The sequence below is a fragment of the Lasiosphaeria miniovina genome, assembly GCF_030549165.1.
Source record: "Lasiosphaeria miniovina strain SMH2392-1A chromosome Unknown B0T26scaffold_8, whole genome shotgun sequence".
NCBI lineage: Eukaryota > Fungi > Ascomycota > Sordariomycetes > Sordariales > Lasiosphaeriaceae > Lasiosphaeria > Lasiosphaeria miniovina.
In genome coordinates, this window is record NW_026848227.1 from 960,189 (window position 1) to 1,232,614 (window position 272,426).

The following is a 272,426-nucleotide window of genomic DNA, read 5'->3' on the forward strand; positions in this document are numbered from 1 at the left end:
TTGAGACGGGATGCCCTTTCTTGCATGGCACGAGGAAATTGGCGGGTCTTGGCGTTGGGACAGGATACCCCGTTCTTGCATGGCATAAGGAAATTAGCTGGTCAACACGTTGGGATGAGATAGTCCTTTCTTGCATTGCATGAGGAAATTGGCTAGTCAAGGCGTTGGGATGGGAGAGCCCTTTCTTGCATGGCTTGGTAATGGAAAACGGAAAGTCTAGGCTAGTTCGGTACATTCATATCGGCGTTAATACGGGATACCCCTTTCAACATAGCACGGCAGTGGAAAAAATGGAAAGGCTAGGCTGGCTCAGTGCATTTATCTCGGCGTTAAGTCATTGTCTTGATCGTTGTCTTGTGTTTGCTAGCCTCTGAACCGAGTATTCAGGAGCTCCCGAGTCTTGATTTACTACAGACCTTTGAGCGCCCATATCTTGACATCAGCATCGCCACCGGTGCCCGCGAGCGAGCTTCTGATCATGGCCAACCCATCTCACACCATATACGCCAGCTCATCTCATACCATACACGCCATCTTTGTGGGCGTTGACGGTCTTGACCCGGCTGCCAGGTTTCGCCAAGCTCCACACACGCACACATTCGTATCGCCGCTGCCAAGTGCTTGCTATCAAGGAAAACGACAGAGCTGAAACCTGCAAACTGCGTCACCTAGTTAGTATGGGCCTGCCCGTCCACAGCGTAGCCGATTCCTGTAGAGGTCTCAGCTACATACATACCCGGCCGTCAAAACTGCCCGTAGTAACGCTATCCACCCTCCTCTCTAACTCTACGCTATCCCCCTTCCCCTGACTCTACACCATCCCCCTTCTCTTCTAACTCTATACCAAGTTACCGTGATGCTTCCATGCCGTAATGCTTCCAATGTGCCCCTGTACTACCTTGATTGGAAGTGCGCTGTCCTCGGCCAGGAACTGCTGTCTTTGGTCAGATGGTTCAAGTCTCCATTTAGGCTCAGACTGATAACAAGACTGTCACTCTGGCCATTGTCACGGTCGCCACAGGGCTCATGTGACAGGATTGATTCTATTGGCTGCATTGTGCTTAGGGTGTGGCCTGTGCGCACTGAGCACCACTACCTATTTCTCCGCGCCCTGCGCGGACCCGGCGATAGATTCCTTTCTCTTCCTTAGCTTTAAATCCACATTCGTTACTGCCTTCAACCATTGACATCCCTACTGCGTAAGGCGGGCCGTCGCAGCCATGGAGCTACACCACACCGACTTGCTGGTGCGGGACACTGATGCTCCCTTCCCCGCCAAAACGCCATGTTTGTATACATTTGCCCTGGGAGCTGGGGAGCTCACGGGCCCACAAGGCTTGCAGGTGCTAAGCCTCAGCCTGGTGCGGGGTTAGCTCCAAAGAGGGTCGCACTGCTAGCGGTGCTGGCCGTGACATCGGGGCTAGTGCGGGGTCAGCTAAAAAGGAGTCGCACTGCTGGCGGGGTCAGCTCTAAAAAAGGTTTGCACTGCTAGCTGTGACATCGGGACTAGTGCGGGGTCAGCCAAAAAGGGGCCGCACTGCTGGCCGTGACATCGGGACTAGTGCGGGGTAAGCCAAAAAGGAGTCGCACTGCTGGCGGGGTCAGCTCCAAAAAGGGGCCGCACTGCTGGCCGCACTGCTGGCGGTGCTGGCCGTGACAGGGGGCTTCCTGCTTCCTTTCTCAAGGACCCTGTTTCTCAAGGACCCTGTTGTCTTCCATGTTCTATGTGAGGCCTGCGAGGGAGAGCGAAGGTAGGGCTCACGAGGGGAGCAAGGTAGGGCTCACGAGGTTGACGGGGGTTTCCGAGCAGTAGTATGCCTGCTCAAGGTGTAGGTTGTGGAAGTCTGCCCGAGCTGCAGGTTGTGGAAGCCTGAGCCTTTGTTGCGTACGGTAAACTACTTCAGGTCGTTGACGGTAAACCACTTCAGGTTGAACGAGGTCTTGGAAGCGCCCGTATCAAAGATGACTGTCTTCGCCCATGTCAAAGATGAGTGTCTTCGCCTATATCAAAGATGAATGTCTTCGCCCGTATCAAGGATAACTATGTCTCTGTCAGTTTCTGTAGCCCCGAGGGCCTATTAGACTTGGCCGTAACTGTCACGGCCGGCTTGGAATGAGGGCGGAACTCCTCTATTGGGCGCTATAGACGAAGATTCTAAACTAAAGAGAAAAGGGAAAAGAAGCTCAAAAGCCTCCCCTCGCGAGATTCTTCCAGGGCGTCTCAAGGTGGGGCTCTGGCTGGTCGGGTGGATCCACCCAACTGGCGTCTGATTAGTCAGAGCGTCTGGGAGGCCTGGAGGACCAGGCCCTCACACTACCCCCCTCCAAGCCGCGACTGCCGTGACGGTGGTCGTGGCTTTGAAGAGCGGATTTAAGCGTGCCTTCTAGTATACTTCCTCTTTTGCCTTGCCTCGTACCCTTTGTGCTCTGCCTTGTTATCCTCTTCGTGGTCCTCCGGATATTCGTCTTCTGCTACTGCCTTTATCCAATCACGCAGCCTCACTGGAGGTCCTGCGGCTTCGGGGTATTCTCGATGAAAACTATCTAGCGCCATAGCTGCATTCTTGAGATTCTCTGCCTTATACCAAGTATCGTCGGGGTCGTGCCCCTTCCAGGCAACTTGGTATTGTAGGGTCTCTCGTTGGCCAAACAGTCGAGAGGCATTAATCTTCTCAACTTCCCACTCTGGCTCCCCGTTGATCTCCTCAGGTGGTTCCGGTAAGCTGGTCTGTTGGGGTAGGGGACTGTCATCAGCCTTACGTAGCCGATCTGCATGGGAGAGGTTCGTGCCTTTGACATAGGGCGGAGTATCCAGCACAAAGCTATGTCCTCGTTCCTCCACGATCTTCCATGGTCCTGCCCACTGTGAATCCAACTTGGTACTCGGGGCCTCTGTCCTCATACCCTTCTTGCTCACGTATACCAAGTCTCCAATGGTGAAGTCGACGGGACGTCGCTTCTTGTTCGCTTGGACGGCTTGGGCCGCTTGAGCTTCTAAGGCATTCTTCCTTGCCAGGTCTTGTACCTCTTTGGTCTGGGTGACGAGCTGTAATGCTTTCTTTTGCGGGTCGGTCGAGGTATTGAGGTCTAGGATATCAATAGAGAGGGGGTTCCGTGGGGTGGCTCCCAACGCGACTTTTAACGGGGCCATGCCGATGCTCGAATGCCAGGACACATTATGGGCGAAGTCGAGTGCCGGTAGGTACTCGCTCCAGGTGTCTTGGTACTTGGTGAGGTAAGGCCTCATTCGTTGGTCTAGATCCGCGTTGGTGATCTCCACGGCGCCTTGCGTCTGTGGGTGGCGAGAGCTGCCGTGACGGTGTTTGGTCCCGGTCAGCTTATTAATTGCTTCCAGAAATTCCGAGATAAACGGTCCTGCATTATCGCTAATCCAGACAGCCGGGATACCAAAGAAACGGTATACCTTGTGGAAGAAGCGCTCTGCCAGATCCGGTGCGGTATCGTTCTTGTGTCCAGGGAGCGTAGCCATTATCTTGCTGAACTTGCAAATAAAGGCCCAAACGTAGTCGTAGCCGTGACGATCCTTCGGCATATCTTTTCCGTCGACGACTACCTGGCTCCAGACTTCATTCGGCACCTCCAGAGGGTGTAAGAGGCCCGGGGTCTTGTCATGACGGGTCTTGTTTCTCTGGCAGCTTCGGCAGTTCTTGATGTACCTCTTGACATCCTGTCGGAGGGTACTCCACCAAAAGTCTTTCTTGAGGAACGCGATAGTCTTGTTTTGGCCTGGGTGTGCGAAGATAGGCGGCTCGTGGGCTTCTCGGATTAGGGCCGTCCGTAGATATACCGCTCCGTCGGACGTGACTTCCGGTACCACGAGACGACCGTTATCTACGCCCAGACTCTGCTTCTCGTTTTCCTCTTGGATCAGGTCTACCAGGTCAGCGCCGCGAGGCATATCCGGATTCACTACCGCTCGGGAGATAGGCGCTAGGACTGGTTGGATACGTTCCACTGGTATCAAAGGGAACGTTCGATCTTCCTCCTCTCGTGCCTTAACCGTAGGTGAGTCGACGGTCTTACGTGATAGAGCGTCGGCAACCACGTTTTCTTGTCCCGGGCGGTACTGGAAGGTGATATCAAACTGGCCTAGGAAATCGGACCATCGGACCTGACGGGTTGACAGCAACCGCTTAGTAGACCGGTAGATCAAGGCTTTATGATCCGTGACCACGAAGAACTCCTGGCCGAGAAGAGAAGGTTCGTTATCCTTGAGACAGTTGACCACGGCGAGCAACTCTTGATCCTGGATCGGATACGCACGTTCGGCCGGAGTCATGTTCTTCGACGAGTAGCCCACGGGTCTCCAGACTCCGTCGGGCTGTTGTTGCATGATCACGCCTCCAGTGGCGTTGCGTGAAGAATCCGTTTCCACTCGCGTCGGGCGGCCGGGGACGAAGAAGGCGAGGACTGGGGCCTCGGTGGCCAGCTTCTTCAGTTTCTCAAAGGCCGCTTGTTGCTCGGATCCCATTACAAATTCACTACCTTTCCTCAATAGCTTGGACAGGGGCTCGGCGGCATCGCTAGAGTGGTGGCAGAAGACTCGGACATAGTTGCACAAGCCCAAAAAGGACTTGACGGCGCGTATCGAACGTAGGTCCTCAAACTTCCAGCTCTGGATGGCCTTGATCTTCTCTGGGTCGATACGTACGCCTTTCCCAGCTTCGAGAACTAACCCTAGGTAGTCAATGACTTCCACGTCAAAGCTAGACTTCTTGATGTCTCCCTGTAGACCAGCCTTATACAAACGATAGATGGCCTCCTCCACGTGTGCGAAGTGTGGCTCGTTCTCCTGAGTATAGATGAGAACGTCGTCGGCGTAGGCGCTGGCAAAGTTGTCTAGGAGCTCGTTCAGCTGAGCGTTGATGAAGGCTTGCCACCAAGCAGGGCCGACCTTGAGTCCAAAGGGTAGGACTTTCCACTGGAAGGTTCCTTGACGGGTCTTGAAGGCCGTCAAGAATCTTGAGTCGGGGTGGACTAGTAGACGATTAAAAGCTCGGATAATATCGATCTTGGTCAGGCGGCGGGCGTTACGGCAGTTGGAAAGCGTTCCTTGGATATCGGGTGCGAGGAACTGGCGTCCTTTCAGGAACTGGTTGACCCATCGGTAATCCACACAGAAACGTTTCTCCTCGGTACCCTTCTTTGGTACAAATAGCGTCGAAGCGGCTGTCTCCTCCATACAGGGTTCCACGAATCCAATCCGTAGAAGCTCGTCTACCGTCTCTTTTTCCAGAGGGAGAAGGTGACCGGGTGTATAGAACCTCTTGGGCTTCCCTTCCAAAGGTCGCTCCAAGTCTAGGGTCACGTCGAACCCTTCACGGCTCGGCGGCAGCTCGGTCGAAGCTTTCTTGGAGAAGAAGCCTTCGAGATGGGCGAGCTCCTTTGGGAGTTTATCGCGAACTCTCTTGACGTGTTCGGGATCTTCGCCGGCAGGGAAAGGAATTGGCTGTCCGTCGTGGGTCTGCCAGTTTAGACGAGACGCAACGACGTTCAAAGAAATAGGTGTATCCGGCATGTTCTGTCGAGCCCATCTAGGTTGCCGGGGGTCATTTTCCACATGCCTACAGAGAGCTGCAATATTGACCACGAGGGGCTTGTCCTGGTCTCTGGGGCTAGAAAGGGCGATGGGCGCTAAAACTGGGTTTATCGTTCTCAAAGGGCGCTGGATAATCTTGGTGACCCTCGCTTGCCTTTCGTCCTCAGCTATCAGGCGGTCGCGACGCACCGCGTCTGCCTGAGCCTGTATGTCGAGCAAACCAGTCTGGCATGGAATAGTAATGGTGGGCGAATACTTGGCGAGCGCTGGTAGATCTTGAGGCCAGATCATGGTTCGCGTGGCGGGGAAAAGGCCAACGCGATACTTAATGAACCATTCTTGTCCGATAATAACATCGTCGGCAGTGGGGATAATGAGGAACTTCTGTCGTGGAAATCTCCGTCCGTCGAGTTCCAGGGAGAGGCGGATCTGGTGGGTGGCTTTGGCGGCGAGCACCCCATTAAAGTCATTAAGGCGGATGGGCTTAGATAGCTGTTCTCGAACGGCGCCTAGTAGCTCCACGGCCTTATTGGCCATCTTCGGGGTCATTGACAAATAGATATCTGCTCCGGTATCACAAAGAGCTTTGGTTTTGAGGCTAATTCCTTCCAATTGGAGTTGAATAGGGAATAGGAAGGTTTTTGATCCAGACGATCTGCTCACTTTAGCTAGTCGTGGTATACGGACTGTCGTGGAGACTTCCGACAGTCCTAGCAGTTTTCCGATTCGTTAGACGACGAGGATGACTGCTCCGGGGAGGTAGGAGGATCCTGGTCGAGGTCTAGCATCATCTTGGCCATAGTCTTCCGCTCGGGGCAGTCACGGGCGAAGTGACCTTCCTTACGGCAGATGAAACAAGTATCGTCTTTCCCTCTATCCTTCTTAGCCTCGGGAACTTTGGTTGCAGCTGGCTGGGAAGTTGGCTTCTCAAACCGAGACTCCCCAACATAGGCCCGTTCGCTGTGAGTGGTTGGCGAACGTGTCCGGCGATCCCTCTTCTCTTGTTTGCGCTCTCTGTTCTCCTCCCAAGCGCGCTGGTGGGCTAGAGCAGCATCCGCGACGCTGCCAGCAAAAGCTTCGTAGGAGATTGTCGGGTTCTTTGAGTCTCCCAAGAGTCGGGTGTCAAGCCGGGCGGGAATATGCCCATAGAGTAGGGTCTTGCGCTCAGACTTGGCAATATTAGCCTTATCACCCAAGCTATTAACTAATCCAATGTATGAATGGATAGTCACGTCCTTATTCGCCGGATCATACTTGAGCTTGGCTAGCTCGGCCCTGGCTTTCGTGGCTTGGTTGTCATCATGGTAGACAGTCGACAACGTAGCTACCATCTCGGCGACGTTGCGGAAGGGCATCTCCTGAGAGCTGTACCGACTCTCCAGCAGGTCGTTCGGGGATCCCTCCGTAAGAGAGTTCAGAACCGCCATGCGGCTACGTTCTGTCTTGAAAGTGGCATCGTCTTCTACAAACTTGTCGGCCACCTTGATGATCCACTTATCGAAGGTTCCGTCAACACCCTTGAAAACTCCAGGGTCGACACCGGCCTTGCGAGCCTTCCGGTCGAAGGTTTGGTTGGCGGCGTGCTGGTCCTGACCGTAGGGCTTGAAAGCGGGAAGGGCGGCGAAGCCAATGGGTGTGAAGCTGTCCCCACTGAAAGCGCTCTCAGCGGGGGTGACAGTTCGGGCCCGGCGATTGACGCCGTCGGCGGTGCGGGCGGCTGCCTCCGCCCTGAGTTCTGCCACTTGGGCAGCAGAACTCGGTAATCCTCGGCGCTCGGGGCGCCATCGTCACCCGGTACGCTACGGGTTTCGTTTCCCAGCATGTTGTCTATCGGGGCGTCGACTTCTATACTGTTGACTGGCTCGTTTGGCTCTGTGTCGCGTTGCTGTGGAGCGGGCTTAGCAAGCTCTGTGCTCGAGGGGGTTGCTATGACTTCTTCGTCGGACTCTTGGGTCTTCAAGTTCGCTTCCTCCTGGGTCCGTTCGCTTAGCTCTTTTGGCTGAGAGAGGCGTTCGGATTGGCGCATCGGTGGTCCGTAATCTTTCTTCTTGGGCATCGACGCTGTGGTGTTTGGGGGTTTCTGTGGCCTGGTTTATCGTCGTGCACAGCCGACGTAGTGGGTTGTTTGTGGGGTTTGACGTATTTATTGATCGCTAGCCAGCGATGAGAATTGAGAGTTTAGAATTGTGTCTCGGCCGGCTTGGAATGAGGGCGGAACTCCTCTATTGGGCGCTATAGACGAAGATTCTAAACTAAAGGGAAAAGGGAAAAGAAGCTCAAAAGCCTCCCCTCGCGAGATTCTTCTAGGGCGTCTCAAGGTGGGGCTCTGGCTGGTCGGGTGGATCCACCCAACTGGCGTCTGATTAGTCAGAGCCTCTGGGAGGCCTGGAAGACCAGGCCCTCACAACTACCACCGCACACATCGGCCGCCCAACACGGTACGGAACTATGGCCCGAAGCAAAAGGAGTGGAAGGCCTGGTGTGTTACACAGGGCTTTCCCCCTGGGGGCCAGTACCTTCCTGGCGACTGGGTCGATGAAGGTAAACTCTTGTTCTTCATCAAGGAGGAGGTGGTATCGCGCCCCCCGCGTAAAGGCATGAGGCTCGCCGAAGAGAAGAAGCGTAAGGCTGCAAGCCAGGCCCAGGGCCAGCCGCCCTCTAAGAAAGGCCCTGGCTCTGGCCCTCGCTCCTCTAATCACCTAGTTATTGAGGGCGAGGACGACGAAGAGCAGTCGGACCTTGTACTCATGTATAACACTGTTCGGGGCTACATTTCTGCGGTCAAGGAGCTTTGGTCTCTACAAACCTCGCAAGGACTTCACAATGCACCGCAGCCGAGCCGCGTTGCTTTGAAGGCTTTGGAGATGTCGATCATTCGAGGCGAGCATACTCGCCGGAGGGAGGAATTCACAGACCGGGGGATCTCCACGTTCCGTGATGGCTATGTTGCCTCGCAGATTCCCAACCTCCACCACCAAGTCTGGAGCGAAGGCTTAGGCCGGGGCACAGTTGAACAGGCGTTACGGACCCAGGTCGACTTTTTACTGGGGAATTCGATGCTTTTACCCTTGAGTAACCGTTTGCCGCTCGAGCTTGCAGACCTTTTCTTCATGCCATTACCTAAAGAGGGCACTAATGGCGATGGCTGGTGCTTAGTAGCAGTTATGGACCAAGGCAAAACAAACCAGCACGGGCGGCTTGAGTACGGCGCTGTTCTCCGCCACCGGAACTACCAATCGTGCCTTATAGGCGCTCTTGCGACATACTTCTTCTGGCGTTGGCACATGTCAGGCGAGTCTTTTCCCTGCTTTCACAAAAGCCAAGACTGGTATAATATCAAGCTCCTCAAGCGTGACAATGCCAACCTCGATAAGAAGCTCTCGGACTCAACGGCGAATTCGTGGACAAGGAGGCTATATACTCTCAGCGGTATCCAGGGCTCTAAAGTCTCGCATATGCCACGGTCGTCAGGGGCACGGATTGCTGAGGCGAATAACGTACCTGAGGCGCAGATTCGCCGTGGAGGACGTTGGAATAGCGATCGGATGACTGGCTGTTACCTGACCGAGTTGCCGCGCCAGTTTATGCGAGGTGTAGCGGACTTTGAGCCAGATTACGCCTCCAGCTACTTTGTTCCACGCGAAACGATTAAGCCGCCGCCTTCTCTACGCCGGCAGGTCTGGCCACAGCTCGACCGCTGGCGCCAAGCACATCTTGACCTCCCTGGTGCTAGCGAAGTAGTTGAGCCAAACCTAGCCGCAGGCGGATTCCTTGAGCTTCTTGATAGGCTCCGCGATATTTTCCTCTAAGATTCGGTATTTATCCGGCAAAGCCATCCAAGCCATCCCATCTTTCGTGATAGCCTCTTTGCCACGGCCGAATATGCCACCTTCGCCACCGCAGTTATAGCAGCAACCGATACGCTCTATCACGAAGATCTACACCTAGTTGCTATCCAAAAAGCAATCCCTTCGGTTAACGAGCGTTTACAGGTAATATCGAGCATTATCCAGACCGGGCAGGCCGCCCAAGCAACCTCCTTGGCTCAAGTAACGAGCTCGCTTGACCAGCTTGCCGCCAAACTCGACGACTTTCTTACAGGGTCCTTTAGTCTTCACTTTACACCGGGGAGGGGCCGGATGTTACCCCAAGGCCACGATCCTACAAGCGAATACCGCCATCAACATACACCACCGTCTCCGCTCAACCTAGATATAAGCCAGCCGCAAGCTACCATCCTCGGTAATCTGATAGAACAAGCACCAATGCCAATACCGTCATATAAACTCTCACGCGAAATAGCCACAGTCCTTGATCTGTGGAGAGAGTGGACAGTAGGGCTGGCGGGCCTTCCAGCAGTTGCAGCGCTGGATGCAGCACACGGGAGCCGTTGGCGGTCTCCATCAGAGCGGCAGTACTACTCGATGCGTAAGGTCATCATTGACGAGATCATAGCCATGGCAGGGAGCCCAAATAATACAGATAGAATAGCGGTTGCAATAGAGACCCTAGAGCGGCGGCGAGCCCAGGGCAAGGCATCGTTGGAGAAGCTCATCAAGCAAATAAAAGGGGGCCGGAAAGGCCAGAGTAAATAGATTGAGGGTTAGGGTTTTGAGGGTTTTGAGGGTTAGGGTTTTTAGTTAGTTCATGCAAAATGACTACATTCGCTCAATTATGGCCCGTTTGACCTCAAAAAAATCGGCATCTAGTACTCTTATAACTAATTCTCTATATGCCCCGATTTTAAAGCCATCACAGGCTCTATTGCGTACGTAGTCGCTGTGTAAAGTCGGCGAAGGCCAGTTTTGGTGATGTCACGGGCCGATTACGGATTTGGCGGGGTCAGCGGCGGATCCGCCACCCAAACCCCCCTCTGACATCCACTTGATGTCACGAATACCTGTGGATTCCCTGTGGTTATGCACAAAGGTGGGGCATGCACTTTTGGCGCGAGCCAATCAGGAGCGTTCCAGGATTCCGAGCTCTGGAGCTCGGGGACGCGGGACAGGTCCGGTCGGGCGGTGACCCGGACGCGGGACCACGGGACAACGGAACCACTGTTATTGGTTACGTAGATAGATATATACAACGATCGTGTCCACGGTCTTGGATAGTTCTTGCTTGGTTCTTCAAGCAAGCAATACACATTCACTGCACTCATACACTTTGAGTGGCATTCCGATTTGACTGTATTACCCGTGCGATAGGAGCTTGCCCTTTGTTCTATCTTCATAATTACCAACCCCAGCATTCTGTAAGGAAACCACCCTCGTAACCACCATGGCCACCGCCACCAGGGCCACCCTCGCCACCATCGCCACTATCGCCACCGCTAACAGGGCCAAGCACTATCGCCACTACCACCCTGGCTACGCAAGGATGACTCGTAACCCCTTTCACGTGTATATAGACCATGGCCTTTGCACACCTCTTTAGCTCAGGCCAGGTTGAAGTCTTACGCCAATACCAGTCATTGCTCGCCCTGCGTGTTGCTCCTATTGTGACCACCTTGATCAGGCGTACCTGCCTTCTCTTACAATTCTGTGGAGCCCGTGCTCCCTTACAGACAGACGACCCTGACAGTTGAGTGGTTTGTAATAGTTGACCACAAAAGTCGAGCCACCATTCCCCTCTATCAGTCTTGACATTCACAAAAACGTGCTACCCGGCTGGGATAGTAAGCAACAGTCACCGGCACCGCGGGTAAGAGCCAATGGCCGGACTGTTTTTCTTTCAACGTTTGTATCTTTCTTCAGTCTTGACCATTCCCAGAGCACCATACTGCACTCTATCAGTTGACCAATTCCAAAAGTCAAATCACCACTATACCACACTCTGCCAGCCTTGATATGAATGGAGCCACCATTCTACTTCACTTTACCAGTCTTAGCCAATTTTAAGAATCGAGCCATATCCTGCTGCTCTTTAACCATTACAAAGTTGTGCCACCGCGCTGGCACGGCAGGCAACAGCCACCGGCACGCAGGCAAGAGGCAACAGCGTCAGCCGGACTGTTTTCCCTTCAGGTCTCCTTTGTATCTTTCTTCATTAGTCTTGACTATCCACCAGAATCAACACCATAATACACTCTACCTGTCTTGGGCAATTCCAAGATGGAGTACCATTCTGCTATATTCTTTCTTCCACCATTTACAAAAATGTGCTACCGGTCTATCACAGCAGGCAACAGCTACCAGCACCGCAGGCAAGACCCAACGGCCGTCCGGACTGTTCGGAAGTTCAACGGAGTGGGCATTTATATCTTTCTTTAGTCTTGACCATTTCTTGGAATACTACACTCTATCAGTTGCCCAATTCCAAAAGTCAAATCACCATTCCCCTCTATCAGTCTTGACATTCACAAAAACGTGCTATCGGGCTGGCACAGCGCAGGCAACAGGCATCAGCACTGCAGGCAAGAGCCAACGGCTGTCTGGACTGGTAAGCCGAGTTCCGTCAACGAGTCGGAGCATTTTCCCACCGTCGAATTCTCTTTATTTTTTCTTCATCAATCTTAACCATCTCTTAGAATACTACACTCCGCCACTCCAAGAATTCCCAGAATAGGGCTGCTATTCTATTACTCTTTTTCCCAGTCTTCGACCATCTCTAAAAATGTGCCACTGGCTGGCACGTTGTAGGCAAAAGCCCCGGCACCGCAGACAAGAGCCAACGGCGTCCGGACTGTTCAGAAGTTGAACCATTTTCTCCCCTTTGTGTCCTCAGTCTTGACCATTTCTTAGAATACTGCACTCCCAGTCTTGAGCAATTCCAAGAGAACACCATTCTATTGTATTATTTCTTCCACTATTTACAAATGTGCCGCCGAGCTAGCATAGTAGGCAGCCACTAGTACAGCAGGCATATTAGCCGGACTGTTTCCCTTTAACGGAGTCGGGCGTTGTATTTTTCTTCATCAGTCTTCGCCATTCCAAAACTCGAGCCACCATTCTCAGTCTTTACCATTCACAAAATAGAGCCACATTCTACTAACTTCTAGTCTTTGACTATCCTCTGCTCGAGCCACCATTCTGCTGACTTTTTCACACCAGTCTTGACTATTCACGAGACTCGAGCTACCATTCTGCTGCTCAAGCTACCATTTTCATCACTCTGTGCCATTCACAAAATAGAGCCACCATTCCCCCTCTATCAATCTTGCCCAATTCCAAGAATAGAGCCACCGGCACAGCAGGCAAGAGCCAACGTGCGTCCGGAATGTTTCTCTTCGACCCGGGCTTTTTCTCTCCTTTGTATTTTTTTTCAGTCTTGACCATTACCACCACACTGCACTCTGCATCAGTCTTGACCGTTTGCCAGAATCAAGACTTCGTCTTGGCCATTCCAAAAGTCGAGCCACCATTCTACTACGGTCTTGCCCAGTTCCAAAGTGGAGCCACCATTCCCCCTCTATCAGTCTTGCCCAATTCGGAGAATGGAGCCACCATTCCCCCTCTAGAGCCAACGCGTCAGCCCGAATGTTTTCCCTTTAGGTCTCCTTTGTATTTTTCTTCATCAGTCTTGGCCATTCCCAGAATCAGCACCGAGCCACCATTCTACCTCTATCAGTCTTGCCCAATTCCAAGAATGGAGGCACCGCAGGCAAGAGCCAACGGGCGTCCGGACTGTTTTCCCTTCAGGTCTCCTTTATATTTTTCTTCATCAGTCTTGACCATTCCCAGAATCACCACCACACTATACTCTGTATCAGTTTTGACCGTTTGCCAGAATTAAGACTCTACTAGTCTCGTCTATTCCAGAAGTCGAGCCACCATTCTATTCCAATCTTGCCCAGTTCCAAGAATGGAGCCACCATTCCCCCTCTATCAGTCTTACCCAATTCTAAGAATGGAGTCGCGTCAGCCCGACTGTTTTCCCTTTAGGTCTCCTTTGTATTTTTCTTCATCAGTCTTGACCATTCCCAGAATTAGCACCATACTACACTCTCTACCATACATCAGTTGACCAATTCTAAAGGAGCACCATCTACTGCCCTTTCATCCCACCCCGGGGTGCATGCTTCTGCAATACATTGAGGGGACAGTGGAAAAGCTGACAAGGCCACCACAAGGAAAGAATACCAGGAGTGGTTTGTAGCCGTCGCAAGGCGGCCTCATTCTCCTTACATTGCTAGAAAATCGGCATTCGAATAGCCCTAGGGGTGCATGCTTCTACATTACATTCAGGGGATAGTAGAAAACCTGACAGGACAGTGGAACATCTGACAGGGCCACCACGGAAGAATACTAGGCGCCAGCATTCTCCCGCCCCCAAAACTACCTCCAGCTCCCTAAACGACAACCCCTCACAGCCTACCCAACAAGCATTCTCAAATATACAAGGAAACAAGAAGGGAGGTAGGGAGAAAGAACAGTACAACCAATACCAGAGCAAGATTTCGAAGAGTTGGAAACATCACAAAGGCAAGGGCAACAGGGAGAAAGAGCAGTACAGCCCATCTCCAACTCTTTAAACTGACAACCCCCTCCTCACAGCCAACCACCTACTCACAGCTAACTCCCTCACAACAGCCTCGAACATACAAGGAAACAAAAAGGGGTAGAGAGAAAGAGCAGTGCGCCAATGCCAGAGCAAGATACAAGAGTTGGAAACATCATAAGGACAAGAGCGGCAGGAGAAAACATGACAAAAACAGGAACGGCAGAGAGAAGATATTATGACTTTTGACGTACAAAATACTTTCTTGTTCCACTCCGCTAGTTCTGATTTATTCTCATCCGCCTTTCACCAAACATGTTGACGTCAGCAACACAACGCTATGGCATAGTCACATTACAGGAAAACTGTGTTTCTTTGTCCCCTCCCCCGTTGATATTCGGCTCATTGCCTCTGGTCTCCATGTCGCTTTCATGCGCCTCAATTGCCGAGACAGCCGGTACGCTGGGTTTGATTTTGCGTTTTTTGGAGGCAGCAGGAAGGGGCAACGAGACGTTTGTGAACGGAGGCGGCCTCTGCGATCGTGCGAGCCCAGCAAAGCCCAAAGGTTCTGAGCTGCCCAAAAGATCCGCCCGAGCCCGCATCCTAAGCCAGCTCAATCTGTCACTATTTGGTACTGCGATCTTGAACTTCTGCTTGCCTCTAAGGTAGTCCGACGCCTTGGGGCCAATCTGCGCATATATCATCAGTAACAGTGCTGCAAAAAGAACAGCCTCACTAGGTTCTACTCACGTTGTAATAGGTATTAGAGACGTTGACCCTCGAATTCACTCTGTTTTCTTCACTCAAAGCCTCTAGAGTGACGAGCGTCAGGATGATTCGCTGTACTTGGTGGGACTTCATCTTTTTGGCAATCCCAAAATGTTCGATTGAGTTATTCTTGTCAGAAGTATTGCACTTCTAATGATAAAGATGATTTTGTTGAAGATCTTTGAAGCGGTAAATCCAAAAGCGATGCAAAAGATGTAAAAGTGATGATTCCTTCTAAGCTTAGTGGGAGCGGGGCATTTCTCAAAAGCTGGAAACCCCAGACCCCGCTAGTGTCACGTGCCAACATGGCCCGTGCGCTAGCGTGGGTCTAACCCGATGCGTCCGGCTAGCGCCAAACGCCATCAGTGGGGCTCCCACCAGCGCTCCAAGAAATGAAGCTATTTATATTTTTTCGTACATCAATCTTGTTCAATTCTGTCTCCTCTCTGGCTGATCCAGAGAGCCTTTAATATAGTACAGTGGGTGGCGATAACAGATGGCGGTAGTTGGTATGCATGCTGACAAAATCAAGTCTAGTTCTTTCTACCCCTTTCCATCTGACAATTCTCTTTGACGCGCTTTCTCGTCATGATCTCGACCAGTTTACCCAGCGTAAGAGGCCCCTTGGACCGGACTATCTTCAATACCGCCACGGCGATTTTGGTGTAGTCCTGTAACTCGGCAGATATATTAATTCTGCCGCTCCGACAGTTGTCGCAGGCGCCGTTGCAATTAGCAGGGTTGAATGATTCGCCAAAGTACAGCAATATCTCGACTCGCCGGCATGCATGTTGATTCTCGCAAAACGCTACAACACGGTTGAGCATGTCGAGTTGCCTTTCCTTTTGCGCCTGATACCCTTCACCTTTGCTGATCATTCTCCGAAGGCTCTGAATGTCTCCGTAGGTAAAAAAGAGGTAGCAGTCCGCATTGTTCCCGTCTCGGCCTGCCCGTCCAGTTTCCTGGTAGTAGCCCTCGAGACTCTTAGGGATGTGTGAATGGATAACGAAGCGCACATCCGCCTTGTCGATGCCCATTCCAAAGGCAATAGTGGCAACCACTACTTTAATTTTGCCTGACTGCCAGTCATTCTAGACCTGAGATTTCTGGCCTGAGGGGACTGATGCGTGGTAGTGGTGTGCCTTGATGCCATGCTTCTCTCTGAGTTTGTCCGCGATAGACTCGGCCGACCGACGTGAGAGAGTATATACAATGTCCGTCTGCCCGTCATACTTATCGTTGATTATCTTACCAATGATATTCGTCTCCTTCAACCTGACTTTGTAGAATGCGCTGGGGAGTCTGCTAGAAACTAGTAGAAAGATATCACGCGTATCTCAGCTACGGTATTCTGTAGTGGCCAATGAGAAAGAAGAGCGTTTAGGGGCCTGTTGTGGAGCCTCTCTCTCTATTTTCTTCCACATTCAAATTCGAAAATTCTTCGCCCAAATACCCCTCTTAAACAGGCCGTTTGGCTTTCGACATCTCGGATTTTCTCGCGCCACCTATCTCAATGTTCGGGTACGCTACACACCCGACACTGATATCTTTCATTGCCTCATCGGCGACGAGGGAGTTGACCTCGCCCAACATGGGCCAGAGCATTGATGGCATCTGGACGGGCTAGAAAAAGGACAAGGTATGCCTCTAACCGCATTTACTCTCTTATTTCAATCCCTACAGTAGCATTTACAGTGGCCTACAGTGGCATTTGCAGTGGCTAATCTTCCGTACCAAGTTTGAAAATTCCAACTAGGCACGGCGGAGTCTGCTAGGCACAACAAATCCCTAATAAAGCTCTATCTAACGCCCCAACGACGTTCTCGCTAACATCCCAGAGATAATAGGCTCAATCCGGTCGCAGAAGAGGGACTCCTCGCTCAAGAGGACTATGACGCGGCCATCGACGCGGCAGATGTTGAAGTCGATTTCGACTTCAAACTTGACGGGGTTCTTGAATCGTTATTACCTGCTTCCCAACATGGGTGAGTTCAACGGTTTCGGCGGCTCCGACCGGTCTCGCCCAACCGCACCCGGGGCCTAGCCGTTGCCGATGCTTGTCGGCATGGAATTTCTGGCCCATCTATTTTGGGACAGGTATCTAGAGTACGAAGAGCGATAGGAGGTGCCTAGTCGACGCAAATGGAGAGCCTAGTGGGGCCGGTTGAAGCTTTGCGAGAAGACCTGGCAGTTATTCATGCCGAGATTATGCTTGACGTCGAGAATGACGCTCTTGATGGCTGTTGCTGTCAGGGCTATCACCGGGACACCTGGAAACTGACGGCGGACTTTGCCCAGGCCTTGTAATCCGGGCGGAAATCGTAACCCCATTGGCTCAGGCAGTGCTTCGTTGATGACGATACGAGCCAGCTTTTTCTTCTAATATAGCATCGGCATCGCAGGATTGTCTAGCTTCGAAAACATGTCGTTGTCATCGAAGAGAACTTTTCCTCCAGAATTCGCGAAGTAATTATTAGGCACATGTCGTGAGCTATCATAGCTGTGGGGCTTCCAAGCTGTAGACCAGTTGTCCCGCACGAAAGGTGCGGAAGGCGGTTGTGTTGTGTCTATCTGCTCGGATTTGCGTGATGAGTGGCAGTCCGCATGCGGCGCCTGCGTCTCCCGCTCCTTTGTCAGGTCCTTGAGACCGATCAGACATCTTTCAAGGCCTTTTGCTTCTGTAGAAGTAGATTACGCTCACTTCGCACCCGCTCTCGTCCTCGGAATCCACGACAATTTCACTTTGTCTAGGCTTTTTTTTCGTCTTGATTGGCTCATCCAAGTTATTCGATTGAGCTTGAAAAGCATTACAAAGCCGACTGGGTGATGACATCGACTTTTGCTTACGTGTAGACGCTGAAAAATCAGAACCTAGACTTTGGCGGGACGGCGACGAAGATCGCCGTCGTCAGAGATAGAGTATTTGCGATCCCCTCGCTTTTTTTCTTCTTGCCCCGCTTTGGCGGGAGGGGTTCCGGTCGCTCAGCATAATCATCGCGCCAAACAGTCACGTCGTCCCCGAAGACCAGAAAACAGGCACCCTCGAATATGCAACGACATGAAGGGCGGCAGAGGATTTGCAGCCTGCTTCGCGGCCTACGCAGCCTAGACCGCGACCTACTTCGCGGCCTACTTGGCCACCAATTTTGCTACCGCAAGCAGTATAGAGATTACAAGTTTTTTTCGAGTAGCACAAAGTCGTACTGTAGCACAAAGTCGTGCTATAGTACACAAGGTTGGCTGAACAAAGTCTTTTACCAAACAAAGTCTTTTGCTATGTAGTACTTGCCGAGTAGTACAAGTTGTTTACTGAATACAAGGTATTCTACCTTCCTAATCAAGCATGTTGTTTACTGAATACGAGGTATTCTACTTCCTGATTAAGGACGTTTCGAAGGACGTTCAGCAGGTTTGGATGTGGGTTTCCGGGGATACAGAGAGCTATGGGGGTTGCCCCAGTGATCCCGGGAATACAAAGAGCCATGGGGGTTGCCCCAGTGTTCACCATGGTACATGCGGCATACACCTGTTCCGTTGTCGAAAAACGCATTAGGGCGCGGATCGGTCGCGGGGTCTTCGAGCTTATGCTCTACCTCGACAACTTGAGCACGAGCCGGCATCAACAGATCCGAGTTCCGACCCTCACAACGTGGGAACGTAGTGGCCCGGCCTCCGCTAGAATGCTTGGCTGTCTATTTGTTAGCATCGCACTGCTCTACGGCTAGTTATTGGAGTGCTGACCTGTAAGGAAAAGGACACCCCAAACACCAACTGCGCGCACAGGGTGCGCTCCCACCACTTGTCACCAACTGGCTAGAACACTGCCAGCTGGCATACGCTACGCCGTGGCGCCACGACCGCAGACTGATGCCCGGGGTGGCGCCACGACCGCAGACTGATGCCCGGGCCGAACCCCTGAGCAGGTATATAAACAATGGCCCTTGCCCATCTTCCTTTGCGAGGGCCAGGTTGAAGTCTTACACCAATACAAGTCATTGCTCCCCTACCTTCTTGCCTGCATTGTGACCACCTTGATCAGGCGTACCTACCTTCTCTTACATGACCTTTATCTGCCTCGGCGCTCTTTGAGCTCTCATCTTTATTTGCCTCGGCGCTCTTTGGACTCTTATTGGGCTTTTTATCCTCTGACTTGCGAGAGGGCACTGGCTCGGGGTCAGCCTCCGACCGCGAGTCCGAATCAAGTTCCGAATCGGGCTCGGGCTCAGACGAGGAGACGGCAAGCGTCATGTCGCTGTAGGAGTCAAGCGGCTTCTCCTTGGCCTTCTTGGTCTTTTGCCACTCTACAGCCTTGTCTAAGATCTCGCGGCCTAGTTTACATTCGTCGCAAGAGCAGTCCGGGTGGGGATCCATGCTGAACGTCGCGTCTCCCGCAGTCGACTTTGACTTTGAGTCGGCTTTGCAGCGGGCGTTGCGAGGTTTCTGCCGCTTTACTGAGCCCTGTTCGCTGCTACTACCAGCGCTCGTCTCTGACGATGCCTCGCTTGCCGATTCGAATGACTGAGCGGAACGTGACTTCTTGAGAGCCGACTTTCTCACGTCTTTGGGTTCGAATCGCACCTTCTTGGGCCGTGGAGGGAGCCTGGAGAGATTGAAGCCGATGACCCACTCAGCGAACGAATTGGGGCCGGCCATGGCGGCAGTGCTCTCGGGCAGATGGCGGTGTCGTGCGAATAGGCGAAGTAAGGAAACAGAAGTCGGTTTTATCAAGGCTACCGTGACCGCGACTCTGGGAGAATGCTCGAAGATGGCGCAGAAAACCGAGGCACGAGTAAATCGCGGGGAGAAAGCGACTCGAGGTGGGTCGTGGGCTTGTACGGAACGAGAATTTAGGGGTGACGATTAAGGCGACGTCGAGAGAGGGACCAGAGTCGAGAATAAAACGCACCGCCTCGGCGAGGCGAGTGCAGATTTAGTCTTGTTCTCTAGCGCCCGATGGTGTGTGTGCGGTGAAGAAGGAAGTACGTGTGGATGGAAGGTGTAGAGGAGGAAAGGTGTAGAAGGTAAGGTACTGTAACGAAGAAGTAGGGTGGTGTAGAAGGGAAGGTACTGTAACGAAGAAGTAGGTGGTGCAGAAGGTAAGGTACTGCAACGAGGTAAAGTGAATATGGTAAGGTCAGTGCTGTAGATGCGTCCCAGGCAACCACCTTATCACCTCTGTCTTCACCTCCCCTTTCCCTCACCCCCCTCGATACCTTTCGTCCCAAATCATAATTACCTTACCTTACCTCCCAAAATCACAATGAAAACGCAGCTAACTAGCCAGCCCCATCGCCGTCGTCTAGGCAACGCCGTGCCGGATACGATTGGGGCAGACCACCAGGGCAGCACTACTAGGCAGCCGTACCATCTCTGTTTGTCCCGCCTCCGCAGAGCGCCGGAATTACAACCTAAGTCCCCCATGTCTCCCAAGTTCCATATGTCCCCCATGTTCTATATGTCCCCCCAGTCCGCCAACATATGTTGGTACGTAACACTAGCGGGGTCTGGGGTTTCTAACTTTTGGGAGCCCCACGCCCCAAGCTTGGAAGAATCATCACCTTTATACCTTTTATCTCTTTCGGTTTTACCGCCCACCAAGCTTGGAAGAATCCTCACTTTTTACCTTTTTTGCATCCCTTCGGTTCTACCGCCTACCAAGCTTAGAAGAATCATCACCTTTACCTTTTTTGCATCCCTTTCGGGAAATTGGCCGGTTCCTCAAATCCCACAGAAGAGTGTAGTAGGCCGCCTACAGCGCTGTGCGGTGACAATCTCTTGGTTGCGGGAGGGACCGGTTTCTGATGCCCGGCCGAGTATGGTTCTACGCTGTCCGGAATCTTTGTGCTCCGAGACGAAAGCGAAGCCGATCGCAAAAACTCGCCCCGATGTACAACCGATAGCCATCATCTGCCCTTGGACGGCTGGACCACCCATTGCCTCTTCGCCTTGGATTTTCAGCAGCTTCTCATTAGATGTTTCAATTACAGGAGGGCTGATAAACCTGTTTTCTCGGTACTCAGGGCGAGACCCCCTTGGCTGCCATTGTGCCCGAGCAGTTTGAGTCAGTGTAAAATCTTGGCATTTTGGGAAGAAATCTTTCAACCTGATAGCAATACACCTATCCCGCCATTTTTTTCGCCGAGACGAAAGGGAGCGTCCTATTCGGCGGAGAGCATCCACCCGTTCGGCCTTGCCCGTTCGGCCTGATTTTGCGCGCAACATTGTCGGCAAACCTCTTGCGCATCTCGAATTGGTAGCGACGGAGAACCCAAGCGCCGGGCTCGCATGTCGGCCCGGTGCGCGTCGAGGCGGGATTTAGGCGGCCACCTTATCGGCCTGTTTCGGCCAATCGCGACATGGCCTGCGAGGGTGAGTCTGGCGCCGAGTGTCTGGTGGCTGAGCGCGGTTGTTGCGGCTGATGTCGTGTCTGGGCAGACAGCGGGCGGCCAGACAGCGGTCAGACAGACAGACAGCGGGCGGCTAGACAGCGGGCAGACAGCTGGGTAGACAGTAGCTGGCGGTACGCGAGACGCCCCGTTGGCCGCCAGTGGCACCGCAAGCGCCGCGATGGTGGAAAGAGTGTCAGACTGGAGGGTAGTCTGGGGATGCGTACGGTCGTGCGGTCGGCGTGGTCGGCGGTCGGCGTGCAAGCGGGCAAACAGTTGGCAGCACGCGACGGTACGCCCTGTTGCCCGCGAATGGCACCGCGATGGTGGGGGGTGTGGGAGAGTGCTAAACTAGAGGGCGGTCTGGGGATGCGGTCTGGGGTGGCGGTCGGGCGGTGGGTAGCTGTGTGGCGGGCGGCGGTAGCGTAGCGGGCGGGCAGCGAGCAGACAGCGGCACGCTGTGCGACGCCCTCTTGCCCGCAAATGGCACCACGATGGTGGTGGGAGACTGGGAGACTGGAGGGCGGTCTGGGGATACGTACGGTCGGCGTGCAGTCGGCGTGCAGTCAGCGTGTGGTCGGCGTGGTCGGCGGTAGGTGTAGCGTGGGCGGTAGGCAGACAGCTGGCGGCACGCCGTGAGACGCCCCGTTGCCGGCCAGTGGCACCGCGATAGTGGGGGGTGTGGGAGAGTGCCAGACTGGAGGGCGGTCTGGGGATGCGGTTTAGGGTGGCGGGCGGCGGTAGCGTGGCGGGTGGGCAGCTAGTGGGCGGGCGGCACGCCGTGGGACGCCCTATTGCCCGTAAGTGGCACCCCAAGTAGCACCACGAGAGTATCTAAGAGGCGGTCTGGGGATGCGGTTGGCGTGCGAGCGGGCAGACAGCTGGCGGCACGCGACGGGACGCCCTGTTGCCCGCGAATGTCACCACGAAAGTGAGGGGTGTTGGAGAGGGCCCGGGCTGCGTGGTTTGGCTGCCATGGCCCGAGCAGCGTAGTAGTAAAGAATAAAAGAAAATAGATAGAGTAAAATAGAGAGAGACATAGCAAGGCGGGAGAACCGAGGATCAAAATCGAGCAAATAACTAGGTAGATAGTAGCGAATAGCCATGCTTGGCGCCCGGGCTACGTGGTTAGACTCACGATCCCATCCTATGGCTATTGTCTCCCATGTTTATTGTCTCTTATACTATTGGCTGGCATGGCCAGTCAAGCTCAATTAGACGATAGACCCGGACAATAGACTCGCCCAGACTAAAGGAAATCATGTGCGGGATAATCTCTTGTGCGGGACTGAACTCCCAAACCGGTTTCTAATGCTGATCTAGCTGAGAGTGTCTATAATCTGATCCTATAGCTGGGAGTATTTCTAATCTGATCCCAAACCCAATGCTAACCGCTGAACTCCTCAACCGGTTTCTAATGTTGATCCCAAACCCAACTAATCGCTGAGAGTGTGGTCCAAACCGGTTTCTAATGCTGATCCCAAACTCAACTAATCGCTGGGAGTATGGTCCTGTTTGTCGTGCAAGGCCTTCTCCAGTATGTACTTCCGTTTGTTGCGCAAAGCCTTCTCTCGTTCGTACTTGACGCCGCTTCCTATGTCGCTGATACCGTTGGTGTGGTTCTGTTTGTTGTGCAAGGCCTTCTCCTGTTCGTACTTGCGTTTGTTGCGCAAGGCCTTCTCTCGTTCGTACTTGACGCCGCTTTCTAGGTCGGTGATACCGTTGGTGCGCCACTCTTGGAGGTGCGAGATTGCTTCTCGCAACTCGAGTTCGTCGACCAAGCCTTGGCAGAACTGCTTATAGTCGTTCCGGTTCAGGATCTGCGCAAAAGGCTTCGCCTTGTTCAAGAGATCCCGTTCCTCCTTGGGGCGCTTCTCGTCACGCTTGATATTCTCGCTATAGTCGAGCAAGTTGTGTCGGAAGATGACCTTGTTCCTCTCGGCGCGCTGCGTCAGCCTGGAGTTGTATATGTCCATGACCGCGAGCTTGAGCTCCGTCTCGGGGTGCGGCTTGCCCGTACGAGGATTGATGCCATCGCTAGGGTCAAACTCCAAAACCTGTACCGCTTCCTCGGCCTCGTTCGCGTATTCCGTCTCGAATTCCAAGCGGCCGGGCATGAATCCCTCGATCTCGTGGCACGCCGGCAGACTCTCTGTCGGGTTTGTCTTGGGCTGGGCCGGCGCATTCTTTGCTGCCTCTCTGCGCTCCTCAATGCGTCGTGCTCTGCGAGACTGGAACTCCTCTTTCGAAATCTCGTTGGCTAGTTCCATATCGTGAGGGCTGTATGGTTTTGGCAGCGGGAACTTTGGCGAGGCGATAAAGACTTTGATGTAGTGGTCGCGGACTTCATCCTTGTACCGGTAGCCTCCGATATGAGCTGCGATGTCCGCCCACGAGCCTAGGCCGTAAATCTCGGCGCCCTCTAGGAGCAAGAGCTCTTCGTCGGCGCTCCACTCTGGGTCGAAGATTGGAAACGAGTTCTGCTCTACGACACAAAAGCAGTGGGTGGCAGGGTCATGCGCACCGCTCGACGACCCCTTGGCAAAGCAGGGCACGCAGAGATCGTACTCTTTACAGGTGCTGTGTGCGCACCGGATCCGGACCTATGTAAACGAAGCATTAGTATATGCGAAGCATTAGTATGTGCTTGCGACAGATTGCGGTTGACTGCTCTAAAGCCTCTCCTCATACGGTTGACTGCTCTATAGCCTCTCTTCTAATGCGTCGCCAGGGCTCCATAGAGGGCAAGGCTGCAGTGCGGGGCGGCGGGAGCATTAAAGGGGCAACGAATAAGACTGAAGAACTTACAGTCGAGGTAATATCGTTAGAGCAGATCTCACAAACGTATTTAACGCCGCCCTCACCACCGCTTGCGGCGGTTCTGTTGCGGATGACGGTCATGCTGGGTGTTGCGCGGGTTGAGGGGACCTCAGCGCGAGGCAAATTCGGCGGGGAGGATATACTTGAATGGGATCGATCAGCTGCGCGAGTGGGCAAAAACAACGCGACGCGTCGCTTGATGAAATTTGGCGATCCGAGCTGACGAATCTGATGGAATGCTGGTGCTGGTGATAGCGGCTGGTGCTGGTGATGGCGTTGATGTTAATCACCGCGTGGCTGTGTTCTGAGGCAAAAACAATGCGACGCGTCACTTGATGAAATTCAGCGATTCAACCTGAGGTGGTTCTTCCTCCGAAGTTGCACCGCGTCAGGCTGAAAGTAACAAAGCTGAAAGTGGCCCGTGCTGAGAGTTGTTTGTTGTGCGGGACTGAACAGTGGTTTTTTGTTGTGCGGGGCTGAGCTCCCAGCTTTCAATGCAGTGGTCCCAATGCAGTGGTTCTTTCTTGTGCGAGAACAGGACAACACCCCGCACACCTACACGCCCAGACAACACAACAGCCCGGAAGACAGCCAGGCCACGCAACAACCGCTCCCGCCTAGCAACCAGCCCACACAGCAACCCACGACACAGCAGCCCACGACACAGCAGCCCAGCCACCAGCTTACACACGCCAGCCGGCGTGACAAACTAAACTCGGGACCGGTATCCAATGTGATCCCATAGCTAAGAGTGTGGCTCTGCTGACAAACTAAACTCCGGACCGGTTTCTAATCTGATCCCATAGCTGAGAGTATACTACAGCCCGACTCTTTGTTGTGCGAGTACAGAAGTTCTTTGTTATGCGGAAACTAAACTCCTCGGTTTCCAATTCAAATCCCGCAGCTGATAAGCATACTGCAGCCCGACTCTTTGTTGTGCGGAAACTAAACTCCAGACCAGTGGTTCTTTATTATGCGGAAACTAAACTCTCCGGTTTTCAATGCAAATCCCGCAGCTGAAGAGACATTGCAGCTCAGCCTCCTCCTTGTGCGGAAACTGAACTCGGCACCCGTCACCAATGTAAATGTAAGAGAAGGTAGGTACGCCGGATCAAGGTGGCCACAATGCAGGTAAGAAGGTGGGCGAGCAATGAGTAGTATTGGTGTGAGACTTCAACCTGGCCCTCGCAAAGGAAGGTGGGCGAGGGCCACTGTTTATATACGTGCTCAGGGGTTCAGGCCCGGGGCGCCATGGCGTGGCGTAGTGGCTTGTGCCAACTGGCAGTGTTCCGGCCAGTTGGTAACAGGTGGTGAGCGCGCACCCTGTGCGCGCGGCTGGTGTTTGGGGTGTCCTTTCCTTACAGCAAATCCCATAGCTGAAGAGACATTGCAACCCAGCCTCCTGACTCTACGAATACAACAGCCAGATTCTAGCCCTACCTCCTGACTCTGTTCGGGAATTGAACTCGGGACCGATTTTCTACATCCGGCTGAGGAGTGTGGTCCTTGTCATGGAGCTGAACTCCTAGATAGTTCCCTAATGCTAATCCCACATGTGGTTCGTGTTGTGCAAGAATTGAACTCCCCAGTTTCCCTAGAGCCTGGAGAACACATGTTGGACCTAGGGGGCGTAGTCGAGACCTAGGGAGCGTGGGGGAGACTGGGGGGGCGTGGCGTAGATCGGAGGCGTGGTCGAGACCGGAGGGGTGAAGACCGGGGGGTTGAAGACCGGAGGCGTGGTCGAGACCGGGGCGTGGTCGAGACCGGAGCGAAGTCGAGACCTGAGAGTGACCATTGTTCGGCGTACATAGTAAGCTTGTTTTCGTGGCTGACGCTGTTGTCCCGTGCACTGAGGCATTGTTCTGGCATCTTTGCACTGTTCTGAATCTTCTAATCTTTGCACTATTCTGCGTCTTTCTAATCTTTACACTATCCTGCGTCTTTCTAATCTCTGCATATTCTCCCTCTGCATGTTCTCCCTCTGCATGTTCTGGCGTCTAATCTTTGCATGTTCTGGGTCTTCTAGACGTGGCGACCCAACAAAGAAATCGCCCCACAACGAAATCTCTGCCCCTGTCATCTAATTTCCCGCCCTCCAACTTCAAAACACCACAACTTCATTAATTCAAGCCCGAATTGCTTCAAAATGAGCCATATCGAACCGTCGTGAGCAGCTCATTCAAGCTGTAATACTTGCTGTTGAGCAGGGCGCCTCGCAGAAAGACGCCGCTAAGTTGCATGGCATCCCTGCCTCCACCCTCTGCAAACGCATCCATGGGGCAGAAAATCGTGCCAAAAGTAAACAAGCCGAAAGAAACCTCTCCGATGAGCAGGAAAGCTTCCTAGCCAACTGGTGCCTCAATGAGGAAGCTGCAGGGCTCGCTCCTAGCCGTTGTCAGGTGCAGAGATTCCCTCAAGCTATACTCAATGAGGCCGGCACGAAAAAGACCGTTGGCGAGCGATATGTGGATCGCTTCCTACGCCGCAACCCTGCGGTAAAGATGAAGAATTCGGCCTTGTTGGAATCGTCTCGCGTTAAGGGCTCTACTCGTGAGGCTTACGAAGATTTCTACAAGCGCCTGGCCTTCCAGATCAGGGATAAAAGGGCTATTGCTGCCAACATCGCCAACATAGATGAGCACGGCATGCAGGAGCTTGAGACCCTGGCCGGAGAGGTCATCGGAAGCTCCCTGACAAAGCGGACCCACGTAAAAAGCTCTGATGCAACTACCTAGGTCTCAATTATCGAATGCGGCACTGCAGAGGGCGTTCGTTTGAAGCCCGTGGTCATATTTACCGGGGCCAGTCTACAAGGACAACACTTTCTAGATAACTTCAAGCTAGAGGATAAATTCCCGGAATGGAAGTATGATTACTCAACTACAGGCTGGAGCAACGCCTAAATCGCCTCGCGGTGGCTCAGAGAGGTCTACCTGATCCAAACCGAGCCCAAAACGCCGGGCGAATGGCGTATATTGATCCTTGACGAACATTCCAGCCACATAAACGAAGAATTCATGTTGACGGCATGGAAAACAAGGTTCAGCTTGTCTTTTTACCCTCACATACATCGCACAAGACGCAGCCCCTCGATCGCTCTGTCTTTTCACCTTTGAAGAACTACTTCAGGCAAAACATCAAGTCTCTAGCGGGCTTCACATCGTCGGCACCTATCAACAAGCAACGGTTCCTTTTTTGCTACAGAGATGCCTCGACTCAGGGTATGAGTGCCCGCAATATACTCTCCGGCTTCCAGAATATGGGCATTTGGCCGTACAACCCGGCCCGCGTACTGGATGACCCGGAGGCAGTCATCCAGGAAGATGCCCTCTCTGCCCGGCTTTCCACACCACCATAGGAGGACCTGCATGACGAAAACAGGGCATTCAAAACACCAAAAGGAAGTCAGGATATTCGGAAATACCAGGATAGCATTCGGAATGCTCTCAGTCCGGCTCACAGGCGTGTGAGGGTATTGTTTACTAAGGTCGGGAGGTCCCTGGATCTGAAGAATACCGAGATCGCTTCTTTGAAGGCACAAATTACGCATCTAACGACCGAATTAGAGGCTTCAAAGCCTCATACACGTAAGAGGTTATACGAAGATAGAAATGACAAATTTGCATGCATTGAAGAAATTGACAAGGCCCAAAAAGCTAGTCAAATGCCCCACAAGCGAAGAAGAGCGGCTCGGGCACCTGTGCAGCCACATGCAGTCGAAGAGGCCCGGGAAATAATCGCCCGTGGCCTTGAGCAATATAGAGAGGCTGAAGAAGAGGATTGAGTATTTTTTTTGCTAGTTATTTTGTGTAGAAATGGATAATTTGCGCCCGTAGGGTAGGTGTGGGCATGGTGTGGGTCAATTCCGTTGATGGGCGATTTCGTTGTTGGGTTGGCTTTTCTAATCTTTGGCTCCTCACCCCACCACACCACTCTTTGGCTGCTCACCCACCACACCACTCTTTGGCTGCTCACCCACCACACCAGTCTTTGGCTGCTCGCCCCCCACACCACCCCGCCGCAGTGGCCTGCACCCGCTCAAGCCGATCTTCTCGGCCAACCTAGAAAAGTGACCTGGCCCTGTGGAACAGCAGCATGTACCAGAGGCTAGGCAGACTGCTCACCGCCGGCTTTGGTGCTCCCGCGGCTGGTAAGTGAATCTTGGTCATGTCCAGCCATGGGCGGACATAGACATTGCTTTTGAGTCCAATGTATCAACCCTGTCATTCCTGACAAAATTGGCTTTAGCCCCGAAGCCCTTTTCCAATTGCTGCTGACGATACTGATCTAGCTAACTTTGACGCCATCGATATTGCGTCAGCTTGCGAGAGGTCAAAGAATGGTGCCAACCCTGTCATTCCTGACGAAATTGACTTTAGCCCCGAAGCCCTTTTCTAATTGTCTGCTGACGATACTGATCTGGCCGACTTTAAGCCATCGACATTCCGTCAGCTTGTGTGTGGGAGACATTGATTGAAAAGGTGCATTAGCTAACTAACTCTAGGAGGGGAAAATTCCTATACTAAATATGTGGGCGAAACCTCCTGTGGGGGCACTTGGCCCATGCTCATACTAACCTTAATGCAAGGGCTGGGCTGGGCCCCGCAACGGCTTGCGAGAGGTCAGTGGAAGAATGGTGCTAACCCTGTTATTCCTGACGACTTCGCAGCCCCGAAGCCCTTTTCCTTCTTCTTCTTCTTTCTCTTCCTCTTCTTCTTCTTCTTCTTTGATTATTCCTCTTCTTCTAGCCTCTCCGCGGCTGCAGCGTTTTCAGCACCATGGGCATCACCTTTGCCAGCTTCGGTTTCCTTAGCAGCAGCAGCAGCAGCAGCAGCAGCAGCAGTGTGGCCAGCACACACGTGACTAGTGAGTTTGCATCCTCTTGTCTTTCTTTTTCTGGTCGTCGCTGGCAACCGTTGCTCCCACCTTACCGCACGTGCCACACACACAACTTGGAAAAATTTTCCCCATCTTGTGTCCGGCCTGTAGTGCCCCATCCTTCTTTCCTTATCTTTCCATTTCCTTCTACATGCGTGTGTGGACCCGCCCTTCCCTGGCCTTCCTGCACGCCTATATATTCCTTCCTCTTGCGCCGCCCTCGGCTGCTGCACTTCTTTCTTCTTGCATCAAACTCTTTTTCTCGAGCTCTCTTCTTGAAGTCTTTCGGCTGCTCGCTTCTTCTCTCCTCTTCTCTTTCTTACATCATCGCCTGCATACCTTCCTACCTCATCTAGCTTCTGCCTCTTGAGAGGTATGCTTCCTTCCTGCCTATCACCGCACAGTCAACTGCATGAGACAAGGCTGCAATATGGTCGCTGTATTCGTAGAATCTAAAGCTAAGGAAAGAAAGAAGAAAGGAAGTTTCTAAAGCTTGGGCAGGGCGCAGGGAAATAGGACGTGGGGTGCACGGGCCATCTAGTCTAGTGGGGTCCGGGTCGGGCCCACTATTCCAGAGTTGTCTGCACTTGCCGTGACAAGCAAGGTGGATTGTTGAGAGCGCTGATTGGAGCTTCTTCCGTAGAATATCTTTATGAAGATTGAACGAGCTGCTAATCCGTAGTTTAAGCGTCGAATGTGATGAGATAAGACTCTGAGCCTTAGGATTTAGCTCCTGACAAAAGGCACGAAAGAATGGGCTCTCGATAATCCGGAAGGGAAGATTTTGGGTGACAATCATAGCAACAAGGGCTTCATTGAGGGTTTTCTGGTTGAGAATCTTCCTCATAACTCGGGTATCCAATTCAGAAGTCTGATCGATTTCCGATGCCTTGTTGTATAAGGAATGAAGAGATTGAGATGCCGTACGAGATGGGGCTTCGAGGGTGATAGCATGCTTGCGAAGGTGAAGTCGTACATTCGTGGTGCTTTGCCCAAACCAAGGGCAGTATTGGCAATAGTAGAGACGATTTTTGCCTTTGTGTGAAGGCTCAGTCGATAGTGGCTGTCGAAGATGATCATGTAGACTTGACTAAATAGTTTCTTGAGATACCAGAGATTCCTCAGTATCTTGTGTTGAGGGAGTGGACATTTTGTAGTTGAGCCACTTTCGTAGCTATATTACAAGGCGTAGCCGATGAAGATGATGATATTGAGGGGAGAGGAGGGGTAAAAAATTATCTGCTTACTAAGCAACCGATATCGACGATATCGGTCGATATCGTCAATATCGGCGATAACAATTATTGATTCAATATATCGGCGATAAGCTTATCGTCGCCCACCCTGCCTACGAATGCCTCGTACAGGCTCCCCACGTCGGCAATGCCGCCAGTGAGCTATTACAAACCACTCGACTGTTAGGGTTGTCTGTCTGTAAGGGAGCACGGGCTCCACAGGATGCTGGGGTTGGTAATTATGAAGATAGAACAAAGGGCAAGCTCCTATCGCACGGGTAATACAGTCAAATCGGAATGCCACTCAAAGTGTATCAGTGCAGTAAATGTGTATTGCTTGCTTGAAGAACCAAGCAAGAACTATCTAGGACCGTGGCTACGGTCGTCGTATATATCTATCTAAGGCGGACCAATCAGGGTTCTCCCTTACAGTGCTCAGGGCCTCCGGGGCGCTTAGTCTTCAAGGACGACTGAGCTCTCAATGGTAACTGAGCACTTTCCTGATTGGCTGTTCTTTCTGCTCAGTGGGTCTTCCCAGTCTTGGCATCCGAACGCACTGAGCGCCGCCTGATTGGCCGCACCAAGCTCATGTGGGGCCCGTTCTGCCCGCCAGTGCTGCCCAATCAGCAGTTGGCTTCTAGCGCCTCCTGCAGACTTGAGCCAGGATCGTAACATGAGCCCGAGGCGTCCGCTAGAAACGAATGAGCCCTCGCTTCCTTGGACCGCCCGCCGAGAGACTTATAATAGATTACACAGGTGTGCAGCGTCGGCAGCTAGCAGAAACCGCCCCACGCGCATCTTACCGACGCATTGCTGGTGCACCTTGTAGGGGCTGAAATTGATGAGCCTGTACTGTTCGGGCGTTGGATTGCCAGGCAAGACGGCTTGGAACTTGGCTAGCTGGCGGGCGCGCAGCTCGTCGAGGGTCAGTCCGACGACCTCGCCATACGTGACGCGGTGCAGGCCGTCGGTCTGGATCTTGGCGACCATGTGCCAGTGCTTTGGGTGGACAAAGAACTGGCTGTTGTCGTAGCTATACGGCGAGAAGTCGTAGTACATGTTGGTAGCGACAATCTGGCGGTCCCACGTGAAGCCAGGGAAGACCCAGTCGCCGAACAGGCGGCGGCGTACCGTGCTGTTGGCACCGTCGTATCCCACCACGTAGGCGGCCTCGCGGGTCTCGGTGATGCCGTTGGGCGCCTCCACACCCACCCAAGCTCTGTCGTCATCCTGCCCCAGCTCCATCACCTTGTAATCGTAGCGGATCGATGCCGTGGGCTGCGCGAGCACGGCCGTCTCGAGGATCTTGCCCAGCCAGTGTAGTGGGAGGCACACCATGCGGTGCCGGAACGGCGGGTCGTTCTCCTCCCCTGGTGCCGGGTCCGGGTTGCTGAGCGCGACGAGCCGAGTCTTGTCGGCGTCGAGCTTGCTATTACAAACCACTCGACTGTCAGGGTCGTCTGTCTGTAAGGGAGCACGGGCTCCACAGAATGCTGGGTTGGTAATTATGAAGATAGAACAAAGGGCAAGCTCCTATCGCACGGGTAATACAGTCAAATCGGAATGCCACTCAAAGTGTATGAGTGCAGTGAATGTGTATTGCTTGCTTGAAGAACCAAGCAAGAACTATCTAAGACCGGTGCCACGGTCATCGTATATATCTATCTAAGCTGGGCCAATTGGAGCGTTGCTCTGTTGCTCTCTGACAGAGCTACAGAGCGTTGCTCTGTTGCTCTCCGACAGAGCTACAGAGCAGCCAACCAAACCGTTGCTCTGTACTCCACCGTGCAGAGCAAATGCGGGCCCTTCTGCTCTGTTCTCCACAGAACAGAGCAACTGTGGGTCCAAGCCCCTCCTTTAACGTGACTAGCCGAGGCGGGTCCAGCCACCCCTGCCCTGCTTCCCAACCAGTACGAACAGGGATTCGTGACACTTGCGCCACGATACGCCGTTGGGGCTGAAGCCCTCGGTGCGCACCTGTTCGAGAATCCCCGCCCTGTCGAAGATCACGCAGCTGTCCGACGTGTAGTGGCTCGCGCGGGGGTTCGTCTCGAGCTCGTGCGTCATCTCTAGCAGCTCGACGGCTACGCCGGCGCGCGCGAGAAGTAGTGCCAGAAGCAAACCGGATAGCCCCGCGCCCACGATGATAATCTTGGAGATGGCCATCCTCGTGTGTGTCTGACACGTCGTCTGCAGCGGATGAGTCTAATGCGTCTTTGTGTTGTTTGCAGTCGGCAGCTATGAGCAAGGACCGAAGAGAATGGCACTCTGGAAATTCGGTTGCCTACGAGACAAGAGCCTTTTTCGAGACACATGTCCTCAAAAGATTGAGATACGACGGGCCATTACAAAGAAACGTCGAGAAACTTGATATCAGACCAAGCGACCACTCGGTCACCATACTCTCACAAGAAAAGCTGAACTCCCCCGTGGTCAGGTAGCAACCCTTGGATGAAAAGGCATGACAAAGGACCGAGAATGTCGCCACGAGATTAGGGGCAATCACGATAAACACGAAGAAAGAGAAAGCTGAGATTAGATCAACGAACCCAGAGGCGAATTAAAATGCAAGAGAACCTAGGAAAAATGAAAGTGAGAAGACGGAAGCCTTGTCCTGTTGAGACCCGAAGCAGTCGCAACACCGTCGGGGGCTACTCTACCACAAGCAGGGGCGGTAATCAATCCCCATCGCCAGTTGCAACATGATGAAAGTCACCATTTCCCTCCAATTTGTTTTCTCGTGTTACTACCATGTTCTCGAGTGCTGTATTATCTCTGTGTAACAAGGCACTGCCGTACTAGTAAGCCACTTGCCAACTGACGCAATACGCAAACACCCGAAATTCGGCGGACGTAAGCGAATGAACACGGCTCGATATGTCAGAAAGGCCTTACTACTTTCGGTATGGTCTAGGATGCCCAGACCGGGCCCGCACAGGGCACCTAATTAACCGTCGTTTTACTGGGTCATTTCTGCTCTTAGGACCTGCAGGCGCAGGCCCCGTTTTTTGCTGCTACATAAAAAAATATACACAATTAGAAAAACCCTCATTTTTGGACTGATTTTGCATCCTTTTGGCACGATACAATCCAACTAAACTGGGAGCTGTGACATTTCTGGAGAGCGAAACTGACCGACTTGAGGAGTGCAAGTCAGATATGCGCCCAATTGGATAAGGAGAGTTACCTTGTCTGTGCCAGCTGATCAGGTCGGACCAAGGATAATAGGATCACGGGTCGTAGACGAAATATCTGTGCCAGTGGACCAAGGCGGCTACCGTGGAGGGTCACGCACGATTAAGTCGTAGGCTGCAAATGGCGAATCATGGCGATGTTGGAAGGCATTTACGAGTCAATGAGCTGGCCTTCATTGGGTGCACCTTAATAACGATGCCAGCACTTCGCGGCATTGGCGTATTCACGATTAATGCTGAGGTTCATGTGCTACGTATCATGCTTGCCGCCTACGTAAGGAATCCCCCGTCGAAAAAGGCCCGCGCAAAGTCGTCACGGTATTGCCGTTTGCCGTCAAATAGGCGAAACAAAATATAATCGTACAAGCGCGGCTTCCATCCACTCCGTATTCTGATCCAAGCCTGTGAGAAGGAGGGAGAGATGGGGGCCTAGAGAATTATGTCGACTAATGCCGTGACTGAACCCAGTCGCCCATGCCATAAAATGTCGAGTGTCGCAACCCCAAATGGCTAATATCTAGGTGACTTTGTGATGTAGGTAACGCGCCGGACCAGGGCCCTAATACCCTCCCAATATCTGCCGAAACTCCAGCCAAGCGCATTTTAGGATATCCGAATTTTGTTCCATACCAAAGCGAAGAAGAGACTCGAAAGAAAAACCGAGCTGCAAATTAGTCAGTTCTCTGGCGACCAGTGGCCACATCGACTCTGACGGCCTTTACGTGTGGTAAATTGCGCCCCCTCTCTCCAGCTCTAGCGGGCGCCTGCTGGAAATGTTAGCTTCATATATCGCCGTCGATGGGCAAGGTGGGTAGTACCATAGGGTTCGCGAGCCTCTCCACGCAGCGCCGAATCTCCGTAGCCGCCCGCGCTGGGAGCAGCGTCACGCGGCGGGCGAGTATCACGGTCGCCGCCACGGTAGTCACCACGCTCACGATCGTAGCCAGGGGCACGGCGATCATCAGCGCCACCGCGGCCTCTACCACCATAGCGCTCGCCACGATCCTCACGGCCACCAGTGCTTCCACCGGCGCCAATGTAGCGGTCAATGTATCCGCCACCACCATAGCTATTATTACGGTCACGGCGGTCATAGCCACGATCCTCACGCTGGTATCCGCGGTCATATCCTCTATCGTCGCGATAGTTGCGGTCGTAGCCGCGGTCACTGCCACCGCGGTCAAAGCCACGGTTGTAGCCGCGATCGTCACGGCCGCCACGGTAGCTGCCGCGGTACGAGTCATCCCTACCGCCGTAACCGCCGCCGCCGGATCCGCCACGGCGACGATCGTCGAAACGGCCTCCGCGGCCGGGCTCTTCCGACCAAGTTAGTAATTAGGCAGCTCAGCAGGGGAGTCAGGAGACACTTACCGCGCTTGGGGGGGCCGAAGGACTTGCCCGGAGTGGGAGTACGAGGGCGGGCCCGGCGCGCCTTCTCGATGCTGAGAGTGCGGCCCTCAATAACCTCACCCTGGAGGCCATCCTTTGCGGCATCGGCCATATCTGAGGTCACCATCTTTACGAAGCCAAAGCCACGAGACTCTCTAGTGTGGGAGCCCTTTATGATCTGGCACTTCTCCACCTCACCATACTTCTCAAAGAGACGGGTAACTTCAGCCTCTTCGAGGCGGGGATGGATGCCCGTGACGAAAAGGTTAGATCCAGGGTTGATGGCTCCGTCGTCATCCTTGGAGCCGCCGTCATTCTTGGAGGGTGCGCTGTATCTGTAATTAGCGTTTATTAGTCAATCGAGAAGTGAGGGCAGAGTGAGAAACGTACCGGTCATTGCCGTTGGGAGACATGGAGCGGCGACGCGACGACTCGTGTCTATCGTCGCGACGCGGCGACGTACTACGGTCGCGGTCGTAACGAGGGGCACCTTCTGCGGTAGTCGTTAGTACTCTGTGCGGGGCGATTGACGGCGACTCCAGTGCCGAAGGTGAGAGCGGAAGGTGGCCATCATCATTATCGTGACGTGTGCTACTGTTTGAAGGAAGCGCGGGCTGGGTCGAGGCGCACTGGGTCGAGGCGGGCTGGTCGCGACCGCGTTGGGGCGACTCACTATCGAAGCGATTACCGTTCGCGTTCTCGTAGTCCATCGCGGTAGTCGCCATCGTGATGATGCGGGTCACTTGGGAATCGGATTAACCTAGTGCGGCGTGGAGGATTGGTGTCTTTGAGGCTCGGCGGTGCGAAACCACGTGAAGGAGAAACCCGGGACGCGAATGGCAGGGAAAAGGAAAGAGTGAAATGCGATGCGCAAAGTGAAAAAATGTCTTCCTTTTTCACAGTGCAACATGGAAAATGGGTATTCGCCGATGGAAAGGACAATCAAAGAGTGGGGTTTAGGACAGGTCGATGTTGTTCACGGGCGAAATTTGGGGGAGGGATGGGGTTGTGTAGGAAGGGGCGCGATGTGTTCAGTGAGGTTTTGCGTTATGTGCTTGCCGCGTTTTTTTAGTCTCGCTTCAGCCTCTCTTTATTGCATATTTGGGGTAGGCTCTGGTCTGCAGCTTTCATGACCGGTCTGGGGAGAAATGCATCTCCCAGACCGTCTAAATCCGACTTGTCAAGCACGCGCTGGAGCATGGCCTCCGAGCCGTAGAGAGAAGTGATGCTGAGCGCGCCATACAGGCTGCTGTCGAATGCGAGCCTGGGCTTGGTCGCACAATCTGGGCGACAGTTCTGCGCGATCGAGCTGTGCAACCGCGTCGAGCCAGCCTGGCACGAAACCTCAATTTTGGCGACGCTTGGGAGGAGAGACGCAGCTGAGACGGCTCCAAAGTGCTCGGTCCAGTGGCACGAAGCATAGACAAACAGCTCACCGAAGCCGCACTCGGTTGGGTCGTAGTGAGCCGTGTCCTCTTCCCACGCCTCCCACGAGCAGTAGAGACTGACTTCGGTCGGCATATGGTCATTGTCGAACAGGTCGGGATCTTGTGGCAGCTCCTCGAGCGCCAAGCGCTCTTCGGCAAGCTGGTTATTCTCGCCAATTTCGTGGAGAAGATAACTGACGGAGATAGCTAAGATGCCTGCCTCTAGCTGCTCCACGCGCTGCTGCTGCATAGGCGCCGGAAGCGGTGGTGCTAGTGTCGCAATGGGCCCTGTGTCACCTGCAAATTGAGCCACATCCGAGCCATAACCGAGTTGAACCTTAAAAGGCCCTCTATGACGCTCACTTCCTAACATCACAAGATTTCCTTTGTTTTATCTTTTGGGTAAAAATAGTGGCTTCTTTTCTACATCTCTAGACCTTGGGGGAGGCAGACAATTCAAGACCTTTTAAGCCACTGTCAACTTTGATCACGAGCCAGAGCAAGCGTAGCCTCCCTGTAGATACAAGTTTTTTGCTGAGAAGTGTAAAATTGTTTGCTGGCACCCGATCTTGGCTTTGGACTTTTCAAATCTTTAGAGTAAAATTGCTTATTACAAGTTCGCTGAGGTACGCAAGTTTTTGCTGGGTAGCAATCAGTTTTTTGCTAAAAAGTACACAAGTTTTTGTTGAGTAGTGGAAAGCTGTTCGCTGCTAGCACCTGCGGGCCTTTGGCTTCTACGTTCCCCGGGGGCCAAGGTAAGCGCGAGCCCCCGATAGACACTTTTTTTTTTCTAAGCAGTACAAATTTACTCGCTGAGAAGTATACAAGTTGTTTGCGGAGGAGTACTTTTCAAATCTTCCTCTATTGGCCTCGATTGCTTATTATAAGTTTTTTTGCTGAAAGGTATAAGTCAGGTGACCAGCTTTTAGACCAACTCCCTTTTAGACCAAGGTTCTAGAAGGATGACGAACCTTTGCCACCTAACTCTTCTATTTCAATCGCTCACAACTTCACGAATTTGATTCCAAACTGCCTCCTTTTTTTTTTCAATCGCTTGAGAATTTTCAAATGAAGCTATATACTGCGTTCGATTTGCAGAACGCCCTTGCGGAGTATGCTGAAACTGGCAAACTCCGCGATGCGGCCAAAAACCACGTGTGATGAACCGCGCCCATTCTGGGCTAGTCATAGCTCTGAAAGTGTGACCGGCTAATAAGGATGACGAGATAGAGATGCGGGGTAGGGACCCGCATTTGCTCTGTGCGGTGGGGTACGGAGTAACGGTTTGGTTGGCTCTACGGGGTTGCTCCGTAGCTCTGCTAGGAGTAACAAAGCAACGCTCTGTAGCTCTGCTAGGGAGCAACAGAGCAACGACCTAATTGGCCCACCTTAGATAGATATATACGACGGCCGTAGCCACGGTCTTAGGTAGTTCTTGCTTGGTTCTTCAAGCAAGCAATACACATTCACTGCACTCATATACTTTGAGTGGCATTCTGATTTGACTGTATTACCTGTGCGATAGAAGCTCGCCCTTTGTTCTATCTTCATACTTGCCAACCCCAGCATCCTGTGAAGCCCGTGCTCCCTTACAGACAGACAACCCTAACAGTCGAGTGGTTTGTAATACCACGGCATCTCCCATAACATTTATATTGGTAAAACTTCAACGTGCCCTCGCAAAGAAAGGGGCGAGGGTGATGAACCGCGACCATTCTAGGCTAGTCATATATTACAAACCACTCAACTGTTAGGGTCGTCTGTCTGTAAGGGAGCACGGGCTCTACAGGATGCTGGGGTTGGTAATTATGAAAATAGAAGAAAGGGCAAACTCCTATCACACGGCTAATACAGTCAAATCCGAATGTCACTCAAAGTATATGAGTGCAGTGAATGTGTATTGCTTACTTGAGGAACTAAGCAAGATCTATCTAAGACTGGTGCCACGGTCGTCGTATATATCTATCTATCGCTAGCCAATTAGGGCAGTATTACAAACCACTCGACTGTTAGGGTCGTCTGTCTGTAAGAGAGCACGGGCTCCACAGAATGCTGGGGTTGGTAATTATGAAGATAGAACAAAGGGTAAGTTCCTATCGCACGGGTAATGTCACGGCCGGCTTGGAATGAGGGCGGAACTCCTCTATTGGGCGCTATAGACGAAGATTCTAAACTAAAGGGAAAAGGGAAAAGAAGCTCAAAAGCCTCCCCTCGCGAGATTCTTCCAGGGCGTCTCAAGGTGGGGCTCTGGCTGGTCGGGTGGATCCACCCAACTGGCGTCTGATTAGTCAGAGCGTCTGGGAGGCCTGGAGGACCAGGCCCTCACAGTGAGGGTAGTGGCCGTCGTTGTGGAAGTATAGCTTGCTGGTTATTATCGATAACTTCCATATTTTCAAACTGGTTAGCCAGTCGCTTAGGCACTCTCAGTTGCGTAGAGGGTGGGAGGTCGACGGCGAGGTCCTGGATCTCTTGTTGCTGGCGAAGCAAGTTACTCATTGTCGGGGTCTGGGAAGGTTCTTCGCCGTGGCGACGCTCGAGGCGATGGCGTCTCTGGATATCCGAAACCTCGCTACGAGCAGCAGCCATTTCGGGGGTATCCGTAGCGATACGGCCGCCTTCGTGGTATCGCTGGGCAAGGACGGTGTGGGTGAGATTCTGGCGAGGCGCAAAGGCGGGACCTTGTCCGCGGGTTACGGCAGCAGCTGCAGAAACCCTTGCGTTCGACGCGGCTCTCTAGGAATGAAGTTAGTAAGGAAACCAAGGAAGATAGGTCTAATAGACTTACCTGCTGCCTGCCGCGATTGCGGCAATCTGCGCAATCCAGGACGATCCGTCGAGGGCCTCGGAACGACCGGAATTGGTCGATTTCCTTCTCAACGCCGCAGGTGTGGCAAACTTTGCAGGTAGCCGCCTCCGCCGCCTCCGCCATAGATATCGAATAACCTAGCCATAATAGGCAAAACGGTACTACGGAGGAAGGGAGGTTAGCTACGAAGAGTGGGTAGATTGTAAGGTTCGTTAAAGGTACTACGGTACGACTAACTATTGTAAAAAGAAAAGCGATTGTGGGGTGGGCGAAGAATTTAAAGGCGGGGTTAAAGGGCAATTTGCGTACGGAGGTGCCTTTCAAAAGTTTTGCGCAGTGCCAAGAAAGCCACCCTCTTTAATTACATACGACCCTGGCCATCTTGGCCCCCTAGCTCCTTATTCTTTTCCGGCCCTCTCGATACTCGTTACCTCCTTCGCACTTTATTACCTGTTGTATATGCTCAACAATCCTTTCAATCCAGGCTTGAATACGCTGCTGAGTAAGTTTTTCGTTCCAGCAATGTTCCCATGCTCGAATAGCCTCAGCCCTGCTTTTTGGGGCTCCCTTTTTGGTTGTTTCTCTCTTCATCCAGAACCAACAAGGCTCTATCATATTAAGATCAGGTGAGTTACCTGGCCAGAGGAGGCGGAGTACCTGATGGATATCGTATATACGCTGTTGAGCGCGATGAGCGTGTGCGCCAGCCTTATCCTCCTGAACAAGCGTATTCGGCCCACAGCTTTTGGCGAAAGGGATAAGCTTTGGTATAAGGATCTTGGTTTGATAGCGATACCAGTCGATGCCTCCCTTGGATTCTCGTACGAGTTTGCCGTTCGCTTTGTTCCATCGCCATTGTGGTTTTCTGCCTCGTTTCGTAACCAAAGAGAGCCTTCCCATTTTGGTATCCAACTCCCACTCTTCACGCATTATTGGTTCCAACTCCTTATTCCATTCCTCAAGATCCTTCTCAGCTTGCTCCTTTTCAGCCTTTGTTTCCGGAAGCCAACAATGGCAAGGCCCCTTTTGATCGTACGAAAAGCAACCCCAAAACATAAACTCCGAATATCCTTTCCACCGTTCACGAATACAGCTTTTAAGAAAACGCTCATCAGCTTTCCTCCAATTACGATATCCTCCTCGGCGATGAAGTAATACAATAGAAGTTTCATCAGACCAAATAACACGTTTCCAATCTTCTAAAGTCCAATCTTTATGATCAAGACACCACTTCAGTCGTTCCTCCTTCATCTTCTTCGTCAATCCAGGCTTCCTCGTTGGCTTCGTTTTGTTGAATCCTGCTAATTTGAGGATCCTCCAGATTGTGATAGCTGAGATGTCGAGGCCCTCGGTACTGAGCTCACCGGCCAGATCAGCACAGGATTTCTCACGGCCATATCGATCTTTGCGAACCTTGGCGATAACCTTCTCGGTATTTTCGGGGGTGTGTTTTCGTGGACGGCCAGAGCGAGGGGCATCTTCAACCCATTCATCCTTAATAATTAAGGGCCGTATATTTGGATCAAATCCACGCTCAATAGCCCTGGCATATATTCGATTGACGGTACTAACGGAAACCCCGGTTTGTGCAAAGACATCGGCTGAAGAAAGGCCCACAATAGGAGATTTGAGGGTAACTATAAGCGCACGCATGGAAATATCTGTATTTGGCGACATCTTGATCGTTGTGTTGACTGTTGAGCTGTGGAAGCGGGGTTGAGGGGTAAGATTACGTGGCCAAACCAGATGTGGTGTGGTCGCTGATCATTCAGCTAAAGGGGTGTGGCTGGCTTGGCATTGCGCAAAACTTTTGAAAGGCACTTCCGTAGTCACGTACATAAGCCCACCCTGGCATTAGCACTCACGTGCGCAAGCCCACCCTGGCATTGACACTACTTGCGCACGCCCCACCAGGCCAGAAAGCATTTAAACGCTTATATCTCGGCTGATTTCCATTATAATACAAATCGGGCTTCAGATTCAAGATTGCCGTAGAGTTATGCACACAATGATACCGGTTGCATTAATTTTGGACAGTGTGCTGACCAAATGGCAGATAGGCACGTGATAGGGGCTGCCCATATTGAATGTGACTGAGAAATCGGGTCCACTTTTCCACATAGGTTAGCCAATCCGGAAAGGCAATAAAGCGTCTTATCAATTTTACATAGTAATTTTTTCAAAGTTTCACAATAATATTGTCCTCCGGACAGGATAAGGGCCTCTTCTTGCTGTTCAACCTGTGCTGCCTCAGCTACAGCCTGTGCTGCCTCAGTGTTACGATCCTCTTCCAAGTCTGCAGGAGGCGCTGGAAGCCAATTGCTAATTGGGCAGTACAGGCAGGCGGGCCGAGCCCCGCAGGGGTTCGGTGCAGCCAATCAGGTAGTGCTCTGCCCGATTAGCTGCCAAGACCAACAGAGCGGACGGAGCGGGCGCTCTGCGGGGCCTCCGTGCTCTGTGAGCAGAGCACCTGGGGCCCACGGAGCGCAAAGAGAGAACTCTGATTGGTTACATGAATTAGATAATTACGATGACCGTAGCCACGGTCTTGGATAGTTCTTGCTTGGTCCTTCAAGCAAGCAATACACATTCACTGCACTCATACACTTTGAGTGGCATTCCGATTTGACTGTATTACCCGTGCGATAGGAGCTTGCCCTTTGTTCTATCTTCATAATTACCAACCCCAGCATCCTGTGGAGCCCGTGCTCCCTTACAGACAGACGACCCTGACAGTCAAGTGGTTTGTAATACTCAGCTACAGCCTGTAATGTTTGACTGAGCTGACTTCCTTGACTGGCCTGGCTAGCAGCCTCATCGTCTTCAGGATCCCGGTCGACTAAGTCATCGTTTGAAGCCGGCTTGTAACGGCGGGCGTGTTCTGTTAACGAGCTCGGGGTGCGAGGCAGGCCAAATTAGACCACGCGAATAATGTCAGGAAGATCTATTCCCATTAAGAGAGACCGTCGCCTCACAATATGGCAGTCTGTATCGATCTAGGCGAAGCTATTGAAAATGACGTCTTTATCAGCATCGCAGACATCAGCGTCGTAACGCTGGATAACCTTTCTAGAAAACTCTTTCGAAAACCACACACTTCTTGAATACGGCATGAGGAATACCGAGCTTCTACACACTTCTTGTGCATAACAACAGGAATACCGAGCTTCCACACACTTCTTGTGCATAACGGCATGAGAAATATCGAGCTTCCACACACTTCTTGTGTATACCGGCATGAGAAATACCGAGCTTCCAAGAGCCTCGACTTGCTGTCGATATAAACGATGATCTTTAGAATCTCCTTGACCGTGGCGCTTGTTGCTCCCGCGAGAAGAAAATCCAGGCGCCTAAAGTCATTGATATACCCTCGCACGAGAGTTGTACAACGACGGAGATTTCCGGCCTATCAACAGAGGTCCTGATGATTTTGAGGCGATGTTGATCGAAGCCGGCATACTTGAGGGTATAAAGATATACCCTCGCACGAGAGGCTCTTCAACCAAACCAAGGAACCGCGAGCCAACAAGGCCCTCAAAGAATGCAGCTATGTAAATTCCTCCCCGATTTCTCTCCATTCCCCGACCATGTGTAGCTCGTCAATGCGAAAAGCCCGATCCGTTTATGGAAGCCCGGGTCTCTCTAAACGGCCTTGAATTCGGCGCTGATAGCTTGCTCAGGGCTTATTAGTACGTGTGCGTATTTTCCGTCGCAGACTTCATATCTCTCGATTCTAGATTATTAATAGAGGTAACTAACTTCGTAGAGGGAGTTGGTTACTGATTAAAGCTGAGAAGGCATCCGAAACTCGCCTTGAGATGCGTGTCGGCATCGGTCTATACAGGCTTTGCGCCCGCGACGTCTTTCACGATCGAATTCCGTTTATTCTCGCCTAGCTTCGTCAACGGCACAATCTGTACCTGATCTTCTTCAGCAACGACGAATAAGCGTACAAAACTGCGCTTTTGCCATACCCGATGACGCACGGTGTTGGCTTTTTCAAATATCAGGCGAGCCACGACTTGAACCTGACCTTCGAGCTTGTGAAGAAGGAGAGGATCTTCGGCATCAAACTTTACAGCTACAACTATTTTGGCTGCATTTTTGGCAGGGGGTCATCGAAAAGGTCTAGTTGTGCCAAATTCTTTAATTTGCATATAAATATATTCAAAATGTGAGGACCCGTCCACCAAACTGGCCCTCAAGCAGCCAGAGCCGCCCAGAACCCCCGGGCCTATCAGAAGCCTCCTCGAGGCCCCACCTACCCCACTGATAGGTGAAAACTTATTCGCGAGCACGCGACGCGTTGTCGGACTTTTCTTTCTTTCTCTCCTCAGTTTAGAATCTTCGTCGATAGCACCCAATGGACTGAGTTAACCTCAATGACTTGCCCTGGTCGTGACACAAAACAAGTCCAAAATGATCAATCTCCTCGCTTTCTGCATCTTCAGACATATTTCGGCTTTCTGTTACTGTTGGATTCACCAGGGTACCGGTACTGGAATCAACAGGGCGTAACTGTACGCCGAAAGCTGGTGGTTCAAGTAATGGATTATAGATGTGTAGTTCTTCTCTCTAGCTTTCTGGCAGTGCCAGAAGCCCCTTCTTATACTACTATTGTGGTGGCGAAGTGGGTGGCGAAGTCTCTATTTAGAACCTTCGAGGCCCTTCTGCTTGACAAATTCCAACAGTTACAATCTGGACAACAGCCACCTTTAAACCGTGATCGTAACACTTTCTGCTGTGGTTGTGTTGATTAGGCTATTTGTATTTCAATATTGTTCAAAATCGCCATTCGTATGGTCGCGTAAAGCGTTAAGCCGAAATCCAATTCCACGTCAGCTCCCCGCCAAAGTAAGCGCGAACCCCTGAGTACACAAGCTGTGGCACCCGCTCCGGCTGTGGACTTTGCCTTACCGTGCCACGTCAGCTCCCCTCTAAGGCAAGCGCGAGCCCCAAGTACACAAGCTGTTTGCTGCCGGCACCCGCTGTTGGCTGTGGACTTTTTGCCTTTCTGGCTTCTACGTCACTGATCTCTGGCAAGGCAAGCGCGAGCCCCCCCAGTATACATAGTTTACTGTCGGCATCCCCTTGGCTGTGGACTTTTTAAATCTTTATTGCCTGATTCACAAATTGTTTGCCAAGTAATACACAAGTGTTGCTGCGTAGCACACAAATTTGCTGTCGGCACGTTTCAGCTGAGCACACTTTGCCGAGTAAAGTTGTTTTGCTGCCAGTCTCTCTTGGGCAGCGCTAACACATGATCCCGCAAGGCAGAACTCTGACAGCACAGTTCAGTGACACTTGTCAGAAAAATGGGGCTAGCCAAGGGGCGACGGGTCAGTTCAGCTGGTGTGGACTACCATTTGCTACCATTTGCCACCACATTTGCCACCATTCACATCTATATAAAGGCTCTCTGGCAAAGCCAGAGGCCACAGAACAAAGAACAACCAAGCAGTTGCAACCCCATCAATTCCACCGAATCCAGTGTGCAGTGCATCTGACAACACTGTTCAGTAACACTGTTCAGTGACACTGTTGCCCTTTTCGCAATCTACTCAGTCTTGAATCAAGCATCAACTGGAGGTACCTTGAATCAAGTCAACTGCAAGTGCTCTCTTCAAGCCAGATCAAGTACCTCGGCAATGGTTTGAATCAAGCATCAACTGGATTTTAGGCAGGTCTAAAGCCAGAAGTCAGTTCAAGTCGGAAGACGATGAAGCACTTGGACGAGCCGGGATACGATGTCAAAAAGCGTGGAAGCACGAGGTCTCGGCACTTTTAGAGATTCGCACACCACAACAGAGGCAGAGCGTTGATGCTGTGGCATTACCGCAGCACGGATAAGAAGGCAGAGGTGTTACAAATTCGCTGAGTAGTACCCAAGTTTTGCTGAGAAGTAGCTGGCTCATTAAAAGTGCTTTGTGTCAGCTATCAAGTACGCTACTCTTTCTCGCCAAGCATGGCCTCTAGACTGCCGGCAATTTCCAGGCTTGGTTAGAACCTCGAAAATCAAACAGGACCACTGGACCTTGAGCTTTTGAAAGCAACCAGCCACGTTATCACGTGATATACAGATATCAGCTACGTGAGGGCTACCACCACTTTCTGCCCCGAAGCCACACTTCCCCAAAGCCACCCTTCCCCACGGGTATTTAAAGGAGCTCGCATTTGATTCGTCTCTGAATTTTTCCTCTACCTTACACCATCCTCGAGTTGCCGCACTATATTTCTACCCCTGAAGTTGCCGCACGATATTTCCACCCAAGTTACCGCACAATACTTCACAATGCCTCCAGGTGAGCTCTCTAGTCCCGGCGTAAACATGACGCGAGCTCCTGCCCCAATCTATCACGTCGCGAGCTTCTACCCTAATCTATCGTGTCGCGTTCGCGTCGCGTCGCCAATCGGCGCCATTTTTTGCAGACGTCGTCTTCTTTTGCGCGCATCCCCATGTGAACTTGGCTAACGCCGCAGGTTTAGCTATCAGCGATCACGAGGACAATTCGGACCACGAGCTCGCGGTCTCTGCAGAAGATAGCGATGGTGACGAAGAGTTGGCCAACGACGAGTACGACCCCACTGCACCACTCTTGTCCTTGCCCTATTCTTGTCCTTGGATTGCTAACTTGCCACCAGATATGTCGTTGAAAAGATCATATCGCATATGGTCAACGCCAAGGTATGGAGGACTGTTACCCCTAAGCTTAGAATATGCCGCTAACGCTCGATATTTAGGGCAAACTCCTCTTCCAGGTCAAGTGGGAGGGTTATGAGAAGAAGTCTGATCGGACTTGGGAGACGGAGGAAAACTTGACGTAAGATGAATTTTAGTCTCTCGTACCACTTTCTTTGGTAACCAAGTTGGACTCATAGAGAGAACGCGTCTCTAATCGTCGAGGAGTATATTCAAAGTGCCGGAGGCCGCGGCAAGGTCTCTAAAGGCACGGCGAATCCGAAGGGAAAAAAGCGTAGAAGACAATCTACAAGAACGCCTCCCGCAACTCGGAAGCGTTCAAAGAAGAAGGGCGAAGACCTTGCGGACGAAGACACCCCTCTGACTCCGGAGAAAGGACAATGGACCCCCCCAACAGGAAGTTGGGAGAACCACATTGCGCTGCTGGAAGCCTACGAAGACGAGGACACGCGCAAGCTGATAATTGAGGTAACCTGGAAGAATGGACACAAGACGGAGCACGACACAAGCGTGATCTATAGCCGGTGCCCCCAGAAGGTATATTTCCATATTAGCATTCTGCCCCGCCCCTGCACCTGGAAACTCGCTAACATACTCTCAGATGTTGCAATACTACGAACGCCAGATCCGAATCATCAAGTCAGTTCCTGCAGAGTAGAGTCGGCGGAGACACGGGTCTGAGTTTTGTGACGGCTTACAGAAATAATCTTGGCCTTGGGCTGCGTTGGGGTTTGTGTGAGGCGTGTGAATCAGGTGAATCGAGTGAGGCGAGTTAGGCTTGTAAACTCTGCCTCAGTGCTGTGTGCTACTAGGCCTGATTTTTGTCTTGTAGCATACCAGGCAGCTGGTTAGGGAGTTACATTCTCTAATTCACAAGTGTTTGCCGAGTACAAATCTTGCTGCGTAGCACCCAAGTTTGCTAAGTAAAGTTTTAGCTGCGTAGACACTGAGAAGAGTAAAGTTGTTCGCTGCCGGTGCCTTTCCGGCTTCCACGTCACTGATCCCGGCAAGGCACCCCCCCTACCCTGTAGACACTTACTGAGAAGAGTAAGGTTGTTCGCTGGCACCCTGACTGTAGACTTTTGACTCTGCCGTGCCTCGATTGTCACAAGTTCGCCGAATACACAAGTCTTGCTGCGTAGCACACAAGTTCGCCAAGTTGCCGAGTAAAGTTGTTCGCTGCCAGCCCCCGCTGTACTTTTTCCTTCTGGCTTCTAAGGCAGCACGAAGCCCAAGTAAACACGGTTTGCCGTCGGCACGCTGGCCGTCGGCACGCTGGCTGTGGACTTTTGCCACGTTACTTCCCGGCAAGCGAACCCCTCAAGTACACAGTTGTTAGCATACAAGCTGCAGACAAATGGACCGTCTACTGCCGTCTCTTGCCAGTTGTCTAGGCGTCTTCTGCGGGCTCACAAGCTGTCGGCCTCGACTTTGCGCCACGTCAGGCAGGCGAAGCCCCGAGTCTACAAGAATGTCAGGAAAATAAAAGCGTTGACTAGACATTCGAACCCTTTCTCCTAGCAAGAGGGTCTGTCTGGTACGGGCGCAAGTAGGCAGGGATTACTCATAGTATAACAATGCCGTCGGTATCGGTGAGAGCCATTGTGCCGCTCTTCCTGGCTCCTTTGATTCGCGCGCGTACGCTGGCCACACGAGCCGGAGCTCGCCGTCGTCTCATTTCCTCGCAGCAGCGCACACAATCACACATATACGCGACGCGACAACGCTCACAGCACCCTACTCCCCTGCGAAGAACAAACATATGGACCCTGCCACGGACTTGCGGGAGACACCGACCCTCTCAACTACACAGTAGCTGGATTTCTCTCTTCCCGCTTTCCACATCGCTAGCTAATTTGAAGCCTGGGACCTACAGCCGCTCTAGCCCACAAAGGATTCTGCAGCCCAAGGGCGCAGCGTAGTAGAGATGGTTGCCTAGTATCTGGTATTTCGGCATTTTATCTAATTCTTGGGACTGTCCTGCTCTGTTTTGGTCTCTTCTCACTTTCGCTGCTTCTTTCATTGTCATCTTTCCGTTCCTTTTTTTTTTTTTTTTGCTCTCCACACCCACTGAGATTCTCCCTCACCAATTTGCATCTTGAAATTCTTACATTCTCCATCGAACCCTGTTAAGCGCTTCATTAGCTAATTCTTATCGCTGTATTAAGGTAGGCCGACGCCTTTATTCTTGAATAATTGTCCGGGTGACTGAGGGGCATGTCATGACCAGGGCAAGGCATTGAGGTGAACTCAGTCCATTGGGTGCTATCGACGAAGATTCTAAACTGAGGAAGGAAAGAAGGAAAAGTCCAACAACGCGTCGCGTGCTCGCGAATAAGTTTTCATCTATCAGTGGGGTAGGTGGGGCCTCGAGGCGGCTTCTGATAGGCCCGGGGTTCTGGGCGGCTCTGGCTGCTTAAGGGCCAGTTTGGTGGACGGGTCCTCACAGTGGCGAGGGTGGCTGTGACGGCGCCAGCCTGCAGCACTCACTACCACTGCGCTAGAACCCCCAAAAGGATGCCAGAATTGCAAGTTGACAACTTGCAACCTGTAGTAAGCTATATAGTACTGCTACGGCCATTGCGCGCCGTGACAGTGGCGGTGGCCATGGTGGCTACGAGGGTGGTTTCCTTACATCCTGTTAATAGTGTTGTATTACAAACCACTCGACGGTTAGGGTCGTCTGTCTGTAAGGGAGCACGGGCTCTACAGGATGCTAGGGTTGGTAATTATGAAAATAGAACATAGGGTAAGTTCCTATCGCACAGGTAATACAGTCAAATCGGAATGCCACTCAAAGTATATGAGCGTAGTGAACGTGTATTGCTGCTTGGACAACCAAGCAAGAACTATCTAAGACCGTGGCTACGGCTGTTGTATATATCTATCTAAGGTGGGCTAATTAAAGTTCTTCCCTTACATGCTCAGCCGTGCTCACTCGCGCTTAGTGTGTCTTGGCGCTGTCTCCACTGAGCACTCAGCTCAGCCGTGCTTGGTCGCGCTCAGTGCGTCTTGGCACCACTGAGCACTCCCTAATTAGATGCACCTTCTCTTGGCGGGAGCCCCACCTAAGTGCCGTTCTAGCCAATCTGCAGCGGGTGGCGACGCCCTCTGCACCTTGAACCAGGATCGTAACACGGGCTCATAACTGTTGCACGCGATCGAAGTTGACAGCGCATTGAATTGTCTGCCCAACCCGTCTAAAAGTACAGAAAAGAAGGAAACAGCTGGCCCGGCCCAGGCGACCAGCTGGCCCCAAACACCCGGCCCAGGCACCCGCCAGATTGAGCCGCCCAACTATGTAAATAAACAGTGGCCCTCGCCCACCTTCCTTTGCGAGGGCCAGGTTGAAGTCTTTTACCAATGCCAGTCATTGCTTGCCCTCTTGTTCCCTCCATCGTGACCACCTTGATCAGGCGTACCTGCCTTCTCTTACATTTTCTACATACAAAGCATTTCTTGCCTTCGTTGTTAAATTCTCTGCGCTGTCCGCCGTCTCGGCCACGTGGTCCACTGTTTGCTCAAGAGCTCCCTCGGAAGCTTCCTTTGCTGCTTGATCAGCCTTCTTTATGCCGTCGGTCGACCCTGCTCGGCTAGATCCTTATCTGTTCTGTACATTCCTGCCAGCGTTCTGCCTGCGAGCCCTTTGAAGATCTTCTGCACCTTATTTACCAGGGTGTCAGAGCGTTGTGATAGGTCTTTGTCGGTGTTTTCTTTCATGGTGCGGGCAAGGGTCGTTGATCGCCACTCTTGGAGATATATCTGGCGATCTTCAACAAAGTAGAAGAATGCTCTAGTTCAGTTGACCATCTCGTCGAAGATGAGGTTCTCCTAGATCAAGCGGTCGAAGTGGAACTGCTTAGCTCTATCTTTCAGCATGACTGAGTACATCTTGTAGTACAGTTGTTGTGGGGCACCGATGATCTGGCAGTATGCTTCAAAGATCTTGATCTTCGAGTCCAGTATATCGTCGCGTTCGCTTCCAAACTTGTCCTCGTTGGTATACATCTTTGCGAGGTGTGTCATCATTCGCGGTAGCTGTAGCAGCGTTGTGTTGGTTAGGTATGGGTATATATCGAGGGCTTCGTCCTCGATCGTATTCGACGAGGTTATTGAGCTTGACGAGGTCATGCTTGCCGAGTCCTTCTTCACCGGTACTGAGGTTCCCGCAGGGGTGCTAGGGGGCTAGAAAAGTGCAGGTTGTATTTTGACTGAAATCTCTCTCCTCTATTCTCGGTGTATGTCTCTGCTTCCTTGTCGAGCCACTCGAGAGCGTCTTTCTACCGAGCTAGCTTAGCGAGCTGTTGTGAGATGTGTCACGACCAGGGCAAGGCATTGAGGTGAACTCAGTCCATTAGGTGCTATCGACGAAGATTCTAAACTGAGGAGGGAAAGAAGGAAAAGTCCGACAACGCGTCGCGTGCTCGCGAATAAGTTTTCGTCTATCAGTGGGGTAGGTGGGGCCTCGAGGAGGCTTCTGATAGGCCCGGGGGTTCTGGGCGGCTCTGGCTGCTTGAGGGCCAGTTTGGTGGACGGGTCCTCACAAGATGATCCTTTCGTTGCCGATATAGATGCCGTGATCCTTGAGAGTCTGCTTGAACGTAGTACGCAGGGTCTTGTCAAGGGTTTTGAAGTGGTTCTCTGTCTAATTGATGAAGTCATCTCGGAACATATTGAACAAGGCGCCATCTCGTAGCTTGAGGGTGTCGTATATCTCAATACATTTGACTAGGTAGGTATTGAGTCGCTTCGTGTGACGAACCTGGTTCGTACTGGACCAGCTGCAGGAGGCGGGCGCCTCAGGCATGACTGGGGACCCCGCTTGTCGTTGAGCCAATCAGACGGTGCCCGGTGCCAAGAGGGCTCTTGGCACCAGGCAAACGGAAGGACGGCCAATCAGAGGTGGCCTGGTGCCAAGAGGGGTCTTGGCACCAGGCAAATGGCCCGGCACGCTAGCAGTGCCCGGTGCCAGGCAGCTCCTTCCTGCCGGGCAAGTAAGAGCTGTGCTCTTACTGGCCCGCCATAATTAGATAAATACGATGACCGTGCCCACGGTCTTAGATAGTTCTTGCTTGGTTCTTCAAGCAAGCAATACACATTCACTGCACTCATACACTTTGAGTGGCATTCCGATTTGACTGTATTACCCGTGCGATAGGAGCTTGCCATTTGTTCTATCTTCATAATTACCAACCCAACATTCTGTGGAGCCCGTGCTCCCTTACAGACAGACGACCCTAACAGTCGAGTGGTTTGTAATACTTCGCCCTAAGTTAGTCTTCGTGTTCGGCGTCGAAGTCTGCTCTTTCCTAACGTGGGTCGGTGATGCTGATAATGTGGGCGTTTGTACGTAGGCTCGCCATCGTGGTGCTTGTCTTTGTCGAGAGATAGAGGTGGTTGAGTAGGGTCACAGCCTTTCTTTCTAACCACTAGGTCGCTCGCAAGGGGGGGGGGGGGGATTGCGTGGCGGACGCAGGTAGCCGAGTAAAGCACAGTGTCTTTCTTTTGACTACCCTTGAGGTCTTCGTCTCGGTTGGCCTAGTTAGTCAACCACTGATCAGTGTTGGAATAACAAAGTAACAGGGTGCTGGGGGTTTTAGGGAAGTGGGCTAGCCTCGGTCACGTGCCAGGGTAGATCGTCTGTGCGTACTTCGGTGACGTGCTAGTCTAACTAATTGGTAATTCCTACACGAACGTTTCTGTCTTCACAAATTAAGTAGGTGGCAACGTGTAATTGTGAAGAAGCATTAACAAAGATTCTAGTTGTCAAGTCTTTCTAACAATCCTGTTTAATTACAGGTTCAAAAGCGTCTCTCAACCCACCCATAAGCTAAAGTAATCAGCTACTATGGGGTGACGTAATAAAAATACCTGGGCAGAGTATCTCCCATCAACCCACCCAAGCTAGCTGCAATAAATACAGCTAATATAGCTAAAATAAGTCAATATTTTGTACACATACCATTAGCTGCAATTACTGCTTTGCAGCGGTCTGGCATCGACGCCAGTAGCTGCTTCAAGTAGTCATCTGGCAGTGCCTCCCAAGCCTCCTTAACATACTGGCGTAGCTTATCGTACGAGGGCTTCTCTTCCAGGCCGTACTCGTCTTCGATCCAGTTCTTCATTCAGTTCTAACAAGACTCAATCAGGTTCAAATCTGGTGAAAAGGGCGGCCAGTCAATTACCGTAATGCCTCGCTCTTAGAGATCTTGCTTTGTCTCTGAGGCTGCATGCCCTAGAGCGCCCTCTTGCATTAAATGACAAAGCTGTACCCAACCGTGAATCACAGGTACAGTATATGCTCGATACATTCGACGTTAATCTTGCCCCAATCCTTCTCCCAAAAGATTCTTGGGCCTTTGCCTAAGCTAGAAAAACAGCCCCAAAACATCCAGCCCCCCTTACGTTGATGCTTTTCTACGATACAAGTAGGATCCCACTCTTCGCCTTGACGCCGAGTTACATACTGCTTCCTATGCGGGCCACTAGTAACCCAGGTCTCGTAGGTCTAGAGCATCTTTGCCCACTGCTCAAGGGTCCAGTTCTCGTGCTCTTCAGCCCAGGCCTTCCAGAATTGTCGATTTTTCTCTGTAATAGGTGGCTTCTTACAGGCAACTCGCTGGCAGAATGTTCCAATCCTGGTTCAAAGGTGCAAAGGGCGTCTCCCGCCCGCTGCAGATTAGCTGGAACGGCACTTAGGGTAGGGCTCTCGCCAAGAGGAGGTGCATCCAATTAGGGAGTGCTCAGTGGGGCAAGTGCCAAGGTGCACTGAGCGTCGCTGAGCTCAGTAAGATCAGTGCCGAGACCCACTGAGCGCACTGAGCAGGGAGCTCAGTGGAGATCAGTGCGTCTAGGACTGAGCACAACTGAGCATGTAAGGCAGGAACTCTGATTGGTTGCTCATAGTTCTATATAGGAGCTGGCAGCACGCTCTCTCTGGGAGAACGGTTCTGCAGCTATCAATGCATCTGGTTAAGCATACATTGGTTGTGTGTTGAAAGCCTGTCTTTCGCAATCTGTGCACGATACTCCTTGTCTCCTGTCATCTCCTACCTGCCGTCCAGACCCCCACAATCCTAAGCCAGGCCTAGCTCTGTGGACCTGTTGTCCAGATTGTAACACAGAAGCCTAGTCTATAGAGTATGTGCTTGATTACCCACAAACCGAAAGTCGCGGCGAAGAAGATTGTCGAAAGCTTAAGAAAACCCATTCGGCGAGTCTTTTTACTACAAGAAATATATTGAACAAGCTCTTCTTACTCTGAGGTGATGGTTCTTGGCTGGCCAGTACTACGCCCAGCAGTGGCATTAGAAGCGCGTATCGAATTGCGGATCCGGGCCGCCGTGAAGCTAGTAATGCAATAAATCTCGACTTGGTTTAGGCGGGCATCAAAATATAACGTTCGGACTCGTTGGCGCTCTTCGGTGCTGAGCTGTTTCGTACCGCTAGAGCCCTGTGGCCGGGCCATTGCTGTGTATGTTGCTGTACCGTGTAGTAGGTTCTGTACCGTGTAGGCTGCTAAATTCTTTGATAGAAATGGCTGTTAAAGTGGAAATTCGAGTATATTCTGGTGATTTGTTAGAAACGCGTGTGCTGTTGTGACCCACAGGTACATGACAGGGGGGTTTTCTTTATGCACGCAACCACAGTAGATATGACCCATACCACCCTAAGAAACCAACAAACAAGCCAAGTCTAGGTAGTAATACAGAATTAATTATTGCCAGTAAGCAATATAGGTGTGTACCTAAGGTCCTGTCGGAAACAAGACCAGCTGCCCACTGAGCTGCGTTGCGAATAATTCCACCGCCGATCGCTGTCCTATACTGCAAAAGGGCTATCCGCCGCTCTAACGCCTGGCTATGACAGTCCCACCTTGTGAGACAAATACAGAGCGAGAGCACTTGATGTACAAATACATCATAATACTCCACAACATAACTCGGAAACCCCAACGACGTGAGCGCGCCGCGGCCAGACCAGACTAGTACCGGTCTCTAAAGACACCGTGTCTATAGACACTAGTTTATAGTTAGAACGCTTCATTGGGAGCGCTGGCGGCTCACCGATACATTATAATCCTCTACAAAAGAACTCGGAAACTCCAACGACGTGCGCGCGCCGCGGCCAGACCAGACTAGCACCGGTTCCCAAAGACACCGGGTGCAAAGACACTGTGTCCATAGTTGGGACGCTTCTCTGGGAGCGCTGGCGGCTCATCGTCATCAGATTGGGTTAAATCAATCATCCCGGGAGCTGGGCGCTTAGTTCTCGATTTGGACATTGACGGCGTACTGGAAACACCGGTTGTATGAGCCGAGGCGGGGGCTGCACCTCGGTTTGGCGTTGCTGTGCTCGTGCGATTTGACACCCCAGATATCTCTAACACGGTCAAATCGTCGCTGTCAAGGATGCTCGCCTCATTCGCTGCCGACGCTGTCTCATTCTTTGCACTCGGAACTGACCATTTCCCGTCTAGTTCGATGGTGACTTGCTCCACTGTCTTAGGAGTCTTGGCTAGGATCTCACGTATATATCTAAACCACGTCAGCTGAGAGGACCTGAAAAAGAAAAAGGCTGGACGTACTCGTCAACTGCCAGCTGGTCAAACGGGGCCGGATTGTTGCAGATGGGACAAATCCACTGCGGCCCCTGCTCTTGTAACTGCAGGTATGATGTCGCATCAAAGCACTGGATGTGACTGCAGCTAAGAGCGCGGCATGGAAGATTGAGTCTCATGTACGAGAGGGGACACTTGAGACTCAGGTTTTGCGCCGTAGCCACAACATCCGGATCGCTCGCCTTCTTGGCAACTTTTGACTGGTTAGCACAGAACTAGTTGTTTAGACGGAAAGGCTCTTTTACTCTCCGTGACGACTGATTCTTTTTGAATCTTTAGCGTGATGTTGCGAATGATGTGCTCAACAGGTTTCGCCATGCAGAGAAAGAGGCTAAGGAAAAATTTCTAGAAGACATATATTAGCCGTTTGCTCGTTCCCTACACCATGGCACCGAGCATCCAATGAGACTTTTATGGTCGAACAGGGTCACTCCTTTCTCAAACCGGCGCCTACCTCGTTCCTCATGGCGTACGTGAACTCGATGTTATTAATATACAAAGCGGGTTTTAGGCGCAGCGAGTCCGTGATATCAACCGGTCTCGTGGATCCGGGCTTGTTCTTTACGCCTCGTAGATTTGCCTTGATACGGCCTCCATTGACTTTGAGTTCCGCCTGGTCAGGGAAAGTGATGTCTTGAATGCCTCTGTTGCCGGCACTGCAGAATAACATAGCCCGCATCGTGGGGTTTGCGGTGAGCTGCTGAACCGCATAGAGGTGATCCTGCGGCTTCATCTTCATGGTCGCCTTATTCCGATACTGAGTGATCACTGCCGAGCTAGTCAGTAACAGGCAGCAAGAGATAGAATAATACCGCAAAGTTAAGCAGGCTAGAGAATAGGCGACTGCCTAATACGCACCCTCACACGTCTTGATGTCCCCGATTCTAGATAACACATCGTAGAATGGACTTGGCATGAATTGCAAAGCTTTGAAGGTCAGCATCAGTACGGGCGGGGCCGGGTTGCGGCGGGCTAGAGAGGGCTCGACTTACTTGAAAATTGGTTCGGCGAACCGGGGGCGGGAGCCTGAGAAGGCGGCTGCGGAGGGGAAGGCCGAAGGCCATTCCCCAGGGCCGTGTTGTACGCCGAGAGAGGGTAGTGAGGAGAACCTGGGAGGGCTGTCTTGTACGGCCAGAGAGGGTAGTGAGGAGAAGCTGGGAGGGTGGAGGGTGTCGGAAAGAACGGCGTCTCTTGGGGTGGCATCCGGGGCGACATCGGGGCCGGCATCGGGGGCGACATCGGGGCCGGCATCGGGGGCGGCATTGAGGGCGTCAATTGGGGTACTAAGAGGCGCGACTGGCTGGCGAGACTTTGGCTGACCTCACGGAACCGGTGAACGTCTCCGGCGCAGGTGTTTATCCCTGTTGATCGAGGGGCGTTAGCACGGAAACGTGGCATTAGCACGGGAACGTGGCGAGAAGAGCTGCGCAAGTTCGCAAACTACCGTCTAAAGAGAGAGAGAACGGAAGGGCGGAGGGGGGGGGGTTAGGAGAGAGAGAGAGAGAGAGAGAGAGTTGCCCACAGTTGATGATGCGATTCTGGAGGTCGATCTTGTTTCCGGTCTTGGGCAAACCATTCACGGAGCAGATAGACTGCAGGGTGGCTTTCTGGATGGAAGGGATCTGGACGGCGCATATTAGGCGTTGGATCTCTTGCTCCGAGGGACCGGCCATCTTCTTTAGCAGTCACAGAAATGCAAGCTAAGGTAGGTAAGGCAGGTAGGTCGTAGGTGAGTAGGTAGGTAGTAGGTGGGCAGGTCCTGGTCCGAGGCTGAGAGCGAAATGATACGAAAGGCTTCGTATCTCGTCCGAGTGCGGCAGATAGCTGTGCTTGCAGCTTGCTGAAGCTGCAGGAGAGAAAGACGGCAATTAATGCACAGACGTTCTCCCGTGCAAGCCTCGAAGAAAGCTGTTGTGTCCTCTCTGCGCCCACAGTCCCGTTATTGTTGTTGATGAGAAGCAGGAGCTGAAGCAGAAAGAGAATGCGCGCGGGGTCTTTTTAAATTAGCGCAAAGGACAGGGTGGTGGGGGGAAGGGTGGGGTTTGCCCGACAGCCAAGCACCCAATCAGCAGCTGTGCCGTTGGCTCTTGCCTGCGATGCTAGTAGCTTTTGCCTGCTGTGCCGATGGCTGTTGCTTAGGCCGTGCCAATTTCTGTCATGGTTGAACGGACAACAGTCCGGACGTGTTGGCTCTTGCTTGCTGTGCCCCGTGAACTGTCCTACCAAGGCATTGCCAGCGAAGGCAGGTACGATGGGCACGAGGAAGATGACTAAAGAGGGAGAATAATAGCCCGCTGACACGTTTTTGTGATAGAAGTTAAAGTGTCTGACTGATATCGAGTGTAGTATTCTAAGAATTGGGCAAAGACTGATGCCTGAAAAAAAGTCAATACTCGGGCTGACGGCCGTTGGCTCTTGCCTGCTGGCCAGCTCGTGAACTGTCCTACTAAGGCGTTGCCAGAAGGCATTGCCAGTGAAGGCACCTGGGATTTATAGCGAATATCTATATCGCGTTCGTGCTTTTTTATAGGGGTTGAACTATTATGAGGGCATTTGTATTTGAAATTTAGTCATCAAGTCACGGATAAACGTTTACACATGTTTTTGGACTCGAGTCACCGATGAACGTTTGCAGTGTTTGTTGACTCGAGGATGTTAACCTCGATTGTTGACTTGAGAGTGTTGACCCCGATTGTTGCTGGGCTCGTGGTTTGTCTATCGCCCCAGTTCGTTTGCATCTAATTGTATCGCGTATCTAGTTGAACGAGTTTCTTTTAGCTCGTATAACAAGAGATAGACAATTATCGCCACGCAGATAAGCCGCAGCAACCGCTCGCGCCTAGCCACCAGCCCACACAGCAGCCTACGACACGCAGACGAGGCAACAACGAGGCAACACGCCCGACGAAAGCTAGGCTACGCAGTCAAGCCGCAACAACAGCGTGCGCCCAGCCAAGTCCAATAACCCGCCAACACAGCAGCTGAGCGACAACAAGTCAATAGCCTGACGGGAATGGGCATGACTTGGTGGGCTGGCGGCACGCGACGGTGGGACGCCCAATTGCTCGCAAGTGGCACCACGATGGTGGAAAGAATGTCTACGAGACTACTCTATTACAAACCACTCGACTGTTAGAGTCGTCTGTCTGTAAGGGAGCACGGGCTCCACAGGATGCTGGGGTTGGTAATTATGAAGATAGAACAAAGGGCAAGCTCCTATCGCACGGGTAATACAGTCAAATTGGAATGCCACTCAAAGTGTATGAGTGCAGTGAATGTGTATTGCTTGCTTGAAGAACCAAGCAAGAGCTATCTAAGACCGTGGCTACGGTCGTCGTATATATCTATCTAAGGCGGACCAATCAGGGTTCTCCCTTACAGTGCTCAGGGCCTCCGGGGCGCTCAGTCTTCAAGGACGACTGAGCTCTCAATGGTAACTGAGCACTTTCCTGATTTGCTGTTCTTTCTGCTCAGTGGGTCTTCCCAGTCTTGGCACCCGAACGCACTGAGCGCCGCCTGATTGGCCGCACCAAGCTCATGTGGGGCCCGTCCTGCCCGCCAGTGCTGCCAATCAGCAGTCGGCTTCCAGCGCCTCCTGCAGACTTGAGCCAGGATCGTAACATACTCCTGTGCCGGGTGGATATTGTTATTTCGGTACCTGCTAAGACAATTTTTGCCACTATCAAGCGCTAAGGCCTCTACAATAAACAAAGGTCTTTGGGCGCATTATCATGTTAGAAGATCAGATTTCTGCCGTTACGGTGGTAGAAGTTGATGATAAGGGGTACAACATGCGAGATATAGTTGTATTACAAACCACTCGACTGTCAGGGTCGTCTTGTCTGTAAGGGAGCACGGGCTCCACAGAATGCTGGGGTTGGTAATTATGAAGATAGAACAAAGGGCAAGCTCCTATCGCACGGGTAATACAGTCAAATCGGAATGCCACTCAAAGTGTATGAGTGCAGTGAATGTGTATTGCTTGCTTGAAGAACCAAGCAAGAACTATCTAGGACCGTGGCTACGGTCGTCGTATATATCTATCTAAGGCGGACCAATCAGAGCGTTGGTCCTAGGTGATCAGTGCGGTCAGTGTGCTCAGTGCGATCAGTTCCCACTGATCGCCCTGATCATACTGATCGCGCTGACCGCCACGCTATTGGCTGCACTCCCGTGAAGCGGGGAACTACCCCGCTTCTTTGCGCCAGCCAATAGCAGGAGGCTCCGTGCAGCCTCCTGCGAGCCTGAACCAGGATCGTAACAAGTTGGTTGCGTCGATGCCGCCGTATTCCCTTTCCCAAATGAAAGATGGCCCTTTTCTCCGCTTAGCAAAGGATTCCCAAAACATCTAGCCTTCGGCTTCCTCTTTTTCAGTACCCAATCTCGTATATCATCGTATTACAAACCACTCGACTGTTAGAGTCGTCTGTCTGTAAGGGAGCACGGGCTCTACAGGATGCTGGGGTTGGTAATTATGAAGATAGAACAAGGGGCAAGCTGCTACCGCACGGGTAATACAGTCAAATCGGAATGCCACTCAAAGTATATGAGTGCAGTGAATGTGTATTGCTTACTTGAAGAACTAAGCAAGAACTATCTAAGACCGTGGCTACGGCCGTCGTATATATCTTTCTAAGGTGGGCTAATTAGGTCGTTGCTCTGTTGCTCTGTGGCAGAGTGTCACGAATCCCTGTTCGTACTGGTTGGGAAGCAGGGCAGGGGTGGCTGGACCCGCCTCGGCTAGTCACGTTAAAGGAGGGGCTTGGACCCACAGTTGCTCTGTTCGGTGGAGAACAGAGCAGAAGGACCCGCATTTGCTCTGCACGGTGGAGTACAGAGCAACAGTTTGGTTGGCTGCTCTGTAGCTCTGTCGGAGAGCAACAGAGCAATGCTCTGTAGCTCTGTCAGAGAGCAACAGAGCAACGCTCCAATTGGCCCAGCTTAGATAGATATATACGATGACCGTGGCACCGGTCTTAGGTAGTTCTTGCTTGGTTCTTCAAGCAAGCAATACACATTCACTGCACTCATACACTTTGAGTGGCATTCCGATTTGACTGTATTACCCGTGCGATAGGAGCTTGCCCTTTGTTCTATCTTCATAATTACCAACCCCAGCATTCTGTGGAGCCTGTGCTCCCTTACAGACAGACGACCCTGACAGTCGAGTGGTTTGTAATACAGAGCTACGGAGCAACCCCGTAGAGCCAACCAAACTGTTGCTCTGTACCCCACCGCACAGAGCAAATGCGGGTCTCTGCTCCGCATGCCTGTCTCGTCATTCCTATTGGCCAGCCTTACTTTCAGAGCTATGACTAGCCCAGAATGGGCGCGGTTCATCACACCGACTGTCACGGTTGGCACTAGCGCCAAGACCCCTCCACGTATTTAAGCTGAGTACTAGCCCCGATTGGGACTAGTTGCACGTGACTTCCCGCAAGCCCTAGCCCACTTAACTCCGCGGCTAAAACTGCACCTTTGTAGATTTTCTTCTTTTCTTCTTCACCTTAGAATCCTTAGACTATGGTATAGCTATATCAGCGATTCTTTTCCTTCTTGCTATTGACCGCTGTCACACCGACATCCCGACATCTAAGCCAAAGTAGGCAAGAGAATGGAAGCCGCTCGTTTTAACGAGTTCACTCCCAAAGCCGCCAACTGGTATTTTGATATCAGAGAGAAAGAATACAACTGGATCAGGCTGGAGCTCACCTTCAACCTCGATAAGGCCGGCATGATGGTGGGCTTTGGTAAGAATATAACATCTATTATATACCATTTATTACTCATACTATACAGAGCTTGATTCATCAGTCTTAAGAGACCTCATAGACGAAGAAAGCATATCTAAAAGCAACTAAGGCTGTGGCTAGTCCACCATATTCGAAGGCATTAGTGCCGGGGGTCTTGCCCCTGATCCAGGGATTATTTTAAAGAAAAAGACCTTCAAACATCCTGGTTTAAACAGGAGATGCAGCAAGCTCCTGAGCCTTGGCGAGCGCCAGCCGGTCCATCAAGCGTGCCGATAGCGTACGTCGCATCAGACTCTGGCACCGCCAACCTCCCAATTCCTCCTTTCAACCACCCATCTGGGGCGAGCGAGTTATCATGCATGGCCTCTGCATGAAGCGCGGGAAGCCACCTCATACTCTCCGAACCCAAACTTGAAGGACAAGAAAGCCAAAGACAGTAACAACTCACGCCTGGGGACTAGTAGCCTATACAAAAAGCTGCGCTCTTCCACGGCGCCCACGGTGCCCCTATCAGCGGCATCTCGGGAACGCCAGAGCTGGGCACGTATTTAATTGTCACTTCTAGCCGGTCACTACGTACGGCGACATGGACGAGGACCACGGCGACGTCCTCTACTACAGCGGCGACCAGAGCACTGACAATGTCAACCCCACCCGTATCATTATAACCAGCAGCCGCACACAGAGCCTAGAGAAATCCATGCAGACGCAGATTCCTCTTCCTCGGCTACGGCAGCGGCAGCATCAATATGCCTAGCAATCCAGAAGCGCAATTCCATCGATTACTCTTCTTCGGCTGCGGCAGCGGCAATATTAATATGCCTAGCAATCCAGAAGCGCAATTCCATCGATTCCTCTTCCTCGGCTGCGGCAGCTGCACGTACAGGTTGCCCAAGAATTGCTGTGTAATCTTGTCGAGCCTATAGTTCCGTACTGTGTAATCTTGTCGAGCCTACAGTTCCGTAGTTCCGTACTATGCAATCTTGTCGAGCTTACAATTTCGTGCTATGCAATCTTGTCGAGCCTACAGTTCCGTGCTGTGCAATCTTGTAAGGAAACCACCCGCGTGGCCACCACGTACTACCGCCACTAGGGCCACGCACCACCGCTACTAGGGCCACGCACCACCGCCACTAAGGCCACGTACTATCGCCACTAGGGCTACGCACCACCGCCACCAGGGCCACGCAAGGATGACTCATAACCCCTTTATGTATATTAGACCATAGCCCTTGCATATCTCTTTAGCTTAGGCCAGGTTGAAGTCTCACGCCAATACCAGTCATTGCTGAGCTTACTTGCTTCTATTGTGTCACGACCAGGGCAAGGCATTGACGTTAACTCAGTCCATTGGGTGCTATCGACGAAGATTCTAAACTGAGGAGGGAAAGAAGGAAAAGTCCGACAACGCGTCGCGTGCTCGCGAATAAGTTTTCATCTATCAGTGGGGTAGGTGGGGCCTCGAGGAGGCTTCTGATAGGCCCGGGGGTTCTGGGCGGCTCTGGCTGCTTGAGGGCCAGTTTGATGGACGGGTCCTCACAGAAATTCAGGATGGACCGGCGGTTCTGCGCTACGCAGGCACATTCGAAGGAAGCTGCGGGACCTCGTCGCCGTCGGAATCCTCCATTTTCTATCGATGAGATTAGTACCAATTGAAAGCGCGCTTTCCAGCGATCAAAATGATACATACAACGTGTATTTGTACCTTGATTTAGTGGTGTTATTCGTATGCGCGTAATTGACCGACTTGATCCATAACTCGAAGTGGGAAAAATCGAGAATTGATCTCAGACGTGTGGTGGCCCTGATCCCGTTGCTCGAGTATAAAAAATCCTATTGGTTGAAATTTATTCAAAAAGCGGGTCTATTGATCTATTCCTAATTGGGATCGACCCCCCCCCCCTTCCCGCCAACACACGTCTTGAGTTTACTGAGATAAGGTACGGGTTCCTTCCCATCATACGGCGTGTGCATCATGGCCTGGCGCCTCCATCTCTCTCACTTTCCACCATTTCCCACCATTTCTCAACGGGTGCGCCCTCTATCCAGCAACCTAGATTTTGTTGAGGAAACTTTGTCGTCCCGTGGTTGCCCGTACCGACCGACACCCAACTTCGAAGGAACGATGCTGCCCGACTCGTGTCAGACGGGTAGGTACGTATGTCTACATATAGCACTGGCAGCCACACGTTTATTAGGCAGGTACGTGCGTAGGACAACGCGGTTTAACCCTTCTCGGTGCGAGCCAAGTCGGCGCGGCTCTTCCTGGCATTCCTCCAGCCGACGCGCGGTCCGGGGCATGAAGATGACTACGAAATTGCTGCCGCGGTCAGCGGAGCCAAGCGCGATTCACGTCGAGTTCAGCCTCCTGCAATGGACCGACTGGTGCATAGTTGCTGACATGGGTTCTATCTTGGATTGTCTTACAAGGAGGCCGCTTACTATCCTTGAGCTCCAGCAAGCCCTGGGGTTGGAAGTCGGGGCTTCCGACCTGGACCAAGACAACTTAGACAACATCACCAGAGTCTGAACAACGTAGCTTGCTGATTGACGACGGCCCCAAAATTTGCACGCGTCTAGACTCAACCCACGGTCTCATAACAGGTACGCAGGCGCTCGCGCGGTCTGGACTTTTCGCGGTGGCCACAAGCCTGCACCACTCCACCGTTGCCGACTAAGCGTCGCCCGGCTCGTTGCCGACCATCGGCACCAAGTTCTCGCCCACCGACAGTCTTTCTTACAAGGTGTCCCCCATTCTTCCATCCCGGACAATATGTACTCTAGGATCAAGTACACCATGGACCAAGTGGCTCATCATGCTCAACAAGACAAAGGAAACAAAACAAAGGATCAAGTCAGCCACTTCCCGAGATGCAAGATGCCATTTACAGGCGCATCTACTAACGAACTTGACCATTAGTGGACAGTAACGTATACGGCGGGTTTGGCTCAGCCTGGGCTTTGGCACCCAGCAACTCAGACAACTCCTCACCGTTGAGGCAAGTTTCGCCTCCGAAATGCTCGACATGGCCAACGACGGAAGGAATCTCGGTAACCGGGTCATCGAGTGTTGTTGCCAGCGGTTCGTCCAAAGAGCCCTCCCCGAGAGCTCTCCCCGAGAACTTGCTCATTACTGATGGACTTTTCGAGGACAGCCTCGTGGACAGTGTCAATCTGGTCTACAGGAGCCGTGGACCTTGGCGGCGCAGGTACGGCGGGATGCCGGCGCGCTCGACGAGCTTCTCGCACTCGGCGAGCGAGCGAGCGAGCCTGAGTCGACCCACACGGCGAGCGAGCCCGAGTTTACCTACAAGGCGCCGAGGACGGCCTCAAACATGTCCGAGAAGAACTTCTGCGCCTGCAGCTATTTAGAGTGAATTTTTAAGAAAATGGAACCTAAGAGCAGCGTTGCACATATACAATTACACACTAGACGGGATGGGACAGACATGGGAAGGCCTCGGCGCCGAAGCAATCGGCATATTTGGGGTCCGTTCTGGCAAATTGCTGGAGCACCGCCTGCGAGGCTGGCAGGCCGTCATCGCTCCAACTTGACGGCCAGCCTGAAGTACCGGTTGCAAGACTTGGCGTCCACGGCAGGGCCAAGCCGAGACCAGATGCTCGGGCTGCTTTGAGGGTCAGTGAGGATGGCAAATTCAGGATTCTCCCATCAATAAGTGCCGTGTTCGCTATGGCGGGTAAGCGAGCAGCTCTCACCCACGGACACGACCCCGTTACTTTGGTCTGTCTGTTTAACCAACGCACCTCTCGGGGGAGAATGGTTGCTACGACGTCTGCGACAAGGCCGCCAGGCGCATTCACTTTGCTACACGCCGCCAGGCGCATTACTTTGCTACACGCCTGCTTCGGGCTGTCGGTTCTTCGGAACGGCATCCCGCGGGGTAGTGATAGAGGGCGCGGCACTGGCTTCCTACGATCATGCTCGTCATTTCTTACCGTAGTGTCTGGGGTACACTTTGTGCAGTTTGCCCCCGAGAGCGGCTGTAACCTACCATGTGATGAGGCTCGGCTGTGGCCACTCCTGCAATGGAAGGTGCCGTTCGGAAATTCTACACAACGCTGTCAAGTGCCTTGAGGATTGTCCACGCTCCAAGAAGGGCTGTAAACATACTGTCCGCTACGGTGCGGCGACGTGTGCCACAAAAATGCCAGAAGCTCTTGGGCAACCGGCCGGATGTACAGGCTACGAATGTGGAGGCTAAGGATGTGGAGGCTACGAATCTGGAGGCTACGGATGCTAGCGAGGTTCAGAAGTGCACTTCCCTTCGATGGCGCTCGCCCAGAAGGTAGTCACTGGCAGTTCTGTGCTTGGCGCTCTTGCGGGAACAGTGTCACTTGCTCTTTCCGCTGCTTCTTGTTCGAAAATGTAGTAGTAGCAGAGCCAAGGGAGAGAAGGGGACCATTTGTCTGCCATGCTCCTAGCCAAGTTGTGTTACGGAATGTTAGAACAAGTAGCTAATTAACAGATTGTGCTCTCGTTCTAAGCTCCGTCTCCCCGACTAAAGCTTAGATATAATCTCCCTATGGCCGAGAGCCGCTTCTTTCGCCGCCTCCAGCTGGCTTGCTGTGGTACCTGGGGTCGATGTAGCTGTCGCCTGCTGGTGTTGAGAGGGCGGGCCGAAAAAGCAAAGCGCAAGAACGATGACTGCCGGCAAGTTCGCGGATCTTTGTCGTGCGTGGGTTGTCGATGTAGCTGTCGTCTGCTGGTGTTGAGAGGGCCGAGCTGAAAAATCAAACCGCAAGAATGATGACTGGCAAGTTCGCGAATCCTTATCGTGCCTGGGGTTCTGTGTCGATCTAGTCTCGGTTAATAGCGATGGGAGAAGACGAGCTCCCGTCGATTAGCGCTCAGGAAACCGCCCCGTCCGGTATTTGATGCCCTGAAAATAGCGCAAAGGAAACACAGTTCAGGGGCAGGGCCAGTAGAACAGGGAGCCGAGTGCCGAGCCGCAACGCAAGCCGCACCATAAGACGAGCGCATTGGAGAAGGGGTTGATGAAGTTGTAGCACGGCTGCCATTCAAGCTCAACGAGAGACAGAGAGGTGTTGGTGTGACAGCACGGCCAAACTATGGTCGTGGTGCCGCAACTATGCCCTGGCTGCTGGTCCCACACTGCAGCGCTACTATTCCTAGCCCTGGCTGCAGGCTTTACCCTGGAGCCCTACGCTCCCAAATCGATCCCCCCTTTCCCCATTCGGACTAGCCCAATTGCCCCTCTCCCTACCACAACTACGGCCTGCAGGAACCGCAGGCTTCTTATTTTCCTTTTCCTTTCCTTGGCTTAGTTATTTACGAATTCAGTAATCACGAATTCAATCATTCCTTACTCCTCACGAACCCATTTTCAGGACGACGAGAGCCCACGCGCAATTCACAGAGAAGTCATTATACAACCAACCATACGCCTCCCCAGGCTACGAACAATTCCTTCCCAGGCTACGAACAATTCCTCCCTAGGCCACGAACAATTCCTCTCCCCCCCGTAGCGATGGCCTCGCCAACAGATTCGATACTGCCTGGTACTTGGTGGTCTGGCATCGTCATTCAGAACCCGACCGTTCTCAGCTTGCCTGCTCTCGGCCAGGCACCGCCCGGAAGCAGGTTCATCCTCAGCCGAATCGACGACCGAGAGAATCCCGCCTTTACCCGATATCCCGAAGCGACACACGAAGCGACAGCAAATCTTCGCTACATCCTGTCGTTGCTCTACTACCACTGGACAGACGATGACCAGCTATACCAAGAGCACAGCAACCTGAAAAACAAGCTTGGGGGCTTTTCTGACGCGGCGACGCTGGTTCAACGGTGGCCGCCACACGTCGATCTCGTGCGGCAGAGGTTTCTGTCCGCGACGGAGGCCCTACGCGCCGCCATCTCCAGCATGGCGGCTGGAACCCCCGCCGAGACTGCCGAGTCATGGGGCCGTTTCGCAGCAGCCGCTATATCTGTTTTGACGCTGTACGGCGAGATGTTGGAGGGAATGAACGAGAAAGAGGGGGGTTTGACTCGTCTGATCTCATTCAGAAACTGGAAAGCTCCGAAGGCTGGGAAACTGGCCTCCCCGACGGGCAAAATGACCATCGTGGTAGAAGAGTCGGAAGCAGAGTCGGCGGCAAGTGCCGACATAACGGCGGCTTTGGCGATCCCGACGCTTCAGTAAGACGACACCCAAGCAAAGGCAGACCCTTCAATAAGACAACACCCAAGCAAAAGCAGACCATACGACTGATGGAGCAGCACCGAAGCAGCAGGAAGAGGCTTACGGCAAGCCCAGATGCAGAGGCGGTCCTACGGCCCATCTCTTGAAATTCGACATGGGAAAGGGCAGCAGCACAGGCGCGAACAAAGGTAGAATAAAAAGAGGAACGACGGTGTACAAGATAGCTCGGGCGGGTCTCCAAGGGTACGTGGACGACAGGAAAGTTTATATCAAAAACCTGCACCGAATCCTGCACCGAATCCTGCTCTGTGAAAAACTTACTACGTTGGTGTGAGACAGGGGATGGGACAAGAGATGATGAACTACGACCTGCCGGAGCACGCTGGCAGTTGTGACATGTTTTCTCCGTGATAAGCTTGCAACGCTGCGCCTGTCTGCACTAGCTAACTATGCACCCCGACATTTTACGTCATAGTCGTACACCATCCTCTCCACCACAACTTTGGCTCGATAACGAGAAAGGTCGCGAGCTATATAGTAGCGTGCCCCGAATGCCTGGAAAACGCAACTAGCCGGCAAAAGCCTGTGGGCGAGCTTATGCCGATTGACGTCGTCCCACACCTAGGATATACAATTTCGATCGACTTCGTCACCGGACTACTAGAAGTCCACAAGTCCAAAAGTCCACAAGTCTAAACTATAGGCAGTACTAGCACGAGGATTTAACTGTTTTACAACTATTGGAGGGCACTTCGAAAAGCGAACTATCATTATGCTAGGCAACGAGACGTGGACGGCTAAACAGTGGGGAGAGCGTTTACTCACCTATCTACAGCTGTGCGATTGGGGCCTACCAGAGTCACCTGGCGAGGCGGCAAGTCAACAATCGAGTATTTCATCAAATGGAAAGGGTACCGAAACCAGTTCGATAGCTGGTACCCTAGAAACACATGGAGAGAAACAGCGTCGGACCTCGTCACGAAATTTGAGCATGACAACCCAATACAGCCAGAGGAGCTCAAGCCACCACGCGCCGGTAAGGCAAAAACCTCTTAACCAAGACTGACGACAACGAGTCAGACTTCCCTAACGACCTTACCAAAGACGAAGATGAGGACGAGGACAACGACCAGAAAATGAACATGATAGAGACGAACAAAACAAGACCAATCGATGAGATCGTTTTGGAGTTCCCATTAAGGGACAGCAAAGAAGCTATCGTAGGACCTGCCTGAGGGCAGGCAGGAATCTTGAAAGAAAGGCAGATGTTACAATGTTGCGTAATTAGTGCACGGCCCTACCACAATCATTTGGGCCCTCGTAGGGCACCCTGGCTTCTTAAACAAATCATCTTCTTTTCTACTCTCATTTCACGCTAGCATTAGCCACAACAGAAGAAGCCAATCGGATGTTGGCCGGACGTGGCCGGGTTCAAGTACGCAGGCTGCTTCAAGACGGATAGACGCGGACACAGCGGCGAGATCCGCCCCAGCTTGGGCAAGATCAGCAATACCAAGTGCGTCACGTATTGCACGTCTAAGGGCTTCAAGGTAGCGGGAACCAAGTACGGCGGCCAATGCTACTGCGGTAACCCTCACAAAAAAAAGCCAATATCCGGCAGAAACACAAAAAGTTAAGTCAAAGATTGAATGTAGTGACGAATGTGGATTTGTAGCCAAGGAAGGAAAAGAGGAAGCTATTGCAGGGACCGCGCCCTCGCGGGGAAATAGGGCCAAGAGATTGCCAGCCGTAGCGATGCATCTGGTTTGTGGCTGCTCAGCGGCAGTGTGGCTGGGACCGCAGGGATCAGATCGGAACCCGGCCTACTGCGCCTGAACCAAGGAATGAGTGGATCGGGCATCCACCATCAGGCCATCATTTCCACAATATATTCCAGCGTGGAAATTCTTCCTTCAGGCAATCCAGTCAATTTCTTCAAGTGAACAGGTTATGAGTCTTGTCGCTCTAACTTGAAGCTATTCCCGCTTTTGTTACACACACATTCTGCTTCCCTCTCGACCCTGCAGCACATGCTGCCTACACACACATTTTGCTTCCTTTCTCGACCCTGCAGCACATGCTGCCACCGGAATTACCGATGCCCGGAGCTGCACGACCAACAACGGCCCTTCTCTCGCCTGTCAGCTCCGGAAGGTCCACACGCATCCTCTACTCCCTCGCACCCTCCACGTCCCTCGCACCCTCTACGTCCCTCGCAACGGCTAAAGTCACGGTCCCCGTGTTGAGGGCGACGAGAACTTGGTCGCCTAAAAAGCAGCCATTCGCAACGCTCTCAGCCTACAACACCTTTAAAAACCTCTGCAGAATCCTCCACAGTAGGCTCTCTCGCACCGCGGCACCAACAGCAGGCATATCTCTTAGCCTTTAGAACTCGACAACCTCTCTAGAATCCTCCACAGCACGCTTTCTCGCACCCCGGCACCAACGGCAACATGCTCTCTCAGCTTACAGCAGGCTCTCTCGCACCCCGGCAGGCATGCTCCCTTAGCCTTCAACCTCTGCAGAGCCTCTACAGCTCCCGCCACCCCGACATTCGCCCTCGACTCGGCAGAATACCTGACCGGTATGCAGGCCGCTGCACAGCTGGAATCATCATGGCTACCCTCACCGACCCAGTTGGTCACAAGCTGAAGAAGACCCAAACACTACATACGAATTAGTCTGCCGCACAATACCAAGCAGGCAAAGTCTCACGCCGTGAACTTGTACGCAAATTTTCTGTAAGAGAAGGCAGGTACGCCTGATCAAGGTGGTCACAATAGGAGCAACAAGCAGGGCGAGCAATGACTGGTATTGGCGTAAGACTTCAACCTGGCCTGAGCTAAAGAGGTGTGCGAAGGCCATGGTCTATATACACGTGAAAGGGGTTACGAGTCATCCTTGCGTAGCCAGGGTGGTAGTGGCGATAGTGCGTGGCCCTGTTAGCGGTGGCGATAGTGGCGACGGTGGCGAGGGTGGCCCTGGTGGCGGTGGCCATGGTGGTTACGAGGGTGGTTTCCTTACATTTTCCTCCTACGTCGTGAGAACTTGAGAGCATGTTCAGCTGATCAACAAGCTACAGCTCAAAGACCAAATCTAAGCACAGCTCTTCAAAGACCAGATCTAAGTACAGCTCCTCAAAGACCAAATTCCGGCCACGAGCATCAACATCGGCGATGAGCATGCCCTCCAGAATGCCCTCAGCTCTGTTAAAGATGTATACCTCACCGAACCGTGTTGCGGGAGTACCTGAGAATGTTCTTACAGCCTCGCTCGCCTCTCTCCTTCGAGGAGAAGCCAACGATGACGGGAACTCCGGGTCTCCTCCAGCCTCTCAACCAACAACCCCTCCCAGCTTGCCATAGCTACCCTCGAACATATGGAGCAAGAAAGAGAGGGACAAAGAACAGTACAGCAATGCCAAAGCAAGATGCGAAGAGTTGGAAACATCACAAGGAAACAAGGGCGGCCGAAGAGTTGGAATATCACAAGGAAATAAGGGCGGCCGAAGAGTTGAAAGATCACAAAGAAATAAGGGCGGCCGAAGAGTTGGAAATATCACAAGGAAACAAGGGCGGCAGGGAGAACAATGCAGCCAATACCAGATCAAGATACGAAGAGTTGGAAACTGTGAGGGCCTGGTCCTCCAGGCCTCCCAGACGCTCTGACTAATCAGACGCCAGCCGGGTGGATCCACCCGACCAGCCAGAGGGATCCACCCAACTGACTAATGGAAGCTCGGCTAAAGCCCCACCTTGAGACGCCTTGGAAGAATCTCGCGAGGGGAGGCTTTTGAGCTTCTTTTCCCTTTTCCCTTTAGTTTAGAATCTTCGTCGATAGCGCCCAATAGAGGAGTTCCGCCCTCATTCCAAGCCGGCCGTGACACAATACACATTCACTGCACTCATACACTTTGAGTGGCATTCTGATTTGACTGTATTACCTGTGCGATAGGAGCTTGCCCTTTGTTCTATGTTCATAATTACCAACCCCAGTATTCTGTGGAGCCCGTGCTTCCTCACAGACAGACGACCCTAACAGTCGAGTGGTTTGTAATAGAAACCACCCTTGTAGCCACCATGGCCACCGCCACCAGGGCCACCCTGGCCACGCAACGATGACTCGTAACCCCTTTCACGTGTATATAGACCATGGCCTTCGCACACCTTTTCAGCTCAGGCCAGGTTGAGGTCTTACGCCAATACCAGTCATTGCTCGCCCTGCTTGTTGCTCCTATTGTGACCACCTTGATTAAGCGTACCTGCCTTCTCTTACAGACAGGCATTCCACCGCATACGGATACATCCAGACGACGAGCAACTGACGACTTTCCGGACCCGGTACGGCACATATAGCTATAAAGTTATGCCGTTCGGATTGACAAACGGACCAGCTACCTTTCAACGGTTCATTATTGACTGCTTACTCGGCTTCCTAGACGACTTTTGCAGCGCATACTGGGACGATATCCTAATCTACTCTGCGACCAAGGAAGAACATACCAAGCACGTTCAACTGGTATTACAACGGTTGGGAGAAGCTGGGCTCTAAGCAGATATTGAGAAGTGCGAATTCCACGTACGGGAAACCAAATATCTCGGGTTTATTATCAGAGTAGATGGGGTATCTGTGAGGACCCGTCCACCAAACTGGCCCTCAAGCAGCCAGAGCCGCCCAGAACCCCGGGCCTATCAGAAGCCGCCTCGAGGCCCCACCTACCCCACTGATAGATGAAAACTTATTCGCGAGCACGCGACGCGTTGTTGGACTTTTCCTTCTTTCCCTCCTCAGTTTAGAATCTTCGTCAATAGCACCCAATGGACTGAGTTCACCTCAATGCCTTGCCCTGGTCGTGACAGTATCCGTAGACCCAGCAAAGACGGACATCGTCAGAGATTGGCCGGAACCAGACACATTGAAAGGAGTGCAATCATTCCTCGGGTTCTGCAACTTCTACCGGCGATTTGTGAAGGGGTATAGCAGGATAGCCAAGCCGCTAACAGCCTTAGCCAAAAAAGGCGAGGGATTTAGATGGACGGACGAATGCCAGATTGCATTCGACGAGCTTAAGGCACGACTGTTGTCAGAACCCGTGCTAAAATACTTCGAGTACGGAAGAGAAACCCGGGTGAAAACTGACGCACCGGGAGGGGTGGCGGCAGGCGTACTGAGCCAGAAGTACGAGGATGGATGGCACCCGGTAGCCTTCTTTTCTGAGATGATGAAGGGAGCAGAGCTCAACTACTTTATCCATGATAAGGAACTGCTAGCTATTATGAGGGCCTTACAGCACTGGCGTAGCGAACTAATTGGACTCCAAACCGAGCAGCCGTTTATCGTCTTTTCCGATAACAATGCACTGAAATACTTTACTACGAAGAAGCTGTGTTACAATCTAGACAACAGGTCTACGGAGCTAGGCCCGGCCTAGGATTGTGGGGGTCTGGACGGCAGGTAGGAGATGACAGGAGACAAGGAGCATCGTGCACAGATTGCGAAAGACAGGCTTTCAACACACAACCAATGTATGCTTAACCAGATGCATTGATAGCTGCAGAACCGTTCTCCAGAGAGAGCGTGCTGCCAGCTCCTATATAGAACTATGAGCAACTAATCAGAGTTCCTGCCTTACATGCTCCGTCGTGCTCAGTCCTAGACGCACTGATCCCGACTGAGCTCCCTGCTCAGTGCGCTCAGTGGGTCTCGGCACTGATCCTACTGAGCTCAGCCATGCTCAGTGCACCTTGGCAATGGCCCCACTGAGCACTCCCTAATTGGATGCACCTTCCCTTAGCGAGAGCCCCACCCTAAGTGCCGTTCCAGCCAATCTGCAGCGGGCGGGCAACGCCCTCTGCACCTTTGAACCAGGATCGTAACAAAACTTGTCTGCCTCAGTGAACTTGTCCTGTGGATGAAGACTTGAAAAGTAAACTCTTCTCAGCAAGTACTTCTCAGCGAACACTTTACTTAGTAAGTGTCTATAGAGGGGCTCGTGCTTACCTTGGCGGGGAGCTGACGTGGCATGGCAAGGCAAAGTCCATAGCTGGAGCAGGTGCGGCAGCGAGCAACTTTACATCTCCAGGGCAGATGGGCTCGCGCTTGCCTTAGTGAGGAACTTGTGTGCTATTCAGCGTACTGCTCAGCACAACTTTGTGCTACTCGGCAAAAAACTCATATTCAGCAAAAAACTTATCTACTCAACAAAAGACTATACTCAGCAAAAGACCTTATTCAGTAAGTGCTACTCGTGTACTGCTCAGCACAGCTTTGTGCTACTCTTCTCGGCAAGTACTTTTAGCAGGAAACCTTATTCGGTAAACTTGTCCTATAGAGGAAGATTTGAAAGATCCACAGCTGAGATCAAGTGCTGGTAGCGAATACTTTATTTAATAAGAGGGCTCGCGCTTGCCTTAGACCCCAGAAACGTGGCAAAGTCCACAGCCAGAGCGGGTGCGGCGAACATCTTTACGTCTACAGGGTAGAGGGGCTCGCGCTTGCCTCGGCGGGAAACTTGTGTTCAGCAAACAACTTGTGTGTTACTCAGCATATTACTCAGCACAACTTTGTGCTACTCTTCTCGGCAAGTACTTCAGGGTTAGGGCCAGCAAACATATCCTGTAGAGGAAGATTTGAAAGTACTACTCTTCTCAGCAAGTTTAGTGCCACTAGGCGTTGTGGCAAAACTTCGGCAATTTTGCGCTGCCTGGGCAATGTGGGCGAAAGTGCCACACGCACTAGGCTTCAGGCTTCGTCGATCGGGAACCAATGTGGAAGCGGAGGAACTCGACCTTTTGGTGGGATGACTGCATTGGGAAGACTCGCGGAGGCGATGGTCTGGATAGTGGAAGCCATAACTTGTCAGCAAAAGACAAGTGTCTACAGGGGAGCGCGCTTGCCTTAGCCCCAGAAACGTGGCAAAGTCCGCAGCCGAAGCGGGTGCGGCAGCAAACAACTTTACAGGGCAGAGCCGCTCAAGCTAACCTTAGTGGAGCCAGAAAGAAAAAAGTATAGCCGAGAGGGGCGGCAACAAACAACTTTACTCTTCTCAGCAAGTACTTTTCAGGGAATGATTTTGTACTTGAGCAAAAACTTGTGTTCAGCAAACAACTTATGTGCCACTCAGCGTACTGCTCAGCACAACTTTGTGCTACGCGGCAAAAAACTCATATTCAGCAAAAAGCTTATCTACTACTCAGCAAAAGACTTATACTTGTCAGAAAGAAGGAGGTTCGGGCACGCAGTGCCAGAACACCAAGTGGTGAGGTTAACTAAGCTGAAAAAGTACTTATGGAAGCTGAAAAAGAGCTCATGCAAGCTGAACTTTACGTAGTCAGTTCAGCTAGCAACGACTACTGTTTGTCACCATTCATAACTATAATAGAGGTTCTCTGACTGAGCCAAAGAGCACGGGAAGAGGAGAGATCTCAATGAAAATCACTTTGAACTCTATCTTTTCCACCGAATCCAGTGTGCAGTGCAGTGTGCATTACTTCTGACAACACTCAGTAAAAAACTTGTATTTAGCAAAAACCTTGTACTACTGATGTACTGCTCAGCACAACTTTGTGCTTCTCTTCTCGGCAAGTACTTTCAGCAAAAAACTTTACTCGGCAAACTTATTCTGTCCGAAGGACAATATTACTGTCAAACTTTCCAAAATTCCCATACAAAATTAATGAGGAAACTGATAAGAAAGTGTGGGGCCTAATTCCGTACGCGGATTGGCTGACGGGAGGCCAGAGACTTAGCCAAGACCAGCCACAGCTGACAAAACCAGCTAACTGGCCCCAAAATCAATGCACCCAGTACCATTGCGTGCATAACGGTAAGGCAATTCCAGATCTGATGTCAGATTTTAAATAGAATTGGTTTTGGTTGAGATGCAAGCGTTTAAATACTAGGGCGGGTAGTGGTACATGGAGAAGGGGAGATGCACGTGACTACGTGCATGTGCGGCACGTGCGGCAATATCGTTTCTTGTGCCCCGGGTTGAATTTCCTTACCCCACCACAATACTTTTCCTCCTTCAACAATTAGTTGTGTTGCAGTGCCTTGATAAATCTTGCAGGCTTCTTATTCTTTACAACCAACCTTATTCCGACCGTGGTACAGCTTTGCCCGTTATGGCCGGGCTATTCAGTATCCATGGCGGACGCTTCTACGGCAGCTGCCCGTCAAGTCTGTCACTCCTGCAGCATCGAGAAACCTCTTGATCAATTCCGGTCCTTCTGAGGGCCTCGCTGGACCGTTGTCGATTGTGCAGATTGCCGGAACCGCAAAAAGGCGCAGGTAATGTCACTTGTTCTGTTATTATTGTTCTTCCATTTACTAATTTAATACCTAAAGAGAGGGATCAATTTCCAGAATCTAATTGGCTGCTGCAGCTGCCCGAGGGGATAGCCTTAACCCACCTCCTGCCCCTGTGCCTCGGCAAAATCGCACCCATCGCTTCTTTCTGTGCGGTACCACGAAGGCGTAGCCATGCTCATGGTCTGTACTGGTTCGATAAAAGCCCAGATCTAGATATGTCGACGCAAGAGTCACGAGATCGCTTTGCCAAGGTCTGGGGATACCACATTACGGCTATGAACCCACAGAGAGGCCAGGGTGCTGATGAGAGTAAACCCCTATCTGTTAACCCTCTCGAAACCAACGTCACGTGGGAGTGGCTTATTCGAATTGTCAACCGCTGTCAACGCCACCACTGCTCTACAGCATATTGTCTTCAGCTAACAAAGAAAGATGCTGAACAAGCTCGAAAGGCCGGCGAGAGAGGCGGCCAGCCAGCTAGCCAGCCAGTTGAAGAACGTTTCTCTCCACAGCTGACATGCCGCTTTCAGTGTCCCTGGGCAGAACAGGCGAAGGCAAGGGTTATTAGGAAGCTGGGGAAGAAGTGGTGGCTGTTTGAGGCTCAGCGGAACGATACGTATATGAACCAGTACAACCCACTTATCTCGCTTTGCTGGCTTGCCAACACCAACTGCCCGCCTTGCACTGGTGTACAAGCTGTTGTCAACTATGCTGCAGAGTAGTGTAGCAAGTCAGAGACCCAGACTAATACATATGCGCAGATTGCGCTTAGTATAATGCCTTACGTTTCTGACAGGAACTCAAAGCTGTCGTTCGTATCCAAGCTGATGAATAAGCTAATAGGGGAGAGGGATTACTCAGCCCAGGAGATCAGCTATATCTTACTCGGCCTCTCTCTCTAAGACGATAGCCGAGTGGTACAAAGCGTTGATTGCCGGCCTCGAGAGCAGCATGCTCGGCCTCTCGATGTCACCGCCGACGGTGATGTTGAATGTAAGGAAACTAACCTTGTAGCCACCATGGCCACCGCCACCAAGGCCACCCTCGCCACCATCGCCACTATCGCCACCGTTACCAGGGCCACGCACTATCGCCACTACCACCCTGGCTACGCAAGGATGACTCGTAACCCCTTTCACGTGTATATAGACCATGGCCATTGCACACCTCTTTAGCTCAGGCCAGGTTGAAGTCTTACGCCAATACCAGTCATTGCTCGCCCTGCTTGTTGCTCTTATTGTAACCACCTTGATCAGGCGTACCTGCCTTCTCTTACATTGAAGATACGTTGAATGTCTACGATAAATACCTTGAACGGCCAGTTGAGATGGAGCATGTGGCATACGTCGAGTTTCTTAAGAACTGGAACTTCAAGGCACGGAATTCCGAATCCCTTAAGGTGGAGTATGTGGCAGTCTCCTACTCGATCTAGGGTGTTGTACTACTATCCCAAGTACAAGTCTATTCGCTCACACCAGCAATGGCCCGATTTCTGTCGTGTAAAGCTGCTACTAAACCATCCACATCGTCAAGTTGCAGACCTTGAAGTAGTTGTTGACAATCTACAGTTTGAAACCTACGAATTGGCCTACGAGCACTGTGCTAATCAACACCACCACCCAGATGATCACTATGGTGTTGAAAACAAAGAGGACCCCAAACCAGACGAGGATGAGTTTGAGGCTGGGGGTGACGTGGGTGATATCACCCTTGAGGATTGGCACGAGATGGCACGTATGGTTCCTGACTTGCGACTACCTGAAGAGGAGGCAGATTTGCTTGGCCGCCGTGATATTGACCTTAACTACGACTGGACTCAACAAATCAGCCTTTATTTCCACAAAGATTTCAATACCGGAGGCTACTAGAAAGAGCTCCGAGGAGATGCTCCTAGCAACTACGACGTTTAGCAGATGCCACGAAAGGCTTGCGATGCCCTAAACGCCAAACAACGGCTTGTGCATGATGCTATTCTTAAGCATTATAAGGCAACTATCCAATGCCAAAATCCAACACCACTTCGAATCCAGGTTGATGGTGGCGGTGGGACTGGCAAGTCATACATGGTTAAAGTAATCTCCTCTCGCTTACAAGCCAAAGCGGCCAAACATAGCCGACCCTCGCCAATTGTTCAAGCGGCGCCTACTGGTGTGGCCAGCAATCAGATTGGGGGCCAGACTCTCCACTCCCTCTTCTGGCTTCTTATTGACGGTAATTATTGGCTACTTTCAGAGACGCCAGCAGTCCTTAGCTCCCTACAGCGACGATTTAACTCAATTCACTATCTTGTGGTTGATGAGAAGAGTATGCTGGGGTTGAAACCTATTGCCTAGATCGATTAGCGGCTTTGAAAAATCTTCCTGACTGCCGCGACCAGTACTTTGGCAGGCTTGGCGTCATCCTTATCGGCGACTTTTTCCAACTCCCCTCGGTTCTAAACAAGCCCCTTTATTCTATGGCTGATGGCTTACGGGATCTAGAGATTGTCGGCCGAAACGCATACCTTTCGTTCAACAATTCGGTATTCTTAACCACAGTACAACGGCAGCAAGGCGAAGGGCAAGCGCTCTTCCAGCAAGCCTTAGAGAAACTACAGCGGGCCAAAGTATCCATCCCTTCATGGGAGCTTCTTTCGTCAAGGTATGCGATCAAACTCTCACCTACAGAGGTTGAGTCCTTTGACAACGCCCTTTGCATCTTTCCCATCAAGGTGCAGGTAGATGAATACAACCATCAACACCTTTTAAACTTACAGAAGGCAGTTATACAGGTCAACGCAAAACACGAAGGTGTTGGTGCAGAGAGGGTTGAGTCTTCCAACGTAGGTAATCTCGTCAAACGATTACCTATTTGTGTTAGCTGTCGGGTTATGTTGACAAGGAACCTGTGGGCCAACGTTGAGCTTGTGAATGGTGCCCAAGGCACTGTTTACAACGTCTCGTGGGCTGAAGGTGCAAACGTCCTAGAAGACCCACTGCAGGTAATCATGGTAACGTTTGACAACTATACTGAGCCTCCATTCCTACTGCCTAACGAAGAAGAGCTTCGTTATGGGGCTGAGTTAGGGGTTCCCATTCTCAGGGTCCGTCAAGAATTTACCCTTGGAGCTGGCACTGGGTACTGGGAGCAGTTCCCACTGCTCGTTTGTTACGCAATTACGGTGCACAAGTCACAAAGCATCACTCTCAACAAGGCAGTTTGTGATACCTCTGTGCTAGAGTTTGCATCTAGCTTATCTTATGTGGCGGTTTCGAGGGTTAAGACCTTGGATGGTTTGATGTTTGAGTCGCCATTTGATCGAAGCAGATTATACCAAGAGAAGCCAGTGCATAGCATGAAGCTAAAGACGCTTGACTACGACACAAGGATGCTCCAGCCCCTAGACCAGGTGCCTAATGAAGAGAGCTCTGAGACAAGTGGGTATATGTTACGATCCTGGTTCAGGCTCGCAGGGGGCTGCACGGAGCCTCTCGTTATTGGCTGACGCCAGGAAGTGAGGTAGTTCCCCGCTTCCCTCGAGTGCAGCCAATAACGAGGCGGTCAGTACAATCAGTATGGTCAGGGCGATCAGTGAGAGAACTGACCGCACTGAGCACACTGACCGCACTGATCACCTAGGACCAACGCTCTGATTGGTCCGCCTTGGATAGATATATACGACGACCGTAGCCACGGTCTTAGATAGTTCTTGCTTGGTTCTTCAAGCAAGCAATACACATTCACTGCACTCATACCCTTTGAGTGGCATTCCGATTTGACTGTATTACCCGTGCGATAGGAGCTTGCCCTTTGTTCTATCTTCATAATTACCAACCCCAGCATTCTGTGGAGCCCGTGCTCCCTTACAGACAGACGACCCTGACAGTCGAGTGGTTTGTAATAGTATATAACTGATAGCTCTATTGTTGTGTAGTTGTGGAAGGTCTAGATAGTCGTAGGGTTAGGTAGCATTGTATTATGTAATGGGATGTTTTGGCCTTCGGACAGATATTGTCGCTTCGCTTGCTCTCGCTTTCCACACTTTTTCAACTGCAACCCTAGAATGAAAATAGCCGTCGCTCACGTTAAAAATTGCCAGGAGCGAGAGTGAGGAAAGAGCGCCCTGTAGCGTAGCGGAGGGCCGCACAACTGACGAACGAAGCGACGCCAGTAATTTTAGAAGAAAAATGACGTATAACCGGGGCAGGGGGGACGCAATAACTCGAGTAATGATGCTATAGAAGCTCTTTTATCTTTCCGAACCAAGCTAGGGACAAGCAGAAGGCCCAACCAGCCATGGAAATAGGGTGAATTATTCCTTAACAAGCCTAAACCGCTTTCCCCAACGGTAATTTCATGTGTACACAGTCAGGATTGGCTGTTTATAGCCTTAGAAGAGGGGCTCCGTAGGGTTGTGACTCTGAGACATGCCTTTGTGATATAGGACCAATACAAGTCCGCAGCCCAAATCTACAAACAAGGATGAAAGAAAGAAGCATGAACGTAAACTCGCGGCTCCCAGAAGCACCGATCGTGTGTTGTGATAGCTACGAAAGAGAGGCCGATATTCTGCTATCACCCCGGTCTGGGTAGTCGCTTATCAGCTCTGTACGCTGTGAGTCGCTGTACTCGGAGTAGTCATCGGGCTCCATATGACTGTCAGACGTAAAGTCGATTTCGGCCTCAGGGGAAGACGCGGGACCGATAGGCTTAATGGCGTTGAGGGGGCCGAGCGCTGGGCTCATGGACAGGGATTTTTTGACCTTGACTGAGACGACAGAGGCGTTCTTCTTTGGATGGCCGACTTTCTTGCCACTACGAGGCTTGGGAGTGTCGGTCTGCTTGGGGGCAACCTTGGGTTCTTGGCGCCATAGGGGTTGGAGATTGTCCTGGTTCTCACGCACGCAGATCTTGCAGTATACGGCGGGGCGGATGACGACCTGAAAGGGGTTGTACATGGCCTTAAGATAGAGGTTTTCGTCGAAGCACTCCTGACAGTTTGCACAGCGGTCCGGGTGCTGCGTCTTGTGGGTGTGGTCGATGGTGGTAAACGCGGCCTTGGTGGCCGCGTCGCCCGGAAGCCACTCTGACAGGTTGCGGCCCATGGTCAGTCGGAAAATGTCGTTGCCGAACATGGGGCACCGTTCCGACAAGGAGAGGAACGCGTTGGAGCCATCCTCCTTCGTCTTGAGCAGCCGCTCCCGGCCAGCCCAGACAAAAGTGGACAGCAGCGACTGGAGGCGCGTAGGGCTCCGGACCTCGGTATATGCCTCCTCAATGACCTGGATGAGCTCCTCAATGTACTGATCGTGGCCGTCCGACTTCTCATCGATGATGCCGTTGCGGCCCGACATCTTGATGTCGTAAGAGCAAAGCTGGCGGAGCTTGTCGTCGCAGAAAACACCCAGAAGATTGAGCGCGTCGTCACACAGCGGCTCAAGCTCGAAGGCGTCTCCCAGGGCGAAGAGCTTGGCAAATCGGGTAAAGGACATTCTGGTCTCCTGGTTCCAGCTCTTATCGAGGACTTTATGCAAGCGTGTGAGATTAGCTCGGCACGTCACGAGATGGAAAGTCAAGTCATGTACAACTAGGGTGAGGGGTGAGATTACGACTAAGGTGAGGGGTGAGGCGGCGAGAGGAGAGGGGGCAAGGACTGAGATGAGAATTAGGGGGCAGAGACGAAGATGAGAGTGAGGGGGCAAAGACGGAGGTGAGAGTTTAGATGAGAGCGTGTCCGGTTTTCTTACCGCCCGAATAGATAAAGTAGAGGAGCGTGTTGATGTCCTCCTCTTTGTGGTTGTGGAGGTTCACGACGTTGGTCTGTCCCTCCTGTTTTCAAGGTGGGTTAGCTCACAATGCCCATATAATGCCTGTAGCGGTCGAGGATATTCCATCAGACAGGCTCTACATACCTGATATTGGTCTGCGAAGGCCTTCGAAAACCACTTGCAGCGCGTGCACAGGATGATCTTGTGCACCATCCATTTGGATTCAATGCACAGGATTTCGGCGTCGGCGAAGTTGCCCGACTCGAGCAGGCTGTTGGACGTGGGAGAGCGCAAATATTAGCTCAGAACAAACCAAGGACCAGGCGGTTATGCCGTCAAGATGGGCGTGGTTAACCTACAGGAGGTTATCTCTGCTAAATCGGCCCTCTGGTGGTGAGGGCTCCATAGCCGCTACAAGTGCGCCTGTGGAAGGTGTTGCTAAGGAAAGGGTGAGCCTGAATTTTGGATGCGTGCTAAAATAGAAGCAGTAGAAATTAGTCGCAGGGTCCGTAGATATATCCCTAGCGCTCAGACAGCGTGATGGAGGGATAAGGTAGTAAAGGAAAGGTATCTAGTAACGAGAAAGGCAAAGCGGATAGGTTCAGAGGCGTGTGGTGTTTGGTTCAGGGCCTGAAATATTACTCGATTTGTGAGGCCATTTTAATCATGTACGGTATAAAAAAGCAGGCACGCAGGTGTGCGCGGAGGGCGTTGTTGGTTTTGAAGCCAAACAAGAGCTAGGGATGATTAAAGAGTGCATACCTTTGATGCGGCGTCGATGCGGCGTCGAATGCCTTTTCGGGCGCTACGTGAGGTTCACGTAGAAAAAGTTAGTAAAGGTGAAGGCGGATAGACGAGCTGTTAATTGTAGGGTGTTACGGCGTGGCCGAACTATGGTCCGTGGTGCCGTGACCATGCGCTAAGTTGATTGTAACTCCCTTCCCGATTGGGACTAGCGTACACGTGACTACATGACCCCACCCTACCGTCACCAAAAACCGTAGCCTGCAGGCCTGCAGGCTACTTCGTTTTCCTTTTCTTTTCTGAGCTTAGTTACTTTACAAATCCAGCCCTTATTTACTCGCAGCTTTGCTTCTTGTATTTGACTGCCTTCACATAGGGTGCTAGAATATTAGAAACGGACCTTTTGTAGAAGGGATGAGGAAGCTTTCTGAGAGCAGTTTTCACGCAGGTTTAAATGTGCTCTTTGGCGGCTGAAGTTGTCGGAAGGAGGCGCATCTGAGCCACAAGTGGGCGCAGGTGGCGCATATGCTACACCGTTTACAGCCTAGACTATGTTAGCCGAATGCCGCATAACTATAGTATTCAGGTTATGCCTACCTTTCTGAACCTTCTAAATATAAGCAACTTTTTGGCCCTCAATTGATGCAACGTTGTATGTGACAATTAACAGTCTGAATACGCGCAACGCAGCCGAATTGCGCCCTCAATCGCTACAACGCTCGAAGCCACAAGAGTGAGGCTATGCACATACACCAACCACTAAAAAACAATACCAACCACGGAAAAATAATACCAACCACTTAAAAACAACAGTTCAATCTGACCAAGGCATTCGCGGCCGTCAAAACACATCTTCAAAAGCCCTTCAACGTATTAAGCCTATCTGTCTAACTTCAAACGATACTGGCGTCATATTTGCGTAGCGATTTGATCGTGCAGGACCAACATGGCGTTATTCTCACAAGCCGGGAGTCAAGATTACCATCATTATCATCACCACCACAATCAGCAGCAGTCAGCAATATCAACCTCGACTAGTCCCTTCGCAACTTCCACCAATCCCTCGCAAGCCAGGAGTAAAGATTACCACCATTATCATTACCACCATAATTAGCAATAGTCAGCAATATCAACCTCGACTAGTCCCTTCCCGAATTCCACTAGCCCCTCGCAAGCCAAGAGTCAAGATTACCACCATCAGCAGCAGCACCACCACAATCAGCAGATCATCACCACAACCACAACCAGCAGCAGCATAATTATTAGCAGTGTCACGACCAGGGCAAGGCATTGAGGTCAACTCAGTCCATTGGGTGCTATCGACGAAGATTCTAAACTGAGGAGGGAAAGAAGGAAAAGTCCGACAACGCGTCGCGTGCTCGCGAATAAGTTTGCATCTATCAGTGGGGTAGGTGGGGCCTCGAGGAGGCTTCTGATAGGCCCGTGGGTTCTGGGCGGCTCTGGCTGCTTCAGGGCCAGTTTGGTGGACGGGTCCTCACAAGCAGGTTGGTTATCACCACCACCACCATCAGCCCAAGCAGTGTAATCGCGCTCATCATAATCACTATGATCCCCCCCCTTTGCCCATAAAAACTAACTCGAGCTCTAGACAACTTCTTCTGTCTGACTCAGAGCTTGACTCGAAGCTTGAGCATTATCATCACCACAACCACAAGCAGCAGATCATCACCACCACCACAATCAGCAGATCATCACCACTACCACAATCAGCAGCAGCCTGATTATCACCATCACTATCATTAGCCCGAGCAGCAGCATCCTCGTAATAATAACTATAACCCTCCCCTCCTCGCTCTAGACAACTTCCTCGTCCGGCTCAAGCTTCAGACAACTTTCCAGTTGCCAGCCTCACCATGATATTCTGGCCAGCCTCGCCACTATCACCCAGTCCCTTTCACGGTCACAATATTAACCTCCACCAGTCTCTTTGCAAGCTACGAGTCAATATCACCACTGGCGCCGACAGGTACGTTTCTTCTAACAATATTCCACTCTAACGTCTTGTTATAGACTCACCTTCCTAGCCAAAGCTTCGCTATAACGTCGATATTGTCACCTACCGTACGCCTGGTAGTCTATAACCGACACTGTTGAGAGGTATATTCCTTCTAATAACATTCCACTCTAACATCTTGTTACAAGCTTGCCTTCCAGCCAAAGGATCGCTACAACGTTCCGGTTGTCGCATCGCAAACGTTCAGGTTGCCGCCTCGCTAACTTTCTGGTTGCCACAACGTTCCGGTTGCCACAGCGTTCTGGTTGCTTGTCTCGCCACAACGTTCTGGCCAGCCTCGCTACCATTTACACAGTCCCTTTCACGATTATAATATCAACTCCTACCGTCTCTTCGCAAGCCTGGAGTCAAGATTACCACCATCAGCAGCAGCATATCATCACCACCAACACCACCACCACCATCACCACCACCACCACAATCATCACCACCACAATCACCACCACCACAATCAGCAGCAGCCTGATTGTTACCACTACCACCACCACCACCACAATTAGCAGATCATCACCATCACCATCACCACCACCACCACAATCATCACCACCACAATCAGCAGCAGCCTAATTATCACCACCACCACCTCTACCACCACTACAAGCAGCAGCAGCACCACCACAATCAGCATATTATTACCATCACAATCAACAATAGATACCGCTTATTATAATCACTGTTGCGGGGCCCAGCCCAGCCCATGCCCTAAGGCTAGTATGAGCATGGGCCAAGTGCCCCGCAGGAGGTTTCGCCCACATATTTAGTATGGGGATTTTCCCCTCCTAGAGTTAGTTAGCCAATGCACCTTTTCCATCATTGTCATCATTGTCTCCCACACAAGATAGCCGATGTTGTCGAGGGGGCGCAGACCATCGTCGCCAAGATGCTCAATTAAGTTAATGAGCATAGACCGGGAGGTTTGCCAAGCGTTCTACCACGGTTCTGTTGATCATCACAGTGTTCTGACACTAACAGTGGCAGCAAAAAAACACCAGCCCACCGTGTTAGCAAAGAACGCCAACCCACAGTGTTCTGACACTAACCGTGTCAGCAAAAAACACCAACCCAAACCCACCACCAGTACCAAAGAGGCCACCCACGCCCACAGTGTCAGGAAGATCAGGAACATGGCTAACTTATACCAGTGTCAAGAAGGCCAACCCAGGAAGAATGCCAGCAGTGTCAGCAAAAACGCCAACCCACCGTGTCAGCAAAAAACACCAACCCACACCCACAGTAAGGACCAGTGTCAAGAAGGCCAACCTAGGCTTAGGAAAGCCGGGGTTTACGAGGAGGGCATACTGCGGCATAGGCAAGGCATAGGCAACCAAGGGCGTGACAGCACAGGCCGGAAAACAACAGCACCAACCGACAGGGCGAAAAGACAAGGCCCTCGAGGGCCGCTGCAAGGCCTGTGGCTTCACCGAGTGGCTACATGCACGTCTTCCCAGAGGCCAGCAACTTCAGGGTAGCCCCCTCGCTCAAGGCCTTGTTGATGCGCTAAAGAACGGGGCCAACGGTAGAAGAAAATGTCCAACAACAATCGGGAGTCAAGCTGGCTAGCCGCCTCGAAAAGGTCACCAACGCGTCGTTCTTATCACGGCAGGCCTGCAGAGGCGCCTTTTCAACAGGAACATTCCCTCTCCACTCGGCAATTCTCGACTCGGCACTACAGTCCACATCTTCAACAACCTACCCGCTATGGCAAACCCCCTGTAGACATTGCGGAGCAGTTCGCTGAGAGCAGTTCGCTGAGAGCAGTTCGCTGAGAGCAGTTCGCTGAGAGTAGTTCGCTGAGAAGAGCAGTTCGCTACTCTTCTTAATTAGGACTAGCCTAATTGGCCCTCCCCACAAAGCCACATCCTGTAGGAACTGCAGGCTTCTTCTTTTCCTTTTCCTTTCTTCAGCTATTTACGAATTCAGCCATTTCTTACTTGCAGCCTCGGCTCTCGTTTATGCCTGCCTTCACAACAAGCCGTAACAATCGCTCCCGCCTAGCCAACAGCCCAATGCGAGCACGACGCCAGACAAGTCTAACAACGCGCGCGCCCAGCCACGAGTCTAACAGCTCGCCTGAGCAACACAACAGCCCAGCAACAACCGCGCGCGCCCAGCCACACGCCCAGACAAGTCCAACAACCACGCGCGCCCAGCCAACACCCCACACAGCAGCCCAGCACCCAGCAGCCGCCGCAGCACCACGCCAAAAGCCGCAACAACCGCTCCCGCCCCGCCAAGTCCAGCAGCCAGCAGCCGCTCGCTCGTCACCGAGGGGCCCAGCCAAACCGCTTCATCTTCCAGTCCGAGGTCGGCGGCAGCGACGAGCGACGGTCAGCGAAGAAAAGCGAGTGGGATTGGCAGAGGGCGAGAGTGGAAGGGCGGGTGGGATTGGGACAAAGGAGAGGTGCTTAGCTTGGGACAAAGGAGAGCTGCTGAGCTTCGGAAAAATGAGAGCTGCTGAGCTACGTCTTGCCTGTCGGGCTGAGCAACGAGCAAAACACGGCCTGCGTTTCTGAACAATTCGTTCCTGAACAATTGCCAAGGTGCAAAACACGGCCTTGTGCACGACACGGCTTGGTTTCTGACAACTGCCAACTGTTGGATTCAGCACTTCAACTTTCTTGATTGATCCGTCCTCCTTGTTCTTTTTGGTCCTGCCAGAGGGCCTCTATTATAGTTGTAAATGGTGGCAATGGTGGTGGCAAAAGCAGCCACACCAGCTGAACTGGCCACTTCATTTCAGCTCCCCTGAGCCTCTTTTCACCTCGGATGACCACACCAGAGCTCAGCTGGGATGAGCTCTATTCCACATGCAACCCTTGTCCATCTGACAATAGCCAATCCAACACCAACACGCCTGTTTCTGACAACTGCCAACACGCCTGTTTTTGAACAACGCCAAAACACGCCTGTTTCTGGCAACTGCCAAAAACGACTGTTTCTGAACAAGGCGAAAACACGCCTGTTTCTGAACAACTGCCAAAACGCCTGTTTCTCAACAACTACCAACAAAGTAGCCTGTTCATGCCTCGTACATTCCCCAGCCAATCCCGTCAATATAAACGCGCCTCGTTGTGGGCCTCGACGTGGATAAACAAAACTTGGGCGTCAACGTAGAAACAACACGACCTGCGGTTTTGCCTTTACAAAGATAAATACCACATAGCAGCCAACATGGAACGGCCACGAGGCTCCAGGCTTGCTCAACACCAGCTTGCTCAATACCAGCCTGCTCAACACCAGCTTGCTCAACACCGACCACGAGGTCCCGGGCTTGCTCAAGACCAGCGCGTCGACCGTGGTAATACGGTAAACTTCGACGACGACGACGACGACAAGGACGATATCATGGCCGGCCACCCAGACTACCGCCACCACTGCCTTGAGGAAGCCCGTATTAGATTCCGGCATTCGCATATCCAGCTTCCCGATACCGAAGACCATCATCTCAATCATATGAGCTCTAAGTTAGGTGGGGGAGTAAGCGAACGCCACTGATCCAGAACATTCTAGATAAGCGAGGAACACAACCAACCCTCTTATATAAAAAGCCCATAACTCAACCAATTCTTTTCCAATTCTCTTCATCTTCAATTCGTTTTATTCTTCTCTTGACAATGGTTTCATATACAGAAGAAGACCTCCGCAAGGCTTGCGAGGAAGCAGTCAGAACACATCGATTACGCAAAGTCGCGCGAAAATGGAACGTTCCACCTTCCACCCTTTATGGCCGTCTACATGGCTCCCTACCTCGAAATGTTGCTCATCAAGATGAGCAAAGGCTTACACAGACCCAAGAGGATCGTTTAGTCGAATGGATTCTTCTTCAACAAGATTTAGGATTGCCCCCTACACATGCACAGATCAGGGAGCTTGCACGCCGTATTCTAGCTGAAAGGGGGGACTCCTTACCACTTGGAAAGGGGTGGTGCCGTGCCTTTCTTAACCGCAATCGAATTTTGAAGACTCAGAGGGCCAAGAGAGTCGATTCGGTCCGCGTCAACTGCGCTACAGAGTCAACAATTCGACCTTGGTTCAACCATTTCCAAACACCAGCTATCAAGGCGATTAAGCCAGAGAATCGCTGGAACAAGGACGAATCTGGTATTATGGAAGGCAGAGGAACCAACGGCCTTGTCATTGGAAGCCGTGCCTTTAAGGCGCTTCAAAAAAAACAGCCTGGAACCCGCACTTAGACCACTTTTGTCGAATGCATCTCAGCAGCTGGCCGTTGCCTTCCTCCTTTGGTCATTTTTAAGGGGAAAAGCGTTCAACAACAATGGTTTCCTTTGGATATGAAGCCATTTCAGGATTGGTTCTTTACAGCAACTGAGAAAGGATGGACTACCGATGAGACAAGCCTCAAATGGTTAAAAAATGTGTTCATTCCTCTCACCAAGCCAGCAAACTCCTCTGAGAAACGACTCCTTATTATTGATGGCCATGGCAGCCACACAACTGCCGATTATATGTGGGAGGCATTCACAAACAATATTCACATTATTTATCTGCCTCCCCATACTTCCCATGTCCTCCAACCCCTAGATTTGGCCATATTTGGCCCCCTAAAACGACTTTATCGCAGACGGCTTGAGGACCTTCTTGCTAACGCCTTTGACGACTCTTCTGTAGCCGGAAAACGTGCGTTTCTGGAATGCTACCAGATTTCACGCACAGAGGCAATTACTAAGAGTAATGCTAAGTCAGGATGGAAGGCATCAGGCCTTTGGCCCTTGAATGTCAACAAACCGCCAAGAAGCCCACTCCTCCTCAAGAATTCTAATACTTCACGCCCCTTAAGAACTACTATAGTTACCCCAGAGGTTCGCACACTCCGTATGCCAATCCTGGAGGATTATGGAGACGATCGGGTGCAGTGGAGGACTCCTAGAAAGGCACGTGATTACGTTGAGCAGGCAAAGAAGTTCGCACGCATCATCAAAGCAATGCCAGCGGATAAGCTCTTCCTCAGAAAGATTGGTAAGGCTTTGGATGAACAGGCCTTTGAACTAGCTATTAGGAAGCGAAAGATTGAAGGTCTAGAACACACTCTCGAATCAATAAGAGCCAGAAAGAAGAAGAAGGTTGAAGAAGATCCAAATACCACCTTTGCGAATATTCAGACTATTCGTGAGGCCCAGAGAGCTGTAGGGCGTGCAGCAGAGGTTTTAGAAGATGCGGAAGAAGCGGATGATTCAGAGGATATCAAAGATTGTATTGAAGTTTTGTAAATAAAAAGATCACCCTTTCTTTTGTTGGAGGGTTAGTTGGGACTCCTGCTTATACAGAATGTTCTAAATCAGTAGTGTTCGCTTACCCCCCTACCTAACTTATTAAGCTGGCATCGTCAGGGATGTGGTGGTGGTATGATGGTACTTTGAGATACCTTGTAGCCTAACGACTTTCTTCTTGTGTAGGTACTGCTAGGTAAGCAGTCTCTTTTTGTCAACCGCTTGACAGAGTAGACAGGCACACTGCCAGCCACCGCTGTCATTCTCCCACTGCCCTTGTGCCACATACCTTGGACAGAGTAGACAGGCACTGCCACAGCCCCCGCTGTCATTTTTTCCCACTGCCCTTAGACCACGACCTTAGACGAGTAGACAGGCACAACTACACAGCCCGGCAGCAGGCAACATGTGACGAACCTGGTTCGTACTGGACCAGCTGCAGGAAGCGGGCGCCTCAGGCATGACTGGGGACCCCGCTCGTCGCTTGAGCCAGTCAGACGGTGCCCGGTGCCAAGAGGGCTCTTGGCACCAGGCAAACGGAAGGACGGCCAATCAGAGGTGGCCCGGTGCCAAGAGGGGTCTTGGCACCAGGCAAATGGCCCGGCACGCTAGCAGTGCCCGGTGCCAGGCAGCTCCTTCCTGCCGGGCAAGTAAGAGCTGTGCTCTTACTGGCCCGCCACAATTAGATAAATACGATGACCGTGCCCACGGTCTTAGATAGTTCTTGCTTGGTTCTTCAAGCAAGCAATACACATTCACTGCACTCATACACTTTGAGTGGCATTCCGATTTGACTGTATTACCCGTGCGATAGGAGCTTGCCCTTTGTTCTATCTTCATAATTACCAACCTCAGCATCCTGTGGAGCCTGTGCTCCCTTACAGACAGACGACCCTAACAGTCGAGTGGTTTGTAATACAACAGCTACCGGCACAGCGGGCAAGACCTAACGCCGTCGCCGGACTGAGCCGTATTAGCCGAGTCCGCTCAACCGACGACACCTCTGTCTTGACATTTACAAAACGATGCTCAACCGAGTCGGCACCTCTGTCTTGACATTCACAACGATGCTCAACCGAGTCGGTACCTCAGTCTTGATATTAAAAATGATGCTCAACCGAGTCGGGCATTTTCTACCTTGATTTCTCCCAGTCTGACTTTCACAGTCTGACTTTCACAGAACCACTACTAGCACCGCAGATAGCACCGCACCATAGGCAGAGCCGGCTGTCAGCCAGACGTCCGAGCCGTTCAACCGCGGATTTCTCGCCTCTATTTAGTATCGTCCGTCTTGACCGATTCCAAATAGAGTACCATTATGTTATTCTATTATATCAGTCTTGACTAGAGAATATTTCCGTCTTGACTAACTCTGTCAAGCTCGGCAGCTCCTTAACCAGAGAGTATTTCCGTCTTGACCGACCCCGTCAAGCTCGGCAGCTCGCCCGCACGTCTCGCCACTGCCCGCTGTAGAACTAGATCTGCCCGCCGTAGAACCACTGCCCGCTGCAGAACCACATCTGCCCGCCGTAGAACCACTGAACTAACCGCCGTTTCTATATTCTAAGCTAGTGGTAAAGACTTGCCCTTCTCCGACTGAGTTCCAGTCCAAGAGTCCAAGCCCAAGAACCCGCACACCAGCTCACGTCCACTATCGAGTCAAGCTGCCGCCTCTAGCTAGCACCACAATGCCAGCACGCCTACACCCACTGCACCGACAGCAACACCCACACCGACAGCAACACCCACTGCACCGATAGCAACACCAATCCCACCGTGCACAACATCGGGAAGGTGCGATGCGCAAGGACCCACCTGGCCCGTGCGCAACGCCCGCCGCACAACCGTACACCCTCACACAACCACAACCACACGCACACAACGACAACCACACACGCACACAACCACGACCACACACAACCACAACCACACGCACACAAACACACACGTACACAACCCAGCACACGCACACCAACGGGTGCCACCAACAACGGGTATACACCAGGTACACAGCAACAATAGCCGAGTATACAGCAACAGCGGGTGCACAACAACGGTCGGGTACCACCAACAGCGGGTGCGTAATAGCCGGGTGCACACCAGCCGGGACAGAACTCTGCGGCTGGCACATCGGGGGGCACATCGGGCGGCACATCAGGCGGCACATCGGGCCGTGGCACATGGGGCCCGCGAGCAACGCCAGCATCCGGGTGTGCGCAGAACTCGCAAACGGTGGAATCGAGCAACAACCGTGTCATCTCCGGCCGAGTCAACCTGGTAAGAGTCGACCTGGTAAGAGCCAACCTGGCAAGAGTCAACCTGACAGCATCGTCAGAGTCAACCTAACATCGTCACTCGACCTTAGACAAGTATATATTCGCCGTGCCTTTCTTCACACACATAGTCCGCAACAGTTCTTCACACCGCATCAGTCCACAAGAGGCCTTCCATCTCAGTCCACAACACTCGGCTGCAGCTCCCTGTCCCGTCGCTATTCGTGGCAGCTAAGAACCAAGCATGGACCAGCCCCAGGCAAGGTATGTTGCTCCAACTCGTCCCCGTGCTCCGTCTCATCGTGCGCAGCGTCTCGGCCAAGCAGCGGTGGCGAGCCCTGCTCAGCCGGCTCGCACCCATGAGCAACCGCCGTCGCGGCAAGCGGCCCGACACGCGCACGCCGAAAAGCACGCCCGCCCTCAAGCGCACGCCGTCCGAGATTGCCGACGACGCCACCGTCGACACGGGCACGTGGCTCAGCACCTCGAGCCCGCCCGTGGTCGCCGACTGCGGCCGCTGCATCGCGTCGTCGAGCCGCCACCCGCCGGGAGATAGCGATTGGAAGGGAGATGGCGAGGGGAAGGGGGATGGCAAGGGGAAGGGGGATGGCAAGGGGAAGGGGGGCAAGGGGAAGGGGGGCAAAGGGAATGGGGATGGCAAGGGGAAGGGGGATGTGGGCTGTATCGCGTCGTCGAGCCGCCACCCGCCGGGGGGGGAGGTGAATGGGGTTTATATCAAGCCGTCCGAGCCAACCGCTGTCGAGGCCGGGAAGGGAGATGTCCATGTCAAGCCGTCCGAGCCAACCGCACCTGAGGCCGAGAAGGAACTCGAAGAGGTGCCTGAAGTGCCTGAGGAGCCTGTCGTTATCGAAGAACCTGTTGCCGTCTTTGTGGAGGATGGCGAGAGCGAGGAGAATGTTGCCGTCTTTGTGGAAGATGGCGAGAGCGAGGGGAATAGCGAGGGCGAGGGGGATATGGAGGGAGATGGCGACCGCGAGGGGAATAGCGACGGCGACAGCGACGGCGACAGCGACTTGCTCGAGGGCTTCTACCAGTACTGCGGCGCGTCGTTCGAGCGGGCGTGCCGGCGCTAGCGTGTGGGTGTCAATCTGTGTCAGTCTGTGGGTGTTAGTCTTTGCGGTTCTGTTTTAGTCTGTCAGTCTTTGTCTGTCAGTCTTTGTCTGTCAGTCTTTGTCTGTCAGTCTTTGCTGTTCTGTCTTAGTTTGTCAGCCTTTGCTGTCTTGGTCTGCTAGTCTGTGCCAGTCTGTCTGTGGTCTGTCTTGGGCCTGCCAGTCCATCTGCCAGTCTGTCTGCTAGTCCATCTTGCTATCTAGCTGTTAGTTAGCTACTAGTCTGTTTCGCTGGAACTCGCTCGACAGATGCTGTGCTGGATTTGTCAATGTCAGTCTGTCTGTCAGGTCTGTTATCGGCCGTCGCACGCTGTGCTAGTGTTGTCAATGTCTGTGTCTGCCAGTGGTGGTCAATCTTGGCTGTCCTGTTTCGTTGGGATCATCTTGTTGGTTCGCCCTTCCAGGCCAATCGCCGACCCACACCCACCCACCACCCACACACCCACACACACCCACCCATGGGAACAAGCTTTCGGACTGCATGTGCTGGCTGTTGCTGCTGCGTCTCAGCGCTCGCAACAATGCAAACAAATATGCCCGGCACCCGTATTTGTATTTGATTTGCAAAGTGAGGCCATGTTTGAGGTTTTCCAAGATATATTTGAGTTATTTATATTATTTAGAAATATTCCGGCCCGGGTAAACCCCGGCATAGAAAAACCCTGGCAGCCGAGACGTAGGTGAGGGTGTCGTAGTAGTCATGGCCGCCAAGGTACGTATTTGGGAAGCCTTGGACCTCTGTAGGGACTTTGGGGACCTCGATATGGGGGTAATGCCAGTCGAAGAACGCAGTTACTAGGGCCATGATATCGAGGACCTGTTCATCAGGTAGGTACTTCACAATCCACTTGTCCTTATGCCTAGGGTGCAGAATCATCGAGACCCAGTAAACCGGTGTAATTTCCAACCTCTTGATGTATTTCTTGAGCTTCTCAATTGAGCGATTAAGGCTTTGAGCCAGGAAGACCTCACTTTCGCCGGCCAGAGGAGGCTCGGGCGCGGCGGCAGGCTTGGGGTGTGGTAGGCGAATATTACCGGCGATTGCGACTTCGGGGGGCATCATCGAGCCGGCCCTAGATCGGCGAGGAAGACTGGCTTCGTGACCCCGTAGGCGGGCAGTTGGCCGGGTCGCTCGTTGCGTTTGTCTTGGTGTTGCGGGCGGCTCTGCAACGACCATTTCTTCTCGTGCCGGGGCAGGTGGCGGCGCCAGGGCAGGACCCGGGCGAGCCGGTGCATAGGCGAGCCTTCGATTAGAAAGCTCTTCAAGTAATACATAGTAGAGATAACCTCACAGAAGAGTGGCTTCCTGCATTCGAAGCGCTTAGTGATGACTTTGAAGGGCTCCTTGAGCTTCGCAATTGAGCGATCAAGGCTTTGAGCCAGAAAATATGCCAGTCTGCCAGTCTTCGGGGCTCAACACATGGGCAACAAGAACTCTTTTTGGCGGGTCAGGGTTTTGCAACGACTGGAAGGTCCAGTAATCTAGCACATCGCGAATCCGAATTGCCCTCTCAATCATGGAATAGAGTTCCATCGAGTACTGTCATCAGCTCGAAGTTGAAACCCGATTAAATCATCGTCAAAGAAAACCTGATCACCAATAGCCTCAAGCTCCTCGGCGCTCAGCCGCCTATTGGCGACGTCGAGGAAGGAATCCCGGCGTTGAGGGTTATAGCGAACATGTGTACGAGGTCATCAAGTTTACTGACTGGCCCGTTTTTACGCCATTCCTTGAGGATTTTATCTTCTTCTAGTTTGTTTTGCAGGTTATCGTGAGGTTCGAGGGTCCTGAGCAGCTCTCTACTGTCACCCTCGAGGAAGGCTTTGGCGGCAAGGTTAAGTATGTAGCCGAAGCAACGCACACGACGGCGTGCCTCAGAACCAGCCCCGTCTTCGGCATCGAGGCCCGGCTCAAGCTCCCGAATTAAATGTCCAACACTCGTATCATCATTGTCGGCATTATTGGCCTGAAAGTAATCGACTTCCTCATTACCTATACCGTACTCGGCGAGGACCCTCGTGATGATCGGCGCGAGGTTATCGCTACCGTGCTTCCCCCAGATGCGTGGCACGCCCAGACCACAGTTTATGAGCCTTCCACCGGCATCAACCAAGTGTAGAAAAATCCCGAAGAGGGCGTAGCCATTCGGCTAAGTCTATGCATCGAAGGAAAGGTTCTTTTTGTGCTTACATGCCGTTATTCTTTCACCAAGTTGATCCGCCTGGCTAGCGAATCTTTCCTCTACCTAGGCTTTGATCGTGTTGGCTGACTGGGCAATAGGGTTTCCGTCAACCCGGGCGAAACCAGGGCAAGCATATAGCAAAGAGGATCATGTGGAAAGGAATAGAGTCTTCAATGACCCAGTCCCTCCAAAGCCTCTGCCAGATGCACCGGAATAGGCACAACACTGGGTGATATTGTTGATGCCCCGGAGCGTTGCATATTTAGTACGCTGACGAGCTTCCGCTTCTTGGCTGACGGCTCACATTGCTTTGCAGCGTCATACTTGTCATGTACGGAGCCAAGATGTGAAGCCGCCGACGACGTAGCTGTCGAACAGAAAAGGGTAACATGGTAACAAAGGGCACAAATCTAACTGCAGCTGTCGAGTCGCTCCCCGGCCGGGCTCAAGCCCACAGTAAAGACACCCCACTCGCGAATCCATCATGTTTTTTTTTCTTTTTGTATATCCACACCTCCAACACGTGCCGGACTCCCTCTGCCATTATAAAGGGCTATGTGTTTATGTTCATGTTGTTAGAGAGCCCGCAGCTCTCTACCGCGCGCAGCGCTTCGATGCGGCTCGTGATGGAGGCAGTGCCAGGGAGGAAGCATTCGATGGATTTGGTCGGAAAGAAGTCTTAGGCCGAATTCGAGCTGGGAGAGTTCCGAAGACTGTCGGAAATAGAAAAGGGACTTCCGGGAGGGCTCGTCATCGTGTCGACAGGTCGAAATGGCTTCAATGGCAGTAGAAATGTGGGTTTTCGTAAGTATGGTGGTGTTCAGAAACTTGTTCAGAGGCTGCCAGGCAAATGCGGGATTTTCGCCTAGAAAATCCATTTTTTCCTACGCTGGGAACCCCTGTTGGCACCCCAAACCTAGGAAAAGGGGCCACATAAAATGGCCCCACGTATTCCAGATATATTTACGCATCTACGGCTTCATATTTGTGTTTAAATTTGCTCCTTTTTGCTCTATTTGATTTGCCTATATTTGTATTTGCTTTATTTGCATTACCATATTTGCATTGTTGCGAGTGCTGCTGCGTCTTTCCTGTAGTGGCGGTGGATGGGAACAAGCTTTCGGACTGCATGTGCTGGCTGGTCTTTGTGATGAGTGATGGGAACAAGCTTCAACCCGGGTGGGCCCGCAAAGGACCTTAAAACCAGAAGTTAGACATTAATCCAGCCCCGCTTCATTGAATAAGTAAAAAAACAATACGAGTAGTAGTATTTCACCGGCGCCGAAGCTTCCAACTATTCTACACCACCTATGTCTTTTCACAATGTCAAACTAGAGCCAAGCTCAACAGGGTCTTCTTTCCCCGCTGATTCTGCCAAGCCCGTTCCCTTGGCTGTGGTTTCGCTAGATAATAGATAGGGACAGTGGGAATCTCGTCAATCTATATATGCGCGTCACTAATTAGATGGCGAGGCATTTGGCTACCTTGAAAGCACTTTGTACCCTGCTTTTCAGCGCGCGCGGTTGTTACAGCTTGACTACGTAGCCTGGCTGTTGTCCGGCGGGCTATTGACTTGGGTAGGCTGTGAGGGGGTTGTCGGTTTAGGGAGCTAGAGGAGGCTGTACTGCTCTTTCTCCCGCCGCCCTTCTTATTTCCTTATGATATTGCCAAATCTTCGGCATCTTGCTCTAGTATTGGCTGTACTCCTCTTTCTCCTGCCGCCCTTATTTCCTCATGATGTTTCCAACTCTTCGGTATCCTGCTCTAGTATTGGCTGTACTGCTTTTTCTCCCTGCCTCTCTTCTTATTTCCTTATATGTTTGAGGCTGCTGTGGGGGATTTAGCTGTGAGCAGGTGGTTGGCTGTAAGGAGGAGGTTGTTGGTTTAAGGACTTGGAGGTAGGCTGCACTGTTCTTTCTCCCTGCCGCTCTTCTTTCCTTGTGATGTTTCCTACTCTTGTTCTGGTATTGGCTGTACTGATCTTTCTCCCTCTGTCCTTCTTGTCCTTGTGATGTTTCTAACTCTTTGGCCGCTTTTATTTCCTTGTGATATTCCAACTCTTCGGCCGCCCTTGTTTCTTTATGATGTTTCCCCCTGCCGCTCTTTTTTCCTTGTGATGTTTCCAACTCTTCGTATCTTAATCTGGCATTAGCTGCACTGTTCTTTCCCCGCCGCTCTTATTTCCTTGTGATGTTTCCAACTCTTCTGCTGTACTGTCTTTGTCTCTGTCTTTCTTGCTCTATGTGTTCGAGGGTACCTATCAGGCAGGCTGGGAGGGGTTGTCGGTTGAGGAGCTAGAGGGGACCGGAGTTCCCGTCATCGTTGGCTTCTCCTCGAGCGGTGGGACCCGGAGTTCCCGTCTTCGTTGGCTTCTCCTCGAAGAGGGAGGCGAGCGAGGAGAGAGGCGAGCGAGGCTATAGGAACCTTCCCAATTTAGCTCGTTCTCAACCTAGCTCTCACAGCAGCTGGTACTCCCATAGTAGTTCAGTGGGGTATACATCTTCAACGGAGCTGAGGCATTCTAGAGGGCATAGTCATCGCCGATGTTGATGCCTGTGGCCTGGATTTGGTCTTGGAGCTGTACTTGGATTTGGTCTTAAAGGAGCTGTGCTTGGATTTGGTCTTGGCGTGTATGGGCGGGCTATATGAGCGTAGTGGCTGGGTAGTGGCTGGGCTACTGTGACAGCCCGGTGGTACATTTGTGAATAGAAGAAAAATGAAGAAAAATATAGAGCCCGACTCTGTTGAACTTTTGAACAGTCTGGACGCCGTTGGCTCTTGCCTAGGGGGCCGGTGGCTCCATCTTAGAATTGGACAAGACTGATAGAGAGGAATGGTAACGTGATAAAATTAGTCAAGACTGGCAGAGCGCAATATCCTAAGAAATGGTCAAGACTAATAAAGAAGAATACAAAGGAGACCTGAAGGGATGCTTGACTCACTAACGCGTTGGCTCTTGCCTGCGGTGCGGCGGCTGTTGCCTGCTGTGCTAGCCCGGTGGCACATGTGTTTCCTATCTCCGTTTCTATCTGCTGTTTCCTTATCTGCGTTCCGCTGTTTCCCCCGTCTGATCTGCTGTTCCTACCTGCTGTTCAGCTTCCTGTTACGGCTTCCTGTTACGGCTTCCTGTTACGGCTTCCTGTTACGGCTTTCTGTTACAACTTCCCTCTGATCTTTCCAGCAGGTACCTTCGGCCGCGTCACCCCCGGCAGCCACCCTCAGGCCGCAGTTTTCGTCACTAAAATCTTTTCCCTCCACACACTTTTCATTATTACCTTTAACCCACACTTTTCTTCAGGCTAGTTTTTGTGCACACATTCTTCAGGCCAGTCTTGGTCGATCACTACCTTCAACTCACCTTTTGTCCATCACTACCCTCAACCCACTCTTTTCTTCAGGCCAGTCTTCGTCAATCAGCTGCTTCGCGGTTCTGATCTGCCGTTTGCGCGCTTCACTCTGGTCTGCTGCTTCTGCGGTTCGTCTGCGGTTTGCGCAGTGCACCTTCAGGCCACAGTTTTAGTCCATCATCTCCTGTCTCTGCTGTTTCCACACCCATTCCACCTTCACAGTCTTGGTCCATCATCTGCATTTCTGCGGGTAGCACCTTCAGGCGTCCATTATCTGCTGGAAACAGAACTCTAGGTTTGTCCATCATCCGCGTTTCCGCGCCTTCATATTGATCTGCTGTTCTGCGCCTTCACCCCGATCTGCTGTTTTGCGCCTTCACCCCCGATCTGCTGTTCCCACGGTTTCACCCTCATTTGCCACCTTCCACGGCCTCACACTAATCTACTGCACCCATTCTAGCACCTTCACAGTCTTTGTTAGTCATCTGCGTTTCCGCGGGTAGCACCTTTAGGCCGTATATCATCTGCTGCTTCCAGCACTTCAGGTTCGTCCATCTGCGTTTCCGCGCCTTCACACTAATCTGCTTTTCCGCACTTTCACCCCCATCTACGTCTGCGCCTTCACACTGATCTGCTTTTCCGCGCTTTACCCCCATCTGCGTCCGCAGCTTCACCCCTTCATCACCTTCTGCGGCTTCACACTAATCTACTATTCCTGCAGTCACACCCAGCACCAGACATGGCCTTGTCACCCGCGTCGGCCTTCTTGGCCCCCCCGGAAGAGTTGGCCGTCTTGACGGCCACGCCGAGCAAGGCCCTGCTGCGCCTCATGTGGGGGCTCCAGGGCACCCGCATGCGCGCCATCCAGGTTGCCGATGATCCCGCAGACCCTCTCTCACCCTGCGTGCCCTACTACAACGACCCGTGGTCCGCCAGGTGCCACCCCATCTCTTACGAGCCCGCCACGGTGCCGGCCATAACTACTATAACAGTGCACGAGATGACGCTCAAGCGTTGGAAGCAGTCGTGGCTAGAGTTCCACGACAACCACGACGGCGTCATGGCTTCGGACGCCCAGATGTCCCAGCTCACTACCGAGTTCCCCTACAACCACCTGATCCAGTGCTGCGGCACCGACCGCCCGCCCGCCGTCCAGGGTATAACCGTCCACGCGTCGGGACGCTACCTGAGCGTAGGCGACTACGTCAATACCGTGTACCCCTGGCTTATGAGTATGCGCCCGCAGATCCTCGCCGCCATATACGAGACGCAGCGCTACCCGGTCTCGTCTGGCTCTATGTCGCTACAGATCGACCAGTTCTCGCCCGCGTTCCTCATGGTGTACCTGTCCCTGTCGGACGACCCGACCGAGTCGTACGAGGTCCGGTCGAGCATATCGCGGAGCGTCGGCATTCTGCTCACCAACATCGCCTAGGGGCGACACACCTTCTCGCTCACCGCGCCCTCTCACAACCTCCTGGAGCCCTATATGGAGCCCGCCGGGGACGGCCCCGAGACGGCGTGGCAGTCTGCCGTGCGCATGGCCATGCAGAGCGTGCCAAACGGCACCACCCATGTAGACCCCGACACAGAGACCGACACCAGCCGGACTGGCACGCACTTAGCGAGGGAGAACATGACGAGTAGAGTTTGGGAGATTCTAGGCAGGGGGAGGAGAACATGAGAAGAGAGTCTAGGAAGTCTAGGCAAGGGGAGGAAAACATGAGAAGGAGAGTCTAGGAAGTCTAGGCAGGGAGTCTGAGCAAGGATAGCTAGGTAAGGAGAGAATTGGAGAAGGCGACAAGTGGTTGGGTCGGTGGACCACAGTCGGTGGACGACACTGGTGGACGATACGGGACAACAGTCGTGTCTAGTTTATATATTTGTAATACTAGCCCCTGCCCTTAGGGCGGCTTGTCTTAAGCAGCGGCCATTGCCTCGTTGCTTAGGCTTGTTCACAAGCCTTGCCTCGTTACGTATTTTTCATACTAACCCCTTACCTAGGGCGGCTTCTCAAGCAGCCAGATTGCCTCGTTGCTAGGCTTGTCACTAGCAAGCCTTGCCTCGTTGCTTTTGACGGCTTGTCAGCCTGCCAAATTAATTTCGTCCTTGACCCACCATGCTCAGACACGCCGCCAGACGCGCTCGTTAGACTGTCCCCTTTGTAGACACGCCACCAGATACGCTCGTTGAACTGTCCCCTTTGTAGACACTCTGCCAGACACGCCTGCTGAACTATCAAGTCCTGGGGCCATATCCGGGTTCCATTTTATGGCTCTGGGTGGTTCCAACTCGAGGTTGGATGTAAGGGGCGTTGCTCAACGCTGCCTCGACTTCCATACATATCCCTGGTATGGCATGACCTTGCCTCGACTTCCTCACGTATCTCTAGCATGACTATTTATCGAGTTCCTCTAGTTTATTACCCGAGTCAATAGCCGGAACCAGTACGAGTGCAGGGAATAAGCACGAGGCAAGACTCACCGTGACAACTTACTGTCGAACCAAGACGCGGCAAGCGGGCATCCCGGAAGGTTAGGCCCGATAATATACATCAGCCGGATTCAGCATCAGGAATTCGGCACGGCTATATTTGACAGGTCAGTCGAATGTTTAAAGCTTTGTGGTGATAATTCCACGCGTTAGAATTTTGTCTTCTTCGTAATCGAACGCGTGGTGCAATTACAGAGCCAAGTGGATTACTGGTGCCATAAAAATCAGAGCGAGAAGGACCCTCGGAAGCGTATGCCCGCCGCCGACCTGCTATAACCGAGTGACTGGCACCCACTTTCCCTTGTTTTGTCTATTCTTGGACCTTTTAAGAAGATCACAAATCTTTCAAGAAGATCACAAAGTGGTTTGAAGGGCGCGTGGCTACCTTTCCTAAAGTCTTCGCTATGCAGGAGTGGCTAATCAATCTTCTTAAGGATCGCCTAATCGATCTGCTTAAGAATCGCCTAATCGATCTGCTTACGGATCGCCTTCGAACTCTGCACCTAAACGTTGAAGCTGTCACCGATTTTACCAGCGGCCCGGTATACACCTAGGGCATAAAGAGAAGTAGGCAACCTAGTTCCTGGGCGGTGGGCGGGCCGAAAAAGCGATGAGGCCTTCCGGGATCTCTACCAGGCCGAGTACGCCGTCATCCCTCTCTCGGTGCCGGTTTGTACGCCTTGTGAGGACCCGTCCACCAAACTGGCCCTCAAGCAGCCAGAGCCGCCCAGAACCCCGGGCCTATCAGAAGCCGCCTCGAGGCCCCACCTACCCCACTGATAGATGAAAACTTATTCGCGAGCACGCGACGCGTTGTTGGACTTTTCCTTCCTTCCCTCCTCAGTTTAGAATCTTCGTCGATAGCACCCAATGGACTGAGTTCACCTCAATGCCTTGCCCTGGTCGTGACACGCCTCACGAAGGTTGAGGGAGTCGTCTTATTACTCACGACTACCATAATGGCCCTGATGACCACAACCAGAAGGATGAACTAGCTGAATACCTTTAGGCTGCGTTTGGTTGTGTGTGTAAGGATCGGTAAAAAGCCCACTTTCTTAGGTTTAAGAAGACCGTTACCGGACCCCCTTCATATCCTCCGGTAGGCTAATTTACTAGGGAGGAAGATAACAAGGTTTTCTCTCCCCGTTACCCTACTGGACTTCTATTTGGTTGAAGAAGGCTCGGTAATGCCGGCGAACTAAGCTAAATCAAGCTAATCAATTAGCGCGCATATTTTGAAGCCTTTTCGTGATGCCTGCAATGCCCTGTAATCCTCAAATCGTAGTGTTGTATTTGTTCATCTATGCAGCTGCCGGCGTGGCGATTCGGGTCCGGAATTCAGGCAGTTATGTTGTGTCCGACTTTGTGTATTAAATACTAGTATAAAAGTAAATAATCTATGCCTCTGTTATCCCTTGCGCTTGATCAACAAATGAAGCCCTGCCTTGCACATTGAAACCATCACAATATGCCTCACCGCTGAGCTACCAGTAACTTGACCCCGGGCAATGTGCCTAGGATTGATTTGACAAGTTCATCGCATATATCTTTCCGCCCGGGACTCAAGATTGAAAGGAGGTTCGTGAAATCGAAGAGTGAGAGGCTCGCGAGGAAGCTATTGAGAAAAGAAGGGCGAAGGTCAAAGGAAAGCTTTCTTCTCCCGACGACTTAAGTGCGGACCTTGAAGATGACAATTCGGTGATGGCTTCAAGGTCCCGGGCGGAGAGAGAGTTCGAGGATAATTATTTCGAGGACATGGCTGTACCGTTGGGTCGGAAGAGGTAGTCAGGAGCTTTGTTGGTGTATTTTTTCGTTTGGAATGCGGTCTTTCATGCTGTTCTTTATCTCGAGGCTCTAAGACTATGAGGAGAGAGCCCCTACATTAGTTAGATAATTAGAAAATGCCTAACGTGGTTTATCACCAAGCGGGCCACCCCACCGAGCGGGTCACTCTTCCTCGACTCCATGACTTCTAGACTTAATTACAACCCCACCACAATAAAAATTCAATCGGAATCTATCTCGTTGTCTTCACCCGATAGTTCTTCATCCACGGGACAGGTTTGTACATTATGCCCAGGCTTTCCGCATCGTCCACAGCACCGAATAGTCGCCGGCCTTGCCTGCGACGGACCCCTATCCTCGTCCTCTTTGCTCTTTTTCTGGCGACTAGAATCTATTTTGGCTATCAAACCGCGCGCATCTTCTACAGAAAGTGCACCGCCTTCTTAGAGTCTCGTGCGCTTAGCTCGCCGGCGCTTTGCAAGGGCCTGATTGGCCTTCTGAGTCGTACGGAGCTCTGCCCGCAAGAGTGTCATCTTGTACGCGATTGCCTCCGTACCCTTTGCTAACTGCTTAATATCTAGCTTCGATAAGACGGCTTCTGGGTCGAATGGCACGAATCCAGCACCGCGGAATCTAGCTATAATGTTATTAGGCGTTATAGTGTCGTAGTGGGCGGCGATAAAGGCGATCAAGAACTCGGGCTTAGTAATATGGTTGATATGAGCTCTAATGGAGTCTCTAAGTTGCTTGCCGTACGACCGTTTCAAGGCGCTAAAACAACCAATATCGAGAGGCTAGGTAAGGTGCGAAGAATGTGCAGGGAGACAGAGAGTAATGATGTTCTTCTCCTTGCAGTATTGCTCAAACTCGTACGAAAGATGGCTTTCATGACTGTCTAAAATAATCATGCGATAACCACCCTTCTGTGAGGACCTGTCCACCAAACTGGCCCTCAAGCAGCCAGAGCCGCCCAGAACCCCGGGCCTATCAGAAGCCGCCTCGAGGCCCCACCTACCCCACTGATAGATGAAAACTTATTCGCGAGCACGCGACGCGTCGTTGGACTTTTCCTTCTTTCCTTCCTCAGTTTAGAATCTTCGTCGATAGCACCCAATGGACTGAGTTCACCTCAATGCCTTGCCCTGGTCGTGACACCTTCTGCCAGGAAGAGTATGCTTATCAAAGTGCCGAATCCAATCCATAGCCGTTTTATTATCAATCCAGCCGTTAGAGGAGGGCTTGATAACCCAGGAGGCTGGGAGATCGGTGTCTTCGTACCATGATTTGAGGTGGTTTTTGCCTTGTATGATGAGAAATGGCGGTACCACAAAGCCGTCGCTACTCACGCACTCAATTGCTGTCGCCCATTCTCAATTACCTGGCTGTAGTTGCTTGCCTCGTCCGCGACGGTCTACACGTGTAACGACCATTGCAGCGCAAATAACGCCCATCATAAAGCCAGTCTCGTCGAAGTTGTAGAAATCGCAGCCTTTGTTACGATCCTGGTTCAAAGGTGCAGAGGGCGTTGCCCGCCCGCTGCGGATTGGCTGGAACGGCACTTAGGGTGGGGCTCTCGCTAAGAGAAGGTGCATCTAATTAGGGAGCGCTCAGTGGGGCCACTGCCAAGGTGCACTGAGCATGGCTGAGCTCAGTAGGATCAGTGCCGAGACCCACTGAGCGCACTGAGCAGGGAGCTCAGTGGGGATCAGTGCGTCTAGGACTGAGCACGACTGAGCATGTAAGGCAGGAACTCTGATTGGTTGCTCATAGTTCTATATAGGAGCTGGCAGCACGCTCTCTCTAAAGAACGGTTCTGCAGCTATCAATGCATCTGGTTAAGCATACATTGGTTGTGTGTTGAAAGCCTGTCTTTCGCAATCTGTGCACGATACTCCTTGTCTCCTGTCATCTCCTACCTGCCGTCCAGACCCCCACAATCCTAGGCCGGGCCTAGCTCCGTGGACCTGTTGTCCAGATTGTAACACCTGGCCACACAGCAGCCGCCGCAACACGACGCCAAGACACCACGCTCACACGACAGCCCGCTCAACAACCGCCCGCGTATTACAAACCACTCGACTGTTAGGGTCGTCTGTCTGTAAGGGAGCACGGGCTCCACAGAATGCTGGGGTTGGTAATTATGAAGATAGAACAACGGGCAAGCTCCTTTCGCACGGGTAATACAGTCAAATCGGAATGCCACTCAAAGTGTATGAGTGCAGTGAATGTGTATTGCTTGCTTGAGAGATCAAGCAAGAGCTATCTAGAACCGTGGGCACGGTTGTTGTATATATCTATCTACTGGACCAATAACAATGGTCCCACTGTCTCGTGGTCCCGCGTCCGGGACGCCGGTCCTCCGGGGCTGTCCCGTGTCCCCGGGCTTAAGTGCTCGGGACCCTGGGACACCTCTGATTGGTCTACACCAAACAAGGAGTGCCCCACCTTCATGCATTTCCGCAGGGATTCGTAACACTGGGGTTAGTACGCCACAACCTTCTCAACTATGCTGAAGGGCCGCTGTTACAGATCCCTGAAGGGATGCACCTCGGTGGGTCCTGCTGAGTCAATCTCGGCCAATCAGGAGTGTCCCATGCCTCTAGCGCGGGACATGGGACCGGGCCTAGTTGACAGCCAATAAGAGGTGTCCCGTCTCTCGTTTGCGAGACACGGGACCTTTCTCTCAGGTCCCGCGTCCCGGGCACAGGGGCCGGGACCCTGCGGCCATTTTTATTAGTTCTATAGATAGATATATACGATGACCGTACCCACGGTCTTAGATAGTTCTTGCTTGGTTCTGTAAGCAAGCAATACACATTTACTGGACTCATATACTTTGAGTGGCATTCCGATTTCACTGTATTACCCGTGCAATAAGAGCTTGCCCTTTGTTCTATCTTCAGAATTACCAACCCAAGCATCCTGTGGAGCCCGTGCTCCCTTACAGACAGACGACCCTAACGGTCGAGTGGTTTGTAATACGACAGTCACCTACTGTGAGGACCCGTCCACCAAACTGGCCCTCAAGCAGCCAGAGCCGCCCAGAACCCCGGGCCTATCAGAAGCCGCCTCGAGGCCCCACCTACCCCACTGATAGATGAAAACTTATTCGCGAGCACGCGACGCGTTGTTGGACTTTTCCTTCTTTCCTTCCTCAGTTTAGAATCTTCGTCGATAGCACCCAATGGACTGAGTTCACCTCAATGCCTTGCCCTGGTCGTGACACCTACGAAAAAGCCGCTCTCATATACGCAGACTTGCCCTCAATAGATAGTCGCCATTCCAGGCCACGAAGAAGTTGCTTAACGATGAACACATTACGAAGTCCTTTGGTTAGATGATGAAAAAGAAAAGCCAAGAGGTCTTTTTTGGTCTCCTCCCTAGTATGAGTAGATGTGAAAGCGTTACCCCTAGGTTTAGTTATACAATAACACATGTAGTACTAACAACGAGGGCTGTGCTCTCTTCTAGATCGTCCACAAGAACTACTTAGGTAAATCAGTTAGTTGTGCGTTCGGCTTGATCGACAACAAACGTGAGGAAGGCTTCAACTGGCTAACGGACAAGGTCAACGAGCATCGCGAAGAAATCGGCGCTTGACGCTCTATTGTCACAATTACCGACTTTGAGAAGCTGATGAGGTTTGCAGTTGCACGTGTTTACCCTAATGCTTACTCACAACTCTGCATTTTCCACATCAACAAGAATGTGGTCCTGAACTCTAAGAGAAATGGAGCAAGGCCGCTGCGAAGCAGGTTGCCCGGGCTCGGCTCGGGCGCGCAACAAGAGGAGGAAAACAACAATGAACAAGACAACGAGGAAGAAGACAGCGAGGAAGAAGACAGCGGGAAGAAGACAGCGAGGAAGAAGACAGCGAAGAAGAAGAGCAGGTTGTCTACCTTACAAGAAGACTTCGTAATAGACAAGAAGTCAATATTGGTGCCTTACCGGCCGAGATACCGTATACCAAAGCAGGAATGTACTTACTTTGGGAGCATATGATATACTTGCCTACCCTCGATGGCTACACACAGAGATGGGAGATGATGAAAGCTACTTTTCCGCCCAAAAAGCCATACTTGGGTATCTCAAACAAACCTAGATGCCACTTATTGAAGAGTGCAGGGTGGGCGGCGATATATTCGACACCTCTATACGAATATTTCGGGAATATGAAACGCTGAAATCGACAGAAGCTCTAGTGAGGCAAACGTTAAAATTAGTGAGATGAATACTGTAACTTAGCGGGCTGGCGCTAAGCTACACCAGGTATTTTCCTTTCACGTTTTGCTGCCAGCTTTGCCCCCTATGGTGCCCGCAACAGCAGTTGTCATCTCGCTGAGTTTTTTTGTATCATATTCGCCGAATATTTGTATAGGTGTATCGAATATGTCGCCGCCCAGCCTGGAAGAGTGGGCGACTTGCTACACCAACAACGTACTCAACTTTGGTCGACGCACTACATCATCAGCTGAATTAGTCAAGTCTTTTGTTATCACCGGCAACAGCAACACCTCCCAAACCGTACAACAGTCACTCGATATAGTAGAGGAGTTATAATGCCCTCGATCGTGTTGTAAAGCAACACACTAAGATAGAATCTACTCCCGGGGACTGCGCCTCGCCTCTAGAGCTCTGCACCGGTCGGTTCCGGGCACAGTATGGAATTCCTTGCGCTTGTGAGCTCCTTCATCGTCACTAAGCCGGTAATTTGAAGCTTCAAAAGACCGATTTCCATCTATATTAGTACCTAGATAGGTCGTTACTTGACTAAGAGAATTACTTGCATTACCAAGAGCTTGACAGAGTCAAAACCCTTCGCGGTAGGCCACGTAACTCGAAAACGTTTGCCGCCGAACCGAACGCACCGAGGGTCCCGACTATACAGCCAAGAGCCACACAGCTGGCCGGCCAACCAGGCAGGCAATCCGGACTTATTCCATTCGCCGGCATGCCTCACAGTGGGAGGGAGTCTCCCTTGACGATGACATCGATGATGACTTTGATGAGCTTAGCTAGCCTGTTGTACCACCTCCTCGCCGTACTGTCAACAACCTCAATGCAGCTCGTGGTAGCCGGGGTAGCCGGGGCACGAGAAGCCGGGGAACAGGAAGCCGGGGCACACGACGCGGTAGCTGGGGAGGCACGGCCTCATGACCTTCACAACACCAAGGCACACGACGCGGTAGCCGGGGCCGCACAATATCACGAGCCTCACGTGGCTCTGCAGCCTCTGCAGCCTCTGCAGTAGCCGCAGGTTGTGTTGAAAAGCCTACACGCAGTGGAAGGGTTCCTCGACTGACCGCCCGGGCATTGAAAGGCATGGATCAGTAGGGCAGTCAGTTGTGAGCAGTTGAGAGCAGTTGTGAGTAGTTATGAGTAGTGTAAGCAGGCCTGCAGTTTTTTATTGCATTTTTGGCCCTGTTACGTAAGCGAATTCAACGAAGTCAGCTTCGCTTTTTATTGTAGATTTGAACGATGCGAAGAGGTAGACTAGTGCTGAAGTGGGAATCGCGACTCAGGCGATAATTTCTCACCACGCGCCGGATAAAGAACAAACTAAGCAACAGCCCTTCAATCAGCAGGCTTGCTTGACACCGAAGCTCACGGAACATCAAACATTACAGCCCCAGTAGAGGAAGTCGTGCCCCTCCCATACACGTCTCGCTGATAGAAAATAGACCTAGAGACCGCATCTTCTTACCCGACAAGAGTTTACGGTTCTCGTCTGAAGAGTACATGATGGAGAAGAGCGGTAGAAGGGGGAATATGGCCAACGGTAACGAAAGAAAGGCAACCAGGTTTCCGCAGATGGAAAGCAACCCTTTCTTACAAGAACGTCCTGTTTGGCAGGATGGGTTTGCAGCAAGGATCGATTTTCCAGAAGCAGGAAGTGGGATGTAAGAGAAGGTAGGTACGCCTGATCAAGGTGGTCACAATGCAGGCAAGAAGGTAGGGGAGCAATGACTTGTATTGGTGTAAGACTTCAACCTGGCCTTCGCAAAGGAAGATGGGCGAGGGCCATTGTTTATATACCTGCTCAGGGGTTCGGCCCGGGCATCAGTCTGCGGTCGTGGCGCCACGGCGTAGCGTATGCCAGCTGGCAGTGTTCTAGCCAGTTGGTGACAAGTGGTGGGCGCGCACCCTGTGCGCGCAGTTGGTGTTTGGGGTGTCCTTTTCCTTACATGGGAACCGTACTTGTAGTCGTACGATGTATACATCTAGCTGCCCTAGTCAGCTGAGACAGCTTATGAAGTAATTAATTAATCATGATAATAATAAAAGACTGACAAATCCTTTATGGATTAGAATCATCACGAAGACGCCAGAACATTAAAGATTATTCCACAGGGTATAAATTGCAACAGCCCCTAGGACCCGTAAAAGATTCTTCCACAAGTTATAAAATTACAACGGCCTCTAGGACCCAGTGGCAAAGAGGTGGAAAAATAAAAAACAGAGGATACGTTCAAGTCTCACTCTCTTCTAGGTTAACCCATTAGTAGGAAGAGTTTCCTGGATTGCCCTGCAAAGCCTGATGGTTATTGTCTGCAAAGCCTGATGGTTATTCTATTCCGGCTGTAAGAGCTCCACCCTTTTTTTCAACTCCCAAAGCGAGTTGAAAGCCCTGCGGTGCGCACTCGTATAGGGCCTCGGCCTCAGCCAGCAGGCCCTGGTCCCTGTCGAGGATGCCCAAGCTTTGTATTGCATCCACCACCGGAATATCAACAAAGCTTTGTCTACCTCTATTAGCCCTATCGATTTCTCCCATCCACCATGAACACTGCTCTGCGTGCGGGAGAAGTCGCCGCTGCAGCACGCAGCAGAGGAGCAGCAGTTGAACCGTATCCATAAACTTGACCTTATTGTCAGCCATCTCAGAAAGCCAGCCCGGCCACTGTTTGTCATCCGGAGCTGCTCAAAGCAAACCATGCCACAGGTCTTGGTTACTGAGAGTAAGGGTTACCAGGTTTGCAGCACTCTCGCTTCTCGCCTTGATAGCCTTGAACGACATTGTCCATGTCGTACCCACGCTTCGTTCGTAGTCCGCTAACGGCGAGCCTTCTTCTTCTGACTCTGTCAGGTTGTCCCACTGCTCTGTGTAAAACCAAACGCATGACACGAGTCCAGGCCGGTCTCGCGGAGATATGCTGCGGCCTGTGCTAGTGCTAGAGGCAGGCCATCCACGCGACTGTTACGGCTGGCGCAGCTCGATTATTCGAAGCAGTTGAAAAAGGTCAATAGAGAGCTGGGCAAGGCCATCTTTCAGCAGTGGTGTAGAGCTGAGCTAGGTAAGGCTTCCGGGTGTGAGCGGGAAACACAACCCTATAGTAATAGACGAAGCTGGTGAAGAGTTACTTGGTCTGCTGGTGATCAGCACTGCCCCGTGGTCTGCAGCCAAGTACTGTTGAATATTGTATGTGCTGGGGACCACATTTCTGCTCCTGTCTGGGATCTGGCCTTCAGGGATCCTCCTCAGACAGCAAGACTCTGTCGTAGCTGGTCTTCTGACCTGTCGTAGCTGGTCTTCCGACCTGCCGTCCTAGAAGACCGAGCTGAACGTGGCCTGATGACGCTGAGCAAAGTCGATAGCCAGCTGTGTTTTCCCGATGCCCCCGAGACCATAGAGAATGAAAACCCGGTGGCAAGGTCTTTGAGCGTCGCCCAGATGCTAAGAGCGTTGTCGCGCACCGGCTCAAGCCTCGGCACACCCGTTCCAATCGACACTAGGCATCGAAGCTTGCGCTGGAGCTGATCGCCCCAGATATCTCGGGCCTGATTCCATACCGAATTCACCGGGTTGTTCTCGCGCCGTCGACGAATTCTTCGCCGAACGGCCCGATGGCAATAGGGTCGAAGAAGGTCGTGGCAGCAGACGTGGCGCGGCAGGCCTGCCATGTCGTGGTCGAATCGAGAAGGTCGGAATTGTCGCTGTGCGGGGAGCCATAACTGGCTAGGCACATGGTGTGGCGGGTCTGCTTGCTCGTCGCGCAGACGAAACTGACAGGTCAGCGTGCATCAAACAAGAAACGAGGTCAGCGTGCATCAAACAAGAAACAAAGTCGGCTTACATGTTGCACGGCGTGCCAACTCCTTATTTTAGGGCCGAGACGGCGATCTCGAAGGATCTCCTTGACGGCGTGCTCCAGCCCGCCTGCATCGAACCGACCCTGGAATTGGCCCTTGGCAATAACCGTGAAAGCCAAAATAACCGCCCTCCTACTAGTACCTGCGTACGAGAACGACCAAGCCATACTGTCCTGCGACAGCCGTCGAAAAACGAACCCTAGCGGATTTTTTTTCCACGCCCGGAAAGCCCTGCAACTCTCTTCGCACATTTGCAACGACTCTGGAACAGCACGTCTCTGCATACGCCTAGCAGTAAACAGCCATTAGTGTTGCGTTGTGGATGGGAGCTGAACCACCGCTCTTTACTTGCTCGTTTCCCTTTTGAGACACCGCGAGTTGTTCCTGACAAACACAAAATTTTCAGCCCGTCGTTGCGGCGGAATTAACACCACGGCTAATCGCTTTCCCCTACAAACGAGGGTGCCGCGGGGCAAGCAAAAGAATATTGACCCTTGAAGGTGATTTGGCCAAGATCAAGGTTGTCAACTTAGACTGTTGCTTATCTCAGTAAACTCAGACGTCTTTTTCCAACCAGGGGGAGGGATGGCTTCCCCACCATTCTGGGTAGGGGTAAATTGAATAGCTCACGTTGTGGGCCCGATGGGGCGGCTGGACAAAAGCCTACCTAATTAATGTAATGTGTAAATATGTCCCGCTAGCCCAATTAGGTATTTTAGATCCCAGGACCCACATTTATACGCAGAACGCCTGGAAAAGACGTCTGAGATCAATTCTGGGTTTTTGGCGCTCTGCGTTACGCTCCGCCATGCAAATCGGGTTTTTCCAAAATCCTGAACTGCGAATAGTTTTAAAAGCATAACCACTATTATGAAGCCGAAATATATTTAAGAATGCTTAAAGCAAGAGCATTATTTTAAGCCTAGTTTGAGCGCGATAACTTATGAATTGCGTATTTTGGTACAACTAGACCTTCGAATTCTTCTGCGTTACGCTTTTCGTTTAACTTGGTAACCCCCATACAAAAGACCAGCCGAAATAGCTATATCTGTAAAAATTCATTACTGAGAATCCTCTTCTTCCTAACAACCTAAGTGTATAGTTTTCTTTCTCGTAACCAGCTTATTGTTCGCATACCAACCTCAAACGCTCTATAATGGCTTCTCCAAGCAATCTGGAGCTTATCAAAGCGACGATTTGCTCCATTACTAGCTACGAAAATGCCCGCGAAGGTCAGGTCAAGGTAGTGGCTCGATTAGTCTTCGAAAAAGCCAACACGGTGCTCGTCGCGGCAACGGGTTACGGCAAAAGCGCAGTTTTGTACACCTGCTCAGTGTCACGGCCGGCTTGGAATGAGGGCGGAACTCCTCTATTAGGCGCTATAGACGAAGATTCTAAACTAAAGGGAAAAGGGAAAAGAAGCTCAAAAGCCTCCCCTCGCGAGATTCTTCCAGGGCGTCTCAAGGTGGGGCTCTGGCTGGTCGGGTGGATCCACCCAACTGGCGTCTGATTAGTCAGAGCGTCTGGGAGGCCTGGAGGACCAGGCCCTCACACTCAGCGCTGTTGAACCAGATCACGGTGTAGATCGTGCCGTTGACGAAGCTGAGCGAGAATCAATGTGAAGCTATCACCAAAGACGTTGCGGGCGCAAGGCCTATATGGATTGATACAGACACACATCTCAAGGCGAGTCATAAATACGCTACCGCTCTACTTATAACCCTTGACCTCCGCGATTAATCAGTAACTAACTTCCCTTTCTTAATAATGTAGAATCGAGAGACATAGAATAAAATTCGAGACGGGAAATACACTTACGTCCTATTGAGCCCAGAGTATGCCGTAAACGCCAAATTCAGGTTGTTTTTTTACTGATCAAGAGGGTTGAACTCACTGAAGGAGGTGGCTGTATAGAGACTTAAGCTCTCTACGTATCTTGTCGATATCAAGTACTATATTATCCTCCTCTTCCTTGGCCTGTCGAATAATGAGGTCTCTTTGAGTAAGGTTGTCTCGTAACTCCGGTTGTAACAAGAGGCGGCGTAGCTGGCCTGACGTAACGAGACGCGTGGCCGCAACCGCGCTACCCCAAATACAACCAACACGCACAACTAAACAACAAAGTCTATAAAAGCAACTTTTCCGGTCGATACCACGCTAAGCTGTATACTAGCAAGCAGCAAGGGGTATGAAATATAGGCTGGTAGAGAGTTAAGGATAAAAGGATTGAAAAAAAGGGGACAAAAAAAAGAAAAGACACGAGATCGGGTGCAGTCCTCTGTTCACCTCATTTTTTGGACGGTGTACCTCCGCTCGTTCGCCCGAAACTCCCTAGCCCTAATCATCATCCCAACCCATTATCGCCATCAGCTGTCCGTTCATCCGTTAGTTTCTTAGGAGGGCTTGGTCGAGTCTTTGCGCCCGCGACTACCTGCGCACAGCTTGATCTTCTTCTGCTGATCTTCTTCTTCTTCCTAAGTGGCGGCGGCGCTGCTGCTGTGGCGGGGGCGCTTGCGGGCGCTGCTGGGCATAACTAGGTGCAATTTCTCGTCGCGCTCGCGCTTGAGCTTCTCGTTGAGGACCCGAGCTGTTTAGGCGAGCGTTTAGCTTTGCAACAGTCAAGACAAGAGTGACGTTGAGCGATCCACCTACTGAGGATGTCGTAGCCGAATTGCGGGAACTCCAAGCACAGGCCGCGGAACTGTTCCTCGGCCTCGGCGCAGAGGGTGTGGCTGCGCGTGGCCCAGAAGCTGGCAACGGGGGCGCGGATTGATGAGTCGTCTTTGGAGGTGAACTCGTAGACGTAGCGCGCGTATGCAATCTCGGCCATGGCGGTCGATTTGACGAGGTGGATCTTGCTCCAGGCCAGGTTCTTGAGCTGTGAGAGGCCAAACTTCTCGGCCAGAGTGTAGACCTTGGCATGCTTGAGAAGCTGGTCGCCAGTAGCATCGACGTCGGGAGTCGACGAATCCTTCTCAAGCGCGCGCTGACCGGGGATCTTGCGGGGGAAGTAGTCGCCCGTGTAGAGGAACTCGAGGAAGCAGCTAATGGCGTCAAAGTCCTCGCTGGGAAGCTCAATGTGGTGGGGCTAAATGCGTGCCGAGAGTCAAGTAAATATGCGCGCAACCATCAAGAGCAACCTATCCGAGCTGGAGCCAGTAGGAAAGGGACCTACGCTTCCGTCATCGAGAAACTCGGCGCAAGCTGCAGAGAAGAACGGGCTTTCGGTCAGCAGGCCTTGATGGGCCGTGAGAATTGTCTCGTTGTCGCCTGATCCAACCAGAAGGGTAATGATGGGACTCGTCAGGTACTGTAGGAAGGTTACGCGCGGCGCCGGAGGATCCTCGCCACTGCCTTCAGCGAAGGGGAGCTCGAAATTGTTGGGTTTGTCTTCATTGCCGCCAGCGCCCTCGGCCATCTCCAAATTAGCGCCCGTGCTGACCTGCGCGTCAAGTATCTCTTCGCGAAAGCTGTCGGCCATTTTGGCGATGAGGATGCTGAGGTAGTACGGATAGGTTGGTAGAGGTTAAGGATGAAGGGCTGGGGGCTTCGAGTTGTTGCATGGATATTAAATTTGTTGCTGGTGAAAGTTAAAGATAAGCGCCGTTGCTGGAGATCTAATGGAATGCTAATTGACATATTAACCGCGAATGACGAAAGGCATGCTTGTTGTGGGTTAGCAGCACAGAGGAGCTTTGACCACGCTGTGACTTTCGTACGGAATACAATCAGGGGTAGCAAATTTTACGTCCCTGTTAAGAGCCGCTTCAACACCACGAATCGAATGGAAGATACATGGATAGTCAAGACCAGAACACCACTAATTGAATCACTTTGACCAATATTACGAAGGAGACTTTGAGTTCGATGTGCAAGGTATTAGATTTCCGGTCACAGTTCGGATTTGAAATAATACAGACCCGTAAGAACGCCGCTGTTGACGCTGACGCAAGGGACAAGCAAGCTATTGTAATGTACAATGCAACTAACGACACATCCCTCGAGGGTGAAAACCATTGCGATAACTCTAAAAAGTGACATGCTCATGCTGGATGATGCGACGCAGCTATGCTGTGCTGAACGCCAAAAATAAAAAGAGAAAACAATGTACTACATGCCGTGATTGGCAGCCCAATGAAAAGAATAAGCCTCAACACCTCGCTGACATGCCATGTGAAGGAAACGCCGGCGAATGTCTCACCAAGCGAAGGTTTGGTTATGACCTAATAAGTGGCGCACTTGCGTATGGGTCATGCTATGGTCGTCATATTATTCGAGTTCCCCCACCCCATATTAATCGGCCGTGATTTTCGCGCTTGCTCTTCGAGCCCGACCACTGCGTTGGAGCCCGAGGGCAGCAGCGTCATCCACGCTCTGGTGCTGGTCGCTCGTACCCTCTCTCGCCATGCTCCTGCCCCGCACCTCGAATCTCTCCTCTGCGTATTGTGCTAGGGACTGAGAGGATGCCTTCTCTATAAGCAATCTATCCTTCCAGTATTGCCTTCCTCGGATCTTGGCCTCGTCTTCCGGACCCAAGAAGCGGTTAACGACTCGGTGGTCAATGATACGCTCCTCGTTACCCCGTCCTCAGGGTGGGCGACGATAAGCTTATCGCCGATATATTGAATCAATAATTGTTATCGCCGATATTGACGATATCGACCGATATCGTCGATATCGGTTGCTTAGTAAGCAGATAATTTTTTACCCCTCCTCTCCCCTCAATATCATCATCTTCATCGGCTACGCCTTGTAATATAGCTACGAAAGTGGCTCAACTACAAAATGTCCACTCCCTCGACACAAGATACCGAGGAATCTCTGGTATCTCAAGAAACTATTCAGTCAAGTCTACATGATCATCTTCGACAGCCACTATCGACTGAGCCTTCACACAAAGGCAAAAATCGTCTCTACTATTGCCAATACTGCCCTTGGTTTGGGCAAAGCACCACGAATGTACGACTTCACCTTCGCAAGCATGCTATCACCCTCGAAGCCCCATCTCGTACGGCATCTCAATCTCTTGATTCCTTATACAACAAGGCATCGGAAATCGATCAGACTTCTGAATTGGATACCCGAGTTATGAGGAAGATTCTCAACCAGAAAACCCTCAATGAAGCCCTTGTTGCTATGATTGTCACCCAAAATCTTCCCTTCCGGATTATCAAGAGCCCATTCTTTCGTGCCTTTTGTCAGGAGCTAAATCCTGAGGCTCAGAGTCTTATCTCATCACATTCGACGCTTAAACTACGGATTAGCAGCTCGTTCAATCTTCATAAAGATATTCTACGAAAGAAGCTCCAATCAGCGCTCTCAACAATCCACCTTGCTCTGGATATTTGGACTTCTTCAAATCACAAGCTATTCCTAGGGATTTGTGCTCAATTTGTGGATTTCGAAACCGAGGAATTAGTCAAGGCCCTAATCGCTCTACCTTCTATTCCTTCACACCACTCTGAGGTCCAGCACGATATTCTCTTCCAAACTCATCAGGATTTCGGAATCTATCACAAGATTGGGGCATTTATCGGCGATAATGCTACCTCTAATGACAAACTTTGTTTACTTCTCGATTCGAAGTTTGAAGAAGAAGGCCTCTACTGGAAGGCGTCAGAGAATCGAATCAGATGTACGGGGCATATTATCAACCTAGCAGTCCAAGCGTTTCTTTTCCAAAAGGATGAAGAAGAAGAAGATTTCGAATCGGGCTTCTTTCGCAATATCGGCCCCCTTGGAAAGCTTCATAATATCGTCATCCACATCCGTGGTTCAGTCTCTCGTACGAATCAGTTTAAAACTCTTGCCGGCCGGAATATTCCTCTCGATAATATCACAAGGTGGAATAGCTGGTACGAGATGTTAAGAGTTGCACTGGAAAAGGAATCAGCCCTTGATACCTATTCGAAAGCTTGGTACGAAGAGCTGAAGTCTGACTTTCTTTCTCCGCAAGATTGGGAGATTCTTCGATTTATCCAATCCTTCCTTAAGCCGTTTTATTCAGCAACAAAAACTACTGAGGGAGATCATGCAACAATCGACCGAGTTCTTCTTGTTATGGATGCGTTGGTTCAGCATTATAGGAGGAGCCAGGAAACCTTCAAATCTAATCCCTTTATCTCTCAACGAATCCAAAAGAGCTGGCAGACTTTCGACAAATACTATGCCAAAACGGAAGATACTCCGTATTATGCTGCTGCGATTATTTTCCATCCTTCGAGGAAGACTGAATATCTCAAGTATAATTGGGAGAAAAAATGGGTCAAGCCAGCAATCCAAGCGGTCAAAACGCTCTGGATCAACTTCAAAGGAGCAGAAAATAAACCACAGTCAGCTCTTCTGATTGAGAAGGAGAGGAGCCAAGATCAGAATCCGAATCCGAATGATGATTTGGATACCTTAATGCGAGGTCTTGAGAACTTTCCAAGGCCACCAAGCAAAGATGAACTTGAAGAGTACTTGTCAGAGCCACCTCGTCAAATCGAAGGATCATCTCTCTATTGGTGGCTCCGTATAGAGCAACGAAGACGCTGGCCGAAGCTATCTCAATTGGCAATCAACATCCTATCAATCCCGGCAATGAGTGCTGAGCCGGAAAGGGTCTTTTCTGGGGCTCGTCGTACGATAACGTGGGAAAGAATGCGACTAGGAGAAAGTACAGTGGAAATGCTTGAATGCTTGAAGCATTGGATTAGGTCAGGGCTTACGGGGGAGCCAGGATGTATTCGAGAACGAGTTGTGGAGGTTGAGGCGGAGATAGATTGATAGCTGACTAAGCATTATCAATGTTATCGATATTTATCGACGATATCGCACGATTATCGGCGATAAGCGATATTTATCGTTGCCCCAGCGATAATATTTCGCCCACCCTGGTCCTCCCGGCTGTGTCTTGGGCCAGATATAGCCGTATAGTTTAGAATGCCGCTCACAGCGAGGACAATTCGCTTTGGTGTAATAGGCGTCTTTTTGGACGAATGCCGTGTTGCAGTTTGTGCAGTGAATCCAAGCTGTCTCCCAATCCGCGAGGAGCAGCGCGGCGTGAGCGTGTAATCGCTGGGAACGCGGCTTAGCGACCGTTATTAGCCCAAGCAATAAAAAAAGACTCAAAGGTATACGTTCTCTCGCCAGCCTGACGTCGAATCCGAGTATTCATGTCTCTAAAGCTTGAGTATTTTGGAAGTGATAGCCAGGTTAGGGGCGGCATCTAAATCACCTCAGTTGCCAGTGGACCTTGGTAGTCTTGAACGACGCCTATTCCCGTGTCTCGGTATGGTGGTAGCAATCTGTTGAGCCTCTGATTTTAGGGAGCCAATGCGGTGGTTGGTGAAGAGTGTGGCGTGCAGGCCTTATCGAAAAATAGCTAAGCACAGGCGCAACCTCCTCTCACATGTAGACTCCAGAGCCGAAAGTCCAGGCACGGCAAGAGGAAAGTAAGAGATGTTATTAAGCTACTCCTAACAGCTCCCAAGCCCGCGTGCCTGTCATAAAGGCGGGGCAGTGATAATGACGTAGAGGCGACGCAGCTAAATACACCGCGTCGGGGCCCCTCAGGCCACACGAAACCTTTTAAAAAAATTCCCCGAATTATCATATCATACATGGTATATACACAAGATACGTCCAAGCCCCTGCAAGGTCATGCGGCGATAGCGCTGGCTCGGCAAAGTCATCATAGTTAAAAAGAATTGCCTATCCTCGCTGTTATCTTTCTGTTGATCGAGGTCTTCTTCTCGCTCAGAGTCCTCATACTCAGAGCTTAAGGGAAGAGCCTGTAATAGGCTAGAAGACGGCGCATGGCTTTGCCAGTTGCCCTAAAGATTCCTTTGGATTCGAGAGATAGGTGTTGGGCTTGTAGGAGGGCCTGAAAGGCCTGATGAAGAAGCTCGAATCGGTGGAGAGGAAATTCGTGATAGACTGGCAGTTCTGCCGCCACGCAGGCACATTCGAAAGAAGCTGCGGGAGGAAATTCGTGATGACCAGCGGTTCTGCGCTACGCAGGCATATTCGAAGGAAGCTGCAGGACCTCGTCGGAATCCTTCATTTTCTATCAATGAGGTTAGTACCAATCGAAAGCGCGCTTTCTAGTAATAAAAATGATACATACAACGTATACTTGCGCCTTGATTTAGTAGTGTTATTTGTATGCGCGCAATTGACCGACTTGATCCATAACTCAAAGCGGGAAAAATCGAGAATTGACCTTAGACGTGTGATGGCTCTGATCCCGTTGCTCGAATATAAAAAATCCTATTGGTTGAAATTTATTTCAAAAGCCGGTCTATGGATCTTTCCTAATCGGGATCGTACCTTCTTTCCCACTACCACACGTCTGAGTTTATTGAGATAAATAGTCGCGGTGGTGTGGTTAGGGCACGTGCATTTTGGCCCTTGAGCGCGACACCACACTTAAACCGTGTTTGACTCAACCACGTCCATACACGAATTTGTTGAGACTTTAATCAAAAGCCGATTTAGGTACTTTGGATCTTCCGGATTTTTCTACTGAGGTGAGAAATTTTATTTTCCGATGCGGCATCACCTTGTTGTCCCTTTTTTCTTTTAACCTCGCCTCACCTTGTTGCCTCTTTTTCCCTTCAACCTCGCCCCGTCACATTGCTCAGGCCCAAGCTCAGGCCCAACCTTCCGATCTGGACTACACTGCACTAGGTAGGCCTGTGGAGTAGAGCTGGACTGAACTGTGGCTTGCGCTCACCATCATTTGCCTGGTTCTTTGAGCGTAGTCTTGGGCCGTTTCGACTTGCTTCCTCACCGCTCAATCCGCTGCCGTCCGTGCTGCTGACACTTCCCGGTTAGCAGCAGTATATAGCAGCATATCAGGGACCTGCCACCTTGCCGGAAGCACCCAGGGATACACTGCAAGCGCGAGATAGCGTACCATTATGTCGCAGTCACCGTCGTCAGCTGCTGCTATGGGCATCAGCAGCATGCTTCCCGCTGGTGCTATGGGCACTGGCAGCATGGGCATTGGCAGCATGCTTGACAACGGCACGGGCATCGCACAGGACATGACACCCGACCAACAGCATCCTGGCCAAGACCATCCGCAGCTCGTGATGGATCGGCCAAATTCGCCCCACAGCTACGAATACTCGGGCCCCATAAACGCGTCCTACCCTTCACCTTCCACCATCTCGCCCCACGGCTACGGCTCCGAACAGACGGGCCCCATGAACGCTTCCTACCCTTCACCTTCCACCATCTTGCCGCCCGTTCCCAATGCCGACATGCCAACTTCAGGCACAGGAGGCCACAAACTCGCTGATGCCTCTCAGCCACCGCCGAGAGTTTACCCCTGTAGTACTTGCGGCAAAGGCTTTGTAAGGAAGAGTGATCTTCATCGTCATGGTACGCGGCCGTCTCGCCGTTCTGCGAGACTCAGCTAACAATGGTATAGAACGAATCCACAACGGCGTCCGGCCACATGCCTGTGATTATCCTGGGTGCGGCAAGACGTTCATTCAACGGACCGCCCTTACGGTACATCTGCGCGTTCACACGGGCGAGAAGCCCCACCTGTGTGAGCACTGCGCCAAGGTATGCCCAACGTTCAGCAAATAGCTAGAGCTACTGCTAACTCCAGTGTAGCCTTTCAGCGACAGCAGCTCTCTTGCACGGCACCGTCGGACCCACTCGGGCACGCGGCCGTACAGATGCCCTTATGCCGATTGCCAAAAAACCTTCACACGTAGCAATACCCTCAGAAGGCACCTGACGCACCACACTGGCACTATTGAGGAAGCCGAGCGCGCGAGAGAAGAGGCTTTGGCACGAGGCGCTGCTGCCGCCGCCGCCAGATTTAAGCTGCGGTCGGAGGGTGAACAGGCGTCCAATCACGGATCGCTAAGCACAGAATCGGCCGAGATGAATGTAATGCAGTACTTGGGCAACAACTCTTTGAGTAACAACTCTTTGAGCAACAACTTTTTGAGTAACAACTCTTTGAGCAACAACTCTTTGAGCAACAACGCTTTGAGTAACAACTCTTTGCTGCCTAATCTTTGCGGGGATGTCTACGCTGGTAGTCTCGCATCGACGACATCGTCGGGATACTACACCGAGTCGCAGCCAACATCTCATCCCAGCGGATACGGCCCCGCTCCTGCAACACTAGAGCCCAATAGTGAACACCAACAAGGTCCAGGCGGTGCAGCCAGAAGCCCTCACCTTGGAAGCATTGGATCGTCGAGATACTACACTGAGATGTTCCCGACATCTCATCCCAGCGGATACGGCCCCGTTCCCGCAACACTAGAGCCCAATATTGAACATGAACAAGGTCTAGGCATTGTAGCCAGAAACCCTCACCTTGGAAGCGTTGGACGGGCGCCACCTGGTCCCGGATCTCTAACCCACAGTCTTGGTGGCAACGGATATGTATTTCCGGGCCCCGATCTGGACCTCGATCTGGTTGCGACAAGCTGGCTGGGTTCAGGCGCACGGGATGGCCGTCAGGAGTGAACACACCAGATCTTGCTAGCCTACGCCCAAGATGGCGTAGTGCCTGTACGTGTATTTCAAGGGCCTACTAACAGCCCGGTTTTTGAGAACTTGATCGAGCAGCTGCTGCCTCTGCGGCAGATGGCCTACCCGAAATCAATTTTCATCATGGACAATGCGTCTTGAGAGTGAAGGAGCTGTGTGTACCGCTGGAGTGAAGGAGCTGTGTAGCACCGCGAGTAGAGTTGCTATACCTGCCGCCCTACTCCCCGACTGAACCCCATCGAAGAGTTCTTTGCCAGGCTAATAAAGCGGAACTGGCATGCTTTCGACGAGGTTCCCTAGTAGGGGTTGCTATACCTGCCGCCCTACTCCCCCGACTAAACCTCATCGAAGAGTTCTTTGCCAAGCTAGAGACATTTCTAAAGCGGAACTAGCATGCTTTCAACGAGGTTCCTTAATAGGGTTTGCTATACCTGCCGCCTTGCTCCCCTGACTGAACCCCATCGAAGAGTTCTTTGCCAAGCTAGAGACATTAATAAAGCGGAACTGGCATGCTTTCGACGAGGTTCCCTAGCAGGGTTTTAGGTCGTTTCTAGAGTGGTGTGTAGACAGGGTCACATTCGGCATGCTGGACTTTGTATTAAATAGCCGTAGCTATAGTGTTAGATTCTTAATTTCATATCACGAGTACTTGCGATTTAAATTTTCTACTCATATGTAATGTGTTGCCCAAACCTCAATTTCACAAACAAATCGCCGGGCAATCCCTCTCTTCACCTCCTTATCTACGTAAAACTAGGCGTCTTGGTCCTCATACTCCTGCTCGAGATGCAGCCCGTCCAGCGTCAGATTGCAAGCCTTCTGATACTCCGTCTCGAGACTGTCATCGCCGACTTGCGAACACTGCCAATCGTACGCGAACACTACTAATCGCTGTATCTCCTAACGGCCATGTCCCAAAGTCTCGGGATGTCGAGACGGGCGGGAACTCTAGATGCCGGGGAGGCTGTGGAATACGAGGTCTCGGCCAGGGACTGTCCGGGCATCACGTTGGTGATATCGATAGGCAGATAGCCGACTAGAGAAGATGTCGTGCGCTTCCGCTACTGTCAAATCTTAATGCTCCTCGGCGTACAGTTGTTCCCGGGTATCTCTCGGTAAGTCATCGTGGTTCTGTATTCCGTGGCCTTGCTCTACTCAATCATGCTCCTCAGATGATGGGTCTTCAGTTTGTAATACTCTGTTAGATAGAAAGGGATAGAAAGAACTATACTGGATTTTGTCAGCATGCTTAACAATTACCGCCACCTATTATCGCCACCCACTATACTATATTAAAGGCTCCGTAGATCAGCTAGAGAAGAGACAAGAATTGAATAAGATCTTCAACCAAATCATCTTTATTATTGGAATTGCAACACTTCTGACATGCTCTATGCTCACAGGGTCACGGTAGCAGTGGGGTCCCAGGTGACAAGGCGGTCCAGGGCATCGCATCAGGTTGTAGACGTCTCGCCAGGCCGATGGCTAGCCCGAGGCATCCTCTTCGGCGTCTAGCTGCATGGCTTTCCCGGATAACATGTGCCGAGAGGCCGACGGGCCACGTTTGGCGCCATGCCGTGCGGAAACGCCCGCTGCCGAGCCCGTTTCCAGGTAGTTGAGATATGTCCATCCTGAGCTTCTTTCCGGCGCAGAAAAGTTAGCCCCAGACCTCGAGTTATTTCTCTAGAACGTCCCAGTATATATTAGGGGCAAGCACGAGGTTCTGTTCGGTGTCTTTCGCGGCAACTCTACCGTTTACTATCAGCTTCCACTCGATTAAGTAGTAGATGCATGTAGGCGGACATTTGTCATAGGCCACGTCTTCGCTCCAGTCGGCTGGCTGAAGGAGCGGTAGCGTGCCTGAGCGATCCCGTGCTTGACTATGGTGAACTACGATCCCATCGTGAATAGCCTCGATCCCGCTTATAGGGGTTGGCCCAGAGAGCTGCTCGCTACGAGCGTCGATTGTGTCTTGCACCAACCAATCAGCCAATCTGAACGACGAGCAAGAGTCGTCTTGGCAGAGTGCGGGAATCTATGGTTGATGTCTCGAGTGGCGACATTCATCAAGGAAGTTGAGGGCATCGCCTGGGCGGGCCAAGAAGTGTCGATTCTGACCCATGAAGGATTTGTCAGTCTTGCTCCCTGCAATAATGAAAGTTAAGTGGCAGTACAGTACATTTCTTGAACGCAAGTGCACTGTGTCAGCCCACGGGTGGGGCGAATGTCTGCGCAGAATCTTCCAACGTGTCGACACCAGTTTCGCTAGCCACTGTACCAGTATCGCCAACCCACACCCACACCAGTGTCAAGAAGGCCAACCCATAACCACCCACACCACAACGCCAACCTATGCCACCAGTCAGCCACAACAGAACGAGAAGGCAAGGGGATCACGTATCACCAGCCAACACACAAGGCAAACGACTGCCCCCGACAGCCAGCAATACGAACAAGCAGCAATGAGGGACTGACGGCTCACCACAAGACAAACAAGATACGACATACCCCTCTCAGCAATACAAACAAGCAGGCAATGAGGGACTGACGGGTCACCACAAGACAAACAAGGTACGACATACTCCCAGCAATACGAACAAGCAGGCAACGAGGACTGACGTGATCACCAGCCAACACAAATAAGCAAACGACACCCCCTGATAGCAGCCATGACAAACAAGGTACGACATACCCCCTCCTCGATGGCAGCCATGACGAGAACTAATATGGTACCCGCTGCAGCCAGGTACATACGTCTACGACACGGGAGTCTACTAGCACAAGGCAAAGGAGAGGGAGGCACTACGCAGCAGCACGGACAAACGATCGCCTGGCTGTTACCAGCCGCAACAGAAGGCAAAAGAGGTACCTAGCTACAGCGCGAAGGCCAAGACACCGCCAGGAGGCACTGCCAGGAGACTAGCTTAGGAGACGCCGCCAGGAGACACACAGCTAGCAAGACAAGGAGAGATCACAGCTGCCAGTGACACGGGTCGCGACGATACGGCTCGGGCCGAGTCACATCACCAGCCGCAGCAGCACAACGCCCCGTCACCACGTTAACCAGTGTCAGAAACGCCAACCTCCACCCACCAGTGTCAGGAAGAACGCCAACTCATATAAAGAACGCCAACCCACATAAAGAACGCCAACCCACACAAAGAACGCCAACCCACGCCCACCACCCACACACACGGCCACCCAGCGCACCCCTGGCCTCTCCAATGGTTTGGCATGCATACGACGTGGTGGTGGCCGCATACAACGTGGTGTGGCCGCACGACGTGGTGGTGTCGCATCGTGGTAGTGCCGCGATGTGGTGGTGGTGCTGCGGTATGGTGCCGCATCGTCAAACTCTGGCTGACTCCATATTCTATTCTGGTCTAGTCCTAGTAACCCAGAGGGATCTGGCTCGCCGTGGTGGTGCCGCGGTGTGGTGGTGCTGCTGTAAGCCCTAATTGGCTCATAAATGTTACGATCCTGGCACAGGCGTGCAGGAGGCGCCTTCTTGCTCCCTGCAGATTGGCTGGGGCAGCCAGGCGGGGTAGACCCACCTAGGGGCTAGTGCAGCCAACCAGGAGGCGGTCAGTCGCGACGAGCCGCCAAGGCCCGACTGACCACCACTCGCAGGACGGCCAACTAGTCAGGAAGCGGTCAGTGTGATCAGTGCGATCAGTATGGACTGACCGCAGTGATCGCCCTGACCTTTGGAGAAGGACTCTGATTGGTCCGCCTTAGATAGATATATACGACGACCGTAGCCACGGTCTTAGATAGTTCTTGCTTGGTTCTTCAAGCAAGCAATACACATTCACTGCACTCATACACTTTGAGTGGCATTCCGATTTGACTGTATTACCCGTGCGATAGGAGCTTGCCCTTTGTTCTATCTTCATAATTACCAACCCCAGCACCCTGTGGAGCCCGCGCTCCCTTACAGACAGACGACCCTAACAGTCGAGTGGTTTGTAATAATAAATCCTTAAAGTGCGTCACTGAGAGCTTTCGTTAGGCGTCAGCAACCATGCTCTTTGAGGGCGTAAATTCGATCTTGTCTTTCCGTAACTAAACTCCTGGCGAAGCCAATGGTTGTAGATATCAACAAGCCCGAGTTTGGTTTCTAGAGTGGCTATTTTAGCCGTTACCAGCCGAATAGTTTGCTTATTGTTACACTAGATTGTAATGTGGTGGTTATCTAGTTGAACGGCTAAATCAGCCAGCAATCGGCTTACGAAAAGAACTTCTTTTGTGGCTTGGGACAAGGCTAAAATTTCGGCTTCTGTAGTGAAGGTAGTAACGGTGTCTTGCTTGTTTGCCCTCTAACCAACTAAGCCACTAGACAGTTTTGTAGTATAAGCCCGTGAGCTTTTTCGATCGATGGAATTATCAGCAAAGGAGGCATCGCTAGCTCAGCCTTGCTACTATATGGTAATAGCTCTGTTATAGCTATTGGAATCTTGGCCGTCGTGGTCGCCCGTGTGGTTGCCAGTGTCACGGCCGGCTTGGAATGAGGGCGGAACTCCTTTATTGGGCGCTATAGACGAAGATTCTAAACTAAAGGGAAAAGGGAAAAGAAGCTCAAAAGCCTCCCGTCGCGAGATTCTTCCAGGGCGTCTCAAGGTGGGGCTCTGGCTGGTCGGGTGGATCCACCCAACTGGCGTCTGATTAGTCAGAGCGTCTGGGAGGCCTGGAGGACCAGGCCCTCACAGCCAGTGTGACAATTATGTCAAGATAAGCTGTCTGGGAAAGCCAAATTAGGCCTTTGGTTCTATCTCTGAGAACCTCGATGCCCAGAAACTACTGTATGTTATTTCTACCTGTCAGTTGGTATTTCACTTGTCAGTTGGTATTTTTGCTAGAGTTGTGACGCCAGTGCCTAGGGTGTAGCCGTATCTTCCTTGCGGTAGGCGAAGACAATGTCGTCGACGTAGAAGAAAACGAAGATGCCGTTCCAAATAAGAATACAGAGCTCGTGTGGAATAGTTTGGAATCTCAAAGTTTGCAGGGTTTTTGTGATCTTCTTTTGCCAGAGTAGTAGAAACTGCCATAGTCTGTACAAAGCTTTATCTAGACAGGGTGACCCACCTTTGCAATTGCCCCACTTTGCAATTTTTCCCCCACACCGCCAACTTCCTACCCTCTACCTTCCACCACCAACAACTTCCTCAATACTAGTCGGAATAGCCTCAAAATACGATGGTTCGACGCGTACGAGAGCGGCTAATAGCCGAGGCTATTGAGGCTATTGATCAGGGCGCGCAGCAGAAGGAAGTAGCGCGCCTATATAGGATCCCTGAATCTACCCTCAGCAGACGACGCCGTAGACAATAGGATCCACGACAAGCCCAAAAAAACACCTAGAAGTTAACTGACGACCAGGAAGCCTTCGTCGCCGAGTGGGCTCTTGAGGAGGAAGCTACAAGGCATGCCCCAAGTCGTGCACGGCTAAGACGATTCGCATAAGCAATTCTGAACGAAGCCGGGCTCCCTGGGCAAGTTGGTGAGCGCTGGGTAGATCGGTTTTTTACCCGTAACCCCCGGGTAAAGACCAAGTTAGGTACCCTATTAGAACGGTCTCCAGTCAAAGGATCTACCCGTGAGCGATTCCATGATTTTTTTAATCGTTTAGAAGCTGTAATCAAGGACAAGAAGCTAGTACCTGCGAATATCGCCAATATGGACGAACATGGCATGCAGAGACGGAAACTACGGTTGGGAAGGTGATTGGCGATGCCCTCACATCTCGGGCAGTCCTGACTAGCCCTGATCCAACGACCTGGGTCAGTGTTATCGAGTGTGGTACCGCTGAGGGCAAGCGATTGACGCCCGTAGTGATCTTTACGGGTGAAAATCTACAAGGCCAACACTTCTTGGATAACTTCAAGGAACTACCAGTCCTCAAGACCTGGAAATACGACTGTACGCCCACAGGCTAGATCAATAGCAAAATAGCTCTTATGTGGCTCAAGGAAGTATATCTTCCTCAAACAAAGCCCCAAAGGAAGGATATTACAAACCACTCGACTGTCAGGGTCGTCTGTCTGTAAGGGAGCACGGGCTCCACAGGATGTTGGGTTGGTAATTATGAAGATAGAACAAAAGGCAAGCTCCTATCGCACGGGTAATACAGTCAAATCGGAATGCCACTCAAAGTGTATGAGTGCAGTGAATGTGTATTGCTTGCTTGAAGAACCAAGCAAGAACTATCTAAGACCGGTGCCACGGTCATCGTATATATCTATCTAAGGGCCTGATCGGCTCGCCGTTGCGGTGTCGTTGCGGTTGGGAAAAGATACGAGCCATGTGCATAATTAAAGTGGAGACACAGCCAATGTACCCCGAAACCCCCTGTAACTAGGCTTTTCCTAATTAATCATAGTCCCGTGTGACTTCCGCCCTGTCTTCCCGCAATTTTTTGACCAAAATACAGCCACGACAGCAACCCACCTATCGTCAAGATGCCCAGAAGACCCCGCATCAGGGCAACCGCAGTAGAGTCTCCTGCTCCTGAGGCCTCTATTGTTGTTCAAGCCGATGACCTACCCTCTGACGGCGGCCTGCAAGCCTCCGATGACGGCCCTACTTCCGAGCCGACACCTGACGCGCCTTCGTCGACCCCGCGTACGAGGCGGAGGAAAATCATCTACACAACCGAAATGCAGGCGAAGATTATCGAGTTATTCCGAGACGAGGCTATCGCTGGAGCGTTCCGTATCAACAAGTTGACCGAGACGCGGCCGGCATTCTAGAGGATCTCTGTTACAATGGAGGAATCCTTTCCAGACTTCCACTGGTCAGCAGAGAAGATCAGGGACAAGTACGATAATGAGAAGAAGCGATTCCGAACGATCAAGACCTTCTTAACAAGTCAGGTGCGAAATATAACGAAGAAGAGAGGATGGTGGAAGGCTCTGTGGAAGTCTGGAATAACTTCCTTTTGCAATATAAGGATGCTGGATGGCTTCGGACTGCTCGGTTTACTCTGTCAGACTATGAGACGATATACGCCAACCAGTCTGGTCATGGCCGTAACATTATCCGCGCGAGTAATGCCTTTCGCCCCTCTACTACGACGCCTGACGACGAGGGCGAGGGCGAGGGCGATACCGAGGATGCCATGGTCCTGAGTACGAGCTCAGCTACTGATGCTAACTCTCGCCAACCCTCTGTGGCGCCGTCGTACCAGAGGGTTCGGAAAGCCAATACAAATCCAGAGGTATTAGCACTGGCCCAGAGCCTCGATAAGCAAGCTGAGGCCTCTATGAAGCAAGCTGAAGCTATGGTTAAGCAGGCTGAGGCCATGCTTCGCCTGAAAGGGCAGGATGAGATCCAGCTTGCGATCAAGGACTTTATACACAACTTCTCTATCCAGTTAAGCCCCGCAGAGCGTGTAACGTGTATCATGCAGCTAAAAGAGCACTCAAATGCTGTTGTATGGAACACTGTAGACCGGGATATTAAAGAGGCTCTGACCAAGTCATGGAAGACTAGCTAGAAATCCCGCTCCCTCCATAGAACCTCTGCAATAGCATCCCGGATATCCTTACTATACCGACTCCTAATTATCTGCTCAGCATACCGACAAGCCTCTTGTGTAGCCTCAATTACTAGCTCTTCATCGCTGGTGTCAAGAAGGAAGTTATGGATACCAGTGACTGCGTACACAATCTGGACCTGGTTTCGTATCGAGTACTCTGGCGCAGTAGCTTGGATAATCTTCCACTTCCTCTTTAGAATACCGAATACCTTCTCAACGATAACCCGAAGGCGTGCGTGCCGGATGTTATATAGTTCTTTTGCTGTGGTCGGCGGGTTTTTGGCATTCCTCCAATCCTCGAGGTGATATCTGACACCATTATAAGGTGTAAGAATCCCTACATGCCTACCAAATGCAGCGTCTGCAAGGTAGAACCGGCCCGAGGGGACCGCAAAGTCATTCGCAGTAGCGATGCTAAGGAGCGTAGAATCGTGTGTTGAGCCCTCAGCACCAGCGAGTACGTACGAGAACGCACCATCAAATCGGACTGCGGCGAAGACGTTCTGTGCGATAAAGCCTTTCCGGGTTCGCCACTGGTGTTGCTGAGGCTCTGGACTGAAGGCGTGGATATATGTACCATCAATGGCCCCGATACAACCGTAGAATGCATCGTCGATAGACGGGTCGAGCCAGTCATCGTCTTTTGGCTTGACGAATGCGCAGTGTAGCTGTACGAGCTTGTCCAGTAGATCCGTCATAACAGAGCTCACAGTAGACTGGCTGACTCGGAACCGGTGGGCAGCATTACGCTGGCTCTCGTCGTGGGCGAATATCCATAGCACGATCATAAGCTTTAGCTCGGCTGTCAGGTATCTGGACCCCTTAAGCCCGGTATGCTCTTGTAGCCATGTAACCAATCGATGGAAAGCGGCCTTTGGCATACGAAAAAGATCAACGAATTGGGTATCCGAGCCACTGAGAATCGACTCAGCAAGATGGCAGGCCCCCGAGGGCCCCTCTGGGTGGATAATATCACAGTCGCGTGGCCCTAGTAGTCGACGGCGATCAACATCCTGTAAGGCTACATCCACTACAGCTTTCGTGATGACGGCGTTGAGCAGAGGGTTATTAATGGAAGCCATTGGCAGCAGTACGTAGGATCTCGACGGTACGGCAACCCTTCTCGAAGAAGGGTTGCCGTACTGTTGGGAAAAAGCCAACCATACTAGATTTGGCTGTGCACTATACCATATGAAGGGCGTTGACCAGGGTGTCACGAAGAGCCCCGCGAAGATACATTGCATAAATTGAGACGGATCGTTCCGGGCGCTCGGCCTCAAATTTGGTCGATAAATGTGGGAAATTACCACTCGATTGGGGTTAGTGGCCTTGCAAGGCCCCCCGCGATTTTTTTTGTGCAGGTTTTCCCAACCGCAACGACACCGCAACGGCGAGCCGATCAGGCCCTAAGCTGGGCCAATTGGAGCGTTGCTCTGTTGCTCTCTGACAGAGCTACAGAGCGTTGCTCTGTTGCTCTCTGACAGAGCTACAGAGCGTTGCTCTGTTGCTCTCCGACAGAGCTACAGAGCAGCCAACCAAACCGTTGCTCTGTTGCTCCCCGACAGAGCTACAGAGCAGCCAACCAGACTGTTGCTCTGTACTCCACCGTGCAGAGCAAATGCGGGCCCTTCTGCTCTGTTCTCCACCGAACAGAGCAACTGTGGGTCCAAGCCCCTCCTTTAACGTGACTAGCCGAGGCGGGTCCAGCCACCCCTGCCCTGCTTCCCAACCAGTACGAACAGGGATTCGTGACAAAGGACGATTGGCCCCTATTGGTCTATTACAAACCACTCGACTGTTAGGGTCGTCTGTCTGTAAGGGAGCACGGGCTCCACAGAATGCTGGGGTTGGTAATTATGAAGATAGAACAAAGGGCAAGCTCCTATCGCACGGGTAATACAGTCAAATCGGAATGCCACTCAAAGTGTATGAGTGCAGCGAATGTGTATTGCTTGCTTGAAGAACCAAGCAAGAACTATCTAAGACCGTGGACACGATCGTCGTATATATCTATCTACGTAACCAATAACAGTGGTTCCGTTGTCCCGTGGTCCCGCGTCCGGGTCACCGCCCGGTCGGACCTGTCCCGCGTCCCCGAGCTCCAGAGCTCGGAATCCTGGAACACTCCTGATTGGCTCGCGCCAAAAGTGCATGCCCCACCTTGGTGCATAACCACAGGGAATCCACAGGGATTCGTGACATGGTCTTCAACGAACACGCCACTCATATCGACGAAGACTTTATGCTTCCAGCTAAAAGAAACCGCGTACACCTACTATACTTGCCTTCACATACTTCTCACAAGACCCAGCCACTCGACCGGTCTGTCTTTTCGGCTTTGAAGTCCTATTTTCGCCAAAGAACCCTCGAATTGGCTTCTTTCACAGCCTCAGCACCTATCAACAAGCAGCGCTTCCTTTTTTGGTACCGGGACGCCTCAGCGCAGGGTATGTCAGCCCGGAATATTATATCCGGCTTCCGGAAGACCGGAATCTGGCCTTTCCAACCCGCTCGTATACTTGACGACCCCGAGGCGGTCCGGGACGAAGCTGCAAAACTAGTCCTCTCATCTACACCACCTCGGAAGACTCGGGCAACCCGGAACGACCTCTTCAATACACCTCAAGGTAGTCACGACGTCTGCAGGCAACAGGGCTTAGCCAAGACGGCCACTAGTCCCCGAGATAGGGTCGTCAGGACTATGTTGACGAAGGTAGAGAGGGCACTCAATCAGAAGAATACGGAAATCGCTGCTTTGAAGGCAAAAAACGACTTCTTAGCTAACGAGTTGGAATCTAAAAAGCCCTATTCACGTAAAAGGGTCAAAATAAACGCCAACGACAGATTTGCTACTATTGACGAAATTGACGAAGCTCAAAAAGCTAGTCAAAAGCCTCCCAAGAAGAGATCCAAGAAGACTAAGTCCAGGCCTGCACACCTGGTCCAGGCCGCTGAAGAAATTATCGCCCGTGGGCTTGAGCATTATAGGGCGATTGACGAGGACTAGAATGTACTTTTTTCCATAGAGTTTGGCCTATAATTGAGTATTTTGATGATTCTTGTGGTGGGCCGTGATGGTGGTAGGCGATTGCAAAGGGGGGCGATTGCATAAGTGGGTCGCCCTGTCTAGCCATAACAACAAGGTACAACATTCTCTGATAGTAGCCATAATGAATAAGGTACGAAATTCCCTAATGGTAGCTATAATAAATAAGCAGGCAACGAGGAACTGACGTGGTTACCAGCCAACACAAATAAGTAAACGACATACTCTACTGCTGTTGGGATCACCAGTGTTACGATCCTGGTTCAAAGGTGCAGTAGGCGTTGCCCGCTCGCGACAGATTGGCCGGAGTGGCATTTAGGGCGGGGCTCTCGGCGAAGTAGATGCAGACAATCAGGGAACGCTCAGTATGATCAGTACGCCCAGTCAGCTCAGTTGGCCTTGGAGCGCACTGAGCAAGACAGCTGCAGCCAATCAGGGAGCGCTCAGTATGCTCAGTACGCTCGATCAACTCAGTTGGCGTGGGAGCGCACTGAGCATACGGAGCGCACTGAGCACATAGGATAAGGATTCTAATTGGTTGTCATAGTTCTATATAGGAACTGGCAAAACGCTCCCCCTGGGAGAACGGTTCCGCAGCTATCAATGCATCTAGTTAAGCATACATTGGTTGTGTGTTGAAAGCCTGTCTTTCGCAATCTGTGCACGATACTCCTTGTCTCCTGTCATCTCCTACCTGCCGTCCAGACCCCCACAATTCTAGGCCGGGCCTATCTCCGTGGACCTGTTATCCAGATTGTAACAACCAGGTACCGGTACTAGAATCAACAAGGCGCTCTGCGCGCCGTATACTCGTGGTTCAAGTGTTGGATTTCGCATTTTGTCTATGTGTGTCTAAGAAGGAAGGTGAAAGTGGCCTACGGCCACTTATTTATGTATTTATATTTGGTGGCCCTGCGCCCCTGCGCGTCTACCGCCACCTGTGGCTGCTTGCACCTCTACCGCCACATCTGTGGCTGACTAGCGCGTTGTTCCAACAAATGCCGTTACTACTAGCTATGACAAAAGTAAACAACAAACCCCCCAATCCCGTTACTACTAGCCATAACAAATAGTTAAGAAATACCCTGATGGCCACCAGCAGCCATGACGAGAGAACTAATATAGTACTCGCCGTAGTCACGTACATACGTCTATGATACGGCTCCTCGCCCCATCACCAGCCGCAGCAGCATAACGCCCCGTCACCACGTTAACCCACCAGTATCAAGAACGCCAACCCACCAGTATCAGCAAAAACCACCAACCCACACCTACCACCAGCATCAATAAGATCAGGAAGATCGCCAACCTAGATACTAGTATCAACCCATACCCACCAGTGTCAAAACGCCAACCCATACCCACTAGTGTTAGCCAACCCACACCCACACCAGTATCAAGAAGATCAGAAATATCGCTAACCCTTACCTACACCAGTGTCAACGCTAACCCACCCCCCCAGTATCGCCAACCTATACCCACTAGTATTAAGAACGCCAACCTACCACCAGTTAGTCACAATAGAACGAGCAGGCAACGAGACTGACATGGTTACCAACTAACACAACAAGGAAACGACATTTCCTGACGGCCAGCAATACGAATAAGCAGGTAACGAGGGACTAACATAATCACCAGACAATACAAATGTGCTAGGCACAGGCCAAGCCTGGCTCAGCTGGGTCCACCAGTTGGCCCCTGCACATCCAGCCTATCCCCCACACATAGATTTCCCGCCTGGAGGCGGATAGCGTTAGTGACCACATGCCATCCTAATCACCTTCTTACCTATCGGTGCCCTCGCATAACAAATAAGTAAACGACACCCCCTGATGCCGTCACCACCAGCCATGACAAATAAGGCACGGTATACCCCTAATCCCGTTACTAGCTATGATAAATAAGAAGGTATAATATACCCCCTGATGGCCACCACCAGATATGACGAGAATTAATATGGCACCCGCTGCAGCCACGTACATACGTCTACGATACGGCCGAGTGACATCACCACTAGCACAACAACACCAGTGTCAGGAACACCAACCCACCAGATCAACGCCAACTCATATAAAGAAAGTCAACCTACACAAAGAACGCCACCCACCCCACACCAACGGCAACCCACACAAATAACGCCAGCCCACAGTGTCAGGGAGAACACCAACCCACGCCCACCCACGCCCACCCACACCCACACACCCAACCACCCACACGGCTACCCGCGGCACCCCGACCTCTCCAACGATGTGGCCTATATTCCGAATACGACGTGGTATGGCCGCGACGTATAGCCGCGGTGTGGTGCCGCCCCCCCACGCCGGCGGTATGGACGTGCATATGCAGTGCCACAGCACCGCGGCACCCCTGGCCTCTCCAGCGCGCCGGTGTGGCCTCATACGACGTGGTGGTGACGTAGTATAGTACCGCATCTCCTACCGTTAGCCCAGCACCACGCCGTTAGCCCAGCACCACGCCGTCAGCCTAGCACCACGCCGTTAGCCCAGCACCGCCGTTAGCCCAGCACCACACCGGCTTGCATATGCAGTACCACGGCCGGGACAATACGACGTCGGCCTGCAGGCACGTCGGTCAGCGGCTGTGGCGTCGGCAGAGATCTGCACGCTGCGGCACCCCTGCGCGGCACCGGCGCCAATCTCGTCCCACGTTTGCACGCCGCGGCACCCCTGCGCGGTACCTGCGCCGATCTCGTTCTACGTTTGCACACCGCGGAACCCTACGCGGCACCTACGCCAATCTCGTCCTACGTTTGCACCCGCGGCAGCTGCAGCCCGGTACCCGAGCCAATTTCAACGTCGCGCAGCAGCTGCAGCCCCGCCCCGAACCAATTTCAACGTCGCGGTTCAAAAAGCAATCTCGACATCGCGGTTCAAAAATCCGCGCCAACCCGTCCTCGCCCTCCACCGCGCACTCGCAGCGGCTCTGCATAGTAAGATGGGTGTAACATGGAGTGCATGCCTCGGGACGGTGTAACATGGAGTGCATGTCTCGGGGGGCAGGCGGCACACGCCGTGCGAACCAGTCTGCATGGCGTTACACAAAGTAATGTCTGAGAGGCGCATCCCAACCAGTCTGCACGGCGTCACACAAAGCGTTGCAGCGGCGTCACACAGCATGTTGCAGCGTCACACAAACTAATGTCTGAAACCACTGCGCATCCCAACACATGTCTGAGGCGATGTCTAACACACGGATCCTAACCATATCTGACACGGATTCCAATATCTCGGGCGGCAGGATACGCGGTAGCACGAAACCATGTCTGCAGTGGCGTCACACAAACTAATGTCTGAAACTATATGTCTGAGGCAATATCTAATACACGGATCCCCCACTACATCTGACACGGATTCCAATATCTCGGGCGGCAGTATACGCCGTAGCACGAAACCATGTCTGTAGCGGCGTTACATAAACTAATGTCTGAAACCACATATCTGAGGCGATGTCTAGTATACGGTTCCCCTACCACATCTGATACGGATCCCAACTATATGTCCGAGGCGATGTCTAATATACGGATCCCAAACACATGTCTGAGGCGATATCCAATACACGGATCCCAAACCTACCTCTCTGCAGCGGCGCAGACAAGCTACATCACTCGGCACACAGTCACATCACTCGGCACACAGTCACACCACTCAGCACACACGCATCCCACACTCACATCCTTCGGCACACAACACACGCACACAGTCACATACTCGCCAGCACACAACACAACACACAGCACACAACATATATAAAGCAATCGTTCTCCCTAGCTACCTAAACAAGCGTGGTTGTGACCGGCCACCATGGGCGGTGGAAACTGCTGGCCCATGCCTCGCCTCGGCCCAGATCTACCTGATGTATGGAAGAATGAAAACGCACGCAAGCAGTGATTCTGATGCATGGGGTGATGTGTATGGGTGTGATGTGTATGGTGTATGGGAGTCCTGATATATAGCATCCCTGTGTATGGGTCCTGATATAGGATCCTGTGTATGGGTGTATGGAAAGAATGAAAAGCAGTGATTCCCGGCCACCATGCGGTAGAACTGGCCAAACTTGATATGGAGCCTCACGGGAATGTGGAAAGAATGAAAAACAAAAAGCAATGCAAAGTGCATTCTCTGACCATGGCTGTCGTGCCTATGGCGGGCTGTCGTGCCCACCTCCCAGCAGACCGAATGCCAGACCGAATGCCCAGCTAGCCATCCCAGAGTGCGCCGAATCCCAGAGTGCGCCAAATCCCAGTCTAGCCCGAATGCCAGACCAAATCCCCAGTGCGCCTAATCCTAGAGTGCGCCTAATCCCAGAGTGCGCCGAATCCTAGAGTGCGCCTAATCCCAGAGTCCAGACCAAATCCCAGACCAAATCCCAGAGAGACCGAATGTCAGACCGAATGCCCAGACCGAATGCCACATCCCCAGCCGAGTGCCAGACCCCCAGCCATCCCAGTCCACTGCTCAAACTGCCGGAGCTCGCGGGCCCTTCTTGGCTCGCTTTGCGGGTGCATCTGGTGCGTCGCTCGCTCGCTTTAGAGCTCGCTTTGTGGGCGTCGCTCGCTCGCTTTGTGGGTGCAGCGTCGCTCGCTCGCTTTGTGGCTCTGGTGCGTCGCTCGCTCGCGGGCCCTTCTTGGGTCGCTTTGTGGGTCCGTCTACCGGCGCGTCGCTCGCGCGCTTTGTAGCTCGCTTTGTGGGTGCATCTAGCGCGTCGTTTCGCTTCTTGGTGAGTCGTCTATCGGGGCTCAAACTGGGAGCTTGCTTGCGTCCCTCGCTCAAAGTAGCTGGTCCCAAAGTCGGAGCTGGTCTCGAAGCCAGAGCTCGCTTGCGTCCCTCGCTCAAAGTCGGAGCTTGTCCCAAAGGCGGAAATCGTCCCATAGTCGGACCTCGCCTTGTAGGTCCATCTACCAGCGCGTTGAAAGTTGGAGCTCGTCTCGCTCCATCTACCGGCGCGTCGAAAGTCGGAGCTCGCTTGCGTCCGTCGCTCAAAGTAGCTCCCCTTCTAGGTCTAACGGGTCCCTCGCCTGCGTCGCTGTCCTCTTCGGCCACGATATCCGGGAACAGCCCCCGGCCTAGCCTCTCTGTCAGCGGCCCGCCGGCTAGTTTGTCCCAGCGCCGGCGGCTCAGGTCGTAGGGCGGACGCCGCGCCAGGCCCAGCGGCGGGTTGCGGGAGCTCCACGTGCCCCACCGCGGCCGCGCGGCCTGTGCGTGCTCGAGCGGCGGCCTGGCCAGCTCCTGGCTGGACGCGAGCGAGCTCCGGGGGCCGAGGCTGGCCTGCAAGCTGAGGGTGGCCTCGCTGAACTGCGCGATGAGGCTGGCGCGGCTGGCCTGCGGGCTGAGGCTGGCGTCGCTGGCCTGCGCGATGACGCTGCCGGCATCTGCGTTGCCTGCGTTGGGGTCTGCGTTGCCTACGTCGTCCTCGGGGGCGTTGGGGTCTACGTTGCCTGCGGCTGCGTCGTCCTCGGGTGCGGGTTCTGCGTTGCCTGCGTCGGGGTCTGCGTTGGGGTCTGCGTTGCTTGCGGCTGCGTTGCCTGCGGCTGTGTTGCCTGCGTCGTCCTCGGGGGCGTTGCCTGCGTCGGCGTTGCGGTCGACCCTGTACCACCTGTCCCAGGCCGCGGCCGCGAAGCCAGTCAGGGCGCGGCTAGCGCCAGACGCGAACCTCTTTAGCGCGCTGCGGGGGACGTTGTGTTGGTTGTGTTGCACGTGGCCTTGTTCGCCTTGGACGTGGACGCCTTGGACGTAGACGCCTTCTTGGACGCCTTCTTTGCCTTGGACGTAGACGCCTTCTTGCACGCCCTTGTTTCCGTGGACGCATTCCTTGTCTACGCCCTCCCGGTTGTGCCAGTCAAGCCAGCAGAGGCAGCGAGAGGTGTCGCGCTCGTCGCTGTCGTCGCTGTCGTCCCGGTCGTCGCTGGAGGCCGGCTCGAGCAACGGCGTACCGCGGACGAGCGCCCGCTTCGCGCTCTTGGCGATGCGGTACCGTGCCTTCTGGGCCTTCTGGGCCTTGTCCCGGAGCTTTTCGCGCGCATCGGCAACGACGGCGTGGAAGCGGCCCTCTTTCTGGACCAAGACTTTGATATTGTCCAAGACTTTGTTGTCGGAGACCAGCGGAAGCGGTGAGCGGCAGCGAAAGGCGGTGGGGGGGGGCATGTCGGCGGGCATGTCGACAATGTTGGGGGGCATGTCGGCGTGTGGCAGGGGGGGCATGTCGACGTGGGGCATGTCGACTAGAGGGGGCGGGCTGGCCACGGGCATGTTGAGCGGAAGGATGTCCTGGTGCGAAGACGTCTTGTCTGCTTGACCGAAGCTGTCTTGCGGGCTGCCCGGCGTAGGCATGTCGTCCATATCCTCGATTCGATGGTCCATAGTGGACGGACTTGCCACGGCCATGTCCTCTGCTTGACCAAGGCTGTGCGGGCTGTCTTGCTGGCGCAGAGCGACGGTACGCACGTAGATGACGTCGTCGTCTGAATCCTCTTCCTGCTTCGGACCCTCTGGCTCCTGCTTTCCCTGAGTGGTACCCACGTAAATGACGTCGTCGTCTTGCTCTCTCGCGGCCCCCTGCATGTCCTCTCCCACGGCCAAGCCCTGCATGTCCTCGTCCAGAATCTGCATCATCAGGTCGTCGGGGTCGTAGCTCGGCGTGCGGCTAGCCCGCCGGTTGGGGTTGGGCGGCGCGGGACTGCCCGCCCAAAAGTCCTCCTCTGACGAAGCGGACGGGCTAGAGTCGTGCACTCGCCAATCGTCGACCTCGTGACGGTTGTGGATCCCTCGCTGCCACTCCTCGATCTCTTGCCGCTGGTCCCAATGGACTGGGTCTGGCGTGGGCCAAATGTCTGGGGTGGACGTGTAGTAGTCGCGGATGTCGAAGCCCCGCGTGTCCTCGAACTCTTGAACGACGGCCTCGTCCTGGATGTCTCGAAGGGTGGCCTCGTCCTCGATCGATTGAAGCACGAGCGAGTCCATGTCCTGTTGGTCAGGAGTGCTGGCGAAGTCGTCGATCTCTCGGTCAGTGTCCATGTCGTGGTCAGTGTCTATGTGCCCATATTCTGGGCTAGCCGCGGAATATCCTGGAGTGTCCATGTCCTCAGTGTCCATGTCGTGCCTATCTGGGCTAGCCGCGGAATATTCTGGGCTAGCCGCGGAATATCCTGGGTTAGCCGCGGAATATCCTGGGCTAGCCGCAGAATATTCTGGAGTGCTGGCCAAGTCCATGTCTGGGCTAGCCACGTCCAGCCTGTCGATGGTTTCCTGCAGGTCTGGCCAGCCGGCGGCCAAGTCCTGCATGTCGTCAAGCTCTTGCAGCATATCCAACATGAGCGTGTCCTCAATGTCTTGGGTGTAGTCTGGCAGGTCGGGCACGACAATGTCTTGGGTGTAGTCTGGGCTAGCCGACGTGTCTTGATAGTCTTGCAGAGAGCACGAGTTGTCTGGCAAGTTCTCTGAAGGCTCGTCTGACGAAGGCGAGTTCTCGTTCTCCTGCTTCACCGGATTATGGGGTAGAGTGTTTGACGATACGTAAATGACGTCTGGCGAGTTCAAGTTCTCTGGCGAAGGCGAGTTCTTGATATCTTGCTCTGGCGAAGGCAAGTTCTCGTCGTCTAGCAAGTTCTTAACGTCCGAGTTCTCTTCGAATGCCAAGTTCTCGTCTAGCAAGTCCTCAACGTCCGAGTTCTCGTCAGGCAAGTTCTCGTCTGGCAAGTCCTCGTCCGAGTTCTCGTCATCTGACGATACGTAAATGACCTCTGGAAAAGAGTTGTCGTCTGGCGAAGGCAAGTTCCCGTCCGAGTTCTTGATATCTTGCTTCACGTCTGGCAAGTCCTCGTCCGAGTTGACATCTGGCAAAGGCAAGTCGATATCTGGCACAGACAAGTCAAGGTCTGGCAAAGGCAAGTCAAGGTCTGGCAAGTCCTCGAGCCCCGCCAGCATCTCCTGCGCCTGTATGGCCTCCTCGACATCCGCCAGCACCGCCGCCGCCAGCGCCTCCGTGTCGACGGCCGCCAGCAACGCCTCTGCCGCCAGCGCCTCGTCGAGGTCCTCGAGCCCCGCCAGCATTGCCTCCGCCGCCACGGCCTCTTTGTCCATGGCCTGGTCGTCCGTGTCTTGCGCGGCCTCGTTGTCCGTGTCTTGCGCGGCCTCGTTGTCCGTGTCTTGCGCGGCCTCGTCGTCCGTGTCTTGCGCGGCCTCGTCGAGACCCAGCTGCGTCTCGTCGTCGAGATGCGCCAGCAGCGCTTCCACCCTCTCGTCAGCCGCAGGAGCCGCCGCGGCGAGCGCCGCCAGCATGGCCGTCTCGAGTTCTAGCCGGGCGTCGAAGTCCAGGGCATGCGCCTGCGTGTCTTGCGCCGCCTCCGTGTCCGTGTCAGGTGTCTCGTCGTTGAGGCGCTGCTGGGTCTCGTTGTCGATATCTGCTAGCAGCGCCTCTGCCCACTCGTCAGCTGCAGCAGCCGCCTCGGCGTCTGCCGCCAGCATGGCATCCTCAAGTTCCATCAGGGGGTCGAAGTCCAGGGCCTGCGCCTCCGTGTCTTGCGCCGCCTCCGTGTCCGTGTCTTGCGCTATGGCCTTTGCTTCTGCAAGCATGGCCTCCGCCACGGCCTCGTCTGTGGCGAGGTATTCGAGACCCGCCAGCATCACCTCCGTCTGCATGGCCTCTAGCCTCGCCTCCTCCTCGTCGAGGTATTCGAGCTCTGCCATCATCGCGTCCGTCTCCGCCGTGGCCTCGTCCGCCAGCCTCTCCTCCGTCTCGATGTCCGCCAGCATGGCCTCGTTGTGCGCCCGCAGGACCTCGTCGTCCGCCCGCATCGCATCCGCTAGTGCGGCCTCCCGCACGAGGTCCGCCAGCGCCGCATCGAGTCGCGCGTTGAGTTCCATGGCCCTGTTGTTGTCCGCCCGCACAAGCTCGTCGAGTTCCGCCTGCACGGCCTCGGCGACTTCCGCCCGCACGGCCTCGTCGAGTTCCGCCCGCAAGGCCCTTGCGTCGAGGGGATTGTAGTTGTTGGTGTTGCGGGCATTTTCGGGGGCATTGTCAGAGTCGTCGGCAGTGTCGGTGTGGCCATTCACGGCATTGGTGTGGCCATTCACGCCATTCACGCCGTGGCCATTCACGCCGCCATTCACGCCATTCATGTCGCCCTCCATGCTTGCGGATGACAAGAGGTGCGATGGAAGAGTCTCGTGGAAGTCGAGGTGGATGACGAGAGTCGAGGTGGAAGAATGACAAGAAATCAAGCTGCGAGAAATGACGAGTTAGAAATGAGCTGCGAGACAAGCTGTGGAGAGGGTAGAGGAATGACGAGAGTCAAGGTAGAAGAATGAGCTGCGAGAAGCTGCCCAAATGACGAGAAATCAAGCGGAGAGAAATGACGAGAAATCAAGCGCGAGAAATGACGCTGTGGAGAGTCAAGTGGAAGAAATGAGCTGTGGAGAGGGTAGAAGAAATGAAGAGCTGCGGCCAGAAAGCTGCCGGAAATGACGAACCAGAAATCAAGCTACGAGAAAGCTGCCCAAAATGACGAACCAGAAATCAAGCTGCGAGAGATCAAGCTGCGAGAAATCAAGCTGTGGGGAGTAGGTGGAAGAAATGAGCTGTGGAGAGGGTGGTCCGAAATGACAAGCGCCAGAAATCAAGCTACGAGAAATCGAGAACCAGAAATCAAGCTGCGAGAAATCGAGAACCCGAAATCAAGCTGCGAGAAATCGAGAAGCAGAAATCAAGCTGCAGAAATCAAGCTGTAGAGAGGGTAGAAGAAATGAGCTGTAGAGAGGGTGGAAGAATGAGCTGTGGAGGGTGGAAGAATGACGAGAGTCAAGGTAGAAGAAATGAGCTGCGAGAACTGCCCAAATGACGAGAGATCAAGCTGCGAGAAATGACGAGAAATCAAGCCGCCAGAAATGACGAAAACGAACCAGAGAGCGCTAAATGAAGGCGCCGCGAGAAAAGTGCGGCTGGAGAATGAGGGTGAAATAGTGTAGTGGAGAAATTATGTGGTGCAGTGTAAGATAGAAGGGGCGCGACGGGAAAAGTGGGGCGAACGCGAGCCGTTGGCACGACCACCACAACTACCACAGGGCACCACCACAACCACCAGCACCACGGCGCCCAGAAACGCCGGGAGTGCTCCAGCGCCCAGAAATGACGGGACGGTGCCGCCGCGATCGTGCTGCAGGATATCTGACACCCAGATTTCTAAACTAGTCTGACAGATTTCTGTCTGACAGATTTCTAAACCTGTCTGACAGATTCCTAAACTACGTGTCTGCCGGATCCCCCACTGTCTGCTGCGGTGCATCTGTCTGCTACGGTGCCCGCCGAAATGACGACGAGAAATAGTGCTGCCAGCGTGGAACCTGCAGGATATCTGACACCCGGATTTCCTACCTGTCTGACAGATTTCTAAACTACCTATCTGATAGATTCCCAAACTACCTGTCTGCCGGATGTCTGTAGATGCGTATCCCACCACATGTGCACACGCATCCCCAACCACTGTCGGACACCCGCATTCCTAAACTACGTGTGTCGCACCGGATCCCTAAACCACATGTCTGCATCCCCCACTGTCTGCGGATCCCCCACTGTCTGCAGATCCCCCACTGTCTGCCGGATCCCCCACTATCTGCTACATGCGCCCGCCACAATCACGACGAGAAATCGCTGCAGCCAGCGTGGAGCCTGATATCTGATACTTGGATAAACTACCTATCTGACAGATCCCTAAAACACATGTCTGCTGGATATCTGTAGATACTATCCCACTACATATCTACACACGTATCCCCCAACTACTGTCTGACACCCAGATAAACTACCTGTCTGACAGATTTCTAAACTACCTATCTGATAGATTCCTAAACTACGTGTCTGCTAGATCCCCCACTGTCTGCTACGTACGCCCGCCACAATCACGACAAGAAATCGCTACAGCCAGCGTGGAACCTCATATCTAATACCCGGATAAACTACCTGTCTGACAGATCTCTAAACCACATGTCTGCCGGATCCCCCACTGTCTGCTACGTGCGCCGCCAAAATGATGACGAGAAATCGTGCTCCCAGCGTGGAACCTGATATCTGACACCTGGATAAACTACCTGTCTGACAGATCTTTAAACCAAATGTCTGCCGGATCCCCCATGTCTGCTACAGTGCACCCGCCGCAATCACGACGAGAAATCGTGCTGCCCAGCGTGGAACCTGATATCTGAAACTCGATTTCTAAACTACCTGTCTGACAGACATCTAAACTACCTGTCTGACAGATTTCTGTCTGACAGATCCCTAAACTACATGTCTGCTGCGGTGCACATGTCTGCCGGATCTCCCACTGTCAGTGGATGCACTGTCTGTAGATGCGCATCCCACCACTGTCTGCCGGATCCCACTGTCTGTAGATGCACTGTCTGTAGAGGCAAATCCCACCACTGTCTGCCGGATTCCACTGTCTGTAGTGTTACGATCCTGGTTCAGGCGCGCAGGAGGCTGCACGGAGCCTCCCACTATTGGCTGACGCAAGGAAGTGGGGTAGTTCCCCACTTCGCTCAAGTGCAGCCAATAACGGGGCGGTCAGTACGATCAGCATCGTCAGGGCGATCAGTGAGGGAACTGATCGCGCTGAGCACACTGACCGCACTGAGCTCACTGATCACCTAGGACCAACTCTCTGATTGGTCCGCCTTAGATAGATATATACGACGACCGTAGCCACGGTCTCAGATAGTTCTTGCTTGGTTCTTCAAGCAAGCAATACACATTCACTGCACTCATACACTTTGAGTGGCATTCCGATTTGACTGTGTTACCCGCGCGATAAGAGCTTGCCCTTTGTTCTATCTTCATAATTACCAACCCCAGCATTCTGTGGAGCCCATGCTCCCTTACAGACAGACGACCCTAACAGTCGAGTGGTTTGTAATATGTAGATGCACTGTCTGTAGATGCGTATCCCACCACATTGCCTTGGCGGGGAGCTGACGTGGTACGGTAAGGCAAAGTCCACAGCCAAGAGCGGTGTGTGACGAACCTGGTTCGTACTGGACCAGCTGCAGGAGGCAGGCGCCTCAGGCAAGACTGGGGGCCCCGGTCGTCGAGAGCCAATCAGACGGTGCCCGGTGCCAAGAGGGCTCTTGGCACCAGGCAAACGGAAGGACAGCCAATCAGGGGTGGCCCGGTGCCAAGAAGGGTCTTGGCACCAGGCAAATGGACCGGCACGCTAGCAGTACCCGGCGCTAGGCAGCTCCTTCCTGTCGGGCAAGTAAGAGCGCAGCTCTTACTGGCTCGCCATAATTAAATAAATACGATGACCGTATCCACGGTCTTAGATAGTTCTTGCTTGGTTCCTCAAGCAAGCAATACACATTCACTGCACTCATACACTTTGAGTGACATTCCGATTTGACTATATTACCCGTGCGATAGGAGCTTGCCCTTTATTCTATCTTCATAATTACCAACCCCAGCATTCTGTGGAGCCCGTGCTCCCTTACAGACAGACGACCCTAACAGTCGAGTGGTTTGTAATACCAATACCAGAGTAAGATTTCGAAGAGTTGGAAACATCACAAGGACAAGGGCGGCAGAGAGAAAGAGCAGTACGCTAATACTAGAGCAAGATACAAAAGAGTTAGAAATATCACAAGGGAAAAGGGCGGCCGAAGAGTTGGAGCATCACAAGGAAACAAGAAGGGGGGCAGGGAGAAAGAAAAGTTCAGCCTACCTCCGGCTCCCTAAACCGATAACCCGCTCACAGCCTACTCAACAGGCATCTTCGAATATACAAGGAACCAATGACCCCTCTTCGCAGCATACCCAACAGTTACCCTCGAGCATGTAAGGAAAAAAAGAAAAGAGGCAAGGAGAAGACGAGTATAGCCAATACCAGATCAAGATGCCGAAGAGTTAGAAATATCATAAGAAAACAAGGACGGCAGGGAGAAAGACCAGTATAGCCTACCCGACAGGCACCCTCAAACATATAAGGAAACAAAAAGGGCGGCAGGGAGAAAGAGCAGTATAGCTAATGCCAGATCGAGATACCGAAGAGTTAGAAATATCACAAGGAAATAAGGGCGGCCAAAGAGTTGGAAACATCACAAGGATAAGGGCGTCCAAAAAGTTGGAACATCATAAGGAAACAAGGGCAGCCGAAAAGTTAGAAACATCACAAGGAAACAAGGGCGGCCAAAGAGTTAGAAACATACCGTAGCTGTAGCCTAGTCAAACATAACCAGCACTTTATACGGGCTTCAGGTGCAAGGCGTCCTGGATTGACGGTCAATTACGATACTGCAGCTATCGCTTCTGACTGCAGCTAGCTCGTTCTGGTAATACAGCCTTTCGATCTCGCCAGCGAATTTGATTGGCCTTCCTCACGTGGGTTTATATGCGTGCCATCAATTGCCCCGATACAGCCGCTAAATGCAGAGTGCCGACCGGAAACCGCAAAGGAGCTCTTCAACTTGCGGCACGCACGCATTCGTGGTGTGGGCACGCATTCGTATTGTGGGCACGCATTCGTGGTGTGGGCACGCATTCGTATTGTGGGCACGCATTCGTGTTGTGGTTGAGCAAGCATTCGGCAGCTTAAGCGGCGATGGAAGATGGTACAAATAGCGCCGTTTGAGTACAGTATGAGGAAGCAAGTGCAAATCGTGTATGTGGGGACGCTTTCTTGGGAGCAGTATAGGGTAGTTGAGGCGGAAAGGAAGAACTAGGAGGAGGTCATTTGCGATAGCTTTGGTGGCGTTGAGAGGGTCGTATGCGTATAGGTCAAGAGGTGACGAGTTGTAGAGTTTTGGCAGCAAGTTAGCTAGATAGGTAAGGTGACGAATTTTGCGTTTTGGCAGCAAGTTAGCTAAATAGGTAAAAGAGTGCTCTTTATAGCCAAATGCGCTTTTATAGCCAATTGCTACAAGTCAGTGTTACGAATCCTTGTCGAAATCCGCAATAGTGGGGCACGCTCAGTTTGGTGTAGACCAATCAAGAGCGTCCCATAGAAGGAACCAATTAGGAGTGTCCCTAGGTCCCGAGGTTCGGAACCACTTAAGGTTGGGGACGCGAGACAGTGTCTCGCGCGCCCGGCGTCCCGAGACCGCAAGTCTCGGGACCACGGGCTAGTGAGACCATTGTTATTAGTTACACAGCTAGATATATACGATGACCGTGTCCACGGTTCTAGATAGCTCTTGCTTAATCTCTCAAGCAAGCAATACACATTCACTGCACTCATACACTTTGAGTGGCATTCTAATTTGACTGTATTACCCGTGCGATAGGAGCTTGCCCTTTGTTCTATCTTCATAATTACCAACCCCAGCATCTTGTGGAGCCCGTGCTCCCTTACAGACAGACGACCCTAACAGTCGAGTGGTTTGTAATAGATAGGCAAGACTCGAATGGGCAACACGGGAATGAGTAACACGGAGCGGCAAGACTCGCGGCAACACGAGATGGGCAAGACTCGTGGCAATACGGTGATACGGGAATGGGCAACACGGGATGGGAAAGACGAGAATGGGCAAGACGGGAATGGCTAACGTGGCCATGGCGGCAACACGGCAAGACGCGATGAGTAAGACGGGATGGGTAGGACGGGATAGGCAAGACGGGAATGGCCAACTTGGCTACGGCGGCAATACGGCAAAACGAGATGGGTAAGACTCGCGGCAAGACTCGCGGCAACACGGTAATACGGAATGGGCAAGACTCGCGGCAAGATCGCGGCAACACGGTAACACGGGAATAGGTAAGACGGGAATAGGCAAGACGGTCGCGGCAAGACTCGCGGCAACACGGCGTGGCAACATCAACACGGCGTGGCAAGACTCGTCTAACACGGCGCGGCAAGACTCGCGGCAAGACTTGCGGCAAGACTTGCGGCAACACTTGCGGCAACACGGCAACACGAGAATGGGCAAGACGGGAATGGGCAAGACGGGAATGGCCGACTTGGCCACGGCGGCAACAGGGCAACACGGCAACACGGTTCTTGGGCAAGACGGAAATGGGCAAGACGGGATGAGCAATACGAGATAGGCCAACTATATAATACCTTCCAATGAAAACACGCCCCTGATACTCGGCGGCCAACTATATTGTACTTTCTACTGAAAATACGCCCCTGATCCCTGATACTCGGTAGCCAACTGTATTATACCTTCCAATCAGTGTGGCCAACAACAATCAACATTGATAAGCTATCAATCGATAACGATAACAACGGTTATCAACACTATCAACAGAGGCTCACAGACCCACTTTTTTACCCCTCCCCCCTCCATCCCTCATTACTCCTGTCATTTTTCCTATATCTACAGCATCAAACCCTTAGTCTTTTCGTTCAAGATGTCAGACTCTATTCTATCGAATGGTTCGACGAATTTTCCCTCTAGTACCGGGACTGGGACCGGGATCAGGACCAAAGGCCGTCAGAAGAGGGCTGTCGCCACATGGGACCATTCTCGACCACCAAAGCCGGACGAACCCAAACACATCGGCAAGCATCTTGTGTGGTATTGCAAATACTGCCCTGAATACCGCTGTATAAGCACAACTGCAGCACGAGGCCATCTTGTGTCACATCATGGTATTCTAGTCGACAAGGTTGAACGAGATCAGCAGCTACCCAGTCCGGCTTCGATACCCTCGGCCTCCTCCGTTCATCAGCTACATCAGCTACAAGAGCGAACCAACAAAGCTCTTCTCCAACTCATTGTACGGCACAACCTCCCTTTTCGAGCTGTCGAATGGCCAGCGATGCGCGCAGTTTTGTCTCTGGGACATCCTGAGGTTGAGAAAGGGGTTATCTCCAGTCATTCATCGGTCTCGAACAAGATTGACTCTCTCTGGCTGTCTGCGAAAGACGACCTACGAATGCGCCTCCAATCGTCTATCTCGATGATCCATTTCGCGGCTGATATCTGGACCTCACCAAATCGCCATCTTTTCCTCGGCATCTGTGTCCATTTTGTTGACCGAGAGACATCTCAACTGGCACGAGTCCTTCTTGGCCTCCGGCCAATTCTCACCCATCGTGGAGACGAACAAGCGGCGGAAATCTTCCAGGTCTTCGAAAGCTTTGGGATCGTCAACAAGATTGGGTATTTCATTGGAGATAATCACCCATCGAATGACGTTCTCTGCCGATCGCTTGAATCGAAATTCGCCTTGCCATGGAATGCTTCACAACACCGGCTTCGATGTACCGGCCATGTCATCAACCTTGCTGTACAGGCCTTTCTCTTTGAGACTTTCGATGACGACAGCGACAGCGATCGGCAAACACAATGGAGGCAGCGAGGCCCTCTCGGCAAGCTGCACAACATCGCTGTGCATATCCGTGGCTCTCCTGCTCGAAGTCGAGAATTCGGTCTACTTGCTGGTCGAGGTCTCCCTCTCGATAACGAGACCCGATGGAATAGCTGGTATACCATGCTCAAGGTTGCAATCGAGATCTCTGGCTCAATTCATACGTATCTGGAGAAGTGGCTTGACGACCTTCGCGACGATTATCTCGACTTGGACGACTGGGGCTATCTCAAGGACATTGCAGCATTCCTCGCTCCTTTTCATCGCGCAACACTCGCGACTCAAGGCCACAGCGGAACACTTGATGGTGTGCTTCTCTCGATGGATATTCTGGTTCAGCATTACGACAAATCCCTCAAGCGTTTTGCGAAGTCACCACTTCAGTCAAATATCGTACGAAGTTGGCAACTATTTGACAAGTATTACGCGAAGACGGAAGCAGTTGTGGTGTATGCTGCTGCACTTATCCTTCATCCATCTCGTCGACTTACATACATCAAGAAGAACTGGAAGAAGGAGTGGCAGAAGCCAGCGTTCACAGGGGTCAAGAAGCTTTGGGAGTTGTACGAAGACCGGGATGTCATCGAAAATCCTCAGATTGACGAACCTGATCTCGATGAGTACGACCAGATCGCAAGAAAGCTCGAGGCTATTGATATGCAAGACAGCAACGAGTACGAATCGTACACACGAGAGAAAGCGATCCCAATTCAGATGTCTGCACTCAACTGGTGGCTAGCGGAGGAGCGACGTACAACTTGGCCAAGGTTATCGCAAATGGCGATTGATATCTTATCGATCCCTGCGATGAGCGACGAACCTGAAAGGGTCTTTTCAGGTGCACGGAGGACGATTTCATGGGATCGAATGCAGCTAGGAGTGTCTACTATTGAGAAGACGCAATGCTTGAAGAGCTGGTTTGCTTCAGGGATTATTTCTGAGGGGGAGGAGGGAGAGGGGGGGGAGGAGGTAGGGGGGGACGGCGGCGTACAGGGGTCCGAATAGTGGCAGGGGTTCTGTTGATAATTTTTGACAACGTTATCAACCTGTTGTTATTGGTTGATAGTGTTGTTGGCCACACTGCTTCCAATGAAATACGCTCCTAATACTCGGCTAACCTGTAGGTGCTCCCTTCGTGCTTTGTTATAGGGGTTCAGAATTATTATGAAGGCATTTGGATTTGAAATTTAGCCATCAAGTCACGGATAAACGTCTATAGATGTTTTGGACTCGAGTCACCCATGAATGTTTGCAGAGTTTATTGACTCAATTGCAGAGTTTATTGACTGTCACAGCGAGTGCCGTAGTGGTGTCAGTGACGTAGTGCTGGAGTGTGGTCTGTGCGTACCTATCACGTGGTCTGCACCATACCTAGAACCCCGCGCCTTGCCCGCTCCTCACAACACCTTCTTTTTCTTTCCTTAGCTTTAGATTCCACAATACAGGTTACGGTTATACTGCGTGTTATGCCAGTCAATTCCTCTCTTTCGTGACATTGACTCGATTGCAAAGTTTATTAACTTGAGGTTGTTAACCCCGATTGTTATTGGGCTGTGGTTTGTCTATATCGCCTATTCAAGTTCGTATTTAGGAGGTTAGGTTCGCTGAAGAAAAAAAGGTAAGGCGAGGTACAGGTACATACTAGGCTTCTGGAGACTTGGTAATATTTCAGTTACAGGTCTTACAATCAGACCATGGGCATTTCCCAGTCTTTTTCTTATCTTTAACCGTACACCACCCCTGACCTTTGACTGCGGCAATCGAGAATGTGTCACCCGAGGGCTCCGACTCGCGGCTTCTTCCACAAGGCCAGGTTTCGATGGTTTTCTCGAAATGATAACAGGCGGAGGTGTAACTAGATATCTCTTATAGTGCTGGTGAGAACTTGGTAGATGCTGATGATGAGTGCGAAGTCCACTTGAAGGGCAGCGGTTTGCATTGCGTCAAGTCTGACGTTGTAGCAGACCTGGTCTTGGCAGACTGGTCTTGGTAGACCTGGTCTTAGCAACGTGTAATGTGTTGTAAGTCTGACATTATAGCAGACCTGGTCTTAGCAATGTGTGTCTCTCTGACACCATTTCTAAACTACCTGTCTGACACCATTCCTAAACTACCTGTCTGACACCATTTCTAAACTACCTGTCTGACATCTGGATTCAAACTACATGTCTGCCACCGGATCCAAACCACGTCTGCCGGATCCCCCACTGTCTGCTACAGCTGGTGTAGCCAGAATGACGGGAGTGGTGCTACAGCTGTGGTGTTGCCAGAATGACGAGAAGTGCGGCCAGAAATGAGAAGCTGCGGCCAGAAAGGAGGAAGCTGCGGCCAGAAATGACGAGAGCTGTGGTGTGAAATCAAAGCTGCTGCCAGAAATGAGAAGCTGGAGCTAGAAATGAGAAGCTGCGCCAGAAATGAGAAGCTGCGGCCAGGAATGATGAGAATGGTGCGGCTGCGAACCTACTGTCTAGCGCACACGGATCTCCCAAACCTACTGTCTGACTCACACATCCCACAACCACTGTCGGACACCCGGATTCCTAAACTACGTGTGTAGCGCACCCGGATCCCTAAACCACATGTCTACCGGATCCCCCCCCACTGTCTACTACAGCTACTGTGTGTCACATATAACGCTATATCAATTGAGGGCAAAAAGTACTTCTATTCGGAAGGTGCAGAAAGGTGGGCATAACCTAAATACCATAGTTATGCAGCATTTGGCTGACGCAGTCTAGGCTATAAACGGTCTAGCATGTGCTACCTGCGCCCATATGTGGCTTAGATGCGGCTCCTTCTGACACAACCCGTCAAGGCTGTCCCCAGGCAGGCCTGAAGCTCAATACAAGCGGCATCTTGCCTGTGGTGATGTTTTCCTTGATGTTGAGAGGCATGTGCGGGTTCCTGCCCTGTTTGTCACCTGCTCTGAGCGCCCAAATCCAGCCTTTCTACCAAAGCCTGTAATTCCTGAAGGTCTAATTCGCTGATGACCTTCTCTTGCCTTCCTTCCAACTGGGTTGTAATGTTAACAAGGCCAACTTGGTCCCTGAAAGCTCTGAACTGCTCAGTACCTAGGGCCTGCTCAGTCCCTAAGGCCTTTGTGAGGCCGTCAGCGAGCATGCTCAAAGTGGAAATGTGCTCCACGCGTATATCCTTCCGGGTAACTGCCTGCCGTAGCCAGTGGTTGTGAATGACAAAATGCCTAAGCTTAGTCTGCAGGGTAATGATGTGCTTTGTGACAAGGCCAACCGTTTGCTCGTTGTCACACCACACCTGTAGGGGATCCTCAAATTTGACCCCCAGTTCGGCGATTAGCCTGCTAAGGAAGAGGCCTTCTTTGGCGACTTGTGATAAGACCAACAGCTCTGCTTTGGTAGTTGACGTCGTCACGGTTGCTTGTTTATTTGCTCTCCACGCCACTACCCCGCCGAACAGCTGGATCACGTAGCTCTGTGAGCTCTTTCGATCGAGGGTGTTGTCACCAAACGAAGCATCAGTCCAAAGAGCGAGGTCCTCGCCACCCCCGAGCTGCAGGGCATAGTTCTGGGAGCTAAGGAGGAACTGAATAACCTCATGTAAGAGAAGGCAGGTACGCCGGATCAAGGTGGCCACAATGCAGGTAAGAAGGTGGGCGAGCAACGAGTAGTATTGGTGTGAGACTTCAACCTAGCCCTCGCAAAGGAAGGTGGGCGAGGGCCACGTTTATATACATGCTCAGGGGCTCAGGCCCGGGGCGCCATGGCGTGGCGTAATGGCTTGTGCCAACTGGCAGTGTTCTGGCCAGTTGGTAAGTCAGGTGGGGGACTTTTGGAACACCCCTGCCTATGGAACAGCCCCTGAATCGGACCCCGCACAACACCACAAACTTCAATTGCCAACAACTTTGTCAATTAATTAGCTACAATGATGAAGTCTTCAGTATCGGATTCTTCTGATTCTTCTCTTTCAGAATAACCAAGGTCCTCTCTGCCAGCCTCTCTCTGTGAGGCACGAACCTCCTCAATTCCAGCGAACTGCGTATTAGGGTCGACTTGGACCTTCCTTCTCTTTCGGCCTCTTGTGCGTTCTAGGCTTTTTTCTGCAGCCTCCAATTGATGCGCCGTATTGGCTAGTTGGAAAACCACGTAATCGAAGGCTTTTGCGGCCTTGCGTATGAAAAGTCGGTCGTTGGCAGTCCGTTTCTGGCCGGCTAGAAAAACCTGTTCCTGAATACGGAAATCCTTCGGCTTTTTAGGGGTAAACCATATAGGCCGGCCCTCTGAATTCTTATTTAGAATGGGGTTATGGACCTCTTGAAGGTCTATAGAAACCGTAGAGGTCAGTTGACCAACGTCGCCGTTAGAATTCTTAATAACAAGGCCGTTGCTTAGGGGCTTCCTGAGGCTGACCAGCCAGAGGCCTGTAGCTTTCCAGCTGGCTTTGATATTAGATTCAGTCATTCCATAGACCCTGGCTTGCCGGTAGCATTCTAGGAAGGCCCTCTTTTCAGCAACAGTGCCTTCGTCGAAGCCGGAAACAACCTCGTTATGCTTGGCTCTGTACCGGGCTTTTAGAGGGCCGAAAACCGATAAATCCAGGGGCTGGAGAACGTGGGAGGTGTGGGCTGGTAGAAATAACAATTGTACGTTATTAGAAAAGGCTAGCCACATGAATTCTTCGGTGGTATGACTACCGTGGCCATCTAAAATAAGGAGGCGCTTCTCCGAGTAGGTAGCTGGTGTGAGGGCCTGGTCCTCCAGGCCTCCCAGACGCTCTGACTAATCAGACGCCAGTTGGGTGGATCCACCCGACCAGCCAGAGCCCCCCCACCTTGAGACGCCCTGGAAGAATCTCGCGAGGGGAGGCTTTTGAGCTTCTTTTCCCTTTTCCCTTTAGTTTAGAATCTTCGTCTATAGCGCCCAATAGAGGAGTTCCGCCCTCATTCCAAGCCGGCCGTGACAGCTGGCCGAGTTTCTGGAAGAAAGATATTGCGGAGCCATGCGACGGCAGTATCATCGTCAGACCAGCCGTTTTCAGTGGGTTTCCACTTCCAGCCCTTAAATGGCTGTAAATCGCGTGGATACCATTGTTGTTGAAGGCTTCCACCTTTGAAAATGACGACTGGGTTCAAATACCGGCCGTCAGCGGAAATACATTCGATAATCGAGGTCCAAATTCGGTCTCCTTTCTTCTTTTTCTGGAATTTCTTTCTTTCCTTAGATCCAACAACCAGGCCGTTATCTCTAATGCTAGAAGCAATGCCAGTTTCATCCATATTATACCTATGCTTGGCTGGAATAGCCTCCACGCCTGGAGGCTTCAAATAGTCAAACCAAGGCCGGATAACGGCCTCACAGGCTCGATCAGCACGGTTTGCATGGATTCTCCGAGGCCTAATTGTAGAAATAGATGGATTTCTAGCCAAAAACCGGCTAGTCCAGCGTTTTCCGAGGGTCTCGTTATCTTCGAGCATTCTTCTAGCTAGTTTCCGAATTTGGGCGTGGGTTGGAGGGTGACCGAGCGACCCTTGGAATAGAATCCATTCGGTTAAGCGTTCTTCCATAGCCGGGGAAAGCTTTTGATTAAGAATTTGGGCCTTGGAGGCTGGCTCGGAACCACGAACCCGATTAAAGAGAGTAGTAGGGGGGATGCCGTGATTTTCAGCAGAGCTACGGAGTAAGCCGGTTTCTGCATACTCTGCCAGCGCATTCTGCAAATCCAACTGAGTATATCGCTTTATCTTTCATTTCTCAATTGAATGGAGAAAAGAAGATAAGTATTAAAGCAGAATTAGTCGAGTTGCAAGCGATTGAAATAGGTGAGTTGGGTGGCGAGCGGCAAGTCCTTGATGACAAACCTTGTTCCAAATCCAGGGGTGTTCCATAAGCAGACCACCTGACTTAAGGCAAAGTCCTCAGCCGGAGCGGGTGCTACAGCTTGTATACTCAGTTTGTGCCCTGACACGAACCATGCCGGTGAAACTTGTACAGGCCGCTCGGGATTAGCCGCCATCTTCATGCCGGGTCTTGAGGCGGCAGCTCGGCACTGGGCTGCGTGCAATGACTCGACGCAAGCTTGGCAGCGAGACCCGAGTCCTGAGCCAGCGGCGGACCTGATTCTCCAGACTTGCCCGATTTGCTGGCTCGTCTCTGCGTTGTTTTTGTGCCTGCCATCTTCCACATCACGAGGCACCGGGCCACCTGGTCCCTCTCGTTTATATTAGCCTGCTATCTTCTACATCACGGGCACCGGGCCGCCTGGTCCCTGCCCTTGTTTTGGGTCCCTGCCCTTGTTTTGGCCTGCTATCCTCCACATCACGAGGCACCGTACTGTCTGGTCCCCTTTGTTTTTATTGGCCTGCCATCTTTCACATCCTCTACACCGTCCGCCTAGATATGAACTATAGCCGTGAAGACTTGTGGGCCGCTCGGCGCTGCGGGTTTGCTGCCGTGGCAGGCTTGGTAGCGTGGGTTAGCTGCAAACGAGCGTGGAAACTTGTGCTGCGAAGCGGTGATGGTGTCGTCATATATGAGTCTAGAAACCGGAATAGAGGTTAGCGTATCCATCAACCCGAGAGCAAACCAGAACTAGCCCAAGAAAACAGACAGGTAGTAGAGCACAGGACTCGAGGGCCCCGGGACGCAGTCTTGGTAGCGTGGGTTCGCGAACCAGCGTGAAAACTTGTGGGTTGCGAAGCGGTGATGGTGGTCGTCATCCGAGTCTTCTAGACCGGAATCGAGGTTAGCGTATCCATCAACCCGAGAGAACCAGAACTCGCCTAAGGAAGACAGGTAATAGCACAGGACTTACCTGGGTCGAGCAATTCGGCGAGTTTCGGGCCGTAGTGGTGACGGTGTGGTATGTGACGAGCGATGCTGTAGTGAAAGCGAGTGCAGCGTTGCCAGAGCAGACTGAGCGACGACGGAAAAGGGACGACTGGGCGACGGCGGAAAAGTAGCAACTTGGCACGGTGCCATGGCTGGGGGGCCCTGTGAGTCGGGGTGCGGGGTCGAGGAACCGAGTCCGCTAACCAGCCCCCCTGAGCCCGCAGAATTCCATATTTCCCCGTAGAATTCCAAACAGTTTCCCGCATAGCATTTTAAACATTCCTCGCACAGCATTTTAAACATTCCTTGCACAGCATTCTAAACATTTCCTTTTCTTTCCTAGCTAGGTCTACGAATACAGACAATGCAGCCTTAGACAAAATAGACTAATAGCAAACGCACTATGGATGTTTCTTGTGGCTGTGCCAACGGGTGCCTGGCTGGTGCTCTCCCTGGAGTGCCAGTTGGTGCTCTCCCTGGCCTGGCCAGTGGTGCTCTTCCTGCAATGGCCTGGTGCTCTCCTGGCAATGGCAGACGGACAACAGCGGTGGTTAGAGCAGCATTTGGGTTGCTCCAGCTGCGGTCGAAGCACCGGTTTGGCGGATTACATGCTCGTCGGACTTGACATGTACTGTTTTCTGAGACAGACTTGCCCGATGTTGAAAAGGCCCGGTCTTGCACGGCCGGGTGGCGGGAGAACAGCCCGGTCTTGCACAGCGTGGCGAGACCCCTGAAGGCAGGTACGCCGGATCAAGGGGATGAAGTGCGAGTTCTAGCTGTCCGCCTTGGATCACCCTCGCCTCGGCGGTTGCCTCGGTATTGCTCTGGCGGTTGCCTTGGTATTGCTCCAGGCGCCGGTAACGCAGTTCCGTCTGGTGGCCCGGTTTATGCAGTCCGCCCCGCAAGCGGTTCTGGTCATGCCTGTACGGGTGGTGTTAGGAGCAGCCATCTCAGCGATGCACCCGATGCCAGCGCCGGCACCAACTCAAATATAGCACCTTCGTGACCAATTCTAATATTGGGCTACCATATACGCCTAGGCAGTCTATGACCACCTTCGAAAGGTACGTTTCTCCTAACAACATTCTATTCTAATGTCTTGTTACAGGCTCGCCTTCCCAGCCTCAGCTTCGCCACAACGTTCCGGTTGCCGCCTCGCCAACGATCCGGTTGCCGCATTGCGAACGTTTAGGTTGCCGCCTCGCCAACTTTCCGGTTGCCACAACGTTCCGGTTACCACAGCGTTCCGGTTGCTTGTCTCGCCACAACGTTCTGGCCAGCCTCGCCACCATTAACCTTGCCTCTTTCACGGTTATAATATCAACCCTTACCGTCTCTTCGCAAGCCCGGAGTTAAGATTACCACTATCAGCAGCAGCACCACTACCATTGGAAGATCATTACTACCACCGCCATCAGCCTGAGTAGTATCTCGCTCATTACGATGACTATAACCCTCTCCCCCCTCCTTGCCCATGAAAACTGACTTGAGCTCTAGACAACTTCCTCTGTTCGACTCAAGCTTCAGACAACTTTCCGGTTCTCAGCCTCGCCACCATCACCCAGTCCCTTTCACGGTCACGATATCAACCTCTACTAGTTCCTTCGCAGCCGGGAGTCAAGATTACCACTGCCGTCGACAGGTACGTTTCTTCTAACAACATTCTACTCTAACGTCTTATTACAGGCAACGCTCCTTTCACGGTCATAATATCACCAAGTCTTTGTTTACTTGCAGCATACTTAGGCTTTTTTACACTTTGACAGAGCCGCTTTATTGATAGAGACCCCTTTTGCGATTTACGGTATTTTGACCTTCAACAACGATTTTTTTCCAAGTTCAACACACGTGCCGGCACACATGCGACTTATGCACCGATCCTGTACTTCGACGGCTGTTGACTACTGCCCAGTCAGGAATAGGTTGCATTGGCCGGCTATACCTATTTCAGTATGTAGATTGTGAACGCAGTCAAATACAAGAGGCAAAGCTACAAGTAAAAAAGGGCTGAATTCGTAAAGTAACTAAGTTAAGGAAAGAAAAGGAAAAGGAAGAACTTTGCAAGTTCTACAGGCTACGGTTTTAGTCAGTGGTAGGGTGGGGTCGAGTGGGCACGTGTACGCTAGTCCCAATCTGGAAGAGAGTTGCAAGTGGGGCTTGCAACTTAGCGCATAGTCACGGCACCACGGACCATAGTTCGGCCGTGCCGTAACAGATTAGATTGGAAACCGGGAGTTCAGTCCCGCACCGCACAACAAACAGAACTATACTCTCAGGGATTAGCATTGGGTTTGGGAGTTCAGTCCCGCACGACAAGCAGAACCACGGGATTAGATTGGAAACCGGTTTGGGAGACAACAAAGAGATATCACCGCACATCCTAGTCTGGGCCCGAGTCCAGCGTCCGGGCCCGAGTCTGCACAGGTAAGCCCCTTCCCTCTAACCAACCGTGTTGGTGCTAATCCTCAACAACGCAGCAGTTGCAAGTTGCCCTGGGCAAGACGGCTCGACAAGTCTTGACCACGCTCCCACGTCCATGTACTTAAAGACGAGGAACAAGCGGGCTACCCGCCATGTGTTCAAAGACAAGGGAACAACGGGTTACACGCCTGTGTCCAGGACCTGTCGGGACAGACTTGACGGGCCCTTGAGCCAACCGGTGCACGGCGCTGGGGCAGGCCTACGTGGCCATACTGATTGTAGCTTGGTGATGGTGGGAAGGAAAAGCACTCAGCCGTGGGAAACCGGTCCCGAGTTCAGTCCTGCACACAGTCCCGCACAATAAAGAACCACACTCAGCCAGATTAGCATTGGCCGGTCCCGAGTTCAGTCCCGCACAACAAAGAACCACACTTAGCTAGAGCATTGGAGACGGTCCCGAGTTTAGTCCCGCACAACAAAGAACCACACTCAGCCAGATTAGGGAAACCGGTCCCGAGTTCGATTCCCGCAACAAAGAGTCAGAACCACTCAGCCGGTCTGGAGTTCCCCCACAACAAAGAGATTACCACCGCACACCACTTCCTGTCTGGGCCCGAGCTGCCCGAGTCTTTGCACCGGAGACTCCACAGGTAAGCCCTTCTACCCTCACAGCCTCTAACTAGTGCTAATCCTCAACAAGGCAACAATTGCAGCAGGCAGCCCAACTACGAGAAGTCGTGTGTAGTAACCCCGCCACTGTCACGGCGGGTGCCGTGGTGGTATCAATGACGTAGTGCTGGAGTGTGGTCTGTGCGTACCTATCACGTGGTCCGCACCATACCTAGAACCCCGCGCCTTGCCCGCTCCCCGCAACACCTTCCTTTTCCTTCCTTAGCTTTAGATTCCATAGTATAGGTTACGGTTATACTGCGTGTTATGCCAGTCGAATCCTCTCCTTCGTGACAGCTACAGAACCGCAAAAATGAAGAAGATTCCGAGCACGACTTGCTGTTTTGCTCTGGGACTAGTGAGGATCGAACTCACGACCTTGGGTTGACTCTGATGTCTAATCAGATCATGTGCCGAAACATGAGGCCCACGCGCTTACCAGCTGCGTCATGGTCCCTGCTGTTGTTGAATCGTCCCTCTACAGGGGCTCATACGGGAAATCGTCTGCATTACCCGCCAAGTCCCGCACAGAGATTGCCCGCACAACAGAGATTGCCACCGCACCAAATCATTGAGGCAGGGCGCAGATTGCAGCTGCACATGATGGTGGGAAGCAGACCACACTCCAGCGGGATTGCATTGGAAGCCGGTTTGGGAGTTCAGTCCGCACAACAAAGGAATTGCCGGCACCTCAAATCACAGGCAAGAAAACCGGTCCGGAGTTCAATCCCGCACAACAAAGAACCACACACGGGATTGGCATTAGGGAACCGTCCAGGAGTTTTCCCGCACGACAAAGAGATTATCACCGCACATCATTTCTCTAGTCCAGGCGCAGCTTAACGTGGACTGCACTCAGGTAAGCCTCTACGCCCACAAAGCCTCCAACCAAACGAGTGCTAATCCCCAACAAGGCAGCAGTTGCAGCAGTGCAGCCAGGCAAGTGTCGAACAAGGACGGCTCTCTTAACAAGTCTCGGGTCTCGCCACGCTCCCCCGAGTTGCATCGCAGTAGTTGCCACTCTGGGCAAGTTCTCGACCACGCCCCAGGTCCAAGAGTGTTCAAAGACAAGGTCGACAGGGGCTACCCGATATGGACGCGCCCGTGTCTTAGCACGTTGGGACTCGAGCCGACCAACCTGACGCCCTCTTTGAGCATATCAACTGGCACGGCACGGTACCAGCCGCTGTGGGCAGGCCACGGTGCGTGACCATACAGATTGCAGCTTGGCATATGATTGTGGACATGACGCAGCCACACTCCAGCGGGATTAGCATTGGAAACCGGTCCGAATTCTTTCCGCACAACAAAGAGGCAGATTATCAGCACAGTAAACTAGGCAGTATGGCCAACCACATGGAGAAACCGGTCTAGGAGTTCTTCCCGGTCCAAGATATGTTCAAAGACGGGCAACAAGCGGGCTGCCCCGTGCCGTTGCCACTCTTGGGCAAACAAGGACGGCTCCTGACGATGTCTCGACCAGTTAGATGTGTTCAAAGACACTGCAACAAGCGGGCTGCCCCGAGGTGCCGCCGTTGCCACCCTTAGCGTCAGGGACGGCTCCTGACGAGTCCCTGCTCGACCAGTCAGATGTGTTCAAAAGGTCAACAAGCGGCCTCCGAGTTGCAGTCACAGCAGTTGCCCCTGCAAGACGGCTCTCCTGATAAAGTTTCGACCACGCCCCCAGGTCCAAGACAAGTTCAACAACCGCGTTGCAGCAGTTATAGCAGACCCCGGCAAGTTCGACAAAGACGGCTCCGACAAAGTCTCGACCACGCCCCCAGGTCTACGACAAGGTCAACAAGCACCCCGAGTTGTAGTAGTTATAGCAGACCCCCAAGTTCGACAGAGACGGCTCCTGACATGTCCCAGGTCTCAACCACGCCCCAGGTCCAATATGTGTTCAGAGACAAGGCCAACGAGCAGCGGCGACCCCGAGGTGCAACAGACGGCTCCTGACCAAGTCTCGGGTCTCAACCGCGCTTTCCAGGTGAATCCAGATGTCGACCGCGCTCCCCAGGCGAATCCAGATGTCGACCTCGCTCCCCCAGGTCTCCACCACGCTCTCCTAGATATCGACTACTCTTCCCTAGGTCTCCACCACGCTCCCCAGGTGAATCCAGTGAATCCAGATCTCGACCACACTCCCCCAGATCACTACGCTCACCAGGTGAATCCAGATCTCGACCATCCCCAGGTGAATCCAGATCTCGACCACGCTCCCCCACGTCTCGACCACGCTTCCCCACGTCTCGACCACGCTCTAGAAACCGGCTCAGAGCTGATTCCCGCACAACAGAGAGCCAGAGACAGCGCCGCAATATGGGGGTCATGGTTATAGAATCCAAGGAAAGAAGAAAGAAGCTACGGGGGCGAGGAATAGGGGTGTAGATGGACCCGACCAAGTTGCTACACGGCACAAGCTATGAGATTTGGGGAAACCGCTCTCGTCGATCGAAAGAGTCGGGAGGCAGGCTGCAATCTATATTTGTAGAATCTGAGGAGAGAAAAAGCAAAGTTGCAATACTTGTGGGCGCGAGGAAACAGGGTTGTGTTTTGTGGAAGTGGCTGCCAGTTGGCATAAAGCAGAACTATACTCTTCAGCTATGGGATTTAGAGACCTGGGGAGTAACATGGGTTCAAAGACGAGGTCAACAAGCAGCCGAGTTGCACAGTTGCTACCTGGACGGTCAACAAGCAGCGGAGGCAGCCGCAATATGGTCAACCATACTCTAGCCATGGCATTGGAATCCGTACGAGTCCAGTCCCGTACAAGATGGTTACTGCACATCAACCGCCGCTGTCTTGGCCTCGAGATGTGGACCGCGGCCGTAGGACCGTCGTACGGCCCGCGCCCTCGCCGCCAACCTGTCCTTCCCGCCCGTGGCAGAGACCGGCACCGCGACCCCTCAACCCGGCTGCCTATGGCACTGCAACCCGCCCATGGCACCGCAACCCCTCAACCCACCCACGGCACCGCAACCTCTTAACCCACCCACGGCACCGCAACCTCTCAACCTACCCACAGCACCGCAACCCCTCAACCCAACTCCCAACCCATAGCAGCCACGGGCGCCTCAGCCACGTCACCCCGCCCAACTGTTCGTCTCCCACATCCTCAGCCACGCCAAGCTTGGTCGCCGTCCGTTACCGCGTCCTCAGCCACGCCAAAATTGGTCGCTGTCCGTCACCGCGTCCTCAGCCACGCCAAACTCGGTCGTCTTAGCACCGCGCCCTCAGCTACGCCAAACTCGGTCGCCGTCTTAGCACCGCGCCACTAATTGCCATCGGCTACAAGCGGCAGCTGCACGATGAAGACGTCTGGTTCCTTGCTTACGAGTTCCAGCACAGCTGGCTCCACCGACTCTTCCATGATATCCCAGGCACGGTGCTAGCGCGGCTGTTCTAGGCCGCTGGCCTTGATCTTCTTCTTACTACCGGCTTCTTTCCCTCAGCTACACCAAACTCGGTCGCCTCTCACCACCGCTCCCTCAGCTACGCCAAACTCGGTCGCCTCTCACCACCGCGCCCTCAGCTACTGCCAAACTCAGCTACCGCCAAACTCGGTCTCACCACCGCATCCGCACCACCTCCACATCGTCGCCGTCTTCTTGGCCTCAGCCAGACTTGGTTGCGTCTCGCCACCGCGTCCGCACCGGCACCTTTGCGCGTCGAGCACCACCTCCACCCCACGTCGCCATGTAGCCTACGCCCGTCGCCGCGGTCCCGGCACTCCCAATCCTCCCTCTCTGCCCGGCACGCGCAGCACTGCCACGCCACGTCGCCGTTGACGAGCGCTCCGTGTCGCCTACGCGCGAGTCGCGCCCCCAGCCGCGCCCCCAGCCGCCTGCCGTCTCCCACGCACACATGCCCCTCTTCTCGCACGTGCTGCCCTCGGCGCTCCCCGCCGGCGAGCTCCCGTCGGCGGACCCTCGGTCTGCCCGCGTCGCCGAGTGGCTAGACGCGATCCCTCTGGACCAAGACGCCTTCGTGTCGGTCGCCACGCCGCTCGACGGCGCCAGACCGCGCGCCCTCGCGCCGCCGCGGCCCGAGACCCTACCGCCCGTCCCGCTGACTCCGCCCAACTCGCCCACCGGCTCGCGCGAGCCTCCAACGCGGCCCGCTGTGCAGCTGCTCGGCCCCGGCATCAACGAGTGGGGCACCAGCCACCCGACAACCTGGGACGGCGGCTTCTTGGGCGTTGGCGGCACGACCAGCATCCACCTGTGGGGCGCCTTCTCCGCCGGCTCGTAGACGCCCTGGGCGCCGTACCACTTGGGCGCCGCCATCCAGGCGCTCGAGTTTGCCTACGTGCGCTTCTTCTCGCGCGCGCCGCCCGTCGGCGCCCCCGCGGAGCACGTCCGCCTGATGGTGTGCCGCTCGGCCATCGGCGACGTCCGCAAGCTCTATCTCCCCGTGTTCCACGAATTCCGCAAGCACGCGCTCGACACGCCCGCCGCCCGCGGCCCCGACCTAGCCAGCGCCCCGGGTTGCAACTCGGAGGACCAAGACTTCGACCCCTACCGAGACTAGTGGAAGCGCGGCTCGGGCGCCCTGCCGCACATGCTCAACCCCGCCGAGAGGAGCGCGGGCCCGCCGCCGCCGATGAACGCCGAGCTGGACGCGGCGCGCGCGTCGGCGGCCGCGACCATGGCCAATGGAAAGAAGAACAGGATCAAACGCCAGAGAAAGCACAAGAGGAAGCTGGAGTGGTAGAGAAGTCAGCAGCGGCCTAATATCAACGCCAGCAGAGTCGCCGTGCGCATTCTCGCCGAGAAGTAAAGGCTCCGCAACCGCCACTTAACGGAGCGGCGATGGCTGGACACGCTCATTAGCCATATAGCCAGCGATACCGATGTGGCCAGCGATGCCGACTTGGCCAAGAGCGACCAAGAATACAAAGAATGGCTGGAAAGCGTCTTCAACCAGACGCTCAGCGCCTCGCGGGCCGACGTCGACAAGGCGCGCGCCATCGGCAGCATAGCACCAGCATCAGAAGAGCGGGAACCCATGAGTGAGCGGCGCCGCGGCAAGCAGCCTGACACGCGGGTGGCGAGGGGATAGCAAGGGATGGTGAGAGATGGTGAGGGATGGCGAGGGATGGCGAGAGATAGCAGAAGATAGCGAGTAATGGCAGGGGATGGCGAGAGATGGCAGAGGATGGTGAGGAGATAGCGAGGTAGATAAGGCGCCGACGGCGACGGCGACAGCGTCTCAGGCTTCTATCAGGACTGCAGCGCGTCGTTCGAGCGCGCGTGTAGACGCTAATGTGCTGGCCTGTGTCCTCTGGTCTGGTCTAGGCCTTTCGTACCTGTCCGTGGTGATACTCGTGTGTCCAGTGTCAGCCAACCCAGCCAACACGCTAACCCACCCACCACAAACCCACACCCACACCCAACCCAACCACCGGCCTCGCCCTGTCCCGTGCCAGGGCGGGCTAGAGTCTGGCATACCACACGCCCCCGCACAATATAAGAAGTTATTCACACTCAAAGGTAGGGGGAAAAAATGTAAGGAAGCTAATTTGGAGTCAATTTCAACTTCATTCGCAGCAATGCAGCGAAAAAATTAGGGCCTTTGGGCTGACAAATCCACATTGAAATTAAACTACATCCAATTACCTAACTAGTTTAATTCTCTGCAGCTTCACAATCGACTACGTTGTGGTTGTTTAAATATTTGGTGTTTTGGTGTAAAAAGATGATCCGCTGCTAAGGTGATCCGTTGCTAGGGTGATCCGTTGGGGGTGGGGTATGGTATGTAGGAATTTAGAACTATTGTGAGGGCATTTGTATTTGAAATTTAGCCATTGAGTCACTGATGAACGTTTGTAGATGTTTGTTGGACTCGAGGTTTGTTGACCCCGATGTTTATTAACTCGAAGTTCGCTGACTCCGATGTTTGTTCATTAGCTATCAAGTAACCGATAAACGTTTGTAGATGTTTGTTAGACTCGAGGTTCGCTGACCCTGATTTTCGTTAAGCTCGTGGTTCGTTTGTATCGCGTATCCAGGTAGTGGAACAACGCGCATTCCAGCTACATAGAGTGGCTGTATGTGACGAACCTGGTTCGTACTGGACCAGCTGCAGGAGGCAGGCGCCTCAGGCAAGACTGGGGGCCCCGCTCGTCGAGAGCCAATTAGACGGTGCCCGGTGCCAAGAGGGATCTTGGCACCAGGCAAACGGAAGGACGGCCAATCAGAGGTGGCCCGGTGCCAAGAAGGGTCTTGGCACCAGGCAAATGGCCCGGCACGCTAGCAGTGCCCGGCGCCAGGCAGCTCCTTCCTGCCGGGCAAGTAAGAGCTGTGCTCTTACTGGCTCGCCATAATTAAATAAATACGATGACCGTATCCACGGTCTTAGATAGTTCTTGCTTGGTTCTTCAAGCAAGCAATACACATTCACTGCACTCATACACTTTGAGTGGCATTCCGATTTGACTGTATTACCCGTGCGATAAGAGCTTGCCCTTTGTTCTATCTTCATAATTACCAACCCCAGCATTCTGTGGAGCCCGTGCTCCCTTACAGACAGACGACCCTAACAGTCGAGTGGTTTGTAATACTGTAGTAACGTATTCATTAGCCACATAGGCGGCGGTGGAGGCGTAGGGGCTCCAGATTCTATATAAGTGGCATACGGCCACCTCTTTCTTCTAGATAAACATACTATGGTTACGAGTCAAAGGTTTCCCCCTTGCTCAGTGTGAAGGCAGTCAACTACAAGAGGCAACGCTGCAAGTAAATAAGGGCTGAATTCGTAAAGTAACTAAGTTAAGAAAAGAAAAGGAAAAGGAGGAAGCCTGCAGGCCTGCAGGCTACGATTTTTGGTGGTGGTAGGGTGGGGTCGCGTGGTCACGTGTACGCTAGTCTTAATCGGGAAGAGAGTTGCAAGTGGAGCTTGCAGCTTAGCGTATAGTCACGGCACCACGGACCATAGTTCGGCCGTGCCGTAACACAGGCTACCCAACACAACAACACAAGCCTTCTACGCATGCCACTTAGCCGACAGTATGCCACGAACAAGGCACCTAACTACCGAACAACGTCAACGCGTACGTACGTTGTACTACGATGCCGACAAGTCCTACGCCGAGACAAAAGCGATTACAGGCTATACGAAGGACCAGATCTGCACAGCTGTACGTGCCGAGTCGGCTGCAGTTGGTGTCCGGTCGGGGCGACTTCGGGCCTTGTCCCGGGAGCAAGAGAAAGAGTGTAAGGAAAGAGCACCCCAAACGCCCGGTCCGGCCCAGGCGCCACCAGCTGGCCCCAAACAGCTGGCCTGGCCTAGGCGACCAGCTGGCCCCAAACACCCGGCCCAGCCACCCGCCAGATTGAGCCACCCAACTATGTATATAAATAGTGGCCCTCGCCCACCTTCCTTTGCGAGGGCCAGGTTGAATTCTTTTACCAATGCCAGTCATTGCTCGCCCTCTTGTTCCCTCTCTCGTGACCACCTTGATCAGGCGTACCTGCCTTCTCTTACACATAGATTTCAACAATGAAGCCAAAAAATCGTGAGGTAACTCATTCCATGCCTCCAAAACGTATCCCCTCAGTATATCGTAGCTCGGGTTTTCATCAAGACCGTATTTATCCTCGATAAAATCCTTCATCTAATTCCGACAGGTTTCTATTAGATTCAGGTGTGGGGAATACGGAGGCCAGTAAATAACCTCAACACCACGCTCGCGAATGTCTTGTTTGATAAGAGCAGCGGTATGCCCGAGAGCTCCGTCTTGCATGAGGACTTGATCTTCGCTTTCTAGCCTCATAAGACAAATCCAACCATCGATAATAGGAACCGTATGCTCTCTATATGACTCGCCCGTTATTGTTCCCCAATCCTTTTCCCAGAAAAGACCAGGGCCCTTTCCACGCCCTGAAAAACGAGCCCAAAATATGCAGCCTTTCTTACGTTGATAACGCTCAATAATGCATGTTAGATCTCACTCTTCACCAAGGCACCTTGTTACGTATTGTTTTTTATGAGAGCCGCCGGTAACCCAGGTTTCGTCAGTCCAAAGGACCTTCTTCCACTGCTCGGGAGTCCAGTTCATATGCTCGAGAGCCCAGGCCAGTCGCTTTTGTCGGTTGGCTTCCGTAATATGTGGTTTTTTCCAGGCGGCTCGACGACAAAAGCTAAGGCGGTAGAGGGCCTTTTTAATCGCCGAGACCCCGAAGATGGCTCCAAAGAAAAGGGAAGCCAGCATTAGAAAGGGCATTCTTCTGTTTTGTTCCGAAGCGCAGACGAATTCAACGAGCTCTTTGTAAGAGAGGGCAGGTACGCCTGATCAAGGTGGTCACGATGGAGGGAATAAGAGGGCGAGCAATGACTGGCATTGGTAAAAGACTTCAACCTGGCCCTCGCAAAGGAAGGTGGGCGAGGGCCACTATTTATATACATAGTTGGGTGGCTCAATCTGGCGGGTGGCTGGGCCGGGTGTTTGGGGCCAGCTGGTGGCGCCTGGGCCGGGCCAGGCGTTTGGGGTGCTCTTTCCTTACATTATGCAGGCCCGATGCCAAGCAGTCATTGACGTAGTCGCCGTCCGAAATATAGACCTCGCCGTTGATCTTAGCAGGCGTAGTGCAACCATCCTTGGCCGTGGCAGAGCTCGATCTGATGGGCGGGACATCTACATGCTGTATACCTTTGCGAGCCTAGAGCTGCGAGTTGATTTTCGCCGCGGCAGCAGCTGGCAACAGAGTTAGCAGGCAGTCAAAAGTCACGTCGAACAAATTCAGAGATAGGCATTCGTATGCAACATGCCAGCGGCTGCAGCCGGACGTCGGGGTCGTCTGTTCTGGGGGAGGACAAGGGCTTCGGTTGACGGCACAGTTAATTTTTGAGAGCCAGTCGTTTTTACTCCGCGCAGGGAAGGGCGCGTTAGGTAGGTAAGTATTGATTAATTATCAAGTCGAGGGTGGATTAATTACTTAGCGGAGCCTTTGAGAAGACCTAGTCGGTCAACACAGCACAAGGCAGTCGGGTCGGCAAATGAGCAGTTCTAGGCTCAGTAAACCTCCGAGTTCCAAAGTTCTCTTCTTCTAGCGAGCATTCTTGGAGAGCATTTAGGTCAAGTAAGGAAGGAAATTGCCTACCTTGAAGATGCTACGCAGTCTGGACGACGCCGCACACCTCGCGAGGAATACTTCAAGGCCTCCCTTCTCCAGAGACGGCCGCGCCCGTCTGAGGTCGCTCCAGTCACATGACGAGAAACTCTGCGCGGGCCAGGGGTTTCTTCCCATCCATCCAGTTCGCCACGCTCTTGACATGGTCGCCTTCCGGTTCGGGGCGTTTGAGGTTTTTGAGGAACGACGTGAGGAGGCTGTTAATCAGCTACCCAAGCTATCTAATACCCATTTGCCTGTCCAGAAGAGCTCCCGAATCAAGTACGTGTGGTAATGGGGGCGAGTGTAGCTAGGCCCTAGGTCTAATTACTATATTCGCCAAGTTTTTCCTGTACCTCGCTAAGCAGCGCCGCTTGCTCGGCCGCCTTCGCGTCCTGGCGTCTGTTAGTCGTCAGGGAGTACGGGCTCGGTTTGTTCTCGGCATCGTCGAGGCCGTCCAAGCGCTGCTGCAGCTGGGCGAGCTCATCTTGCTTGCGTAGCAGCACGCGTGCGTGCAGCCGCCTGAAGCTCCGGAACATAGCAAAGTCCCTGTCGTTGCCGAGGAAGGCCGCCAGAGACGGGTACCCCGGGGGGAACGCCTCGACCTGAGAGAGGGTTCTGCGTCAGCATGGGAGTAATTACAGGGCCTACGTGTTCAGACGGACTATGAATTCTTTCTTGGGTGAGAGAATGCGACGCATGCCTCTAGTGTGAGGGGGTGGGAGATTGGAACGCGTACTCTTTGGGGGGCAGTCGGTGAAGCATTCTGCGGGGCTGGTATGCTGTGTGACCACTGCTGCGCGGGATTTAATTACACACTGCCCGGACGAAAAGAGAATCGGGGTGACAAGGGTCATCTCCTTACGCCTTTGGCGGCTCACAAACTGGGGCAACGCCATTGATGCTTCTGCTGTTGTTGCTGTCGTCGTTGTCGTCGACACGGCTCTAAGGGGCCGACACACGGCATAACGTTTCCAGGGGCTTCATTTAATCTTGAGAGCACCGTGAAAAATGCAGCAAATAAATGCCTTTACTAAAAGTAATGGCTGCCAAGTCGGGGCGAAACTGGCACTTTCTCACAGCCCCTGGAGGCCTTCTCATCGGCCGCCCGGCGCATCGAGGTCGCCAATTCAGGGGATACTAGCACTTGCATGACAGATGCCAATTCAGCAAACTGTTGTCCCTCCCCAGCTCAAGCTAGCACTCGCAGGCTGCTCTCCGGCACGGTGTCACGGCACGGCGGTAGGAGCTGAAGCCCTACGGGTGCGTGACCATATTATAACCCACTATAGAATTGCAGCCTGACGGCTTGTAATTCTGGCATCCTTTTGGGGGTTCTGGTGCAGCGGTAGTGGGTGCTGTAGCTAGCGCCGTCACACACGGCACGTGGATGCTGATAACCATTTTCCAGCCTTTTGATGACATATGTCGAGTTTTCGTTGTTGCTAGACACGACCTCGCCTACGGCGTACAGCGGCTCGTTGGGCCACTGTCGGTATCGTCGATAGCTGTTATTCCCCATCTCCTCTTCGCGCACGTTACTTGGGCTAAAGGAGCGCACATGCGTCGGATTTGTTGACATATTCGTCGACTCGCGAGCGGTACCGTCACTCTGGGTTTTGCGAGAAGGATGTGTCCGGGGCCGTCTTCTGGGCCTGTGGGTGGCTAACTGTCAGTGGCTATGATCCATCGCGCGGGCAAGGGATTTTCGCTCACGTCTGCCGCTTCATCTTCCGACGACGAATCGTCCTCCTCAGGCCTCGTCCGGCCGCGGATACTGTGGCGGAGTTACGCTGCACATGACTGGGCACGTGGGCATTAGCCTCGCCCTGGGGATTTCGCTCACAAATTTAGTAAGGAGATTTTCTCCACGAATTAGCTAGCCAATGTACACATTTTTGTCTACCCACAACAGGTTATGAAGCCCTCTCTTTCTGCTTTTGCTGAGGCCATTCGCAGCTCGCTTTCTTGTGCATTCGAGAACGCCTAGAAGGTTTAGTCAATTTCAGCGACCTGATCTTATTTTCCGCAAAACGCGCGCGCAAGACACAGTTGCCCTGCACCGCATTTCGAGGCCGTAGTTGAGCAACTGCGGGCCATTTTGACGGCATTTTCCAATCGTCTCTCTTTCTACCCTGACGGCAATTCCGATCGCCAGGTTCATCTACCCTGACGGCATTTCCGATCGCCAGGATTCATCAATTGACCGCATTCCGATCGTCAATTTGACTTCTAACGGCATTTTCCGATCGTCAGAATCAAGACTTCAGCGAGTGTTGAAGTCCATCGACAACGCGAAGGCTTTCTTTCTCCCTATAACCAGTCAATTCAGTCAATCTATTCAACCACAATGAAGTCTTCCGACGTACGCGGTAGTCTCAAAATTGAGGCTGTCGTCCTTCAAGGCGAGAAGAGCCTCTCTCAATGGAACAACTCCCTCCTTAGTATTCTTGAAGTAGAAGGGCTCGAGCAATACATTGAGGAAGAGGTCAAGGAACCAGTTCCCTCCCGAGGGAGCTAGCCAAACGGCTCTCGATACCTGTGAAGAAAAGGTGGATCAGTGGCGCACCGAGCGAGCTTTCGTCAGGGCAGTCATTCTTCAGATCTTTACGGCGGCAGCTCAAGAGAACTAGAACCCTAGAGAAAAGAACCCGAAGGTCCTATATGACCTAATTCACCGTGTTATACCCCGACTTACCCAGGAAGCAACAACCGACTTTGTGATGGAATATATGAAGATCGATCGGACGTCGTTTACTTCCATGCAGGCCTTCCTGACTAGACTTCGATTTATCTACAAGAAGCTGGCTGAGCTTAATGTCTCTATTAGCGAGAACTTCTACGTCAACGCTGTTGTTGGAAAGCTCAAGAAGACTTACCCGAGCGATACTTGTTTTGGCTCGCCGGCTTGAAGCCAGGACGCATGACTTGGACTAGCCTGAACTCAGAGCTAGAAGAGATCTCCGCTAGCGAGGAAGCTACTACGAAGTTCACCAAGCTTGCACTCTCTAGCAACAATAACGATGACAACAAGAAGGGTGGAACTTAAAAGAGGATTGTATGCCCGAAGGAAGGTTGCACATTCAAGATGCTTAGTACCTACCATCATAGACCCTGCGGGCATCACGGCCCGAAAACTGCCGAGCACTGTTGGCACTGCAAACCTGAGAGAGCTCTAGAGAACTGGCCAAGCAAGAAGAGACTTATTGAAGAGAAGAAGAAGAAGAATGAGGATTCAGGCACATCGACTACTACAGTGGTCCTGCACAACAACGGAGGACTTGCAAATCCCTTAACTTCCTCGGACTCGCATTTACTATTCTCCGGCAATTTCTTCACGCCTCAGATCGACCTACCAAGCGAGGACCCGCGGCTGGCTAGCCGCGCCCCTGGGCAGACTTTCTACATTCCAGAATCCCCTCATGCCGGTATGCCTATGCCCAAGCCACGAGCGAACCCTGAGAGGGAGCGCGGTGGTCTGGAGCAAGCCTCGTACTCGGCTGGCAACCCGGATTTTCACATCAACCCCCGGTACTGAACGCGTTGTTTATGAGTGCCAAAGCCCAACAGGCTGTTAAGGCAAATGAGGTCACGAGAAACTCTGTTGTGTTTGACACAGGAGCCTCGAATTCCAGCTTCAACCACTTGAATTGGTTTACAGAGCTGCATCCTCTCCCTGACCCTCTACACTATGTGTGTGCGTCAAAATCGATCAGTTCCTCCTACTACATGGGCAATATAGAGCTCAACACAGTAACAATAAAGGGAGAGAAATGGTGTATGAGAATCCCTCACGCATACTATTACCCCGAGACCCCGGCAAATCCAGTCGGAATACACTCCCTGAAGCTCAACAGCTATATCTGGCAAATGGAAGAGAATGACATAATCCATAAGCCAACAAAGAAGCATGTTCAGTGCCAGTACCTGAGGAACATTCCCGTTATTCCACAACAACCTCCCGAAAACTTCGATCAATCAGTAATTACTCCAACGCATGCAGTACTCTCTTCAATCAACTACCCAACGATGCACAAGCGGCTGATGCATTCGTCGAGGGACATCGTGCTGAAGGCATGCAAGGAGGCAGGAATCAAGCTGAGAGGTCAACAACAGGATTACTTCTGTGATGCCTATACGAGAGCAAAGAAGACTGATGAGATTGAAAAGAAGGCACCGCCTAGAGGATGCGGCCCGCTTGACATGATCAGAGTTGACGTTATGTCACACGTTAACCGAGGCCACCTGGGCTATCAGTATATTGTTTTATTTATTGATGTTTACTCAGGCTTTCTTTGGGTTCGCTTTACCAAAGATAACACGATGCATATGAGCAGGTCAAGGAGTTTGTCACATTCGTGGAGCGTTAGACAGGAAAGAAAGTCAAGATCATAGGTCTTGACGGCGGCCCGGAATTTGGCTTGAACACGAAGGTGTCACGAGCTCCCGTGGCACTGGGCGCAGCGCGCCCTAATGGGGCACCGGGATTGGGAGCGGGGTAATGGGGCCTCAGGCCACCACACGCTAGCGGGCCTGAGAGCATGCAGGAAGCAGTTCGGGCCTGGCCCGAGCAGAGGAGGTGTTGCCTCCGGGCCTGCTCTCATTGGCCAGCCATAGATAGATATATACGACGACCGTGGCACCGGTCTTAGATAGTTCTTGATTGGTTCTTCAAGCAAGCAATACACATTCACTGCACTCATATACTTTGAGTAGCATTCTGATTTGACTGTATTACCCGTGCGATAGGAGCTTGCCCTTTGCTCTATCTTCATAATCACTAACCCCAGCATCCTGTGCAGCTCGTGCTCCCTTACAGACAGACGACCCTAACAGTCGAGTGGTTTGTAATACCTCGATAAAAATACCAGAAAGATAACCCCAAGAGCCCGCTAGGTAGTATGTTGTAACTTCGAGAGCACAAGCTAGAAAGGTCAAGACGTCGATACGGTAGGACTGAGTATATGCTCGGAAACGACTAAGTAATGGAGGGGAGATTTAGAAGCCTTGCTTCCGCGCTCAAAGCGCCTTTATTAAAATTACGAAGAAAAAAAAAGATAGTAACAAGCCTGTAGGAGCGCGCCGGCCCGGTGAGCGTGGTAACGAACTCGCAATGGGGCGCGCTGGCCGCTTGCGTAAGACCGGCCTTAGGCCCACAGGTCGTTGAGCTTGCAGACGAACTCGCTAACGAGCTTCTCCGTACGGGCTTTGCGCTCCGCACGCGTTAGTACGAAGCGGGCCCCGTCATCCTCCTTGTCTTTGTCCTGCTCATCCTCGTCCTCGTCTTCCTTGTCTTCTTCTTCGTCGCTGCTCTCGGCAGCTCACTCCTCGTCGTCGTTATCGTCGTCGTCGTCTTGATCGTTGTCGGGGACAGCGGCACCGATACAGCAGACGGCCTGTTCGACACCTAGTTAGCGAGAATGAACAAGGCAGACGCGATAGAGCAAGGCAGACGCGACAGAGCAGACGCGACAGAGCAGACGCGACAGAGCAGACGCAACAGAGCAGACGCGACAGAGCAGACGCGATAGAGCAGACGTAACAGAGCAGACGCGACAGAGCAGACGCGATAGAGCAAGGCAGACACGACAGAGTAGACGCGATAAAGCAAGGCAGACGTAACAGGGCAAGGAAAACTTACGGCGGGGGCAAGGCTCTCCCCACGCTTCAGACCAGGCTCAGCGCGAGACTTGTCAAAAGGAAGCGGGACTCTATTTTAAGGCTATTAGCAGATACGAGACAAAGCTGTGAGGCTCAACATACGCCTTCTTCTTGCTCTTTCGAGCGAGCAATTTGCGCCGGGCGGCGACTTTCTCCGCCGAGGCGGGACTTAGACTAAAGCCCTCTCGGGCGGCGGCTTCATAGTAACGATCGAGGGCGGCGCACGCCTTCTCGAAGGCGGCTACTATCGGGGCGGACGTGGTCTTTCGAGCGAGTGATTTGCGCTAGGCGGCGACTTTCTCCACCGAGGCGGGACTTAGACTATAGCCCTGTGGGGAGGCGGCTTCATAGTAACGATCGAGGGCGGCGCACGCCTTCTCGAAGGCGGCTAAAATCGGGGCGGACGTGGTCTTTTTGGGTGGCATTTTTAGTGATGCTACAGACAAAATCATTGAACGCGAGCGAGCACGCGCGGCAGAATTTATATTGTTACGGCAACTACCAAGCTCAGGGGCTCTGTAAACCGTGCGCCGCCGCCGTACTTGGCCAGGTCGGGCTCCCGCCATATTGCCGTGCTCATAATTGCACTGCCGTACTCATAATTGCACTGCCGTACTCATAATTACACTGCCGTACTCACTGCTATGTGTCACGACCAGGGCAAGGCATTGAGGTGAACTCAGTCCATTGGGTGCTATCGACGAAGATTCTAAACTGAGGAAGGAAAGAAGGAAAAGTCCAACGACGCGTCGCGTGCTCGCGAATAAGTTTTCATCTATCAGTGGGGTAGGTGGGGCCTCGAGGCGGCCTCTGATAGGCCCGGGGTTCTGGGCGGCTCTGGCTGCTTGAGGGCCAGTTTGGTGGACGGGTCCTCACACTATATGCTCATAAGTACACTACCGTACTTGCTACTACACTACCGTGCTCGCTACTACACTACCGTGCTCGCTACTACACTGCCGTGCTCGCCACTACACTACGCAGGGCATTTCTCTACAGCCCTGGAATAAAAGTATTACATAAAAAAGACTGGTTCTCTCAAAAGCACTATCAAAGAAGACTGCTTCTCTCAAAAGCATCGAAGAAGACTACTTCTTTCAAAAGTACTATCAAAGAAGACTACTTCTCTCAACTACTTTCTACTGGCATACACCTGACATTACCTATACAGTCTCCTGGCTCTATGAAGAAATAAAAGACCCTTAAAAAACATCTTAAGCTTTTCAAGCATTTGTTTCGCTACCTAAAAGGCTCAAAAGCTTTACGGAAATACTGTTACGGAACGGCTGAACTATGGCCCGTGGTGCCGCAACCATGCACTAGCTGGAGGCTTCACCTCGCAGCTCCTCTTTTCGATTAGGACTAGCCCGATTGCCCCACCACTCAATCCCAAAACCACAGCCGCAGGAACCGCAGGCTTCTTCTTTTTCTTTTTCTTTCCTTAGCTTAGTTATTTACAAATACAGCCATTCTTTACTTGCAGCATCAACTCTCGTATATGCCTGCCTTCACAAATACCACTACTCAGAACCTAGGACTACGCACATTGCAGATGCTTCCTTGGCGGATGAACTTCATACTATTACAAACCACTCGACTGTCAGGGTCGTCTGTCTGTAAGGGAGCACGGGCTCCACAGAATGCTGGGTTGGTAATTATGAAGATAGAACAAAGGGCAAGCTCCTATCGCACGGGTAATACAGTCAAATCGGAATGCCACTCAAAGTGTATGAGTGCAGTGAATGTGTATTGCTTGCTTGAAGAACCAAGCAAGAACTATCTGAGACCGTGGCTACGGTCGTCGTATATATCTATCTAAGGCGGACCAATCAGAGCGTTGGTCCTAGGTGATCAGTGCGGTCAGTGTGCTCAGTGCGATCAGTTCCCACTGACCGCCCTGATCATACTGATGGCGCTGATCGCCACGCTATTGGCTGCACTCCCGTGAAGCGGGGAACTACCCCGCTTCCTTGCGCCAGCCAATAGAAGGAGGCTCCGTGCAGCCTCCTGCGAGCCTGAACCAGGATCGTAACACATACCCGCTTTTCAACAGCTGGGTATGTGGTCTTCCTTATAGGAGGCCCTGTGTTTTGTAAGTCAAAGGAGCAGTCTTTTGTCACTAGATTTACACGTTGAATTTGTCAAGTTGTTGGGAATGAAGTCTAAGAGAGTCCTGTAGTATAATACATAGAGATTGGAAGAAAATGGCGGGCTTAGAGGACTTGTTTATTCAGCACATCCCACTATTTACTTCCTTCGGAATAGCCTCATATTTGTGAGGACCCGTCCACCAAACTGGCCCTGAAGCAGCCAGAGCCGCCCAGAACCCACGGGCCTATCAGAAGCCTCCTCGAGGCCCCACCTACCCCACTGATAGATGCAAACTTATTCGCGAGCACGCGACGCGTTGTCGGACTTTTCCTTCTTTCCCTCCTCAGTTTAGAATCTTCGTCGATAGCACCCAATGGACTGAGTTCACCTCAATGCCTTGCCCTGGTCGTGACACAATTCTAAACTCTTCTCTTCCTTGCTGGCGAAGCAAGTAAAATATATCTCCCTCATTCCCGCATTCATTTGCAACCCCTACGTCGGCTGTACACGACGCAAAACTAAGGCACAGAACCCCCGCGCAGTCAATGCCGCCGAAGAAAGATTACGGCCCACCGACACGCAAATCCGATCGACTCTCTAAAAAAGATAGCAGAGACCGGACCCCAACAGGAGAATCGAGTATCACAGCCAAAGTGCCAGACGACACCGTCCTCGATACACCCTCGAGCCCAGAGCTAAACAAGCCCGCCGAAGACCCCAGTGACCCCGAGTCAGAAGTACCTGTCACTACCAACAGCAACACCGAAAGCAGATCGCCCGCTGTTACCGCGCGAGACCCTGATCAAGATACACCTCTCGCCTCTGTCGAAGTCGAGATAACGAACTCCAGTATCCTCACCGAACAATCGGAAGTCAACCGACAATTGACCCATTACAACCTCCGCCCCGCACCAACAGACGACGAGATGATCGCCACAGGTACACCCACCCCACAATCAACAACCGCAGACATGGCCCCCTCCACGCCTACCACTACAGAGCTTCAAGCCATCATTGCCCGGCTCCAAGCCGAGCTCAATGCCCGCTCCTCTACACCCATTCGCCAACCCAGCGCCGCTCGCGATATAACCCCAGCTCAAAGCTTGTTTGGCGGAACTGCTTTTAAGCCAGTCGGACCAGCTGCCAAACCCGAGTTCGCCCCGTTCCCTGGGAACGAAGGACAAGACAATCCCAACCCGGACTATGACGCAAGGGCCCGAGAATCACGGAAGGATCCTGGCATCTTCGAAGGAGAGAAAGACCAATTCGATGATTGGATTCTCAAGTTGGCGGCCAAATGTCGTCGAGACAAGAAGACCTTTGTCGACGAGAGAGATCGTATGGACCTGGTCTACGCCTCCACAAAAGGAGTACCCGCCGATCTTCTTCGCTCGAGATATGACGCTCTCACCCATCCATACCACTCGACAGCCGAGATGATCGCCACTCTGGCCAATGCTTACTTCGACGCAAATCAGTCCCTGAAAGCGGCTGACGAACTACGCGAGCTTCGCTACAACCCGTCCGACGACATTCATGCATTTATCGCGAAAGTTAACGGTCTGGCAGCCCGCGCCAAGATCCCCCTTGAAGAAAGCAAGAATACCTTATTCGCCCATATCCCCAGAGACCTCGACACCCGACTCCTCGCCGATGCCCGCGATCCGACCGTCACGTACGAGAGATTTTGCGATCTCGTCACCAGCGCCGCTCTCTCCAAGCAGGGAGCTTACGAAGAGCGTCGAAAACGCCGAGAAAAGTCCCCCACCGAACGCAAAGCTCGACGCCGCCGGTCTGGAGAATACAAGAACGAGGTCAAGACGACCACGACCCCTGTCGCCCCAGCACCTCGACCGATAGAGAAGGAGGTGGAAATCCTGAAGGCAGCCGACCTCTGCTTCGTGTGCAAGAAGCCAGGACACCAAGCTCGCAAATGTCCTGATCGCAAGGTTATGGCCAGTCTCCTCGCCAGCTTCGATCATGAAGGAAGCTCTGACCGTGACGGGACCGCTGTTGCCGATACTTCGTCGGAATCTTCAGGATCGTTAGAGTCGGAAAACTAGTTCGGCTGTCGGAAGTCTCCTCGATAGCCCATATACCACAATTAGCTAAAGTCGGCAGATCACCAAAATCAAATACATTCACCAAACGGGTCAACCTGTTAGTCGATGGCATTGGTCTTGAGACTCACGCTCTTTGTGATACTGGAGCCGATATTTCCCTTTCTATGACCCCGAAGATGGCCAAGAAGCTCGTTGATAAGGTCGGGGCAAAGACGGAACTCTTGACTAAACCGCTAGTACTTAGTGATTTCAACGGGGCCGCCACCGCTCGCGCCACCCATCAAGTTCGGGTCACTCTCGAGATCGACGGCAGACGTTTCCCCCGTCAGAAGTTCATTATCATCCCGACCGCCAATGATGTCTTTATAGGACAGGATTGGTTTACCAAGCAGAACGTATGGCTGCACCCCGCCTCGCGTACTCTTCGCTGGCCCGACGATACTCCTGCCCTAGCACAATACTCGCCCAGCATCCTTGTCGATCCGAGCACCAGCACTATTGACATGAATGCCCAGTCAGAGGTAGTCCGCCGAGATCGACTAATGGAGGCCGAGGAACGCAAGCTGAAAGTGCAAAAGATTCTGCAAAATCCCTGGCGCAGAACAGACACACAGACAGTGGTAACCGCTGCGACTCCAGCGGTCGCAACGGAACAGAAGCACAGCCTCGAGATGATTGCTTGCCTCCGCGCAATTGAGACTGACCCTCGCCAAGAGAGATGGAAAAAGCAGAAGATGCCCCAAACTGCCATACCATTAGATGGAGTCTCTAATCAGCCAACCATAAGCCTCAACGCTCTCACCGTCGACCCCAAGGCTTGGAACAAGACCTTCGACGGAAAGCATATCCCGTTCCCGGCAGGAGAGGATTCCGAGCATATTAACAAAGTGCGCGCCAAGCTACCACGCGAGTTGGCTCACCTGGAAGGATTCTTCTCGAAGAAAGCCTCAACGCAACTGCCTCCCAGTCGCCCTGGCTTTGATGTGGTTCTTGAGCTCAGTAAGCCGCTAGAGGGAAGACCGTCCCGCTACCCTACGCCCTTCGCTTTCTTAGGACTCGAAAAAGAGACCACCGACGAACTACTAAAGATCGGGTTTATTGAACGGTGCATGACCGATAAACCTGCTCCCACCTTGTTCGTGCCTAAACCCCATTCAGAAGAGCACCGTTTCTGTGTGGATTACCGCTGGGTCAACGACTTCATTAAGGGTCGACAAGTGTTAGCCCCCGACGTGCAAGGTACCATCAGCCGCTGTGGGCGAGCCAAGCACCTGACCAAAATCGACATCATCCGTGCCTTCAATCGATTGCTGATGGACCCCGGTTCAAGGTACCTTACCGCCTTTACCACTCGCCAAGGCACCTTCCAATGGAAAGTCCTGCCCTTCGGGCTGAAAGTCGGGCCAGCTTGGTTCCAAGCCTTTATCAATGCACAACTCAACGAGTTACTGGACCTCTTTGCTAGTGCCTATGCTGATGACGTTCTGGCCTATTCAGAGGGCGATGACGAGGAACACTTCGAACACGTTGAGGAGATCATCTATCGACTTCACAAGGCTGGACTCCAAGGCGATATCAAGAAGTCCTCTTTCAACGTGACCGAAGTCGACTACCTGGGTATGATTCTGGAGACCGGAAAAGGAGTACGAGTGGACCCTGCCAAAGTAGCCGCCATCCTGGATTGGGATTGGGACGACTTGACGTCGAAGTCCTCTGTTCGATCATTCCTAGGCCTCTGCAACTTCATTCGGATCTTCTGTTACCACGCCAGCCAAGTTGCCGAACCACTCACCAGGCTGTTGAAGAAGGACGTTGCCTTCGAGAAGGGACCCGAGCAAAAAGCCGCCTTCGACGCACTCAAGAGGCTTGCTACCGAGGCCCCAGTTTTGGCATTCTACAAGCCAGGTTTCCCAGTGAAAGTCGACACCGATGCTTCCAATAACGCCACGGGCGGTGTGATCTGGCAGCAGCAAGAAGACGGAGAATGGAAGCCGATCGGGTACTCGTCCAAGACAATGTCCGTCCCAGAGCAAAACTATCCCATCCAAGATAAGGAGCTCTTGGCTGTGGTCAACACCTTGAAGGACTTTGAACCGGCTCTGTGGGGAACCAAGTTCTTTGTACAGACTGATCATCAAGCTCTCATCTATTGGTCTACTAAGAAACTGCTGTCCGCCCGCCAGATTCGCTGGTCGTACTATTTGGCCAATTTCGACATTACCTTCCGTTACCGCCCAGGCAAGGATAATGTGGCCGCCGACGCTCTCTCTCGCAAAACCGTAGACAACCCGACGGTCAAAGCACGAGAAATCCAAGACAGAACGTTCGCCTTGATCCCACCCGAAAAGATTGAAGAGCTGCCGAACGACGGTGCGAGATCAATCAACGCCCTGACCTCTACGGAACTTTGTGGAGCGGATTTGGTCGATACTATCATTGCCGAGAACGCCAAGCAGAACTTGGGTCGTAAAGAAGGATTGTTAGTTGTTCCGGAGACCACCGCCGACGGAAGCGTCTTTCTACGGACTGCCCTGATTCGAGAAGCCCATGAACCTAAGGCATTCGCTCACGCAGGACAGAACAAGACGGTCGCCCTATTAAAGAAGGAATATTGGTGGCAGGGCCGTAATAGCGACATCAAACGGTATATCCGAAACTGCCAGAGCTGCCAAAGGAATAAGGTCAGACACGACAAGACTCCCGGACTTCTCCATCCGCTGCCGATCCCAAAGCACGTTTGGGAGCATGTAGTAGTAGACGGAAAGAACATGCCAACGGACGACGAAGGCTATGACTACGTTTGGGCTTTCATCTGTCGTTTCAGCAAGCTAATCGCTACCCTGGCCGGACGCAAGACGGATACCGCGGAGATATTAGCCGCCCGGTATTACCATTATCTTTACCGCTTCCTGGGAGTCCCTAGCCAGTGGATTAGCGATAACGCCGGACCTTTCATCTCCGAATTCCTCGATACCCTCAACAAGCTTACGGGCACCAAACATCGCCACGGAAGCTCGAGACACCCTCAAACGCAAGGAAGTATCGAGATCACCAATGCGGAGTTGGATCAAAAGCTGAGGTTTTATGTGGACAAGTACCAGACCAAATGGCGAGAACACTTGCCTGCCTTGGACCTGGCCCACAATATAGCCTACCATTCGGCTATTGGAATGTCTCCGTTGGAAGTAGCGTTGGGAACCAGCCCTCGGAATCCCTTGTCTCTGCCATTACCCGAGCTAGACCTGTCTACCGATCAGCAGAAAAAGGCCTTGGATATCGTCAAGCAAACCCAGCGAGCCCAAGACCTGGCAAGACAAAATGCCATTGCCACACAGGCCTTGATGGAGGCTCAAGCTAACAAGAAGCGTCGCCCCGTTGACTTCGGTGTGGGAGATTCAGTGTATGTCAGCAAGAAAGGATTCTCTACCGAAGCACCAACAACTAAGCTGGATTCCCAGAACGCCGGACCTTGGACTATAGTCGACATGAAAGGCCACAGCTTCGTCCTAGACACCCCGTCATGGTACAAGGGAAGTAAGGTCTTTCACGCTGACAGGCTGAGAAAAGCTTCTGAGGACCCTTTACCTCAACAACGGGCAGAACCGGAACCCCCTGTGGAGATCAATGGAGAACCCGAGTGGGAAGTCGAGAAGGTTCTGGCATCGCGACTGTTCGGTCAACGAAAGAAGCTCCAATACCAAGTGTCTTGGGTCGGCCTGGATCCCGACGAAACCTGGTATCCAGCTGGCGACCTCAAGAACTCTCCATTGCTGCTGGAGTCCTTCCACAAAGAACACCCGGAAGCTGCTGGTCCGCCAGTGAGATTACAGCAATGGATACGAGACGCGGCAGACGATGCTTTCAGTAGCGATCATAAGGATGATGAAGTGGCGGAACACGATGCGACGGGGGGGAGGACAAAGAAGAAGCATGCCACCAGGCATACTTGAATTGCCCCCGCGGTACTCTTTCAAGCTTCCTGAACGCCAGGCGCTCAGAGCTTGGAAGGGGGTAATGTGAGGACCCGTCCACCAAACTGGCCCTGAAGCAGCCAGAGCCGCCCAGAACCCACGGGCCTATCAGAAGCCTCCTCGAGGCCCCACCTACCCCACTGATAGATGCAAACTTATTCGCGAGCACGCGACGCGTTGTCGGACTTTTCCTTCTTTCCCTCCTCAGTTTAGAATCTTCGTCGATAGCACCCAATGGACTGAGTTGACCTCAATGCCTTGCCCTGGTCGTGACAATTACCAACCGTAGCAACCTGTGGAGCCCGTGCTCTCTTACAGACAAACGACCCTAACGGTCGAGTGGTTTGTAATAGCTAACCCTCAAAGATACGTATTACAAACCACTCGACTGTTAGGGTCGTCTGTCTGTAAGGGAGCACGGGCTCCACAGAATGCTGGGGTTGGTAATTATGAAGATAGAACAAAGGGCGAGCTCCTATCGCACGGGTAATATAGTCAAATCGGAATGCCACTCAAAATGTATGAGTGCAGCGAATGTGTATTGCTTGCTTGCAGAACCAAGCAAGAACTATCTAAGACCGTGGCTACGGTCATCGTATATATCTATCTAAAGTGGGCCAATCAGGGTCCTCAATGTCTACGCCCTGCGGGTCCAGGGCGCAGGAGCCCCACGGGGCACCTGCCCTGTCCGCCCTGTTGGCCTTGGCAGCTAGGCGGACGGGGCGCTTCCTGATTGGCCGCATCCCACGCGGAGCGGGGACTGCCCGTCCCCACCTCGTTACCCAATCATGGAGCGAGAGAGAGCGCCTCCTGCACTTTTGAACCGGGATCGTAACAATACGGCCGTTATTGCAGGCTTCTGTGAGGGCCTGGCCCTCCAAACCTCCAAGACGCTCTGACTAATCAGACGCCAGCTGGGTGGATCCACCCGACCAGCCAGAGGGATCCACTGGACTGACCAATGGAAGCTTGACCAGAGCCCCACCTTGAGACGCCCTGGAAGAATCTCGCGAGAGGAGGATTTTGAGCTTCTTTTCCCTTTTCCCTTTAGTTTAGAATCTTCGTCAATAGCGCCCAATAGAGGAGTTCCGCCCTCATTCCAAGCCAGCCGTGACAGCTTCTACGTCAACATCGTCTCAGACACTGTTCTCTATAACAAGGCCAAATTCTGGCTTGCAGGCTTCGATAATACGATTAGTATCACCGCACAGTCAATCGAATGAGACAAGGCTGAATTTCCCAGACTGTATTCGTAGAATCTAAAGCTAAGGAAAGAAAGAAAGAAGGAATCGAGAGCGGCTGAGCGGCCGTGGGGAAATAGTTGTGGGCGCTAGAGAGTAGAGCTCCTGCAACAGTGCACGAGCCACAAAGCCTAAACCCGATGCGCCCAACCAGCGGGTTTTGGCCCTGCTGTGACAATTAGGTTCGGGACTCTGAAGAAGAATGAGGTTATTATTACACTCATGACTGTCACGGTCGCCACAGGGCTCATGTGACAGGATTGATTCTATTGGCTGCATTGTGCTTAGGGTGTGGCCTGTGCGCACTGAGCACCACTACCTATTTCTCCGCGCCCTGCGCGGACCCGGCAATAGATTCCTTTCTCTTCCTTAGCTTTAAATCCACATTCGTTGCTGCCTTCAGCCATTGACATCCTGTAAGAGAAGGTAGGTACGCCTGATCAAGGTGGTCACAATGCAGGCAAGAAGGTAGGGGAGCAATGACTTGTATTGGTGTAAGACTTCAACCTGGCCCTCGCAAAGGAAGATGGGCGAGGGCCATTGTTTATATACCTGCTCAGGGGTTCGGCCCGGTCATCAGTCTGCGGTCTTGGCGCCACGGCGTAGCGTATGCCAGCTGGCAGTGTTCTAGCCAGTTGGTGACAAGTGGTGGGCGCGCACCCTGTGCGCGCAGTTGGTGTTTGGGGTGTCCTTTTCCTTACACATCCCCACTGCGTAAGGCGGGCCGTCACAATGACTATATATAATCTCTCTGTTATCTAATATAACGCCATTTCCTCGTGCTTTTCAGTGCTTAATAAAGTGCCTAGAAGTGATATAGATATATTCGTGCTTCTATTAAAACGGAGCTCTTAATTACACCGGCCCTCTAGGGACCTTCCGCTCTGAAGGGAAGACCTGGGTGTTACGATCCTGGCTCAAGTCTGCAGGAGGCGCTGGAAGCCGACTGCTGATTGGGCAGCACTGGCGGGCAGGACGGGCCCCACATGAGCTCGGTGCGGCCAATCAGGCGGCGCTCAGTGCGTTCGGGTGCCAAGACTGGGAAGACCCACTGAGCAGAAAGAACAGCCAATCAGGAAAGTGCTCAGTTACCATTGAGAGCTCAGTCGTCCTTGAAGACTGAGCGGCCCGGAGGCCCTGAGCACTGTAAGGGAGAACCCTGATTGGTCCGCCTTAGATAGATATATACGACGACCGTAGCCACGGTCCTAGATAGTTCTTGCTTGGTTCTTCAAGCAAGCAATACACATTCACTACACTCATACACTTTGAGTGGCATTCCGATTTGACTGTATTACCCGTGCGATAGGAGCTTGCCCTTTGTTCTATCTTCATAATTACCAACCCCAGCATTCTGTGGAGCCCGTGCTCCCTTACAGACAGACGACCCTAACAGTCGAGTGGTTTGTAATACTGGGGCATCTCTGGCACCTACGATCGGGGCATCTATAGAAGGAAGCCATTAATAGGCTGGTTGATAACGTAGGAGGACAAAATAGCGGCAAGGTACTTCAAGGACTGTGAGGCCTGCAGGCTAGGCAAAGCGTACAAAATTGTCTCTCAACGAGTATCGGAAAATCGCTCAAAATAACCGTTTTGGAGGGTCTCGATAGGTCTCTTTGAGTATGAGGAAGGCTTTAACGGCCGCTAACACCTCATAGCTATTAAAGACGAATATAGCGGCGGCATCTGTGTCTTCTCGATAGCCAATTCCCAGTCCCTAGTCCCCAATCCCTAGTCCCCAGTCCCCAATCCCCAATCCCCAGTCCCCAATCACGATATGATCAGGACCTTGGACTTGCTCAGGCACTTGGGCATAACCGCCAGCCCGCGGTCGTCGCGCATGGTGATGATGGGCGTCACGGCGAGCTTGATGCGTGCCTGCTTGATTTGCAAGATCACGGGATCCTCCCTATTCTCGATGGCGACGTGGCTCTCGTTAGAATACTTAGCGCCCGTGTCGTTCCACATATAGCTGAAGGTTAGGCGTGATAGCACGAGCTTGGCTGACAGGTCCCAGGCGGACGTGGTGACGTTGTGCAGATCATAGAAGGCCTCCTGGTGCATGTTGTGGCTGGGGCGCGCGCAGACGAGCGGGCCCATCATCTTCTTGAGCTTCTGGAAGTGGTCGTTGACCTTGTACTGGCGGAACGACGCCCACTTGTCGTGCACCGTCATGCTCTGCACGAGCTCGGCCTGGCGGTCGACAATGGCTTGCCGCTCATGCGGCTTGATAACGGCCTTGCTGCTCAGCTGTGAGGTGAGCTGCTTCATGACGGCGTCGTGCTCCGTGTCGAACTCGAGCCAGCCTTCAGCCGAGAACATGAACAGCACCATGTGCTGCGCGATCAGCCGCTGCACGAGGTGCGGCCGCGTCTTGGCGTCCTTGAGGAGGGCCGTCGCCTGCGCTTCGCCGGCGGCTTCGTCGGCCGGGCTGATGACGCGGCACATATACTTCCACAGCGGAGGCGAGCTCGTCTTGATGTGCTGCACTATGTCGCGCGCCGCGGGGGTCTGCATGTACGAGTTGCAGAAGCCGAGGACCAGGTTGAACATCCTAGAGAACTCCTTCGCCCACTGCACTGCCTCGGCGTCAGGGGCTTCGGACACGGGATCGTCCGGGATGGTCGTCAAGGCTGGCTGCTTCATCCGCGGCACGGGGCTGCCAAGCTCGTCCGCGCCAGAGTGTCCAGATCGGCGGTCTGCGCTGGTCCGCGTGTTGTCGAATCTGGCTAGGCTTGGCTGGCGGCGAATGTGCATGGCTGAGACGGCGCGGTGCAGGCTAGCCTTGGACGCTCGCTGTCCGGAGTCTTGTGTCTCAGCAGCCGCGATCGAGGGAGGCACCCGGCTCTCGTATCCCTGAAGGATGCTGTTTGGGATTTGCTGGTAGACAATTCTAGTTGCAGGGTTGTAGATGCTGGCCGGAGCTGCTTGGTAGACACTGGCGGGTACTGCCTGGCTCGTGACACGCGAAGGTTTCCGCCACGACTCTTGAAGGTAGCGGGGAACCTCCGGTGCCCCCATGGCTGGTCCGTACGTCAAGTTGAGGGTCGGTTTAGCGGGCGGCGGTGAGCTCCGCTTGATGGCCCCCAGTGCGTGTGACTTCTCGGCAGGGTCGGCGTAGTGCTCTAGCCATAGGTTTCTCTTGCCGGCGAGCTGCTCTCGGAGGTGCTGTTAGAAGCTTTAGCCGGATTGTTTGTAAGATTCAGGTGAGATGTGTGGTGATTTGAATGTTAATGTAAGCTTACCTGGATGGTCTTCTCGTCTTTAAGCCGGAGCGTCCGCATGCTCTCTAATATGGCGTCTAGGTTCTCCAGGCGCTCTTTATCGTTCTGCAGCTGGGCCTGCAGCTCGTGGATGGCCGACCCGTGCTCGGCCCGCATCTTCTCGTCCCTCATCACCATGTTGGCGATGGTGATCATGGTTCGATCGACGACATTGCCGCGTCGATTCGCATCCTCGTCGAGAGCGCCCACGAGGTTTATGATCCGGTAGAGATCCTGCTGCAGCAGATCCTTCAGCTCGGCTGGCCACTGCTGAGCCGCCACCACGTTGTGGACTCTCAGTGTCCGAGCCTTGAGATCCGCTGTCAGTTTGCGGGCGTCCTGTAATACGGGGTGGGACTAGTTAGCATTTGATTTTTGCTCCTCGGTGTCGGTGTTAGTGTTGGGGGCGGTGATGAGAAGGGGACAGCGTAGGTACATACCGCCGGCTCCAGGAGGCCCTGCTCCATCTGCTCGTTCTCCTTCTCCTCCCTCTCCTGGTGGAGCTCCTTGACAACTTTCTTTACGACATCCATGCTTAGCGTCTGGTACTTGATGAGGATTCTGATAGCTGGCACGCTGTAGAAGCTTACATCGGCACCAATTATGTCGATCCTCTCGGCAAACCGCCGGACCTGTTCTGCGAGGCTCTGCTTGGCACTCGCTGTGTCTGCCGCCGTCAGGGAGAAAGGCGGAAGAGGGGCCGGTGGCTGGCCTCTGGGCCCGCGCAGCTTCGAGTTTGGCGGCAGTAGGTCACTGCTTGTGCTCGGCCTGGCCGAGCGGCGATGATGCTGCCCCAGGCCCTCTGGCGTCTTGGGGTCGACAAAGGGGTCTGCAACTGGCACGTCACGAACCTCCGACTTTGCTGGCTTGGCGGCCTCTCTCGCGAGAGGCCCGCCAGCCTTCTCCGACTTCTTCGCCGTGGAAGGCACCGGCGAGTGCACGTAGAGGAGCACTCCGCCTGCTCCTGGCGGCGACATGAACAGGCGGACGCCGCCTTCTTGCGAGCCGTCGCTGCTCGCCAACAACGGACTCTTCTCCATTTTCTTTTCCCTAAGTATTGCGAGAAACACGATGTCAAGGTTAGCGGGGCACGAGGCGAGAATGAAAAATCAAATGAGATGGATGATGCTGCTCGCAGCAGATTAATGAAGGAAGATGAAGAGAGTTGCGCCGGGAGAGCTTGATGAGGAGGATTTATTAAAGAAGCGTATTTGTGCTCGAGGTGGTGACGCTCGAGGTTTGATGGCGGGAGAGGGTTGTGTGCTCGGGCGAGGGCGCGCTGAGGGAGAAGAGGAGGCAACAAGGTCGGGATTTGAGGAGGGGAAGAGCTTCACAATGAGGAGAAGGTAAGTGTAGGAACGAACCTTTTGGAAAAATCTAAGCCGGATTGAGGTTATCGTTAGTTTTGTGTATATGAGAGCAAAACTGAGAATAAGGCGGGAGATGATAAAGGTCGGTTGTTGAAAGAAGGAAGAAGAGAGGTAAGCCGGCAGAAGGTAGGCGAGTTTATGGAGGTCAGGTGTGGCAACTACAAGCTGGGTCAAGAGGGCGGGGGTTGGCAGGTAGGGTGCTTTCCGCCCAGGCTGTAGTGTAGGGAACTAAGGAAGTGAGAGGAATATGAAAGGGACGGGGATGTTGCCTGGCCAACCCCCGCCCGGGCTGGACCTCTCGTGAGGCGGAGTTTGAGTAGCGATGTATCGTTTACGGCCGGGCAGGAGGCATCCATTCTTGGCGACGATATATGCGATATCCCTTTATAGCCAGGCGTTGGTAATACCAGCGATTTGGGTCAGTTCTTCGATCGCTCGACTGGACGTTTTCGTCGCTAACAGCCTCCTTAGGAAGCCCAAGCCTAGCATCTAAGGCTGTTGAATATAACGTTAGCGATCCGTCAAGACACAGATCGGCAGAACCGAGGCAACGGACTACGTCAACCACACGGTCGCCTTCGCCTACCCAGCAATCCACAGGAGCCTCGGCCCCTTTATCTCTTCAAGCTTCCCAGTCTCCGACGACGCCATCGTTATCTCTTCTTTCAGCGGCCTTTCTAATACCTCGGTCTTCAACATACCGTACAAATAGCGTTGACCTCTGCTCCGCTGTGCCACAGAACGACTCCGGCCATTCGCTCCAGTACGTGGGGATCTCTTATCGACAGGGTCTCGGGTACCCCAGGCACCCCGAACTATCGAGCCGCGCCAACGGCGGAAATGCTGAGTCGCCCAAGGCTAATAACCCACTCTACCATTCCCAGAGTCCGCGTGGTAGCTCTTCCAACGAGGCAGAGAAGTTATTGAACAGCCGGAACCCGCCTCGGAAAGATGAAGATCGTACTAAGACGGGTGATAATAAGGGCTATCTTCCTTTAGCCAAAAGAAGCAGGGGTCGAGAGGGCACCCTTTACCGTGACTCGGCCCACGAAAGCGACAGCGACGACGACGAAGGTGAGCTGGCTGGCGCCGAGCCACCCGTGCAGCCGTCTGACAGCCAAGACCGGAACTCTCAGCGCAACATTGGTTGTCATCGATACTACGATACCAATAATGAGGAGGACTATCGTCTTATTAAGGATAGCGACGCAGAGCATAGCTGGGATAATGATGTGGTCCAGCCGCGACGACGCAAGCGCCGCAGGATAAGCACTTCGATCCTTGCAAGCGGCGGAACGGCTGTTCAGCAGCAGACACATTACGCTGACTCCCGATCACGGCAAATTCAGAGATCATTCTAACCCCCGAAGCGCCAGATATAACGCAGCATCCCCAGCACGCCATTTTCATGGGGGTCCATCTTGGAAGAGGAGATAGTTAAAGCCCCCGTCGCAAATTTCGAAGAATGGTCTATTAGCGACGCAGTCTTCAAGCGCGTTACACTAGACGGGGTATAGACCATCTAGCTGCAATTCACTTGGGCCCCATGTGCAAAGCAAGGAAAAGGGTATTATGAGACAGAGAATCGAGGCTCCGCCTCCCCAGCCAAGAGGCACCGCTCGGCAAGACAAGGGAGCAAAAGATCCACGAAAGACGAGGACACCACAGCAAATTCGAAGTCCGCTCCGAGAAGGCAGAGATATACGCCACAGGATGACGCAAAGATCCGCGAGCTGAAGGACCAAGGACTATCTTGGCTCGCAATCGCCGAGAAATTTCCAGGACGTTCTCCTGGGGGCCATTAAGCAAAGGTATTACACCAAGCTTCAGACCAAACCCGCTCATGGGGCTCCGCAACTGTGCGGCGATCCTTAAACGCTCCTAGTGGTTGACAATGCTGGCGAGGAAGAGTGGGAGGTAGAGGAGATTTGTGATTGTGAGGACCCGTCCACCAAGCTGGCCCTCAAGCAGCCAGAGCCGCCCAGAACCCCCGGACCTATCAGAAGCCTCTTCGAGGCCCCACCTACCCCACTGATAGATGAAAACTTATTCGCGAGCACGCGACGCGTTGTCGGACTTTTCCTTCTTTCCCTCCTCAGTTTAGAATCTTCGTCGATAGCACCCAATGGACTGAGTTCACCTCAATGCCCTGCCCTGGTCGTGACAGTGATTACAGAAAGCCAGACGATGGAGGCCTAGAATTCTTCGTGAAGTGGAAAGGTGGGGACGAGACATGGGAACCTTTCGAGAACGTGGCAGAGACGGAGGCACCTGACAAGTATAAGCGCTTTCATAGCCTGGTTGGTCTAGATATTGTTTGAGTGTTAAATCGGCTTATATTAACTTGGTTTTCGTATCTGACTGCTGCTTTTCCCTCTTGTCGTTTTCTCCTTATCGTGCTGCCTCTCCTTGCGATTCCTCATGGACACAACTTGATGATTCGCAGCGGCTCTTCTTCACCTCGCCTTCTAGGCGCTATTCAACTACGTGCAGCTAACATCGTTAACGCTGTACTGGCACCGCCCCCGAGAGTGGCTCTTATCGTTTGGCGCGACGGATGGATCTCAGCTCAGCAACCAATGTTGGAGATGACCCCGCGCCTACCCCGAAATCTTCCCCATGCGGCTCAAAAGTGAATCCCCACCCTTTTCGCAGTTGCCCTACTCGACCGTATCGGGCACAAACGCCAGGTGACGGCCTGCCGCACCTTCACTTATCCCGCGAACTGTTCATCCCCACCCTAGGAGCCTACTTCTTTGCGGCTCGAAGACCTATTGCCCGCCCGAGATACGAAACGATAATGTGCCACAAGCATATACAAAAAGCCGTCGATATTTGGTCTCTTGGCGTCGTCATCTTACGGTTTACATATAGTCTCCCACATCCTGGTTCTGAGTTTAGAAAGAGGTAGTGTAAAAGAGAGTCGAAGAAACGAGCTGTTGGGATTCAGAAGGCCTAATTGACATGTTGCAACGCATATTGGTTATCGAGGCAGAGGCGCGATATTCAGCTACGGCCTGCTTACCAGAAACCCGGCTTCTTACGTCATCCGGAGACCGTTCCGCAACTCTAACGCCAGCTTCTTACGCTGCAGGATATGGGCCAACAATTGCTCATGTCTATCCTGAAGGGCAGGGAGAAGAAGAGAAAGAGACATTGCGCATCTTACCACATGAGGTATACTCTGTTATCCGGTTGCGCGAACTGTCGCTAATTAACTTGTTCTTTAGCAATGCCTTTCTCAGTATAGCAACCGTGCTGGTTACCGCCTTGCTGCTGATTCTGGATGGCTCAACCCCTCACTCGACGAGGATTCGGAGGTCTTGTACGAGACTGGGAGAAACATTAGGTCCAATACCCCACCGCCCGATTCTACGAAACGAAAATCCGCTACTACCTCGTTATCCAGTAGAAAACACAGCAGTGACACCGGCAGGCACTTCAGTTCAGACGGGCCGCCATCGAAGCCAAGCCGGAAGAAGCTTGCAAATGCTTTTGCACCGCCTTCATCTGAGAGACAGCAGTTGAACCAACTCGAAGATGATTGGATCTGTTTCGCCTGTCAACTAGCAGGTTAATTATCTCTTCGCCGAGAGCACACGAGGCTCGCCACATCCTCAGGCATTGGAGGAGCCCAAACAGAACTGGGAGAACCCTTCAGGGGCCCCAGTCTCATAGAATCTGCTCAAATACGATGCCTTCGCCCAAGATCCTTAGCAGAGCCAAATCGGACGTGATGGAGTGGAGCAAGATGTATATGATGCCGCAGTTCTTCTGCAAACGATGGGCTAGGAGCCTCCCGTGGGCATTGACCTTTAGTTAGTCAATGCCGCCGCCTTTAGGCATTCGAGGTGTTCGGAGAGAATATGTTCCACATTGCGGCCAGCTCTTCGCCTCACACCTGGAGGCTCGTCCGTTGGCTCAAGGCTTCCGAACCTCGTAATCATCGTTCCACGCCGCACAGGTTAATGGCTAGATAGAGTGGCTAGTCGCAGGCATACAGCTAGTTTGCTGGTATTTATTATAAACCACTCCACTGTTAGGGTCGTCTGTCTGTAAGGGAGCACGGGCTCCACAAAATGCTGGGGTTGGTAATTATGAAGATAGAACAAAGGGCAAGCTCCTATCGCACGGGTAATACAGCCAAATCGGAATGCCACTCAAAGTGTATGAGTGCAGTGAATGTGTATTGCTTGCTTGAAAAACCAAGCAAGAACTACTAAGACCGTGGATACGTTCATCTTATTTATTTAATTATGGCGGGCCAGTGAGAGCGCAGCTCTTACTTGCCCGACAAGAAGGAGCTGCCTGGCGCCGGGCACTGCTAGCGTGCCGGGCCATTTGCCTGGTGCCAAGATTCTTCTTGGCACCGGGCCACCCCTGATTGGCCGTCCTTCCGTTTGCCTGGTGCCAAGAGCCCTCTTGGCACCGGGCACCGTCTGATTGGCTCTCGACAAGCGGGGCCCCCAGTCTTGCCTGAGGCGCCCGCCTTCTGCAGCTAGTACAGTACAAACCAAGTTCGTCACATATTCCCAGGCATCAGATAACAAGCAACAGATGTCAATAGACAGCGTGTCAGCGCCTGCTTCTACTCACCAACGAAAACATTAACACAAGGGGCACGCTTCCCGAACGCAGACATACACCGGGCTTAGTGTGAGGGCCTGGTCCTCTAGGCCTCCCAGACGCTCTGACTAATCAGACGCCAGTTAGGTGGATCCACCCGACCAGCCAGAGCCCCACCTTGAGACGCCCTGGAAGAATCTCGCGAGGGGAGGCTTTTGAGCTTCTTTTCCCTTTTCCCGTTAGTTTAGAATCTTCGTCTATAGCGCCCAATAGAGGAGTTCCGCCCTCATTCCAAGCCGGCCGTGACACTTAGCCCGGATGACTCAATAAGGTCGGGTTCCTGAAGCGGGTTAGGCCTAGTCACGTAAACAGAGCCTGATACCATACAAACAGACGGCGTTCGTGAGTCGGCGCGTGAATGAACAGAAGCCCTCACAAGGCTCGGGTGAGCCCCTCCGACAAAGTAGCAGCCAGCGTTACACCCTAGTCAGGGAGCTAGCGCTTGTTTAAAGCGGCCGCATAGCCTGCGAGGCGGCCTTCAATATCCACAGCCTTGTCTAACTCATCATCATCACTAACAGCATAATGCATCACCATCACCAACATTTGCCCGAGTTAGGAGGGATCCGTTCCAGGAAGTCAAGTCTGATGTTTGCGCGAGAATGCTGTACATGCAATCATTTCTGCTGTTGGTGACAGATCTGTACACGGAAACGTATTTGCTGCCAATGATTAGACCTTAGGTTTTGGCTCGTGTATGTGCGGACGGCTGGTCGGGGAGCCCCTCATCTAGAAGGCAGCGACTCTAGCAAAATGAGACCTTCTATCGGTGGGGCGCATAACACGAGAGCGCCACATCGAATGTATCTATACATTGCTGTTAAATCTACTCCTATCTTGACGAACTCATTGGTTCCGGGAACACTTCGGCACTCCTCACTGTGTGATATCCTTACCTCATACTGAGAACTTGGCGGTTCTAGAAGCGCAGCCACGCACCCAGTCTCCTGGAAATCGCCAGGCTCTATTCAATATGCAATGGTCTGAGAAGTAACAGCCAAATTGGGACCAGCTGGCACCTGCAGGTTGGCACACTGAGGTCTACGCAATAGGGTAGCATAGACCACCGCCTGCAAAGCGTACCAGGTATAGGGCCAAGATAACCGTAGCAATTGTTAGAGACCTGTGAGGCGGGTTCTCAATTAGCTAGCTACTGGCGCCCCGTACCGGCTGTGGCTCTTGCCTTGGGTCTTAGGGCTGGTTGGTGTCGACGGCTGCGAGGGATTTGTGCCAGACCAACTTCGCGCTGCGTCTCTGGGCTACCAAGGTTCTCCGTCTCACTTTTAATCGCCTTCGAGTGGAAGTCCTGGTGTTTCATAGGCTTTATGCACGGGCTTGATGGGTAGGGACGATTTGTTCGAGCTTGGCATGCATTTTTGGTTGCGTTGTGCTAGCAAATACAGGGCGAAGTGTCACGTTGAATCCCTGCCCCAGCCGAGAGAAGCTAGCTTTGTGATTGCCGGAAGTCCTCGTATTTGAGGATAGCCAATGGACTCATTAAATATTGTGAGGACCCGTCTACCAAACTGGCCCTCAAGCAGCCAGAGCCGCCCAGAACCCCGGGCCTATCAGAAGCCGCCTCGAGGCCCCACCTACCCCACTGATAGATGAAAACTTATTCGCGAGCACGCGACGCGTTGTTGGACTTTTCCTTCTTTCCTTCCTCAGTTTAGAATCTTCGTCGATAGCACCCAATGGACTGAGTTCACCTCAATGCCTTGCCCTGGTCGTGACAAATATTAACCCCTATAGGTATTTTAAGATGCAGAGGATTACCTAGGCCCTGATCTTCTCGCAAACACGCTATTCTGTTCGCGAGTATTCGCTGCACAAATATACCAAGACTGATTTTCTGCGGGACGCTTTCCCGTTTTTGGCAGCAATCTCGCTGCGAAAACCGGGCGAACAGCCTCTTCGAATTGTGCAAGCTCACAGGGGTCTGAGCCAATGTACCAAGCTACTGCAAGCCGCGGCTAATTCGAAGAGGTCGAAAAACAGGAGACAGAGGGCCGAATACTGCCAGTTTTGCCAGTGTTCGCGAATGCTAGGATCCAAGCATTCGCGCGGCGTTTTTCGCGAATACGGTAGTGCGAGGACCCTGGTAGAAGCAATGAGGTTGCGCGTAAGGTCGCGAAACGTTACTGGGATGGCTTGCGATCGCGTCAGTATGGAGTTCTCTACTAGAAGAAGAATTCTGGCAGACCTACTTGCTAGTCATGGCGACTCTGTTCATTCTGGCCGCTGGTCTGGCCGCCCACACGTTTCTGGAGATGTTACAATCTGGACAACAGGTCCACGGAGCTAGGCCCGGCCTAGGATTGTGGGGGTCTGGACGGCAGGTAGGAGATGACAGGAGACAAGGAGTATCGTGCACAAATTGCGAAAGACAGGCTTTCAACACACAACCAATGTATGCTTAACCAGATGCATTGATAGCTGCAGAACCGTTCTCCAGAGAGAGCGTGCTGCCAGCTCCTATATAGAACTATGAGCAACCAATCAGAGTTCCTGCCTTACATGCTCAGTCGTGCTCAGTCCTAGACGCACTGATCCTCACTGAGCTCCCTGCTCAGTGCGCTCAGTGGGTCTCGGCACTGATCCTACTGAGCTCAGCCATGCTCAGTGCACCTTGGCAATGGCCCCAGTGAGCACTCCCTAATTGGATGCACCTTCTCTTAGCGAGAGCCCCACCCTAAGTGCCGTTCCAGCCAATCCGCAGCAGGCGGGCAACGCCCTCTGCACCTTCGAACCAGGATCGTAACAGTTTGACCAAGGATGGCGTCATTGTACGACTGTCCGACCCTGGGTGACGGTGGGGGTCTTGGCCGAAGCGGCCTCATTAGGTCGCTAAGTAGTCCCAATTATTTCCGGGCCCTTTGAGATTGGTTTCTATCGAGGTTATTAAACCCTGCCGTGGCTTTGGCTGGTTTGTTGTATTCGGCGTTCGCGTTCCCTCTCGTCAGGTTTGGCTTAGCCGACGCTGCATCGTCGTAGTCATATAATATTCGCCTCGCGGCTTTCTTCTATTTCGAGGCGTTGGCTTCTTGTCAGGTTGACGGCAGATTCCTTGCCGTCGTTTCGTGCTCTTCTTGACGCGTACCGCGAGTTGTTTCGCGCTCTTCTTGGCGCGTGCCGCGAGTTGTTTCGCGCTCTTCTTAACGCGTGCCGCGAGCTGTTTCGCGCTGGTACGTTATCGTCGGCTCTTCGCAACGCGCTTCACGAGTTGCGTCGCGCCGGTACGTCACCGGCTCTTGCGCTTCCCTCTGGCTACCCAAGCCTCTCAACGTGCCTGCGGCCCTCTTTTCACCTTTGAGCCATAAGTATCTCGCCAGCCGAAGTCCCTTCTGGACACTGGTGCCGCCAGGCTTGCGGCGGTGGAATATCCGTCCTAAACCGCCTTTCTTCTCTGCCTTGAGTGCTTCCCTCTGTGCCTTCAGTCTCTTCTTTTCTTCGAGAGGTTAGAGCGCCACCAACGTGCCCGTTTCTCTTTCATCTTCGCTTCTGCCTTGGGGGTGCAGCTCCACCAGTGCCGCCGCTTCTCCTTCTTGATTCTCCCCATCTCGATGTCGTCCCTGTCCATGCCCGTTCGCGGGTCGCGTTTGAGCTTCTTGCGCCAGAAGGCCCAGAAAGGCCCAGAAAGGCCGCCTCTCCGTCTTGTCTTGCCGGCCGTTGCCTGACCCTCTGGTGTCTGCCCTGTCAATCTGCCTGTCTCTCCGCCGACGCCACCATCCCTTCTTGGGCTCTTTGCCGAGCGTGCTGCCCGAGCTCGTCGAGTCCGTGGTGTTTTGGCGCCCCCCGCCTCTGCTGTTGCGCTTGCTGAACAGTCAGGGGAACCATGATTTCTTGCGCTCGACAAGGGTTTCATCCGAGTCCATCGAGCCTTGGCGGCGGGATCTCCTGGAGCCGCTCTCCAAGTCTTGCGATTTCCTGCTGTTGCGGAACCACCCAAATAGCCTCCATCCTTCCTTCTTTGGGCGGGGCGAGTCCGTCGACGAGGTGTCAGAGCCTCGGGAGCCTTGGGATTTCTTGTCCCTGTGAAACCATCTAGAAAACAACCCTCTCTTCCCAGAAGTAGACGACGTCTCCGAGGCGGAGTCTCGGGAGTGTCTATCTCTACCCCACTAGCTAAACCAACTCTTCCGCTTCTTGCTACCATGTCTCGGCTCTATTTCTTCATCTTCGACGCCGTTCGCCGAGGCGTTGGCTTTTCAGCGCTAATTGCACCTGAAAACACAAAGGCCCGCGGTATTATAATTGACGTTTCTTTGACAAGGCAACACAGCTGTCCTTCCGGATGAGTGTTAGCTTGTCAAGAAGGATACGAAGCTGTCTAGTAACTTGTGTAGAATTGTAAGGAAACTGTCACGACCAGGGCAAGGCATTGAGGTGAACTCAGTCCATTGGGTGCTATCGACGAAGATTCTAAACTGAGGAGGGAAAGAAGGAAAAGTCCGACAACGCGTCGCGTGCTCGCGAATAAGTTTGCATCTATCAGTGGGGTAGGTGGGGCCTCGAGGAGGCTTCTGATAGGCCCGTGGGTTCTGGGCGGCTCTGGCTGCTTCAGGGCCAGTTTGGTGGACGGGTCCTCACATTACCCGTGCGATAGGAGCTTGCCCTTTGTTCTATCTTCAAAATTACCAACCCCAGCATCCTGTAGAGCCCGTGCTCCCTTACAGACAGACGAACCTAACAGTCGAGTAGTTTGTAATAGGCGGGTGCCGTGGTGGTGTCAAGGACGTAGTGCTGGAGTGTGGTCTGTGATCTTCTACCACTGCTGCCAACGCCTCTATATTATTACAAACCACTCGACTGTTAGGGTCGTCTGTCTGTAAGGGAGCACAGGCTCCACAGAATGCTGGGGTTGGTAATTATGAAGATAGAACAAAGGGCAAGCTCCTATCGCGCGGGTAATACAGTCAAATCGGAATGCCACTCAAAGTGTATGAGTGCAGTGAATGTGTATTGCTTGCTTGAAGAACCAAGCAAGAACTATCTGAGACCGTGGCTACGGTCGTCGTATATATCTATCTAAGGCGGACCAATCAGAGAGTTGGTCCTAGGTGATCAGTGAGCTCAGTGCGGTCAGTGTGCTCAGCGCGATCAGTTCCCCCACTGATCGCCCTGACCATGCTGATCGTACTGACCGCCCCGTTATTGGCTGCACTTGAGCGGAGTGGGGAACTACCCCACTTCCTTGCGTCAGCCAATAGTGGGAGGCTCCGTGCAGCCTCCTGCGCGCCTGAACCAGGATCGTAACATATATCTCTCAAAGCCAGTACGGTGCGACCTTCCCAACCATGCTCAAGAGCCGTGCCTTAAGCTACTATTATGAGCAACTCTGCGAGCGAGACTACGACTTCGCTACGATGATCAGGAACCCACTGGTGGGCTACCTACCATAGGCATCACTTAGAGAGGCTCTATATGAGGATATCTACGTATGACCCCTGCTTGTTGATTTCTAGCACAAAAAACCGGAATTTGCCTGCATCGGAATGCAGACCAACAATACAATCAGCCTATCAACCGAGTCCTTTTGCAGCCTTGAAGAAGAGGAGCTAAACAGGGCCGCATTCAACGCACAGGCCAAGCAGGTCCTGACTTCCGAAACACCACTGACATTCAACGGAGGGATCGCTACGCTTGCTGCCGGTACAATCACACTATGGCAGAAAGGTCAGGCCATACGGCTACAGATAATTAACCGCACCGCCGTGAACGCCACACAACAGTACGTCGAGCAGCGAGCCTGCGGCGCATATTTCGCTTCCATCTGTCAACCTGAAGCCTGCTTCGACCTATCAGCCGCAGCGCAGCACCAAGACCCTACGCCACATAACTTCAAGGCTCTCAACAAACGAATTGAGTGGCAGATCAACAACCAGGACCGAGGGCTGGTATTCATCCCTCTAGACCTGACTAAAGCAAAGGTCTTTATCTTTGTCAACGGCTCCTTCGCTAACAACCGTGGCCTCACCTCACAACTCGGCTTCTTCATTATTCTAGCCAACGAGACCACGATAGATGCTCAATTTACCATTTGTGGTAACCTCATCTATTTCTCTGGCACCAAGAGTAAGCGGGTCACACGTAGTATACTCGCTTCCGAAATTTACGGCATGGTAGCCAGAGTAGCTATGGCTTACGCACTAGCCTCCACGATCCAGGTTATGACAATACACCACAATCCAGGTCATAGCAACAAACCTCAACCTACCTTCAATTCCTACCGTTGTCTATATAGACTCGTCCTCGCTGTACAAATGCCTCCTCAAGCTAGGGACAACGAAAGAGAAAAGGCTGATGATCGACATCATTGCCCTGCGGCAGTCCTACGAACGTAGGGAACTGCACGAAGTCAGATGGATCCACGGCGACGACAACCTCGCCGATGTCCTGACAAAGGCCTCGCCGAACTGGGCCTTGGAGCGATTCATCGAGCATAACAGCGTCACGGTCCGTATGGAAAGATGGGTCTCTCGGTAAGGGAGGCCCGAGTAGAAGCAGTGTACCAAAAGGTATAGTTAGTAGCCTTTTACGCGTTTTCCAGCCTTACGCGTTCCCGGCCTCAAAATAAAAGATAGCTAGTGTTGAAACAACGCGCATTCTAGCCACACAGGCGGTGTTGGAGGCGCAGGGGTCCCAGATTCCATATAAGTAGCCTACCGCTACCTCTTTCTTCTAGATATACATAGACAAAATAAGCATGACTTGAACCACCAGCTTTCGGCGTGCAGCGCGCCCTGTTGTTTCTAGTACCGGTACCTGGTGATTAAAACAATAAAGGTCTCGCCTTCTTCTACTTCGTCAGCCTCAACCACTTTAGCAAAGTCTTTAGTTGCGCCTTCGGATTGATTAATAATGAACGCAAAGCGGGCTTTAACTGGCTTATAAGGTTAATGCTCATCGTGAGGAAATTAGAGCCGGAAAGCCTGTGAGGACCCGTCCACCAAACTGGCCCTCAAGCAGCCAGAACCGCCCAGAACCCCCGGGCCTATCAGAAGCCTCCTTGAGGCCCCACCTACCCCACTGATAGATGAAAACTTATTCGCGAGCACGCGACGCGTTGTTGGACTTTTCCTTCTTTCCCTCCTCAGTTTAGAATCTTCGTCGATAGCACCCAATGGACTGAGTTCACCTCAATGCCTTGCCCTGGTCGTGACAAAGCCTACCATTACCTTGACAGACTTCGACAAAGCGATAAAAAACACCGTGGCACGTATTTACCCTGAAGCCAATGCCTAGATTTGTATTCTCCACATCAGTGAGAATGTGATCTTATATATTAAACGGAAGTGGGATAGAAAGGCCGCTGCGCAGGTAACTGTAGTATATTTGGCTCAACTTGGCCAACCAGTCCCTAAGGCTAGAAACGGCAGTACCGAGGGCGAGGAAGATGCCGATCTTGACGAGGATGATGAAGGCATCGTCAACCGCCTAAACCGCCAAGGGAGTGACGATGAGCCTCGATCTTGAGGGTGCCCGAGCAGGGCAGGTTTTTATTGCATTTTTGGGCCTATTACGTAAGCAATAACATGGGTTAAGCCAGCGGCTTTTATGGGGGAGTCCTAGCGCGTATGTAACGTTTTGTACACTACGGTCTGAACGGACGAATGTAGACTTTCTCAAAATAAAATCACAACATTGTGGGACCTGACACGACTGCATCTTTTCTCTTCTTTCTCGCCCTCTCCCTCACCCCGTCCCCCTCGCAGCCCGGCCCGTCACCACACGCAACGCCCTGCCAATCTTTCTTTCAGGGTGCTTCTCTTCTTTTTATCGTTTCCGTTTCTGTTGGTCGGTTTTATTCGTCGCATCCCAGCCACGGCCTCTTTATCATCCGACGCACGTCAAAGCCCGCGTCTCCAAAGTCAGACAGCACGCAAGCACGCTCCGGCTTACCACGTGCTATCGGCCAAGAACCAACTATCCTCAGCCTAAGCAGATCGCGACGAGCTCACGCTTCTGCAACAATCTTTAGCATCTAAAAGGAGACAAGCGACGAGCTCGACCCCGCGGCGAAAACATTTAGGAAACAAGAAAAAAAAAAGAAACTTCGATACACTCTGTCATCGCGACCATTTGTGACTTTGATTCGTCATGGCCAGTCCGTTGCAGTTTGCCTACCGAACCCAGAAGGCCATCGGCGTCTTCGATGCCGCGCCTGTCTACGAAGACCTCCCTGGGTTCGACAAGCCTGGAGGAAACCTCCGGTGCTGTGTCTACTCGCCATGCGGCCGATACTTTGCCTACGCCTCTGATGAGGGCGTGTCGATTGTCGACGCCTCGGTCGGTCATGTGCTGACCTCGCTGCCGATCCCGACCGTTTACGATCTCAGCTTCTCGCCCCGCGGCTCGTACTTGAGCACCTGGGAGCGCTCTGCCATGGACGAGAACGGGGACGCCACCAAGAACCTCTTGATCTGGCGTGTCATTGAACATGTCGAGGAGGGTGCCGAAAAGCAACCCATTGGCAAATTCGTCCAAAAGTCCATGACCAACTGGAATCTGCAGTACACGGCCGACGAGCAGTTCTGCGCCCGTCTCGTGACCAATCAAGTCCAGTTCTACCAAGGCGACGACCTGACTACCGTCTGGAACAAGCTGCGCGCCGAAGGCGTGACCGACTTTGCTATCGCCCCCGGAATGAACCAGAATGTTGCTGTTTTCGTGCCCGAGCGCAAAGTAAGACTCGCACAATTTCTTGTTCCATTACCGTAAACTAACGCTCTTGTTCTGCAGGATCAACCCGCCGGAGTTAAGGGCCAACTCGCCGGAGTGAAGGTCTTCAATATGCCGCAATTCGCTACCCCGATTTCCCAGAAGACATTCTCTAGGGGCGACAAGGTCCAGCTTAAATGGAACGCGCTCGGCACAAACCTCATTGTGCTTGCCCAGATAGAGGTAGACAAGTCTAACAAAAGCTACTATGGCGAGACAAATATGTACCTGCTGAGCGTCAATGGTTCCTTCGATGCCCGCGTAATCCTGGATAAGGAGGGCCCCATCCACGATGTCGCTTGGTCTCCGAACTCGAAAGAATTCGCCGTGACTTACGGGTTTACACCTGCCAAGACGACGCTCTTCAACCACCGCGCCGTGGTTACGCATTCTTTCTCCCTCGCGCCCCGCAATACTCTGATCTTCTCGCCTACTGGCCAGTTCGTCCTTGTCGCCGGCTTTGGCAACTTGGCTGGTCAGATCGATGTCTATGATCTCGAAAAGGACCACCGCAAGGTGACGACAATCGAGAGCGGGAACCCCAGCGTGTGCACCTGGAGTCCGGACAGCCGTTACATCCTGACAGCCACCACTTCTCCACGCCTCCGTGTCGACAATGGCGTGAAGCTCTGGCATGTAACTGGCGGCATCATGTACAACCAAGAGATGGTCGAGTTGTACAACGTCATGTGGCGGCCCGCGCCGCTCGAGAGTCTGCCGAGCGGAGATGCTCTGCATCCCGTGCCAGCTCCCCATGCCTCGGCCCTAGCGTACTTGGACACGGTCAAGACACCGTCTAAGCCGGCGGGTGTCTACCGGCCCCCTGGCGCACGGGGTACCGTGACACCGCTGCACTTTAAGCGTGAGGACGAGGGTGGTGCGGCCTACATTGTCGGCAACGGCACCTTATCGGTCGGACCTAGCGGATTTGGACGTCTGCGCCGTCGAATTCTAGGAGCTGAGGGAGCCGCGATGGAGGAAGACGAGGGCTTATCCAAGACTGCGCTTAAGAATAAGAAGAAGCGCAACAAGAAGGCAAAGAAAGGGGCTGCGCCGCCGCGGTCGAGCCCACTAAACGAATAGGGTAGTGCTCCTGTTACTCGTATTGCACCGGACTCACCTGTTTTCGTTACTCCTATCGCACTGGTTTCGCCTGTTGTCCAAGTGGTTGACCCTGCTACGGCGGCCAACCAGAGTGCTAATGCCAAGAAGATTAGGGGCCTTCAGAAGAAGATGCGCGCAATCAAAGATTTGGAAATGCGTTATGCGTCCGGCGAGAAGCTCGAGGACACGCAAGTGAAGAAGATTAAGACCAAGGTGGACGTGATGAAGGAGCTTGATGTGCTGGCAAAGCAGTCGGCCTAAGCATCCAGCCGCATTGTGAGAGAGACAAGGAGAGGACTTTGTTCCCACGCAAGAATACCACCTCCGCTCTCTTTGTCTCTTGGAGTTTTTGGGACCTGAACAGCCTACCTACTCTTGTCAAAGCGGGACGCGGAGAAACTGACATTTTGGTCGACGACGAGAAGTAGGCGATCAGATATTGAGCTCGAGGAGCAACTACGAGTGAAGTCTAGTCGTTCTATAGTTGAGTTGTCATTATGACAATAGCTTGGAATCGTACTTCATTAGCAACCCTCGCGTTGGACTGGACTGAACAGTAAGGCAGTTGGTAAGGTAAAGAGAAGGGCAGTCGCAGAAAGCAGATAGACAAGAAATCTCAGGTCCAGCGGGCCAATACTTTGCTGTTATTGCATCATGTTGCTTTTCTTCTCGTAGAAAAAAAAACAAGACTACCACTGTGGAATTTCGCCCTGAAAGTTGGACTCTACAAGTTTGGTGTTGCCTCAGTATGGCTACAGAACTTGGCACTGGCAGTTGGACTTTTGTTCTAGGTGAAGGGCAGGAAGACGTCGACTCTAAGCCCCAACGCAACACGCTGCTAACATGCATGCTCACGGCAGGTTTTGTGTAGCGGGGTTACCCTGCGCATGGCTGGGCACGTGTACATTAGCCCCGCCCTAGGGATTTCGCCTACACATTTAGTGCAGCTCCTCCGTACGCCGCCCTGAGCTACGTATAGGTATCTAGAGGGTCTCAAGTTGTCTCGCCGGTGCAGTGGAGCCTCCAGCTGAGAGAGAAGGTCGAGCCCGTTGTGGAGGACGCTATCTGCCTAACGCTCGGCTTCGGATACGAGACCTGTAGATAGACGGGCATTGCATCGATCAAGACGGGATAACTCGACTAAGGAGGGGCAGCTACGAAGCATGTGTTGCGCACAAAGCAGAATAAATTGAAGTGTGCATATTCGTTCTGATCTAAGTTCTGCAGAGAAACAAAAAGAGGAAAAGAATGCCTTATTTATCCCTTGAACAGAAGACGAATATTTCGGCCACAATGTAAGCCTCAAGGCCTTTATTTGGGCCCATCATCGTTTCGGCCTTGTTGGAAGCGTTGTTGGTTTCAAAGCTGGTGGCCATGGCCAAATTCGGTCAGGAAGACATTATTACGTAACATCCCCCCAGGTCTGCCTATTAGGCTAGACCTGAAGTCCTAAAAATGCCCGAATGAGGAGTGGTGATGATTTCTTGGTGTTGATGTCCTCTAGATATCAGTTCGCCTCCCTTTTCTTCTATCTCCAACTATTCAACTTGTGCCTGAATTTCCTGCAAGTCGGTCATGGTGATCACTCTTGCCTCACAACCGTGTAACCTATGGGCCATGTCAACAATCCCGACCTGTCCCCTGAATGCCTTAAACTTGTCACCCCCGAGGGCTTTTGTCAGGTCGTCGGCGATTATATCTGCGGTAGGGACATGCTCAACCCTGATCTTTTGGCTTCCAACTGCCTTACGAAGCCAGTGGTTGTGAATGTCAACGTGCCGTAGCTTCGTCTGTAACTTCGCGACGTCTTTGTGTCACGAATCTCTATCTGTACTGGTTTGAAGGCGGGGCAGGGGCGGCGGGACCCGCCCCGGCCAATCTCGTCGACGAAGAGCAGATAGACCCACAGTTGCTCTGTCGTGTATAGAACAGAGCAGGTGGACCCACAGTTACTCTGTCGTGTAGAGAACAGAGCAGATGGACCCACAGTTGCTCTGTCGTGTGGAGAACAGAGCAATGTGCTGTGTCCCCACAATGAGAGCAACAGAGCAACGCCCTAATTGGCCCACCTTAGATAGATTTATACGACGGCCGTAGCCACGGTCTTAGATAGTTCTTGCTTGGTTCTTTAAGCAAGCAATACACATTCACTGCACTCATACACTTTGAGTAGCATTCCAATTTGACTGTATTACCGTGCGATAGGAGCTTGCCCTTTGTTCTTATCTTCATAATTACCAGCCCCAGCATCCTGTGGAGCCCGTGCTTCCTTACAGACAGACGACCTAAACAGTCGAGTGGTTTGTAATATCTGCATGTTGTCACACCACACTTGTAGGACCGGGTCGTCAAACGTGATGCCTAGCTCGGTGAGTAATCGGCTCAGTAAAAGACCTTCCTTGGTGACCTGAGCAAGCGCGAGCAGCTCTGCCTCAGTTGTTGATGTGGTGACAGTGTCCTGCTTATTTGCTCGCTAGGCTACGATGCCGCCAAACAGCTTGATGGCGTAACCTTATGAGCTCTTCTGGTCTAAGGTGTTGTCTCCGAAGGGAGCGTCTGACCATAGTTCGAGGGCATCACCACCCCTGAGCTGTAAGGCGTAGTGTGAGGTGCCGAGTAAGTACTCAATGACTTCGTCTGCTGCTTCTTGGTGCTCTGGTCCGGGATTTTGGTTGAAGCGTGTTAATCGTAATACTAGGAAGGCAATGTCTAGTCGTGTGATGACGGCGACATACAACAGGGACCCGGTACATCGCTGGAATAACTGCCTCTCGCTTGGTGATGCATCTCCTTCAAAAGGATGCCATTCTTTCAGCTTCATAGGCACCTGTAGTGCCTTCTTGGACCGATCAGTCAGCCGGACCTTCCGATTAGTGAGCAGCTTGGTTAGCTTAGCAATAAAGTCTGCCCGCGAGAGCCATATTAAGCGATTCTTCTGGTCCCGAATAACTTCAATCCCTAGGAACCACTTCAATGCCTCCTTGCCTTGCAGAGAGTATACGCTCGTCAGCTCACGAATGAGGAGATCAACGGCTGGCTTAGAGCTCTTCCGGTACGCCACAACAATATCGTCAACATAGAAAAAGATAATCACCCCTTTCTTGGTGTAATAGCAGGCTATGCCCTTGAAGGTGCAGGTCCTGACCTTCACGAAGCATTTTAGCCATTAGATGGTTTTTCAAGTCAGCCGGGGTCTTTGGAGGGGCGGAAGGTCTTTCCTATGGTAGAGCCCATTTGGGCTCTTTCTCAGGCCCGGCATTACCGGTCCCTGAGCTTCGGGGCGCTCGGCACGGTCCCGGCTTATGAGCTTCCGCACTTGTGCCTTTGTGATGGGCTTCCCGTTCACCGTGCCGATGCTCCCGGCGAGGCGCCCTGCTATGAAAGTTGCCTCCCAGCTTTGTTGGGGGTGGTAAATGTCCCACTGTTGGTCCTGAGAAGAGAGGCGAGGGCCTACTAACCCCCTTATTCCTTCGTCAGGGAGGTCACCGAATGACCCGGCGGCTAGTGCTGCGGCGGGAGGTGGTGTGCTTACGGGCGTAAGGTACGAGTGCGGCTTTTCCGTGTCAGGGTGATCAGTCCTGGCGGGCACGCACTCGCCCGGCAGGCTCTCTTCTTGAGCGGCCGGGTCCGGCGGGTAGTCTTGACCGGCCTGCAGCTGGTCCTGAGAGTCATCTACCCCGGACCCGCTAACGTAAATAACATCCTCAGCCTCATCATCATCGTGCAACTGTGCGCCGGGCTCAGTGAGCTCTTTGTCTTCGCCTTGAGGGCTCTCTGCTTCCCTGTCTTGTGAGTGCAGCACGCTCTCTATATGCGCGGTGCGAAGCCATACTTCAAATTCCTCCATTGTTATGCAAAGGAGTCATCCTTCAGGGTCTCCTTATTTCCATCGAAGAAAAGCTCCTCGTTGAACAACACATCACGGGTATATATTACCTCGTTGATATGTGGTACCCATACCTCATATATGTGGCTAGATCGGTACCTAACTAGGTAACCGATTCATGCTCTCGGGTCCAGCTTCTGCCTCTTTTTTTCTTTTTCTTGGCATCCCTTGTCATCGCGAACACCTTGCAGCCGTATGCTCTGAGGTGAGCCTGGTGCGGAAGGCGTGCCGAGCCCGGAATGCCGTCTTGTACAGCGATGTAGGTGTATAAGGCTTCGTACGGGGACTTCTAGTTTGTGCCCTGCCTTGGAGTCCGGTTGTAGAGGTAAACGGCTGCGTGAACAATTCAGAGCCAAAGGAATGCCGGGAGCCCGGCGTGTGTCCGCATGGCTTTAACCTTGATGATGGGATCAAGTTCGTAGCGGCGGTAATCGTCATTGAACACGGCACGGTTCGCTACCGTGAGCTGTCGTGCGTGTTGAACCGGCGGTACTGTATCGGAGTAGTCGGTGATGACCGGGGCCGTAGGCCTGACCGGCGGCAGCAGCGGCGGCTGTTGAGCATGGTCCACGAATTCCCAGATGATTAGGTCCCTAGCCTTGGACCTGAATGACGCGGCCAGTCTGGCCAGTCTCTGGGGCCGGCGAAGAATGTGTCTGTTGACATGGTGAGGTTTTTTTTTTTTTTGCGCGTGTTTCATTGAGCGGGGTAAAGCGCCGGATTTGACGGTCGCGCAGGACGGTAGGTTCGATGCGGGTATGTTGGAATGTGTCTAGAATGTGTCTAGCTTCACTCTTGTAGTGCTGTGAGCGTTGTAGCGATTGAGGGCGCAATTCGGCTGCGTTGCGCGTATTCAGACTATTAATTGTCACAAACAACGCTGCATCAATTGAGGGCAAAAAGTGCTTGTATTCGGAAGGTTCAGAAAGGTGGGCATAACCTGAATACCATAGTTATGCGGCATTCGGCTGACACAGTTCAGGCTGTAAACGGTCTAGCATGTGCGCCACCTGCGCCTATATGTGGCTTAGATGCAGCTCCTTCTGACATGGGGCGGGTAGGCACAACCGGTGCGGGGCTGCTTTGGGCGTGGCATCGTGGTGGCTGCACGCGTGCGGTTGTTGCGGCTTGTCTGGCTGTCGTGCTCCCTTTGTATGCCATCTTCAGTCTTGCAATTCACAAGAGCCACCAATCTGCCATCTAATCACAAGATCGGGCCATCATTCACATCAGTCTCGACTAATTAAAAAAATCGGGCCACCAGTACCTACTTTTTCTTTTTGTTGTCTAATCACAAAAATCGGACCACCAGTATCCGCATTTTCTTCCTCCAATCACAAAAATCGCCCCACATTTTCTTCTTCCAATCACAAAAATCACACCACCAGTACTCCACTTTTTCTACTTTTTCTAATTAGCCATTTTACCTCTTTCGAAAAGTTCAACCTCGACGCTTTCTATAACTACCAAAAGGATCACAACACGAGGCCACATACGGCGCCATTACTCCATAAGGCAGATTTCGCGTATAACAATAGCATACACGTGACCATCGGGGTAAGCCCGTTCGAGGCCTTATACGGCTATAACTGTGAGGACCCGTCCAACAAACTGGCCCTCAAGCAGCCAGAGCCGCCCAGAACCCACGGGCCTATCAGAAGCCTCCTCGAGGCCCCACCTACCCCACTGATAGATGCAAGCTGGTTCGCGCGCACACGACGCGTTGTTGGACTTTTCCTTCTTTCCCTCCTTAGTTTAGAATTGTTACGATCCTGGTTCAAAGGTGCAGAGGGCGTTGCCCGCCTTCTGTGGATTGGCTGGAACAGCATTTAAGGTGGGGGGCTCTCGCTTAAAGATGCACCCAATGAGGGAGTGCTCAGTGGGGCCATTGCCGAGAGCCACTGAGCGCACTAAGCGGGGAGCTCAGTAGGCTCAGTGCCGGAGACCCACTGAGCGCACTGAGCGGGGAGCTCAGTAGGGATCAGTGCGTCTAGGAACTGAGCACGACTGAGCATGTGAGTCAGGAACTCTGATTGGTCCGCCTTAGATAGATATATACGACGACCGTAGCCACGGTCTCAGATAGTTCTTGCTTGGTTCTTCAAGCAAGCAATACACATTCACTGCACTCATACACTTTGAGTGGCATTCCGATTTGACTGTATTACCCGTGCGGAAGGAGCTTGCCCTTTGTTCTATCTTTATAATTACCAACCCCAGCATTCTGTGGAGCCCGTGCTCCCTTACAGACAGACGACCCTGACAGTCGAGTGGTTTGTAATAAGAATCTTCGTCGATAGCACCCAATGGACTGAGTTAACCTCAATGCCTTGCCCTGGTTGTGACACCAACTATGTATATAAATAGTGGCCCTCGCCCACCTTCCTTTGCGAGGGCCAAATTGAAGTCTTTTACTAATGCCAGTCATTGCTCGCCCTCTTGTTCCCTCCATCGTGACCACCTTGATCAGGCGTACCTGCCTTCTCTTACACCGCGCTTGCCTTGGCGGGGAACTTGTGTTCAGCAAACAACTTATATACTGCTTAGCACAACTTTGTGCTACTCGGTAAAAACTCATATTTAGTAAAAAACTTATCTCCTACTTAGCAAAAGACTTGTGCTACTCATATACCACTTAGCACTACTCAGTAAAAACTTGTAAACTTTTAGCAGAAAACTTTACTCGGCAAACTTGTCTGCCTTAGCGAAGTTGTCTTGTGGAGGAAGATTTGAAAAGTCCACAACCGAGATCAAGTGCTAGCAGCGAATACTTCTACAGGACAAGGTAGGGGAGCTCGCGCTTGCCTTGGCCCCTAGAAACGTGGCAAAGTCCACAGCTGGAGCAGGTACAGCAGCGAACAACTTTGCACTTCTTAGCAAAAAAGTCCACAGTTAAGAGGGTACCAACAGTAGACTGTGACTACTGGGGGAGTTCGCGCTTGCCTGCAGGGATTATCGCTGAGAAAAAGGCAAAAAGTCCACAGCGGGTGCTAGCAGTAATCAACTTTACTTGGCAAACTTGTATCTACGTAGCTGAAACTTATATGCTACTTAGCGAACTTGTGAGGCGCGGAGGATGATTTGAAAAGTCCACAACCAAGATCGGGTGCCAGCGAACAACTTTGCACTTCTCAGCAAAATACAAGTATCTACAGGGCAGAAGGGCTACCTTGCCGGTGACATGGAAGCCAAAGGTCCACAACTAAGAGCTATGCCGGCAGCGAACAACTTTACTCAGCAAAACACTGCTGCTTAGCAAAACTTGTTCTTAGCGAACTTATGATGTGTAATTGAGGGTTAGAGGAAGATTTGGAAAGTACTGCTCCGCAAACAACTTGTATACTTCTCAGCAAACTGCTCAGTAAAAAAAGCCGTGTCTGTGAGGGCCTGGTCCTCTAGGCCTCCCAGACGCTCTGGCTAATCAGACGCCAGTTGGGTGGATCCACCCGACCAGCCAGAGCCCCACCTTGAGACGCCCTGGAAGAATCTCGCGACGGGAGGCTTTTGAGCTTCTTTTCCCTTTTCCCTTTAGTTTAGAATCTTCGTCTATAGCGCCCAATAGAGGAGTTCCGCCCTCATTCCAAGCCGGCCGTGACAAGTGCTTCGTGGTGTTGTGGGCAAGAGTGCGTGGGCTTTTGTGTGTGTCGCCAGGGCGTTGTAGGCGAAAATTCGGCAATTTCACGCCGCTTAGGCAATGTGGTGTTACGAATCCCTGCGTAAATGCGTGAAGGTGGGGCACTCCCTGTTTGGTGTGGACCAATCAGAGTATTACAAACCACTTGACTGTTAGGGTCGTCTGTCTGTAAGGTGTCACGACCAGGGCAAGGCATTGAGGTTAACTCAGTCCATTGGGTGCTATCGACGAAGATTCTAAACTGAGGAGGGAAAGAAGGAAAAGTCCGACAACGCGTCGCGTGCTCGCGAATAAGTTTTCATCTATCAGTGGGGTAGGTGGGGCCTCGAGGAGACTTCTGATAGGCCCGGGGGTTCTGGGCGGCTCTGGCTGCTTGAGGGCCAGTTTGGTGGACGGGTCCTCACATAAGGGAGCACGGGCTCCACAGAATGCTGGGGTTGGTAATTATGAAGATAGAACAAAGGGCAAGCTCCTATCGCACGGGGAATATAGTCAAATCGGAATGCCACTCAAAGTGTATGAGTGCAGTGAATGTGTATTGCTTGCTTGAACAACCAAGCAAGAACTATCTAAGACCGTGGCTACGGTCGTCGTATATATCTATCTAAGGCGGACCAATCAGAGTCCTTCTCCAAAAGTCAGAGCGATCACTGCGATCAGTCTACACTGATCGCACTGATCACACTGACCGCTTCCTGACTGGTTGACCATCCTGCCAGTGGTGGTCAGTCGGGCCTAAGCGGCCCGTCGTGACTGACCACCTCCTGGTTGGCTGCACCAGCCCCTAGGTGGGTCTACCACACCTGGCTGCCCCAGCCAATCTGCAGGGGGGCTCAAGGCGCCTCCTGCACACCTGTGCCAGGATCGTAACACAGAGGTGTCTCAGGGTCCTGAGCACTTAGGCCCAGGGACACGGAACAGCTCCAGAGGACCGGCGTCCCGGACGCGGGACCACGAGACAGTGGGACCATTGTTATTGGTCCAGTAAATAGATATATACAACAACCGTGCCTACGGTTCTAGATAGCTCTTGTTTAATCTCGCAAGCAAGCAAGCAATACACATTCACTGCACTCATACACTTTGAGTGGCATTCTAATTTGACTGTATTACCCGTGCGATAAGAGCTTGCCCTTTGTTCTATCTTTATAATTACTAACCCCAGAATCCTGTGGAGCCCGTGCTCCCTTACAGACAAACGACCCTAACAGTCGAGTGGTTTGTAATACCTGCTCAAGATGTTGTAGAAGCTTGCCCGAGATGTTGTAGATGTTACGGCACGGCTGAACTATGGTCTGTGGTGCCGTGACCATGCGCTAAGTTGCAAGCCCCACTTGCAGCTCTCTTCCCGATTAGGACTAGCGTACACGTGACCACGCGACCTCACCCTACCACCAAGAACCGTAGCCTGCAGGCTTGCAGGCTTCTTCCTTTTCCTTTTCTTTCCTTAACTTAGTTACTTTATAAATTTAGCCCTTATTTACTTGTAGCTTTGCCTCGTGTATTTGACTGCTTTCACAGTAGAAGCCTGCCTGAGATGTAGGTTCCGGAAGCCTGAGCCGTTGTTACGTACCGAAAGTTGTATATTACCGCTAGAGAAGGATTTGGCTATGTGGCTAGCCAACCCGGCGTACCGCCACGCTCTCGCGAGCCGGGAGACCTTTGTGAACCACTTCAAGTTGTTGAATTAAGGGCCTGATCGGCTCGCCGTTGCGGTGTCGTTGCGGTTGGGAAAACCTGCACAAAAAAAAATCGCAGGGGGCCTTGCAAGGCCACTAACCCCAATCGAGTGGTAATTTCCCACATTTATCGACTAAATTTGAGGCCGAGCGCCCGGAACGATCCGTCTCGATTTATGCAATGTATCTTCGCGGGGCTCTTCGTGACACCCTGGTCAACGCCCTTCATATGGTATAGTGCACAGCCAAATCTAGTATGGTTGGCTTTTTCCCAACAGTACGGCAACCCTTCTTCGAGAAGGGTTGCCGTACCGTCGAGATCCTACGTACTGCTGCCAATGGCTTCCATCAATAACCCTCTGCTCAACGCCGTCATCACGAAAGCTGTAGTGGATGTAGCCCTACAGTATGTTGATCGCCGTCGACTACTAGGGCCACGCGACTGCGATATTATCCACCCAGAGGAGCCCTCGGGGGCCTGCCATCTTGCTGAGTCGATTCTCAGTAGCTCGGATACCCAATTCGTTGATCTTTTTCGTATGCCAAAGGCCGCTTTCCATCGATTGGTTACATGGCTACAAGAGCATACCGGGCTTAAGGGGTCCAGATATCTGACAGCCGAGCTAAAGCTTATGATCGTGCTATGGATATTCGCCCACGACGAGAGCCAGCGTAATGCTGCCCACCGGTTCCGAGTCAGCCAGTCTACTGTGAGCTCTGTTATGACGGATCTACTGGACAAGCTCGTACAGCTACACTGCGCATTCGTCAAGCCAAAAGACGATGACTGGCTCGACCCGTCTATCGACGATGCATTCTACGGTTGTATCGGGGCCATTGATGGTACATATATCCACGCCTTCAGTCCAGAGCCTCAGCAACACCAGTGGCGAACCCGGAAAGGCTTTATCGCACAGAACGTCTTCGCCGCAGTCCGATTTGATGGTGCGTTCTCGTACGTACTCGCTGGTGCTGAGGGCTCAACACACGATTCTACGCTCCTTAGCATCGCTACTGCGAATGACTTTGCGGTCCCCTCGGGCCGGTTCTACCTTGCAGACGCTGCATTTGGTAGGCATGTAGGGATTCTTACACCTTATAATGGTGTCAGATATCACCTCGAGGATTGGAGGAATGCCAAAAACCCGCCGACCACAGCAAAAGAACTATATAACATCCGGCACGCACGCCTTCGGGTTATCGTTGAGAAGGTATTCGGTATTCTAAAGAGGAAGTGGAAGATTATCCAAGCTACTGCGCCAGAGTACTCGATACGAAACCAGGTCCAGATTGTGTACGCAGTCACTGGTATCCATAACTTCCTTCTTGACACCAGCGATGAAGAGCTAGTAATTGAGGCTACACAAGAGGCTTGTCGGTATGCTGAGCAGATAATTAGGAGTCGGTATAGTAAGGATATCCGGGATGCTATTGCAGAGGTTCTATGGAGGGAGCGGGATTTCTAGCTAGTCTTCCATGACTCGGTCAGAGCCTCTTTAATATCCCGGTCTACAGTGTTCCATACAACAGCATTTGAGTGCTCTTTTAGCTGCATGATACACGTTACACGCTCTGCGGGGCTTAACTGGATAGAGAAGTTGTGTATAAAGTCCTTGATCGCAAGCTGGATCTCATCCTGCCCTTTCAGGCGAAGCATGGCCTCAGCCTGCTTAACCATAGCTTCAGCTTGCTTCATAGAGGCCTCAGCTTGCTTATCGAGGCTCTGGGCCAGTGCTAATACCTCTGGATTTGTATTGGCTTTCCGAACCCTCTGGTACGACGGCGCCACAGAGGGTTGGCGAGAGTTAGCATCAGTAGCTGAGCTCGTACTCAGGACCATGGCATCCTCGGTATCGCCCTCGCCCTCGCCCTCGTCGTCAGGCGTCGTAGAAGAGGGGCGAAAGGCATTACTCGCGCGGATAATGTTACGGCCATGACCAGACTGGTTGGCGTATATCGTCTCATAGTCTGACAGAGTAAACCGAGCAGTCCGAAGCCATCCAGCATTCTTATATTGCAAAAGGAAGTTATTCCAGACTTCCACAGAGCCTTCCACCATCCTCTCTTCTTCGTTATATTTCGCACCTGACTTGTTAAGAAAGGTCTTGATCGTTCGGAATCGCTTCTTCTCGTTATCGTACTTGTCCCTGATCTTCTCTGCTGACCAGTGGAAGTCCGGAAAGGATTCCTCCATTGTAACAGAGATCCTCTGGAATGCCGGCCGCGTCTCGGTGAACTTGTTGATACGGAACGCTCCAGCGATAGCCTCGTCTCGGAATAACTCGATAATCTTCGCCTGCATTTCGGTTGTGTAGATGATTTTCCTCCGCCTCGTACGCGGGGTCGACGAAGACGCGTTAGGTGTCGGCTCGGAAGTAGGGCCGTCATCGGAGGCTTGCAGGCCGTCGTCAGAGGGTAGGTCATCGGCTTGAACAACAATAGAGGCCTCAGGAGCAGGAGACTCTACTGCGGTTGCCCTGATGCGGGGTCTTCTGGGCATCTTGACGATAGGTGGGTTGCTGTCGTGGCTGTATTTTGGTCAAAAAATTGCGGGAAGACAGGGCGGAAGTCACACGGGACTATGATTAATTAGGAAAAGCCTAGTTACAGGGGGTTTCGGGGTACATTGGCTGTGTCTCCACTTTAATTATGCACATGGCTCGTATCTTTTCCCAACCGCAACGACACCGCAACGGCGAGCCGATCAGGCCCTTAGAAGTCTAGAAATTGGTCAAACGGGACACTTTGGAGGGACAGGGCCACGAGAACTTAGAAGCCTAAAAATCGGCATTCGAACGGGACACTTCGGAGGAACAGGGCTACGAGGAAAGAATACCGAGTGGTTGTAGCCGTCGCAAGGCGGCCTCATTCACATGGCTGGAAAATCGGCATTCGAATGGGGGTGCATGCTTCTGGTATATATTGAGGGGATAGTGGAAAACCTGACAGGGCTACCACGAGGAAAGAATACCAGAGGTGGTTTGTAGCCCTCGCAAGGCGGCTTCATTCCTCACATTGCTAATCCTACAGTCGTTCAAATCCGTGCCGACCGGTCAGACCCAAAGGTTACCTTTGATATTCTGCAGGGCCATCCCCGACCAGGGATTGGCCGGCGTAACACGATACCACACACAATACAGCTGCCGCAATACTACGCCAGATACTACGCACTACGCCTATAACAGCCAACGGCAACACGACACCACGCCCGCAGCCAGCGACAAGACGACGCCAGCACTACACAGCACCACGCCCACAGCGACAAGACGACACCACACAGCACAGCAGCCCACGACACGCAAGCAAGCCGCAACAGCCGCGTTCAGCCACCAGCCCAAACAGCAGCCCTCGACACGCAGACAAGCCGCTCGCACCCAGCCAGCGACAACCGCTCGCCCCCAGCCCAGACAGCAGCCCTCGAAACGCAGACAAGCCGCAGCAGCCCTCAACACCAGACAAGCCGCAGAAGCCCTCGACACCAGACAAGCCGCAGCAGCCCTTGACACCAGACAAGCCGCACCAGCCCTCGACACCAGACAAGCCGCACCAGCCCTCGACATGCAGACAAGCCGCAACAACCGCTCGCCCCAGCCAGCGACAACCGCTCGCGCCCAGACACTAGTCCACAGCACAGCAGCCAGCATAATAGCCAGTAACAGCGCGTCCAGCCACCACATAGTGCCTAGATACTACACAGCAGACACCACATAGTAGCCTAGACACGATATCTGAGCGATAACAAGTCTAATAGCCCGGGTAACACAACAGCCCGAGCAACACAACAGCCCAAGCAACACAACAGCCCGAGCAACTCAACAGCCCGAGCAACACACAGCCCAGACACGACAGCCGAGCGACAACAAGTCCGAAAAACGCCCGAGCACATAACAGCCCGCCAGACGCGAGCACGATAGCCAGCAGCCAGCACAGCAGCCAGCACAGCAGACATCACACAGCAGCCCAGACACGACAGCCCAGCGATAACAAGTCTAACTAGACGCCCGAGCACGACAACAGCCCGCTAGACGCGAGCACGATAGCCAGCAGCCCTCGCAACAGCGTGTGCCCAGCAGCCGCCGCAACACCACGCCAGACACCACCCACACAGCAGCCCACACAGCAGCCCACCACACGACGCCAGACACCACGCCCACAGCACAATAGCCGCCAGACACCACGCCCACAGCACAACAGCCGCCAGACGCGAGTACGATAGCCAGCAGCCTCGCAATACGTGTGCCCAGCAGCCGCCGCAATACCAGACAAGCCGCAGCAACGCTCCCGCCTAGCTCACACAGCAGCCCACATAACAGCCCACCACACGACGCCAGACACCACGCCCACAGCACAGCAGCCACCGCAGCAACCGCTCGCGCCCAGCCAACAGCCTACAGCAGAGCGATAACAAGTCAATAGCTCGTTACGTACCGCCCGACCGCCACCCGCCGACCACGCTACACCTACCGCCCGCACGCTGACCGCACGCCAACCGCACGCATCCCAAGACCGCCTTCCACCTCCCAGGCACCACCATCGCGGTGCTACTGACGGGTAACGGGGCGTCCTACCGTATTTACGTCCACCATGAATTCGTTCCTCGCATACGTTAACGAGCTGCTTGCCAGACCCCAAGAAAGCGCTGCCGGCCTGCTGAGCCCCAGTGCCATGCCCACGTCTCGGCGAACGTCGATGTACTCGTCCACGGATGACGCCGGCCAGCAGGACGCCAACCGCTTCGAGATTGCGCAACGGGCGCCGGCCAGCAGAGCGCCAACCGCTTCGAGATTGCGCGCAACGGGCGCCGCGTCGGCGTCGTCATGCTGGCGCGCCCGGCCTGCCTCGGCGAGGTCAACAACATGGCCATTGACTTCTCGGGCGCCGACATCCCCTGCTACGCCGTGCTCTCAGCACTCGAGTCAGCCAAACGCGTCGACCCCAGCCTCAGCCTACGATCCGACGCCGGCATCCACCGCCTTTCGCGCAAGGTCTGGGTCACGGCCAGCGAGGCCACCCTGTACGCGTGCCGTATCGTCTTTAACCCCACCATCCCCGTGTCGGCCACGCCCGAGTTCGTTACGAGCGGCGTTAGTCTCGAGTGGAAGATCCGGCTCGAGTTCGTCGTGCCTACTTACGATGCCGAGCGCGGCGAGGTTGAGAATATTGAAGAAGACGACGAGGATGTCGAGGAAGACAACAAAGAAGAAAACGACGACGTCGACGAGGACGGTGACGAGGATGAAGACGGCAGCGGCGAAGGTGGCGCCGACGACAACGGCAGTGAGAAGACAGTCTAGAGGACCCGCCATCATCGACGCCACCAAAGAAGCAATAAGCGCCGCTCGTCGCGGTTGCCAGCACCAGCGGCCCTGTCCACCCGCTGCTCGAAGAAATTTCCCGCGACGACCGCGGCGGCTCTGTCCTCGTTGCGGCCGAGAACCTGTCACGGATAATAGGTTTTGAAGGACTATGGCTAACAGTTTACCTTATTGATTTAGTGTAAAACTATAATCGCGTCGCGTGATAAGAGAGCTACAATAGGCTACTATATGCTTAATTATGGTGATAATAAATGGCAATATTGAAAGGAGTGTGCAAAATCAACGGCCCTAGCCGTAATTGAAGCTTGCTGTGAGGAAGAAAGAGGTTGCTGTAAGGAAGAAAGAGGTTGCCGTGAGGAAGAAAAAGAGGTTGCCGAGAGCGTCGCTGCGGAAATCGACGGTGGAAGAACGAGAAAGAGGAGTGCCGTAAATAAATAAGTATGTGTAATTCAAACAGAGACAGCTATTACAAACTACTCGACTGTTTGGGTCGTCTGTCCGTAAGGGATCACGGGCTCCACAGGATGCCGAGGTTGGTAATTATGAAGATAGAACAAAGGGCAAGCTCCTATCGTAGGGGTAATATAGTTAAATCGGAATACTACTCAAAGTATGTAAGTGCAGTGAATGTGTATTGCTTGCTTGAGAAACTAAGCAAGAACTATCCAAGACCGTAGTTACGGCCGTCGTATATATCTAAGGTAGGCTAATTAGGGAGTTGCTCTGTTGCTCCCAAGCTACAGAGCACCCCGCAGAGCCAACCAGACCGTTGCTCTATACCCCACCACACAGAGCAAATGCGAGTCCCTGCCCCACATGCCTGTGTTGTCATTCCTATTGGCCGGCCCTCTTTTCCGGGCAATAACTAGCTCAGAACGAGCGCGCTGCTGCTGCCTCTTTGCTTGTTAGGTTACAGCGGTTCCCAAAGGTTGCAGTGGTGCAAGAAAAGAAAATTCGGCCGCTCCGCCTTGCCCGCCGCTTCTTTTTCTTCATTGCCCCTACCCAACGCTCCGCCAGCCGTCCTGCTACTCTTCCACCCCCTTCTTCTGTCAACTACGTTACGTCGAGCCAGTTGATTACGAGCTGCCTAGGCAGCTCACCATCACAACGTCTTCCTTAACTATGAAACGGAGGATTACCCGCCAGTCGACTAAGGAGCTCGAGCCGGAGAGGGCCCCCAGCATCAGCATCTACCCAGACTCGGTACGACCCTCGACAGAGGACGACGCCGACCACGAATACGGCAGCAACCCCAACCCGAACCTTGACCCCGACTTCAGCCTCGCTCGCCATCGCAGCCACGATCTCGACCACGATCACAACCCCGAGCCCGACCCCGACCCGTCGTCTTTCTCCTTTTCGGCTGCCTCCACGTCGGGCCTGACATCGGGACTGAGCACGCCAGCCTACCTCCATAGCAACTCCCTGCCAATCTCCGGCGTGCCCCCTTGCCTACAGACGCATTCGAGCTCCTTTTCTGCCTCTGACTACGCCTCGTCGACCACGAGCTCCCCCGCTGCTGCCTCGACTGACCCGTTGCTCGACAACGACCGCGCTCCCGACTTGGTTGACTCGGCCTCAACCGTGCAGCCCCCCGACTGCGGTGGCCCCAGGAGCCTGCCCCCCCTGGTCAACTCATTCCACCGCGCCGTTATGGGAGGTGCGGCGGACATACCCCACCGGTCCTCGTCGCCGCTCAAGCGCCGAGCATTCAGCATAGAGCCCGACGGGGACCTCACCGACGCCAAGGAAGATATGAACATGATCAATACTCCAGTTCCCGTGCCCGGCGCGTCAGAGCAACCGCCACCTAACCCACAAGAACAGCAAGCTATCGAGGAAGCCAAGGGCGAGCCCGTGCCCCCACCTACCCCAGAGGCTGACGATGCTCTCCCAGCTCTAGTCGAGGCCGAATTGCCCCTCCGGACTGGTAATTACACTGCCCCCGCTGCTAGCCCCGTACCGGCGCCTGGTATGCTAACGGTAGCCATAGACATACCGCCACTTAACCAGCAGGTGAAGGCCATTGAAGCCTTGGTTAAGGCCTTCGCGGAAACGCCTGGACAGGAAGGTGACGTTGCCTACCTAGTGTCTCGGAAATGGCTCAGTTGCGCCCAATCCTTTGGTGCTCAAGGAAAGCTCGCAGGCAAGGCATCGTTAGAGGTGACATTGGGACCCGTCGACAACTTGGACATCATCCAAACCATCTTCGTCGACGCTAGCAATCAGCAGTAGGTAAAGCTAAAGCTAGCCATGGGCATAGACCACTTTGAGATGTTTCCTAAAGGCGCCTGGGACCTCTTCCTCACGTGGTATGGATGTTACGATCCTGGTTCAGGGTGCATGAGGCGCCCTGCTTCCGCCCCGGGATTGGGTGACGTGGTGGAGACGGACAGACCCCACCCCGTGTGGGTGCGGCCAACCAGGAAGCGCTCTGCCTGATTAGCTGCCAAGACCAGCAGAGCGGACGGAGCGGGCGCTCTGTGGGGCCCCTGCGCTCTGCGAGCAGAGCGCCCTGGACCCACGGAGCGCAGACACCAAGGACTCTGATTGGTCCGCCTTAGATAGATATATACGACGACCGTAGCCACGGTCTTAGATAGTTCTTGCTTGGTTCTTCAAGCAAGCAATACACATTCACTGCACTCATACACTTTGAGTGGCATTCCGATTTGACTGTATTACCCGCGCGATAGGAGCTTGCCCTTTGTTCTATCTTCATAATTACCAACCCCAGCATTCTGTGGAGCCCGTGCTCCCTTACAGACAGACGACCCTAACAGTCGAGTGGTTTGTAATAATGGACTGAGTGAGGGACAGGTCCCTATTGTGCGTACGGCGCACAATACAGCAGTCGATTCGGCCAGTCTTCCCAACATTCAATTCGAGTTCCATCCCCCGGTATTCACCATCCACCGGTTATGGGCCGCAAACAGCCCCATCCCCATAGACCAGGAAATCAAGCTCAAGAAGCCCGCCCCTCCTGGCCTTGTCCATAGCGCCACTTATGGGTTCCACAATTTCCTTAAGCAGGCAAAGCAGCTCACTGGTGTGGCTAAGGACTGCAAAGTGCGTCTCTGGAGAGTCTTGCAGATCTCGGCCACCGAGCCGTCGGCTCAACCCCTGGGCATGAAGACTCTGCCTGATTCCCCATCCTTGGGCGATACCATTCTCACTGGCCCGCCCGTACCAGCAGAGTCATGGCCCGAGATGCTTGTTGATGTCGAGACCTTCCTGAAGCTCGAGAGAGATGTGGTGCGTGGGGTTGTCGAAGCTGAGGACACGACAACCAATGCTAACTACAATGCCCGGAGCAACTTGGCCTTAGCATGTCTGACGGTTGACCATGTTCTCGTCATCGACGAGCAGATTGACCGGGACAGCTGTGTCCAATTCTGTCTTTAAGAACGGTAGCGCTAAGGATAAGCACCTGGCCACCAATAGAAGTTCGGGCACTCTGACAGCACAAGCGTCACAAGGGCGTGGCAGTGGACGCAACAGCCCAGCGTCGCAAGGTCCCCTGACGCGAGGCCGCGCACAGCAAAAGTCTGGACGTTCCATCGGCTGTGTTGGGCTTCAAAACCTTGGAAATACCTGCTACATAAACTCGGCGCTTCAGTGCGTGAAGAGCGTCGAGGAGCTCACAAGGTACTTCTTAACAGGCGAGGCTGCAAAGGAGATCAACCCAGACAACCCGCTCTTGCACAACGGTGAAGTTGCGCAGGCGTACTCGAAACTACTTTTCGAAATCTACAAGGACCCTCCACCCAACTCGATCGCGCCGCGGACTTTTAAGGGCGTGATCGGGAGATATGCCCCTTCATTCTCAGGCTACGGCCAGCAGGACTCGCAGGAGTTCCTTGGCTTCCGTCTAGACGGCCTCTAAGAGGATCTTAGCAGGGTCAAAAAGAAGCCCTATATTGAGAAGCCCGACTCAACCGATGACATGATTGGTAACCAAGAAGCCATCTGGGAGATGGCTGCCAAGGTCTGAGATATCACTAAGAAGCGAGACGACTCCGTCATTGCCGATCTCTTCACTGGCATGTACAAGTCGACTCTGGTGTGCCCCGATTGCGAAAAGGTCAGTATCACATTTGGCCCATTCAACAATCTCACCCTCCCGCTTCCGATTGCCAGCGTATGGTCGAAAAACGTCCGATACTTTCCTCTCAACGACGCTCCCGTCGACATAGTGATTGAGCTCGATAAAAATGCCAGCTCGAAGTCCTTGAAGCAATTCATCTCGGCCCGAGTGGGCGTGCCCGTCGAGCGTCTTTTTGGAGCGGAAGAATTACGAGATAAGTTCTTCAAGTTCTATGACGACTATATGTCTATATCAGAGGAGATTCAGCAAAACGACAACCCAACGATGCATGAGCTCGAGGTAGCTCCTACAAACTTCTCTGGGGTTAAACCCAAGAAGCAGAAGTACAAGTCGCTTTTATCATACACCGAGCCTGACGACCGCTCTCTGTGAGATGACCCAATGGCAGAACGCATGGTTGTCCCTCCACTCCACCGCCTCGGCTCAAAGGAGCCCGGCTTTCGTAAGAATCGCCATTCGAGATTAAAAAGTAGTAGAAAGGTGCCGCCATCACATTTCATCGTGGTGACTCCTAAAGAAGCTCGCAGCGACAACATCATTCGTCGCAAGATCCTGGAGAAGGTGGCTACTTTCACGACGTGGTCAAAATTCTCCTCTGTAGACCCCCTTGTAGAGGAGATAGAAGTAGCAGAGGCGATGGACCCAGAGATGGCCAACACAGCATCGGATGTCGACGTCATTATGAGCGATAGCGGCGATGCTAGGAAAGCGCCGGCCCCCCGGGAACCCGCGGAAAAGTAAGTAAAACATGGAGCCCCCGTCTCGTTTTCTTTTCTTCGTCTTCCTTTTTGCCCCTCGCTAACTCTCAAACAGGTATCCCCTTCCCCTAAAAAAGTTCAATAAACAGCGGCCGAAGTGGATCGACCCTGCCAAGTTTCTTAACTCACAGTTCCAGAACCTATTCGAGTTGTGTTACTATAAAGAAGAAACCAACCAACATATCATCCCGACTGGGTGGACCGCCGTCCAGGAGGACAACACATTGCCCAAGCTTAGCTCTAGAGCCCCTCGAATGGTCGCTTCGGATGTTGAGATGCGGAGTCCAGGGACTTGTAAGAGTTCAGAAGAGAGTGGTAGCGACGACAACGCCGTTACTAGAATGATTGACGAGTTTAGCGAGAAGGATTCAGACTTTCCTAAAGTGCGGGTAAGTCCCGGCGTCTTCCAGTGCCCCATTAACACCCGCCTGCATTTCGTCGAGCCCGTCAATATAGAACTCGCTCTTAGCGTCGCTTACGAAACATATAGAACATGACGTCGCGAGTCAAGGTGCAGAATCAGGTAAGCGCCCGAGGAAAGAATAAGAAGTTGAATAAGACTTACGGTAAAAAGGGAAAGAAGAGTTTCGAGAAGGAACGAGCTAGCCGCGAGCGGCAACCTATCGAAGTTGTCGAACCTGAGAATGGTTTGGAGCCCAACGGCAGGCCTCTGATCCGTCTCGGAGAAGGTATCGTAGTTGACTAGTCTGAGTCAGCTTTTAATGCTGTCTTTAGCAGCAATTCTCCAAACAATATAGCAAGCATGAAGACCTATTGCGACGTCGCCACCCTGGAAGACCCCGGTCTCGACGCCAAGCGGAAGCAACGGCAAATGCGACGCAAGCACGGCATCACCCTGGACGACTGCCTCGCCGAGTTCGAGAAAGAGGAAATACTCTCGGAGCAGGATACGTGGTATTGTCCTCGTTGCAAAGAACATAGTAGAGCTAATAAGAAATTCGACCTCTGGAAGACACCGGACATTTAAGTCGTCCATCTCAAGCGCTTCAGCTCCAGCGGATATCGCCGGGACAAGCTAGATATCCTCGTTGACTTTCCTGTGGAGAGGCTCGACCTGACGGAGCGAGTGATTGAGCAGGAAGACGGCAAGCAAGAGATATACGACTTGATCGCTGTCCATGATCACTGGGGTAGCTTGGGAGGAGGCCACTACACGGCGTTTGCCAAGAACTTCATAGATAGCGAATGGTACGAATTCAACGGTAAGTCAAATCACAGCTCTCGTCCTATGCGGGTTTCCGGCCACTAGTCAACTTACTAACTTTTTATGGACACGTCAGCGTCGAAACAAAAAGACACAGCCCGGATCGTGACCAATTCCGCATATCTGTTGTTTTATCGACGTCGGTCAGACATAGCGCTGGGCGGGGCCCGATTCCAGGGCATTGTTGAGAAGTTCAATACCCTGAATGCTGCAGATGAAGATATGCAGGATTCGGGAGAAGGTCTAAGTGGTTCAAAGAAAGGCAACAAGCAGCCCCGAATTGCAGCAGTTGCAGCAGTTGCTACCCCTCGACATGTAGAGACGGCTCCTCTGACAAAGTCGAGACAAAATCATGCTCTGATATTGTCTGTACTGCTCTTTGTCCCTACCTCCCTTCTTGTTTCCTCATATGTTTAAGGGTTATCAGGTGGGCTGTGAGGAGGGGGTTATTATTCCTTGTGTGTTTGAGAGTGCCTGTTAGGAAGGCTGGAGGGGGTTGTCGGTTTAGGGAGCTGGAGGTAGGCTGTACTTGCAGTGCACAATGTAGCTTAATTCAAGTGTCTGTCTATTCTTCGTAAAAATGAAAGAAAAGAACGCCTTATTTATCCTTTGACCAAAAGACCGTTATTAGGCAACAATGTAGGCATCAAGGCCTCTATAGGGGCCGATTATCGTTGGTGGCCTGGTTGGAGGCGAAGATCATCGTTGGTGGCCTAGTTGATGGCAAAGTTCCGTCAGGAGGGCATTATTACGTAACAGTATTGATCTTTCCCCTGCCGTCCTTGTTTTCTTGTCATGTTTCCAACTCTTTTTCTGAAATTGGCTATACTGCTCTTTCTCTCCATTGCCCTTTATGTTCCCTTGTGATGTTTCCCACTCTTCGAGAATTTAAAGATAGCTATCCGTCCCCGTAAACGGTATTGCAATTTTTTATCGCATGCGATAACTACAGCAACAAATAAGTTAGGCATCTAATGACTGGAGTCGTCGCCTTGTCTGTCCCCCCGTTAGCCCTTCCTCGCGCTTGCCTCAGCTTGCGCTTGGGCCTTGCCCGCAGTGCGGTGACGCGACACGTGCCGCCTCGCGCTAGCCCATTTGGGTTAGGCAAATCTGCGAGCCTTTTGCTGGAAGGCTCTGCGTTGCCGCCTCTGCGTCGCCGCCTCTACTACACACCTCCTGTCCTTTTTTTCACTCACCACTGCATCTCCTCCCGCTTATTAACACGACAAAGAAGCATCCTCAGAGGACACGCCTCTGGTTTTGTGCCTTCGCTAATCGCGGGCTTTATCCGAAGGGGCCATTTGTTTTTTCTAATTAGACGGCCCACCCTGCCGCTTTTTGCGGCAGCCTAATACCTACCTAGACTCGGCACCCAGAGCACCGTACTGCATTCGCGCCCAGCATTCTTTTTTTTGCCCAACCATCAGCTCCGTTTCTCCGTCCTGTTTCGCGCAACCACATTACCCCCGAATCGCTTTACACCCTCGGCTTTGCAACCCGAGGACACCGCAAGCATGGCGCCACAGGATTCATTCATCGATGAGGAGGACGAGGTCTGGTATGGAACGCCCTGCCACGTCCTATCCATCCCCCGACCAGTGCTCCCTTCGTCAAGCTTTTGTCTGCTCAGCTGCCCCTCCCGCTGACCACGAACTCTGTATAGTCCCCTCTGTACCGAGGAATTCGACTTGTCCGACAGGAACTTCCGACCATGTCCCTGCGGTTACCAGGTAAGCCGCCCAGAACTCCTCGCTTGCATGCTCGGGACCATGTGGCTGATAGCGCCCTCAGATTTGCCAGTTCTGCTTCAACAACATTAGGAACAACATGAATAGTTTGTGTCCTGCATGTCGAAGGCCGTACGACGAAAAGACAATTCAGTGGAAGGTTGTGACACAAGAAGAGTAAACTTAAACTGCCATCCCCCCGAACTCTATTGGACCCATACCCGGCTAACACATGCCAGGATTGCCGAGTTCAGAGCCAACATCCAGAAGAACCGAAAGAAGCGCGCAGCAGAACAGCGCCAGCGAGAAGTCCAAAAGCGCGAGGCCGAAAAAGAAAACCGCAAGAACCTCATTGGAGTGCGAGTCGTCCGGAAGAACCTGGTTTTTGTAACCGGGCTGACGCCGACGGTTCGCGGAGACGAGCTTCTCAGGACCCTTCGAAAGGCCGAGTTCTTCGGCCAGTACGGCAACATCCAGAAAATTTCGATTAGGAATCGGAAGGGCTCGGATGGCCTGAACCAGTCCCTCGACATATACGTCACGTTTGAGAAGAAGGAAGATGCATCCCGATGTATCCAAGCCGTCAACGGTTCACAGAACGGCGACAGAGTACTGAGAGCCCAGCTGGGGACTACTAAATATTGCTCGGTCTGGCTTCGCCATGAGCAGTGTACCAACCGACAATGCATGTTTTTGCACGAGCTGGGAGACGAGGAGGATAGTTACACGCGACTAGATTTGTCCTCGATGAATGGCATCAGCACTCAGCGCCCTCTCCCGGCGCGGTCTGCTTCGAGACAACAGACCCATCTATCTTCGGCGTGGTCTGCTTCGAGACAACAGACCCATCCATCCCCCGCACCGCATGCAGCACAGCCCATGGCTCGCACCTCGAGCAAAGATGGTTCGGACAATGGCGATAGATCGGCTCTACCGTCTTCTGCCAACTGGGCTCGCAACCCTCAGGTCCGTAGCCGGAGAAGCAGCCACGCAACTAGCGGTGCAGCCCCGAGTCCCGCGATATCGAACTCATTGCCTGTGATTGCGGAGTCGGCCCAGGAAGCTATTGAAGAAGCGCCATACGAAGAACATCAGACCCCTGCTAGACCTTCCACCGAAGTTGTTGCGGTTGCATCTGCCTCTGGGTCCCCCAAAACCAAAATCCAGAAAGCGAAACGTATCCCACAAGACGCGCTGGCTTCATTGCTTAAGTCACTTAACAGCTGTACACTCAATTGGCCCACTGCAGACTCCGACGTCTCATTTCCGCCTCTTTTCGATGTGAGGGGTGGGGCAAAACGCAGAGCCATGCGCAACAACGAGAAGCTCAGCGTCACGGATGACCCGGAGCAATCCGTTGAAGCGAGAGACCCTTCCAAGGGAGAACCCGAAAGCAGCGGTAGTCTCGCTCTTGGCGGCGAACCCGAGGACTGCGAGCACGTCCGCGAGACGCATGGCTTTGTTTTGCGTAAGACCGCTCAACCTCCTATCCAGCGCTCACCCGCCGATGGACTATTCGGGCCGCCCCTTGGTTCTGCCATTGGGTCTACTTTTAGCCAGTCAACGACCAATTTGGGCTCGATTTGGAGTCGGGCCATGACGCCTCAGCAAACCGCGCAGCCAGCATTCATTCGTCCCCAAGGCAACTTTGTCGGTTACCTTTCCCCAAGCGCCTCTTTGCAGGCGAGTCTCTTCCAGGGCCAGGGCCACAACCGACAAGGTTCCCGTTTCAGCTTTGTAAACGACGGCAGGGACGCGACGTCGTCGATCTCGGTTAGGCTTGTAGCAAATCCCTGGATTATGGCACAGCAGTTCTCAATGATGCCATCGTCCTTCCACAACCAACCCGGCAACCAGTATTACGCATCATCCATATGGGGACCGCCCCCCGGGCTCAAGTCGACAGGCACCCCCCCTAGCATGTTCGGACAACATGGTTTTAACTCGACCTTTGGGGGCGTGTCCAAGGATTCCAACGAGATTCTTCATCTCCTAAACCGGGGGCGAAGTACAGGCAACCAGGTCCACGATGCGGGCAAGCGTGAGTATATGTTTCCTTCGTTTTCTCAACAGTACCCACCCTCTACCTCCTCCACCCCTGCTCCTGCCTCAAGCCACTCGGCATCGCTCTACGGGCCACAGCTTAGAGCCTTGCAACACTTTGGTTCAAAGCAGAAGAAGGGAAAGAAGTACAGACACGCTAACACATCCTCCGCCGGGGGGAGTATCCTAGTTGATCTTACAGACCCGAGCATCTTGCAGGTGAGACTGCAGTCTCAGCAGCAACAACATCTGCAGGCACAGGCTCAGGCTCAGAGCGGTGCCGGACTCGGACAAGTTCTGTTCAGTGGCCAGTTGCAAGGTGGGTACAACAATCCTGGCATGATGTACAACAGCAATGTCGGACCCTACCAACGAGGATGGGGAATGCCTTGAACACACACCCAACACACAATACTCTTCATCACATAGATTTCTAATTCCCCCCTTATTGTCTGTTTTATTGGTTTTTCTCTTTCCTTTTCTTAGGGCGCGTTTGTCGCTTCCAATGGGGGAGCCGCCTTGCCTTAGCGTCGTTTGCTTTTTGAAAAGAACGCGAGAGAGGCGTGGGCCAGAAACGCTCTCGGGGCCAGCCGTTCTTGCGACCTCGCTTCTATTTACCTGGCACATCTTGGGGACCTTGCATCATTGGGGTATCGGTCACGTCAGGCAAGCTCTCATTGTCTCCCTTTCAGATTTCCCTTCATGTACGTTCACGTCGGCCCCAGGGTCTTTACCGTCTGGGTTAGGGGCTTCCGTATCCCAAATATAGCATTTTACGCTGTCTAAGACGGTTTATTTCCCATCTTGCGGAAAACGATAATAGTAGACTCTGACGTGACTCGAATCTTCTTATATATAACGGCGTTGATTGTTTCTCGACTGGCTTCTCCCCTACCAAGTGGTCTCTATCCTGACCTGGCGTTTGAAGGCACACCCCCTAACCTCGTTTCCCATCACCTCATGACACGCCGTTTTACCTTCGATGTGTAAGAGAAGGCAGGTACGCCTGATCAAGGTGGTCACAATAGGAGCAACAAGCAGGGCGAGCAATGACTGGTATTGGCGTAAGACTTCAACCTGGCCTGAGCTAAAGAGGTGTGCGAAGGCCATGGTCTATATACACGTGAAAGGGGTTACGAGTCATCCTTGCGTAGCCAGGGTGGTAGTGGCGATAGTGCGTGGCCCTGTTAGCGGTGGCGAGGGTGGCCCTGGTGGCGGTGGCCATGGTGGTTACGAGGGTGGTTTCCTTACAGATGCTTGGGGGACTAACGGATAATGTACATGACGACGACCCTCTTGTCTGTTCTTATTCCCTTGTATCTGGCGTAGATGACCTCTTCTCTATTGCATCTGCCAACGGTGGCTCGATTTCTCGACCAGAGGTCGTTGGAGTCAATAGACCCCAAACAGGCTAACTCAGTACTAGTGCCGCCGTGGCCAGTGTATCGTTGTGTAAGAGAAGGCAGGTACGCCTGATCAAGGTGGTCACAATGGGAGCAACAAGCAGGGCGAGCAATGACTGGTATTAGCGTAAGACTTCAACCTGGCCTGAGCTAAAGAGGTATGCGAAGGCCATGGTCTATATACACGTGAAAGGGGTTACGAGTCATCCTTGCGTAGCCAGGGTGGTAATGGCGATAGTGCGTGACCCTGGTAGCGGTGGCGATGGTGGCGAGGGTGGCCTTGGTAGCGGTGGCCATGGTGGCTACGAGGGTGGTTTCCTTACACGTTGGTCCTGAGCAAGAGGCACAATTAAAAAAGGAGTCAGCTTCGGGGCTGCAAAGTCAATCTTGTCAGGAATGGCAGGCGGTTGGCACCATTCTTCCACTGACCTCTATTGGACTCGCAAGCTGACGCAATGTCGTGACGTCAAAGTCGGCCAGATCAGCATCGTCGGGTCCTGAGCAGACAACTGGAAAAGGGGTTCAGGGCCAGGTGACACCGGCGCCATTCTTCACCACCATTGGACTCACAAGCAATGTCGATGCGTCAGAGTCAGCCAGATTAGTATCGTCAAGTCCTAAGTAGACAACTGGAAAAGGGGTTTCAGGGCTGTAAAGTCGTCAGGAATGATAGGGTTAGCACCATTCTTCCACTGACCTCTCGCAAGCTGACGCAATGTCGATGGCTCAAAGTCGGCCAGATCAGTATTGTCGAGTCCTGAGCAGACGATTGAAAAAGGGCTTCAGGGCTGAAGTCAATTTTGTCAGGAATGACAGGGTTGGCGCCATTCTTCACCACCATTAGACTCGCAAGCAATGTCGAGCGTCAAAGTCTGCCATGGCTGGACATACTAAGATTCACTTGCCAGCCGGGAGGCACCAAACCCAAGGCGGTGAGCAGTCTGCCTAGCCCTGGTATATGCTGCTGCCCCACAGGGCTAGGTCACTTTCTAGGGTTAGCCGAGAAGATTGGCCCGAGCGGGTGCAGGCCATTGCGGCGGGGTGGTGTGGGGGGTGAGCAGCCAAAGAGTAGTGTGGTGGGGTGAGCAGCTAGAGATTAGAAGACGGCGGTGTCTCGGTTACAAAGACAAGGGCGGCAGGGAGAGAGAGCAGTACAGCCAATACTAGATCAAGATGCTAAAGAGTTGGAAATATCACAAGAAAACAAGGATGACAGGGAGAAAGAACAGTACAGCTTACCTCCGGCTCCCTAAACGACAACTCCTCACAGCCTACCCAACAGGCACCCTCGAATATACAAGGAAACAAAGGCGGCCGAAGAGTTGGAAACATCACAAGGAAAAAGGGCGGCCGAAGAGTTGGAACATCACAAGGAAACAAGGGCGGCCGAAGAGTTGGAAACATCACAAGGAAACAAGGCAGGCCGAAGAGTTGGAAATCACAAGAAAACAAGCGGCAGGAGAAAGAACAGTACAGCCTACCTCTGGATCCCTAAACGACAACCCCTCACAGCCTACCCAACAGGCACCCTCAAATATACAAGGAAATAAGAAGGGAAGCAAGGAGAAAGAATGGTATAACCAATACCAGAGCAAGATTTCGAAGAGTTGGAAACATTATAAGGATAAGAGCGGCAGGGAGAAAGAGGAGTATAGCCAATACTAGATTAAGATACCGAAGAGTTGGAAACATTATAAGAAAACCAAGACGAGAAAAAAAAGACAGCAGGGAGATCAGTACAGCCTACCTAACAGGCACCCTCGAATATACAAGGAAACAAGAAGGGCGACAGAGGATTTGCAGCCTACTTCGCGGCCTACTTGGCCACCTATTTTGCCACCACAATAGCAGTATAGAGATTACAAGTTTTTGCCAAGTGGCACAAAGTCGTGCTGCAGTACACAAGGTTTGCTGAACGAGTCTTTTGCTACGTGGTACTTGCCAAGTAGCACAAGTTGTTTGCTGAACATAAGGTTTATTGAATAGAAGTTTTGCTGACAAGTACAAAGTTTGCTGCTGGTATCCGCTGTGGACTTTTTGCCTTTCTGGCTTCTACGTCCCTGATCCCCGCCGTGGCAACCTTAAACCCCCTGCTTGTAGACATATGCTGTTTGCGGTCGGCACCCGCCCTTGGCTGTACACTTCTCAAATCTTTCTCCGCGCCTCGACTGCCTGATTCAGAAGTTGTTTGCTGAGTATTCGCTACCAGCACCCGCTGTGGACTGTTCGCTGCCGGCACCCCCTAGGCACCTTTCTGGCTTCCTCCGCTAAGGCAAGCGCGAGCCCCAAGCACACAAGCTGTTTGCCGTCGGCACGGTCCTGGCTGTGGACTTTTTGCCACATCACTTGCCCCCGCAGGCAAGCCCGAACCCCTGTAGTACACAAGGTGGTACCCGCTCCGGCTATGGACTCGGTACAAGTTGTTTGCTGAGTAAAGTTTTTGCTCAAGTTATTTGTTGCTGGCACCGCTGACTTTTGCCTTTCTGGCTTCTACGTCACTAATCTCCGCAGGCAAGCGCGAAGCCTAAGTACACAAGTGTGGCAGACAACTACACAGTACCATGGCAATGGCAGACAACCGTGTTGCACCTTTCATGAAAAAAAGTGTTCTTGAGCTTTCCAATAACGGCGTTAACGTGGAGGTTGTCGCTGATAGAGACATTGAGCTCAGCGAGCTTCTTGTAGATAAATCGAAGTCTAGTCAAGAAGGCCTGTACAGAAGTAAACGACGTCCGATCGATCTTTATGTATTCCATCACAAAGTCAGTTGTTGCCTCCTGCGTAAGTCGGGTATTACAAACCACTCGACTGTCAGGGTCGTCTGTCTGTAAGGGAGCACGGGCTCCAGAGAATGCTGGGGTTGGTAATTATGAAGATAGGACAAAGGGCAAGCTCCTATCGCACGGGTAATATAGTCAAATCGGAATGCCAGTCAAAGTGTATGAGTGCAGTGAATATGTATTGCTTGCTTGAAGAACCAAACAAGAACTATCTAAGACCGTGGACACGATCGTCGTATATATCTATCTACGTAACCAATAACAGTGGTTCCGTTGTCCCGTGGTCCCGCGTCCGGGTCACCGCCCGGCCGGACCTGTCCCGCGCCCCCGAGCTCCAGAGCTCGGAATCCTGGAACGCTCCTGATTAGCTCGCGCCAAAAGTGCATGCCCCACCTTTGTGCATAACCACAGGGAATCCACAGGGATTCGTGACATCGGGGTATGACACGGCGAATCAGGTCATACAGGACCTTCGGGTTCTTTTCTCTAGGGTTCTATTTCTGTGCCTCGAGCTTCTCTTAAACTACCGCCGTAAGGGTCTGAAAGATAACTGCCTTGACGAAAGCTCGCTCGGTGCGCCACTAATTCACCTTTTCTTTATAGGCATTGAGAGCTGTTTGGTCAGCTCTCTCGGGGGCAATTAGTACCTTGACCTCTTCCTCAATGTAGTGCTCGAGCCCTTGTACTTCAAGAACACTAAGGAGGGAGTTGTTCTATTGAGAGAGGTTCTTCTCACGTTGAAGGACGACAGCTTCAATTTTGAGACTATCGCGTACGTCGGAAGACTTCATTGTAGTTGAATAGATTGACTGGATTGACTGGTTATAGGGAGACAGAAAGACTTCGCGTTGTCGATGGACTTCAATACTTGCTGAAGTCCTGATTCTTACGATCGGAAAATGCCGTCAGAAGCTGAATTGACGATCGGAATGCCGTCAATTGATGAATCCTGGCGATCGGAAATGCCGTCAGGGTAGAAAGAAAGACAATCAGAAAATGCCGGCAAAATGGTCCGCAGTTGCTCAACTACGGCCTTGAAAATGCGGTGCAGGACAAGTCTGCCTTGCGCGCGCGTTTTGCAGAAAATAAGATCAGGTCGCTGAAATTGACTAAACCTTTTAGGCGATCTCGAATGTATAAGAAAGCGAGCTGCAAATGGCCCCAGCAAAAGCAGAAAGAGAGGGCTTCATAACCTGTTGTGGGTGGACAAAATGTGTGCATTGGCAAGCTAATTCGTGGAAGAAATCTCCCCACTAAATGTGTGGGCAAAATCCCTAGGGTGGGGCTAATGCCCACGTGCCCCGTCATATGCAAGGTAGCTCCGCCACAAAGTGCATCTCTAAAATTTGCACCCGTGCACGGACCGACCACTCTGGCTATATAACAAGCTGGCACCCTCCCGCTTTTCCTCTTCCCTTTTTTTCTCTTCTTCTTCGTACGTACCTTGGTTAAGGGCAGGGAGCTCAAGAATCCCCTGCTCTATAGTGAAGAGCCTGCATTGCATACCGCGACGCGCCCTGCTATCAATTGTCCTTCGGGGCCGTTGTGACCGGAATTTTTGATAACCCACCCAAACTCCTTCATTCTTTTTCGCTGTGATCGCCGCTTTAGTGGCGCCATGGAGAAGAAGTGTCAGAAGCACTTTTTCAGCTTGGTTGACCACACCACTTGGTGTTCTGGCACTGCGTGCCAGAACCCCCTTCTTTCTGACAAGAAGCTTCCTGTTTGTGTCGCAGATCTCTGCGACGTATTGCGCATGTTGTCTGCTTGCCTGTTAGCGACGGGCATTGTCCCTAGGCGAGAGGTTCGTGTCAGATCCATACTGCTTCCGTGGCCTGCGGTTGCATCTCGCTAGACAAATCAGTAGGTTGTCACGGCCGGCTTGGAATGAGGGCGGAACTCCTCTATTGGGCGCTATAGACGAAGATTCTAAACTAAAGGAAAAAGGGAAAAGAAGCTCAAAAGCCTCCCCTCGCGAGATTCTTCCAGGGCGTCTCAAGGTGGGGCTCTGGCTGGTCGGGTGGATCCACCCAACTGGCGTCTGATTAGTCAGAGCGTCTGGGAGGCCTGGAGGACCAGGCCCTCACATAGGTCGCGTTTGGGAACGGTTAGACAAATAGTGTAGCGGGGAGGGGGGGGGTTTCGAGATGCCGTCGTTCCACGACGAGAAGGAAGGCACAGTTTGTCCACTTTCTGCCTCTCGAGGTCAGGTCATGTATTTTGGCACGAAGAGGCAATCGAGACGCATGAGAGATTGCTGCCATGTGTGCACAAAGTCTTTATACAGCAAGATCGGGCGGGCCCCGTCACAGACGCGACTCCTTTGCCTCGCGGCGGCGCTAGGGAAGTCGCTCCTCCCCGCAGCAGCTACAAGCTTGGCAGTGCGAGCACTGCTGACCGCAACAGGCGGAGAAGCAAATAACTTTGTGCGGATTTCCGTTTGCCCATGGCACAACTTTTCTCAGCAAGTACTTTACTTAGTAAAGTACTACCCAGCAAAAACGTATGTGCTACTCAGCTTGTGACAAGCAATCGAGGCGGAGGGAGATGTACTCCGCAAAACTTGTGTACTTTTCAGCGAACAATTTGTACTGCTCAGTAAAAAGAAGTATCTACAACTTCGCTTGCCTTAGCGGGGATCAGTGATATAGAAGCCAAAGGTCCACAGCCAACCAGCAGCGAACAACTTTATGTCTACAGGACAGGGCAGAGAGGCTACTTGCCTTGGCCCCTGAAGAACGAGAAGCCAAAGGTTCACTGCCAAGAGCGGTGCGGCAGCGAACAACTTGTACTACTCAGTAAAAAACTTGTAACTTTTCAGCAAAAATCTTGTTTACACTCAGCAAACAACGTGTGATAAGCAGTCAAGGCGGAGCAAGATTTAAAAAGTCGATAGCTAAGAGGGGTGCGGCAGCAAACACAGCAAGATTTCAAAAGTCGATAGCCAAGAGGGGTGTGTTACGATCCCGGTTCAAAGGTGCAGAGGGCGTTGTCCCGCCCGCTGCAGATTGGCTGGAGCGGCATTCAGGGCAGGGCTCTCGGCAGGAAGGATGCGGCCAATCAGGAAGTGCTCTGTGCAGTTAGTTGCCAAGACCTGGGAGAGCGCACGGAGCAGGGCGATTAGTGGGGCCCATGGCGATCTGTTAGCAGATCGCCCCGGGGCCCACAGAGCGCAGAGAAGGGACCTTGAATGGTTGCTCATAGTTCTATATAGGAGCTGGCAGAACGCGCTCTCTCTGGGAAAACGGTTCTGCAGCCATCAATGCATCTGGTTAGGCATACATTGGTTGTGTATTGAAAGCCTGTCTTTCGCAATCTGTGCACGATACTCCTTGTCTCCTGTCATCTCCTACCCGCCGTCTAGACCCCCACAATCCTAAGATGGGCCTAGCTCCGTAGACCTGTTGTCTAGATTGTAACAGGGTGCGGCAGCGAACACAGCAAGATTTAAAAAGTCAACAGCCAAGAGGGGTGCAACAGCGAACACCTTTACGTCTGCAGGACAGAGCAGAGGGGCTCGCGCTTACCTTGGCCCCGGGGAACGTAGAAGCCAAAGGTCACTGCCAAGAGCGGTGCGGCAGTGAACAACTTTACTCTTCTCAGCAAGTGTCTACAGGGCAGGAGGGCTTGCCTATCAGCACCCCCATGAAACACGGGCAGATAGCGTTAGGTTCCAAGCCAATTCATTACCTTTCTCCTTCCTGCACCCTCGCATAGGTTATGACGCCCTTTTGCTTCCGCAATTGATGTGTCGTCTGGAATTGACCCACTTTTCATGGAATTGGACAGGCCCTGGTTGACATGCCTTTGAGCTTCCTTCATTCTTTGTTATTTCTTTCATTCTTGACTCGGAATGTCTTCATTTTATTCGGAATGCCCTCTTTCGGGCTGATTACAACGCCTCCCTTGCCTTCTCTCTAGGAGTATAATGAAGCGTTCTTTTCTGTACTTTTAGACCTATTGAGCAGACAATTCAATGCGCTGTCAACTTCGATCGCGTGCAACATGATGCTATTTGCAACTCTTGTATATCATTCTAATCGCCGTTGAACGCGCTCTGCAACGCATCCATTTTCATTACGAAAATGGGCATTGCGCGTAGGCTGCACTCCCTACAACACAGGCACGTCGGCCGACCGGCCCCGCCTAAGAAAAAGTGCCCCGCTACGACAATCAACGGCCCTGAACGACGGCTCACGACCACTTCGTCGACAGCCCGTCTGCCCGAAAAATAACATCACAGACGACCTCTTCCTATCAGAAATAGCACTTAGAAGTCATCAGAATATCTATCAATACGAGAGAACTTATCTCGAATATCCCCCGGCTTAAGGGATCGGAGAATATTATCGTCTGGAAGTAACAACTCGTCTATGCGCTCACCGCATTACGCCTTGACAGGTACGTCAAGACCTCAGTCGAAGAGCCTGCCACGCCGCTCAATGCTGAGCAAATTTTCTACCTTGAAGAGATCTTCCTGCGCATCTCTCATAGACTTCATCAACCGAGCCAACTACCTGCGTGAAGAGATCGAGAAGGGAGGCATCACCATAGACGACACGCAGGCACTGTACTACCTTCTCAACGGACTTTGCAATACATATAGCGACAACGTGCAAGGGAGAGCTCAGATAGCACCTGGCACAGATTCCGAAGAAGCCTGAACATGATAAGACTTCCAACGAGAAAGGAAAAGGCAACAAGACCAACAAGCACAGAGAGAAAGAGACTTGCTTGATATGTAATAAAGAGATCGGAAAAGGCTACAAGCACTACGAATGCGGTAAACACATCCCTCCGAATGGAACAACATGCTACTGTTGCAACCTAGATTTGGCTCCAAATAGCTGGAAATGGAAGAAGAAGCTTGTGACGGCGTTTAGCAACACCCACTACCGCTGCACCACACCTTCCAAAAGGATGCCAGAATTACAAGCCGTCAGGCTGCAATTCTATAGTGGGTTATAGTATGGTCACGCATCCGTAGGGCCTCAGCGCCTACCGCCGTGCCGTGACAAAGCTCTGAAGAAAACAGCTACCGTAGCTACCTTTGAGTATGGAGGCAACAATCTCACACAACCTCCTGCTAACACAGAGCCCTGCTAACACAGAGCCGTCAAGTCTTCTGTTCGAATACGACGGCCTGAACTACGTCGCTACCGCAGATCACGTCGAGCAGGATTTTTCCTAGAGCCCTCGTCGTTACTGATGTTTTTTGACTAAATCCAACAGGCTCTTAAGGGTTACAAAAGACTCGGTCCTCTTCGACACAGCCGCTTCGCGCGCCTCCTTCAACAATACCAAACGGTTTTCCGAGCTTCATCGTCTCATAAGACCGTGGTATTATAGTAGTGTAACTGGCGACTACAAATCGGCATACTACAGTGGGACTTTTCAACTTAACCTGATCTAACCCGACGGCACACCAAAGAACGTTCACTCTGGCCAAGCATATTATACGCCCGATACACCCTGCAACCTAGTCAATATCAACTCAATGAGAGAGACAGGCATCATCTAGGAGATGGATCGGAAAGAACTCGTGGATACCAAGAGCAGGAAGTTGCTAGTAAGACTCGGTTTTGGGGTAGGAGGCAAGGGACGGAAAATAAACCCGGGGAAGTGAACTGTAATCCAGGCGGAACAAGTTGCAGCGAGACTCAATCACTTATGCCAAAAGTCAAAATGACACTGGACGGCCTGGAGCCCACAGAGCGATCATGGGACCAGTGGACAAAGGCCAAGTGCAAGGGAACATGGAGCCGCCAAAAAGCATCCGGGGCGGTTCCATTCCCATTATTCCTTGCAAAGTCATACCCGACCTACCCTCGACGATCACACCGATTCATGCAATTCTCGCTCCGATCAACTATTTCACAATGCACCGCCGCCTCCTACACGCTCACTACAATGTTGTCGCACGCGCCTGTCACCAAGCAGGAATCGACCTCGAAGACCAAGGATCACACTTCTGCGAACCCTGCATGCTCGGTAAAGCAACAGACACGATTTCCAATGTCTCACCAGTCGTGTGCAGAGCCCCACTCGACTATGTGAGGCTCGACTTGATAACTCACGAAGATCCGGGGCATTTGGTAGAAGGCGACCGACCGAACCGAATCGTGTCTGGTTCAGTTGCTTGCCTGTGTTGAAGTACGTGTTGTGTTAAGTCTGATGTTTGCCTGTTGACGACGTGTTGCCTGTGTTGCCTGTTGACGTGTCCGGTCCGTTACTTAGTATGAGATATGTTTGCCTATTGATAAAGTGTCTGACGTGTTTATCTATAGCAGAACCTGTAGCAATGTGTTGAGCTGGAGTTGTGGGTATGGCAGATCTATTAGCTATTAACGTGTCTGGTCCGTTGTTGGCATGGGATATGTCCTATTGACAAAGTGTCTGACGTGTCTTATAGCAGAACCTGGTTGCTTAGCAGACGTGTGAGCCGTATAGTTACTTGCCGTGTTGCCTATAAAAGTACGTATTGCGTCAAGTGTCTGGCGTGTTACAAGTCTGACGTTGCCTATAGCAGAACCCGAAAGTGTCTGGTCTAGTTGCTTGCCTGTATTGCCTGTAGCAGACCTGGTCTTAGCAACGTGTTGAGCTGGAGTTGTGGGTATGGCAGATGTGTTGCTTGTTGACGACGTGTTGCCTGTGTTGCCTGTTGAAGTGTCCGGTCCGTTGCTTGCCTGTGTTGAAGTACATGTTGTGTTAAGTCTGACGTTTGCCTGTTGATCGACGTGTTTGCCTGTGTTGCCTGTTGACGTGTCTGGTGTAGTTGCTTGCCTGTGTTACCTGTTGAAGTGCCCTTGCTGGGACTGTACTATAGCTCGAGACGACAGACAACTTGCTCGCTGGGGACTGCACCATAGCTGGGGACTGCACCACTGGGGACAACTGCTGGCGCAGACACGGTTGGAAGGGCGTGGACTTAGGAAAAAGCACTCAACACAAGGTGAAAAACTAATACGGCAGAGGCAAGATATGGCTAGCCAGCAGATTTTGGGAATACCGGTAAGGAGAGACTGGGAATACCGGGAACGGAGAGACTCTGGGAATATTGTCATGGAAAACAAGGCCTTGTGTGAACAACTGCTATGGAAACAGGGCCTTGTGTGAACAGCTGCTATGGAAACAGGGCCGTGTGTGAACAACTGTCAAGGTAGAAGCGGCCTTTGAAGTCTCGGCTAAGTCAACCGCTGCGTTTCCTCATCTGCCCAGCCAAGTCAACCGCTGCGTTTCCTCATCTGCCCGGCCAAGTCAACCGCTGCGTTTCCGCGGCCAAGACCGTTGCGTTTCCTTCTTTATTCGCTCCCGCCCTACTTCTCACTGCTTCTCTTCATGGCCCGCCCTAGGCTCTTCACTGTTGTTGCTTCGGTAGCACTGCGGTGTTGTTGCGGCTGTTGTGGTTGTTGCGCTGCTGCTGCATTTACTTCTGCTGAGAGCAAGGAAGGATGACGTCTTTGCCCTGGCTGCCTGGTGTTACGATCCTGGTTCAAAGGTGCAGAGGGCGTTGCCCGCCCGCTGCGGATTGGCTGGAACGGCACTTAGGGTGGGGCTCTCGCTAAGAGAAGGTGCATCCAATTAGGGAGTGCTCAGTGGGGCCATTGCCAAGGTGCACTGAGCATGGCTGAGCTCAGTAGAATCAGTGCCGAGACCCACTGAGCGCACTGAGCAGGGAGCTCAGTGGAGATCAGTGCGTCTAAGACTGAGCACGACTGAGCATGTAAGGCAGGAACTCTGATTGGTTGCTCATAGTTCTATATAGGAGCTGGCAGCACGCTCTCTCTGGAGAACGGTTCTGCAGCTATCAATGCATCTGGTTAAGCATACATTGGTTGTGTGTTGAAAGCCTGTCTTTCGCAATCTGTGCACGATACTCCTTGTCTCTTGTCATCTCCTACCTGCCGTCCAGACCCCCACAATCCTAGGCCGGGCCTATCTCCGTGGACCTGTTGTCCAGATTGTAACAAAGTTTTCTCTAAACTATTTACCAAGGACTTATTATATATTATCGAAACAGTCGGCCGTAACCCTAACACATGGAAAAACTCACGGCATGGATTTCACATTTTGCGCGGCTTGGCAACTCATCACATTAAAACTTTAGTCTTCTTCTCATTTCACGCATCTCACGCTGTTTTCGGCAGCTCAACTATCTTCTCTTCACTGCAGATATACCATGGAACAGCGTTTACATCGTCTCGGACCTCGATATGCAAAATACGTCCTAGTTCACGTGGCGAGGGCTCGGGTTGCGTAGTCCAAGACTGACCCCTATCAAGCCGCCTAAGCTGCTGCGGAACACCGAAACCGTAAAAAGGCCCGCGAGGTTCACGCTGCCCGTGGTTACCCAGGCCTCAGGAACGGCCACGAAACTATGGCTACCGGCGGGTATGCCCACCTTAAGAAGGCCCACGAGGTTGATGCTTCTCTGGGTTACCCTAGTTTCTTAAAGGCATGGGCGGTCAATGCAGCTACGAGCCATCCCAGTCTCCGAAAAGCAAACGCGGTCAATGCTGCTGCGGGTTCCCCCAGTCCCAGGAAGGCAACTGATGCATCGAGAGCGAGGGTCAACGCTGAGAGGATTGCAAAAATTAACGCAGTTGGGGGTGCGATAGAGATTAGACAGTTTATGGCTCAAGGTCCAAGTATTTCTACACCTCTCTATAACAAATGGGTTAGGCTTCAGAGAAGGGTAACCTCGCAGCAAACAGAACGCAAGACAATCAATAACCATGCTATATGGTACCACCCCACCGAGGCACCGTTTGGGTTACGTTGGCAGGGCGATGGTGTCGGTCGACATTTAACGAGAGCGAGTACATAAGCAAACCAAATCCTGCAATCTCTGTCAGACCAGCGCAAGACAAGCTGGCCTGGGCTACACAACTACGTCACGAGGTCAGTAGCGGAAAGTGAGAGCTACCACATATAGCCTGGTTGGGTGTTTCTTTATACTTGGATTTAGACGCTTTGCCCTGTAGGCCCATGAACCGCAGAGCCTCATTCTGCTGGCGTGTCGGTGAAGCCTGATCTAAGCCGGGCTAAGCTACATTGGTCATGGCCTCTGAGCTGCACTTCTCTGTGCTGGCACATACTTGGCGTCTCTGCGACCGCATGGCCGCGTCTAGGCAACAAAAGCACCCTATTTATCTTTATCCTTGACGCGCGTCATGGCCCATGATTTACTCTACTGCACTGGTGCTTGGGTACTCAGCCCCTTGATCCCCTCCCTGCTCTCTTTGAGCGGCCTGTCCTCACCGACTTCTTAGAGCGGCCTGTTGTTACGATCCTGGCTCAGGCGCGCAGAAGGCTGCACGGAGCATCTCACTATTGGCTAGCACAAGGAAGTGGGGTAGTTCTCCGCTTCGCTTGAGTGCAGCCAATAACGAAGCAGTCAGCGCGATCAGTGGGAACTGATTGCACTGAGTACACTGACCGCGCTGATCATCTAAGGCCAACGCCCTAATTGGCCTACCTTAGATAGATATATACGACGGCCGTAGCCACGGTCTTAGATAGTTCTTGCTTAGTGCTTCAAGCAAGCAATACACATTCACTGCACTTATACACTTTGAGTGGCATTCCAATTTGACTGTATTACCCGTGCGATAGGAGCTTGCCCTTTGTTCTATCTTCATAATTACCAACCCCAGCATCCTGTGGAACCCGTGCTCCCTTACAGACAGACGACCCTAATAGTCGAGTGGTTTGTAATACCTGTCCCTCCCTGCCTACGCTTTGAAACCCCTTGAGCCTTTGCGCCTTTAGCTGTTGGCTTTAGCTGTTGGCTTCTTCGACGGCCAGCCGTTGCGAGCACCTAGGCTGCTCGTTGTGCGCGTGTTCAAAAGTTGTAAAGAGGCTTCGTAGAATTAGTGGTTCGGTCGCGTCATCGGGTATCTAGACCAATGAAGATGAATTTCCGAGCCGAGAACGCAGTCACTAACCTTGATGTAGACAGCCGCCATAGGCTGGCTGAGACTGAACCCCGTCTCCGTCCCTTCCTCGGCGACAAACGTGCCGGGCTCGTCCAGCCTACGAGCCGCGATTCCGTACGTCATTGCCACCACGGCACCCCCCGTGACGGGAAGCATGTGCCGACTGGCTGCAGCAACTTGGGACGTGGTCTATGCGTAGCCCTGACACGTGGCCCGTAACCTGCCTTATTTCCTCGCGCCCCGCACAAGTATTGGAACCTTCTTTTCTTTTTCTTTCCTTGGCTCCAGATTCCACAAATACAGCGACCATATTGCAGCCCTGCCACAATCAGTTGACTGTACGGTGACACGTGGCTCAATTCTTCTGTCATTCTTTGGTACCGCGTCCTCTCACAACCCGTGGCTTATTTCTTCCTTTACTTCCCTTCTTACGTTGGTACCTTCCGGTTATTGTCTACGCTCCTATTGTTAGCTTTGCGCTTCGGGTTTTCCGGTTTCCTCTCTAGGGTCTGCACATTTCGATTGGTTTTTTGAGTTCCTCTCTAGTTTCTACACATTTCGATTGGCTTGCCGACTTCCCTCTATGATCAGCATCTTCTGACAGTTGATCTCTAGAACCGCATAAATTAGTCAATATGGTGGAGCGTTTACTCGGCAACCCGGTCCCATTCCTAAGCGCCAAAGACTTGTACGACCTTTGTAAGAGAAGGTAGGTACGCCTGATCAAGGTGGTCACAATGCAGGCAAGAAGGTAGGGGAGCAATGACTTGTATTGGTGTAAGACTTCAACCTGGCCCTCGCAAAGGAAGATGGGCGAGGGCCATTGTTTATATACCTGCTCAGGGGTTCGGCCCGGGCATCAGTCTGCGGTCGTGGCGCCACGGCGTAGCGTATGCCAGCTGGCAGTGTTCTAGCCAGTTGGTGACAAGTGGTGGGCGCGCACCCTGTGCGCGCAGTTGGTGTTTGGGGTGTCCTTTTCCTTACAACCTTCGCGGGCTCACTTTCCTTCTCAGCAAGCTCGAGCCTATCAACCCAGACCGAGGAACGAGTAACGTAAAAGAGTATGGCGGCTCACGCGATCTACCCGATAGCGCAAACTGGGTACAACTCCGCTTGTGGAGATACACAAACCACCTGGCGAATTTCTTGGTGCGGCACCACGAGGTACTGGCAATCATGCCAGCCTGCCAAGGCAACATATTCCGCTTTCAAGTGGTTCAATCGGAAGAGCCCACGCAGGCCGAGGAGGACCTCATGTTCAACCAAGTGACCACATCCGCCAACTACCGGCCGGATGATCAGACTGAGGTGCCAACCGCGGCTATAGAGTCCGAGTCGGGACTATTTTTCGAATCCATTGTTGCCGGACACGCAGAAGTCGACCGTACGTGCGAGGGATCTATCGCCGAAATGCTTGTACGACGACTACTTGGACAAGACAAAATCGGCGGGCGAAAAACGTGGCGCATCGATAAAAAATTTACCGAGCATTGTCACATCGTCGTTCATCTCCTCCGAAGATCCCATATAAATATAATCGATAGCCCAGTTGAGGAATACGCAGCGCACCTCCGGCGCTATATTGTCGCGACCTCGTACGCCAAGATATATAGCCGGTTCAACCGCGGGATCATCGCAGCTAAAGGGTCCGGAGAAGCGGACCAAAATAAGCGCGCAGGTCGCCATTTTTTCGCTGCTCTGGCCGTAGACGGTGATATGTGCTACGCGCCGTACCGGATGCAGCTGCGCGCTCGCCCTGCACTCAACTCGACAACCTACCTTGGCCACGGGCAGAGGGGCGGGAAAGTATGACACGATGGCTGAGAAACTGAAAAGGGGCTAGCGCCACTTGTTGTACTTTGCGAGAAGGGAGAGATGGGCAGCGTCGGCGGGCAGGGAAGAATAGATCAGAGAGAAAATTGCTTCACTTTGATGCACACCCTGTCACGGCATGGCCTGGACAGGCTCCTGTTTGGAGTGTGGTCTGTGCCTGACGTATCACGTGGCCCACAACTACCCATTTCCCCGCGCCCTGCGCGGTCCCCGTCATAGTTTCCTTCTTCATCTTTAGATTCTACGAATTCAGCGATGATTACTGCAGCCCTGTCTCTTTACGTTGACTGAGCCGTGATAATCTAAAGATCGTTTCTACGGCCTTCCTTACCGAAGCCTGGATCCTATTCTCCTTCTTCAATCGACCGAAAGAACCCGCGTTTTCTTTGTGGCTCGCACGACCACGGTCGCGCGTAGCGGAATCCGCCGCTTTTTTCCACCTCCACCTTCGACCTAACGCCCTGAGTGCCAAGGTTACTGGTAATGACCGAAATCTTCCCTGCTACACCTTTGGGGAGCTTCTAGCTACGTGTGTTCAAGGCAGCGGCAAGAGAGTAGAATCCAAGGCCAAAGCCAACACGTGGCCTGACAACACAAAGATCTCCCTACTACGCAAGGGACTCAACAAGGTCACACGTACCCGGCTTGATACCCAGGTCATTGTCCCCAAGAACTACGATGACTTCGTCAAGTTACTTCAGAAGCTTGGAAACCCTGGCTCAGGCTCGTACAACAGCCATTCCAACGGTGGTCAATCGAACAACCATGCAACCCCGATGGATATCGGCGAACTTGCTTCTCTCGACCTTGCAGTCAAGCCTATTGACGGCATTGCCAAGCCAGTTCCTGGTCGCGAATACCTTACTTTAGCTGAATTACGCGAGCTGAAGGACCGTATGGATCGCGAATTCATCAACGACCTATCTGAGTAATCAGATATCGGTCCTGTCACAACACCCTGTCAGGCCACTACGCGCTCTGACAGCTCTGTACAATAACAACACATGCAGTCTATGCAGGACTGTCAGCCTCCCTTGACAGCCCTGGCCAACTGACTGTCTTCAACTACGGAATAGATTGATGGATCATGAAAATTACGTAAGCTTCGGGGCGAAGCTTTTCCGCCGGGGGGGTAGTGTCACGGCATGGCCTGGACAGGCTCCTGTTTGGAGTGTGGTCTGTGCCTGACGTATCACGTGGCCCACAACTACCCATTTCCCCGCGCCCTGCGCGGTCCCCGTCATAGCTTCCTTCTTCATCTTTAGATTCTACGAATTCAGCGATGATTACTGCAGCCCTGTCTCTTTACGTTGACTGAGCCGTGATACACCCCCCCCCCCCCCTCTCGCGCTCTCTGTTTCAGGGGGCCGAGATATGCCTTGTTGCGGGTAACTACGGGAATGATTGGAACTTTGGCACCACAAACAGCCTGTGTGGGTAACTACGGGAATGATTGGAACTTTGGCACCGCAAACAGCCTGTGCGGGTAACTATGGGAATAATTGCAACTTTGGCACCACAAACAGCCTGTGCGAGTAGCCACGGGGACTTTGGCACCACAGATAGCACGTACGAGTAGCCACCAACAGCATGTACGCTCCCTACTCGTCACAGCAGCCGTCTCGGACTAGACGTCGGAGAACTTGGCCAGGGCCACTTGAGAAGCGCTCCCCGCTAAGTTTTTTGCTGCGGCGCCAACGTCTGGCCTGGAGATTTGCTGGCCAAAGACAGTCCTTTCGCGCTTCAACTCTTGGCCGAGCGCCGAGCCTGTCCGCTCCGGGACGTCGCCGCGGGGGATGGGGTCCCCAGTAAACCTGATTGTTTCCAGAGCCTAGATTTAAGTTCTGGATACATGTTGGATTGGCCGGTTCTGGTAAAGACTGACAATCAACTCCCTCAGCCGCTCACAGTGCCGAGGAATGCGAAACATGTGTAATTCCGACAGAAGCACGACAACACAAGCATCGTCAACTTCGCCGCACAACACGAGCATCGTCAACTTCGCCGCACAACAACACGAGCATCGTCAACTTCGCCGCAACAACGTCAGCCTCGCCGCTGCTCTCACAAGCCCTCCCCGGTCTACCGGTGTCAGACGCGCCGACACAGCAGGGACGTGGCACCTAATCTGAGCCATAATAACGGCGACGCAAGACTACAGCATGGGTTAGTAAGCGGACAACAAAGTACGAGATGGGGGAATCAATGCTTACCATTTGCAGGATCGTCGACTTGCCAGCGGCGTTTGCACCCGTGACGAGGTTGATCTTGGCGTCGTCGCCGCCGAGCTCGATGTTGTTGGGAATAAAATCGGCCACAGTATTGAGCATGCAAGGGTACCGCAGCTCGCTAAAATCGAGTACGCTCCTCTCGTCATCCACAAACTCGGGGCGGCAGCTGGGCGAGCCCAGGACCGACGATGCCTTGGCCATGCTGATCAGGCAGTCTGGTTGCGAGATGATGCGAATGGCCTGTAGCCAGACCCGTAGTCGGCGTCGAACTTGAAAAACAATTGTGATGCAATCTCCACGATCTGCGAATGCGTTTCCTGGGCCTCTCAAAGTTCCCGCACCAGCTCTTCCAGCTGCTTGAAGCAGTAGCGCTTAACAGCGGCCGTGGCAGACATCTGGCGCAGCTTGCAGGGACCTTGACCGACTTGGGCGCCTCGATCTGATAAACCTCTTTGCCTACGTCGGTGAACTTGAGCGTTTTGCACTTGAGCACTCCCTTCTGCTTCTCAAGCAGCTCATGAAGCTACATGATACGATCCAGCTCGTTCTGGCAGCTGTCAAAGTCTTCCTCGATGCCACGCTCAGGTATTAGAACCTTGCTCTCCCGAACCTTGCGCTTGTCGAATGCCGTCTCCCAGAATGACAGGGGCTCGGAAAGGTCCGGCATAGCGGCCAAGAGCCTATCGACGAGGCCGTTGCCTCCGCCAACGTGCCGAGAAGGCTTATAGTCTTCCTAATCTATTCGAACCCCTCAAGGACCCTGATAAAATCTGTAGCCTTGCAAACACCAGCGTGGATACGAGAAATTAACCTCTCATCTAGTCTAGTGTGGCAAGTTGCGGCAACTGTCGCCTGGCCGGACAGCCGATCCGGCAGGAACTGACTTTTATTTGCGCCAACACAGTCGGCCTCTTGAGGTTGTTTGAAGGAATCAGCGTCGCTCACTCAAATGCTCTCTAAATTCTCGCATCCAATAGGCATCTGGGTTTACCATCTACATTTGTGCCCCAATCACTCATATCAGGTATAAGCTCACACGCGCAACTCTCAATCTCCTGACGTGTTTGAATCTCGGTCTCTGCTATGCCACTACCCAGCTACGTTTCCAACTAGTCCCCGATCAAGGACTACCTATTTCGCGGAACCCTATCACATTCCCTAACCCCCGAGCAAGGTCTTGGTTACTGCCTGTCTGCGAGGACGTCGTTTTCTCCATCCACGATGGCGGGTGTAAAGCATGAATGCGGAAAAGTGTGGTACGAGATGTGCGAGACAGCCGACCGTAGTTGCCGCAGGCCGAGCTCGATGCGGTGCCTGATGAGTCGTCCTGAGCAGGGTTCGAACTCAAGTTGCCAATGTAGGCCTGCCTTGCACACCTCCAGCGGATAAGACCCAGAAGCATATTTGCGCGCGGTATAAAGTAGCGCCGTGGCATACCAAATTGTTCTCGGGAGCATGCTTGCCCCTGAGATAATTACAGCCTGCAAACGTCCCCGCCCCCGGCCGCAAGCGGTAGCAAGTAGTCAATACAAGAACAATCTAGTTTGAGATAGGTAGCAAACTATAAGCGGAATGGGCTGCTCGCCTGATATTTTGGTAAAACACGAGAGACTGTTCTTGGCACAATGAGGTGCTTTCGGTGACTTATTTTCCACCCGACATTTGCCAACTTGAATCTACCTGCCTTCCTTAAAACATAGAAGAGAATATCTTGAGGAATGTTATTGTAAGGAAAGGACAACCCGAACACCAGCTGCGCGCACAGGGTGCGCGCTCACCACCTGTTACCAACTGGCCGGAACACTGCCAGTTGGCACAAGCCACTACGCCACGCCATGGCGCCCTGGGCCTGAGCCCCTGAGCACGTATATAAACAGTGGCCCTCGCCCACCTTCCTTTGCGAGGGCCAGGTTGAAGTCTCACACTAATACTACTCATTGCTCGCCCACCTTCTTACCTGCACTGTGACCACCTTGATCCGGCGTACCTGCCTTCTCTTACAGTTATACAGGCCCGAGTTTAGTTGATATTCGACAATACGACGTTTGCTTTCGGGTGTCTATACCGTCTTGTGTGCTTCTCCTTGACTCGCCGGTAAATTTGTCATCTCGTACCGTCTTACGCGCCAGTCATACCAGACCGGTAATTAAGGCGCCCTACATGAAGATATGACTTATAGAGCCACAGACTCTTCGGTGTACAAACGGATAAGACTATCTATCACACGTTGCACGTTGCACGTTACACGTTGGGATCGAAAGAGGTCTCCCCGTATCGGCGGGAATGGCAGCAACGCCAAGATCAACGAAGATCCTCCAAAGATTTTACTCCTGCTCAAAGATAGCAGTCAGCCATCACTCCACTTTAGACCAGACGGCTGTATCATTTCAAGTTGGCCACCGTTGCCTGCACGATCACACTAACATATTTGTCCTACTACTAAGTACTCGCCATGGTAGTCAAAGGTGCCTTGTTATGACTCATATTTAAGTCCATGACAAACGTAATCGCATGTTGACCTATGGTGTCATAGGAACTCAAGCCGTTCGGCCTCCTCAGCATCGGTATAAATATCCGTCAGCAGATCCCTTTTTTGATTCTTATTATATCGGTACTGTTATCATCACAAAAGACCAACGCCATCACAAACAGACCAACGCCAAAACACAAGTCCTAACTAATCTTTATTCCTTTATCAACCAATCCCCCAAGTTATTATTTGCTCCTCTAGGGCTGAGTGTCTCATGGAAAATCAACCTATGGAAAATCAACCTAGTGACTCGGACCGGGAACGAATACAACTTCAAGATACTCAACACCCCCAATTATTCCGCTGGTCTCTCCCTCCAGAAGATGATTCCGAACCTAGCAGTATCAGAGCCGAAGCACCGCTCATCAGACAAGTTCCGTTAGCAGTTGCCTCAAGTTTCCGATTGTCTTTATTCTTTCGAGGCCGTGGCCGTCACCCGTTGCCTATTTCGCGGCCGATGCGGCCTATCTATATTGATGCAGGTACGCAAACAGACATCACGTCGATTGCTCCGCGAGGCATAACTAGACCATCGTACCGAGGTCGATCCTCTTCAAGGAGCCGGCAAGACCTCCAGTCTCGTCTCAACCCCATCCCGCCCAGACTGCTGCCAAACGTAGCGCCGACGGCGCCGGCGTCTTTTGCCAGTGCTGCCGCCGCTGTGCTAGCAACTTCTATTCGTTGCTTCCCTGAGAATCTCGCCGAACAGATGTGTGCCATACCGGTCATACAGCTGCAGTTGATCTCGCACAGGAGCTACCCGTCGCTCGGCCACAGTTGGTCGCTGTTCCTGCTGAGCAACAACACGCTACAGTCGGGGATCCAAATCGACATCCTGCCCCGCAGTGCGCCGACGCCCGAGGAAACTAAGCTAGGGGTGTATAAGACAACCATGAAGGTGCGGTACGGGCTGGCGCGTAGCTTCCCCGGCGCGACCAGCGGCACGCCGCTGCACCGCGAGACGCTGGGCGTGGCACCGGGTCTCATTGTGCGCGACTTTGTCGATGCGCTGCGCAGGGTCGGCGCCCACCGCTACGAGTTCACCGTGCCCATCACGGGCAACGTAGCCTGGGTCCAGGACCAAGTCTCCGTATTCCACGCCCAGTCGCTACTAGCCGACGCCGACGAGGTTCTACGCGCTGTCCGCAACGTCCGCCTCAACTACAGTACAGATCCCCCGCGCATCCCGTCCAACAGGCAGTCCGAGGGTCTATACTACCCGTAGCGTGTACCTTGCCGTGATTTGACGATACGATGCGTTTTATGGCGGTGATACGAAGCTAGGTTGTGTCTTTTGTGCTTGAAACTCGAAACCTGATACATGGCAGCTTCGTATATATTTTTCTCAGCGAGATGGACTATTCTTTGAAGTCGGGGTACGGTTTTGTGCCTACCGTTCGTAGCATTAGGTAGCTCTTTAGGATTTCAAAGGTTTCTGTCTGTTGGTCTTTTTGAAATCGGATTCTGTGGCGGGGTTACCTTGCACATGACTGGGCACGTAGGCATTAGCCCCGCCCTGAGGATTTCGCCTACACGTTTAGTAGGGAGATTTCCTCCTCCACGAATTAGCTAGCCAACGCACACATTGTCTACCTACAACAGATTCCTTTATCAGAAATTAGCCTGATAGCGGCGAAGAATGTTACTGAATTTACTTTATTTGTGACCCGTGATTTCAGTGGATGTTAAAGTAGAGGTCAATGTCAGAGTCTCGACCCAAGGTACCACAAACATGGCTATGTAGTATTAGGTACCTAACAGACTGCCTCTCATGACCCGTAGTCACATATATACGCCAAAGACATTATACCTAGAACTAAATAAAATAGGTTACCAGACTAACCAGGAAGGGGTCAGCTGAACCAATGCCTCCGGCGGCGCCTGCGGCGGCCTGTCCTCGCTTCGCTCGAGAGAATGGGTGGCTGGGCCATTACGCGTGAGACAGTTACATAAGTAAGATCTGAAGAGAAATCTCGCTCAGAGATGTCAAACACAGCCCTGTCAAGCGTAGCTCCCTGTGACTTGTGAACCGTGATGGCGTACGCAATGGTAACCGGGAACTGGCGGCGCGAGCATGTTGTATCCTCGCCCTGAAAGTTCCGCAAAGACTGGAAGATCAGTACAACGTTTCTAGGAACAGTCTCATCATCGGGGAAGTATACCGGGTTGTTATACTTATCCATCTTAATAAGCAGGACAAAGGGAGCTTCTCGGCGAGGGTCTTCCACGTCGGCAGCCGAAGTTATATCATGAATATAGCCCGTAGCCCCGTTAACCAAGCCGGCAGCAGTCCAAATGTTCTCTGTCAACATAATCTGGGCACCAACACAAAGGGAGAGCGTATTTTGAAGGTTGCCCGCATCACGAGACTCAACCTTGGAAGACTCAGGGCCTGTATCTGTTGCCTTGGCAACGAAAACCGCACGATCCAGCCGTTTCAGGAAACTAGTGTTGAACTCCTTAACTAGGGCATTGGTTGGATAGATGCGTACAGCGTCATTAAAGCGTTGAACCTCATCGAGAGGAAGAGCAGACTGTACTCGCGTAGAGAGTAATTCCCAGTGCTGACGAGTAAGTGTGTTGTTACGTAGGCCGAGGGCATGGCGGAAACCAGCCTGATCATCGCCAGCCTGACAGACAACAATCTTGAGCTCAACAGCTTGTTGACAGTCTTGTTGACATTCTTGCTGAATTGTTCGTATTCAACACGGGCTGCTTTATCACGATAGTCACGGAGCGTTGACAGCATAGCCAAGTACCGATCATTGACTTGTCGTCAAGGATAAGGTATTCAAGGTGCTCAAGCCGGTGACGAATATTCGTAGGGTCGGCGATTTCCAGCGCAGGAAGATGACTAACTATTGTAATAGAGAGGCGTAGTAAAGAGTGAATTTTCTAACCGTCAATTGCGTTTGCAGCAGCTCCCGTTCACCGCCAATTGCGTTAGCAGCAACTCGCGTTGACTGCTAATTGCGCTAGCAGTAACTCCCGTTGAAGCAGCCTTCTCAATAACCGAATAGTCAAGGCCGTGAGCAGCTGAAAAGCGTTGAATCGCAGCAGATATGACCTTCAGGGTGTAGGATTACCGGTACACTACGGCCGTTGACCTGTAAAAGAAGCTGGCGATCCCGAGGCGCGTTGTAACCGTATGAACCAACGTTGAGGGACTCCTGATGTCCAACAATAGTGTCGTACAGCAACCGTTGCTCAGGGTTTAACCGGTCAACGGCAGACTCAATATCGCGGTTGCCAAAGAGATCAACGTTTTTGGTATCTAGGCCTCTATTCGGAATCTCGCTAGCTAGAAGCTGCTACTCTGCCTGCGAGAGGTCACCCTGAACACGGTCATGAACACGGTTATGAAGACGATTAGGCTTCTCAACGAGCTGATCCTCGACGTCAGGCTCACCGAGAACTGTGCCGTAATAGTCATGAGGGTGTAGGTTCGGGTGGACCTCGGTGCAGTAGAAGTACGTGGCAACAAAGGTTTCAAATTACACCTGCTCAACCTTCTTGAGATGCTCAATATCTGTATGAGGGTGAAGCATGAGCTTCACGCAGGCAAAGTGCTCAAACTCAACGCCATCGCGAACTCAACGCCATCACGAACTGGCTTGTAGCAAGGGAAGAGTTGAGCACACAAGGCTTTGAGGCTTCGGAAAAGCGAGACCAAGGTTGCCGAGTATGACAAATGGTGGTTATGAACTCGAATAAGGTAAGCTCCTCCCACTCCGCCAGGTTTCGATTACAGTACTTTTTGTAGATCTTCTTGATATCCTGGTTTTCGCCGCCAATAATAGCCACGGCATGGTCTTCGTAATCAGCTGCGCCTCTTCGCCACTCTTGCTGTGCGCGTCTCAAAGGCCTGCGAGTCTACTGCGGCCGCATAAATGGTGCCCTATAAGTCCTGATACCAGCTCTGGTGCTGCCTCTGTTCGCAGTGCTTCTCGCGCGCCCGCAGGGCGTACTGCTGCTGTTAGAAGTGTTGCACTCCTAATAGTAAAGATGATTTTTGTTTAAGATCTTGTTCAATTCTGTCCTCTCTGGCTGATCCAGGGTGCCTATAATATAGTACAGTGGGTGGCGATAATAGGTGCCGTTAGTTGGTAAGCATGCTGACAAAATTTAATCTAGTTCTTTCTACCCCTTTCCATCTGACAGCTGCATATCAACCTCGTCGCGGCAGCAGCCATGGCGGCGCTTCTAGGGCTCGAGATGGGACCATTCGGGGATGGCCTTGACCTGTTGCCATGTGAACTTCTCGAGCTTGGTGGCGTACTTTGCGTAGGCGGTGCTCTCTTTATTGTACTTGCGGCAGTTCTCGATGATGAGGCGGGCGTCTCGGATAAAGTCTTCGGGCGTTGCGTACTGGTCGGCCTCGAGCTTGCTCTCCATAGTGCTAAGGTCCATGGGCTTTTTAATGACGTCGTAGTAGTCGGCTACCTCATCCTTATTGACGGGCATCGGGAACGGCCAGCTGCTTGCGTGGTTCTGTAGGTCGTTAAGCAGGTGCAGCAGCTGGTTATAGTTGGGGCCGTGGCGAGGCTGGCGCGCCATCTCGTCCATATCGGGGCTCTAGCCCGAGGCGCGGATAGCGTCGATAGAGAGGAGGTCGATGGGCGTGGCGGCGCCGCCCTTCTGCTGCTGCCATTGCTTAGGCAGTAGGTGGATGATGTGCGATTTACTAAATGTACGTTTCATTGCCTGCACGTACTCCTTCTGCTTCAGCAGCATGCGCCCTGCTTGTTTATTATCTTCGCGACCAAAGAAACCATGGGGCGAGCGATATTAACCCTTTGAATTAACCCAGACAGTATCTCTTTATATACCTGAGTCTGTTGCTCGGCTTTGGTATGATATTTGGCGATATAGTGAAGTATGGTACGAAGAGAGGTGCAAGGTGTTGAGTCCGTGTTGGCTAGCCAGCCCAAAACAATACCTCGAATATAGTTATTCATCCTCTAGTCATTCGGTCGGGTACCGTCAAACATGTCATAGTTGGGGTTCATTTCGCGCGTGAGGATAGCGAGCTCGTAGAGAGTACGTTCGAAATAGAACCGGCATAGCTTATTGCGTGAGAATATTCCACCGGGAAGCCGGCGGCGCCGAAGACAGTATGCTTCGGTACAGTTATGTCTCTGAACACGGTTGAGAACACTCGACAGAGCCGCAAAAGAAGTATCAGCACCGGTAACGACGTTAAGAGGATTAGATTCATGCGGAGGGGGGCGAAGGCCGGGCTCCGGGTTGGAGGCGGTAACATGAAGGCCCCAGAGGCGTAAGAAGTCATCCTTTTGGACTTGATTGACGAATCCTTCCATTCCCGGGTACAATCCCTGCCAAAAGTCTGTGTGCATTGACCACCCCATCATCAAATCTTGAGGCGCGTCAAAAACACCCTCTTTCTTCGACTATCCATAGCTTTCCACAATGGCGCTCAATTCCAAAGTTTTTGGCACGGAAATAAGCGAAAATCGCGGCCCTAACCAGGAGCCATCGAAAGAATCGCGTTTTTCCATTGTCACGGCAGTTCTGGCCGGTACAACTAAGGCCTAGGTTGCGCGCGACTATTGCGTCTACCGCAATATCATTGATAGGATCTTGGAACGTTTAATAGACTACAAAACCTTGGATTTGCTCTCTAGAAGTGGCTGCCCATGAAGTTCAGTGCCGCGGATAAGCGTAAAGTGCAGTGCCGCGGATAAGCATAAAGTGCAATGCTGCGGATAGGCGTAAAGTGCTTCGTTACGTTTGAAAGGATCCCAAAATCAAGTGGAAAACTCTCCGCCGTCTTTTAGGCCAAGATGGCGTCTCCATCTCTATCAACGTACCCCGACTCATTATCGACGCATCTAGCATAGGGCACTAGCGTTCCCCAGAGAGACCAAAGCTTACAAAAAATGATGCACGCCTCAGATTTGGCTATTGCCGCTCCTGGCTCCCGCGAGAGACCAAGCTTATAGAGGCAATTTATACCAACAAATGCTCAATCTAGAACGACCCAGATAAAGGTTCTAGGTGGAGATTTCGTTACAACCACGAGAAATTTGATAGGCGCATAGTCTAGAAAACCTAACAAGATGATGCTTCCATCCACACTTCTCGCGATTCCAAGGCGTACCTCGTAAGGCACGGTACCGAGCTGATCGACTGGCTACTTCATAGCCCAGATCTGAACCCAATCGAGCATGTTTGGAAGCGTTTGAAGAACCTGGTGTATGAAATTCACCCTGAATTTGAGGACCTGAAGGATAACGAGGCTGACAGAGCTCTTGCGATTATGTGGATCAAGGAGGCGTGGGTAGCTATAGATCAGGAGTTCATTCGGGCGCTCTTAGAGTCTGTGCCCCGCCGGCGCCTTGCAGTGCGCCGGGCTAGGGGCTAGTATGCCAAATATTAACCATCTGTCTTTAGGCTTCATTTTGATCTTGTTTTCATCTCGGTAGCTACTAAGTTGAGTAAGAAATGCATGGTTGGCACCACACTATTTGCTGTTTGCCTAGATACTTTCTACGTCAGTACCGGTCATGGTCAATGTAATAAGTCATGCGCAAATCGGTATAGAAGGTATAGAGTTCTCAGGTAGTCCATTAAAAATGCGACGACGAGCTAGATCTAGGGCAAAATATACACAACAAACAAATATCTACACGAAAAGCTGATTGATGGCTCCTATCGCCACGCCCAACAACGGCACCCATCGCCACGCCCACCATCGCCACGCCCAATAACGCCGCATCCTCAAAGGCACACCTCCAAAACCTAGTAATTATTTACCAGATATCAAGCGCGAGCTTGATGAACTTCAGCGCATCCTTAATCTCCTCAGCAACTCTCTTCTCGTTGTAGTCCGACACCTGCTCGTCTAGCCGCTTAAGGCGGCACAGGGCTACGAGGACAAACGGACACAGCAGCGCAAACGGCACGACGATATTATTCTCCCCGAGCGTCCTCTTTATCAGCCCCGCAGAGCCCGAGTTGAGCTTCTCAGAGCCGCGGAAGCGCTCGGCGAACTCCTTGGTCGTGAGCTCCGAGTCGTTCTCGCTCCACAGCAAGTACGAGTACGTGTTATCGACGAACCTGTGTAGCGTCGGCCACCGCTGCGCCCGCTCGTAGGCTGTCAGTTTGGAGAAGCCCTCGTTCTCTGAGTAAAAGTCGGATTCGGGGTACTGGTCCCTGATCGGCGGCCGCTGCTGCTGCTGGTTATCGGCAGCCCCGTCTGGGCCGGCGCGGTACAGCGGCCTCAGCACGGGAGGGCGAGACGGGCTATCACTACCACTACCACTACCACTACCGGGCGCAGAGGTTGTTAGTGCTAGTGGGGGCAGCCGGGGCAGGCTGTCTTTCTCGGCGTCGAGAATTTAGGCGATGTGTGCTAGCTCTATTGGCGCCTTTGTTTGCTGGTACTCGGCCATGTACGTAATGGTCTTCGTCTCGGTAGCTGCGGATAATAGGTGAGGGTAGTTGTGCTGTTGAGTAGCCATGAGGGTCCGCTGATTGTAGGTAGACGGGGCGCAATGGGGTAGTTGCGCAGGCTGGTTGTCGCGGCAGGCGCGCTGGGACTGGAGTCCCGAACCAAAAGGTTGTAAGCAACGGCGCGCCGAGGATATTCGAACCCAGCGCCAGATCTGCGTGGTCCTTCGCCGAGAGAAGAGCGAAGAGCAGGGCCGGCCATTTGTGCAGGACCCTCTGGACTACCGCCGCGAGATGATGCGCTGGAGACAGGGGCAAGCTGATCGACGAGGTACGGCCCGGCGGGAGGCTGCTGAGTAGGCATCTGCGGTGTGGCAGCGCGACGACTAGGAGTTTGCGAGCCCGAGGCCTGTTGCACGGGAGCCGGACCAGGAGGAATGGGGAAGCCAAACCGAGAGAACTCTTCTCGGGTCTGCGAGGCGAGGCGATTCCACGCCGGGCCGCGCTCCTTGAAGACAGTAGTAGCGTCGCGGAAGATAGGGAGGTAGAAAGTCCGCCGGTGGTTGATGTAGTGCGGCGTGCAGATGCCCTGGTGCGGGAGCAGCAGGGTCCGCAGGAAGGTGAACTTCTTTCTCTCGTCGTTCTGGTCGTCGTCGGCGAGGGCGACCTCGGCCACCACTAGCAGCGGGATCTCGTCCTCCTGGGCCACGACGCAGTCTTCGCCGAGCTGGTAGCCGACCGCCCTCCTCTTGGTCTGCGAATCGTGCTAGGCCATGCACTCGGCCGGCAGGTTCGCATACGTCAGGCCCACAAGCAGATACGGTCTGTTCTCTGACAACATGCTGTCAAAATTCTGCTGCCCCGCGACAGGCTCAGGTGCCATCTTAGTGTCTGGCTCGGACGACTCCTCACCCAATGGCGCGTACAAGGACTCCCGGCCTGGTTCAGGCATTACCGGCCCAGCTACTGCCGCTGCCGCAACTACAGCCTTCCTAGCACGCGATCGGGTCATCCTGTTTGCCATTGCTGCTGCTGGTAGAGGTGTATATAAGGAGTAGATGTAGAAATGGGAAAGTCCGTCACTATGAAGATAACGGCTATGGAGGTTTTCGCCACTCGCGAAATCAGAACAACAGAGTCAACGTTGATAGTGGGCGCTGAAATTTCAAAAAGGAAGAAGCGAGCCGGGGTGGGAGTGTACGTGAGAGGTACGTAGAGAAGCGTGGGGGCGTAGAGAAGCGTGGGGTACGTAGAGAAGCGTGGGTGACCAGACTGGTACCAGCACTGGGAGATTACCGTACAGCTTACGCAAGGATTACCGTACAGCTTACGCAAGGTACCTTGGCGCACCTAGAACATTCAAAAGATATCCGGCGCCATCTTATTTATACAACACTGCATTAATTAAGGGCAAAAAAGTGCTTGCATTCGGAAAAAGTCAATTAAGGAAGAAAGGGCAGGTGCCCTAGAAGAAAGGGCAGGTGCCCTTAAAAGGAAAAGTCTTTGTTCGTTGAGTGGCCAGAAATGGTCAGCCGGATTACGTGTCGCGGCTTCCCTCCCAGTGGGCGGCTTCCCTCCCCGTGGGATGGTGTAACCTCGACGCCGAGGCCCAGGACGAGGCGTTTAACGAGAAGCAGCTGTTGGCGAGCCGGAACGATTCCGAGCTGAAGAGCACGGCACAAGACCACGAGACGAATTCCGAGACCGAAAATAGCGCAGAGATTGTCTAGATGCCTAGCTTGGTCAAGTTAGCAGGTGGCCAGTGGGCGTGGCACGTAGGAACGCCGTCTTGCCTTCTTATCTTGCAAGTAATTGGCAGTTCGAGTCCCGTAATATAAATACAATGTCTTCTCGCAGTAGCCATGGCGCTGTTGCTCTCTCGCAAAAAAAACGTCCTCTCACTCTAGATTCATTAGTTTTGTACTAGTCCCGATCGGCGACCCGCAAGCAAATAATTCGCACTTCGGAGTACGATACCTTGGGGGACGCGAGTCCGCACTTCGCTAAGTGAAATCCAAACCTCCCTCCCAATCGTCACGCAATCCACTCACAACTCTTGATTCATTTGTTATACCAGTCCCGATCGGCGACCTACAAGCAAATAATTCGCACTTTGGAGTACGATATCTCGAGCAACAAAGTTCGCACTTCGCTAAGTGAAATCCAAACCTCTCTCTTAATCGTCGCGCAATCTACTCATAACTCTTAATTCATTAGTCATGTACCATTCCCGATCGGCGACTCGCAAGCAAATGATTCACACCTCCGAGACGCGCCTCCTGTAGCGACAACCTCTAGCGACTCGGAGTATACAGATAGCCAGCCGGCCATTGACGGCAAGCGCAAGCGGCTCACATCTATCAGCGCTACCTCGGGCTCATTTTGCGTAAGTCTCCCCTTCCTATCAATCCGCGCCTACTCTCGCTGACCCGTGTACTGAAGCGACCGCCAGCCATGCGTACCGCTGGCGTAATTGAAGACACGGTGGCTTCCGACACCGAGCGCGTAACTATCTTCTTTCCCTCGCCCCGCTAGTCTGCTAACCGGCTCATTATAGTACGGCGAAGAGGGCCAAGTTTGCGAGCCCCCTTGCTTGCGCTGTCTGGCGTTGGGCAAGAAGTGCCGCTCGCAGGCCGGCGGGCGCGCCTCTCCCTGCGCCCAGTGCCATTATGCGCATCGTCAATCCTGCCGGCCGTCGCCGCCCATCATGTTGAAAGCCAAGTAGGCCTAGGAGGCCGCGAAGCTCGCTGAGGAACGCGACCTGTCGGTAGGGAACAAGGATGCTGCAGCCAAGGCGCGCCGAGTCTTCCTCCCTGCAAGCCAGATAGCGAGTGCTGGCCCGTTGCTAGTAGCTGCGGGTATCTTCGACGGGTATATAGGCTCCTACTGGGTTTTGCAAACCGTATTAACTTGTGGCGTAGCATGGTTTTTGAATGGACGCTCGCCGGGAACCTTGAGGATCTCGACAAGTCCACGAACGAGACCCACATATTACCAACTGGTATCAACCACTCGGCTGACTGCAGATGACCCTCGCTGACCACACTTCTGGCCCACTATATCTGCGCATCACCCAATCTGGCGACGCTAGCCAGCATGCGATATTCGCTTCTTGGCTTGTGTTTTCAGCGCCGTCGATGATTCTATCGCCAGATTGAGCCTAGCCGGCCGGCTAGGCCCCTGTAATACAGGGGCCTCGCCCACCACAGGGCTAGCCCGGATGACTGGGCCCCTGTTCACGCGCTATAGATACACGGTCTCCGGCCTTTACGCGTCTTCCAAGTCCGCTCTCCCGCCACACCACACCATCTACCATACCGCCTACCGCCCGCACCACACTGCACCGCACTGAACCATGGCCCGGACTTCGCAACGGAAGGCGGCGCAACTGCAAGACTCGATTACAGTGGCGGCCGTCGAGCACGCTGAGCGGACTGCTCTGAATAGTGCCGAACTACGCGCCAACGCGCGTAATGTGCACCAGCTGATCTAGCAAGACCTGCCAAAGAACACCACCATTGCGTACGAACCAAAGAAGCGAGAATCCAAGAGTTCTGTGTTTCCAAGCAGTATCACGATCGTGATACTGTTACAGAAGACAAGCTCCTCCTCTTCCTTGTCGAGCGTGTGGTACAGCGGCCGGTTAGAGGCAAGAGTTATAAGACGGCCCCTGAGAACCCCCGGACGGCTACTCGGCTAGCATGGCGATCGGTCCGGAGCTACGTCACAGCTATTACCGACCTATATTGTACCCAGAAGGCTCTAGGGATGAACAGTCACCCGTCTCCTCGTGAGCATAGCGTACGGGAATATATCAAGTCCTTACAACGCCGAGATGCAGTACGCGACAAGGCCAACTACGCTGACAAAGGCCGTGACACCCTCCTTGACGGATATACGGAGCCCCAGCTTTTACGGGTCTGCCAGGGGCTTTGGGCACAGACTGGCGAATCGCCTGAGTGCTACCTCCGTACAATTGTCGACATTCTTCTTAGTCACTATATGCTTACTCGCGGTGGCGATCATCGTGCTTTGGAGCTCTCGGATCTCTTTACCTTCGAGTTTGTCGGAGAGGGCCCTACCCGTTGTATACCGCTAATTATGACGACACGTGCTGGTAAGCAGAATCAGCACGGCCGGCTGGAGACTGCTGGCGCCCTACGGAATCGGAATCCTCAGCTTTGCCTATTAGGCGCGGTAGCTTTCTACCTTCTTTTCCGCTGGGACCTTACCAACGAGGCTTTCCCAGACTTCAGCCAACGCTCGGCCTGGTACGATATCCGACTGATCAAAGGCAATAGCAACAGCTCTGATCGTACGAAACCTTTCTCGTACAATGCGCAACGCGAGTGGGTTGTCAAAGCCTTCTCGTACGCTGGGATCACCTCCAACAAGAAGACCCATATCGGCCGCAGTTCAGGGGCTAAGACGGCTGAGTTAAAGGGGGTTTCCGAGGACCAGATTCGCCGGGCTGGCCGTTGGAACCAGGAGCAAATGGTCGGCTGTTATATGAATGCGTTGCCTCGAGAGTTTATGCGTACCATGGCCGGCCACCCGAAGCAGATTGGGTGCTTTGAGATCCGCCGCGCTAACCTCGTACCGCCACCTGAACTTTTGTCAATGATATGGCCAGAGCTTAGCCAGTGGGAGGGCCGATTTGGATCTGGTCCTGGGCAAGCCAACGACCTTGCAGCAATGGGCTTGACGAACTTGCTTTTCTACCTTCGCGAGGTAGTCCTTCAGGACTCAGCTTTCCTTATGCTGAGGTATCCAAGGAGCCCAGTCTGGCTCCATCCAGTCTTTCAGCATAGGGCATATCTCCAATACGCACAGGAGATCCGGGCCTTTACGCAAGAAGAAGAGAGGCCAAGCCAACTAGCAGTATTGACACAGGCTATGCCTGTCCTCTCTGACTTCCTCCAGTCGATCGATATGCGGAACGAGGTACGGATTACTCAACTGGACCAGAAGCTTGAGAAGACACTTAGTAGCCAGTCACAACAAGGCTCCCATATTCTATCACTGCTCTCAAATGGCCTAACAGTCCACATCAAAGCAACCAATACAGGCTCAGATGGCACGATGGGAGTTGCCATTACAGCTACCACAGGACCGGCAACCTCTGTAGAACCGGCACCCCCTGCAGAACCGGCTATCCCACCTGCAGCGCCGGCTAGCCCACCTACTGCAGGGCAACCACCGCAGTATAGCATGAGCCGCGCCATCAAAACGGTAGAGGGTCTTTGGAAGGAATGGACTGTTGGTCTACACGGCCAGCCAGCCGTACGTGATTTAGATAGTCGGTGGGGCCATAGTTGGTGGGCAGGCCGGCGGACAGAGCTGCAGTGGTATTCTCTACGGCTGGAGGTCATTAGGGAAATCGAGCGTATTGCGCGGAACCGCCGTATTGGCGAGGAGGCTGCGATGTATATCGTCCATCTACAACAGCAGCGGACTAGCTCTTCTATGGACCAGTTCTGTAAGCAATTGCGAGCTAACCAGAAGGCACAGCTTGTAGTCAAGAAGAAGTAGTAGAAAAATGGAAGAAACGGAAGCCCTGCAGGGGTCAGTTTGCTAGGTTACGATATGGGCGAATATTTTCCACTGCTGACTGGCGCTGACGGCACGGCCGGAATTTGGCGCTAATGCATCAACAAGCGGCTGACCAAGCCACCAAACGCGGGGTGTGGATATCTTATTGATATCACATACAACACTGCGTTAATTGAGAGCGAAAAGTGCTTGTATTCGGAAGGAAAGGAAAGGTGGGCATAGCCTAGATACCAGATTGCTGGTGTGACGGCAGTTAATAGCAAATAGGAAAGAATCGCTAATGTAGCTATACCATTGTCCAAGGATTCTGAGATGAAGAAGAAAAGAAAATTTACAGAGGTGCTATTCAGGGTGCAGGGTTTAGGTAGGAGCTGGGGAGCGCACGGGCCTACAGGGCTTGGCGGAGTCTCCTACCCTCAGCCCGATCAGGACTAGTGTGAGGTCAGCTCCAAAGAGGGGTCACACTGCTGGCGGTCCTAGCCGTGACAGAGGGGGATACATATAGTAGCATCACTAGCCGCAGCACGGATAAGGAGAAGGCAAATGTCACGGCACAGCGCATTGTGAGTTCATTATCGCTGGCCGTGTTACGTCATCTTCCAAGAAACCTAATTAGGCTTAGTTTGTGGGTCACGTGTAAACTTCGCCCGCAAACCTCCTTTCATAGAAAAAGCCCAATTAGGTTAGGGTGTAGTCACGTGCAAACTCCGCTCACAAACCTTTTTCCACCAATCGCAGCTTCTGCGATCCTTCTTTCTTTTTCTTCTCTAGCTTAGTTTTACACCAAATCAATACTTTATCTTACTGGCATTGTCCTTTAAATCTTATTAACCGTGACAGCAAAGGAGAAGGTAAAGGAGAAGGCAAAGGAGAAGGCAAAGGAGAGAAGTCAAAAGGGAGAAGGACTAAAGTAGTCATCACCAGCCACAACAGGAACAAGAGAAGGCGAAAGAGAGAGAGACTGACATAGTACCATCACCAGCCACAGCACAGACAAGAAGGCAAAGGAGAGAGGACTGACGTAGTCACTACTAGCCACAACACAAGATAAAGTAAGGAGAGACTGTATTTTTTCCTGCTTCTCTGTCCAGTTGTTGTAGCCTGGGTAAGCACGGCCCGTGGAAAACGAGGAGCGGATGAAGTCGTCATTGTATCATGCCCACGCTTTCATAGTCGTACTAGAGGTTGGGCATCTGTTAGACCCTGCGGGCCAACTCAGCACTAGTTGAGCGAAGCACTTTCCATAAGTTGTGTGGTGGAAGAGTGGCGCTCTTCGGCAAGAATCGGCGCGTACGTAATAGCCATGCGAGAGCGCAAGCGGGAATCGGGTCGAGTATTCATGCCAAGATGCTGAAAGAGTCAATGTAGCCCGTGTCGGCTTGGAAGCCGTCTCGCTGAGCACAGATATCCGCGCTAACGGGGCAGGGCATGGGTCGGATAGTTGGCAGGGCATGGGTTAGATGGTTAGCGGGAGTCATGGCACGACAAAGCCCTTGTCGCAGGATGCACGCTTACTCCAGCTTGTTGAGTTGTAGCAGGCCCGCGTACTCTAGCCTGTTGAGTTGTAGCAAGCCCGCGAATACCTCAGGTTGTCGATGATGGCCTCCTCGGGAACTCGGGAAGTGAGGATTATCCCATCGATAATCTCGGGACCAGCCATCTCTCCGAGTCACCACCAACTATGACAAACCACACCAACCATAACAAGCCACACCAACCATAACAAAACCACGTCAGCCCAAATTACCGCACTAACCACCGCATCTGAGTCACGTGACTCCAATCAACCCGCCGCCCAACTAGATTTTCCAAGCTGCTGCTCCCAAGGAAGCTGCCCTTTTTTTTCCCAGGTTGCTGCTCCCAAGGAAGCTGCCTTTTTTTTTTCAAAATAACATTACTACCCAGGTGCCAAACGTCTTCCCTATTCTTACTGCCCGACCCATTGATTTTTCGAGCCCCCCACTCTACCGGAATCGCAAACGTGCGTTCTCCCCGCTTATTTAGCTCTCCTCTGCCGCGTCTCTCCTCAGCCGCGTCTCTCCTCAGCGCGTCTTTCTTCCTCGACATCTGCGGATTTTTGAAAAATCCCCCAGTGCCCCCCCCCGGCTAACATCGTACTTAATCAGACTTGTTTACCGTCCCACAACACCAATCCGCAACACTAATCTACTCCACGCATCATGGCTGAACCTCAGACAATCCCCACCTTCAAGCTGGTCCTAGTTGGCGATAGAGGCATTGGCAAGGTGAGTTTGTCGGACCTTTGATCATTCTTGTCGTCGCGCCCCTCGTCTCTCGCAAGACGGAATACCGGGGCTGTAGGCGGGCCATCGGGCTTAGCCTTTTCATTAACAGACTTGACTTTGCGCGTAGACAACCTTCGTCAAGCGCCATTTGACAGGCGAGTTTGAGAAGGAGTACATAGCCACGCTTGGTGTCGAAGTCTACCCTCTCGATTTCACCACGGTACGTTAGATCGCCCCGCCTAATGATGCGCCAGAAGCGCCGGATTTCTAACGCGTCACAGAACTTTGGCAAGATCCGGTTCGACGTCTGGGACACGGCTGGTCAGGAGAAGTTCGGCGGTCTCCATGATGGCTATTACATCAACGGGCAGTGCGGTATCGTCATGTTCGACGTGACTTCTCGCATCACGTACAAGAACGTCCCTAACTGGTACCGTACGTAGCTGCCCGCCCTAGCGAGCCCCACCCATCCGGCCCGCGCGCCATGATATGTGCTAACGCAATCTCGTAGGTGATCTTATCCGCGTCTGCAACAACGTCCCCGTTGTTCTCTGCGGTAACAAGGTCGACATGAAGGAGCGTAAGGTCAGGGCCAAGAACATTACTTTCCACCGGAAAAAGAACCTCCAATATTATGATATCAGCGCCAAGTCCAATTATAACTTCGAGAAGCCCTTCTCTTGGCTCACGCGCAAGCTCCTTAACTGCCCTACTTTGGTGAGTTAGCGCTCTTTTAACTCTTGATTGAGTATGTTTCTAAGACAACGTGTCCAGGAATTCGTCGCCGCCCCTGCTCTCTTTCCCCCCACCACTTTCGTTGACGAGGAGGAAATCAAGGCGCGCCAGGCCGAGATGGACGAGGCCATGGCTCAGCCTCTTCCCAGCGATGAAAATGATGACGACCTTGAAACCGTTTGCAAGGCGGCGAATTGGTGGTCATGTGTGGTGGAGCCGAGGGTGGACTAGGATGGTTATGCCCGTTACGAAGGGTAATTATCTCCCAAACACAGAGGGCGAATAAGAGCATGAAGATGGGATTACGGACTAACGTATTAGGCAATGGAAGGTTGGCAGCAGTCGATTCGGGTACGGGCGAAGGAGCCGATGGCAATATTTTGCTCTTTGACATCTGGTTGATGAGGACTAAATCCAGCTGAAACGGAAGTAGATTTCCAAGTTACCGACCACAACACATTCAGTTGTACTAGGTAGAGCATGTGCGACCAAGTCACGCAAGCATTCTCTTCTATATAACTAGGCTCTTTCTCATATCTTTTCTCATACCGCCGGGTGATAAACGTGTCTCGCTTTCAACGCTGCCCGTTTTGGGTCTTATTTGGGCGGTGAAGCCCTCCCTACTTGTTCTTGGCGAGGCAAATACCAAGTTTCCGTCTCCATCCCACTAGAGCCGGCGGCAACGTTGGCTGCGTTGAGAATAAACGAACAAAAAAAATCAAAACCTTGACCTGATTTATGAACCGGAGCGCTTACCTCACCATTCAGGAGGCCCGTCTTGGACGCCTCCTATTATTGAGTCTCGAGGTAGTGTAGTCCCAGGCCCTCCTGCGTATGATGTTGCTCGGATGGTGGCTGGCAGTTGACGTACAGGACGCGGGCCGTTGTTGGGTCTCGGGTAGTTGTACCAATAGGGGGGAAGCGCCGACGAAGCGTACGTGGGGCCCCTGCGGGGCTCACGCACGTCGCGAACCTCGACAATGCCCATGCTCTTTACTTTGTCACCTTCCCACCTATCTATGTACGGTACCCATCCCATGCTAGTCTAGATATGACCAGGCTGGGTAACTCTCGCGTGAGCTATCGTGCCCGGGTCGCGTAACGGTGGCCTCAATGCTTGACTAGGAATCTTGGGCCTGAACACGTAAACGGAGTTCCTGGATATGACCAAGCTGTGTACCGTGAGCTATCGTGCCTAGGTCGCGCAAACGTAGCCCCAATGCTTGACCAGGCAAAAATCCGGAGCCAATGCTTGACCAGGCAAAAATTAAGGTACTTTCAGCTTATCGCCGACTGACAAGGAATTTGTGCATAGAAACCAAGTCAGCTAGAGGCGGCAGCAGTAATATCTCTGCTGTAAACGCCAAAGGTTAAACTTTTCCTTAGCATTACACGATACCGCTATCTAATTCCTCTAAATCTAAATCCCCGATTCCCGCCCAAATCCCTGATTCCCGCTCGCACACAGAGTTGTCGTGCTTTTTGTGACCACCTTGTGCCAGACCCGACGAGCATCTTCCCCGGCCTAAACACGCGAAACCACCAAGGTCCTGATCCACACATGGGCTAGAGAGCACCGGCTAGGCTAGCAATTGCACAATTTGTGCAAAGAGTACAACGCCACAGCCAAAAAAATGGTAGAGAGCCGTCCAAATACAGGCCGGGGCCCCATATAGGTCGGTTGAGCTTGATTCGGTTAGGTTGGGCACCAGATTCAGACCCTTGATGCCTTGCGTGATGCCCTGCCCCACCGGATCTTGGGTGTTTTCGTTGTCTTGTGCCCTGAACCTTTGTTCACTAGGTAAACAAGCCGTATAATCTGTGGTGTTGTTGCAAGCCCGCGTAACGACCGCACAATGACCTCTCGAAGCTCGCAAACTAGTCGTTGGAGCTCACATACGAATTGATTAAGGAGGTGCACGTCTCCTATTCGGCAGGTCTGCTCCTAAGCACCAGAAAAGGCGGCGGCTTTCTTCGTGATATATATGAAGAGTGGGCTAGCGAACTCAACAAGCGGTCAGGCTTCGCCTTGACATGTATCGGTCTAGCCTCGCCCTGACATGTATCGGTCTGGCCTCGCCCTGACATGTATACAATGTCAGGACATATATACAATGTCAGGATTGCTGCATGAAAATGAAGAAGGCGAGGCAGGTCAAGTGCATCTTGGATCGTTCGGGAACCTCTTACCCACGTACGCCCATCGGCGATGGGAGAGATGGCCGGGCAGCAGGCTGCCGCTCCCGGCTCCTGAGACAATGTCCGTTCCACAGAGAGATCAGCCAGAGTTAGGGCGTCCACGGCGGCTTCCAACAGAGAGCGTTAATGTCAAAGGCGGCTTCCAATAGAGAGTGTTAATGTTGGAATTTGTCAAGCAGAAGGGCCTCGAAGGTTCTAGATAGAGACTTCGCCACCCACTTTGCCACCATAATAGTAGTATAAGAAGGGGCTTCTGGCACTGCCAGAAAGCTAGAGAGAAGAACACACATCTACAATCCATCACTTGAACCACCAGCTTTCGGCGTACAGTTACTCCCTGTTGATTCCAGTACCGGTACCCTGGTGAATCCAATAGTTAATGTTGAAAAAGTCGCCGTACCCCGGCAGGCAGGAGCAAGAGCGTTAATATTAAGCTGCGTTGATACTTCGTGAAGGATTTCCACAGGGTGGGCGACGAATAACAATATTCGCGTATTTGTCAGCGGATAATTCCGTATTTGGAATATCGCAAATATTGACGAATATTCGTTCGCTTAGTCAGCCTGCCAGAAGTGCCCAAAAACAGCCAACGAATATTCGTCTGCTTACCTAATCTGCCAGCACAGCCAACAAATATTTGGCTGCCCAACCTAACCTAACCACCACAAATTCTACCAAATCCTTCCAATTCACATCAGGAAAGATGTCTTTCATCTCTGAGGATTCTTCAATATCCAGAGATACGGGCCGAATTCTGAGCCCAATCACAGAGCACACACGACCACCCCAAGACGAAGAACCGGCACGAAAAGGCAAAAACCGCATGTATTATTGCAAATATTGCCCATCATGGAGTGCTCAAAACACATCGAACTTCCGGCAACACATTCAATCCAAGCATGGTATTGCAATTATCAGCCAATCGAGGAAAGCCGACGATTCCAGCCATACAACACTGCAATCTCTATATGAGAAAGCAATGGTGATCAATCAGACCTCTGAGTTTGATGCTCAAATCTTGAAACGAGCGTTAAATAAAGAGGTTATCACACAGGCGATTATTTCGCTTATTGTTGTTGAGAATCTTTCTTTCCGGATCGTCGAAAGCCCCTATTTTCACACCCTTTGCAAAGCTCTTAATCCAACGGCATCAAACGAGATCCTTTCATCACATTCGACTATCAGAGAGCATATCAGAAAATCCTGGCTTTTTAATAAGGATCTTATTCGGAAGAAACTTCAATCATCCCGCTCAACAATCCACCTCTCCCTCGATGTTTGGACTTCTCCAAACCAGAAACTGTTCCTTGCAGTTTGTGCTCATTTTGTGGATTTCGAATCAGAAACCCTTCAAAAAGCACTTATCGGCCTTCCATCTATCCAGTCACATCATGCAGCAACACAATACGAAGCCCTCATCTGTATTCTTAAGGATTACAATATCTGTTCAAAAGCTGGGGCAATTATTAGCGATAACGCTTCTACCAACGACAGTCTTTGCAAAATTCTCGAAGCAACCTTCAGCGAAATGGCAGTCCCTTGGTTATCATCAGATAATCGAATCCGATGTAATGGGCATATTATCAATCTTGCTATCCAGGCATTTCTATTTCAAGCAGTCGATGAACACAACAAAGGGGCAGATAAGGAGGCTCAGATCTCTGATGATCTAAACCCTCTGATTAAACTCCATAATATTGTCCGCCATATCCGAGGATCTCCTGCTCGAATCCGCCAATTTACTCAGCTTGCTGGTCGAATGATCCCTTTAGATAATTCAACACGATGAAACAGTTGGTATTTAATAGTTCAAGTTGCTATTGAGCATGAGGGTTCAATTTATTCATATACCGAGTCCTGGTATGAATATCTTCAGAAGGATTTTCTTTTTCCGGAAGAATGGGAATATCTTCGAGCGATATCGACTTTCTTACATCCGTTTTATCGAGCAACAAAGTGTCACGAATCCCTGTAGATTCCCTGTGGTTATGCACCAAGGTGGGGCATGCACTTTTGGCGCGAGCCAATCAGGAGTGTTCCAGGATTCCGAGCTCTGGAGCTCGGGGACACGGGACAGGTCCGACCGGGCGGTGACCCGGACGCGGGACCACGGGACAACGGAACCACTGTTATTGGTTACGTAGATAGATATATACGACGATCGTGTCCACGGTCTTAGATAGTTCTTGCTTGGTTCTTCAAGCAAGCAATACACATTCGCTGCACTCATACACTTTGAGTGGCATTCCGATTTGACTGTATTACCCGTGCGATAGGAGCTTGCCCTTTGTTCTATCTTCATAATTACCAACCCCAGCATTCTGTGGAGCCCGTGCTCCCTTACAGACAGACGACCCTAACAGTCGAGTGATTTGTAATACAAAGGCTACAGAGGGAGATCAAGCGACAATTGACCGAGTTCTATTCACAATGGACATCCTTATTCAGCATTTCAAGAAAAGCCTTTTAACACATCAGTCAAACAGTCTTCTATCTTCTCGGATCGAAAATAGCTAGGCTATATTCGACAAATATTATTTAAAGACAGAGGACTCTCCATATTACGCAGCAGCAGTAATTTTCCATCCATCACGGCGAACCTTATATCTCAAACAAAACTGGGATAAGAAATGGATACGGCTAGCAATCAACTCTGTCAGAGATCTCTGGGAAAGGCATAAAGATCACTCAGTAAACGCCTCTCCAACACCGCCATCAATGTAGGTTGATGATCTTGATGAATTCGACATCCTTGCTCAAAACCTTGATGTTCTTCCACGACAACAAATAAAGGATGAATTCGAAGATTATATCTCAGAAGCTGCAATTTCGATCCAAACTTCAGCATTATCCTGGTGGCTGAATACACAACAACAACAACGCTGGCCAAGGCTATCTCAACTGGCAATCAACATTTTATCCATTCCGGCAATGAGTGCTGAGCCAGAGCGAGTGTTTTCTGGGGCTCGTCGTACAATCTCTTGGGAAAGAATGCAACTAGGTGAAGATACTATTGAGTTTCTTGAGTGCTTGAAGCATTGGATGAAGTCAGGGCTTGTAAATAGTGGCTTGGAGGAGATGGATCTTGATGACTAGGTGGATTTGGTGGGCTTGGCGAATATTGAAATGATTACTAAGCAGATTTGACGAATATTCGTTGATGTGTCAGCAAATGTTGACGAATATGCGATATTTGATTTGTCAGCGAACGAATATATCGCCGCCCACCCTGATTTCCAAGCAATCGTATTCGAGACATGCGCGGCAGGCCTGGCTGGGTGCTCTGCTCTGGATGCACATCTAGAAAGGCCATTTTTTCAGCAGATGCGTTTTGTAGCTCAGGGCACATGAATGGCAGGTACTGCCCACCTTCGCACGTCACTATTACAAACCACTCGACTGTTAGGGTCGTCTGTCTGTAAGGGAGCACGGGCTCCACAGAATGCTGGGGTTGGTAATTATGAAGATAGAACAAAGGGCAAGCTCTTATTGCACGGGTAATACAGTCAAATCGGAATGCCACTCAAAATGTATGAGTGCAGCAAATGTGTATTGCTTGCTTGAAGAACCAAGCAAGAACCATCTAAGACCGTGGCTACGGTCGTCGTATATATCTATCTAAAGTGGGCCAATCAGGATCCTCAGTGTCTACGCCCTGCGGGTCCAGGGCGCTCTGCTCACAGGGCGCAGGAGCCCCACGGGGCGCCCGCCCTGTCCGCCCTGTTGGCCTTAGCAGCTAGTCGGACGGGGCGCTTCCTGATTGGCCGCATCCCACGCGGAGCGGGGACTGCCCGTCCCCACCTCGTTACCCAATCATGGAGCAGGACAGAGCGCCTCCTGCACTTTTGAACCAGGATCGTAACAAGAGGGTGTCGGTTTGCACGAGGGACGACCAAGCATCGGGGAGAGGTGTCGGTATCTTTGGAGCGGCTGCTGAGGTTTAGCAATGTACCGCTGCTAGAAGTTCTTGATGCCTGCGACAAGGGGCGCCATACCTACGCCTCTGCCATGTCCTACGCCTCTGCCATGGCCCTGATGCCTAGAAAGCAGTGATGCTTTGGCTTCTGCCAGAAAGCAGTGATGCTTTGGGCTTCTGCCAGATGTCACCTGCTCGCACAGAACCGTGATGTCTGCCACTTGCATCGGTAGACCCGGAGTCTTCTTTCTCTTTATCGGCAGCGTCCTTGAGGAGACGGTCATGGATTGGGCCGTCTTTCAGCTCCTGCTTGAGGGCCCGTCGTACGCGCTCCTCTTCTCGCTCAACTTCACGCCTCTCCATTATTTGGCGATAGCCCTGGCAAGTCAGGGTCTATGTCCTTGACGCCTGCGCCATGGGCATCCCCCCGATGTGCCACAGCCTGACGCCTCAGCCCCCTGTGCCGCCGAACACCGCGGCTGTCTACTGTTTACCGACATCTCCCGGCCGTTGCGTTCACGGGCCGCCGTGGCCTACCGTCGGTCGGATGATGTTTGTGCCGTGTTCCCTGTGTGCGGTGTCAGTGGGATGATGCTCCGCGCGTGGGTTCGTGCCGTGTTACCTTTAGAGGCCCCTGTGGTCCACCGTATACCATGCGCGCCGTGTTCCCTGTCCGCGGTCCACGGTCAGTTAGATGATACCCAGGCTCTGTAGACCACCGTCGGTTAGATGATGCTTTGCGGGTTGCGTGCCAGTTACCTTTGGAGAGGCGTCTGTGGTCCACTGTCGGTCAGGTTATGCTTCGCGCGGGTTGCTGCGGTGATTCCTACTGGCTGTCTCGGTGAAAAACCCTTCCCTCTAGACGAGTCTGCAGTCCACTATCTGTCACATGATATTTTGCGCGGCAATAGGCTGCCTGGCGAGAAACCCTGGAGCCATTTTACCTTTGGAAAGGCAACATCAGAGTCTGCGGTCTACTGTCACATTATGCTTTGGGCGCAGGCTGGCTGCGGTAATTCCTACGGTGAAAAACCTTGCGTCATTTTACCTTTGGACATGCGGCTGTCTGGCGAGAAACCTTGGTGCCATTTTACCTTTTGGGATAGTCCACCATCGGTCAGATAAGCTTTGGGCGCGGGTTGGCGGCTATAATTCTTAGTGCTGGTGCCATTTTGCCTTTGGACATGGTAGTTCCTGCTGTCTGGGTGAGAAAGCCTCGTGCCCTTTTGCCTTGACAGCGGCCTACATCTAGTCCCCGCGGCAACTCCTGCCGGTCAGAAAGCTTCGTGTTATTTTCATTTTACCTTCACAGCGGCCCCGGCTGCTGGCCAGACAGCCTCTACTTCTCAACCTTGCCCAACATGTGCCTCGGGAAGGAGCCTCTGAATTCTCACTGGAACAAGCCTCGTAACTTCTTCACGTCTGCTGCACTCGCTCCTCGGTGACCAGCTCTTGCCGCTTTACTCCCGACCTCGTAAGAATACTGCCTTCTGTTTTCTGCTGCTTTCCTCGTAAGAATACCCGTATCGTTTACTACTGTCTTCCCACTTCGCGTCACGTCGGCTCAACTCGCTTCTCGGTGACCAGCTCTTTGCGCTTTCCTCGTAAGAATACCGTGTCTCCTTACTGCCGCCTTGACCGCCCCCAGTACATCCCCCGGTGAGCCAAATTTTGCCTTTACCGCCCCCAGTACCTGCCCAGTACCTTTCTCCGGTGAGCCAACTGTTGCCTTTTTACTTCCACTCCTCATCTCCTTCACGCACCTTCCGCAACCCGAAGCAGATTAGGACTGTACTCTCGAGCACCTTCCGCACGCGAGATTAAGACTGCTACTCTCTAGCACCTTCCGCACGCCCTCGAGATCCCCCCGAGCACCTTCCCTCAACCTGGTAAGTCGGCGCGTGCCTTGCTGCCTAAACTGCTCCCGCTTTTGCCTTCCCACTTCGACCTTCATCCTCCAACACACTTCGACCTTCACCCTCCAACACTTCGACCTTCATCCTCCACACTTCGACTCTACATCGTCCACCACACTTTCTTGACCGTCACATCACCACACTATCTTGACCGTACATGATACTCTTCTTGATTGTACATCGTCTACAATTCATCTACTTCAACATCCTCTACTTCAACATCCTCTACTTCACTGCTCCCGCGCACGGCTACTTTACTGTTCGCGAGTACGTCTGCCTCACTGCTCCCGATCGGCGAGCCTTTTTTCCCGCGCACCAGTCCTGCCCTTTTACTTCCTCACCTGTCACCACACCTCCGCAAGCCAAAACCACTAACCGTCTCGTCAGCAGCCTCAAGTCCATCTGTCCGCTAACCGTCCTCGGTCGGCAGTCAGCAGTCTCGCGGAAAGCCCTTGGTGAGTTCAATCTTTGTAGTTTGCCTTTCCATCCTGCAACTCTTTCCAGTTTGCTTTTCTATTCTACTGACCGTTCTCGCCAGCTCAGTCAAACTCCAATTTCGAGTTTGTACCACTCGGTAAGTTCTAACTGCCATGCCGCCCCCACTGCTGGTATACTCGTGATACCTACCTCACCCGAGCCTCTTTTTTTCAGGCCGAGGCAATTCCTGCCGCCGACCTTTGGCGCGCACAGGAAACCTTGCTGCCCCGGCACACAGAAACCTTCTTCACATCTCCTCGCGCTTCCACACCTCTACCTACTTTTCACTTCTACCTCAGCGCACTTCATCGCACTCTCACCTACTTTCACTGCCTGCTCTTGCATTTCAGCATCACATGCCCGCAATCAGCATCACGTGCCCGCACAGAATCTAACAGACGGTAGAAAGTCAAACTGCAAGAGCTATCCGGCACGCGCAGCCCACTAGCCAAACCGTAACAAGTAGGCAACCTCCCCTCTCCAAGATCTTCCTCGTGCACCAACACTGACTCAGACTACAGCCAGTCTACTCGAACAGCTTACAGCTTTCAACTTCCTCCAGACCCCATCTCTGATCCCACGTGGCAATCACTGCACATCAAGCAAGTCTATCTCTATCCCCGTTGCCTCTCGCCGTTGTCTTGGAGCAGCTACGCTAACAAGCTACAGCACCATGGACGCCGCACTTAGAAAAGACTTCCGCGACGCCATCTCGCACATGCAAGGCCTGATCAATACTGCCAACAATGCTCTTGAAGATGCTGAAGAGGAGAAACACGACTATCGGGAGACGAATCTCGAGCTGCAGATTATTTGCTACAACAAGGACCAGATCATTGCTGAGCAGAAGAAAGATCTCGAGGAGCTGGGCAATGCTGTCCAGACCCTGCACTTGAAAATCTCGCGCTTGGAGTGGGCCGGCGCGTGCCAGATACAGGTTGTCGACAATTTGCAGCGCGACTCGGACAAGCTCGATGAAGCCAAGGCCAAGCTTGGCAAGGTGATTCGGGAGCGCAATGAGGCTCAAGACACCATCCACGAGCTCAAAGAAGAGATCAAGAAAGTCCGCCTTAACGATCAGGAGAGGTTCATTAACACTGTCGAGGACATGGGAAACAGGCTTGGCGATGCCGAGTACCTGGTCCATACTCAGAAGACGGATATCAAAAAGGCCAAGGAGACCATCTCCAAGCAGAGCACGCAGATCAAGAAGCTGAAGGCGGACGTGGCGGGTGCCAACCAGACGCGGGACTCGGCGCTGGTCACGGTCAACAACCTGCAAGCCATGATTTCTCACATGCGCATCACCGCCAACGGCCAGGACATCAAGATCACCGACTTGACTCTGGACGGCAAGCGCAAAGCCTGGTCGGCTAGTGTCCAGGAAAACACCATGAAGCACATGGAGGACTACATAGGGCAGGTTGAGGCCATGCACCTAGACCTAATGGCGCGCATCCAGAAGACTGAGGCACGCCTCCAAGCAGCCAATTCAGCCAATTCAGCCGTGGGCACCCTGACTGCCTTCCTGGCCTCCAAGGGCCACTCTGTTTTCTGCCTAGTCCCGCAAGCCCCTGCTCAGGGCAGCAGCACCACTAACAACAACTCTGCTCAGCAGCACAATGCTCAGGGCAGCAGCACCACCAACAACAACTCTGCTCAGCAGCACAATGCTCAGGGCGGCAGCACTATCAACAACTCTGCTCAGCAGCACCATGCTCGGGGCAGCAGCACCACCGTTGCTGCTACTGGCTCTGTTTCCACATGCTCTGCTCACCCTGATGTCTCTGGCGCCCGCGCGGCCGAGCGCGAGGCGGCCAACCACCACAGCATGGTGTTGGCCAAGAGACAGCTGATTGCCACCCTGATGGATAACGCCATGCCATCAAGGAGAACTTTTTAGGCGGGCGCTCTGTCATGACGTCTTCTTTTCGGGCCCTCCGTCACGGCGTCTTTTTTTCGGGCCCTCTGTCACGACGTCTTCTGGGGACCTCTTTCTTTCCTGCTGGCTTGTTTCTGCTGGCTTGGTTCTTTGTGTGGAGACGGATGCTAGACACGACGACGAACGGGTCTAGGTTTTCTTTTTTAAATCTTCCCCTTATATCCTTTCCGGTCGGGTCTCTTCATGGGTTTTTTTCCGGCCTACTTTTCGAAGGAGGTCGGTAAGCGGAGGCGGCGGCGGGGCTGTTGGGTTTTGCACGGGTTGGTGAGGGGTGGTAGACCGTGCGTCTCGCAGCGTTCGTGGCCTTTGTCTTGCGTGTCTGCTGCGGCTGGTGGGTAGTTAGTGCCGTAGGGGGGGGCAAGGACTTTCTATGTTATTCGTGGCTTCTCGTCAACATTGCCGGGGGGGGGGGGGGGGGGGGGAGTTCTAATTATACACACATAGTAGAGCGAAGCTGCAGCAGCGGTTCAGCACGGATAGCACAGATAGCACAGATAGCAGCAGCTAGTTCAACACGGTTACTGCGTAATGGTGTTGGTGTCTTTGTGTGTGGTGTTTGTCGTGTGGTCGGGGTGTGTGTCGGGGCTGGTGTTGTGTGCTCGGGGCTGGTGCTGCGATGGCGGGTGCTGGTGCTGCCGCCATGGTGGCAGCCCGTGCCGTGGCAGCTTCTTGTCTGGTGCTGCCGCCGTCGTTGAAGCCCGTTGCCGTCGCAACCCGTGCCGTCGCAACTTGTTGTCTCGTGCTGCCGCCGTTGTGGCCGCCCTGTCCCGCCTGCCTGCCCCTTTGTCCGTGCTGCGGCAGCTGGCGCGCCGGTCCCCCTGTTGTCTGCTGCGCTGGGGCAGCCTGCAGTATGCAGCACGCATACATGCTCGTAGGCACGTAGGCACGTA

The 272,426-nt window shown here is 52.6% G+C and overlaps 57 protein-coding genes and 1 non-coding gene across 58 annotated transcripts; 31 read left to right on the forward strand and 27 right to left on the reverse strand.

Annotated features, from left to right (window-relative positions):
* Positions 1–11,000: 11,000 nt before the first annotated feature.
* Positions 11,001–13,943, forward strand: B0T26DRAFT_492601 (uncharacterized protein). Its single transcript, XM_060435333.1, has 3 exons — positions 11,001–11,237; positions 11,333–12,001; positions 13,538–13,943. The coding sequence occupies exons 2-3, from the start codon at positions 11,414–11,416 to the stop codon at positions 13,655–13,657; spliced, it is 708 nt and encodes a 235-aa protein (XP_060290079.1). The 5' UTR covers positions 11,001–11,237; positions 11,333–11,413; the 3' UTR covers positions 13,658–13,943.
* A 394-nt stretch (positions 13,944–14,337) lies between these two features.
* Positions 14,338–14,860, reverse strand: B0T26DRAFT_680936 (uncharacterized protein; the record flags this gene model as incomplete). The annotated part of the gene is made up of 2 exons (XM_060440570.1): positions 14,338–14,688; positions 14,750–14,860. 2 exons carry the CDS (start codon positions 14,858–14,860, stop codon positions 14,338–14,340), a joined length of 462 nt encoding a protein of 153 aa, XP_060290080.1.
* A 3,649-nt stretch (positions 14,861–18,509) lies between these two features.
* On the reverse strand, positions 18,510–18,788 carry B0T26DRAFT_730332 (uncharacterized protein; the record flags this gene model as incomplete). Its single annotated transcript, XM_060443006.1, has 2 exons — positions 18,670–18,788; positions 18,510–18,638 (listed from the first exon to the last, which is right to left on the reverse strand). Coding segments are annotated over exons 1-2 (223 nt in total), but the record flags the coding sequence as incomplete, so codon positions are not given.
* Positions 18,789–22,454: 3,666 nt separating this feature from the next.
* On the reverse strand, positions 22,455–24,054 carry B0T26DRAFT_864029 (uncharacterized protein; the record flags this gene model as incomplete). The annotated part of the gene is made up of 2 exons (XM_060447786.1): positions 22,455–23,756; positions 23,962–24,054. 2 exons carry the CDS (start codon positions 24,052–24,054, stop codon positions 22,644–22,646), a joined length of 1,206 nt encoding a protein of 401 aa, XP_060290082.1. The 3' UTR covers positions 22,455–22,643.
* A 4,849-nt stretch (positions 24,055–28,903) lies between these two features.
* B0T26DRAFT_730336 (uncharacterized protein) lies at positions 28,904–29,322 on the forward strand. Its single transcript, XM_060443007.1, has one exon. The coding sequence runs from the start codon at positions 29,003–29,005 to the stop codon at positions 29,219–29,221; it is 219 nt and encodes a 72-aa protein (XP_060290083.1). The 5' UTR covers positions 28,904–29,002; the 3' UTR covers positions 29,222–29,322.
* Positions 29,323–30,152: 830 nt separating this feature from the next.
* B0T26DRAFT_864030 (uncharacterized protein) lies at positions 30,153–32,447 on the reverse strand (the record flags this gene model as incomplete). The annotated part of the gene is made up of 4 exons (XM_060447787.1): positions 32,020–32,447; positions 30,839–31,515; positions 30,640–30,671; positions 30,153–30,248 (listed from the first exon to the last, which is right to left on the reverse strand). The coding sequence occupies exons 1-4, from the start codon at positions 32,250–32,252 to the stop codon at positions 30,153–30,155; spliced, it is 1,038 nt and encodes a 345-aa protein (XP_060290084.1). The 5' UTR covers positions 32,253–32,447.
* A 1,586-nt stretch (positions 32,448–34,033) lies between these two features.
* B0T26DRAFT_756792 (uncharacterized protein) lies at positions 34,034–35,394 on the reverse strand (the record flags this gene model as incomplete). Its single annotated transcript, XM_060446160.1, has 5 exons — positions 34,034–34,044; positions 34,099–34,596; positions 34,652–35,004; positions 35,060–35,162; positions 35,265–35,394. 5 exons carry the CDS (start codon positions 35,392–35,394, stop codon positions 34,034–34,036), a joined length of 1,095 nt encoding a protein of 364 aa, XP_060290085.1.
* Positions 35,395–35,737: 343 nt separating this feature from the next.
* B0T26DRAFT_876304 (uncharacterized protein) lies at positions 35,738–36,407 on the reverse strand (the record flags this gene model as incomplete). Its single annotated transcript, XM_060448099.1, has 1 exon — positions 35,738–36,407. The coding sequence occupies exon 1, from the start codon at positions 36,344–36,346 to the stop codon at positions 35,738–35,740; it is 609 nt and encodes a 202-aa protein (XP_060290086.1). The 5' UTR covers positions 36,347–36,407.
* A 1,669-nt stretch (positions 36,408–38,076) lies between these two features.
* Positions 38,077–39,231, reverse strand: B0T26DRAFT_806893 (uncharacterized protein; the record flags this gene model as incomplete). Its single annotated transcript, XM_060447209.1, has 3 exons — positions 38,882–39,231; positions 38,479–38,829; positions 38,077–38,148 (listed from the first exon to the last, which is right to left on the reverse strand). Exons 1-3 carry the CDS (start codon positions 39,023–39,025, stop codon positions 38,077–38,079), a joined length of 567 nt encoding a protein of 188 aa, XP_060290087.1. The 5' UTR covers positions 39,026–39,231.
* A 2,438-nt stretch (positions 39,232–41,669) lies between these two features.
* B0T26DRAFT_730363 (uncharacterized protein) lies at positions 41,670–43,089 on the reverse strand. Its single transcript, XM_060443008.1, has one exon. It carries the CDS (start codon positions 42,139–42,141, stop codon positions 41,899–41,901), a length of 243 nt encoding a protein of 80 aa, XP_060290088.1. The 5' UTR covers positions 42,142–43,089; the 3' UTR covers positions 41,670–41,898.
* Positions 43,090–45,194: 2,105 nt separating this feature from the next.
* Positions 45,195–46,260, forward strand: B0T26DRAFT_756795 (uncharacterized protein; the record flags this gene model as incomplete). Its single annotated transcript, XM_060446161.1, has 6 exons — positions 45,195–45,204; positions 45,389–45,476; positions 45,545–45,587; positions 45,644–45,723; positions 45,782–46,139; positions 46,204–46,260. The coding sequence occupies 6 exons, from the start codon at positions 45,195–45,197 to the stop codon at positions 46,258–46,260; spliced, it is 636 nt and encodes a 211-aa protein (XP_060290089.1).
* Positions 46,261–48,962: 2,702 nt separating this feature from the next.
* On the reverse strand, positions 48,963–51,727 carry B0T26DRAFT_876307 (uncharacterized protein; the record flags this gene model as incomplete). Its single annotated transcript, XM_060448100.1, has 2 exons — positions 48,963–49,787; positions 51,581–51,727. The coding sequence occupies 2 exons, from the start codon at positions 51,725–51,727 to the stop codon at positions 49,434–49,436; spliced, it is 501 nt and encodes a 166-aa protein (XP_060290090.1). The 3' UTR covers positions 48,963–49,433.
* A 392-nt stretch (positions 51,728–52,119) lies between these two features.
* B0T26DRAFT_730382 (uncharacterized protein) lies at positions 52,120–53,097 on the forward strand. The gene is made up of 4 exons (XM_060443009.1): positions 52,120–52,231; positions 52,565–52,591; positions 52,744–52,819; positions 52,868–53,097. The coding sequence occupies exons 2-4, from the start codon at positions 52,565–52,567 to the stop codon at positions 52,981–52,983; spliced, it is 219 nt and encodes a 72-aa protein (XP_060290091.1). The 5' UTR covers positions 52,120–52,231; the 3' UTR covers positions 52,984–53,097.
* A 642-nt stretch (positions 53,098–53,739) lies between these two features.
* B0T26DRAFT_815326 (PINIT domain-containing protein) lies at positions 53,740–56,034 on the reverse strand (the record flags this gene model as incomplete). Its single annotated transcript, XM_060447370.1, has 7 exons — positions 55,745–56,034; positions 55,215–55,583; positions 55,081–55,149; positions 54,677–54,990; positions 54,468–54,567; positions 54,190–54,415; positions 53,740–54,139 (listed from the first exon to the last, which is right to left on the reverse strand). Exons 1-7 carry the CDS (start codon positions 55,893–55,895, stop codon positions 53,740–53,742), a joined length of 1,629 nt encoding a protein of 542 aa, XP_060290092.1. The 5' UTR covers positions 55,896–56,034.
* A 2,353-nt stretch (positions 56,035–58,387) lies between these two features.
* B0T26DRAFT_730392 (uncharacterized protein) lies at positions 58,388–58,872 on the reverse strand. Its single transcript, XM_060443010.1, has one exon. It carries the CDS (start codon positions 58,568–58,570, stop codon positions 58,409–58,411), a length of 162 nt encoding a protein of 53 aa, XP_060290093.1. The 5' UTR covers positions 58,571–58,872; the 3' UTR covers positions 58,388–58,408.
* A 3,023-nt stretch (positions 58,873–61,895) lies between these two features.
* B0T26DRAFT_493077 (uncharacterized protein) lies at positions 61,896–62,907 on the forward strand. Its single transcript, XM_060435334.1, has 3 exons — positions 61,896–62,177; positions 62,406–62,579; positions 62,896–62,907. The coding sequence occupies exons 1-2, from the start codon at positions 61,951–61,953 to the stop codon at positions 62,503–62,505; spliced, it is 327 nt and encodes a 108-aa protein (XP_060290094.1). The 5' UTR covers positions 61,896–61,950; the 3' UTR covers positions 62,506–62,579; positions 62,896–62,907.
* Positions 62,908–65,991: 3,084 nt separating this feature from the next.
* On the reverse strand, positions 65,992–66,369 carry B0T26DRAFT_730407 (uncharacterized protein). Its single transcript, XM_060443011.1, has one exon. It carries the CDS (start codon positions 66,294–66,296, stop codon positions 66,018–66,020), a length of 279 nt encoding a protein of 92 aa, XP_060290095.1. The 5' UTR covers positions 66,297–66,369; the 3' UTR covers positions 65,992–66,017.
* Positions 66,370–66,913: 544 nt separating this feature from the next.
* B0T26DRAFT_730408 (uncharacterized protein) lies at positions 66,914–67,452 on the forward strand. Its single transcript, XM_060443012.1, has one exon. The coding sequence runs from the start codon at positions 66,930–66,932 to the stop codon at positions 67,221–67,223; it is 294 nt and encodes a 97-aa protein (XP_060290096.1). The 5' UTR covers positions 66,914–66,929; the 3' UTR covers positions 67,224–67,452.
* Positions 67,453–68,326: 874 nt separating this feature from the next.
* B0T26DRAFT_680946 (uncharacterized protein) lies at positions 68,327–69,155 on the reverse strand (the record flags this gene model as incomplete). Its single annotated transcript, XM_060440571.1, has 4 exons — positions 68,327–68,424; positions 68,628–68,734; positions 68,873–68,918; positions 69,050–69,155. 4 exons carry the CDS (start codon positions 69,153–69,155, stop codon positions 68,327–68,329), a joined length of 357 nt encoding a protein of 118 aa, XP_060290097.1.
* On the forward strand, positions 69,102–69,946 carry B0T26DRAFT_730417 (uncharacterized protein). The gene has a single exon (XM_060443013.1). The coding sequence runs from the start codon at positions 69,413–69,415 to the stop codon at positions 69,827–69,829; it is 417 nt and encodes a 138-aa protein (XP_060290098.1). The 5' UTR covers positions 69,102–69,412; the 3' UTR covers positions 69,830–69,946.
* Positions 69,947–74,503: 4,557 nt separating this feature from the next.
* Positions 74,504–75,429, forward strand: B0T26DRAFT_730422 (uncharacterized protein). The gene has a single exon (XM_060443014.1). It carries the CDS (start codon positions 74,683–74,685, stop codon positions 75,187–75,189), a length of 507 nt encoding a protein of 168 aa, XP_060290099.1. The 5' UTR covers positions 74,504–74,682; the 3' UTR covers positions 75,190–75,429.
* Positions 75,430–75,486: 57 nt separating this feature from the next.
* On the forward strand, positions 75,487–75,899 carry B0T26DRAFT_756800 (uncharacterized protein; the record flags this gene model as incomplete). The annotated part of the gene is made up of 2 exons (XM_060446162.1): positions 75,487–75,592; positions 75,724–75,899. 2 exons carry the CDS (start codon positions 75,487–75,489, stop codon positions 75,897–75,899), a joined length of 282 nt encoding a protein of 93 aa, XP_060290100.1.
* A 3,094-nt stretch (positions 75,900–78,993) lies between these two features.
* Positions 78,994–80,620, reverse strand: B0T26DRAFT_756801 (uncharacterized protein; the record flags this gene model as incomplete). Its single annotated transcript, XM_060446163.1, has 4 exons — positions 78,994–79,970; positions 80,194–80,275; positions 80,359–80,485; positions 80,574–80,620. 4 exons carry the CDS (start codon positions 80,618–80,620, stop codon positions 78,994–78,996), a joined length of 1,233 nt encoding a protein of 410 aa, XP_060290101.1.
* A 10,140-nt stretch (positions 80,621–90,760) lies between these two features.
* B0T26DRAFT_756803 (uncharacterized protein) lies at positions 90,761–91,588 on the forward strand (the record flags this gene model as incomplete). The annotated part of the gene is made up of 1 exon (XM_060446164.1): positions 90,761–91,588. One exon carries the CDS (start codon positions 90,761–90,763, stop codon positions 91,586–91,588), a length of 828 nt encoding a protein of 275 aa, XP_060290102.1.
* Positions 91,589–97,893: 6,305 nt separating this feature from the next.
* Positions 97,894–98,589, forward strand: B0T26DRAFT_792277 (uncharacterized protein; the record flags this gene model as incomplete). The annotated part of the gene is made up of 1 exon (XM_060446866.1): positions 97,894–98,589. One exon carries the CDS (start codon positions 97,894–97,896, stop codon positions 98,587–98,589), a length of 696 nt encoding a protein of 231 aa, XP_060290103.1.
* Positions 98,590–107,370: 8,781 nt separating this feature from the next.
* On the forward strand, positions 107,371–107,618 carry B0T26DRAFT_730458 (uncharacterized protein; the record flags this gene model as incomplete). Its single annotated transcript, XM_060443015.1, has 1 exon — positions 107,371–107,618. A coding segment is annotated over exon 1 (223 nt), but the record flags the coding sequence as incomplete, so codon positions are not given.
* A 1,607-nt stretch (positions 107,619–109,225) lies between these two features.
* On the reverse strand, positions 109,226–109,687 carry B0T26DRAFT_680951 (uncharacterized protein; the record flags this gene model as incomplete). The annotated part of the gene is made up of 2 exons (XM_060440572.1): positions 109,226–109,408; positions 109,505–109,687. 2 exons carry the CDS (start codon positions 109,685–109,687, stop codon positions 109,226–109,228), a joined length of 366 nt encoding a protein of 121 aa, XP_060290105.1.
* A 989-nt stretch (positions 109,688–110,676) lies between these two features.
* On the forward strand, positions 110,677–110,985 carry B0T26DRAFT_730459 (uncharacterized protein; the record flags this gene model as incomplete). Its single annotated transcript, XM_060443016.1, has 2 exons — positions 110,677–110,818; positions 110,855–110,985. Coding segments are annotated over 2 exons (273 nt in total), but the record flags the coding sequence as incomplete, so codon positions are not given.
* A 1,009-nt stretch (positions 110,986–111,994) lies between these two features.
* On the reverse strand, positions 111,995–113,001 carry B0T26DRAFT_744221 (uncharacterized protein; the record flags this gene model as incomplete). Its single annotated transcript, XM_060444382.1, has 3 exons — positions 111,995–112,107; positions 112,173–112,608; positions 112,696–113,001. 3 exons carry the CDS (start codon positions 112,999–113,001, stop codon positions 111,995–111,997), a joined length of 855 nt encoding a protein of 284 aa, XP_060290107.1.
* A 5,425-nt stretch (positions 113,002–118,426) lies between these two features.
* On the forward strand, positions 118,427–120,005 carry B0T26DRAFT_658403 (uncharacterized protein; the record flags this gene model as incomplete). Its single annotated transcript, XM_060438865.1, has 5 exons — positions 118,427–118,892; positions 118,942–119,081; positions 119,133–119,422; positions 119,477–119,728; positions 119,861–120,005. 5 exons carry the CDS (start codon positions 118,427–118,429, stop codon positions 120,003–120,005), a joined length of 1,293 nt encoding a protein of 430 aa, XP_060290108.1.
* Positions 120,006–121,704: 1,699 nt separating this feature from the next.
* B0T26DRAFT_658150 (uncharacterized protein) lies at positions 121,705–121,908 on the reverse strand (the record flags this gene model as incomplete). Its single annotated transcript, XM_060438843.1, has 1 exon — positions 121,705–121,908. A coding segment is annotated over one exon (204 nt), but the record flags the coding sequence as incomplete, so codon positions are not given.
* Positions 121,909–133,898: 11,990 nt separating this feature from the next.
* Positions 133,899–134,461, forward strand: B0T26DRAFT_730486 (uncharacterized protein). The gene has a single exon (XM_060443017.1). The coding sequence runs from the start codon at positions 134,026–134,028 to the stop codon at positions 134,380–134,382; it is 357 nt and encodes a 118-aa protein (XP_060290110.1). The 5' UTR covers positions 133,899–134,025; the 3' UTR covers positions 134,383–134,461.
* Positions 134,462–135,087: 626 nt separating this feature from the next.
* Positions 135,088–139,758, reverse strand: B0T26DRAFT_680955 (uncharacterized protein; the record flags this gene model as incomplete). The annotated part of the gene is made up of 1 exon (XM_060440573.1): positions 135,088–139,758. The coding sequence occupies one exon, from the start codon at positions 139,756–139,758 to the stop codon at positions 135,088–135,090; it is 4,671 nt and encodes a 1,556-aa protein (XP_060290111.1).
* Positions 139,759–157,051: 17,293 nt separating this feature from the next.
* B0T26DRAFT_493507 (uncharacterized protein) lies at positions 157,052–157,823 on the forward strand. Its single transcript, XM_060435335.1, has 2 exons — positions 157,052–157,678; positions 157,734–157,823. The coding sequence occupies exon 1, from the start codon at positions 157,213–157,215 to the stop codon at positions 157,660–157,662; it is 450 nt and encodes a 149-aa protein (XP_060290112.1). The 5' UTR covers positions 157,052–157,212; the 3' UTR covers positions 157,663–157,678; positions 157,734–157,823.
* On the reverse strand, positions 157,170–157,276 carry B0T26DRAFT_t268. The gene has a single exon. It is a non-coding gene; the product is annotated as a tRNA-Met (tRNA).
* Positions 157,824–158,659: 836 nt separating the features above from the next.
* Positions 158,660–159,492, forward strand: B0T26DRAFT_730514 (uncharacterized protein). The gene has a single exon (XM_060443018.1). It carries the CDS (start codon positions 158,717–158,719, stop codon positions 159,158–159,160), a length of 444 nt encoding a protein of 147 aa, XP_060290113.1. The 5' UTR covers positions 158,660–158,716; the 3' UTR covers positions 159,161–159,492.
* Positions 159,493–166,026: 6,534 nt separating this feature from the next.
* On the reverse strand, positions 166,027–166,697 carry B0T26DRAFT_680959 (uncharacterized protein; the record flags this gene model as incomplete). The annotated part of the gene is made up of 3 exons (XM_060440574.1): positions 166,027–166,161; positions 166,289–166,550; positions 166,672–166,697. The coding sequence occupies 3 exons, from the start codon at positions 166,695–166,697 to the stop codon at positions 166,027–166,029; spliced, it is 423 nt and encodes a 140-aa protein (XP_060290114.1).
* Positions 166,698–168,565: 1,868 nt separating this feature from the next.
* B0T26DRAFT_792334 (uncharacterized protein) lies at positions 168,566–169,352 on the forward strand (the record flags this gene model as incomplete). Its single annotated transcript, XM_060446867.1, has 1 exon — positions 168,566–169,352. A coding segment is annotated over exon 1 (332 nt), but the record flags the coding sequence as incomplete, so codon positions are not given.
* A 1,727-nt stretch (positions 169,353–171,079) lies between these two features.
* Positions 171,080–172,173, reverse strand: B0T26DRAFT_680961 (uncharacterized protein; the record flags this gene model as incomplete). The annotated part of the gene is made up of 4 exons (XM_060440575.1): positions 171,080–171,244; positions 171,574–171,643; positions 171,696–171,877; positions 172,096–172,173. The coding sequence occupies 4 exons, from the start codon at positions 172,171–172,173 to the stop codon at positions 171,080–171,082; spliced, it is 495 nt and encodes a 164-aa protein (XP_060290116.1).
* Positions 172,174–182,732: 10,559 nt separating this feature from the next.
* On the reverse strand, positions 182,733–185,265 carry B0T26DRAFT_876318 (uncharacterized protein; the record flags this gene model as incomplete). The annotated part of the gene is made up of 3 exons (XM_060448101.1): positions 182,733–184,130; positions 184,208–184,564; positions 184,666–185,265. The coding sequence occupies 3 exons, from the start codon at positions 185,263–185,265 to the stop codon at positions 182,733–182,735; spliced, it is 2,355 nt and encodes a 784-aa protein (XP_060290117.1).
* A 652-nt stretch (positions 185,266–185,917) lies between these two features.
* B0T26DRAFT_680963 (uncharacterized protein) lies at positions 185,918–186,956 on the forward strand (the record flags this gene model as incomplete). Its single annotated transcript, XM_060440576.1, has 3 exons — positions 185,918–186,013; positions 186,110–186,247; positions 186,336–186,956. The coding sequence occupies 3 exons, from the start codon at positions 185,918–185,920 to the stop codon at positions 186,954–186,956; spliced, it is 855 nt and encodes a 284-aa protein (XP_060290118.1).
* An 11,365-nt stretch (positions 186,957–198,321) lies between these two features.
* B0T26DRAFT_657458 (eukaryotic translation initiation factor eIF2A-domain-containing protein) lies at positions 198,322–200,307 on the forward strand (the record flags this gene model as incomplete). The annotated part of the gene is made up of 3 exons (XM_060438787.1): positions 198,322–198,906; positions 198,985–200,003; positions 200,031–200,307. The coding sequence occupies 3 exons, from the start codon at positions 198,322–198,324 to the stop codon at positions 200,305–200,307; spliced, it is 1,881 nt and encodes a 626-aa protein (XP_060290119.1).
* Positions 200,308–203,224: 2,917 nt separating this feature from the next.
* Positions 203,225–203,893, reverse strand: B0T26DRAFT_680965 (uncharacterized protein; the record flags this gene model as incomplete). Its single annotated transcript, XM_060440577.1, has 2 exons — positions 203,225–203,467; positions 203,579–203,893. The coding sequence occupies 2 exons, from the start codon at positions 203,891–203,893 to the stop codon at positions 203,225–203,227; spliced, it is 558 nt and encodes a 185-aa protein (XP_060290120.1).
* An 8,773-nt stretch (positions 203,894–212,666) lies between these two features.
* On the forward strand, positions 212,667–212,837 carry B0T26DRAFT_623768 (uncharacterized protein; the record flags this gene model as incomplete). The annotated part of the gene is made up of 1 exon (XM_060436125.1): positions 212,667–212,837. A coding segment is annotated over one exon (171 nt), but the record flags the coding sequence as incomplete, so codon positions are not given.
* Positions 212,838–213,408: 571 nt separating this feature from the next.
* Positions 213,409–214,765, forward strand: B0T26DRAFT_493632 (uncharacterized protein). The gene has a single exon (XM_060435336.1). The coding sequence runs from the start codon at positions 213,830–213,832 to the stop codon at positions 214,703–214,705; it is 876 nt and encodes a 291-aa protein (XP_060290122.1). The 5' UTR covers positions 213,409–213,829; the 3' UTR covers positions 214,706–214,765.
* Positions 214,766–215,685: 920 nt separating this feature from the next.
* B0T26DRAFT_680967 (uncharacterized protein) lies at positions 215,686–221,015 on the forward strand (the record flags this gene model as incomplete). Its single annotated transcript, XM_060440578.1, has 13 exons — positions 215,686–216,535; positions 216,698–216,794; positions 217,018–217,116; positions 217,347–217,818; positions 217,970–218,432; positions 218,559–219,039; positions 219,145–219,408; positions 219,485–219,818; positions 219,920–219,952; positions 220,004–220,118; positions 220,188–220,349; positions 220,419–220,652; positions 220,999–221,015. The coding sequence occupies 13 exons, from the start codon at positions 215,686–215,688 to the stop codon at positions 221,013–221,015; spliced, it is 3,621 nt and encodes a 1,206-aa protein (XP_060290123.1).
* A 1,153-nt stretch (positions 221,016–222,168) lies between these two features.
* Positions 222,169–224,817, forward strand: B0T26DRAFT_657715 (uncharacterized protein; the record flags this gene model as incomplete). Its single annotated transcript, XM_060438806.1, has 4 exons — positions 222,169–222,212; positions 222,318–222,384; positions 222,446–222,558; positions 222,621–224,817. The coding sequence occupies 4 exons, from the start codon at positions 222,169–222,171 to the stop codon at positions 224,815–224,817; spliced, it is 2,421 nt and encodes an 806-aa protein (XP_060290124.1).
* Positions 224,818–226,942: 2,125 nt separating this feature from the next.
* Positions 226,943–227,631, forward strand: B0T26DRAFT_493705 (uncharacterized protein). The gene has a single exon (XM_060435337.1). It carries the CDS (start codon positions 227,001–227,003, stop codon positions 227,490–227,492), a length of 492 nt encoding a protein of 163 aa, XP_060290125.1. The 5' UTR covers positions 226,943–227,000; the 3' UTR covers positions 227,493–227,631.
* Positions 227,632–239,282: 11,651 nt separating this feature from the next.
* On the forward strand, positions 239,283–239,530 carry B0T26DRAFT_730576 (uncharacterized protein; the record flags this gene model as incomplete). Its single annotated transcript, XM_060443019.1, has 1 exon — positions 239,283–239,530. A coding segment is annotated over exon 1 (223 nt), but the record flags the coding sequence as incomplete, so codon positions are not given.
* A 2,475-nt stretch (positions 239,531–242,005) lies between these two features.
* Positions 242,006–243,276, reverse strand: B0T26DRAFT_756830 (muts domain V-domain-containing protein; the record flags this gene model as incomplete). The annotated part of the gene is made up of 6 exons (XM_060446165.1): positions 242,006–242,209; positions 242,447–242,533; positions 242,592–242,849; positions 242,951–243,004; positions 243,070–243,132; positions 243,205–243,276. The coding sequence occupies 6 exons, from the start codon at positions 243,274–243,276 to the stop codon at positions 242,006–242,008; spliced, it is 738 nt and encodes a 245-aa protein (XP_060290127.1).
* Positions 243,277–244,966: 1,690 nt separating this feature from the next.
* B0T26DRAFT_730577 (uncharacterized protein) lies at positions 244,967–246,762 on the forward strand. The gene has a single exon (XM_060443020.1). It carries the CDS (start codon positions 245,354–245,356, stop codon positions 246,362–246,364), a length of 1,011 nt encoding a protein of 336 aa, XP_060290128.1. The 5' UTR covers positions 244,967–245,353; the 3' UTR covers positions 246,365–246,762.
* A 2,565-nt stretch (positions 246,763–249,327) lies between these two features.
* Positions 249,328–249,774, reverse strand: B0T26DRAFT_493753 (Bromodomain from Gcn5 complexed with acetylated H4 peptide). Its single transcript, XM_060435338.1, has one exon. The coding sequence runs from the start codon at positions 249,703–249,705 to the stop codon at positions 249,343–249,345; it is 363 nt and encodes a 120-aa protein (XP_060290129.1). The 5' UTR covers positions 249,706–249,774; the 3' UTR covers positions 249,328–249,342.
* Positions 249,775–249,863: 89 nt separating this feature from the next.
* Positions 249,864–250,097, reverse strand: B0T26DRAFT_657793 (uncharacterized protein; the record flags this gene model as incomplete). The annotated part of the gene is made up of 1 exon (XM_060438812.1): positions 249,864–250,097. One exon carries the CDS (start codon positions 250,095–250,097, stop codon positions 249,864–249,866), a length of 234 nt encoding a protein of 77 aa, XP_060290130.1.
* Positions 250,023–250,403, reverse strand: B0T26DRAFT_792370 (uncharacterized protein; the record flags this gene model as incomplete). The annotated part of the gene is made up of 1 exon (XM_060446868.1): positions 250,023–250,403. A coding segment is annotated over one exon (303 nt), but the record flags the coding sequence as incomplete, so codon positions are not given.
* A 3,673-nt stretch (positions 250,404–254,076) lies between these two features.
* B0T26DRAFT_680973 (uncharacterized protein) lies at positions 254,077–255,277 on the forward strand (the record flags this gene model as incomplete). The annotated part of the gene is made up of 5 exons (XM_060440579.1): positions 254,077–254,079; positions 254,115–254,276; positions 254,480–254,559; positions 254,770–254,938; positions 255,110–255,277. 5 exons carry the CDS (start codon positions 254,077–254,079, stop codon positions 255,275–255,277), a joined length of 582 nt encoding a protein of 193 aa, XP_060290132.1.
* Positions 255,278–260,285: 5,008 nt separating this feature from the next.
* B0T26DRAFT_815328 (GTP-binding nuclear protein) lies at positions 260,286–261,317 on the forward strand (the record flags this gene model as incomplete). The annotated part of the gene is made up of 5 exons (XM_060447371.1): positions 260,286–260,351; positions 260,479–260,571; positions 260,633–260,786; positions 260,863–261,068; positions 261,126–261,317. The coding sequence occupies 5 exons, from the start codon at positions 260,286–260,288 to the stop codon at positions 261,315–261,317; spliced, it is 711 nt and encodes a 236-aa protein (XP_060290133.1).
* A 7,761-nt stretch (positions 261,318–269,078) lies between these two features.
* Positions 269,079–270,155, forward strand: B0T26DRAFT_493851 (uncharacterized protein). Its single transcript, XM_060435340.1, has one exon. The coding sequence runs from the start codon at positions 269,275–269,277 to the stop codon at positions 270,040–270,042; it is 768 nt and encodes a 255-aa protein (XP_060290134.1). The 5' UTR covers positions 269,079–269,274; the 3' UTR covers positions 270,043–270,155.
* Positions 270,122–271,608, forward strand: B0T26DRAFT_493843 (uncharacterized protein). The gene is made up of 2 exons (XM_060435339.1): positions 270,122–270,196; positions 270,264–271,608. The coding sequence occupies exon 2, from the start codon at positions 270,268–270,270 to the stop codon at positions 271,495–271,497; it is 1,230 nt and encodes a 409-aa protein (XP_060290135.1). The 5' UTR covers positions 270,122–270,196; positions 270,264–270,267; the 3' UTR covers positions 271,498–271,608.
* Positions 271,609–272,426: the final 818 nt, after the last annotated feature.

Excerpts from the sequence above, each read along its gene's own strand:
- B0T26DRAFT_492601 (XM_060435333.1), top strand. The coding sequence starts at position 11,414 with ATGGAGCCACCATTCTACTTCACTTTACCAGTCTTAGCCAATTTTAAG. Across the intron at positions 12,002-13,537 it reads GCCAACGGCTGTCTGGACTG|GAGCACCATCTACTGCCCTT; the intron begins GTAAGCCGAGTT and ends CCAATTCTAAAG.
- B0T26DRAFT_730336 (XM_060443007.1), top strand. The coding sequence starts at position 29,003 with ATGCGTGTGTGGACCCGCCCTTCCCTGGCCTTCCTGCACGCCTATATA.
- B0T26DRAFT_730363 (XM_060443008.1), bottom strand. The coding sequence starts at position 42,141 with ATGCCGGTATACACAAGAAGTGTGTGGAAGCTCGATATTTCTCATGCC.
- B0T26DRAFT_730382 (XM_060443009.1), top strand. The coding sequence starts at position 52,565 with ATGCATCTGGTTAAGCATACATTGGTT. Across the intron at positions 52,592-52,743 it reads TGGTTAAGCATACATTGGTT|TATGTGCTTGATTACCCACA; the intron begins GTGTGTTGAAAG and ends TAGTCTATAGAG. Across the intron at positions 52,820-52,867 it reads TAAGAAAACCCATTCGGCGA|GTGATGGTTCTTGGCTGGCC; the intron begins GTCTTTTTACTA and ends TCTTACTCTGAG.
- B0T26DRAFT_730392 (XM_060443010.1), bottom strand. The coding sequence starts at position 58,570 with ATGTTTTGGGAATCCTTTGCTAAGCGGAGAAAAGGGCCATCTTTCATT.
- B0T26DRAFT_493077 (XM_060435334.1), top strand. The coding sequence starts at position 61,951 with ATGGCCTGGCGCCTCCATCTCTCTCACTTTCCACCATTTCCCACCATT. Across the intron at positions 62,178-62,405 it reads GCCACACGTTTATTAGGCAG|GAGGCCGCTTACTATCCTTG; the intron begins GTACGTGCGTAG and ends TTGTCTTACAAG.
- B0T26DRAFT_730407 (XM_060443011.1), bottom strand. The coding sequence starts at position 66,296 with ATGGGCCGTAGGACCGCCTCTGCATCTGGGCTTGCCGTAAGCCTCTTC.
- B0T26DRAFT_730408 (XM_060443012.1), top strand. The coding sequence starts at position 66,930 with ATGCTAGGCAACGAGACGTGGACGGCTAAACAGTGGGGAGAGCGTTTA.
- B0T26DRAFT_730417 (XM_060443013.1), top strand. The coding sequence starts at position 69,413 with ATGTTCTTACAGCCTCGCTCGCCTCTCTCCTTCGAGGAGAAGCCAACG.
- B0T26DRAFT_730422 (XM_060443014.1), top strand. The coding sequence starts at position 74,683 with ATGTCGACGCAAGAGTCACGAGATCGCTTTGCCAAGGTCTGGGGATAC.
- B0T26DRAFT_730486 (XM_060443017.1), top strand. The coding sequence starts at position 134,026 with ATGTCTGTAGCGGCGTTACATAAACTAATGTCTGAAACCACATATCTG.
- B0T26DRAFT_493507 (XM_060435335.1), top strand. The coding sequence starts at position 157,213 with ATGTCTAATCAGATCATGTGCCGAAACATGAGGCCCACGCGCTTACCA.
- B0T26DRAFT_730514 (XM_060443018.1), top strand. The coding sequence starts at position 158,717 with ATGTGTTCAGAGACAAGGCCAACGAGCAGCGGCGACCCCGAGGTGCAA.
- B0T26DRAFT_493632 (XM_060435336.1), top strand. The coding sequence starts at position 213,830 with ATGAATTCGTTCCTCGCATACGTTAACGAGCTGCTTGCCAGACCCCAA.
- B0T26DRAFT_493705 (XM_060435337.1), top strand. The coding sequence starts at position 227,001 with ATGCTAAAGAGTTGGAAATATCACAAGAAAACAAGGATGACAGGGAGA.
- B0T26DRAFT_730577 (XM_060443020.1), top strand. The coding sequence starts at position 245,354 with ATGGAAAATCAACCTATGGAAAATCAACCTAGTGACTCGGACCGGGAA.
- B0T26DRAFT_493753 (XM_060435338.1), bottom strand. The coding sequence starts at position 249,705 with ATGGACGAGATGGCGCGCCAGCCTCGCCACGGCCCCAACTATAACCAG.
- B0T26DRAFT_493851 (XM_060435340.1), top strand. The coding sequence starts at position 269,275 with ATGATACTCTTCTTGATTGTACATCGTCTACAATTCATCTACTTCAAC.
- B0T26DRAFT_493843 (XM_060435339.1), top strand. The coding sequence starts at position 270,268 with ATGGACGCCGCACTTAGAAAAGACTTCCGCGACGCCATCTCGCACATG.